We start from the raw sequence: 278,706 nt of genomic DNA on the forward strand, positions 1-278,706 counted from the left end.
TCTAAGCCTTTTATATGAGTAAAGCTGGTTAACTTAATGTCAAGTCAACTTTATTTTTATAGCGCTTTGACAATTTCCATTGTTACAAAGCAGCTGTAAAAGAAAACATAGTGACTATAAGCAAAACATATAAGGTTATGTCATGGTTCTCGAGTGGTGAGACAAGGACAGGACCCAGGTGCAGACAGCGGGTAAGGGGTTAACATATATTTAATAAATAATAAAACAAAGACCCACGTGGAGGTAAAAGAACAGAACATGACATGGGTACAATAACAAAACAAGACTAAAATAAACTATGAACATGAACATCAAAACTACACTAGACTAAACTAACAAGACACGTGAACTCACCACACAAACCACAATGAACCAGCACAAGACAGAAGACACAAGGGCATTAAATAAGGGAGCAAATCAAGAGGAAAACAGGTGAAGGGCATTAATCAATAACGAGGGTAACGAGAGGATGGGAACAAAGACGAGACAGGAGAGAGAGTATGGAAGGCCATAAGAACAATAATTGCCTCTCTCCACACAAAACATGAGATTCTGTCATGATCCTGCCACTAAACCAAGAGAAACATGACATGATGCGGCAGAATCATGACAGAAGCCCTTCCTAAAGGAGCAGCAACCTGATGCTCCTAAAGGCACAAACAAGACAAGACAGACAATGACAATAAAATCAACATGATAAAACAATAAATCAAAACAAGCAAGCACAAGAGTCCAAGGTAAGGGGCACACAAGAGTCCAAAGGGAAGTCCAAACATGGGCAGACACGGACTGGGTAGCTCCGGCAGAAACAAACTGGATAGCCGGCAGTCACAGACAAGATGCACTGGGCTGGAATGGCCGCATACACTGGGCTGGAATGGCCGCATGCACCGGGCGGAAATGCCTGGCTCCGCCGGGCAGGAATGCCCAGCTCCACCAGGCGGAAATGCCCGGCTGCACCGACCTGGAATGCCCAGCTGCACCGACCTGGAATGCCCAGCTGCACCGACCTGGAATGCCTGGCTGGGGATCGGTTGCAGGCAACAGGATTCCGGCAGCTTCGACCCTGGAGGGAAGACCGGCGATCTCAACCCTGGAAGGCAGTCCGGCGGTCTCGGCCCCGAGCGGAAATCCGGCAGTCTCAACCCTGGTAGGGAGTCCGGCGGCCCCGACTCAGGAGGGAGTCCAGCGTTCTCGACCCTGGAAGGGAGTCCGGCAACCTCTAACCCTGGAGGGGAATCCGGCAGCCTCAACTGCTGCCACAACGATCCCTCTGTCTGCTGGGTCCGATTATGGCTGGTTCATTCTGTCATGGTTCTCGAGTGGTGAGACAAGGACAGGACCCAGGTGCAGACAGCGGGTAAGGGGTTAACATATATTTAATAAATAATAAAACAAAGACCCACGTGGAGGTAAAAGAACAGAACATGACATGGGTACAATAACAAAACAAGACTAAAATAAACTATGAACATGAACATCAAAACTACACTAGACTAAACTAACAAGACACGTGAACTCACCACACAAACCACAATGAACCAGCACAAGACAGAAGACACAAGGGCATTAAATAAGGGAGCAAATCAAGAGGAAAACAGGTGAAGGGCATTAATCAATAACGAGGGTAACGAGAGGATGGGAACAAAGACGAGACAGGAGAGAGAGTATGGAAGGCCATAAGAACAATAATTGCCTCTCTCCACACAAAACATGAGATTCTGTCATGATCCTGCCACTAAACCAAGAGAAACATGACATGATGCGGCAGAATCATGACAGGTTATACAAGTCAAAACAAAAAAGGTGAAAACACAGAAGACAAACACACCCAGACACAAAACACTCTACACAACACGCACAGGGGCCATCACCTAGAACCACACACCCAGGATAAGGAGAGAGAAACACAGGTCAAGTATTAAACAGACTATACAATTCTATATGCAGTGTCAATTGAATAAAACTTAATTCCCGAATAAATGTATTGTTGTATATTTACCCTCATTTTGTTCCAAGCCTGTATATGACACTTTCTTCTATGGAACAAAAAAGAAGATATTATGAGAAATATCTCTGTTTTGTGTCCATACAATGGAAGTTAATTGGGGACAATGTTGTTTGTTTACCAACATTCTTAAATATATTTTCTTTTGTGTTCCACGGGGAAAAATGAAGTCATACAGGTTTGTTATTGCATGATGGTGAGTGAGCCAATAAGTGGAAGAACTTTTACTGTTGGTGAACAACCCTTTTAAAATTTGCAAGCAAATATCATAAAGTACAGAACGCTAGATTCAGAAATTATACACATTTTTGTGTTCCCATTCTCTTCTGTCTTTCACATCCAAAAAATGATTCTCAATAAAGTCCCAGGGTGCGACCGGAAAGATATCTCACCAGCCAAATTCTCTCTTTTTAGCTTTAACGAGCGAATGTGATATTCGTATTAAATGTCACCCGAGACACCACCTCAATGGTGAGGGATACTACAGCCCCCAAATTGATCTTCATTTCACTTTTCTGACCTCTGCCTTAATACCAGCCGCCCTTTCCTTTCATGTATCATCATCCACCCATTTTGCATAACACCACAAATTCCCAGGGACACCCATTTCCTCTCTACAAGGCTATTGCTTTTTATATCCATCATCCAATGCTGCTTATATCACCCTGACATTCAAATGCCAGAGCCGTTCATTTCCATAGGCTGAGAGAGCTATTGTCCTTCTGGCCTTCAGGGAGTGTTGATAAGGTGTGAAGTCAGCGTGGGGACATGTATGCAGGGTGGTGTATCCTGCGCCATGCGTGAGGAAGAAGAAGTCGAGAGAGCTTCAACAAGAGGCAGTTACAGATGACCCTGAAGACAATTTGACCGTTTCATGAAAGCCTCTTTGGAGCTGTTGTGATTGACACCGAGAATCCATCAGAGGAAGTCTTTATCTGTCAGAGCTTGAAATGAGGGCACCGCCTGACAACTCGCCAGTGCATAGCACCAGAGACTCGCCTTATCTGCCTCTGGCTTTCTCTCTATGCTTATATTTTAATAAAACCAACCACCACCATTACACACTTACAACAGATAATGGAAAGTCATAGAGAACATGAGTTGATGTCTCACTTATATGTAGCTATTTGTATATTACTTTTAAGTTTTTAAAAGAAACTTCTGTTAACAATATATTTTTATTTTCATGCTTTTTTGTCATCTTTTAATTTCAATTCTTGATTTTGCAATATCACGAAGCACACTGAAATGTTATTGTTTTGTTTTCAGGTTTAGCATTGTTTATTAATATTATGAATAAGCTTTATTTTTATAGGCATATTTTTAGTACATTTCCGTTTAAATGTATTTATTAATTTACATGTCATCCCATGGATGTTCCAAAACCACACGTTTCACATCTTTTCTGTTACATTTCATTTTATTTTATTTTAATTACAGAAATGTTTTAGTAGTATTAGTAAACTATTATAACCTTGCACTTTCTATAATAAACTATATACTATAAGCTATTGAGAATGTTATTCCAAACCCAGGTCATAGGGCCGTGTTGACTGACTTCTCTCATAATAGAAGAACTGAGGCTGAAACAAGATCCAAATGATTCCTTGTTTAAAACCTATATCCTTCTTTAACCCCCAATCACTCGGATCCTGGCCTCTCGCACAAAACATTGCCGCAGCATTCAAAAGCTGCCTTCAGTACAGTACTCCAGAATAATGCACACTGCCCATCAATCAGTACGTTCAATGATTGTTAAATATAGACTTTGTTGCACTGCATTATTGAACTAAATCAAACAGTCTGGTTTTGTGTTCATATGTCATGGTTTTATAATGGCAACAAATGATTTAGTCCTGGAACAAGGCATTAGATGTGATGATTATGTCCTGGAACAAGGAGTGGTGACAGATCCAGCTAGTGCAGGGAAAGGTCAGGGAACATATAAAATACTTTAAACAAATGCATTGACAAGATTTATTTTCTTATAAATGGGAGATGAGTTTCCAGAAAATCTGTGGATTAAGGGTAATGAATGTACTATTATATTATATTCAGCTTTCAGACAATATATATATATATATATATATATATATATATATATATATATATATATATACATATAAATACATTGTCATTTTCCTTTTTGTTGCCTGCACCCTAAAACCAATTTACACACTATATTTAAAGCTCTCGTTTAAAGGTTCATTATATTTAATCTCTCTGAATATCTGAATATTTGGTTTTTGTCATTAAATTTCTATTTACACTCATGCAATATTCATTCTAAGTAATTCGTGTTTTTGTACAGTCACTGAGGTGAATTTTCACTTTAAATTAACTGAGAAGGAAAACATGTTCTGCTTGGCCTCTCTCACATATTGCTTTGGTTTGTTCTTTGCAGCGGCCCTGCCTAATGAGAAGAAATAGCACATAAAATGCCGAACACTTTGGTCCATTCCAGAGGCAAATGGGTAAGCAAGACCTTATGCTTTTTATTATCACATGTCCAAATTAGTTTCTGTTTATTGATCTGTGTAATACAAGATGATGCCGAATTAACACTTTCAATGCAGAGAGAAAAACAAGGCTTGACATTTGATTTTAGAGACGAATGGTTGAATCCTGTTTCCGTTTTGACTCAAAGACAGGATATTGGATTTTCCTGCTTCTCACAGGCCTATTATTCTCAGACCCCTGATTCTGCATAACCTGACTTGTGCATCAAAAACCTCAAGTTCTTCACGGTCTTGTCACTTTAAAGCTTTATTCAAACACTTCTTTTATATTGGACCTTCAGTTTACTTTTCTTTTGATTTTTACTTTTCTTATCTTTCTTCAAATGTGGTCATGGCCAAACATTCATGGTCTTATGAATATTGGATTTCTCTTGTTCTGGTAGAATTTCTATTGCAATTCGTGAAAATCAAACTGGGTACTGGAAAATTACATGACAGCTGTTGATCATTAGTGTATCATGTAAATCAAACTCCCTTTATGGAAAGTCATCCCATAGGCGGCCATTTTTTCAACACCTCAAGGCACCTATTTTTGTCAATCAACTTGAATGGGGAAGACAGGAATTTGATAAGTGTTGATAACTGAACAATACAAATACCCATTGACTTGAAATTGGTTTGTGTCTATAAGTAAATGGGTACCGCCGTTGTTTGATGACCAAAGTTTTTTCTAATAATTAATTTTGTGTTCCGGAGAAGAATGTAAATCATATACAGGTTTGAAATGACAAGAGGGCGAATAAATGATGGCAGAATTTTCATTTTTGCGTTAACTGTCTCTTTAAATTGCTTGCTAAGGTGATATTCAAACAACATTTTTCTCACCAAATTCTGTTCCTGTTGCTTAAATTCCACTTTAAAACTTTTCCTGTTGCTCGAGCGCTGCGCATACACAAAGGCTGGAAATGACCTCACAAGTCTAACGATTGATGACTGGCTCTTTCCACTGAAGGACAGGAGTAAACCGTCTCGGTTACGGCTGTAACCTCCGTTCCCTGATGGAGGGAACGAGACGTTGTTTGAGAGACTGACTGGGGTTTGATCTTGAGAACCTACCTTCTCCGAGATAATTAATTAAAAAACGCCAATGGGCTTGGCGAATGGCACACGCACGCCAGTCTCCGCCCCGTACATACGGGTATAAAAGGAAGATGGCGGCGGTCATTCACTCACCCTTTGTACTGAGGAACCTGAGAGGGCACTCCCGGTCACTGTAGTGATTCGGCGCAGCGTTGGGGCATGAAGTAACAACGTCTCGTTCCCTCCATCAGGGAACGGAGGTTACAGCCGTAACCGAGACGTTCCCCTTCAGTCGGTCTCTCGACGTTGTTTGAGAGACTGACTGGGGATATATCTAAACGCCCCAGCGCTTGCACCGATATTACGACCTCCAGCGAAGCGACCCTGACTAGGCTAGCGAGTCACAAGAGTGCTACCGCGAGATGTAATCTTCCAGTCACATAGTATTGGTCATACTGAGAAGCCTCTACTGACGGCCTCACGGACAGTGGCGTACGCCTCTAGTAGCGAGGAGCTGTCCGGAGCCGAACACTGGGGAAACACTGCTCTCCTCTTAGAAGAGTGTGCTACGGAGGCCACATCCTACCCGGAGGGGAGGTACATGTGGAGACATGACATGGTCTCCCCGGCGGGGAGAACAACATGCGGAACGGTGTTAGCCCGAATAGGGGGACAATCCAGGTGGGATTACCACCGGCGGGGAGGTCACAGATTCACCAATCGGGAAATCCTGAGTGAGGAATTCAACACACGGGACGACCCAAAGGGGAGTCACTACGTATGGGGCACTAGTCCTAATACAGGGGTCTGCCTGAGCAGGGATGACTCTACCTGTAACGGACCTGGTTCTAACAGACGGCTCCGCCCAGTCTGTTACCAAGTGCAATGCTTAGTGATGGATGGAATGCCTATACTTCGCCCGAGAGGGGAAAGTAGGTAGGCTACAATAGCGCACTAGTCTCACCTGGTGAGGGGAGAAGGCGCTTTCGCAGGCGTACGCCCAAACCAGGAGCCCACCCTAAACGTTGGCGGCGTTTAAGGGATGTGCTGCAACTGGTTCCACGTGGAGATTGTAAAATCTCGTGAAGGTACTGGGCGTAGCCCAACCCGCAGTTCTACAATGTCTGCCAGAGAGGCGCCCTGTGCCAGTGCCCACGAGTGGAGTGGGCTCTCACTGCCAGCGGGCACGGCGATCCTGGGATTGGTACCCAGTGCGCCACTTCTGTTTGGAGACAGCCCCCCCCGGGTGCCGTCTCCCAGAACAGACAAAGAGCTGCTCAGAGCTTCTGAGGCTCTGTGTGCGGTCCAGACCGAGGCGCAGCGCGCGTACTGGACACAACACATAGAAAGGTTGGGTCTTCCTCTCCGGAGGGGAGCGCCTGCAGGTTCACCACCTGGTCCCGGAAGGGAGTAGTGGGAAGCTTGGGCTCGTTGTCGGGATAGGATCTCAGGACCACGTGAGAATTACCGATCCCGAGTTCCAGGCACCTCTGGGACACAGAGAATGCCTGTAGGTCCCCCACCCTCTTGATGGAGGTGAGCGCCACAAAGAGTGCATCTTTCATCCGACTGAGGAAGATTGGCAATACTTAGGGGCTCACCAGGGCCGTACCAAGGCCCTGTAGGACCCCATTAGGGTCCCAAGAGGGTACGGAGCGCGGCCAGGGTGGACACACCCTTCTCACGCTCCTGAGGAACCTGGTGACCAGGTTGTGCTGACGGGGATACTTACCTGCGGGTCAGCACTGATCCGATCAGGCAACTCTGCGGGTTCTCCTCCCGGGGAGAACACCAGGACAATTGGCGCCACTTATAAGCGTATGACCGCCTAGAGGCGGGGCTCTAGCCTGTAAGACAGTCCGCTAACGGGCAAGCCCTCGTCCCGTCCAGGGGCCAGGCATGGAGGTTCCAGAGGCCTGCGTTGGGGTGCCACAACGTGCCCTTCCCCTGCAACGGAAGGTCCTTCGTCAGGGGAATGGGCCAGGGGGGCTGTCGTCAGATCTACCAGATCCGAGAGCCAGGTCTGGTTGGGCCAGTATGGCACCACTCACCAGAACCTGATGCCCCTTTCTCTGACCTTGCACAGGACCTGTGCAAGGAGGCTCACTGGGGGGGAAGGCGTACTTCCGCTTGTCCCGCGGCCAGCTGTGTGCTAGGGCATCCGTGCCGAGGGGACCCTCGGTCTGGGAATACCATAGCGGGTAATGGGTGGAGTCCGGGGAGGCAACAGGTCCACCTGTGCCTGCCGAACCGCTTCCCACATGCCGGCTGCACGGGGATGGAGTCGCCACTCTCCGTGGGGAGTACACTGTCGAGAGAGCGCATCGGCTGTCTGGTTCAGGTTGCCCAGAAGAAACGTGGCCCGCAGGGATTCACCTGCTGACTCCCAAGGAGGAGGCGTCGGGCGAGTTGTGATAACTGCGGTGAGCGTATGCCGCCTTGCGATTGATGTACGCTACGGCAGTCGTGCTGTCCAACCGGACTAGCACGTGTTTGTCCTGCACGAGGGGCTGGAGCCTCCTCAGTGCCAGAAGGACTGCCAACAACTCTAGGCAGTTGATATGCCCACGCAGTCGGGGACCTGTCCACCGACCCGATACTGCGTGCCCACTTGCACACCGCACCCCACCCTTGCAGGGAGGCGTCTGTCGTTCCCACGACACGCCTCGAAACCTGTCCGAGCGGGACCCCCGCTCGGAGAAAAGGTCAAGTCTGACCAGGGTAAGAGAGTGCGAAGGCACTGAGGCGTTACCGTAATCCGCCTGGTGCCGGCGTGCCACGCCGTCCAGGGAACCCGACTCTGTAGCCAGTGCTGAAGCGGCCGCATGTGCATCAACCCGAGAGGGATTACCCCCGTCGAGGACGGCATGTGCCCCAGGAGCCTCTGAAAATTCTTCAGCGGCGTCGAGGGATTCTGATCAACCTCAGACAACGCAGCACTGACTGTGTACGCTCGTTGGTGAGACGTGCTGACATACGGACAGAGTCTAGTTCCATACCGAGGTAAGAGGTGCTCTGCGCGGGGGAGAGCTTGCTCTTCTCCTGGTTGACCCGGAGGCCTAGACGGTCTAGGTGCCGAAGCACAAGGTCCCTGTGCGTGCACAACACATCTCGCGAGTGTGCCAAGACAAGCCAGTCGTCAAGATAGTTTAGCACTCGCACGCCTTGCTCCCTGCCAGGAGCTAAGGCAGCCTCCACTAGCTTGGAAAAAACCCGTGGAGACAGGGCCAGACCGAATGGCAGGACCCTGTACTGATTCGCCCTTCCCTCGAACGCGAACCGTAGGAACGGCCGGTGTCGGGGGAGAATAGAGACGTGAAAGTACGCGTCCTTCAGGTCGATTGCCACGAACCAATCCTGGTGACGTACCGAGCCCAGGATGCGCCTCTGCGTCAGCACTCTGAACGGCAGCTTGTGCCGGTGCTTGTTCAGGTGCCGCAGATCCAAAAATGGGCCGCAGCCCCCCGCCCTTTTTTTGGGCACGATGAAGTACTGGCTGTAAAACTCGGACGACATCTCGGTTATAGGGACGGGTTCGACCGCACCCTTCGCCAGAAGGGCGGCGACCTCCTGCCGAAGTACGGAAGCATTCTCTCCTCGCCCCGAGGTGTACAGAATGCCACGAAACTTGGGGGGGGCGCCTGGCGAATTGGATCGAGTAACCGAGACGGACCGTCCTCTCTATCCAGTGTGACGGGCTGGTGCGCTACCAAGCGCCCAAGAACCGTGACAACGGGACCAGAGGGACAATCTGCCTCACCGTGCCGGGGGAGGCTGGTTCGGTGGCTGACAGTACGGTCACCTCGCACAGGGGGGACCCCCAGGGAGGTTGACGGCTCTGTATGTTTACCTGCTTCGGGCGGCCCAACGCAATGTCCGGAGGAGATTGCGGTCGGCGGCCCGATCCATCCCATACACCGTCTGGACGAGAGTGTTGTGGAGGAAAACCCAGGGGAGATTTGTCTCTTTGAGAGTATGTGGGCGCCGGACCCTGAAAAGGGCCCAGACTCGATGGAACGCGGCAGGCAGCGTCCTTTTCCGATCCGGCATTGGAAAGGCCGGGATTCGGGCCCAGTAAAATCTCCCCCTGGTTCGTCCCGTCAGGGCCGCTTTAAAGAGCCTCTTGGCGGGCTGCTGACGGGGAACAGATGCCCTCTTCCGCGGGGGTCCACCTCTGGTGGGTCGTCCTCTGGGAGGTTCCTTAACCGGAGGGCCGCCGCGGGAGGGCAGGGCTGCTGGGAACCAGACTGTGCCCGAGACCATGCCGACCTGTTGGCGGGCACGTTGCCGCGTGGCAGGATCTGTTCGATCGCCTCAGTCTGCCAGACCGCGGAGAACTGCCGTCCTCCACGGTATCACCAAGCAGCCCTGCTTGCGAGATGGGCGCATCCAGAACCGACGTTCTGGGCGCCGCTCACCTGCGCAAGACTAAGCCACAGATGCCTCTCTTGGACCACCATTGTGGACATCGACCGACCCAGTGCACGTGCCGTGGCCTTCGTCGCTCGTAGCGCGAGGTCTGTGGCAGTACGTAGCTCTCATACGAGTTGGGTCGAACTTCCCGTCGTCCAAATCCTTCAGGACTTACCTGAAAAACCCGGAGGACCGCCATGGCGTAGAGAGCGGAGGCGGTTCGTCCAGCAGCACTGCAAGTCTTCGACGAGTGTCGAAGAGCTTACGTGCTCTGGACGGGAGTCTAGGTCGAGCCCCCCCCAGTGGCAGCTGTCTGCGGGCACAAGTGGCCCGCGACTGCACGCTCCACGCGGGGAACGTCAACATAGACTCTAGCCGCCCCACCAACCAGGGAAGTCACAGCCACAGAGCCCTCCGGCCTGAAACGCGCCAAAAGGAGCGCATTCCAGGACTTGGCGAGCTCGTCATGCACCTCCGGGAAAAATGGTAACGGAGCGGGCGTGGCTTTTGACCAAGCCCCCGAAACCGTGCATCTAGCCGCGAGCGTTCCGGCGAGGATGTTGTTACACCCTGCAACCCGATGCACGCGGATGCCCGGGAAAGCATGGCCGACATCTTAGCCCGAGTCTCCTCCGGAGCTCTCTTCCGCATCCGATGCCAGCAGGCAGCTGTCCGACGCAGCGACAGAGATAGCGTCATCATCCGTGTGCGAAGTCTTACCACTATGAGACGGCCGTCTGCCGCTCGTAGGGGACGAACCAGGTGAGCGTGAAGAGGTATAGATGGTCCGCGAGCGTGAAGCTGACGGAGCGACATCTATCGCGTCCCTAAATCACCCCCGCCGCTCGCCAAAGCGGTCAACCTCGCCGAAACGGCAGCTGAACACGCCTGGGAAACAGACGGGGTGGTGGCAGCGCTCGAAAGAACGTAGCCAACCGTGACCGCAACACCCTGATTGCTATGTCCGCACACATGGGACATTGCATCAGTGAAAACCTGCCTCAGCATGCTTGAGCCCCAAGCAAGTGACACAGGAATCATGGCCGTCAGACTCCGGGATGAGTCTGTCGCACCCAAGGATACAGCTACGAAACATGCTCGTAGCCGGAGGGACTTACCTCTTAAGGTCTGTAGCCTTCTGCCGAAACGCCCAGGGGAAGTCCACCGAAAGGAGAAGTCCGCTGCTCCGCGTCATAAATCCAGCAGGTTTTTCTCGAAGTCGAGTATTGCGTGTAGCATCAGCAAACACACAGGTTCCGAAGAACAAAGGATGAGTGAATGACCGCCGCCATCTTCCTTTTATACCCGTATGTACGGGGCGGAGACTGGCGTGCGTGTGCCATTCGCCAAGCCCATTGGCGTTTTTTAATTAATTATCTCGGAGAAGGTAGGTTCTCAAGATCAAACCCCAGTCAGTCTCTCAAACAACGTCGAGAGACCGACTGAAGGGGAATGTATGTTTCAATTCAACAACAACAGTTTCTTGATAATATCTCTACTAATAATCTTTAAAGTTTTTGTGTCAAAAGAAAATTTTTCCAAAAGGAGAGACTTCAGTTTGAACCACAGTTCATTGGCATGAAAATAAATAACTTTTAAATGGATGATACATTTAGGTTTCTGTCAACATTTAGCCGTCTCTTTCTTTCCTCCTACAGAGTGAGGCTATGATGTTTTTGACTTGGAGTGTACAATAATGTTATTTTAATCGAGGACAATGGAAGTCTGTACAGATTACACGCTGACTGTGTCATGATTCTCGTGGTGAGACACAGAGAGAGGACCCAGGTGCAGACAGCGGGTAAGTGGTTAACAAATAATTTAATAAATAATAAAACAAAGACCCACGAGGGGGTAACAGAACAAAACATGACATGGGTACAATAACAAGACAGGACTAAAACTAACTACACTTAAACAAGACTTAAATTAACTTTTGACATGAACTACAAATAACTAAACTGACAAGACATGAACTCACCAAACAAATCACATGGGACTGACATGATCCTGCCACAAGACTCGAAAACCAAGACAAGGAGAGGCAGGATCATGACAGACTGATAAAACAAAGAGAAAGATACCAAAGCATGAGATGGCCTAAAATAAAAGAACCGCTAGCTGTTCAGTTCACTCCACCTACTGGGATTTAAAAAAACACAGTGGTACCAAAGAAATAATCATTATTCATTCCCACAGTTCTCCAGTAACCGTTTAGCCCTCCTTACAGACTTACAGAAAACATCTATTTAATGGTTTTCACAAACATTATAACGTACATGCTGACAGCTTTACTCTGGTAAGGAAGGAAGATCAGCCCATTCTGGGAATTCAAAGCTAAACACAGAAGACGTCAGAATCACATCTTTGGTTCAGATGAAGACGTCATTGTGTTGTTTGTGGAGACCATAATAATTAGTTTCTGGCTATATAACAGTACATTAAGGAATGGAACCCTGGGACCTTTCAGAGGACAACTATTATGCAAACCCTGTTTATCAGTTAAACATTAGTTTTTTTGTGGGGGATAGGGTGAGTTTCCGATAAGCACATTTTTTACTTTTATCAGGTTAATGTTGAACATTTCATGCTTTTTTGCCTCACATGTTTGCAATTGCTGTAAAATATAAACCTGTGGGCAGCATTAAACCTTTAAATAGACCTTCATGTTTTTTTGTGAGAAGTGCTTTGCACATACTGTAAATGATAACATTAGACTGTATATGTTTCAACAGTCAGCATCAGCTCAAAACAGCTGGAAGCCCTTACAACCGTGCTGGCAAAATCCACACAACACAGAACACAGAAGGTTTTTTCTCCTACACAATTTACATTTACATTTTTACATTTAGTCATTTAGCAGACGCTTCTATCCGAAGTGACTTACAGATGAGGAAACTTTGGAAGCAATTATAACAACATAGGCAAAACAATACATAAGTGCATCAAAACTAGTCCATTAAAGCCTAGCACAGTATACAAAGCTAAGAATAGTGAGGTTAGTATTATAAATTTGTTCAATTTTTTGTTTTTAAGAAGGAAAGGGAAAAGAATTAGGATAAATCAATCAGCAACGTGTTGACGGAAGAGATGCGTTTTTAGGCGTTTGTTAAAGATGGCAACCGGTCTGCTGATCTTGTAGCAGCAGGTAGATCATGCTTAGAAGTACACAGTGTCATCTAAATCGTGTTTTTCACAATAACTCGTCTTGCACAGTTAGTCATCAACTAAGTGTTCATGCTTCAACAGAGAACAACTGGCAGATCATATGGTAGCATGATCATTGAGTTGTTGGTTATGTTGTTTCTATATCAACGATGATAATTCAATCTCGAGATCCTGAGATCTGTCACACGAATGATTTTGAACTGTGTTCATAGTTACAGTTCATAGAGGGATGACATCATTTGAGGCGCTTTCCATGAATATGAGACAAAACAGGGCACAACTAAATATTTTATTTGACCAAAAATCATAGGCGAAATGATACATTCAGAAAAGGCTGAATAATTATGAGATCAAACTATATGACATTTGTCATTTTTGCATTCATATTCTGTGACTGCACCTTTTGTGATTTAATTGTCTAAAACAGGGGTGTCAAACTCCATTCCTGAATGACGTCAGTCCTGCACAGTTTGGCTCCAACCCTTATCAAACACACCTGATTCACTAAATCAAGGTCTTTAGGATTTCTCGAACCCTGCGGTCCATTTCGAAGGGCTTATCCCTATGCCCTCAGCCCTTCAGAGGAGTGAGAGCTTCAAATGGTTGAAGGGTGTAGGGGACCAAACCAATGTTTCTTGAAGTGCCCCCCTAAGTCATCATCCCTCGCCCATAAGGAGATGCCGCCGCCATGCACACAAAGCATAGTGAATAGATTCGGGTTGGGGCTGATTTGTGCACGTCTTTGTACAAAGGTATGTTCGAGTTATTGGGTGAGGCTGATAAGATTTACAATCCAGGAAAAAACGTTCATCCTGTAATAATCTGATGCACAAAACGGGGCCAAAGAGGACACCGAAAATCTCCTAAAGTGTTTAATGTGGAGTCGGGTTTTGCATAATCTACATCACATTCTTTCAGTAAAGATGACGTCCGGAAATGCCATTTATCATTAGCTGAGGGTCCATCATATTGTAAAATGCATGCCAAAAAGCCTTTCCGATTGAGTCGTCTTTTTTGTCTCTAAGACATAATATTGCGTAATTCTGCTACCATCCAATTAACCTGGTTGGTGAACCTGAATGATGGCCATTGAATAACTGCCACACAAGATAATGTACCAAATTATAGAGGACATTAGGCCAGACTTCATTACGGTCTCCTTATACAGGCAGCAGGTTGACATACTTGTTTCTGCTCGGTCATAGGATATTTATTTTTTTGAACATTGATGAATCAAAACATTGCAATAATTGTTATGAATGGTCAGAGTCACAATGGCTGCTGATGATAAACTACAGTTTGTAAATTATTGCAAAGGGTTACGGACAGTTCAGTGAACATAAGAGGAGATGTGACTGAAGCGTGATGGATCCAGACACGCTTCATACGACCTCTCCTTTCATTCTCATCATCACACAATAAATCCAGGCCTTTAAAAAGAAAAGAAAAGAAATAAAATCCATGCTCATCTCAGAAGCCCGTTGAGCAGTTGCCTTAGACAATCCAGGGACTGTCTTGTTTAGTGTCTTTATATACCCATATGTCTTTGCCTTCAAAAAGTGCCTCTGTAAATCAAATTCCATCTGTCCTTGAAATGAGATTATTTGTGAAACTCAAACCTAAAGAGAGAGTCACCCAACCAGCAGCATCTTACAGCCAGACTCCGGGTGGATTTGGTATGTTTGCATGATTCACTGTGAAAATAAACTTGAAAAGGAAACATTCCTTCCAAACAAACAATGTTTTGCACTTGTATGAATTTATATTAATAGCTTCTGTGTGCCGACAAATATTTAAGCATCTGGCAAGAATATTATTTTCCTGTTAAAAACGTCTTCTGTTTGTTGAAATGAGCTGTAATTTAATGGCAATTGTGTACCTTGTGCAACTGACTTGTTTTCTTTCCTCAGTAGGTGCATTAATAGCATCGTTTTTGTCTAATATTTACTGAAAGGAGGCCTGGATGAAAATAAGGGTCAGCAGGTTTAGCAAAATATAATAATGTGCGTACTCTTTGAGGTCAGTAAATCCCGAATGAAGCTTTATGTTAGCATTCTCAGTCAGCATTTCCCTACAAATGCTGCTTGGCTGGCAAATTACCCCTTGTAAGTATGTAATTTCAAAATATAATCTCATGGGACCTCAAAACTTTTGAATTTAGTGACATGGAGCCATAAATGCCCTGTGAATAATCACTCTGGGAAAGCAGGAATATCATGACATCATTATGACAATGCTGATGACAGCACAGGAACGCACACAGTCTCAAGCCCTTCATTAATGACTCTAAACTGTAATGCAAATGTAGACAGGAGAATATGAATCCATAATAACATAGTCTATACTAAATAAGAATATAGTCCATAATAAATAAATGTGTTTAATTTAAATAATGCTATTAATCATTTTATTTAGATTATTATACATGTATATTATGGTAATTATACATATGTGATTAAGTTTAAATAAAATGTTCAGCCATGTTTTTAAATAAAAAAATTTTTTTTTAATTCTGTGAACTAGTGACATCATTTGTCCCAAATTTTTTATGTATTTGCAGAAAAGTTAAATGTGACAAATGTTTGCAGATCTATATTCATGTTTAAACAACACAATATTAACGTTTTACATTTATCATGTCAGTTAAACATGAATATATGATGGAATAATGCAGCTTTCATGCATCTTTAAATTCCCTCAGTTTTTCACAGTACTATGGGATGAATATATGTCATTCTTGATATCCAGATATGACAGATACTGGAAATGCCACAAATGTTTGCTCTCACGTAGTTCAGGAGTTCTTAGTTGTGTTTCAATTATGCTCTGATGTTTTACCTATAATTGCTTATTGGAGAAATAAAATAGAATTGTTAAAAAACAAGTATGGAGACGTAAAATGACTGTAGATTGTATAGGTAAAATAATTGTGATGCAGGTAAATTTGTTGAGAAATGTTTGAGGAGACCCCGGGGAAGACCTAGTACACTGGGAACGCCTCGGTGTCCCCCCGGAAGAGCTAGAGGAAGTGTCTAGGGTGAGGGATGTCTAGGCATCTTTATTTAGACTGCTGCCCCCGCGACCCGGTCCCGGATAAAGCAGAAGAAAATGGATGGATGGATGTTTGAGATCATATTGAAATCTTCAATCTTCTTGTCTTTTAATGGCAGACCTGCACAAACCTGAGCATGGTTTGAGATATTTCAAATCACAAACCGTAATGGGGGACATTTCTTTTTCTTCAATATCTGACACACGGAGGACTAAAGCAAATGTTTTTATTTGTTCTCCATTGAATGCCATTGCTGTCTAAGAAAAACTTATGAAGATAAAGCTATTATGGCATAAAGCTAAAACACATATAAACAAAATTTTAAAGTGGAAAGTTATTTGTGTGCATTGAACTTGAACATTTTAAGCAGCAGCATAAATAGTTTTTACTTCATATAGGCCTACAATGTGTTGTTTTGTATAGAGCTAGTCAATTTACACAGAAAATATGCCACTTTCTAACATTGCCCTTTATTATGTGAGGTAACAGCCAGGCACAACACAATATAACAAGACAAGAAAGACGGCACACGCCTCTATCAAACACATAATAGCATCATTTCCAGAAACATAAGTCATTTCTCCGACTGACTGACTGTTTGAATGGCTTAGTGGGAAAAAATATATAGCAGGATTTGTGTGGAAGGGAATGAACACATAAATCTACTGAACTGTATAATACCTCTCTCTCACACACACAAAAAGTGGATAAAGAGCTTAACAAACACAGCACAGCAAATAATGACAAGGCACAAGAAAATAAGAGGTCAGGGGAAATATCACAAGACCTATAAAAAGCAGACATGCGTTTTGGTTTTCCTAAACAGATATTTGGAATCCTGTCTTCTTTAAATTTCTTGAACAATATTTTGCTTAGCTTGTTTGTATGCATGCATCGCTTCGAGTTAGATTGTTCCAGGAAGCCAAGATCACAGCAGGTCAAGCTAACCAAGCTTCTTAAAAGAGCAAAAAAGGCTCAACTGAATATGCCACCCACTGAGATGGACAAAGCGAGGTTGAGCCACGGTACACGATTGTGTTCTTGAACAAAATGTGCGAGAAGAGAGATAGAAAGAGACTTTTTAAATCTTGACGTGGGATGCCCTTGAGTAACCCTGAAGACCAGCACTGGTCCTCAGATATCTTGAGAAAAAGCAAGGTTGAGCCACATCAGCTTCCAAAGCTTCTTAGCATCTTAACCATAAAGGTCAGGTTGTTAAACAACTTTTTACTTTTTTTGTCATAATGGGGTATAGGGAATCAACAGGGCTCTATATTATAATGATATTAAGTTCTAACAGATTTGTCACATATGGTCGTTAATCTTTAAAATAATGTCATGTTTAAAAATAAAATGTAACTGAGAATATTGTTGCAGAATTGTGGGGGTAAAATGTCAAAAATGTCATCGATTTTAATTACCTCTTGCTGATCCACCTACACTGTAAAAAGTGATTTTTTGATCTTGTAAATAATGGAAACATTATTCAAGTATATTTTACAAACAAATACTATTTTGTCTTTTTACTTGAAAATGGCATGTTTAATTCAGTACATTACTTGAAGTTTCTTTGTCATTTATTGTTCTAAAATACATATGTAAATTTAAATACAATCTCCTAAGTAATATTTACTTAGTGTTCGCCATCTAATCAAATCACACCAAAAAATGAACAACTCAAGTAAAATTTAATCAATACAGCAATATAATTGATGCGCATGCGTCTTTGGCTCCGAGTCCGAACTGGCGCGCACTGAGGAAAGGAATCGAGACTTCACGACGGATAATGTGAATTTTACCACGGTAAGTTATTAGTATGCTTATTAAGTAATTGAGGTATGTTTGCAGAAAAGTGTAGAGTTATTAAGCTATGTGCAGTCCCAGTGGTTTGTGCCTAAGTCACCTTTTCTTTTTTTATCGAGTTACGGATGCTAGCAGTGTTCATGTTAGCAATGTTAACAGATTTTTGGATAACGTTAAAACACAATCTTAGTTTTGTTTAACACATGAATAACAGAGTTAAATCATTAATAAATGAACTATTTGACAGACTTGCACCACCATCCGTTATTAGCAAATGGCGTCTCTGTTGAAAACAATTGTCTTAAGTTTTATATAACGTTAATCTTGTCAGACGATTATTGTAAAAATTAGTTTTAACATCCGTGGAAACTTTGCTCGAGGCTTTGCCGTCGTGTTCGAGCATTCTGTCCCAGAAAAGTTCGAGCTGCCGAAATGTAATAATCACCCTGTTTTTCACGTATTAATCACACAGGATTAACGTTAGTTTTTAAAATGCATGTGTAGGCCTACGAGGCAAATAGTGACTTGAACTTTATTTATATTGTTTATCTATACTATCGGGTATGATAGCTATATATAGAATATCGATAAGGTACTGCACACTTTTGCAATTACACAAGTCAAGCATTTAGACTTGTGTAATTGCAAAAGTAAATCTTAATTACTTAACAATCAACCTTATTTAAGTTAAAGCCTGTATTTTTCATGATGTTCTTTTACTGACTAACATCCACTTTACAGGTGGTTGTTATCTACAAGCACTTGGAGATTCTAATTTGTTTCCATATGAATGTTACTATTGAGTAAAAAAAAGTTAGTGTAGTTTAAAATATTATGATAAATGATTCAAAATACATGCCATGAATGACGTGGGCTAATTATACATTTTTACTTTACATAACTGCATAACCACAGTCAATGAATTATAAAGGTAAATTTAGTTGTAAGCGTACTTCATGTCAGTAAGATCAGTAAATGTATTTACAATTGTTAAAAAATGTATTCTGACATGAACATTTCTTACATTCTTTTACAGATATTCCACTCCCTATTCAAGCTAATGCAAGGTAAGTTGGCAATACTTTATTACAGCACACTTCACAGATAGATAGCAATAAGTATGCATTCATATGTACATCATTTGTTTACTGTAGGTGCCAGAGCATGAGGTGGTTATGTAAAAAATGCAGCTTTCAGTCAAACCGAAGACTACAGCTATTAAAACACTTAAGGCTCAAACATGGAAATGCAGGCCGTCAATCATCAATACCATGTCTTTATGCTGATTGTCCTTGTTCATTTAAAACATTTAATGCCCTTCAGATACACTTATCCCGAAACCACATGGAATCAGACAAACCAAGCGAGTTGCTGTCATTTAGTTGTGGAGAGATGGCCAGCCCTTTTCTGTGAATCTGAGGTAAAGTTTAGTTATTTTCTTTGTTGGCCTAATATGCAGTGATTTCAAATGCAATACATTTTTTTTTATCATCACTCGATTGTGTTACATTTTATTTTCTTTGTTTTAGATCAAAAATGAATTCAGAAGAATCACCACAATTTCCTTGGAGCGTACATTCTTGGAAAAGCTGGACTTCTATACTCCAAAACTCCAGGCTTTGTTTAAGATGAAGGGTGGGGTTGCTGGCATAAGAATTAGACATTAAATGGATTCACTCAGCCAGGTAAAATGTAAAAAAAATTACAATTGTGAATTAGGGTTATCATGTGATGATATGCTGCTTCCTGACTCTGTAAATATGTTGTTATATGTAGATATATACACATTTAATGTTCACTACATTTACTTCTGTTTTTAACAGCAAGAAGATAGGCTTGAAGATAGGCGAGACGTTGTGATTCGCTGCCTCCTGTCTTTCCTGGGAGAATCAGCTGAGGAGCTCATTGAAGACCACCAGGTAGTACAGTTCAATTCAATTAAAAATATTTGTATAGTGCTTTTTACAGTGTACAATGTTTCAAGGCAGCTTTACAAAAAACACAATTTTGAATGATCAACAAGGCTCAAAATAGCCTCACACTACCACGGTAGCATAATGAGGGTCCTTACATGCAAACCGAAGCATTGAGAGCTTTGTAAGTGTACAAACAGTTTAATAAGAAGATACTTTATAAAAACAGTACATTACGCATATACAGACAGCAGCCATCTTGAAAAACAGTCTCGACAAGTCGAGCGACGGACGCGTGCTAAGTAATATGAACTGTGACTTGGAATCTCATATGGTCCGTTGTTTCTGGAAGAAAGCACTGAACGCAACAGAGAAAATAAATAAATAAAATTTTTCACAGTTCATATCACTGTGTTCAAGTTCGACTTGTCGAGACTGTTTTCAAGATGTCTGCTGTCTGTTTACGCGTAATGTACTGTCTTTATAAAGTATCTTCTTATTAATTAACCATGTGTTAATTACCCCTAGGTTCATTTTTCACCGGAGTTGTCCTTTAAGACTAGTGGATAGTTTGTCTCAGAACAGGAACCCATTGAGGAAAATTGAAAAATTTATACTGTACAGTATTTTAACCACTTTGCACTGATTTGTGTATTTCACAGGATATCAGCAGGGAGATGATTAAGGATACCTTCTCCGGTCATGTCATGAAAATCATCGTACTGAGCAGATCTGTTGAAGACGAAGATGCCAGTATATCTGATGTCATCATTGTCATCGAGGGGACTGAGGTGCTGCTAGGATGTAAAAATCTGGCAAATTCATGTCTTTTACTCATGGGCTGCATTTACTCCCTAAACTTAAACTATCCCCCAAAGCTGAGAAACACCTTCGAAGTGTTTCAGAAAATCTTTCTGGGACTAGATGCGTTAAAATTTTCACCAAAGGTTAACTCCTTGCATAGAAAGATTCTAATGTAATCTGCTAGTTGGGCACTACTTGCACTTATTGTACTGTTTTATTTTATTTATTTTTTTGCAAGAAAGGTTGTTCGGAAAACAACTGCAACTACAGTACTGTTTAACAAAAAATGCATTCTTATGCATTTTAAGTAATGCTTCTGCTGGAGACCATAGATGCAGAGTTTTATTATTATTTTATTTTATGTTTTTGTTCCCTTAGGTTTAATCTTAGTGAAATTAAAGTTAGCTAATGAAAGGCAGCTACTAGTTTGATATTATTTGCACTTTTGGATTATATATCTGCAACTGAGGTTGTTGTAAAATGTTTGTTTTATGTTTATAGAAAGGTTTTATATGTTTAAATGTTTATGCATTTTAATGCACTGTATGGTTGTTCTAAAAATGTTTACACCATTCACCAGAACCATAAAACTGATGGACTTTTACTATTTGTTTCATTTCATGTTCCCATCTTTGGAAATAAAAAAAAATATATCATAGAAATAAAAGTATTCAAGTAAAATGTATGTCAGTGTTATTTTATTGAACACCATTTAAATACATAAACAACATCAAGTAATTTTAAAATAATATTTAAAGTAAAGGTTACTAGGATTATTGTGTAAAAAAAACCTTTTATAATCATTAATTAAGTAAAATATATAAACAAACAGTCAATACAATGTACTGGGAAATTGCAAGTAAACTTTACTTGAGATTTTCTAATTAAAGCTACAGTTCCTTGTGTTTCATTTTTACGTGGGAATTCTATTGAAATTACTCACATTTTCTAAGTGAAAAAACTTTCCTAACTTTTTTTAAGTAAATCCTACTCCAAATTTTTTTCAGTGTAGACCAGCACCAAACCAACATTAACCCTAAATCTGCCCTGGTTTTATTATTTGGAAACCTAAATATGAGAAGAGGATTTCCCAGTAAAGTTCAGCTCTCATCTAAAAAAGCCTGTTATAAATTCCTCTGGGTTAACATGGTTGGAAATCATAAAAGGCATTGGATTATGAGCAAGTATGTCATATAACTCTCTCCTTTCTGTTCCTGCAGGGAGAGATCAGTTGCCTGCATCTGTTGAATGTGAAAACATAATGAAAAAAATAACAAATACAAATAGCCCGTCTCAGCTCCCTACGCAAACATCCCTTTGATATTCTTATGTAACTGGATCTCAAAACAACCTTTTCTCTTTTAGTATTCTATGTGGGATTACCTACATTCACACTCATTCTGTAATCGTGGAGACGGAAAAAAGATGTTAGATGCTGGTAGACAGGAAACGGAGGATGTTTGATACCATGTTTGAAACCATGTTATAATATGAAACACCTGTTTTTAATTTTCAAGTGATGGGAGAAAAACCAAAGACGGAATCTTTATTTGAGACAGTGCTGACCTCTAGTGTATGATAAATGTAATGCATTGTGTCTTGCACTCGTGTCACTTTAACTTAAAGTTTAAGTTGTTCAATGTTATAAATTTAAAATACGGTAGAACACACTTCTATACATTTTCTGTGTATAGTCACAAAATGTGACTATTTTCTCATTTGTGACCCTGGACAACAAAACCAGTCTTATGGGTAAATTTTTCGATATTGAGATTTTTTCATCAACAGAAAGCTGAATAGTTAAGCTTTTTATTGATGTATGGGTTGTTAAGATGGGACATCTGGTGGAGATACAAGAGTGTAAAACTAAGTAAAGGGTGCAACAAATTTAAAAATTGAGAATCGCCTTTGAAGTTGTTAATCCGAGGCACTGAAGCAGGCCATCCACTCACAAAAATAAAGTTTTTATATATTTTGGGTTGAAAATTTACAAAATATCTTTATAGAACATGATCTTTACTTAATATCCTAATGATTTTTTACATAAAATAGAAATCTATAATTTTGACCCACACAATGTATTTTTGGCTTTTACTAAAAATGTTTCCATGCTACTTATGACCAGGGTCACATTTTTCCATTTCTCTCTGCTTTAAGTCTCCCCAACCAAGATAATTGGAAGGATAATGTACAATTTGAAGATTTAGATTGTACATCAAAACAGATAAAGAAAAATAATTTGATAATTTAAAAAGATTTTACAAGCTATGGTCTAAACCATTAGTAATGTACCGTCCTTCCCACCTAAATAACTGGCGTTAACATCCAATTCACTAGATGGCAGTAACTCCATTCAATGTGGACTACATAGTCTGTATTGTTAAAACATATTCTGAAACACACAAATGCAATTTTTATTTCCCAGAAACACAGAAAGAAATACACATTCAACTGACCATGTTTACAGTGCTGTTTACAAAAGCATCACGTATGAACTTGAGTGCTCATAGACAGCCGGTGCAGGCAGCATTGGCACAGATTTCACAGGGGTCAATAGTAATGATGATTTTAACTGCAAACAGAACCAAGAAAGGTCAGCTTCCATTACCTAATGATATTTTAATGATACTCATCCGTTCTGAAAACTTCTGGAGTGGCCTTCGCTCACGTTTAGTGAAAATATCAATCAAGTGTTGATAATGGCAAAAAAAGAGATACGATCTATTATAATGAGCTTGGGTCTCGTTTATAAACATTGCGTACGCACAAAACGGGGCTGGAAACGTGCATAAGCCACTTTCAGCGCAAAGGTTGTGATCTATTAAAAGCAAACTTGACGGGAGAACATTCTAGGGACAACGGGAATTGGCGACACAAATGTTTAACTCAAGTTAGATGGCAAAAGTAGCCTAAATGTGAGAAAAACGATTATAAGTAATGACTCAAACACACATTTAATTTCTCACCATATCACAACTTGAACATGGTGATAAAATCTGCAGTGTTATTTGAGATTGAATTTAATTGTTTCATGCACCCTCTTGAAAAAAATGGACTCTTAATCTTTACCAGTGTAAATAAATAACTAAATATGTTTTCCTTAAATACTGTGCATTATCATCAAATGTCAATGTCTGGAAATACAGCCATTAACCTCTCTCACAATCGTTTCTCTTTATGTTCTCGTTTTCAGTCGGTTATCAGGAATTAGGAAACATTTGTCTTTTACAATGATGTCTTCCAGTATTCTCTTAGGTGAAGGACCATTATTGATCTGATTTTAATGAGGTGTTAATGTTAACCAGTCTAATTGCTGTAAACATACAGTATAAATGCAGCAGAGACCTGCTGGCTTTAATATAATCTCAGCGAATGTCATGTGTGGCCTTTTGTGATGTTACGGAGATAGAGCATGGGATCGGGGTTTTCGCCAGTTTTACATCATTATTGTGTTATTTTTCTATGGCATCTGTCCGATTAGACCCGGAAACGGTTCATTTTGGTGCGTGACGTGAGGCTTAACAAGCGGATTGGATGCCAGGCTCATTAATACACGAATCAGCATTCATGAGATGCTTTGCATTGGCCGAAATAGCCCACTACATACAGTAGTCCACTGATATAGTCCACTTAAAGTAGTGAATGAAAACGAGTGAATGAATTCGGACACTAGTGTCTAGTAAGTGTTTCGTCAATGCCGGACTTAAAGTGTTGCGTAGTTCGTATTTGCAGTATAATCTTTACGTAAATAACAGTAATTTTTATGTGTAAGTAATAGACACACAGCAAATATTGTATTGTGTAAATTAACGGATCATAAATAAATGTTTTATGTAAATAATAAATAATAAATATTTTCTTTGTGTAAACAACGCATTCACCACCAACATGGTTTGTTTTTTATTTGTGTAAAAAATGCATGAATGTAATCTGTCACGGAAACCAATTAAATTTTTTTTTTTTTACTTACATCTGTATGATTCGGCAACCGCCATCTTCTTCTGATGATGCGTTTAGTCAGTGCGTGACTCTTCTTCTATTGCTTTTTAATGACGGTTGAAAATAGGGCGTGCCTCAAGGTGCATTATGGGTACGGTCTTACCGTTGAGTGTACATCGGTTGTACACGCGTTATTGCGGTGCATTATGGGATTGAATGAGTGCACTCAACAATGTTCACTATAATTTCGGACACCTCTTCAAAATGGATGTCCCCTGCAACTATGAGAGTATAGGGGCTATTTCGGACACAGCCATTGACTATTTATGTGTAAAAATGGGCTGTCCAGGTCGGGATATGAGGAAGATTCATGTATCCACACTTGCAGGTGATCTGTCATTTATAAAGTCAATATGTATGTTTCATAAATCTGTATATTTTTTGGGCCTACGCTATTTAGGGATTTCGGGCGCACATACACTTTTAGTAAGGATCCTACGCACAATTTTATTAATGAGTGCCCCAGATCATGTCAACAAAGAAGCAATTGCAATAGTTTTGAGTTCTCAGTTCTGCTCAATTTCTGGTAAATAGCATGGCTACAGCAAAGTCTCCATTTCCTCACACTACATCTAGAAAAAACAAATGACACATTTCTTGTTTTTTTTCACATTTAGTTAGGCTGCAGAAGAAAAGGGATGAGACAGGGCAACATATGCTAAGACCGGACAAATATTATGAGCTGTCAGGTTCCTTTGATCAGGTCTACAGCTCGAGCCATAATGGCGTCTGTGGAGTCGCAGTTAGGGTGATTACAGCCCAGTGCTCCTGTATGTCTGATGTTGATAGGAAGAGAAAATGCGTGCCTGTTCGACTCTCCGAGAAATCACAGTGCCCATTGATACTGCTGTATGAAGGGGAACGGCTCAGAACTACAGCTGTGTTCACTCATACGGCATATGTGCATCGTGCAGGCCTTATAAATTGCATGTTAAATGTGTCATAGTAACCAGACTTCCAGCATAGGCAGAACAAGCATGTGGAGTCTAACATCTGAAACAGCCAAATTTGATAAAATGCTAAATATATCATTACATAATTTTAGACGTTGATCGAGGTTTAATGCATCAACATTCACAAACGTTGTGTTCTGTTAAAATAGAGCTGAACCATTCTGCTTCACCACCAGTTTAACATTAAATTATGAGATACAAATCCCAATATACAGTTTGTGAGATTTATCAATCATTTCATCTACAAAACACTAATCCAGAGTTTGTAAAATAGTGCCAGCGTCATCTTTTTCCCACACCCCTGTGAACTCTCTTGGCAGTTTAGGGTTGGTACACAATGATGCTGATTCGCTGTAGGTATGAAGAGGGTTTGTACTCATGTCAGACTCCATAAACTTTTTCAGGGTCTTCAATGCCTCCAGGGGAAAACTGTACCCACTTTCCTGCGAAGCCCTAAAGGATGTTTGGCTAAATACAATAAAACCATCATAAGATTATGTGCACAATTTCAATTTCTCCTTATGATTTTGGGGTGAGATGAATTCACCTGCTCATGCACAAAAATACAGAAAATGTCATTATTTGGCGATTATGTCGTAATTCATATTCGCATATCGCGATGATTTGCACAAATTGACTAATTTTAATACATTCCCATTTTCTTCAAATGAATGTTATGAACTTAAAGCCATACTGTTTGGCATATCATATTGCATTAAGTAGTTTAAGTTATTGCATATAACATTTTTCTTCAACATGGCGCTGCACTATTAAATATGAAGATATTATAATCCCTGTTCTGAGGTTTGTAATCAAGTCTTAAAGCCTTATTATAGAAAAAGTAGAAAACATACTAGTTCCATACAGATGTTGATGTTACACGCAGTGTAGATGTAAAAATTATTTGACATGATTTTCAGAAGCTATTGCAAAGCATTCACTAAACAACCTCTTAAATCAGTCCATTGTCAAAAGGGGGTTGTGACTCACCGTAACCTGCACACATCTTGAGGTGTGAAAAAGGAATGTGATTATCAGCGATCGTATCAGGAGTGATATCTCTTTCTTTTGGAGGGATTACAGAATGGATGCAGATGTGTATCAACTACATATTAAGTCAGCATGTACTTCTTATATAATAGTTTACTAAGTAACCTATTAAAACTTAGTCATCATAGATAGTCTGTCAGTTGTGTTTTGGCCTCTCTGATAACAGAAGAGGATGTTTGTGTTTCTCAATAACTTTTCTCCTATTGACGAATCATTTGCAGTACTATCAGTGAGTGATATACAAGGTACTTGTTAATCTCATAAATTCATCCTTTACAATCCTGTACAGGACATACAGTATATACAGGATGCCAGTTGGATGGCTTGGAAATTGGGATTTAGAATGTACTGTATATCCTTCACGATGAATTCTCCATTTAAACTACAGGAATAAGTTTTGCACCGGCTATACTTAAAATGAATCGATGTGGTGTAATTTTTACAGTTGTGCCTTTATTTCTGACCAAATATTGAGTTTTGTGGAAGCTACTTTTTTAATTTTATAAACATAGCGATAAAAGCGCCATTTAACTTAATAATGATTTTTTGAGAATGAGATGACCGCCCCGGCAAGGCTGGCCGGCAACTCTCAGGAGCCCTGGCTCACCCATACGTCTCAGGCATGAGGCTGCCTCCGGTGGGGACACAACCGCTGGTCTCTGGACCACAATTCTTCGCTGCCGCTGCTAGCGCGGGCATGTCTCCGTTAGATGCACAAGCGGCCGCCATTAGATTCGCCTTGCCCGCCCCGGGCTCTTGGCTCGCCAGTGCGAGGCTGCCTCCGCTGGGGACACAAGCGCTGGTCTCCGTACCACAATTATTTGACACTGCTGCCACCGCTACCACGAGCCTATCTCCATTAGACGCACAAGAGGCCGCCATTAGATTCGCTTTTCCCGCCCCTGGATCTTGGCCCGCGGCGCCGGAATTGATTTCTAGCATGAGGCAGCCTCCGTTAGAGTCACAGGCCTCGGTCCCTGGGCCTCATATCTTCGGCGCCGCTGCTAACGCTAGCACAAGCTTGTCTCCGCACAACGCGCAAACGGCTGCCATTCTCTCTCTTCAACAGGCACGCCCCACGTTTTCATTGGCCACAGCCGCTGCGATGCCAGCACCTCCACACGTGCATGCAATGGAACCTCCACCAGTCTCCAGCAACATCAGAGCGCAGATTTTGGCAGAAGTCCAGGCTGCCGGCGCTCGAAGCGGACCCCATGCCTATTCTGTACACATCCAAATTCGAGACCTGTCGCTCCTCAGGGAAGCCCAGCGAACACTCCTTTCCCGTATCATCTGATAGTCTCGGATGTTAGTTCAAACCTCAGCCACTTTGACGCATGACTCCCTGAAGATCGCATCACCTTCGGACCAATCGACTCAAGCAGGTGTCGCATTCACAGTTACCAGTTGTCCAGCTTTGTCACCCGGGAAGGCCTCCGGAGGAGATGGTTCTCACATCTGGGGCTCGGCTAAGCCAGTCTTCTTTGCTGAAGGCGGCACCACAATACAGTTTGTTAACAAGGCAGCCAGCTCTTCCATCTCACGACGTTGTTCTCAAAGTCTCGAAGACTGCACCACTCGCAATGGAGACAGTATCGCAGCAGTAACCGCCCCGCAGGGGCCCAAGCTTCCTACCAGTGCTCTGCAGCACCAGTCACAACTTGCCATGAGGTCAGTATCGCAGCAGCGATAGCCCTAACGGGCCCTCATCCTTTCGTTTCTACAAAATTTCAGGTTGCACCTCCGTAACGCACTACATGGCATTTTTGGGGGGTGTATGCGTACTTCGGCGGTTGTCCAGCTCTATTTTGCATTTGGGGGGTGTGTTCTGGGCTCGAGCCGGTTCCGAGCCCGGAGCACTTGCTCTGAGCAGGGTAGAGTGCTCCGGATTCGGATAGATCCGGCGAGCTTGGAGTCCACTCCCTGTACAACACGCATAACCTGCATTCCCATGCTTTACCATCTATCCCAACAAGGAGCTGTTTATCGGCGAGGGCGAACGCGTGAAAGCGGATAGTGATCGCCACGAGCGCGAGGCTTCAAAACTGGACCAAAGATCAAAGACTAGAGCTGTATCTGAATTCTCCTATAAAGTGGGTATGGCCAGATATGAATGGGCATGGCATTAAAGTACCGCAAATGAGATTTTACACTGATCTGTCTGCACTGTGAACACAGAAAATACAAAATACAAGTGGCGAGAGCACAGATGTTTAACCAATTAAAACATTACTCTAGAAACCTAGATAAAACTGGAAATAGAGAAGCCTTCTACCGGCCCGTAGGTAGGCAGCAGATGTCTGAACGTCTGCTTGTGTTTAAGGAACAGACATGCACCAGTGTGAGATTTCTGCCAGAATACAAAGTCACTGCTTACTACTGTCTGTTTTTATATCGTTGCTTATTTTTCAATCATCTTATTACATCTGATGAAAAAAACTTCCTTGTATATATAAAAAAACACTTTTTTCAAAAAGGGGCTTAACTGTGCCAAAATAGATTTGTTTTCCTCATGACAGACATGACTTTTCTGCATGCCATAAAAATACACAGCCTTTTTGTCATATGGGCTCCTCTCTACAGCATTATTTTAGCCTTTTGTTTGGATTTAAGGGCAGTCCAAAACACAGCCATAAGCTTCTGAAGATTTCAGTGACAAAAAAATTCTAAAATAATGATTTATTCACGGTAGTGTTTGCAGCTCTTGCATGCAGGTTTTTTCTAATGACCAAAACCTTCAAAGCAAAAATATATATGGTATGTCTCCATTTTCTTGTATAGCATTTAAACAGAGCATTCAAAGCAGGTTCCATCAGTGGCCTTCACTTTTCCTCTGAGCTTACATCAACCAGAATGGCCAATAGTCAAAAGTACATTGGTCCTAATCGGAATCTGAAAGCATATGAAATCCCTATAAAAAGTTGGCAAATCAACATTTCATAAAGGTGAAAATGATCAGGAATGTGTGTAGGAGAACGGGTGGGGTTGGGCCGAGGGGGCTCTGATGTACTGCACACTCAATTTATTACATTCATACATTTGCCAGAAAGATTTCTCAAACACACATTTAAATTCACACTCGCTTTTTGTTGAGGCATACGGACTCTTGTTCACGGCTGATTAATCTGAGGACATTTCGTGTCAAATAGTTACTGGCAAAATGGAATACAATACTGAAATAGTTCCCTGTATTTAATAAATTCTTTGCACTGAATGTTTCTGTCACTTCGCATTCAATAAATCTTTGATGGGCGACAGAGCATTAAAAACACTTTCATCCCGATAAAGATCACAGTATGCCGATACATTTTTAAATGCAGTTTATTGGACATTAAAGTATTATCACACACAGAGGAGGATAAATAGAAAAATACAAAGATATTTTGTCTTAAATAAATGAAATATGCACTGTAACAAAACAAAATATTAGAGGTGGAAAAAGTCAACGTTAAGCAAGTAACAGTTTAAAAAAGGTTTTGCCATTTGTTTGACAAGATGACAACATGGGGATGATTGCTCGATGATACACAACCATGAGAACTTATGATGTTGTTCAGAACAGGCGTAGAAGAGGATTAGCATCCGGTACATGCAGCAAAAGCACATATTTCACAGACATCCAAAGGCACTGAAGCTGCAACGCCGAGAGAACATAAATTCAAGTTAGAACAAGATTTGTTTGTCAGTTAAGGAAATGTGACATTTCTTGTGTGCTCTCAAGTCTACACAACATACAAAACATTGAGTGTGAATTTGAAATAAACCAGGATTCCTACCAAGTCTAGCAAAAGACAATGTTGCTCCTTTTTGCAGACACAGGGGCACAAACTCCTGCGGCAGGGTCGGACTGGCACACACAGAATAGTAGCTTGTCTTGGCCAGGCGTGGGTTTTGTGTTCGAGGTTGGGCGCTCAGCTGCTGGAGAACTTTCACAGATTCTAATGAAAAGGAAAATTCTCCCTCCTGCGGGAAAATAAAAGGATAAGTTAATTTCGCAATACCTTTATTCATGTTGAGCAATGCATCAGCTTGACCACTGCAGTTGAACTTGAGAATTATTTTTATGTTTTAATTTGCAATAGAGGAGAATGACTGTGAAAAACAAGAAAAGTAAACAGCATACCTGGACCTGGACAGCCTCAGAGATCAGGCAAAGAGCCATAACCATGAGCGCAACTGACAGAATCGTCTTCATTCTGAATGGTGTAGCTGGTTCTTCTTCACAAGTATTTAGCTGTATGTTTTTCAGGTATCGAACAATCTCTACTCCTCTTGTTTTCTTTCTTCTCTTTTAAAGGAACTAATCCTCAGCCTAGCTCTGTCACAACCAATCAGAGCTTTTCATTTTTTCCTCCGCAGTTAATGAATAAAGAGGACACATTTTACAAGGCTGTAAAATGGAATTCATAAATCCTATGTGACCTCATCTGAAGTGTGATGTGTGCTTTTATGGGCCTATTGATGTCTAGTTAAGGGTTAATTAATAACCCTACAGTGAGCACACTACAGGGCCTTTGGGTTTGGAGTATGAAAATGCCAAAACAAAATGGTACTATATGTCTTTTTGCACAAATACACTTTTTTGTCGTTCACAGGCAAATCACTTAAACCTTGAGTGATTGTACTAAAATATTCATAAGTGTTAATTCATTCATTCATTATGCAAAACAAGTCACAATGAGGACCTTTAATGCCCCCTTAGATGTTTCAAGAGGAATAATAGACTACACAGATGTCTCTCCAGCTATGTGATATAATTATATCAAGATTTGAAATACATACCTTTTTGTCATTATTTATTCACCCTCATGTCATTCAAAACCTGTATATAACCTGTATTGAACACAAAAGAAGATATTTTTCTAAATGTCTCAGTGATTTTGTGTCCATACAATTGAAGTCAATGGGGGTCAACGTCATCAAGATTTTTCTAAATATCTTATACTGGAGAAGAAAAAAAGATTAAATAATGAACAGATTTAAATGTTTATGTGAATTATCCTTATCCTAAGTTATGGCTCTCTGTCTGAATAATATCTAAATATAACCTTTTTCTATTTGATCATAAACATTGACACCGCCTCAAATATAATCTCAGACAGGACGTTTTGGATAGACTTCTTCCCTCGTGGTTGATCTGTTCTAACCATCCAAGTTGATCCAAGGTCGATCATTTGTCATGCTTGTCTTTGATTGGCATTTCATTCAAGACTCAACATTGATTATTACAATCAGCAGGTTAATGTCAAATTTTAGGAGAGGCTTCATTGTGAGAAGGCTGGACGGTGATGCCTGTACCTGGCAGATTGATGATGTAATATCATTTCAACACTGCTTATCTGTCAAGCCTCTCCCTGACGTTGTCAAGATCCTCGATTGTTCACACTGCAGACACAGTCATGACCCCAGGCCGTCATGTCCACAGTTTTCATCACAACACACGTCTGTCACGTACATGCCAAAAAGTAACAAACAGGTAGAATCCCACACTTGTTTGTATAAAATAATCTGCTGTGGTTTATAAGGGTGGGACACGATGATTATTGTGTGTGGTGTTACGTTATTATTGTTAATATTCCTCTTTCATTTGAAGAAGCCTTCTGTTAAAGCAGCTTTATGATTTTGTACCAATGTAGCAGTTAGAAAACAATAGCTTTGAGTTACACGGAAACAGCCATGTTGTCGTTAAAGGCTTGTTTTAAGCTACCTGCCAGAGTTGAGGTCCTTAAAGATGTGTGTTAAGAGAAAGAAAAAGGGTTAGTGTACATACATTTTTATTTTCATTTGTCTGTCAAGTATTCACAGAAGGGATGGGTTTTAAGTCGTTTTTTGAAGGTTGTGAGAGATGTGGTTGACCTGACCGAGTTAGGAAAGAATGTTCCACCAGGTAGGAGTTGTGAAGGAGAATGAGCGGGAAAGCGATTTAATGCACTTATGACAAGGCAACACAAGATTGCTTGTTTGCTGAACGCAGGGTTCTTGATGGGGTGTAGGAGAGTAGGAGGGTGTGAAAGTATGCCGGTGCAGATCCAGTGATATTCCTGTAGGCAAACATCAGTGACTTGAATCTAATATGGGCTTCAACTGGTAGCCAGTGGAGAGATGTTGGAAGACGAGGCGTGCTGCTGCATTTTGAATCAGCTGAAGTGGTTTGATAGCCTTTGCAGGAAGACCAGCAAGCATTGCAGTAGTCCAACAAATCGAATGTTGAATAAGGCAAATCGCCATGATCACGTTGTCTTTGCAATGTGATCATTGAAGGACAACTGTTCATCAAATATGACTCCGAGGTTCTTGGCTGTTTTGGAAGGAGTGGTTGTGGTACTGCCAAGTTGGATGGTGAGATCGTGTGGCACCGTGGGGTGTGCCGGAAACACGAGTAGTTCTGTCTTAGCCGGGTTCAGCTGGAGGTGATGCTCTTTCATCCAAGCTGAGATGTATTCTAGGCAGGCTGTTAAGCGAGCTGATACAGTGGTATCATCTGGGTGAAACGAGATGTAGATCTGGGTGTCGTCAACATAACGGTGATACGAGAAGCCGTGTGCCAGTATGATGGGTCCCAAGGATGCCGTGTAGATGGAAAAATCTAATTCTCATATAATGGACTTAAAACTATTTAGCAGTCACTGCTTCAAATATCTACAAGAGCTTTATAAGCACCATGCATTACTTTTTAATGCTAAATAAGCTATCACACGTTTATGTGGGACGACATGTGCCAAAACATCCTTTGTTTATAATGCATATTATAAAAACAGGGCAGCAAGAGAAAAAATTATTAAACTAGCTCTGTGAAATCTTTCACCAATGAATGATATCAAATGGATGACTGCAACACTAACCTCCTACTGACTCACACCATTGAAACCTAATTAAGCTCTTGTGCTCATGATCTTTGTATCTGGGAGGAAAAAGGGAACTTCAAATATGCAACAGTCTTATTCACAAAGCAGCACATATAAGGAAATAAAGGAAGTTACTGTGTAATGCTTTAGTATATCAATAACTTTTTATGCTGGTTGAAAACTAATCTGATTCATTTGGTGTTTTAAAAAACTATTTTAAATACACAGTCTACAAATTTTATTTTCATACTTTGGCAATGACATTTAGGCCGTTTAACATTAACAATAATATAAGGAATGGAATGTGGATTTGTCATTAAATCGTGTTGACGCTGACTCTTTCACATTTTCCGAGGAGGCACAGCTTTTTCCTTCTTGAGAATTCAAATATCCAGTCTGCCCTAAACAACATGAATATCACAACGTGTTTGAGTTTACTTCAAACATTATATTAAATATCACTTCAATTTCAACTGTTTGCTTTCCTACATTCATTTCACACTCTGGTAGTTAGAATTTTCATTTTTGGGTGAACCTTTATTGGATTAACATTAAAAGATATGAGACACAACAATACAATCAATCAAAACCTAAAGACTACATTATAACCAAGACTTTTTTTGTTTAACTACATAACTATATATATCAGGTACCACAAATAACTTTTCGAACACATGAGTATGTACACTCTCACACCCCATCTGGGGAAAAACACACAGTTTTATAGGCGCATATGCGTCATTTTAAAGATGGTGCACTCTTTGTAGTTCTTCATTCTGTCTATTTGATGTACAGCCACTTCCATAAATGTGGGAGCCCTTTTCTTATCTGTCAGTCTGTTGTAATATCTTCACTTTGTTGTCACATTGTAAGCTATAAAGGTGAAAATAACTCATGAGGTGAGTTTAACCACTGCACGTAAAAGTTGAGGATCATATACTGTACATTAATATTCTCTCTTGTGAAGACCAGTATTGTTGGTTTTGTTCATGTTGATAAACTATTGACTGACTAACTGCTTATCCTTATGTTTATTTAAATGAACAGAAGGCAAAATACAACTGGCCATAATGCAAAACTGGGTAGTTTGTTTGGATTTGCAAAATGGATTCAGTTCAAATTCATTTCTATAGCTCTTATCAAAGTGCTTTACAGTGAATGTGCAGTGTCTTTTCACTTGGTATTTCAGATCATAGTCTAATTACAATGAACCCACTTGAATATTTTAAAATCTCGTACAAAACACATTTATAAGATTCTCTCTCCTTCTGACCGTACATAATAATCTTTGCCCATCAGACATTATGTCCTGTGGGGTTTCAATAGGTAATTGTGACAATTGTCAACGTTTTTATGGTGTGACAGCTGTGCTTTCCAAGGGAGGGGTGGAGTTAGAAATTGGTTGCAATTTGCAACCTTTACCGCTAGATGCTTCTAAATTTTATACACTGGACCTTTAATTCAACTATATTGGTTTCTGATGGTATCTACTGGTAATGTCAAGGCTCAGCTTTATAATGTTTGTAAAAAAGTTAGTTAGGTGATGATTGACTCACAAGGTTGTTGGTTTACAATTGATCTCTGTTGTTCAAACAGTACCTAAGCGAGAATCATTATGAAGTGAACTGAGAGCTTACTCATGGGAGAATTTGTTCCAGTGATTGGACCGTTTAACACAAGGCCGTAGTAGAAATGCTCTCTGATGAGCGAAGCTTAAAAAGGCTAAGCGTGACCAAGCTAGGTTTTACAGACCTGTGAATAATAACAGCTTCACAATGTCACAGTTGGCTGGTAGATGCGTGTGTGAACTGTACGTGCGCTGAATACACTGAAGCTTTGAACATGGCCAATCTAAATCACTGTTTGATTACTACACATTAACTCATTATGACCACAACCTTATTTGTTTAGTTTTTTGACCATTTTTTGTGCATATGCACATAGGTGTGGAGGTGCAAATACTAGATTAACATATTCATATTTGCTATACATAATTGCATAACAAATATGTAAAAATAAATAAAATCTTACAAAGAATTACAGCTTAGGGCTACATTTGATGAAATAAATGACCAGCACTACACAAAAATGTCCTAACATTCTGCAGGGGTATATTGTCTTTTGAATGCTTTTCCTTTATGATTTGTTGTGAGTTGTAGACCCATGCTATCTCACATGGTGATCTGTATCATTGTATATCTGTATATCATGTATTTCAACGGTTTCCCTTGAATCATACTGACGTTTATATAGTCTCATCTCATCTCATCTATAATCACATTTTTTTTATGCATGACAGTTTAATCCAATTCTGCACTCATTATGTTTTTGTAATTCTCATTTTTTTATCACAACCGTGATATGTTTTCTGGGCTTCTAATTTTAATTATAAAATGTTAATTCTGGTGCGGTGATTCACGGTCAAGCAGATGTTTCCACCTACTGCTCATCCGATGGATGTTTCATAAGTTAATCGATCAAATAAACTTGACATGACAGATAAAGATTCATTTTTGAGTGAATATTTGTGTGTATTACATAGCAGTGGGAAACACAAAAATGCACATTGACACAGTCTCTCCCTTCCATCTCTCAGCACCTATTGCATTTTACTCAGACACGTGCTCTGCCCTCTTTTGGTGGACTCTATAAAAACTCGATAATTAAATATGAATTATTGTGATTTATTGGTATTTGAAAAAGCATTACATTTATTTTAGTATTTCGGGTTAAAACCTTCACAAAGTGTCTCTAATGTTACATGAATATTACATTTAGTTGCACAAAGCACTACCCGGCACTTACAATTCCATTTGTTTTATGCATAAATGGCAGGCAGTCTTCAACATAACTTTACTGTATAAACTGTAACATGCAGATCGAAAATGCAAATATGTGCAGAAAACAAACATCACATTTTCGAGTGATTCCATTCCAAACCATTTGAAAACACTGAAAATGGATTTGAATGTAGCATAAAAGAGAGACTGCATTTGAAATATAATTGATTGATATTGGAGACGGACGAGGGAGCGCGCACAGGTTGACGCGTACACTTTGCATCCTTTGCGTCCTGGTTAGTTCACTCCACTTTGAAGTAGACATGCGCACACAATCAAAGCCATGTCTGTTTGATTTGCCCGTAAAAGCATCGAAAACCGAAAACCAAGAAGGATAAAAGCCTGAGGGCTTTTCATCTCACATGTGATTTGGGTGCGCATTCGCTCCAAACATCAGTCACCTAACAATTCAGGCAAAGGGAGACATCGTGGCATCTCTGTCTGCACGAGTTTGCAATTTCACACGATTGTTTTCAAGACACTGGAGCGAATACAAACACCATGAAGTTAACGGCAAGTCTCCGTAACGCGCACCAGTCTGGATGCGATTCGTGTGCACGGCGGACGCTGGAGAGGTGCGTGTCTTTCTGCTTGATTTTGTACTACTTCTCAACACTACATGATAAAACCATTACATGTTTCTTTAAATAGCATTACTACGAAGAAAGTAACATAGAGTTTTAATACCAAATATTAGTCGTTTAGGGCATCAAGCAAAAATACATGCATGCAGCAAAAAATACATGAACATATATTACTGACTAGTTATTCTACATCTGGACAATGAACCTTATAATTTCTCAGAAGGTATCAGTCAAATGTGCTGCGTCTAAATATTAGATGCGATTCGTTTAGCTCGCGTCATTCAAGCATCGACATTGAAATGAAGAGTGATGTTTGTTCAAGAAATCTAAGCCATCTTTAAATGAATGATTCCTTATAGATTGGGTTGCACTTACTTTGCACCCCTTTGATTTCTTTATAATAGGCATAGTTAATAATGTAGAGTGACTTGTCGTTTTAATTTAAATGTGATTTGTTAAATGTGTTTACAGTTTGTTAAATAGCAAATTCGATGAGGTCTTGTCAGGAGTATAAAAAGCATAAAAACGAAAGGGAGAAGAGAAATAAAAACAATCAAAATCTTGTCTTATCAGGTTACTGTTGTAAACAACCTTTATATTATTTTCCTATTATCTCCCTGACACAGGTCTCTATCATTCACAATGTGGAATCTCAGAGGCAGCGGTTTCTAAAGCAGTGCTGACTTAAAAACTGTTCATTTACGCATTTCATCCTTGGAAAGCCACAATGGCTATGAGCTGCCTTTGTGAGCCTGTCAATGGATCCGAGCAGGACTTTGTCTTCTGCAACAGCACCACATTTAACTTTACCGGCAACGAAAGTGGACGCTGTCACCTTCAGACCCTGGATGAAGTTCTGTTTAGGATTCTGGGCCCTAGACGATCTCCATTCTTCTTTCCTGTAACCTTTACGTACATTTTCATCTTCGCCACAGGAGTCGTGGGAAACCTCCTGACCTGCACCGTAATCATTAAAGACAGGAAGATGCGAACGCCTTCAAACCTCTACCTCTTCAGCTTGGCCATCTCAGACCTGCTTGTGCTTTTGTTCGGGATGCCCCTGGAGATCTATGAACTTTGGCAGAACTACCCCTTCCCGTTCGTGGAAAGCATCTGCTGCTTCAAAGTCTTCTTGTTCGAGATGGTATGCTTTGCATCCGTGCTCAATGTCACAGTGCTGAGCGTGGAGCGCTACATAGCCGTTGTGCACCCGCTCAAAACCCGCTACGCCATAACTAACAAGCACGCCCAGCGGGTTATCTCTGGTGTTTGGGCCATATCACTGTTCTGTGCCATTCCGAACACGTCGCTCCATGGTTTGCAGTATCACTATCTCCCAGAGAAGGTGCTGGAGTCGGCCACGTGCAACCTCCTGAAGCCCAAATGGATGTACAACTTGGTGATCCAGGTAACCACAATACTTTTTTATTTTGTCCCCATGATGGTGATCAGCGTGTTGTATCTGATGATTGGTCTGACACTGGGAAAGGGACAGAGGCAGAAAAAAAGCAAACTGGACAAACAACATGGCAATGACAGCTGGAAAATTCATTTGGATCATAGACGGAGGAGGCAGATCACCAAGATGCACTGTAAGTGACAGATAAAGATTTACATTAAAGGTCCAGTGTATCATTTTTTGGAGGATCTTTTGACAGAAATGCAATATGATATACATAACTATGTCCTCAGAGGTGTATAAAGACCTAACATAATAAAGCGTTATATTTTTATTAGAATTACACCGTAGTGCTTGGAAAGAGAGTGGTGGAGCGAGGGGGCTGCAATTCGCAGCATGACCACTAGATGCCGCTAAATTTACTACACTGTACCTTTAGTGCATCAAACCAAAGTGTAACATTATGCAAGGCATTGTAAATAACATTTCCTAATTCTATTAGTTTTTTAAATGAAGATAAAACAGCTAAGGCTGATGAAATTGGCTACATTTTGGTGACATTGCAGCTACAACTGGTGCATTTAATCACAATGTGTTAATTATTGTGCATTGTCCCTGAAACGGATAAGGGTGTACCAAATGAACAATCTGTTTAGCTGGAATGGTTTTTACCACATATAATAATTAGTATTTGGGATTAATACTTGTAATAATAATAGTCTTTTTGTCTACTTTTGCACAATATCTGCAAAATCCAGATTGCAATCTACCCAAATGTATTAGTAGCAAATACAGCATGGGTGAGTATCCATCTAAAAGCATCCATCTGGTTAGTTTTCATTATCGGGAAAACCCTGACTAAAGTTAGTAACAGATTTTATTCACACACACATCTTTTCTTGAGTAGCTCTTTAAAGGAATTGTTCACTTTCAACATACATTTTCATGATAATTTACTCACCCCTGTTGTCATCCAAGATGTTTATGTATTTTTTTCTTTAGTTGAAAAGAAATTAAGGTTTTTGATGAAAACATTCCAGGATTATTCTCCATATAGTGGACTTCAATGGACTCCAATCGGTTAAAGGTCAAAATTACAGTTTCAGTGCAGCTTCAAAGTATCTTAAAAAAAAAGATATATATGCGTTATAAACACAAATGCTCGCCTTGCACTGTTCTACGAAGTGTGTTGATGACTTCACGTATTACGTAGTTACGTTGAAAAGGTCACGCTTGACGTAGGCAGTACCGAGTCAGTGTTTACAAATGTGGAGAAGGAGGACTGTTCAAAAGTTGTTGAATGTTCAATGACACGCATTCATCGTCTTTGTGTCAGTTTTGTGTTTAAAATGGTAATTTCATGTGCCTACGTCAAGCGTGACCTTTTCAACATAATTACGTAATCTGTGAAGTATTACGTAGTACATGGGGACTTTAAAGAGGATATAAAATTATAGGTTTGTTACAGCATACTCTATTAGAGCTGTTTAATTACGCAGGCAATTGGAAGCTCATTGCACTGTGTGTTTGAAGTGAATTCATACTGTGATATATTTGTGATATATTCATACTTCGTGTAGAAGGGAAAATAAAGCATTTCATAAAGCATTCATGCAGATCATAAGATAAAGATAAATGTAAACTATTGTACATTCTAAGTAAAACATCAAAAGAGTAAGTTCATAGAATGAGTCATGGTGTTGAATGACAGATGTAGTTTTATTAAACATTATAAACAATAAAAAAATTACGAGTTTTTAAATAAGGATGGCTTGTCAAATGATGCATCAAGTGCTTAAAGGGATAGGTCTTCATTTTGTCTTCTGCACAACAACTAAGAAGATATTTTGAAGAAAGCTGGTAACCGAACAGCAGCAGCACCCTTTCTATTGTATGGACACAAAACCAATGCAAAGTGAATTGGTGCCAGTTAACAACTTTTAAAGGGACCAAGATGCCGGTGCAACTTAGGATCTTTCTTATAACTTATAACAATAATTGACCTAATGTCTGCTCTCTATCTTTTAACAGTCGTGGTGGTGTTAGTCTTTGCCATCTGCTGGGCTCCGTTCCACATCGACCGACTGTTGTGGAGCTTCATCACGAGTTGGACGGACCACATGCATAACATATTCGAGTATGTGCACATAATCTCAGGTGTGCTCTTCTACCTCAGCTCCGCGGTTAACCCTATCATCTACAACCTGCTCTCCAGTCGCTTCCGCGAACGCTTTCTAGCACTGGTGTGCCGCCCCCTGCCATCGAGCTCTTCTCGCAATGATTCAGTTCCTTTCTACATCATCAACAAATACCCCTCCACTGATGCTCAGCGTCCAGGGTGACCGCAGGGACACGGGCAGCGCACACCCCTTTGTGATTATCAGCAGTGGCTGGAAACAGGAAAATGAATGTGCCACGGTTCTGTGGTGGTGGGGTGTGTGGTTGCATTTGAACGTTTGCCGGTGGCATATACATTAAACAGTTCCTTAAAACCACATGTACATTTAAAAAATGTTAAATAAGTGCCATTTGTTATCAAGCTATTTACATATGATCATCAGGTTCTATGAGCATTCGTATTGAAGGTCGTTACAGTATGACATAATTGCCGCTTTACATCTAATTAAAGATATAATTGAAGATCATTAAATGCAAATGAAGCACATTTTCAGTCATTCAGATGGTTTCATATTGTATAAAGCCCATAACTCTGCCTTTTTCCATTCAGTTTGGGCATTGTGCATTTAGATGATCTATTTATGCAGATCATTAAAACATCCCTCGCTGTCTCTATGTCTATCTATCCATCACGCGGATGGCATGTCTCTCCTACACATAAAAAAATAAATATTGAATTTCCTATAACGCTTATTATGGATCGAACAATAACCGTTTCGAATGAACAACATCTGTTATGTTTAAAAACAGTTGTATGTGTCACAGGGACATTTACAGTCAAGCATGCAAACATATTTTCTGGTTCCATTTTCCACAAGCACTAGAAGAGCGATGGAGCACTTTATGCTAGGGCGTCATCGACAAAACTACACAGTGAAAACAAGATAATAAAAGCTGCATGGAACATTCATCTTTACAGACTATTCTGGTAAATTGTGTATTTAAATGAACAATAAGGGACTTTAGGGTACAAGGATGCGGTGTTCCATTGTTATTTTTAACATTGTGCCAAAAGTGCTTCATCAGATTTTATGTCATGAGAATTAGATTGTAATATTACTTGTAATTGTGTATTGCAATCAGTCCTTTCTGTAGCACCACTTGTAGAGCATATAGCAACGCCAATGTCATAGCTTCGTTTACCAAGCGATGCTCATACAGATTGAATGCACTGTGTAAAGCTTTGGATAAAAGCTTTTGTCAAATGCATAAATGTAATGTTAGCAACAGAGAAATGTGGTTTTGATATCAAATTAAACGTAATTTTTTTTTAAATGTTTCTGTACTCATGGCCTGGTCTTTGTTCTGGTGTTTGTTATATTTACAATTCTTCCATCATGGTGATCTTGCCTGTTGGCAGTTTAATCTACCAGTTCACCTTGCTGTGACAAAGAGCTGAATGGAAAGCTGTCTTTTAATTATTTTATTTAATTCTTAGATGTGAAATACTGAAAAATGCAATGTATTAAATGGATGGTTCACCCAAAAAGGAAAATACTGTCTTCTACTGAACACAAACGGTATTTAGAAAAATGTTGGTAAATTAACAACGGCGGTACGACTTCAATCATCAGTGCATCAGTTTGTGTCCATACATTAGAATTGAATGGGTACCATCGTCTGGTTGGTGAGCAACATTATTCCACATATCTTTTTTCATGTTCGGCAGATGAATGTCAGTCATACAGGATTGAAATGACAAGATAATGACAATTAATTTGATAATATAATAAAACAATACAACCTAATTGAACCCCCAAATGTGTTATGCAATCTATAAACTCAGTTTATTAGTTTTGATGATCAACAATTATTCATTTTAGGGCGCTCATTTAACAATCAACTAATTTACCGGCATACAATAGGATCTACAAGGCTCATTTTGCATAAATGACATTTGGAGGTCAGAATATCCAATTGTAATGGCACGAATAATAAAACAGGTGACCATGACTGGCTAAAATAACACAAAGTTAAACAACACAAATAATAGTTTAAAAGACACATGGACCCTTCACTATGCTTGAACATTGTAAGTACAATAACGTGTGAAACAAACTGTACAAAAACATTCTTATATACAATTGCATATGCAGTAAGTATATTTGAGAACCTGACAATAGGGGTCATGTATATATACAAGGACTTATCTATGTACAAAACAACATTTCATCACACAGAGAACCAGCATAGAGAGGTAAAATAGAACCAAAAGGTGACGTTGTCATTTAATCCAATCTAGCCAATATATATACAGTATATCTATCTATCTATATCTATCTATATATATCTATATATATATATATATATATATATATAAACCCCTAGGTTTTTAAATCACAGTTTTTCTAAAGTCTTTCTTTAGGAGAATGTGGGTCTGCGGGTTATTCGAACCACATTATACGTGTTAAGCCCAGGAGCATCAAATCCTGGAGAAAGCCCCTTCTTGTCAAAGACGTAGAAATTAAAAAGCTGCCCATCCTGAGCTTCAAGCGACACCGAGGCTGTGTTTACGCGTAACAGACAGGGGTATTCTTTCTCAAACACCACTCTGAAAACCCGGTCCACAAGGAAATTCAATTTTATGGTCCGATAACGCTCGTGGATGAGATCTTCTATTTGGGGTCCAAACTGCTGCATGATCAAGACGCCATCTGGCCCTGCTTTAATTTCATAAAAAGTAATATTGCCGTAAGTGTAAAAGCCCACGTATGGTGCTGGGTTGGGTGGTGGATTCAAAACCCGCCTGGCTTCCCTGAAAGCTCTCTCCATGGCTGGAATTATATACGAGTAAGCTTTCGACACAACGTCTTGGTTCTGTGGCCTTGTGCCCGCCATTAGCACCACCAAGCCTAGCTTGAGACGAGGGACCAAAGAGAAAGTTGCAGAGTATCCATCTAAGTCTCCATCTTTGCGGAGCACTTCATATCCCAGCTGTTCGTTTACCTCCCATGGAGTTCCAGTCCGGTTGGCAAAGTAGTCTTTATCGCAGCGGAAAAGAGGAGTTAGCATGATTTTGAGAGTGTCGGGTTCCAGCAGCTTTCGGTGATAGGCTCCAAGCAACACCATGGCTAATTTAGCCATGTCGGCAGCCGTGGAATACATTTGGCCCGATGGACGGTACCAACCCAGGTCATACAGAGGTGCCGTCTGACCACTGGAGTAGACCCCCACGGCCATTTGACTCTGCATACCAGGGTTGATGTCAAAACCAGTGTCTTCCATTCCCAGCCTGCCCAGAATGTTGTCAGCGATCCATCGCTGGTAGTTTACACCTACTACTTTTTCAGCCAGTACGTGGGCCAGCAAAGAGAAGGCCAGATTGCTGTAGTGACATCTAAGATTATATTAAGACAAGAAAAGTTAGTTACTGCTTCTTTCAAATTACAAAGGCAGAAAGTTACCATCATCATCATGGTCCTGAAGACATTATCCAAAACGATTGCAGTACACATGAACACAAATTATGTTCATTTATAGTTGCTGGCAGAAACAAATATTGGTACACATTTCAGCTAAATGAATGCAGAGAAAACATACTTAGTTCCTGGATCTGCAACAAGCACATCATCTTGCAGGAGGCTGACAGCAGTTTGGGTCTTTCCTTTCCATAACAAGTTAGTTGCACGAAGCCTTCGAGGTAAACCTGCAGGATAAACTGTGATCTTTATTATGTGCGTTACAATTTAACGCAGACTTTAAATAAGGGCAGAGTTACCCACTTATACTCTGCAACCTCCTGCAGACCCACCGGTGGATTAAAGATAACTGTTTGTATGCTGTTTACATTCCATTCCACTTATATTCGATTGTAGATTTTTCTTTTATTCATATGCCTATTAATAATGTTTTTATATGCTACACATTTGCATTCTATACATAGCCTATATATTCTATTTAGATTCCAATTTGTATTCTATTATTCAAAATTTTGAATGTAAATATATTATAATTGTTTATAATAGCTAATATATATATATGTATTTCATACACTGGACCTTTAATACCTACTTTTCTATTACTTTCACTGTCTAATTAACCAGACCTACACTTGTATCATGCATATAACTGTGTATGTGATAAATAAATATTGAATTGATTATTTTATATGAACACATGGTATCGAAAGCTAAGAACCTCATCCAGTCCCATAAATTTCGCCTTTATACTACATAAAAGGACATAATCAGGTCTAAATCTTAATTCATCTCAACCAGCTGACACGGTGAGAAAGAGATAATCACGGTAATCACAGATATTAAATACATTTCAAAGACCTTTTTTTACTCTGAGCTTTTGTTTGCCATTAAATGAGGCTATTCAGAATGTTCAAAGAAACACTCATGATGACCTGCATGTCGGAATATTGCACACACCTGAGAACAAAACTATTATTTTAATGCTCGGTAGTTGTGCACAACCACAGCATTGCTCGCTTGTTAAGATTTGGAACCATCTACTAAAGAAAGAATGAAAATCAAAGGATATGAAAAATGCAGAGGCTGAAACGTACCAGAAAGCTGGCTGGCCATTCTTCTTAGTGTTACGGAGGACGATCGAATTTGAACCTCACCGCTGTCCAGAAAGATTAGGCCATCAGTGACATATTTAAGTTCGGAGTCTTTGCTTTTGCCCATGGGGTTCTTTATGGTAAAGCTGTCCACATACTTTTCGAGCGGGTCATCTAGAGAGCCCACCTTACCATCCTCCCATAACCGATATAGCATCAGAGTGGGAAACAACTTGGACAGACTCGCAATTCTGCAACAAACACAGTTGATAAAAAATGATTAGGTCTAAAAAAATAACATTTGCCGAATTGAAATGTGCCTGAAAATGTTCAGTATTTTGCTAAATAAACTAAATCATAGTGAGCTTGTTTAAAAGACTTTGATTGACATACTTGAGGGAAAGTTCTTTAAGAGTGTTCTATCATAAAACCCATTTTATTTTAATCTATATATGAACACAGAGGTCAAAACACCTACTGCATCAAAGGTGGATTACACAATATTTATAAATGTATTCCAGTCTAATAGTTGGAGCCTTCAAGACCCTTGAAACAGCGACAACTTTATCCCAAAAAAGAGCAAGAGAAAACTGCTCACAACAATACTCGCTAGAAAGAGAGACTAGTGCCTATGACCAATAAAACCATCATCTGTATTCAAGACAACACAAACTGCAAACCCTTTTACCTTTAGTTATAGTCTTTGACCACAGCTACTGTAAACGCAGACCTTGAGTCCCTGGGGCTTTTTATAAACCAGAAAGGAAAATACATCTAACCTCTAAATAAAAGGGCAAATTTAAATGTGAAAGCAAAGGATGAAAGAGAAATACTCTTTGCAAATAACCTTCTAAATCCAATTTTATTGATACTGAGATAACTAATTTGTTTGAGAGTAGTTTAGAAACTAATAAAAAAATTTGGAGATTCAACCTATGCATGGAAAAAATATTAATATTAGTCATATACATACGCAATACGTATACATAAAAGAAGGCATACTGTAAACATCTGGGATGCCATACGGGTGAATGTGAGAGAAATTAATTTTGGGGGGAATTATTCCTTTTTTCAGGCATATTTCAGGCATACAGAATCCAGTGTATACAGTTTGGATTCCTTACCATAGAGTTTAGATATATGCAAAAAGAAAACTGATGCCTGTCTGTTAATAAAAGAAAACAGCTGCAATTGAGATGAGACAGACCAATATCACAACAAACTTAAAGTTAAACAATGCAATAATCTTGTCAAAATGAGTAAATTGCATTTTTAAAAGCCATTTAGTCAAAGGCATAGAATGGAGAAAATAAGACTGCTTTTGTTCTTTCTGAAATGTCAGTTTATATGCCAGTGCCAGAAATGAGAGCTCCAATTAGAAGTGGACTTGAACTGATTAAATGGATAAATGTGGAGCTGTGTGCTTCTTCAATGAAGCTTAGGAGATGTCAGCATCACACCAAATCAACGACATGCTAGAAATTACACACAGACAGTAACTTGGCAATTATGATCTTGCTATTATGGTGATGTTCTTCGTATGTGACAGATGTCAAATGTGAAGGGGTGTATACCTCTGCGTAGCATCTACGTGAAGTCATTGAAACCAAATACACAAATTTCACACTCACAACAAATGGTATGGAAGAATCACAAATTATATTTACAAATGCATTTTTGACTTGTGAATGAGTCTTAAACACTTTTGATGGTATATGGGTCTCAATTGATGTTTTTAAAGCAACATGAATAAATGGGTTAACCCTGCCTGTAGATGGTGTACTCATTTGGTGGTGGAGAGTTTGGATCACTCCCATTTCTCTTGCCGAAGTTTCCAGTCCACAGTACTGTGTCATTATAAATTACAATGGCTGACAATGCGGGCAGGCTGATAGGGTCGATGCTGTTGCGCAACAGAGCGTCAACCTAAAAGATTACAATGATATTAGTATTATAAATCACACAAAATCTAAACCATTAAAGCTTTTAAGTTTTTGGTATTACAAAATGTATGTTTTTTTTCTTAAAGGGATAGTTCACCCAAATATTCTGTCATCATTTACTCACACTGTTTTATGACTGCACCTGTATGACTCCGTAGAACACAAAAGAAGATATTTTAAAGAAAGATGGTAACAGAACAGCATTGACTTCTACTGTATTGTATGGACACGAAACCAATTCAAGTGAATGAGTGCCAGTTAACAAAATTCTTCAAAATGTCTCTTTTGTGTTCGGCGGAAGAAAGACATTCATACATCTTTGAAATTCAAAAGGGTCACATTTCTCATTTTTGGGTGACCTATCACTATAACCCAGCTTAACTTATTTCCAAAGTAATTATGTGTCAAATCATGTTTTTGTAGCCTGAAAACGGAGTAAAACTGCCTTTGATATATTCATTAATAACCACAGTTTACATTTTAACAGATTTTCAATATACCACTGTCATGACTGCCTCCAAATATACTAAATAATTTTTAATGCAGCTTTCAAAGGAATGAAGCTGTTTCACACGAGTAATAGCCAAATGACCAGATTCCCAATGTGATGAGCATCATTTATGAGCTGGTTTTGCTTTAATGGAATTTGAAGTGTAAAGGGAATGTTTAAAATTCATGACCTGGATATCAGCAGGCGTGAACCTTGCAAGAAGGGCAAGTTTGGTTTTCAATTTTCACATGCTTACCTTTTCAAGTGCCTCTTTTAAAGTAGGAATGGGGTGTTCAAGAGTGGTGGGCTCAGGAAAGCGAGGGCACATTCGTACAGATCTTGAATTTTCATCAATATTTCCATCTAAAGATGGAACATATGCAAAGAGTGAAATGATGTACCAAGAAACAACAACAGTCTAAATAATGAATATGAAACTCTCTTATGCTATTTTATAGTATAAATATAAATCATACACATATTAAGGAAACAAATGTGTGCAGTTGCAGATAAGTTTTCGTATAAAAAAGACAACTGAAAGGTTGTCCGACATCTTAAGCATACTTAGTCATTCAATCCTTAACAGACAGAAAGTGGTTTATAGGATCGACAGATCATACCCTGTGTAAGCTTTCACACGTGCGCCTCTCACACCACAACTGGTAAGTATTGTAACAGTTGTTTATATTCTTCTGAAATTGTTAGATCTAAAAATGAATATTAATAAATAAAACTGTATTTATTTACAAAACTGTGAATAAAACATGTGATGCATTGACATTACGGATTTCAAACAGGGGTCTACTGACCTCTGAGGTTCTGCTAAGTTACCCCAGTTAAGCAATACCAAAGTGACCCAAGTTAAGCATTATTGCACAGACAGTAAAAGGGCGTTGTATAAAAAATCTACTTTTTGTTACATACCGGGCTCTAGTTTGGGCAGTTGGTACTGCCAGATGAAGCAAGAAGTCATAATGACAGACAACAGCAAGAAAAAGATCAGACCCAGATGAGTCCACTTCACCTTCATCTTGCTAGTTTTGGTCAGTCCATCCATGGCAAGTGCTGGGTTAAGCTGTTACAAACAAATGGATAACAAATACATATTAGCTGTATGTTTTGTGTGATGTGCAATTGCAATCAAGTTAAACGTACACTAAACAGTAGACAGTTTCAATAGCAACAACATAAACATTGTGTGGCCCAAATCTCGTAGGCCTCCGCAAATAATCGATAACTGTTGAGTAGTTTTAACTTAATTTAATACACAAAAGTATCTTAATATAAATTAATAATAAATTAAATTGAATTGTTATATTATAACCAAATAGACACAGACCGGAAGAAACGCATGTGCGTCAGATGAAACCGTCTACATGTCCTACAAAGGACGAGCTGGCTATGGTTAAAATAATCTATTGAAATGTAAAGCTCGTTGTCATTGTTTTAGCTTGTGTTGATGCTGCAACACCTTTGTAAATGAAAGCAGATGCGTTTTGTCAATGCAATTAAACAAAATTCTGCACAAATTCAAGAGGCCTTGCATTCCTCATCTAAAAAACCACCTACAAAATTGCAATATAAAACAAGCCAAACAAGCGAATTTGATCCATGGTGCAGCCAAGGAGATCAAATTATGATGTAAAACCGGATGCTAGCAGCTGATCAAACTTCTCAACAACAAGACTAAATAATGAAATATATATCAGGTCACTCACCGCAAGTAAGATTCCATTTGCACTTGAAATCCCATTACTCAAGAAGCCTTATACAGTGAATCTATATCATAAAGAGCAGTTCCGGTAAATCCTATGCGATAACTGTCACCACAACATGACCACTGGGAACACAAACACCTGACTCCTGTTATCTCCACTGTGGCATAATCCTGGCCACCAGATTCCCTTTTACAATTCAATTTCCCACCCCAGCGCCTGATCTGACATCATAATCCCTAGATTTACCCTTTACAATCCATCAGACCAGAGCGGTTCTTTATGTCAATCCCTGCAAATCAATTCACTAGACTGTTGTTTCCTGCTTCCCACTAGAGTGGCATTCCCTGATCTGGGAAAGGCCTAAGCCTAGGGTGAATCCAACTTCAAATGCTGTGATAATATTTGAAATATTATTTGATTCTAAACAATTAACAGTACAACGCCACAGACACATCTTTTGCCAGACACTCTAAAACAAATCTTTTCAGGCCATTAACGGGTGCTAAATTTGGTCTTGATCATTTCACCCAATCCACTTGTGGATAAAACACGTGAATCGCATAGAAGCCTGTGATTGGACCAACTGGCCTGTGGGTGGATCTTAACCTTTGGATTAGAAGGAACATTTAGAGCAGGATAAAAATAAATACTCAACGGTGAGATTATTGGAGTGTGAAGAATCCACAGACATCTTCTCTGACTCCTGAAAAATGAAAATATAGGGATGATCTAGGTGTCTCACATTACTCCAGAGTCACATTTACATTTGTATTAAAAAAACGTAGTTTCATTTAATAATACAGCTGATGTACAACATGAAATGTGTCGCAAAACAAAGCTTAAAAATGGCTTAGATTGTTGAACAACATTTGAATAGAAAAGGAGCATAGCTGTTTGATCAGCATTTAAAACAGAATAATTCATATCTAAGGGAAGTTGTCTGCCTGGAAAGAGGCAGACCACGGTTCAACATTCCTGAGTAAAATAAATGGATGGGGAAGGGGAAATGTATTTGCAAATCAGAATAAAAATCACAACACTCGGGTTCACAACAAAGTAACGCGAGAGCAGACGGTACGTCATGCGCCGATCGGTCTGCGCAGCACCGCTTCAAGTCAAACAAATAACGGATTGACTACATACGCTTTAAATGGACTGAAAACAGCTATATTTAACTTACGTGTAACTGTGGAGTATTCAATTATTTTGCTGTTGTTTCCTCGCGGCACCACAGCGGGTAAGTGTAAATGCACCATGAGAGGAGTGATGAAATGGCAGCAAAATAAAAAGTAAATTACACTGAGCTCGAGTTTGTGTGTGCGTGTGGTGCTTTGCTTTCATGATAAGCACAGATGGTCATGAACTACATAACGCGTGTGATAAAGGATCTGTGGATAGCTTGGAGAGCTTCCAGTAATTCAACAAAAAACAATATAATAATTATTTTGAGATTGGTAAACTGTCAATCTCAATCAATTATTATAGTATTTTTCTTACCTGAGGCTGGACTCCATCCACAGAGGTCTCCCCCAGTACGACCTTGCTCCCCATCCCCCCCATTTCTGTCATGAAATCAATGCAAAACACATTTAGACAAATGATTGACTCTTTCAAAAAACATATTTTCATGTTTTTATTAAAAAATACCAAAAAAAACCCATAAGGAAATCTTAAATGTAGATTTCCTCATGTTTCTCTTGGGCATTGCATGATTGAAAAAGATCCGGCAAGTATTGTTGAGTTCAGTATGAATCAGAATGCTTAGATTTACATGGGTAAAAAACTGAAATCAGTAAAAAAATCTGATTTAAAATTTTACATTATACAACCTTTATGCACTGTTAACAGCTCAACTATAAGAGCTTTGCATTAGTAATGCCAAAAGGTTATGGCTTCGATTCCCATTGAACACATACTGTATACTGACCCACTGTAAATGCATTGTAAATCAGTGGTGACCATTATTGGGTGACCTTACAGTATCCTTTAACATATGACACAAACAAAATAGGGTATATGCACACAGGACGATGACGTACTTCTGCTAAAATCGCTGCCAGCTAGATCACGTCTGCTCTCGTAGCACTAAGTGGATTCTTCAACAAGTGATAACTATGTGCCTAATAAGAAAACTTTCAAATTTCGGCGAACCGAAAGCACTACGGGTGAGCATTGTTAAGTCCCTCTGTGAACATGCTTCTAGTAACTGCAAAAGTAAGCCTTTTTTTATATTTGTTGATGATGTGCCTTGAAACGGTTAGGTAAAGCTTCTCCTTTTTGGTTATAGACGTACGGCAAAGTGTTTCTGACGTTGTTGATCGGAAACCAATGTGCACCCCTGAAGCGAAACGCCTTGTTCCCTATGGTGCAGGACGTAACAGAGCTATCAGAGATTTTGGCGAAAGGACGTCATCGCTCAATGTGCATATACCCCATTGGGAATTTGTAGAGTAAAAAAATCAATTATTAATTTGTTTTTACACCAAGGTCTGTCTGAATGCTGGATTCTGATTGGCTGGTAAGTGTGCATTAAAACCGTTTAATGCTAGCATGGATTACCCCTTACTTGTGTACTTACGCAACACTCACAGGAATTCGTGACATTGTCACGAACTGTAATCTATTAGTTTGTGTTTACTGACACAAATTTCCCCCTTTTTTCTTGTCACCCAGCACGACTTTCAATCGATTGAATTTTAATACACACGGATTTACGCACAGGCTTGTCTAAACTGCAGCCTAGGGCCCCCACCTGTTTAGGGGCCTCTTGTTGGCAGAGTTTTTATTTCAAATTTACTTCAGCGGGAACATAAGAAATATAACAAAATTGGCACATAAGAAATATAAAAAAAATACACAGTCGTTTGGATACATGTGACATTTGCGTCACATCTGTCCAATCAGCTGCAGGTAAAATCATGTACATAATTTTCATTTACGTCACTGCTATTTAGGGTGGCCATACGTCCGGCTTTTGGCCGGACGTATGGCGTATTTTAAGCCCCCTGTCCGGCGCAGCCTCAAGCCGGACACTCATTTGTCCTCCTTTTCGGAGTTGCGCTGAATCGGCCTTAAAAAACGCGCTGTAAAACCTTTATTGGGACGCAGCAGCACAGCGTCTGATGCCGTAAGATCTCCGGTCAAACAAATGATTGGCTGAAAGAGGTATCAAATAAATATCTGATATATCATTGGTTAAAAACGTAAACAAGCCTCCACGAATTGAGGTGGAGTCCACGTACTGGCTACGTCACATCATAACGTTAACATGCCGAAACGTCAGACTTCATTTAATTCGGAATGGACAAAAGAGCACGAATTCATATCAAAAAGCAGTAGAGATGCTTTCAATGGATTTTGCACACTATGTGAAGTGGACGTTAGTTGTAAAAGGGAAAGCCGCCATTGACCGACATGCCAGCACTGAAAAACATAAAGGTAACCGACGAGCTGCTGGTACGTCTTCCCTTAGGTCTTAATTTCGAGAGGCAACATCACCTCAGGATGACAAAATCTCCGCTGCAGAGCTTTGTAAAGTCTATCATGCAGTCAAGCATCACCAGTCATACAGGAGTGTCTTAAATAAATACAAATACTGTGAACAAACACTTTTTTGCCTCTGTTACACATAGGTCTACATCAAGATATGTTGTTGATCAAATAGTGTGGCAATGAATAAAGTAGGCTATTTCAGAATCCCTGTATCATGATACCATAGATATGATAGACAAAATTGTATTGTATTTACGAGTACACCAGATGCAGTTATTCTTGCCTCACTAAATGCCGCAAAGTGTCCTCCTTTTTGGTGTTATGGAAATGGCCACCCTACTGCTATTGAAAGACGGCATAGCGGCAAAACGTCAGAAAGAAAGTACAATAGTGGAGCACAAAAATACAAAGGTAAAAAGAACAACATGACTAAGATAGCAGCAGAAGGACTTACAGCTCGCATTGGCTAACAGTGCTGCGGTTGAAACAGCTGCAGCGGGATCCTTAGCTGTCGCAGAAGTTAGCTCATCATGTCATGGGTAGTATTTCAGGAAGCTATTCCACAATGACATGCATCTTTTACAGGTTGGTTTTAATTATGGCTTTGTTTTTAACACAGTTTATATAATACACAGTGGTTTGTGTCTCAGGAAAGATCCACTGAATCCACCGTATAATATAAACGCAATATGATGGGCATTCATACCTATTTTCAAAGGTGGCTCATTAGTGTGAATTCCTATTTCCTACGATCTCATTGGTATGTTTTGTTATGATTTAACCTTTCCCCTGCGACAATAGGTTTAGGGGCTGGGTAAGGGGAGCCATTTATCATTGTCTTGCCAACTCGTGAAACTCTGGATTTTCTCTAAATTAGCCTTTGCGGCTGTGATTTTAGGGTTTGGTGTGAAGTAAGGTCTCGGCTAGCCACATCCTAAAATATCTACGACTTCTTTTGATATCAGGCTAAAAGTATAAATGTGAATACACACGCAGTCTGTGTATTGAAAGTCGTGCTGAGTGACACGGAAATAAAGTCTTGCTGAGTGACATTAAAGTTAAGATATTCATAAGATATTCGTGTCCAGGGGTATTTTCGTGTCCATGAACATGAATGAATAGAGTCAAATTTTTGTGTCTATGCCACGAACTGCTGTGAGACTGGGTTGACTGACAGTATCGTGTCTAAAGTCTTTCACCATTCATCCTGTTATCTGTAGCTGCCACCTGGAAATAAACGATTCCTTTGCCCCTTCTTTGAGTTTTCGCAATATTATAAAGTCAGTTGATCATGGATTAGTCCCGCATGGACTGTTACCCTTAAGGTAAATAATAAATATATTACATTCTTAAGCCTTTTGCCATTTCTCAGTCAACTGAGCTCTGGGAACAATACCACATAGATCTGATAAGCACCCTGAAAATTATATTCAACTCTCGACTAGTAAACCTCAGAATTTCAGACAGTCTGACATCTAGGTTCCCTAAGGGCTAAACATGTCCAGCATGTTGATTTTTCACAGATCAATGCAGGTTGAAAACTAAACCAAAGGTGTTGTTTTGAGGATAAGTCAGTGTCCTGTGAGTATAGGGTTTAGGCTAGAATAAAATCATGTCTTTTAACAACATGCAACAAAACATTGGAAAGCATTGCTCAACATTTTACAGTAATGGTAATGGACAAAATGAAGACATTTCACAGTTTTTTTTTCATTTAGGTATTCTATGAATTAGAATGAACTGATGTTGTAAAGTCAGTGAAACACAGAATTTATGGCTTCATTAATCAATAGTAAATTGGCTTGTGCTACATTAGACTAAGTTTGTTATTATATCTCACGAGATGCTTTGTCACTAGTGCTTGGGAATTTTGAACATTTATGATCAAAATTTAAGATCACCGACAAGACCCTCGATACTGGAAAGATGTAATTTTATTACCATTACATGCATGATTTTGTGAATTCATTGGAAGATTTAGGACCCCATACAGACTAATGTATTAAAATAGACAATTCTTGAACTGGATAATGATATGCTAACAAATACGGCACTGGAGAGTGAAATGCATCTGCTTTAACAGTTTTCATTTTGGGTAATACACACAATATATAAAAACAATTGATTTTGAATTTTTTATATAGACCTCTTCATCAGATGAAACATTGGTCCAGAAGCGCATCTGGTTTCAGTTTTTATTTATTTATTATTATATTAAATCTTAAAATATATTCTGGTTATACATATTCTGTTACTTGTATTTTGTTCAAACGTTAGTGTAGTGTAGTGTAGTGAAACAGGAAGTTCTACTGGCCCAGCGTTAAACAGTGTTGTTTACATCATCCAAAGTGATCTATAATAATGCAATACATAATGGTAAACTGTCTATACAAAGCATAGTCTATGCGATAATGTGATAAACTTGTCCTGTTCTCTATTTCTTTGGAGTTAAATGAGATGACCTAAATCTCTATATGAGTGGTAAGTCATGATTCAGATAAAACCAGTTCGTGTGCAATATGAAACATGCTTTTTCATTTTTCTCATAAAACGGCCAATAATGCTGTCCTTGGCAAGTTCATGATATTGTGCTAATACTACAGCAATTCTAATAAATAAAGCAGTTGCTTATTAAATAATTCATCCGCGAGGTTCACATACAGCCTCATGACCCACATATTAAGAAATATTTTATAATATATGGCACGTAAAATATATGTTTTATGAGCAAACTCTTCTTTTGTAATGTAAGACTAACAATATAGGAAAAAACGATTTATTTAAAAATGAATGCAAAAATTGAATAGTAAACCCTCTGAAAAGACAGCTTATTGCAACTTCAAAATCTAAGCATTCATTACCATAAAAAAGCTTCATTAAACCAGCTTATTGTTTACCAAGGTTTTTTTACTTTACTTTTTTAATCCTTTTGTAACATTTTTCTCCATAGCAATTGCATACATGAATCAAACTTCAGCAGAAGCCTTACCTTTAGGTGATATTTCGGAATGCTTTTCTTAAAAACAATGGAAGTGTTTTCACGCTCCACACTTTCTCTGGTTCAGCTGGCTTTATGTGAAGTCACGACAGATGTTGGTATCATGGGCATGGCTAAATCCAGTTTGTAGCAGACCCAAGTTTCTGGATTATCTGCCATCTGCAACATCTGCCATCATTGGAGAATGGGCTGTGTGCAATGATTGAGTTGTGTGAGGTCACTGTTTGTCTGAGTTACTATGATTCATGCACATGTTAAATACATAGTGGTTGTTTTATTGCATTGCATATTTTTACTACTCTTCTGGCATGTCTAAAACCTTGCAATGGATTCACAAGTTGTCATTGAAATGATTAACATTTTAGGGATTCCATTTTAATTCCTGGTTTTTAACAGATGTGTATTTGTTTATAACAATGAAGAAGGGAGTTGTAGGATGGTACTCACTCAGCTGGTCTAGCAGGACATTTATTTTAAGATCAAATGTACAGTGACCTCAAAATGTATTTGGACACACAAGAAGGGACACCCCTAAAATATATTTTTGCATAACTTTCAAAAGCTACATTTTAAAGGTCCAGTGTATCAAATTTAGCAGCATCCAGGGGTGAGGTTACGAATTACAACCAATTGCTCACTACCCCTTCCCTTTCGAAGAGCTACGGTGGCTGACACAGAACTAACACCGTGTCTACACCGGATGCGGCACGAAGCGACAAAAGACAATTGTATTATTCAAAGCCACAAGTGCAGTCTCACTGTTAACTAACCTGATGGCAACTAATCGCACAAGCTTTCTGTTCAGTCTGTCTAATGCGTTTTTAAAGAGCGTTTTCTGTGGTAGGAGACCTGAAAAATGTGTTAGTAAAAAATGTATGATATGAAATGGTTGTAATGAATAGTTTGATTTAGAGGCAATTTAAAACTAATTTGCATTTCATGGGATTACATATTGGAAAAGAAGTTATCAAGGTATTAACCCCTATCCAGACTGTCACAGTATTTGACTGCATCACTCATAATCATTCAATTCAATCACAAGTCACGTGAATGGGTTTATGCATTCCCATAATTGCTTTCATTGATTTAATAGTCTTGCTATGATGCACTGCTGAAATAAATAACAGAGTCCCATTGATGGTTTGACCATCTGCTGTTTTCTTTGGCCATTTTCATCTCCCAGCCCATTTTACAGGTGGACAGACTCAAAAGCAGATCTTAATGAATACTGCACACTTGTGTGTGGGCTGTAGAATAGCAATCATTTATACAAAACAATTACACCGAGATTGTCGGCTGGGCTCTTTGTCCCAAAGTATGGAGATATTTTCTATGATTTGACAACAGTTAATTTAGAAGCTGAAACGTCTATCTGCTATTCCCATTTGCAATTAAATAGCAAGGACAAGACAGATGAGACAGATTTAAAACTAAAAAACAAATTTCTGTGTTGCTATGTCAGTGCAATAAGATGTTTGTTTATTTATTTTGGTTTCTATCGGTCTTTACAGCATGAAGTTAAGAATCTTTATTGACTGGAATAAATTAGGCAGCAAATTCAATGGGAAAAAGAAAATAAATCGAACATCTTTAATGAGACCAATTATGTAAAAAACAAGTCCCCGGTGAAAAGAAATAGTTCAAAAGTATGTCATTAATTATTCAACATTATGTCATTTAAAAAGTATGCTACGTCAAGTTACTGTAGTTGTTTTGTTGCTTGTTCTTGTTTTCCCCTTGAGGTATTTTGAGTTATGTTTTGTCCTCTGTCAAATAAAATGTTTTTTTGTTGAGAGCAACGGCGGTACTCATTCACATGCATTGGTTTTGTGTGCATACAATAGAAGGGAATGGTTACCACTGTACAGTAGTTCGGTTACCAACATTCTTCAGAATATCTTCTTTCGTTTTCTGCAGAAGAAAGTCATACAGGCTTGAAATGTACATTTTAATTTCTGGGTGAACTATTCCTGTAATAAATGCATTTTGAATGTGTATGAGGCCATAATGCAGATGAGGGGCAGTTTACAAAAAATTGCGATACAATTTTCCGCCAGCAGAAGGCGTATGGACTATAGATATTGTAATACGTGAAGATTTTGGAATAGTAAACTTGGTGGCATGCTGCCCTCTGGAGGCCAGAATCTGCTTGTTGTGGCACAAGTAACTCTATTACTTGTTTGTACTCGACCTGTGTGCTGCTGAAGTTTTATACCATCCCTGAAAATATTTGAAAAAAGGTGAATGTATAAAAATATGGAATGCTAAAGCAGGTCACATCTCCAAAACTGTGTATCCAGGAAATAAAAAAAGAAAGCTTTGACTTTCAAGAAATTTACATTTCTGCATTTGCAGACAATTTTGTTTCCCAAAGTGACTTACAGTGCATGTATTCAAGTTTACTTGTGCGTTTCATAAAAATGAATCTAAAGCTGTTGGCTTTTACAAAAGCATTAGACTTCAAGCTGATATGGAGTACTTTAATTATATATTTTTATTGCCTTTTAGTCCTTTTGTGGAGTTCACCAACCTCCTCCTCCATCCGATTTTACGATGCCAGAGTTTCCATTTTTATTATACTATATTTTAACAATATATGCAGTGACAGTGTGCCGATTATGTTTATTTTCACCGTTCACTCCTAGAAAGCAAGTGATCACAATGAGTATGACAAAAATTCAGTTTGTCATTTCAGTGTGGATGGTTTACGTCTGGATGAAATAAGCATTGGAAACCTCTCTCCCTCAGTCATTCAGGTCATCGCAGAACGTCTCATAGTATTTATTTCAGGGTGTTTTTGGAGAACATTCCAGGTTGATCTATGGTTCAAACTTCCATTATGATGACCTATCCGCCAGAGAATGCACGCACAGTCAGCCTCTTCTCAAATAAGCACCATGTGGCTTTTCACCAACGTCAGTGCACCAGTCAACAAAATGCATGCTTGACATTTTCTCCCTTCGTCCAGAAGAAGCTGGCATTGGTATAAAAACAAAACGCGCTCCTTTGCTTTGCCTTACAGGCGTGTTCCAAATGTTGCCATTTATGTGCCAAGAGTTGGCTGCTGTTGTCGCTCCCGTCATCCACACAGGGTTTTCCATCTTCGATCAAATATTTGCAATCAAGATGAATCCTTGGGGCGATAACAAGCGGATAAAACATCTTCATTTTGTAGCGCTCGGTATAGAGAAAATGTAAATATAGTATGCCCAAGTATTGAGATACCTATGCACTGCCTCTATTTTATAGAAGAGCTGTAAACGGACTTCAACAAAAAGTCACATTCCAAAGGAAGTTCTGTTGATTTGAGTTATTTAAATCTATATTAATTTATTGCATCTGCGGTCATGTTTTAATTTGAGTTTTATGCCCACATTTTTTATTTTTGTATGGGAATGCCTAAACACGAGACGTTATCCATTTTAAACCTACTGAAGCAGAGGAAAACACTCAAGACACCATTGCCACTTGTCTCTCAATACTACACAATGTTTTTTACCATGTTGGCCCCCTGCCTCATGCCCCAGTGGGCTGTAGTGAATGGCGGGTCTGTCGCCCGCAGTGTTTGCTGCCACAGACTCTACAATAATGAGGTGGAATGAAGAGGGCCTCTGCAGCTCGCTTTGCCCTCTTGGGGCAGACCGAACAGACCACCTTTGCTTTTCAACGTCCCCTTTGTTTATTGCCCGCGCCTCACGTTTTATTCCATCGCCTTGACCTCTGAACTATTTTCAGCCCTCCGTCAGAAAAGTGCCATTTTTACACAATCTGCCCTGTGGGAGCCGACAGAGCTAGGTCAGACGACATGCACCAAACTATCCTGGCATCACATTGTGAATGTGAGTTTGTGTGTGCGTGTTTTTGTGCAGCTACCATAGTGCTATTGGTATGGCACACAAAAGGGGTGGAAACTCCATCTGTTGTGAGTGCCTCTTCAGGCTTCATGCTTATTTCGCTGCTGATGGTTGAGGAGATCCATTTGCTGAATTTACCCACAGTGTTATTTAGCCCTTTCATACACCCGGCGTAGTACACTGCACTAAAGCAAGGCCAAGGCAGAGTGACCTTATACTGACAATTTACACATTGGGATGTATTGTTTAATGAATGTCAAATGTTCGCACTTTCAAAATGTGAGAACAAACATATGTAAATTTTTAAATTTTTTGTTTATATCTGACAATGTAAATGTCTGACAATGTAAATGTTGGTTTAACAGAATCAGAAACGTAATTTATATAAATTGCTTCGTGTTCAGACAGTATAGGTTTCATTAGATTATAACGTTTGTAATTTTCCAATGATCATTTGAATTTTTTGGGAAGTTCAAAGTTCAAATTGTTGAAATGGTTTAAATCAATTTCTGTTTCTGTAAAGTGAATTGTCACATCCATAAGGGTCCAAATTCCTCATAAATAGACACAAGAAAAATAAATTAATAAAACTATTTGATGTTTTATTAAGAACCACAACTTCTCTATATGTTAGGTATTTTTCATATATATATTTTGATTCAAAGAAATGGTACTGAGTACTGAATGTCAAAAACATGGCACGACTCTCAAAAACCTTTTTTTTGTCACATTCATAACATCTGAATTTTTCTCTCTTTTTAAATAGAAATTGTGTGCATATACTGATATTTTTAAGATGTCTGGACTATATGAAATATAAACCGCTCAATTTATTTTGCTAAAGACATACAGAATACAGAATTTATATCTTAAGTTTAACTGAAAATGTCAAATTCGCTGGAATTGTAATTATTTAAATGTAAACATTATATTCATTAAATATATATATATATTATATCTATTCTAATGTTTTTTATTATTTGTAATGTTTTATTATCAATTCTTGTAATAATAACATTTATGATTGCATTTCAGTTGATTAAAAAGAAGTTAACAAATTTGATTAGAGACCTGCAAAATCATAAGTTAAGAATAATTCTTTGTTTCGACCCCACTCTTTGTATCAGTATATTAATAACATTGTTAATTATTATTATAATTATTACTTATTTAGTATTTTGATATATACATATTTATTTAATACGTATTTAATTCATTGATTAAAGCAATTGGCTAGAAACTTAATCTGATTATTCCACTGTATAACCACCAGAGTGGCGCCATTTCACACGGATAAGAAAAGCTAGACAGCCTGAGAGAATCGACAAGAGCTGACTAACATGCATGAGTCCAAAAGGGCAGTTCTCACCATTTAGTGACCCCTGACTCACACCATTATCCAGTCTGGAACAGGGCCATCAGGAGGTCAACATCAGTGCAGTCTTCTCTTCCGCTCAGAACATTGCCTTGAGCAAATATTAATGTTATGAACTGTACATACACTCACATGAGCCTGCACACTGTAGTGGAAGCGTGGATATTCCCAAATGCATATGTGCACTCTTGCACTCGCAATTTTTTCCCAAGCACATTTGCATCGATACACACAGGCATGCAACCATGAATATTCATCTGGATACACAGTTTTAAGAAAAATCACTCTGGCTTAGCCTTTGGTTTGATCTGCAAAATGATCTGCAAACTGTTTTTTAAAATCAATGTATTTCATATGTAATACAATCACGGACTGAATAAAAAACATAATGCAAGTTATAAATAATAATAGGTATTAACAAGTATGAATATGAATATGAATGAATATAAAAAATTATATAAAAAATATATAAACAATTGACTAAAGCTGAATGACTTAAACAAGTTAATCTAAGTTTTTATAGTGCACAACCCAAAAGTAGGAGTGATCTAAGGATAGCAGACATCTTGAAGTAATTGTCTAATGTAGTGGATGGAAAATAATGGACGTTACAAATGACAATAAAGATCATAAAAGGTTACAGGAGGCCCTTCCGAGTGGTTTTCAAAGTGAAGTGAGTGTGAATCATACATAGAGAAACTGTTATGCTATCTTTCTCTACTTATTCTTTATGAAACTCTTTGAAAAACAGATCTCACTATAAATCATGTATTAGATACAGCTGTTTTATGATAAATATTTACTGCCCAAAGTATATCTGGAAGAAGTGGAAAAATCTACAGAACGGACAAAATAAAAAACAAATGCTAATAATTTAGCTAATAATTTTTTTTTTAAACAGTGAGTTGGTGTTCAGCACAGAAACTTGATTTATTTCCTCCCGAATTCCATCCGTGTCTACACATCATGTAGGCTGCATTTATTTTGAAATGGCCTCTGCCCTTTTCCCATAGCAACAGCATTTGCTGTCCAATGAGGAACCTTTTCTGATTTCATTGATTTATCTGTCAGCTGTGTCAGCACATCTCCAACTAAAGAGGTGTAAAGCTTTCCCCCTGTTCTTTTAAAGACAACCAGCTGTGGTTCTTTTAGTACTGACCTGTGATCAGTTCATCGAACGCCATTGGAGTGATTAGGATTGGGCTTTAAGGATAGAGCTTTGATCGGTGCTCAGAATTAAAAGGGCAACTGTTGCTTCCAGGATCATGGGTTTGACCAATTGTGCGTCCAGCTGAACTTTGAAAGTATGGAGGCTCAATCTGGACATCTCTCAGCTTTTATCTGGTGACCTGTGCATTTTCCCCCAGGGCAGTGGAGGCAACAGATTGAATAAAATGTGACGACAGGGTTCACATACCTTGTGCTGGAGCTATTTTAGCTATTGGAAAGTAATATGCATGTGTATATGTACGTACATGCAGACACAAACATGTGTGTACATTTATTTGAAATTAATTAAGTAGATTATTTTATACATATATTTTATTATTTTTGTTTTAGCTCTAAAACAAAATTTAAAAAATGTGTTACAGAATATCAGTCGGGTAAACAACAATAACATTTATTGAATTCATATATATTTTATCTAAAAGATCTATTTGTTTATTCTAAATGTTTACAGTATGTCTGTAATTAAAGAAATGACAGTATAAATAATTTAATGATTTATGTAAAAAGTCATAATTAAGATAGATTTTAATAGATACATTAGATTTTGACATTTCACCATTTTAAATTTTATTTTTGCTTTTTCAAGAATAGCATTTGTTCACTTTATTTTTCATAATATGTTATATTTTAAAATCATTTACTGTTAAAATATATTTATATAATAATAATAAATCAATATAACAAAATAATATATAATATAGTATATTTTATATTATGATATGTCATTAACCGCAATACCTACAGTAAAAAAGTTGCTGAGCAATTTTGCACAACATTAGAAAGTACATTTTTAATATACAAATATAGCTTACTTGACATATATAGACATGCCACAAGCAGAAGTATTAAAACGTTGTTACATTCTAAAACATCAAGTATCCATGTTCCGTCTATGCTGTACCCTATAGAGTCTGTTCTGACTTTTATACATGCTCTTTTAACTTGATGGCACTTTTAAGTCACAGCGAGGGGTGGCATTGTATCGCTGAAGCTATTTTAAACATTTATAAGCCACTGTGTTCTGTGTCATGACTGATACCAGTGTTTCCCAGATACCACATGTTAGCAAGACCAAAGACATGGATTCTGTTGAAATGCAAAAGTAAATATGAATGTATAAATGCATTGTAGGTTGTTTAGGATAGAATGTATTTCAGAAATAGTCTTGAGAATTAACTTCCCTTCTGTTGACTGAAACAGAAAGTATGTTTAAACAAACAAAGAATCTATCCTGTGTTTATGTAAATAAATTGTTCGCTCATTAAACAAATCTCAAAGTAAGACAGTGAACTCTAATTTTTCAGATGTTAGACAACATGATAAATATTGCTATCCTCCCTGTCATGTATTCACTGACCATACTGAGAATAATTAGAGATAATGTAGTGATGTGTAGTCATGCCTGGAATTTCAAACACCTCAGGCTGACCTTCAGCAAGTATTGCTCATTTGCATGTTATGCTCGTCTTCCTAATGATATGATGAAGCATTATTTTGGGTTAACAGGGTTCATTGTTGCAGCTCATTTGAGAATGGTAACAAATGAGATCAAATCTGCTGTCTAAGCCTAAATGTTGTTTCCACTTAAACCATCAAGTAGTCTTGACATTAAATATGAAACAACATATTTGGGTTTGGACCCGTAAATTACAATTCTTAGTTCATGTAACTTGTTAAGCTACAAAATCCTTACACATAAAATTAAGGTGCAATAAACGTAAAAAAATAACCATTTAAAAATGCTAAGAAGATTGCATGAGTATTTTAATTATTTGTGTTTGGCAAAAAATAAGGTGTTAAAACAAAAGTCATTTTGAACTCTGAAACACTTTAAATGTTGTTTTAAAGTAAAAAAAAAATTAAAGAAAATATTTAGTAACTAAAAGTTAGCTTTTCAGGGGAACCATGTTTGCTTTGGTAATCATGTTTCTGTCCATAACACATGTGAAGGGATTACAATTTATATTATACTACAAGATGTGGCAATTAATTAATCGAATTAATCGGAAATTAATCACACATAACATTTGGGGCCAAATTATAATTTAAAAGCCACTATAAGACGAAGCTTCAGATGTTAAGAAGCTAAAACAGCCATTATGTAGTTTTTTTATTAGCTGAAATATTATATGTATATAATTATAGACCAAAATAGTTTGATTACTAACTGTCATGATTCCGCTATCATGTCATGTTTATTCTTGGTCTTGCAGCGCAGTCATGGCATAGCCTAAGGTTTTGTGTGAGAAAGGCATGGCGTTGTTTTGATTCTGACTTGCCATGTGCTTTCTCGTGTCTCCTCGGTGTTTCCCGCCCTTTTGTCTCGTTAGCCTTCCCATTAGTGTTTCATTACCTACACCTGCACCTTGTTAATTATCCTGTGTTGTTTCCCCTTTAAAACATCCTCATGTTCATTGTCCTGTGCTTGTTCATTGTATGCTGTATGCGTTTCCAAGTCTGGTATACTATGGATTATCTTGCAACATGTCGCTAGTTCTTGTTACGGTGTGTTTTGGTGAGTCAGTCTTGATCTTAGTGTTTATTTGTCTTGTTTTACTCCCTCGTGGGTTTGAGTTTATTGTTAATAAACTTTTTGTTGACCCCTTCATCCCCGTGTCTGCCTGCGCTTGGGTTCTTCCCCTAACCAAACCGTGACAACTAACATTGTATCCCAACAAGTCCTCCAACACATACGACCAAATTGGTCGTTTTCAAAGTTCCCCAAATATGAACCCGTGGAGTTTTCTAAAATAGCGCCTCTACAGACAGCAGGAGCTTTAGTCTAAAATTATATATTGCGCTATTATTTTGCAATGATCAGATGGAACGTGATTTTCACTTTAAACTGTCAGGATGAACTGTATAAACATTTCAAATTACACCATTCACGCATTTTGAGCAAGCAACATAACCTATTTATTGTATAACATTAAACACGGCATATAACCGTCGCAATTGTTTTTCAAAACGTACATATGTACCGAGGTTAAACGATCAATTTTTATGAGGAAAAGTCACTTAAATGAGCTCCATGTGCAGTGTATCTTCACCTCCTTTGAACTTCCGGGGTTCAAACATATCTTTAAAACTATAAATATTTATGAAATCATTGATACTATAACAAATACGAAGAATTAAATTCATAAAAAGTGAACAAGCTAAAGCATTGGAATGACTGTACTTCATGCTGCTGATGCTAGAGGGCGCTCATCCTTAATACGTAACTGTTGGTCGTAATAGTGTGCTTGTGTAAGACGACCAACTGTATCGTTGGTTTGGGAGGACAGTATCTTCCTTTTCCCCAAAGAAATAGTAATTTCGACAAAACATGGGAATAAGTAAAAGTAAACAAACTGAGTCTTCTTTTTTGGGCAAACTATCACCAATTTATTTTACTTTTTTTTTAGAATCACAAACTGCCAGTAGGACGCGTCATTAATTCATTGCAGTAAGCATCATGTTTGTCACCAATCAACTGTATGAAATGTAAGTTGATCTATGTCTAGAGGGGTGTATAGCAGGGGTGTTAAATGCGTTAAAACATTTCAATCGCATTAATTTTCCATAGCTTAAATAATAAATGCACAGCCTGAAAAGACATGACAAGATTCATGTCAAAAATGCATTTTCATGTGAATTTCTGTAAAGAATCTATAGTTTATTCAATGACTGAATTATCATAATATTATTTAGGAGGCCTACATTAAATCAACACGGTTAAGTCAGCTTGAGAATATACATTTAATATGAGCATCAAGTTAAAGTGAGATGGAACTGTGACAGATGCTCAGATTTTTGTGTGTTTCTTTAAAGCAAATTTCAAAGTTTTCTTAAATTTAAATATTTCGGTCTGTTTTTAGATTGTTTTTACTTTGAACTTGCAAAGTATAATGTCATGTAATCTATTTTGGAAATCCCCACTCATAAAACAAAATAAGCTGTGATTGGTCACTTAACATGTCACTCATGTGGTCTCTTCCTTTAGGCATTCATTATAAGCCAGAATAGGCTGCGATGAGGACCAGGTAGTCAAATCTGTCTAGGGCTGCATTTCAGCAAAACTGTGGCGATTGTGGAGCTGCTCTTGTTTTTAGTGAGCCAGCTTTAACAAGTGCACACTTTATAAAAATGTTTGCCTGTTTGCCTATAGACCGAGCATGCTATATTTATTTAGCAATTCTATTCAGCCATGCAATGAAGGTAAAACAGACATGAACCAAGACAAAAACTCCTGCTGATCGGTTGCGTGCGTTTGTCGTTGACCCCCCTTGGGCGGGAGCACCATTCAAGGCGCATTAGGCCAAGACAGATTGAGTCCGGGCAATGACCCAGAGCAAGAGGGCAGCACAGTATAGCGGGTGTTCTCAACCCTTAACTGGCCCTTAGAAAAGTACACATACACAGTTCATGCCCCCATTTGCTGTTCTCCTCAAGATCAGTGGCCCCTCCGCGTACTCTTGCAACCCATGATACAGAGGAGGCGTTCATGTTCCAGATATTAAATTACTCATGAAATATTTGCTTGCGCTTCAGGCTTTGCTGCTGCTTACAGCACTTCACTCAGACTCAGAGTGCTGGCGTGTGGCACCTCTCTTCAGAAAGTCAATTTTTCCCATTTGGAGCAGCAGCATTAGAGGAGGATTTCGAATCACATTAGCATCAAAGCTCCATGCCTTGCCACCTTGTACTTTTGCACCCTCTTTTTTTTCCTCCCTGTTCTCAACTACGAATCACCAGCACCTTCACACTTTAGGTAAGATGGTTCCCAAAAACAAGACACTCGGGAGGTGACCTCCGCGTGATTCTGAAATGAAATCCTTCATGCTTCCCTGCACCCGACAGCACCAGAGAGCTCCATCTTTGTTCAGTGAACCTGAACAATTCTTTAAAGACCAAGAGCCCGAGAGCTGCGAGAGATCGCGTTTAGTTCCTACTGGCGTAATTTCATTAGTGCTTTAAAACTTGAACTCTGTGTTTCTGTCAGATTGTTTTTGCCCGGGGGTGTATGACAAGAGTTGAGAAGTGCTTGAGCGTTAAAGATCATTTGAGTCATTATTTGGGCAAATAAACCTGCAGAAAATTTATAAAATCTGAATTTATTTATGTGAATGTGTTTTAAAATATCAAATTGTTATTGCTATAATAATAATCCTAATCACAATAATAATAATTCAATAATTATTTTAGTGTTAATAATTATAATTTGTATTAATTGTAAATTGTATTCTTTACTTATACAATTTATTATTATTATTGTTCCTGAAATACTAAAAACAAGTATATTTACGTATAAAATATATATGAATACTGTATATTTTACAAATACTATACAATTATGTGCATTATATAAATATATGACAATGCAAATAGAATCTCAAGCATATATTATAAACAGCTGTTTAACAGATTTCAAGATCCGATAATATATTCAATCTTTTGAGAATAAAACGTATTCATTCAGATGGAATGTCAGATGTTAAACATTCCTAAATGACATATCTCTAAATTTTGCAAAATAATCCAAGCTGATCGATGGTCTCCGGAGGCAGCGGCTTTGATCCTGTGTGAAAAATCAAATTACTCCTAATGACAAAATCAGATTAGTTTAGTTTTGCAGCTGTAGGCCTTTACGTCCCCTCTGAAAAATATGGTCAAGCTATCCAACGTCTGTTTTTGGAATATCGTCTCTGATTCCTTTCTCCCCCATGAGCACTGCACAGAGGCTAAATGGGGTCTGGGTGTTCGCCCTTCTCCGCCGACCTCGCCTGGTTGTAGCTGCCAACCGCGAAGTCTCGTCAGAAGATATTCACATCTGTCCGTTATAGTAAAAACTAGGCAGCCTTCTCTCTCTCTTTCTATATTTCCGCTCGGCTCTCGTTCACTGGAAAAGGTGACAGTCCATTCACCCATAATTATTGCCAGCTCATTCATGAAATCTTCAACCGAGGGCCAGAGATGGAAAGTAGATAAAGCAAGTACATTTCAGTACTTTGAAAGTAGTGTTTATGTGCATCAACAGATCAGGCATTGTGCTAGTGATGCAAAGGTTGTGTTTATTTCCCAGTTAACGCATTTTAACGTATCTTGAAGGCACTGTAAGTTGCTTTGAATATAAATGTGAATTACTGTTTAGTTCTCCTACTTTATACTGATGTGTGACATTTTAATTTGCTTTCAATTTTTACTATACAGTATATTGTCAGCGCTGGCGGTCCAGTGTACTGTGCACTCGGCTTCTGTTCCCCTTTCTCTCATCTCACCATTTGTCAACTACACTATTCTATCCAAATAAAGCTGTAAAAGCAAAATAAAGTGACTTACAAATGTACTATATATGTAACAACATCTAGCTCCATTTCTCCCCTGGCCTCCTTTTCTAGTGATTACATCTGGATTAGTGGACTCCTCTTTATATAACCCTAAGTCGATGTGTTTTGATGGAATGAGTATGTGTGAGTGTGTGAGCATGGCGTGGTGATAACTAAGTGTTTCCATCAGTATTTGTAACCCTTTGAGGAAAATATCTCTTTTATAAACAAATTACAGACGTTCTCAGATGCCGGCCATAAACCATTAACCGAAGTCTTATGTTTCAATGTATATATAAAACGGCGTACAGACCTCGAATTTCTTGACTATCTTCAAATAAGTTTGGGCCCCTATGATGCTTGTGTTTTTTCTGTTGTGTCATTCCAAAGACATGACGAATAAATCATACTTATATGTTTGTCTGCCGATGTGCTTGTCCTCTGTGACTCTGCGGGCAGCGAACCAGTGACACATAGAACTATAGAAGCCTTTAATGAAAACAAATGATGGCGTGGGAAATCAATACAGGACCCTCTGGAGAAAGGTACAAAACATATAGGGCATGTCAACAAAAAGCAAAATTAAAAAATGCTTACTCTATTTTTATTTTGTGCATTCCAGATAAACAAAACAGCAGTAATAGTACTGTCAGAAAAGGCATAATATGAATATTGCCATACTGAACAACTCGTAAAAAGAAGAACCTGGCAAATGCTATAAAGCACAGAGTGCGCCCGTCCATCTGTCAGCAATTACTGCCATCTTGCTCTGAACTAATTCCTTTCGCTCCGGCTCCCAAAATCTCTATTCCACTGCACCGTGTCTTGCTGTTTTGAACGCAGTGACGTGTCACGTGTAAATTAACATAAATAAAGTGCTATAGGTGCGCGGTTGTCCTCTGTGTCTCATGCTTCATTCAGCTCGAACGGTAAAAACACAAGATATGTTGCAATGGTTAAAGAGCACATATGCACTGGCCGACATTATAAAAATAATGCACTGGGAACGCAAGAAGGCATCCTGGGCAGTTTGTATATTAAATAAACACAGACTATAAGCATGTCTAAACTGAAAGAATACAGATGGACCAAAGTGAAGTATTAGAGTCAAAGAATTCCCCCTAGGTGTATATAAATCTGATGAATTACTAGATGAAGCCTTGGGTGCATAAACACACAGATTGAGTTGCCACAACACAACCTCCTACACAGTTGTGACTAAATTTGATTGATTTTTTTTTAAAGTTTGTCAGATGTTTACTTGACCATGACAGCTGACTGGCTGACAATATTCAGTCAATATTAAATTTAGGTTCTTTGTTATAGTCTTTTCCAGTTTGTACTTTTTCTATAGTTATTGATACATTGATGTGTCACATGACCTTAGATGGGTTGAATGTCTGAGTAGGATGAATGCAAAGTTCAACACTTAATTACACTAAATAAATTACTGTAAAAAATCGTTTGGTGCAGGGTTGTAGTGAGATGGGGCTTACTGTACATTTGTACATAAAAATGATCATTTTTAGAAACTTGGTCATTTAATTATTCAGTTTACCTTCTGTTATAGGTTAGTTTATAGGAGGTCACATAACAATAATACTTGTGTTCCTAATACTTTAAGATATGAGGAAACCATGAACATACATGAATGAAAAGTGATTTAAAAATATGAATATACTAATATGTTTTACTATATGAATATGGTTATCAGATTTGTAATATTTGTCATCTCTCTTTTGTTCAAAACTATCTCTAAAAAAACAATTAAGTCCTCCCAATGAAATTTTGCATCAGAGACAAGCAAATAAACATAAATCAAGCTAAAGTAATGCTTTGAGTTTGTGTACAACAACCATGTTAACAAGTGTTTACTCTCATCCAAGATTCCTGTGTGTTGTGTGTGTATTATTTTCATAAACACTGCACATTGATGTGTCCCTGACCTGGACAGTGAGATGAGTCTGGGATGAAGCCAGCTTTGCAGTGTAATTTATGACCCAGAGTCAAGCCAGATTAGGCCTGATTGGATCGCCTGTGCCATATGTGACCTACAATCTGTACTCTGCTTGTATTGGCAGGCTGAAAGGGTCAACAAACTCCCTGGGCAAAGGTTGTCATGGGAACGACCCCTGGATCCTTCAGTCTGCTGTTTCGCGGCCCCCTCTCATCTTGAAGCAGAACGATCTAGATTCTTGTATGTCACTGTTCTATTCTTCTGCTCTATTTCCCAACTCCACTGCACACACAGTGGGGCGTACACAGACAAAATCATATTTGAAAAGTTTACGTATTTAGAAGCCGAACAAATGAATGAGTCTGTTTAATAAGAATGTGTCTTATGTTCTGATCTCTGTGAGAAACCCCTTGTTAGAATCTGTAAAATGATTCTTAAAGTGCGTAAAACTTGCCTGAATTAAAAAATGGAGAGGGATTATTCTCTTTTTAAACAAAAACTTGTTGATTTAAGTTGATTAATCACAATTGTCTTTTTCTTTCTCATTAGACCTGTTACCAAAATGTAAACTTACAATACATTTTAAATACATTTTAAACAAAGTTTAGAACTCTAATTTGTGTGATTCTGTAATTGCTGAAAATAATGATTGAATGAACATCACTGTTACAATAAATCAAATAAAATATTGAAGAGAAAAAAAGCATTTATTATTCAGCAGAAGGATAGTGGACCAAATGATTACTTCTAGTAATTCATAAACTTATATTTCCATCATAAATAAATGTTTTATGTAGTAACTTGAAATTAAATGATCCATAGTGATTAATGTACTGTAGTCAACATAAAATATTTATTAAAATAAGGACGAAATAAACTAATAATTTCATGTGTCACAATTTTTAACCCAATTTTAGAAAAGCAACTTTCCAACAGAACTACTATAAATATATGCAGTAAACATAAGGGTAAAGGGTGTTTGAATGCAGACCAGGGGCCGGATTGACGAAACTGTTCTTAAATCAAAATATCAAATTGTTTTGAAGATTAAATATAGAAAGCTCATAAGAAGTTCTCAAATATTTTCTTAAGAACATTATGACATATGATTTGTAAATCCATCTTGAGAAATGAATGTAAGAACTGTTTTAAAAAACAATCGGGAATACAAAACACTCAAAATTAGAATTTAAGATAAATGGCAGCTAGGAGGAATTTTCTTAAGAATGTTTTGTGAATCAGCCAACAGGAGAGAAACTGAAGAGTCATTCACATGCAGGCTGCACCTTAACACCTTGAAATTATTTTCAAAGGAGCAACTGCAGAGTTCTTAAAGGGGCGGCCATAACACTGTCATCCCCATCCATTAATAAAACATCAGCTGAGAGCTCCTGAGCACAACGCCATGTTTCTTAGCAGTCAATGTGGTACTGAGAAGCCTGATACGAAATGGTTGCGCCCAGCCGCCCTCGGCCCACAGAAGAGTGATTAAAAATGAGACTTTCCCCAGGCCTGATGGTAAATCGGGTAAATATCTTCCAGATGTAGTGCTGTAATAATCTCCTGAAGAAGAACAAGAAACGGGTGGTTATTAAACACTTTGTTTGCTCCGATTTAACATACTTTCAGGAAACTGTTAATACTTGCTAAAGCAGCGAACTCTGTGCATTCTGCACTGGCGTGTTACACTAAGTAGAGAGCCAGCGTGCAATCAGTGAAACTGTGCATCTGCAACATTGGATAAGTACTGTATTAAACACGTTGCTTAATCGTTGGCAGATATTAGCGGCTCCACAACGTACCGTTAGTGTGGGTCATGGTAAGTTTATGGAAATTTAAGGAACGATTTGAATGACACATGGAGAATTTAATCTCTTTGGTCCACTGGACTGGCGTAGTTGCCGTAAACAGAGGATTTTCACTTTGCAGCACAGTAGGGAGAACGGAGTTGTGGAGTTATGCATGAAATACTGAACAATGTTGGGAGGAGTGGGAGAGTGCATATTAATGCACAAGATTAAATAACATTAAAGTTATATGGCGACGGTATTTGTGCTGTATTTCTTAGCATTGAGGTCAAGTGTAACAATTTGTATTATGAAGCATTTTATTTTGATTGAGTATTTTTGATTAGCAATGTTTAATGCAAATGACACTAACAGTTTGTGTTTATTCAATGAATTGTAAAACATATTCATGTAAAGTTGACTATTATTAACATTTCGTATTTATTAAAAAATATTTGAACACTGTAAAATACATTAAAGTCTCAACTCAGATTTTGTGGTGACTGGTAACATCTAAATTTAAAGCGATTGTTCACGCAAAAATGAAACTATTCATAGAGAGAGCTGGAAATCATCATTTGCTCACCCTCTTGTCATTTTAAACCTGTATAACTTTCTTTCTTCTACAGAACACAAAGAAGATATCATTAGAAGATATAAATGTTTGTAACCGAACAACCCATTCACATCTTTTGTAAGGACACAAAACCAATGCAAGTCAATGGGTGCCAGTTAACAACATTCTTCAAAATATCTTCTTTTGTGTTCTGCAGAAGAAATGTATGGATGCTTCGACTCAGAAACGGTATTCCTTAAACAACCACTTAACAAGCAGATAGCTACTTTTGTCATATATCCACAGTAAGCAATCCTGTTAGCTCTTGAATCCTGTTTACAAGTTCCATCTGTTGCTTTAGGTCAAAGGTGGACGAAAAAAATATATACGTTTTTAACAAGATTACTTACAATCCTCAGCATAAGCTGTTCTTTTTATATTTTTATTCTACATTATATTGAATGTTTACGGAAACATTTTATTTTTTGACGAGTGAGTAATAGTTGATGGGTTCGTAGGAATTAACTGTGTAATCTTATTTTTTTTTAAATCGACCACAAATTTAAAAACAAAACATCAGAAGCGTCCTCAGCAAAATGAACATATGCTTTGGCTTTTCACAGAAACAAATGCATATGTTTTGTCTAGTGTTACATACACCGTTTGACATACGCACACAGGTGCACACCAAAAAAACCTTCTCAGGATTATATTTTTTGGCAACGAGAAACCTGACGGGACACACAGGAGCTTTGAAAGGGACTTTTGGCTAATCTGCATTTGGAAAGTGAATAAAGCTGTGGACTGGGAGCTTGTGTTTCATGTCACTAATGAAAGCCACTTTCCTTCAAGGCCGTTGCTCGGTCCACCTGAGGAACATTACAGGAGATCTGGCTCCATGGTCAGCCCCCCAAACCCCCTCAACCAACCCAAAGTATTTCGGCATGGCTGCTTGGGCCATCATCGCTTTATGTGAAGAGAGCTGGATCAATTAGAATGAGGTCCGTATGGGGTTCATATGGCCTCCACCATATGATCGATGGCAAACGTTTGCTTTCGCCGTTTTAATAATTTTGCGAGAGGCTGTGTTATGCAGTGACGGACTTGGATTTATTTTGGTGATAAAACCTGTGTCCTGGATTGCAGGCTGATTTGTGAAGGTTGGTTCTCCTTGGCTGTTTAATGCAGGTCTGTCTGTTTCATAAAAACAGATGCAAGGGTGCACGTTGATATGCTAACAAAGCTCCGGTTTCAACATTGCATCATTTGTTTTGTCTTGCACCGATGCAAAGTGATGTAATGTGGTATTAGAAATACTTTAAACTTCTTTATAGGAGCGAACTGACCACAGTTTTCAAACTCTCGTACTACATTCGCCGACGTCTCTTACAGGAATTCTGATCACATAAGTTCAGATGGTAATAGTCCTGCAGTAAGTTAATTAAAGAAGGACAAGACTCCTTGCCTTCTGATTAAATCTGCACAGCCTAATTGAAGTTAAATTCACATTTTGGCAGCCAGTCACAGAAGCACTAATAGGATGACTTAAGCCAATAGGATAAGCAGTAACTAAACCTGACCACAGGGGAAGTGCAGAGACCCGTCTTTGTATAGAAATGGCTTTAATATTCCACTCACAGGCAGAAGAATGCAATTCATTAACTTCCAAATTCACATATTATTTTCTAAAACCTTTTGGCTGCTGATGAAGCTCTATCTATCTGCGATATGCCTGGAGTCAAGCTCAAGTTTAATTGAAAGCCTTGAAAGTGAAGTGCCAGTATAAAAGCCTTATCTTTTCTCTCTGACCTGTGAGGGAGAGTCTCCCTTAAGGCGTAATCCACATCTGAAGGGTCTTCTGAGATTAGAGAGCAGGGAGGATCTGTCACAAGGGTCAGAGATCAAGCACACATACTTAACAGATAGCGACCCCTTTAAAGCCCACCTTCATTAGGCTCTGCAGGACAGTCGTGCCTTTAACAATAAAATACTGGTACGGGATGTAAGATGTGCAGGGGTAAACAGAGGGCTTTTAGGGCTTTATGGCAACGTGTTTGAACAGATAAAGTGATCATAAACATTAATGTGTGATTGATGAAGAGAAACTTAAAATACCTGGTGCTGACTTGAAAGTGCATCTTTAAAAGTTAATATGTGCAACTTTAAGTTTCCTGTACTTGATCTAATCCTTAAAAATAATTGCATTGGTGTAACCTAATGTATTCAGGTTAACTCAATCATATCAAATTATATTTAGTTTGTTTCTTAGTTCAGTTCGTTTAGAAGCACGACATTTTTTAAAGTGGTAATCATTTTGGATCCAGTTTATTCTCGCAAAAGCAATTTCAATTTCCAAAGAGATTATTCTCAAGGCTGAAGGATTGAGCAAAAGTAAAAAAGTAAGAAAAAGTTGAGCCGGCAAGAATGAAAATGAAATTCAAGTCCTCACCTCTAGGTGGCAACGTTGAAGCAATTTGTTCCCTCATTTGGTCATTGGATAACACATATTTTTATCTGTTTAATACTGTTTGCAATTATTCATTTTTGTTGAATTGTTAAAAATAACTTTTTTTTTAATTTAGGCTGATTAAAACATGAATACAGATTATGATATTATTGGCTATTTATTATTAGGATTTGGAGAGTTTAGTCTGTTTAGAAGGAAAACTAATTAAAAGTATTGCCTAAAGATGACATATTGCAATTCATATATCAGCTTTAAAATAAGGTGACATTTAAATTATATGATTTAAATGCTTGATTGTGTATTAATGTTTCCTTTTCTTTATTAATCCACATGGTTTATGTATTTTTAAAACTACTTTTCTTAAAAACATTTGATCAAAGTCTTTTATATGAGAGATGCCTGAGAGACCGTTTTCTAACTCGAAGCCGAGACTGTCGAAACTAAAGAATGAAAGAAAACACATTTTCTCAATTTGAAATGTGTTCTGACTTTAATGTTATAATGTTGTATTAATGTTAAAATGTCAAGGTTTTGGTTTTTAAAAAGTCAACGGGCCACATTCACTCACAATTTTTTTCACACACACAGTAGTTCTCTCTTTGATGTTCAGTGATATTAGAGAACGGTATCAATTCACAATACACATTCTTTTCCATACGGGAAATGATAAATAATAATTTAAAACATTTCTTGCTTGATATTTCAGCAGACATAAATCAAAGTATTCAAGTCCAATCTCCCATGGTTAGTCTAGTTTTATATCCTTTGATATTTCTCTTCAGACTGACTGGTATTTTCGAGTAAAATACTGCCAGTTCTTTATATTACAATAAAAGCTTTGTTCCATGAGAGCGTAGACTAACAAAACGCAGATTCCGAATTCAATCACAGGGAATAGAATAACTTAATCCCATCATTGCCTGTAAATCTGGGTTTATTCAGACAGACACCTTATAGGTCTATATCTGTGTTCTGATATGTGCTGTAATTTCCGAGATTTACTTGGTCAATTTTGTGACCTTGAAGGGAACGGTAAAAGCAGCCACACAGACATTAATCTGACATCCTTATGCTATACCTTACTGTTGCCTTTACCAACTAATTAAATTCTGAGTGTTTGAGAATCTGTTTGTGAGCTTCTCGCTGCTTTATTCTATCGTTCCGTCTATTTCCACCATCGCCCAGTACTGCATTTTCTGGCTCTTGCACTCAGCATTATTTGGATTACACTACCAGCTGCTGAGACAGGAAATCAAACTTATATTGCTTTTAGGAAATTTCAAAATTCTGTTTGTGGCTTGGCGCACAATGACGCATAAATTCAGCTGTCACTTCTTGCAAACTAAAACTGACAAGTCAAAAAAACCATTAGCAATCTGTTGAAGACAGACCCAGGGACTTTAAGTTTGTCCTGAATATTCTCGCCGTCTGAGACAAATATTCAAGGTTCCCAAATTTGAAAAGAGTCAGCGTCTGACATTTCTGTGCTGACAGAACTGTGCTAGTAGGGTACTTTGAGAGTTTCTTTAAAGTGAAAAGAGGTGATTAATCAAAGCCACATTCTTACTTTGGAGTAAAACCACTCCAGAAAAAGATTTAACAAAAAAATGCCTTCCTGATTTCTGCACAATTGCTCTTTCCCAGAGATGAATTTGTTGAAACTGCTCTATGCAATGGATTTGACTGTCATTTTCTAACCCACCGAGCTTTATTATTTCCTAAGTGTACAACTATTCATCTGTAAGCAATAAATTAATGTGGCTTTTTCAACTTCTCTTTGTGGGAAATACGAACTTGTAGGATGTCAGTGGACAAGAGAAAAAAGATTAATAGCTTTATGACAGAGCCGTATAGCTTATATAAAATAGATGTTGTAGTTGTATACTATAACATTTTTCTTCCTTTTAAACCACCATGTAATAGAAAATTATCAACTCTTGCCCAGAGCAAATCATTGGTCCATCAAGTGTTGAACCTAGTGACCGGATTTGCTTGCATATGGAACTTATTCAAGAAACTGCACTAACAACTAAACAGGACATTGTGTTTAGCAATTTAAGTCATATCAAACACAGCCTATGTGTAATATTAAGCCAGATACAGTCAGCCGGGATTGGCTAACTCTTGAATCAGGCTTTCCTAAGTAAGATGGGGCCAACAATAAAACAGCTACATACACCTCTTTGGGCTTACATACAAGCACAGTGATTTTCTTTCTTCTTTTTCTTTTCAGATTTTACAACGCAATTGTACTTTAAATGATGATTTATTTTAATTTATGTCTGAACTAGTGTAGCGGTATATATAGTGAAATATAGCAAGAGAAAAGGTATGAAAAGGTCTCTAACTAATTCATCATGCGCTTATGTCATAATCACAGACCAAATACAACCTACACCTCTTGCCAAGAAACTATGTTTTCATTGGAATAAGTGATTGGAAATAACATGTTTCATTCATCACAAAATTTCAAGGTTCATTATTTTTTTATGAAGCACCCAGGGGCACAAAGGAAACGATGTGAATTACGGTGACTGTTTGAATTTATTAAAAAAAATCCTTGTTTTAAAAAATAAAAGAAGGTGCAAAATTGTCTCAAAGACGTATTTGTGTCCAGTATTATTAAACGATATAAGAAACAAATTGATTTGTTTTTTTATTTTTCACATACGTTTTATAATACAAAATATTTACATGTAGTGGAAAATGCATTATTTGTCATATTATTTTTCCTAGTGTTTTATACCATTTCTAGTGTAGGCCTACTTTTATCACATCAGTTAGCTGTGGCCAGAAGGCACACACTTTCAAAACACATTGAAATCGCTTACTCCCTGGTCACACACATTGTTAAAATTGCAAATGAGGCCTACGAGCCTGTGACAGCTGCCAGCAGACACGTTGTACCCCATTCTGTCCTCATCGATTCAGCTTTATCCTGTATTAAACATCTGTGCCTCTAAATTAAAGTTACACGTATAGCCAATGCCTTGTTCTCAAGTATTGATCTGATCATTTACATAATTTTCCTGTCGAAATTAGAGTTTAACGAATGAAATAATTATATTCATTAGAAACAACAATACAAGGAGCGTAATAATAACTTACTTTTGCATTTGTTTATCTGTCCGTTTCACACTAATTTAAAAATCAATCTTACCTTAACTGACGAGGTACAAAATGAACGCACCAATCTAATCCATAAACATAAACTACTGTAAGAGAGTTTTAAATCTACAAAGCACGCAAAATACTTTAAATCACACATCTCTGTGTTTCCAATACTCAAAAAGGTTTCACCGAACATCCCCTGATAAGACCGAACAGTTACGCTCCTGCTTTGATTGACAGGAAGGAAAGAGGAAAATTGCTCTTATGGGTGAGTTGGCTTCATGCTTTCATAGTCGCATCGACAGGAATCGGCTCGGGTCGATTCTTATCAATGAAATAATCTTTAACGCGGCTGTTTCTCATTCGTGAAGCGTTGCTTCTTAAGCACATCCATCCTCTGCCCGATCGCTCACGGTCCTCCGAACCACCGCCCCCCCCACGTCTGCCTCATTTGGTCTCGTCCATACTTGCTCAGGATTTTAGTTGTGTGTTTATGGCACCGTATTCATTCAACGGACGGTGAAAGTCTGCCGGTCTGCGCCAGCGTCTGATATCAATGGCTTTCAGGGCTCGTTTTGTTTGAATGCCCGGACTTTTTATAATTTCACCCCCAAGAAACAAATGATGGATATCTTATGGATTTTATGGACGCTACCGTCGGTCCTGGCTGTTGAAGGTAAGATGTTTCCCCCCCGTGTTGCGCGAGTCCAGCATCTTGACGACCGAGCGTGAGTTTACGGTCACGGCGCGTTAGTTTTGAATACCGTCCAAGAAATTAGACACGAACGCACTTTTGCTCTAATAACTAACGTGGAATGATACCGGGACGTGTGCGGCATTTTTGAAACGGTTGCAGTTTTTCTGACAGGCAGGTTTTGCATTTATAGGGGTCCGGTGAAATACGTAGTAAAATAACATCAGGTGCCAAATGTGCTTATTGTAAAGAATCAGTATTACCAATTTTAATCTCCAGTAGCACCAATAAAAGGTCATTTTATTCCTAAACTCAGATACGTGCGGATACGAGAAATACACGAAATTAAGGCTCGCGCTCCTTTCAGATTTAATTGTACTACAATCGTTGAGGTGATAAATCAACACAGACCACATAACAGTTACATGTATCGCTCGTCTTTCTCCTCTTTTCACATTTCCCTCGTTTATCATCCATGTGCTGTTTTAAGCACAGTGGCTTGTGTGCACGAGCCATTGAGTGGTGAAATGGTGATGCTGGAATCAGCATGTTAGACAATGAAACAGGTTTCCAGTAAGGCATACAATACAATACGAAATACAGGTCTTTATTCTGAATTACAGACCACCGTTTTAGTCCCCAACAAATGCAGTGTCTTTCTATCTGGTGATTTCGATTTAGCCTGACTAAATTCATTTTAAGTAAGCATTGCTGTTTATTATAACAGGATCTCTTGTGGCTTGATATGTAAAGTTTAATTATACCTAGTTTTAGAGGCACGTGTGATATATGAATACAGACACGCTCCTTCCTGTATTTTTATGCTGGAGATTTTAAAAGAAATATTTTTTTCTTTTACTCTCTGTATTTTTAGCTGTGTGGCTTTGCTTCCAAATGTAAAATAGATGTTTAATGTTCAAAACAGAGTAAAGCTAGCGTTGTAATTTAATGTGATATGCATATAACATTTGCATACTTAGGAGCTCCTTCAACACAGTCACAGGGAAATTTGTCATAGTGCCTTTTCTGTCTATAATAAATATTTTCTCAACTCTTTCAAAATTATAGATAGTTAGGTGTAGCATTTCTTATATTAAGTTTGTAAAGTATGTTATGTTGGATTTTTAATTCAGTGTATTTTAATTATACTTTCTCAGGGGCAATTTTTTTGCATTGATCTCGTGAGCCACATCCTCATGCCTAAAATATTAAAATGTTTTCAGTCCAAATTTGTTTTTACATTATATATAATTGTGTGGATATAATATAGTAGTATGTATAACAAAAATGAGTGTTTACATTTAATGCATTACAATAGTCTTTTATTATTGCTTTTAGGGTTACATACTTGGTAATTTATATTTTTTTGTATTGTATTATATATTTTTTGCTTTTAGTTCTGTCTTTTACAAAATTGTATGAATGATGTTCTCTTGCACGGATTACTGTAAAAGAGCGCTGATTGTACAAGTCTTCTTTTAGCATAAGCCAGCTCATGGCATGTTCTCTTGTACTGTGCATGCAAATGTTAGTGAAAACTGAGGATGTATTACACACAGACACACATATGGTAACATATTCCTTGAAATATGTAAATAATGTTTTGATTGGATAATGTTTTTGTGAGGAAAATATTCTGGCTTTCCCCTGGATTGCTTTATTTCAAAATCAGTGATTGGTTAATTCTCATTCTTCCTTTGACTGTCACCCAATCTTATCAGCCAATGGCTTTAAAGCATGGCGCTTACATATAAAAAAATTTGGGAGATGAAAAAGAGGTCAGTGCTGCTACGACCTTACAAAAACAAAGAGATTCCATTTTAAGCAGATAAGATGGGTTGATTTGATATTGCCCATACAACAGTATATTAAACTGCGTAAAAAAATGTGTAAATAATCTCATTTAATTTACGACAATACAATTTAAGACACTTTTAAATTCTGATTCTTGAATTATGAAAAATAATGTTCAGGATTTCAGGATGGGATTTAATTTGCGCATCCGTATTGCGGGGTATGTGAGTGGCCCTAAAGATGTAATATTCGGTTTCTTGTGGGCCTTAGCCCATCAGAGTATGAACTAAGCACTTCAAGTGTTTAATCTTACAGATCCAAGCAGAATTTGTATGTGTGGATTTTTACCGATAACCCAGCAGGTGTCTTTACGAATATGGTTCAGATTCTCATCGTTTTTTTATCAAATGATACCGCCTGCATCACCGACTTTAAGGTTTTTCGCAGTGACAGTTTTTTGTATAGGCCTAACTGTGTATGTTTTTATAGAGCGATTAGTAAAAGAAATGTCTTTTATGTAATTTCTCTATATCAAAGTTGTGTGCCTATTTTACTTATGTTGTTCACTTTGTTATAGTTGTTTCAGAGTGTAATTTACACAATGTTTCATTATTTATGCTTTTAAATAGATATAAATATATGTAAAGGAAAGGGACAGCTTAATAGATCCACTAGAATTGCAGCATGTGAATTTTAGGCATTGTAATGTTATTAATGATTTAGAAATACAATTCAGCTGGATTATCAATAAGGCTTTAATGAAGCTAAATTTTGTTTACCATGTCAGAGAGTTGGCATCTCTCTCTGTGTAAGTAGGACACCAGTCGTGCACAAGATTCCGTGGTATTTCAGTATTCCCAGCATGCATTCCATTTTGCTGTCATGATACACTGTGACTTCTCTCTCATTTTGAGACGTCCCATAAGCAGCTGCGTCTGTTCCCATGTACTGTATGCAAATATTTGATCACTGATTATACTGGAAATTGTTAGAATGCTTCTACATTGTGGGAGATGAAATGTTATGTACAGCCAATTTTATTAAGGGCTTTGGTGACAACCACGCTATTTTCATATCCAACTTTATTTAAACAAATATTTTCTGGATCATATTCCATAATTACTGCTTATTGTACATCTCTATAAAAAGTACAGATTTAAAATACAGACACAGCAAAAAGAGGACAGAATTGGGCAGAATTTTCAAAGTTCAAAGTTCGTTGCCGATGAGCTTTCATGATCTATTTCAATAAGATTAAAAAACATCTGAAAGGGTCATAATTAAAGCTGTTGTTAACATAGCCATTTAGCCTTAATATCAACACTTTGAAATGCTAGCCAAGTTTGAATAATATGCTTTCAGGAATAAATGCAACCAGTCCGTTTCCAGCTATACCCTGAGTGTGGGCCACTGCGGTGTATAAACCGACACATCGCATTATAGTTTTTCAGGCGGGTAACAAAAGGCAGCGCATAGGGTGGAGGGCTGCCTATAGGCACGCAGATACGGGATTAGATAAAGGTAAAGCGAGCGGCTGCTCGCAATCCTGTGTTTTCTCAGTCCGCTGAATGAGCAGATGCAGGGAGCTCGTCTGCACGCCTGCCTCCGCAGTGGCGTTCACAAAGAATCCGCCTCCATTCAGTGCTTAATCCATGCTGCCCAGGGCCCAGCTATTGTCACTTTGCATGCAAAATTTCAATTAGTGCTGGTACCAGTTGTTTCTGTAGTGAGACGGGGTGTCACGTTTCGAGGGAACGGACGAAGGCTACCTTGACCATGAAGAAAGTCTGAAGTAGCAGAGAGGCTCATGGGAAATGGACTTGATGGTAATAAAACCACCTTTTTTTTGCAGAGATCCTGTCGCTGTCACCGACAGGTGAAGTCGACTTGGAGTTTGTAGTGTTACAAGTGTGCAATATCTGCACTGTTTCTTTTAAGCGATTTCTTATTCGGTGATGTCAATGCACTCAGCAATTTGAGGAATTTAAACTGTTGACAATCACTCTATCAAGGGAGTTCGCTTTTGTTTAAGCCAAAGCTATCTCTATATCAAAACATGTCAGTAAGAGTTAAACTCATATTGCCTTGTGATTATAACTGGTAATTTAGTGGAAACTAAAAAACTATTTTAGTGATGACTACTAACATTATCCTCATTAGCACTTCTATTCAAAATTGCATCATGTCCACGTGACCAATATAGGCGAGATCAAACACCATCTATAATTGTTTGACAGTAATATAAGGTTATTTCGGTCAGGTCCAGGCAGTTTTTCTGCTTTGAACAGGGAGTTTCCAGTAAGCAGCACGGTCGCTGTGATCAGAGTGGCTGTCTACCACGTTCCTCTTCTTTGGATCAGTCCGAGTGATGTCACGTCATCCAAGGCTCGCACACACCCCGACAGGAACAGAAATCTATCTCTCTTTAAAGCTTGGCTGGGCCTTTTAATGCATCATGAAGGCGGTGAATTCATAATCATGCGTTTGTCAATAATGAAAAAAAACTTTTACTCACTTTAATACTTTAAGTGCTTGAATGGTTAGGGCTTCTGTGAAATCATAACTCAAGATTTGTTTTTGAACTTTGAGAGTTGATTGTTTTTTCAGTTGTCATTAACTTAAATTTGACTTTGTGCACTTTATGTTTGGTCCTAACTAGGCGGCGGTATGAGATTTCGACGGTAACCTTAATAAAAAATAACACCTCTTCACAGTATTGGAATTATGACTATGGAATTAAGACTTTGATAATTTGTTACATTTATATAGCAGTTTTCTGGGCTTTCAAAGCGCTTTACATGGAAGGGGGAATCTCCTCAACCACCACCAATGTGCAGCATCCACCTGGATGATGCGACGGCAGCCATATTGCGCCAGAACGGCCACACACCAGCTTATTGGTGGAGAAGAGACAGAGTTACCAAGCCAATTGGTACATATGGGGATGATTAGGAGGCCATGATGTATAGAGCAGAATGGGCAAATTTGGGATTTTTAATGACCTCAGAGAGTCAGGACCCCGGTTTAACATCTCATCCGAAGGGCGGATGTGTTTTTTTTTCAAATGTCTGCGTATAAAAACAACAACTTTTCAACTGGACACAATACATTTTATTTTCAAGCAACATATAGAACATGTTTGTCAGGTAAAAATAAAAATATATATATTCTTTAAAAAATTATTTCTTCTACATTAAACGCAAACATCAAATCAATAACATGACTTAATGATTTAATTAGGTATCAAAGAAAATTTGAGTGGTTTTGAAACTGTGACTCTTTAAAGCCTTGGTAAACCTTGAAACCGGTAACCGGCCCATGCCTATTCTTAACGCATTTTATTATAACTTCAGCTACATTTTTGAACTGCACAAAACATGAATACACAATCAGTTTATAATCAGAATAATTTGAATTTGAATCATCTATGTACTTTCTTTGCGTGTTTACACAAAGTCTCAAAGGACCGTATCCTTTAACAAAAACATGGCAGATTGACCATTACCTGAGCTTGTTTAACTCCAGTGTTTGTGTAGCGGGAGGACAAATGAGGGTCTGTATGTTACAGAATACTGTACTCTGTACCCAAGATGGGTTGGACATGTAGTTAGAGATGATGTGGATTTTTCTTGTAGCAGTTAACTGATAGCTTGTGTTTTTCCTACCTTGAGGTGATAATTGTTTCAATCTGCAGTACTAGAAAAGGCTCAGGCCACGGCTCTTGCCAGAGCTACGGTATGTCTAGAGACTTTACGTAGAACACATCTAAATCATGTCATGATGAGATAATTCAGTCTTTGTATCTGCATAAATGTTTAGGCTTAATGCAGCCTAATCAATCCATTTAATCACATATAAGCACTTACTGGCAGAAAACAGAATGGCTGGCTTATTCCCATTGGCCTACTTTGTTAGAACATTTTTCTTCACTGTAACCAGATGCAATGCAAACTGTCTCCTGCAATTTACGAAGCATTCTGCAAAACACATTCAAAATGAAATATGCAGGCAGTCTTTTACTCTTTAGAGCTGTTAGCAATGCAATTGCTCATGCATATGTAAGCTCTCATTGTTCATTCAATGTTTTTAGCCATCACAATGCACTCAAATTCTCCGGGTGTAAAGCATGAGCGTAGGGGATCAAATGTGTTGTTATACTGCAGATAAAAGAAATAAAACTTGTCACATGACCTGGAGCATTACATTAGGAAACCTTTATAACGTTGGAATAAGAATCGCCTAAAAACACATCTCTTCTGTCTGCATCTGACCCATTAGTACAGTCTCCTTCTTTTCTACTTTCCTATCCCTCCCCCAAAAAACTAATAAGGATATTCTTAGCTTCATTGACTGTGGTAGGTAGCTGAGTTTCACTGCACCTATGCATTGTTGTTCTTTTGTTGCACATATTGCTTTTTTGTTTTCCCGTACTTTGTAAGTCGCTTTGGATAAAAGCGTAAATATGGATTTTTGCTTATATATGGACTCCTCAATGTGATTTTACATTGAGCTTGTGGCACTGGGAGCAGATCTGCAAATTAAGTTTTTAGTTGGCTGGTTGTCTTAAGGGGATAATTAAAAGAGCCTAATTGCATGAACTAGTCCTGCTGAAAACTTTACTTGAACAGCAAGTCCATTGAACCACTATGAGACCATTGACATTTGTGAGAGCGTGAAAGGATTTTAACAAATTTGGTATGCATTTATACGTACATTGTGATTTCTTTACTTGATCACATGCACTTGATATTTTTGCACTATTATTTTGGACCAGAACACCGGAACGCAAGAGACCAATTAAAAAAAACTGGGGCAAAGGAACAAACAAACAAACAATGAAACATAATTCTTGCCTGCACCTGTGAAGAAATAAACAGATTTCTGAAACAGCAAACAAACATCGCTCTGTTTTACAAATCTTCAAAAGAATAGAAAGTTTGTGACAGAAAGTTTCTTTCCAGAGGTCAGACCTTGTTCGCACACACCCTGAAACAGCTGCCTCTCATCAAGATGTTCGACAAACACAATTCCTCTGAACTGGTGCGGCGCTGTCATGCATTTCTTCAGTCTGTATTCAGAGATAAAGGCAGACTGATTGCCTCCTCATCTGCATCACAAAGGAAAGCCGCATTCACCTGAGCCGCTGTTACCCTGCACACACTTGACGTCTCTCGGCATTTCCGCCACCACATGAAGTCTGCCAAGCTTTGTCTGCATACATCCTTTCTTACAGGCTGGAGGCTGACGGCTTGACTTATACCGGCTCCTTGGGGATGTGACCCGCGGTCCCCTTATAACTCAGCCTGATGTTATTGCTTTCATCCCTGTCAGTGGCAACTGCAGCAGCGGGCTCGGATCGCTCAGACGCTGGCCTTCCCTTCACACCGGTCTGGGTCACAACATGCACTCGGGATGAGTGGAAAGCAGACAGAAAGCTTTCACTTTCCACATCAAGAGTCTTTGGGAACCGCATGATGCCTGATGCTGTTGTTCCAGTGAATGTTGTAATGTACACCTCACAGTCTTTGCCCCTTGGTTTAATTTAACCAAAGTCGTTCACATTCTCATAAGGGATTCGCTACTGTAAATTCTCCACATTCTGGTAAATCAGACAACAGTCAAAGGAATAAAGCAGCAAACTTGGACTAATTCGATGAAGTGTAAACATTCATTGATTGCTACCACAATATTTTGCATTGGGAAATTTTGCTTCCATCGCTAGTGTTGAATAACACTTCTCACTTGGTTGTTTTCTGCCAGAAACTGACTGGTCTGGCAGTGCAATGTGAGCTGAAACAAACTTCGTTTTGGGCTATGTGTCAGCCTCCTCCTTACAGGATTAACACCCCGACTCCATTCCCAAGCCACCTGTGACTTTTTCATGGCTAATCAAAAGTTGCATGCTACGGGCCCTCTGGTGACAGAATTATATAGAAATAATAGGCAGGAGGTCCATTTGACACTTTCCTGCTTTTTAAGCCTCGGAATGAACTGCTGTACTTAATAAAGACAAATTTAAAATTAAACGTATAGGAAGTGACCTAATCGCCAGGCGGTAGCACGGCTCTGCAGCTGTTTGTCCTCCCTTGACGTAACTCCACATAAGCCAGTGGCCTGGCTGTTTTTGACACGCTGGGCTAATCAAAATTACCTGTCGCTGAAAGGCAAAGTGTGCATGGCACAAAGAGAAAAAAAGTGTTACCATGGAGCTATTTGTTTGCATATAATTGCATTAGCTTGGCACTGAGGGAATTAGCAGAGATAATTGAGTGATTTGGCCTATAGCTGTGACTCGACTGCTTCGGTGGGGGGATAATCCTCAGTTATTTTCCTATTAATTTATCCTTAATTTGAACCCTTCAGAAATCTCATACTCTGTAATGTTTTGTTGCTCTGATTTGAAGTCAAGACCGCAGCGCCATATTAAAAGGCATAATCAAATGTTTGTGAACTGCTGGTGTTTTAGTTAATTGTTTATATTTGTACACAGTATACAGTTGTACACAATTGTAATTCTGTAACAATTAAATTGGTAAGCTTACACATAAGCTACACTCTAAAAATAGAATAAAAAATGGAATAGAGTAATAGAATGCCAAAGAAAAGAAATGATTCCAGTAATTAAAGGTGAGGATTTAAAGACGTTTCAAACCAGGGGCATAATCGTATTAAGACGCGGTCAGACTTGACTTTGAGCATGCGAAGTTCGTTCGGACGGTCGTACGAAAATGGCCGGAATGGAAGTCAAGGTAAAAGTCAAGTGTGACCGCGGCATTAGGGGTAAAGCAGTTGCAGTCAAATTAGCCAGGACCGCACCACAGTGTACAGCCTCAGGTTTTCTCAATATTATCTCTGATAGCCACCATGAGGGGTTTAAGCTAAGCAAAAGGCAGCAGGTGGGTGTGATGTTTGTAGTTGTGGGGTTCTTCTACGAATTAGTGTGGCTTTATTTTCAGTATGTATGCACAAAGCATCTTTTGGAATGATCTTTGAATTATGTATTTTGAGGCTAAAGGATACATGCAACCAAAGGAAAAAAGTAGAGTTTGAGAGTCAGACTGGATCCACACACATTCACATACATCATTTATACTTCTGGCTACATACTTTATGTATAAAGTATATTGAAGATAATATATAAATAGAACATCATGTATAAAGTATGATTATATGCATACATGTGCTGTCAGGGAAAATACATATACGGTATATCAAAGATGTATCTAGAGATGCGCTATAAAGTGCTGATAATGGAATCTGTTTTAAGTTTCCATCCCATTTAAGGTCTGTCTATTCAAAGGGAGAGAGACAGAGAGAGGACACAAAGGTAGTGCTGATTTACTTTCACGGATTCTGAAATTACAGTTTAAAAGAAAGACGTTCATATTCATTTGATTTGTTATAGTCAATTCTTGCAGGAATTTAGAAAGAATTAAAATGATTAACATTGTTTTCAAAACAAGCAATCCTGTGCCTAGTTTTGAATCCTGTATACTGCTTGCAGCCAAAATACTGACATATTCATCCACTGGGGTTGGTAAAACCATTGTGGCCTAAAAGTAACACTGCTCGCTAAAACAGGAGCATATAGGGTCAGAAAGAGTGATGACTATTTTCCATAATTTCCACCAGCCCTACCTTTCAGATAATAATCATCATGGATCATCCAGGCAGGCAGCTGGAAAATCTATCCAGCCTCCCGAGGGAATAAATGTAAAGAGGAGGCTGTTCTATGAAAATGAATAAGTCATGTGACTGAGTTAATGTTCAGAATGTTATTTCTCTCACCGCATATGTTGAATACCGTTTTTATCTGACACTAACACAAGATGTCATGCGTATGGGTTTAGCTAGGCTGTCAGTTCTTGGCAGTACCCACAATCCATCAGAATCACAGTCAACCACAATAGCTGTATGAATGTGAACGTTGGAGGGTGCCGATGACCATTTACCTCAAGGCGTTGACTATTATACAGAGTCTGGGGTCACAAAGAATAATCTGTAAATTGGATCAATTCAATGTGGATGTTTTCAGAATAGGAATATCTGCCACATCCACTGTTCTCATCACAAGTCAAGTGAGTTTAATCAATCTAGAAAAAATAAACAAAACCACCCAAGCAATTTTCCCTGTTTATGATCCCCCTTCCCCATGGGAGTGGCTCGGCATATCAATTACAACATCGAGCGATACGATTTCTCCTTTGTTCTAAGCATGCAGCCAACCCCCCAAAGCCTTGCATTTGAGAAAACACATTCGGCTGTATTGACATAATTTACACCGACTTCACTGTCATATGTTTAGATCTTTTAAGCTTCGGTTGCTTTTGTTAAGATTATTCTCGCTTCCTTTGATTCTTCGCCATGTGCTGTTTTACTGGTCCAAGTCATCATTTATATGAAACACAGCTTTTCTTTGTGCTCCCTTTTGGCAAAGCAGTTATGCATTATATCAGTCCGTCTGAGGGTATTTTTTATTATTACCTAAATTAAACAGTAGCCAAAGATTACCGAGGACATAAATCTGCATGTGATGTTTCAGCGCTGCACGGTGGGCTTAGAATGAATTATTAAGTGCCGGCACAGAACACTCAACACAATGTGTGGAGTTGGTGACATGATGGCGTCTTCCAACTGCAGACTTGTCTCGTGATACATGCATCTGCGGCCTGTGGTGATATGTGGCAGACACATTGCATCCATGTGGTAACCGTACGAGTCCCTCGATGGACTCTCTGTCGGAGCGGGCAGCTACATTTAGAGTGATTGAAAAAACATGTTCTTGATTACACACCGGCCTACAGTTTGGGCAGTGAACATGTCAGGCTTTTACCTAAATGTCCCTCTCCTCCGAGGGTCCTTTGAGTGATGCGAAGGGCCACTTATTCCAAAAGCCCCCTTCCACCCCCCAAAGTGAATAATGGGCCCACACCTCCTCTGAAACGGACCATGTGAAGCTGCTCTTTGTAGGGACCATATGGCTCAGGCTGTTGCATTTTGATATATGGCCAAAGGAGCACCTGCGGGATTGGACTAGGAGAACACGTCTCGCCTTGGTGTGTGGAAACAAGAGGTCTGAAGTTGGATTACTGTGTTAGGTGTGAACACAGGGTCAAGGGCATGGTTAGCTTTTGAACTATATGCCACCAAAGGCCACACCTTAGATGCTAAACTACACACATTACTATTATGGGTTTATTTGTTTATAATTCTTCCACATATGTACCAAGTACATTTCAGATTTTCTTATATTTTTTTATGTAAACAGTATAAGTCTCTTGCACAGCCAGCGCCCTAACCTCTACTTTAAAAAAACATTTAACACCTTTAAACATTTTGGGTTTGTATCATCTTTGTCTTGCCAAGATGGCTAGCGCACTGATGAAAGCTTTTTAAATGGTAGCAAACAGTTTGTGCATCTGTCGTTTTCTGCTGTGGTGTGCCAATTTGTTACTGCTTCATACAGACTGTTCTTTTGAAACAGTGGTTTAAACCTGTTGCTTTACAGGGTCTGTTGGAGAATCATCCCGGACGGAATGCTCACACATTTCACGACCAGATAAAAACAGATTGAACGTGTTCATTTGGTGAAAAGAAATGGCGGTAGCAAACTCATCCAACAAAACTCAAGTTGGTGTTTAAATGCGTAAAATGAATGTTCTGACCAGAACTTTTTACTTTGAGGAACAACAACATGTTTAGGTTGCCAAGTTGTCGAAACAAAAGTTTTAATCATGGTTGGAGCAGCATGGAAATGGGAATGCCATAAAACAAGCATCAAGCTGCGGATAGTAATAAAATATTTATTGGTAAATCAATATCAAGACTATTATTAGGTTTAAACGTTTGTTGACAAAAATTAACCATCACAACAGCAAATCTGACTGGCAGACAAGTATTCATCACTTACCATATGGTAGCTGTCCATCAATTTTAATTAAGCATTGAAAAATTCTTCAAGTAGTGTCAATTAGTGTGCACATCAAACAACTCTCTGGACACATGTGCCATCCATCAGATTTCGTATGTGGTCAACATGCGTAGCATTACGGCATCACATACTGTAGCTCTGCAACATAAAATCAAAGTCAACAAGCTCTTCTGACTCATACATGTTTTAAAAGCAAACATGTGCTTTACTACACTACACAAACGTACTCTGTTGTTTGTGTAGCCAAGACTGTTTCCAAGATGCAGTGCTCTATAAAAACCCTTCTCAGAAAGCCAGTCACTTATTGGAGAGGGTCATTTTCGATCGTTATCAGCCACTTGTTACTTGCCAAGAGTAAATTGCATTTAGGCTGCTCCATCGAAGTCAACATTAAAGACTATTAAATAAAGAAAGTTTCAGACCAGACGAATGTTAGACTTCAAATGGTGTATCAAAGTGATTGATTTCACTTTGTTTGTATTGAGCCAGGGTCTGAAGCAAAGACTGACCTCATTTATTAAACTTCTAGCTTTGCTTTTTTATATTCTGTTCGACAGAAAACAATTAATGCAATACAGAAAGATATGATTATTATGTACCCATTTGACAGCAGCTTAAATGGAGAGTTCACCCCCGAAAAAATAATTAACTATGCCTTAACTCATTCATGTCATTATGGCAGATATGTCATTCCAAACTTGTATTAAATTTTTCTTATGAGGAACATGTATTTTTCAAAACAAATATTTTGAAGAACGTTTGTGAAGAAAAGCTCTGTGACATTTCTTAAAATATCTTCTTTTATTGTTTACAGAAGACATGGGGTGAATAAATGATGACTGAACTATTATTTTGGGGTGAACTCTCTTGCGACAATAGTTTATTTTATTTATCTTATTTATTCTAAATATATCTGTTGCCAACACCTACAAAAGCATTTTTTTCAGATACGGATAAACATCTGGAGGATTCATCAGGACTCTTCTCCTTAAAGCACAGCTGGTCGGAAAAAAACACACATACACATGTACATGAAATACAAATTGATTTACTTTTAAACACATGTGCCATCACGTGGTTTTTATCATCCAGGGACACTGTAACAGTGCTTGATGATAAGCACATGTCTTTGGCATAGATCTACGGCACATCATAAATAATGTCTGCATTTACGAAAGCCATGTTTTTTGAATAATAGATGTAGACTTTGGTTGGCGGCACCCCTGGTTCTCCTAATGGATTCACATTTAACCTCTTTATCCTTTGGCAAGTTCAAAACACTTTAACAGCACATTCCGACGGAAACCTGGCAGCCCTGGGAGATGTCCCTATACGCTAGCGTAAGGTTGGTCTTTTTTAAATTCAGGAAGTAAACCATTGTTTGCACACCGCGAATCTTAAGCGATGTACTTGAGACGTGAAAATCGCTTCAGGTGGGAACACAAAGTGTCTGCTTAGCAGATTTTTTCAGGACTATTTTGGTTAGTGCTAGCACCCTCTGGACACCATCTCCAAACCCTTGAAACCAGGAGAAGAGAGGAATCTTAAGCTGCCTCACTTGAGATGTGTAGCTGAAGGGCAATGCTCGGTGACCTCGTAGACAACACAATCCACTACACACAAAGATGGGCACTCAGCTGCCACCTCAATCTCTATTGTTGCCTCTCTATCCACTCTCTGTTCTTTGTAAATCGAGCTCTCTTTCACCCTCTTATTCCGTTTCTTTCACTAACAATCTTCCTTTTAGCGAAACCGTGCCGTTGCCTGTTTTATCAGCTTCTGCTTATGCAAAGAGAGAAATATTAACAGTACTAGACCAGTGTGGCAGGACACATTACTTGTCATTCTGCTTTGTATTAAGATCTCATCAGTGCCAAAAGATGTAAGAGGTTCGACTTCAGACGTCAGTGTGACACAAATTCGCCCAGGGCAGTCAAAGAACATTTGTTTTCTTTGAGGGACCAGGGCCAGATGGAGGAGTCTTAACGCTTCGGGTTTCCTCTCACCTTTCATGTGTCAAAATTGTAAGACGGGCGTACAAACTAAAGCGGTCCAACAAAACAAAGGAGAGAGAAAGAAAGGGGAGGGGTCTAGAAAAGACAGATACCATGATGCAGACTAAACCACCTCTGCTGTTCCGTGGGCGTGGGGTTTCCGCATTCCCAATTGTGGCTTCTGTGAATTGTGTGTGCACGTGTCTCGTAAGGGATTACAGGTGGAGAATGACAATCATCCAGCCTTCGCGTCAAACCTGGTGTCTTGCGTGAGTGTGTTTGTGTGTGTTAGAGAAAGAGGATAGGAGGGCCTCCCTACCGGGAGGTTCAGGCACGGGGTTGAAATCCTTCTCTGGGGAAGGGTGGAAGGAACACGCACTGTTCGATCAAAGCACCCGTGAATTAATTAACTCAGCATGCATTATTCAACACGTTTTCAACCGCTGTACTCATAATAGTGTTCCTACACTCCTCTGGGGAACAAAAGAACCCACATTATATCAGATAATGCAGAGGCATCCGTGGTCTCCAGAGAAAACTGCCCCAAGGATTTTAACCCCTGTGAAGTGCAGTCCTCATGTTGATGAGGAGTTGGAGGCCGTAGCGCTTTATCACCAAATTGCAATTTTTTTTTGATATTTTCATTATGTTATACTGAGGGCGAAATATGAAACAGTACAACTACCTTAAAGGAAAAGTTATTCATTTTGAGCAGGCAGAGGTATTTGGGCTTTTCATGCTTGATAAACATGGTGGTATGTTGCGATATGGTTGCTTAAAGGTTCAACCCTACATTGCTTTAGATATTATGGTCCTAAGAAATGGCTCAAGTTCTACAGGATTTCTTTCTTTGTGCACCGGCTAAAAATCTGTATTCTTGTTTAACAGGTGATCTATAAAAGGCTTCAAAGTGTATAGCGATGCCATTGAAAATAAAATGTTTGGTTCTACAAAGATATGTCCATTTGAGGTTCCCAAAAGAACCTTTTTCAACAAAGAGGTTCTGAGGATGTTTTAGGATCATTAAAAGTGCATTGATTAACTGTGCTTCGAAAATAAACATAATGCTCTTCTCAAATACTGTACAATAAAACAGGGGTTATTGTTCAGAAAGAGCAAGGTTTCTTGGCAAAAGCTTGAATTGCAATACCCTGCACCCACCCAGACTGATGTTTCTCATATCGTATCCACAGGTATAATAATAGCAATTTTGAGGAAATAGCTGGCTAGTTTTTGTCCTACACACCCCGTTGTCAGTCTGGCTAGGTTCTTTTTCAGACTCACTGCCTTTGACGCGAAGGAAGTGAAAACAGAATCAACTGGTTTCTGTATCGCCCCCTGCACTCTTTTGCCCTGCCGTCTTTTCTAAATGAGAGTCGGACATTAGCCTGTCCGTGTCCTGATGGCAACAGATTTATCAGCCAGGAAAATCTTTTGTAGAGGATATGAATACTGCATGAGAGCCCCTGACTCATTCATACAGCTCAGCAGAGAAAGGATATTGGCATCTCGATTCATTTCATAGAACACAATGCTCACCATTTTTTGGTTGTCGTCCAAAAAAAACACCTCCCTTTTGTAAAGAGTAATTGAGAGCCTTCTCCATGTGTGGCGGTGGTTTTCATTTGTAGGATATACGCTAAAAGCTTTCTGGTATTTTTCAGTGAGACATTAAGCATTTAAAAACTTAAAAGTAATGCCATTTGGCAAGCGAATAAAAGTTTGATAGCAATTCACCGCCCATTTGTTTTACCCTTTGAGAGATTAAAATTTGTCCTCGTCTCTTTCGTCTCTCATCGTCTACTTCAATTTAAAGTGATAGTTCACCCAAAAATGAAAATTCTAATCTTTTACTCACCTTCAAGTTGTTCCAAATCTATATAAATGTCTTTGTTCTAAATAACACAGAGAAAGATATTTTTAAAATGCACCTCCTCATTGATAGTTGGAAAAAATACAATGGTAGTCAAAATGGCCTCAGAACTGTTTGCTGTCCTACATTCTTCAAAATGTCTTCTTTTGTGTTCAACGGAATAAAACAATTATAATACTATGGGACTCAATGGGGGGGGGGGCAAGATCTGTTTGGTTACAAGCATTCTTCAAAATGTATTTCTCTGCGTTCATCAACCTTTTGATGCCTTTGAAAATATTTACAGCTGAATTCCTCTTATTCTTTACGTAAGATCTTCACGACAGGATTTTGTTGACATAAAAACAATGTGTGTTTCAAGGAATGTTGTGAATTTGCTCAGGTGATGTATTTAGTAGCATTTTACCTGGTTGACGGACAGTTCATTTTAGTGTCTTTATAACATGAAGCCCTAATAGCACATAATCAATTCAAAAAGCATTTTAGAAAAAATAACTAGCTTATCTTACATCATACCCTCATATTTCTAAGCTTATTTAATACAGACAATTCCTTTTAACAAACCAATTCAATGCAATTCAAGACGATTTGTTGGGAAAACAGGTGAGATCAAGATTTGTGACCCTGGACCACAAAACCAGTCATAAGGGTACATTTTCTGAAACTGAGATCTTAAATATGAATAAATAAGGTTTTATTTGGTGTTTGATTTGTTAGGACAATGTTTGGCCGTGATACATTTATTTGAAAATCTGGAATCTAAGGGTGCAAAAAGTAAAAAAATTTTGGGAAATTTGCCTTTAAAGTTGTCCAAATTATTTCCCTAGCATAGCATATATTACTCACAGTTTTCTTTTTATATATTTACAATAGCACATTTTCAAATATATCTTAATGGAACATGATCTTAATATCCTAATAATATAACATAAAAGAAAAAATGATCATTTTGACACATACAATGTACTGTATTGTTGGCTATTGCTACAAATACTGTATACCTGTGCTACTTATGACTGGTCACATTTGGGTTCTTCATGGAGGACCGAGGTCTGAGAAACTGGGGGGCACTCTGCAAACAATAATAACATATTTTTGTTGGAAAGTGACGAGTTCTACACGAGTGCACAAAATGGCTTTCCTCTGTCAGCAGTGCATTTAATATGCTCATTACTCAGGTCTGTCTTGGCATACCCGAGCGGGGCAATGCATTACACCGACCGAGAGTGTTCAGAGCATTATCTATGTGCAGGAAAATCATTTCTAATATTCTAATTAAGACTAGAGTTGGACTACATCTGATACTCCAAACGTCTCCCTGCGGTGCCAGATAAGGAATGGTAAAATGCAGTGACTCTCCATAGATTTAACCAATCTCTGCATTAAGTAAGCCAGGGCAACTGGACCCAGACGTGTTGTTCTTTAATTCACAGTGGACCATCCAATTTATATGAATTAGCATCTTCTCATTCGATGACGGAAGACGGATGGGGCCGTGCACCTACACCTGTTGTTTCAATATATGAACATTAATCTTAAAAGCTGGGAAAAAACAATGCAGCAGCCATTGTTTCAGTGTTTAACACATTTAGTACCCCGTGGAAATTCTCGTAACTAGGCTCTCAGCTGGCACAAAATAAAAATAAAATAGATATAGTGAAAACATTTATACCATGAAGGGAGCTGAATGAGGAGTTGCACTCACGGCTGAAGAACTGTAATTGTTTAAAATGTAATCCAGCGCTAGCACGCTATGGCATACTGGACTACACAGATTATTTGTGACAGCCTTGTTTCAGTGTTCTGTTTCACATTGATTGAGAGTAGATAGCGAGATCTTAGGATGCTATTCATAGTGAACTTTTGAAGTATTTGGTTAAAACCAAAGCAGTCATGTTTCTTTTGCCTGACAGATTTTTCCTTTTGGTAAAGTAACTATTTATTTATCTATTTATGCCAAGCTTACATGACATCGCCCAAGTCTGATTGGCTAGGAAGCTGTTGCACAATGTATCATTTCAACCTCGTTTTGCATATAAAATGAAGCAAACATTCATGCAGTAGGACACATTGTGGAAAGAAAATTAGATTTTTAATCTGCCATTTGCAAGCCATTACAGCCATTTTAGACAGTGATGGTTCTTCGAGCTAAACGGATTGGACATTGTTGAGCAGAGTAAGGCAGGCTGCAGCTGGATTTCTGCCTGGTTGGGAGATTGGAGTCTCTGCTTCACTAGCTTCCTCTCTGATGTCTTGCCGTGGCTCATCTGCACTCTGACAGTGTGGTCCATCTGCCCGGGACTGGCCTCAGAGGCTGCAAATGCTGTCAATCTGCAAAAAAATAGGAAATTGTAATCTGGAAATTTTCTCTATGATATCTGCAGATTGTTCTCTGTATGATTTATAATGTACACAAGCAACAATAGCAGCAGTTGTTACCTAAACGATGCATTTCCTCATCTGCTAACCTTACAAATTATGTCTGTTTGATCTTTTATAATCAACCACTGCAAAAAAATATTTAAATGATGTATTTGCCCTCAATATTTTCAACGGGTTATATTTCATTTGTCAACCCTAACACTGCACTTCAAATAGTTTAGAGCTTTGAGGACAACAATGCCCAAAGCCTCCTTAAAAATGCAGCACACCCCAAATAACACCCACAATGTTTGATATGCTTACCAGGGACCTCGAGTAACCCATCATTCACTCTTAGTGATTGTGCCCTCATCACACAAAGAACGGCCTGCGTTTTTACAGATGTTATTCAAGGACTTTGTGGTGATAAGTAAGGCCGTGTGTTCACACATCAAACAAACGCCCAATCATCAGCGATTTGAAGACAGATACATAATACTCGCCTCCAGTCGGGCCCAATTACATATTCTGTCCCCACAGAATTACATTCAAAGCTGTGCCATAAACACTTGGCAATGAAAAATGGTAGGGGAAATGACACCTTGACCTCACTTGAGGCACTGATTGGCGGAGCTCATCTGAGGAATTTCTCCTGCACTTAGCTTTAATAGAAAAAGCAATGGGTTTTCCAGCAAAGCTAGAAAGAGTTCTGACTTTGTTGGGTTTGTTTCCTACATCACAACGTAGCATTGCCCTGCCTCGCGCTGATTGCAAACAGACTTTGGATCATGTCTCGGGCAGGTCATGCAAATTGAATTACAGGAAGAACGGGGTGGGGTGTTTCAGAAACCAATTGGCAGGAATCGTGTAGTTGGTGACCTTTTTATACAGTACAGAGAGGGTCTGTGTTGATATGGAGAGCCTTTTCTCTTGTTGTGCAATTGAATGGCTGTTCCGTACACGGATCCAATGGGGTCACAATGGGATTAATCTATACAGGTTTGGCTGAAATGAAGTGAACAGCAGCTGTAGGAGGATTACTCTGTAATTTGTAGGATTATTGATAAGACACTGAGATGCATTCGAAAGCAAGGCCAACACGGATCGATCTGCGGTCAGTGCCGATGCTAAATATATTATCTAAGTGTAGTGACCTACAGTTATTCAAGTGCCACAGAACGATACACAGGGTTATTGACAGAGAGGGGCTCTGGAAACATCATGGAATTTAGCTAAACAATATTGCTTTATTGAGATTTACACCTCTCGATATCATTTCTAAAGGGCTGAAGTACTTTGAACACAAGTCATATCTAGATAAAACCACATACAATGAGAATTTATTTGTTTGCATCATTGAGTGGAACCTATGGAAAAAAATTCTGGTACTGGCCGATACCGATGTCTCTACCTTCAAAACACAGTAAGACTAATAAAAATATAATAGCTTCATAGTTACACAGTTACTCCACCTTAAACACATTATGAACTAAATTTATAATTTTATGTGCATTTCCAAGCAAATTCCACAGTTCTGTCATTTATCACATGAGTTATAGGTCTTTAGTATCGGTGCATTTGTAATAGTACGAGTACATGACCATATTATTGGGCCCGATACTTCTATCAGTTTCGGTGCATCCCTAGTTAGGGGTGGGGCTTAAGTGTAGGATCAAATGGACCACCTCGTAAAATAGTTAGAAATTACTGTGTGATCGGTTGAAATTTGTGATCTGTAGCATTTTTTTAAATGCTGGTGGGGTTCAAAGCATGGTTGCATAAATTAACCCGTGCTTAGTTGTTTTACACGAAAGGTTTAATATATAACCCAACGGCTAGTTTTGTGGGCGAAACAAACCCAGAGTTTAGAGTTTAGAAAAGTAACAACACAATTTTTCATTCCTATCTCTGGCACAATTGAAGTGGGATGGAAACCAAACTGTATTACCAGGGGTTAAGGGTTGTTCAAATCCCTAACCTCAAGTATAAGCAATAGCAATAGTAGTTCGTGCTTTAGACTCAGTGGAACACAATAAAGGCCTCTAGCTAATCTAAGGTTTCGAGGTGGCGGAACTAATGCTGACACGAGTGAAAGCTATCATACTCTGGGAGTCATTTTTCCAGCAGCAAATGTACTATTATGGGGATTCACCAGGCCAAGCCCTTCAGTTACTTCAAGCAGTTAGAGATGTGGCAATGCCTTCATAAAATAACTCGAGTCTAAAAATAGACATGATGGTCAAGGCACGTGAATGCTGTCTGCCAGGCTCCAATGAAAAGAGGTTGTACTCTTTTGTTAAAAGATAATGTGTTTGTCTGAAAAGGTGTGTCTGATTCTAAGTAAAAACGTAGTGTATTTTTCTAGACATTGTGGGACAAAGTTCTGTCTCTACATCATTGCATGATGCTTATGCTTCACGACATGCATGACCCCTGCAGTGTTAACGCACTGGATATAATACTAACGTTGTCTATTATATCACCTTTTTTGAAATAATGTGCAACCCGCACTCACAAAATTGAGGAAATCTATGTGCCAAACAGCTGAATTTATTCATACTCGAGGACGCAAAGGTGTCTTTGCTCACGTCTCACTGTGTGAGTGCTGTGCTGGCCCCGTTCCAGACCAGATTCATGCGAAAATGGTGTTCATCTGAGTGTGATAAATAGGGTTCACCCCATCTGCTACACACTATTTTCCTCGCCCTCCCTTCCTTCGGGCACTGATCACTCCCAGATTAACTCCGACTCCTATATTCACCTGGACAAGCGCTTTTCAGTTCGACACAATGTAATCTGACGTGCAGTTTGCCTTTGCACAGCAGGCCAGACTAGTCTCGACTGATTTAGCCCTCGGTTTGCATAAATGCATCTATCACCCCAGCAGGGAACAAATCACCACACTCTCTCATCTCTCATTCACCCTCTCTCTCTCTTTTCTCTGTTAATGCACATCATTTGCGGTAAAGAGGAGAGGTGCCTCTCGAACCGGTGGGTCTGGCATTTGTGTTGAATTTCTCTGAGAGCATTTCGACTGATTTATCCACGTGAAACCGAGCGTTCAAGAGGAGGACGTCTCTTCGCGTGCTGCCTATTGTCACCTTCACAATGACTACGCTCGCATTTTAAGAGGACATCAGAGTGTAGAGTACGAGACAAGAGAGCGTAATTTGAGTTCTTCAAGCTTAAGATGGCAGCTTCGGTCTGAGAGGCACAGAGATACTTGACATTTTACGCTACGTAAAATCCCCCCAAAATTCGACTAAGTTCAAGCCAGGCAAATCTCTAGTGAACCAAAGAGTGTTATTGCTACGTGAACATGATTGTTATGCAGAAAGCTGTCTGTGTGTGCTAAGTGTCTTCGGTCCTCTTGATGAATTAGAATGCGGTGGATTTGTGATTGAACGATCTCCACATCACTTCTGAAAGATTTAGTTGTGAAGGATTTTTTTATGAACAAATTATTGGACTCAAGTAAGCTTCCGAGAGGCCACTTTTCAACTGCATACACCGCTTTGAAACAAATTTGCAAGCACACAATTTTAGAATATATGTGCAGTAAATGAAAAATGTGTGTCATACTTTCACAAAAAATTTAATTAATGTAACCTTGAAGTTATTTGCCAAAAATTCAGCTCAAACATGTCATGTGATTATACGAAAACCAATAGTGTTTAACATCACATGTGTCACGCTGTATTTTTGAATATAAGATGTAGGAGCTATCGAGGAATGGATGATTTTCTATCTATAGCATTTGAAAATGTATACTTTGAACTATGTTCCTTAAAAAAACATAAAATCAATAAATTGTAATATAATGTTTATTTATAAGTGAACTGTTACTTAAATTTTTATTGTAAATTGTTTACTTTATTGTACAGTTCCTTTAATTGTGTTATGGTAAAAAGAATCTGTCATCACTAGCCAAGTGACATGATCTGTACAAGGCTGTTATGCCATCGGCAGATGTTCATTACAGTGTAGGGCTCCGGATCTTCTGTGCTTGCTTGTCAAGGTTTTTTCCTGCCAGCCGTCTGGGTTGTGTTTCTCTCCCTGTTGCTCACTGCCGCCCTGTTTGCACCCCGAGGCACCATGACACGCTGCTGCTTACTGACCTATGACCTTGTCAGATGAGCACCAATCTAGAGAAAGAGAGTTGCCTGTAGTTGGATTGGGGATAAAGGAAAGGTTCTTGCTGCATTATTTTGTCAGATTTTACATCATTCAGATTAGAGGTACTGGCACATGTTTATGTCGCACTGTATGGAACGAATCAAGGCACATCATTGTCTTTTCTCTCCGCCATTTTTACAGCACAAACAACAGCATTGCATAACGCTGCAAGATGTACTGTACGTAGGAGACACGCGGGGAGTTGCAGAAACAGGTTACTTAAGATATAAAGTTATACATCCAAGAAAGCTTTAAGAATGTGAGTGTGATCATACAGTTCTTGAGTTGGGAAATGCAAAACTACACAAAATAGTCGGATTTACAAATTCTCTAATCTTAGTCTTAAAGAAATAGTTTCCCTAAAAATATAAATTTTGATGTCACCTACTTTCTATTTTGTAGCCAAAGAAAATGAGGACTTTTTCTATTAGTCGGTAACACTATGTCTAACATTATAATGACAGTAAAACCTTAAATTTGCCCTTCAAGGAAGCCCTGTACAGTTAGGCTGGGTTTGGGTTCAAAAGGTTAGTGCAAAGAAATTAGTTAGAATGCAACAGCCTCAAAACTGGACTGTTTTGTGACTTGGCACCACATCTTAAAAGTGCAGTCCCTATAATGGGACAAAAACAGTATGAGACATGACACAATGGCCAGAGATGTCGATCTGAATGCGTGGCTCTGGTGGTGGTGCTTTTAAGGGTATGAATGTACAGATGAAACTATTCCAATGGGTTTTACAATGCAAAACAAAGCATGTTAAATCAATATTTCTTTAAATGGTTATTTTTTGACTTGGCATATTTTCAGAAAAGTACACGTGTTGCGTGATCTGCTGATATTTCAATAAAAGCCCTTAGAATTTTGAACAATATTTTTACAATAGTAAGCATAGCTTAACTAGTATTTGCATTTAAAAGCACAGGAAACACAAATAAATGTATAGGCTAAATGACCACACAGGTTGATAAATAAACTGTGGAATCGAAACTGGGAATCGATAAGAATAGAAATCGATATGCAGAATCGGAATTGGAATCGAGAAAATTCAGACGATTCCCAACCCTATGTGTTAGTCAACAATATGAATCGACTACCTGGTTGTTACTCAGCTGTGACCCTTCGCTATTGTAATATTTCATGCAGTTGTCATCTCAACAGTGTTGAGACAGCCAGCATTGTTTACCATTTTAATGATTTCTGCATTCTGGGGAAAGAGAACCTCACATTTTGTGACTCGGGTGTACCATCAGTTCGGTCTTTCCCATTTTTTGTTGTTCAGAGCCGAAGTTTCTGAAAGGAGTAAGCAATTTGAGGGGAGTCTATAGAGTGTGCTGAGCAGCTCATTTGCCTAATCTTGGGAACTAGAGTGGAAGCGGGCAGTATAATGAAGAGCATGGCTTGTCTAGGGGTGGGGGGGGTGCCCGAGTGCTGGCTAAAGCTGGGGGAAGGGGACAGTCTAAAAGACATGAAGGTATTAATCAGACAAAAGACGCAAGTCTGAACAGAGTTTGAACGCTGGAGGAATGGTCAAGCATTTTGCATTTTCATAGCTTTTGTCCGGACAGAAAGGGAGCGAGTTTTGATGGAGAAAGAAAGAGAGAAAGTGAGGTGCTGAGGAAGGAGGTGTCATTCTTTGCAGGCTTAAAGGCTCGTCTCACAGCAAACATTTGTCCACTTTTTGGAGTGCAGAGAACTGGTCTGGAATGCACGCCGTGCGCCACGTTTTCGTCAGGAGAGAGCGCGGTTCTGCATCGCTGAGCATTAAAGGGCAGACAATTGAACCTCCCATAATGGAACACTAACCCAGGGTTTCAGTCACTCTAAAATGCATCAGGGACTCTACGCTTCACGGAAAAATTTAACTACCGCCTTTGTTGCTAACTGCGAGATGGCCCACTCACAGGTAGCTTACAGCTGTTGAAAGGAGATAGGCTTTTCGGGCGGCCACAAATTAAGCGGTCTGCATCACAGCGAACGAGACAGAAAAATAGTCTGAAGTGCGTCTGCGCTCGGACGACACATGCCAGGCTATGGATTAAGGAGCTGTTATTGTATTTGATTGGATTTTCATGTTCCGTTTCACAGAAGACCACCTGCACGTGTATTTACATCTGATTGTATAATTAACCCCCATTTCCCCTTCACTCACAGTCCCTAGGGCCAAAACAAGCTATTCAAACAAGCACACACACTTTCCCGCTGCACACACACCAAACACCAAAGCATCTGTACCTCAAACCTCAAATGGCAGTAATGCTGTAATGACATGGACATTATCTGGAGTAATCTAGCAGCAAATTCATCATAATTAATTAGGAACAACAATTCTCTGTTTCCTGCATCATTTTCCCTCAAGAGCTGCACGTAGCACGATTGGCTGCTCGCTCTACAGTACAGAGCCCAGAGCTTTGGCAGGACTACGGCCATAGATACCCTCTCTGCTATTCATTCTGCATGTAAATGAGCTCCCTGCGGGTGAATGTCAGCACTTTTTTTTGGAATGCTTTAAAACTACATTTTACATTCTCCGGGAAAATGGCGGACTGTTCAAAGCGTGTCATCAAGACGATAGAGCGCTGCTGAGGTTCTGAAAGGTTGCTATGGCATTGCAAGCATGTTATAAATGGTTTGATACTAGTCTAAGTTAAACCAGCCTAATAATGCTGGTCCAGCAGCAACTCTGGTCCAGAACAACTTCCTGTTTTAACAATGCATAAACTTTTGAACAAAACACAATCAACAAAGCAATTATATCCGAATCGAAATTGAAACAAATATCTTTAAGATTTATTTATACACTATATACAAGATAATCAAAATAAAAAATGAAATCGGAAGTGCTTCTAGATCCTTATGACTTAATTACATATATAAAAATATATATATGAAATAAAATGCTGAAACAGGAAGTTCTTCTGGACCAGTGTTGTTTATGTTTTCTAAAATGGTCTTAGGCTGTGACGTTTTTATGTTCACTGACCAGTTATCGTGGCCAAAAGAATTCACAATAACAATATATCACAATATTTGCTGTTTTTTATAGACAAAAATAATGCTATCAGTCAAGGCTTTCTTTTTGGCCAATTAAATAAACTCCAGAGTTAAAAATGATGTAAAATGAACATAATCTTGATAATTGTGTTTTTTATATCACGGTTATTGTCAATACTGGTATATTGTGACAGTCCTATGCATGAATCTCTATGATAGTTGCTATATATATACTGTATATGGCTAGAGTTACTCCTTTAGTGCGGATATTTTATTTTATTGTACTGCATAATGCTGCTGTCCTTCTGAAATCTCCATATTCTGTGATTTTTATATAAATCATTATTATAAGTCATTTTAAAAGCACAGTGACATTTTTATTTCCTGAAAAACAGCAATTTTTTAGTTACAAGATTTTAGAATGATGACAAAGTTTGTCCTTTTTTATGAAAAAGTTAAGTGTAATTGTTCAGACAGGTTAACATTACATTACACACATGTCCTTAAAAAAGCCAGGTATCCTCATATTCATTATGCATCAGCGTTTAATATGTAACGTTTAATAGCCCATCTGTTTATAACCCCAGTGATGCTTGCCTATGCTTCAAAGGCCTTAGCAAACAAAAATGAGGGAATGTAAATGCACACACCAAACATACCAATGTATTTGCCTATGAAAAGGCCAATGCCACCTGTAGGCAAAACTTTTCAACTGTAGAAAGATCAGGTAAACACGTCTGGTCTAAACGGAAGGCTTCAGGTTTCCCTGTAGATGCTGGCCTGAATGTCTGATTAGAGTAAACAGTCACAGTTTAAGTGAATGATTAATGTGAAATTGATGACATGCAACTATAGTCTTGTTAAACCGGCCCGTCCCACTGTGAATAGTTAATCTGGTTAACAGGTGTTAATGATAAATACCTCCTGAAGCTCACATCAAGTTACAAAGATTTAAAGTTATCTACTGTGAGAACGACCCACTCATATTACTCGCCGTCTTCCACAGACGAGAAAACTTTGCACGTCCGGAAAGAAATTCCGTTCCTATCTTTGATAAGTCCGTCCTGCATCCGCACTCTCGGAACGTCAAAGTGAGTGAAAACAAGGTCAGCATCACAATGAAGGAAATCCGAGCAGATTCCTGTTTGTTTTCTTTGGTTTCCATTTCTCTTGTATAGGCCTCGTGCATTAAACATGCCAAAAACCCCTCCCAGTGTGACAGAAGATGAAGTATTACTGTCTTACTGTACTATACACCTATTTAAGCATATATACATAAATACAATAAATTGTTGATGTACAATTATTCATCGGGGAGCATCCACACGCACAGATTTGCACACAAGGTTATAATGAGGACGCTGGCAAATGCGCACATCTAATGCAGACACACACCCTGCTAAAGGAACACACTGGAAAATTCATGCAAACACACACTCCCAGTGATAAGCCCATCGAGTTTGTTGCCAAGAATACGGCCATCCGTATCGTAAAAGAATACACATGAGCGAGCTGGTCGCAGGCCAGAACTTTTCCATTTTGTCACCTCAACTTCTAAATTAAAGTCAGCAGCCGAACGCATAACTCATCCAGCCATCAGACACAATTGTTATTCTTATCTTTATATTCATCGGGGAAAGATAATGATAGGAGTGTTTAGGGCTGGCGGATATGAAATTGCGCTCAGTTAGTTCAGCCATGAAAACTTAGACAGGTGGCTTTGAATAAATTGAAGAAGAACAACTCAAATTGCATTTATTTCCGGACGATTTCCGTCCAGCATTTATTATGTTCATTTTGACAAGACAGAGATGCTACATGAAAAATGTTGACAGACAGCACGATCAGACTGAAACTTGAGTTGGCTCTGGAAATCGCATTGTTGGACAGGAAGGTCTGTTTGATGAGTGAGCTCTGATCTGTGTGCCTTCAGAGATTTGAGCTGTTGAATGAAGTTTTCCAGTGGAAAGTTTCAGCGGCTGGTGTCTTACTCAGGTGATGATGAGCAGAGAAGTAGCAGCTTCCCTCTTTAACCTTCTACGTTTACTGTTTCGAAGGCCAAAAGGCTCTTCATTGCAGATTACAAGTCTAAGATGATCTCTAAAGTGTTTTTACACTCCAGCTTTCTGTTCTCTTTCCTGTCTAGTAAATTTGAGCAATTTTTATACCAGAGTTTCAAGAATGCAAGAATCCCACGCGTTCCGCAAAGAAAGTAACACAATACAAAATAAATTACTTCTTTGCAGTTCAATTACAATATTTATCTTTCTGGTGTAATGGAATTTTTATTAAATAATATAAATATTGAAGGAACTTTCAATAAAAAAGCTGAAACCTACAGAAAATGACATTGTAGATGGCAATATCATTTGATAGTTTTATGCTTCTCAGTGTTCTTTTCCATGTCACATCATCATGTGAAGAATGCACTTTCAAAATACAACAGTTGTGCATCTAAAACAACAATAAGAAAACACAACAAAGTCGGTATATGTTTGCCACTGAGCATACATGTCTTGTTCCTGAAGGGCCTTGGAACAAGATCCAGTCCCATTGAGACATAATTCTTCAGTGGGTAATTCAAACTAAAGTCCGGTCATGACAATGTATTCCAAACGCCACTGATCCTCCTCTCTCTCATATAATTTCTTACTTCTTTTCATTTTAAGTATGTTTAATGAAGTGGAAAAGCCCCAAAATTCAAACAGAAGGTAAAACAGCTGTAATTTTTTTCAGCCAATAGTCACGGAAAGCCTGTACAAAATGTTGCACTGTGCTGTGATAAACCAAACTCCAAAGGAATGGATTAAAATGCGTTCCTTATAAAGCTGAAAGGTGTAATTCTTAATGCAAGTTCCATTTCCACAGTAGATTTTGAATGAAATAAACAGTCAAATATTTTAGCTAGAACCTCATTTGCAGTTTGCAGCTCCTTTGCAGCGACCGCAGTTAATTACTCTGCGCCTTGGACGATTTGTAAAAATGAGTCTGACCGTAACCTTTCTGCATTAATCACAGTTAATTACACAGAGGAAGGCACAGCACAGAGACTCAATTAACCTCTCAGCCTTCATCTCAATCCTGGGCTTGTCAGTGGCTATTCAGTACAGACACCTTTGCCAGTCACCAGGGAGAGGTAGCGGCACATGGTGTGATGGCACATGCCGCATGAAACCAAACCACCCGCCCGTCCGTCTCACATGCTCAAGACCCTGGGCTGATTTTCTAGTCGAGTGGGCTTTTTACGGGGTGTTACCTGACTGTCGAGAGCACGGGATGATGTAGCCAGATTAATTTTTGAATGGAGGAAAAATGCCTCTTTACTGGTGTGTTGGTGTCATTTTGAAATAACGGGAGCCCAGACTATAGGCACCGGTGTCATGATTTACCACTTGAGTTAATAAACATTTATAAAAAAATAAACAGAAGGGCAGTTTTTTGTCTGAACACTGACAGCGTCTAGTCACGCCTGTCATACGGGAGCCATGGCGCGTTTTATCGCATCCGTTCATTAATTTATTTGTTTTTATACATAAACACACCCACGACATTGAGCGCATCAACACATCTTTGGAAGACAGAGAAGTGTTTGTTTTACATCCAGTGGCTTCCTGCATTTTGTAATTGTTTACTTAACAGATTTAAACAGTCGACCTTATTGCAGACGCTGAGGAGTGTTTCTTCCAGCGCACCCCCTGGAGATTCTCACTCCTGTCACTTTCTATGCCGTTTAGATTCTCGGCTTGTTATCCTGTCTCTTTAAGTATCTCTTGCCGAAGTTGGCACCCAAATTCTCATCTTGTATTCCGGCCGTGTGCACCGTCACGAAAGGAATGCGAGGGACCGGGCGACGAACCAAGGATGCTTGTTATAGGGGATATCAAATTAGTGTGTCTAAGCCTGGCAGTACCATTTCAAGTTTTATGTAGCAGTTTTGTATTGTTATTTTGGATTTACAGCATGCTTTATGGACTGCGGTCTGGTTAGCAGCACAGCACAGACTGTAAATCGTGAAGTGTTTGATTGCGAACGCGGTGAAACAACACAGAAGACCTTGAAGGAGATTTTCTAAAAGCTAATAAGCATTTGCCTATTTCATTGCGTCTTTTATGTGGACGTGAACCTCAGATGACTACGCTTCCTCTTTGGTCGTGAGGATGTTGTATAGTTCTGTATAATAGTCATTTACTCACTTTGTGAAGGAAGAGGCCGTTCGAGTAAATAGCAGATGGTTACAGCACAATAAAAAAGCTTCCTGCGCGCAAGCTTTCATCCCTTAGATGACCGCGTGTTATACAGGAACCATGTGACCAGGGATGTCACGGAGGACCAGTGACCCGAAAGGGGGTTTATTTTAACCTAAACTAAAGAATAAAAAAACACTGTGGGTAAACACACACATCATCACACGCATGTGCACATATGCAGTTACGTATGAATATGCAAGCAACCATGGTCGTTCACCCAGAAAGCATTTCTATCAAACCTTTAAACTTCCTGTGGGTCGCCCCCACCATCTTCACCCCAACAATCCAAGCATAAACAGGCATTCCTCATGGATCACTGCCCTTGCCTCCATTTTTCCCATTCTGTGGCCACTCCGACACCTGTTCCACTGCACCCCCCCCCAGCTCCTCATTAACAGCGTGTGATATTAATGGGAGGTGAACGCTGGTAAATGACGGCCTTCTAAAAGCTCGGCGCGTCCACATGCGGACCTGATTTACATGCCAATCCACGCTCCCCCTTTCAAGCTTTTCCCAGGCCACTGCCCAGCCAAGCCAGTGAATCGAACCCTCTGTCACAATCTCTCTTTGCTTTCCATTGCCTTGTTCTTTCTCTCTGTCTGTCCAGCTGAACGGCCGCACCTGGGCGTGATATGTGTGCGCTGAATCGCTCGATCACACTGGCCGCTTTCTGCTCCGCGCCTGTTTTCTTCTTTCTTTTGGAGCTTCATTATATTCTGTTGAGGGGAATAAATCACTCCTCAGCTTTATTTGGAATGGTGTACGGGGCCGGCGCTCTGGCATTTACTGTGAGTGCGCGTGCATAGTTGTCCTTGCGTGCACCTTCGCGCGCATGTGCATGTGTGTTTGCGCAAGCAGGCAGATAAAAGTCTCTGCACTTTATTTATTCAGACACATTTTGTTGTTCGATATGACAAATAACATTCAGATTATTCAGAAACATCGAATAAGATCATTAAACCATTAAATTCCAATGCTCTCACACACTGGTTTGTTTTACAGTTTGTGAGAATTTCTCACAGACTTCCATTGTTTAAAAAAAAAATCATGTTTATACATTTTGAAATTAAGAGCTTTTTGACCCCCATTTCTTCAAAGAAGTCTGTTAATATTGTTAGATTAGAAATAAAAAAATGTAGGATTTTTACTTTACCTAAGTAGGTTGTTCAGAATATTTTTTAGGACATTTTCACAATTTGTCCCTCACATGTATAGACAAACGTCCCGGTTACGTATGTAACCTCTGTTCCCTGATGGAGGGAACAAGACGTTGTGTCGAAGCCGACAGATGGGGTTCGCCCTTGAGAACCAATCGTCTCTGACTATTTTGAAAAGGCCAATGAAATTGGCGAATGAAATTTGCATGCCGGGCTCCGCCCCCGGATATCCGGGTATAAAAGGGGAGCCGGCGTGCTCATTCATTCACCTTTGTGCTGAGGAGCCTGAGAGCATCTCGTGACTGCTGCAGCGGACGGCTATTGTCGTGGCAAGAAGGACACAACGTCTTGTTCCCTCCATCAGGGAACAGAGGTTACATACGTAACCGGGACGTTCCCTTTCTGTCGGTCTCTCGACGTTGTGTCGAAGCCGACAGATGGGGTTCCTATGGAAAACGCCACGGCACTAGCCGCGTCACAATCTCTAGCGAAGCGACGTTGACCGGCCTGGGCGAGCCACACGTGAGCGCTATCGCGAAATTTGTAACCTTCCAGTGGGCAGGCAGGGGCTCCCAGAGCTTTTGGCAAAGATGAGTAGCCCCTGCCCTCTGCCAACTCAGACGGCCCCATTGGCGAGGGCCATCCAGTCGTAGGGCTACTGGGTAAGCGCTGTTCCTTCAATGAGGACGTGCGCTACGGAGACCACTTCCCACCCTAGGGGGGAATACAGTGGAGACACCAACATGGTCTCACCAAATAGGGGAGAACTCATGGGAGGTATGTGCGGAATGCCGCAAGGTGGATGTCCACCTGGGGAGGTCATGGGTTGCCACGCGGGGAACCATCTCATGACGACATCTCAGACGGAACCACCCTAGTGGGGGGTTACTACGTGTGGGGCACTAGGTCCGGTTAGAGCTATATGTAATAACTCAGCTTGATACCCGGCCATAGGCGGCAGGGCTGCTCCGCCGAGCCCGCCGCCCTGAGTGCTATTGATGGATGGACGGACTGCCTATTCTTCACCCTTGGGGAAAGAAGGGAGGCAGCCCATAGCGCACTGGTCCACCTCAGAAGGGGAATGGCGCTATGGGCAGGCGTACGCCCCACGACTGCTGGTCTCACCTGCTGGCAAGACTCGAGCTGCCGACTCCCCACGGAGGTTGTAAGCCTCTGCGAGGTATAGCGTAGCCCAACCCGCAGCTCTACAGATGTCTGCCAGAGAGGCGCACTAAGCCGATGCCCACGAGGAGGTCACACCCCGAGCGGAGTGTACCGTCACTCAAATGGGCACGGGCTAGGATCGGCACGCCGTAGTGACGGCGTGTGCGACCCAGCGCTACAACTCTCCTCGGATACAGCACTCCCGTTGCTGACCTCCATAACAGACAAGAGCTGCTCAGGGCCTTGAAGCCCTCAGTGTGGTTCGAGTAGAGGCGCAATGCGCTTACTGGACACCCCACGTACAGGTTGGGTCTTTCTCCCGGTGTGGGAGCGCCTGCAAGTTCACCACCTAGTCCCAAAGGGGGGCGGCGGAACTTTGGGCACGTAAGTCGGCCGGGGTCTCAGGATCACGTGAGAGTCACCGGGCCTGAAATTTGGCAATCGGTGGACACGGAATGCTTGCAGGTGCCTCACCCTCTGGATGGACTCGAGCCCCAGCAGGAGAGCCAACCCCCCTCGCAGAACGAGGAAGGGGCTCTCGGCAGGGCCCGAAAAAAGGGGACCCAAAGGTCCACCTTAAGGTCCCAAGAGGGTACGGGGCGCGGACGAGGCCTTAGCCCCTCGCGCCCTAGAGGAACCTAATAATCAGGTCATGCCGCCCCAGAGGCTCACCAGCAACTGGTACGTGATAACCGCGACAGCGGGTACCCACGTTCCAATGTGGAAGGGGAGATTACTCCCCAGCCTCTCCTGCAATAGGACAGCACGTTCCTGAGCGAGCAATTCCGCGGGTCTTCTCCTCGAGAAGAGCACCAGGACGAGAAGGGGCGCCACTTAAAGGCATCCAGCCTTGTGGGCATGGCCCTTGCCTGAGTGACAGTCTCCACCACTGAGGGGGGGTAGGTCATCCAGGAACTCCTCGTCCCATCCAGGAGCCAGACCCAGAGGTCCGGCTCGAACGCCACAACGTGTCCATCCCCTGCGAGTAGGCCCTTCGCCAGGGGATTTGGCCAGGGGGAGTTGTCGTCAGGAGTATTAGCTCCGAGGACCAAGTGTAGTTGGGCCCGTAAGGCGCAACTAGCAGCACTTGATACTCCCTTCCCAGACCTTGCACAGGACCTGCGCAATGAAGCTCACTGGGGGGAAGCGTAGTTCCGCTTGTCCCGCGGCCAGCTGCGCGCTAGGGCCTCCGTGTCGAGGGGGGAGCCTCGACCAGGGAGTGCCCAGCGGCACTGGGGGGTGTTCAGGGAGGCAACAGGTCCACCTGTGCCCGCCCAAACCACACCCAAGCCGGCCGCAGTGGTGGAGTCGTCACTTCGCACGAGGTGTCAACTGACGAGAGAGCGCTTGGCTGTCTGGTTCAGGACACCCGGTGGCGTGTGACCTGCAGGGGCCTTGCCACCTGCTGTCTCCACCAGGGGTGGAGTCGTCACTTCCCACGAGGCGTCAACTGACGAGAGAGCGCTTGGCTGTCTGGTTCAGGACATCCGGTGGTCATGTGACCTGCAGGGGCTTTGCCACCTGCTGTCTCCACTGGAGGCTGCGCGCTAGGGCCTCCGTGTCGAGGGGGTCCTCGTCCAAGGAATGCCCAGCGGTACTGGGTGGTGTTCAGGGAGGCGACAGGTCCCCCTGTGCCCGCCCAAACCACACCCAGGCCAGCCCGCAGGGGTGGAGTCATCACTTCCCACGGGGTGTCAACTGACGAGAGAGCGCTTGGCTGTCTGGTTCAGGACGCCCGGTGGGCATGTGACCTGCAGGGGCTTTGCCACCTGCTGTCTCCACGGGAGGAGGCGTTTTGGGCGAGTTGCGATGACTGCAGCGAGCGAGTGCCACCCTGAGGTTTAGTACGCTACGCCGGTCGTGCTGTCCGGGCCAGTATGCTGGCTCTGCACGAGAGGCCGGAGCCTCATCAGTGCAAGCAGGACAGCTAGCAACTTGAAGGCAGTGATCTGCCAACGCAGGCGGGGGCCCGTCCAGCGACCCGACACTGCGCGCCCATTGCACACCGCACCCGCACCCCGTAGGGAGGCGTCTGTCGTTCCACGACCGGCCTCAAGACCTGCTCGGGGTTAGGATGCGATGGCAGCAGGTGTAATGACGATACGCCTACTGCCGGTGCGCCACGCTCTCCAGGGAACTCATCTCTGTAGTCAGTGCTGTCGCGGTCCCATGTGCGTCAACCCGAGGGGGACAGGCCACCCCCGAGGACACCATGCCCAGGAGCCTCTGAAACTGATTTCAGGGGACCGCTGGCTGCTGCCTGAAAGTTCAAGCAGCTCAGCACTGACTGTGCGTGCTCGTGAGCGAGCACGCCGTCATGGAGACAGTGTTGAGTTCTCTACCAGGAAAAGGGGGAGCTCCGCGCCAGGGAGAGCTGCTCTCTTTTTCCCGGCTGACCCGTTTACTGACATGCCAGCCCCTCGACAGTGCCGAGGGAACTGTACATGAGAGTATGCGGTCAGTTGTCATGAACCACTCCTGGCGTCTGACAGACACCAGGACGCGCTTCTGCGCCTCCCGAACGGCACCCTTGCAAGGTGCTGCTCAAGGTATGCAGCGACCCCTGGTTTTGGGGATGATGAAGTGCGGCTGTCGAAGCCACTGGACATCTCGGCCGAGGGGACGGTTCGATCGCCTTCGCCAGAGGGGTGGCAGCCCCGGCCTGGAGCACAGGAACATCCCTGCCTCTGCTGAGGTAAGAGGATGCCTGAAGTCCGGCGGAGGTCTGGCGAGCTGGATCGAATGCCGAGACGGACCACACTCCCAGCCACCGTGATGGTTTGAAATGCTAACCAAGCACCCAGAGACCTCACAGGGGGGGCTGCGATCTACTTCATCAACCCGCGGGGGTTGGTTCAATGACTAGCAGTGCTGTTCTCCCCGGGGGGAACGGCTCCGCTAAATCACCTGCCAGGCGATGGCGCAGCTCGACGCACCGTCGAAGCGAGAGTGCTGAGGGCTGCTTTATACTCGTCATTGCGTGCCGCCACGACGCAACGTCGAGTTGCCGAACACCATCTTTCAGAGGGTGAGAGCGACTGCAAGTGGGACCCAGAGAGAGACCTCTCCTTGTGAGAAGGCGGGCACTAGGCCCCCGAAGGGGCCCAGAAGGTGTTTGGGACGCGGCAGGGACCGCCCCAGTCCGACCATCCAGCAACCCAGGCTGGGTCGGGCCCGATGGTTCAATCTCTCTAGGTGGTCCTTCTCTTGACGTCCTCCTCCGGGGGGCCACCTGCGGGGGCACCAGAACCGGAGTCGACGCTGGAGAAGGCCAGGGCTGCTGGGGGCAGACCACGTGCGAGACCTCGACGGCCGAAAGGCGGCCGGGTCACAGCAGGCCGGTCTGTTTCTACACTGTCAAAAGGCTGCTGGAGCAGTCCTTGACAGCGCCACCAATCAGCCGACCTTGCGAGAGGGGAGTCGGGAAAGTGGCCTTTCTCGACATCGCCCCCCTGCGCAAGATTGGGTCCGAGGCATCTTTCCGGGCCACTGATGTGGACATCGTCCGACCCAGCCTGCGCTGCCACCGCGGTCCCCGGAGGGCCAGTCGGCGGCGGCACTACTTGGGTCGGTCTTACCCCGTGGGGCTCTCTTTAGCGCCCTGGCCTGCAGGAAGGCCATGCGTAAGAGTGGAGGCAGCTTGGTCCACGGCACTGCCAGCCTCAACACCAGAGATGTTGAGACCTTACATGCCCTGGACGGTGAGTCTAGGTCAAGCCCCCCAGGTGGCCGCCGTCTGCGGATACCCGCGACTGCATGCTCCACCCAGGGTGCATTGACATAGTCCCTAGCTGCCTCCCCGCCCCGAGGGAAGAGAGGGCGATAGAGTCAGCTAGACGGAAGCGCGCCGAAAGGGACGCTCCAGGTCTTACTGAACTCCTTATGCAGCTCGGTAAAACTTGGCACTTGAGCCGGGCCCAATGTGCGAGTACCCAGCCGCGAGCACCAGGGCTGCACCGCAACCCGACGCTCACGGCGGTCCGAGCGAGCATGGCTGACATCTTGACGTCTGCTCTCACCTGTGCTCGACCTCCCGAGGGAGGGAGCTTCAGGGAATCGCCAGAGTCTGATGCCAGCAGGTCGCGCTCCGATGTTGCAAGAGACACCTCATCTCCACGGCTCGTGTCCGAGCGCGTGGCTGAGGAATAAGATGGCTTAGGACCATCCTTGGGGACCTGCTAAACAAGCGAGACGGGGCGCGAGCGGTCCGCGAGCCGACCGGCTGACGGATTAACGCTCACGATAATCCCCACATCACCCTCGCTGCTCGCCGCCGCTGACGGCAGGGCCGTAGCCGCTGCGGTCACAGAACGGGAAGCAAACGAGGTGGTGGCTTGCTCTTGACAGAACGTAGCCAACGTGACGCAACGTCTGAATAGCCGTCCGCCCGCAGTGACGCAACGTCTGACTAGCCATCCGCGCGCAGTGACGCAACGTCTGAATAGCCATCCGCGCGCCGTGCGGGCAGGACGAATCCACGAGGCTGCCACAGTGATCGGACCCCCGAACACTTGCGGCAACCACCGTGTCCGTCCCCGTCCTCGATGAGTGTACTGCACCCAAGAGATCAGCGGGCAATGCCACGCTGAGGAAATTGCTCTTTTAGAAAAATACCTCAGGAACTGCCAGGACGCCCAGGGGAATCTCCGCTGCACCGCGTCGTAGAAATCGGCAATTCGAAGAATGTCATCAGATGCGAAGGCTCCGAAGAACAAAAGGTGAATGAATGAGCACGCCGGCTCCCCTTTTATACCCGGATATCCGGGGGCGGAGCCCGGCATGCAAATTTCATTCGCCAATTTCATTGGCCTTTTCAAAATAGTCAGAGACGATTGGTTCTCAAGGGCGAACCCCATCTGTCGGCTTCGACACAACGTCGAGAGACCGACAGAAAGGGAACCTCTTTTCTCACTCGCTTCCTGTCCTGTCTATTTCAATGAATGTTGGCATTGAGGGCTTTCTTAAGCAATGACCACTTGTTTAAAAGGCAGCATACTCTTGTGTCCTTTAGAAACAGAGAATGCTTCTCCTCTTCTTTGCCATTGTTCGGTGCTCTGTGGACATAGGAATTTGCCACAAGAAAGAACAATAATCTTTTCTGCTATGTGCCTCTCGGTTGAGTTTAGAGCAGCGAGTGGTGAAAGGGCAATGGCAAAATGTGGCTGAACTTTGTTTCAGCAGCTCAAATGTGTAAAACAAATAAGAAACATCAACTCTGTTTAATATACCATAGTATGAAAACTTAGTTCACCCAAAAATGCTAATTGTTTCATCATTTACTCACCCTCTTGTCATTTCAAACCTGTATGACATTCTTTCTACCTCAGTTCAAAGGAATACATTGCAGGGAACTATAGAGAACCATAAAACTAAATGATGACATGCACCTGTGAATGTAATGTCGGTTGGATCTGTTTAGAACGTACATAAAACATCTCTACTTTGTTTTTTTACTCAATGGCAGAACTGGAATGCAGTTAAACAGGTTTGAAAACAATATTTCTTTCTTTAGCCTGGCAATTGTAGCAGACTGTTTGCTCAGATAACCTTTCTCTCCACCGCTTTGTCTGGTGGAGCACCTTCTTTACGCCGTTGCCGTGCATGGCCAAAACAATGTTGGATTTGTCTCCTTAAATGATGCTGTAAGCCATTTGTTATTGCCAGACATTACTGACAATTTTATTAGAGTCCATATTTCATTTGCTGAAGAGGAGATAAAAATCACACACAATGGAATGAATATGCATGCTGTGTCATTGTGTAATCAGTTTGATAGCATACATTTAAATTATTTCTGTAATCTACAGTCATTCAAAACATAAACCACTTCTGAAATGCTTAAACAGGACTTAAAATATAGACATTACTTTGTGTTTAAGAAGTAAACATTAATGCAAAGTGTTGAAATGATGCGTCTCAAGGTGCATTTGGCAGTCAAAACACAAATCTTTCATACCTGTCAGCAGATAAGCACACCAAACCTCTAAATCACCTTAAGTGACTGTAATCGAGCGAGAGCAAACAGTGAGGAATGTGTACAAGGGGCCGTTGGACGTTCCAAGTGACAGAACAAAAAGGACCCAGACTCCAGACTTTAAACAAGCCGTGCAACGGCGGCACATTACACAGATCTTAAGCAAATGTTTATGTCGCAGGCTAAGTCTGCTCTCCGCTAACTCTTTTATAGGATAATTGCGACTGATGGTCACACGTGTTTGTGCCTGTTTCTGCTTAGGGAAACCTTTTGCCCTTCCCGGCAATAAATTACCACTGTATTTTGAGACCCTGTTTTGTTTGCACAGCTTTCTGTGAACTTGCAATATTATACTGCTTTCAAAATTGACTAAGCTTAAGTTTGCCCTCTGAATGAGCTGTTGCGCTCCACAAGTCTCCTTCTGGAGTAGCGGGGGTCCTTAAAGCCTCCGTCAACTGGATCGCTTAGAAGTGCTGAGTCTAAGTGCTCTTGACTGACCTCTTCATCACACGAGCAGCAGGCCTACTTCAGCCCTCAAAGATGTCCAGCGTGGATCCTGAATTATGGAGGTGTCCGTTGTATGCGAGATCAGTTTGAGGGCTTAACTCTTGATTCATACCATTAGATAAGCAACGAAGCTATTCATTTTTACGACCGATTAGATTCACTGACGTCTGATGCTATTTCAACTGTCTGGGACTTGAAGATCAAGGGGCATTCTCTTCATCTGGGATTTCTTGGTTTCCAGTCTATTATGTCGCAAGTCCAATATAATTAAAGAAACACAAGCATGGTTTGTCTTGGATGACACTTCTGTGATACTGTAACATATTTGCAGAGTTCGGATTTCACACGGGTTCCCTGTTCCTCAGCTGTTAGCAATTCCGTACGAGGGAGTTTGCACACCGAGACTCATCAGTTAAGCGCTTTCAAGGAAAGGTCCTGATAAATTTGCCGTCCTACATATTGTGCTGCCTTCTCTACAGCTGCACCTAGATCCAGCCCAGAAATCTGAACACTCATGGGCCCCTTTCTTTACTTCTGTTCCACAAGCATTGAATTAGGGCTAGACATATGAGAGCCCTCAATGGGCTTCAACTCTCTATCATTGGGATCAAGTATCTAAGCAAAGTTAAATGTAGTTTCCGTTCAATACGGTGGGGAAAGTGGCGTAACAGGTCACGCTAATGACCTGGAGCCTGGAGCATTTTTGTCTGTCATTTCCCAAATCATGTTTGGGTTTGGCCATTGACGTCTGGGCGGTGCAACGGGCTAGTGGACGTATAATGATCCGTTGCGTGCAGTCTGCAGTGGAGTCTACCCCAGGGGCTGTTGTTTATAGTTCCCATAGGACCACAGGGAGTTATAACTCATCTTGCAAAAGTGAGCTTACTCGTAGGCCTGAAATCTGCAGCCAGATAGCATTTTTTCCAACGGTTCTCTCTTTTCTTCCCAATCGTGCAACTCCTCTGTGGGGGGATCCTGGTTAAGTGGTCACGGGTGTGAAGAGTAACGCTGGTTTTCTCCTCGGGTCAGGAAACATGATGGAGCAGCAACTGATATGGTCCACCCATAAAAAGACCTGGGGAGATAAAAAACATCAGTCTGTGGTCTGGATAAGAGCTTAAAGGCACTGCTTCTGTCAGCCCTTATGAATAATCGTTCTTGGCTTGCGGTCTTATCTGAAATACTGTTTCTGTTCCCTTGTTGCCTTTCTGTCGGGCTAACAGCCACCTTGTCACACCGTAATGCTCATGGTTGACAAATAAGTGTTAGTTTTCTTTATTAATGTCCATCTATGGTTTAATATAGACCGCAGCGGATAATGTGAAAAAGCTTTCCATTGATTAAACACTGAAACTCTGGCCTACATGCTGACAAATATCAATGAAATGTTTTTTGGCAGACAAGTTTCATCGACTGGCAGGAGATCATCTTGTCGTGTCAAGCCCCTTAAAACTCACTTTCAATGCCTTCGTGCACATCCCTCTGCGAAGCGTATTGACAAGAAAATCTAACCCGGTGTCTGTCACAGCTCTTTCTTTCGGTCACAAGAAAGCCTTGGCTATTATCAAGCCCTGGGATTGCAATTAATGAGGATAAATTCATAATAGCAGCTGGGCCGAACTTAGACCTTCCATGGGTAATAAATCGAGCTGGATGGGCTTGCTTTGTAATGAGGACGTGGCATTATTAACATATTGGGTGTCAGCAGCACACTCCGTACTGTAGCAGAATGAATAATTTGCACTTGGGAAATGGTTATGGATTACTCAGGGGGGTAATTTGAGGGTGTGATCCAGCCCAGCAGGTCACTGCTTTAATGTTTCTTTATCAGGTGTAAAAGATGTTACTCCAACAGCTTCTCATCACACCTTTGAATCGCAATGCTAATCAGCATGCTGTAATTATGCTAGGTGTTGATATTAGCTTCGATGTCTCTTTAAATGGAGCATATGCTCGGAGGAATAAGATGATTTTCTTTATTCATACTTTTTGTCTCATGCTTTGCTATGGTCTTCTTTTCCTTAATGGTTAGGGATGATGACCCCTTTTAACCGAAAACAGATGCCACCTACTCAGATACTTGAGATAGAATGCACTGAATGTTCAAATAATCATTCTCCACTTTCTAGTACAACATGCTATTTTTCCAGAATGCCAGCAGTGTTTTGGCTATTTGCCCTCTAATTATAGCTATATGTGGTGTCAGGGAATGACTTTTGGATAACCCTGATTGGTAAATTGTCTGTTTTATCCATGCGTCTGTGTTAGAAAGTTGTGTTTGTATGTGTTCTATCAAAAATTTGGAACGCTAGTGGCATACTTTGAAATATTAAACGTATTAAACCAACCGTAATTAAGGGTGCGATTTCCAATTGTTCTAAAGCACTTTTCATTTCGGTTAACCATCTGTGATTATCTATTTAATACAAAACATAATAAATATGTTTTAAGAGTAAGTAATCCAAAATAAAACCTGATTCACATTAGTTCCATTTTATGCGTTCTTTGTAAACTATTAGATTTCAAAACTCTTTGGAGTGTGGCCCATCATCTGAGAAAGTTGAAAAACATTGTGCTCAGTTCCCTTATTTTAATCTGAACAAGAGCAAAAGCTTATAAAGTGTCCTCTCTGCACACATGGTTTCTCACGCACATGGCTGCTAGAAGAACCCCCAAGATATTGACTTATCTCAGAAATCTGGTAATCTAAGCCATTCATATTAGACCAAAAACATATTAGAAAGTTGTCATGCTGAAAAAGTAAGAAAAGGAAGTGCCCAGTATTTAACACTTTTGAGTGTTACACATTGCACTTACACTGGGAACGTTCAGATATCTGAAGCTTCTACATCATGAAGTAATTTAATTAGTATTCATTAACATTTAAAGTTGCATAATTCTAGATAGCACGTACAGGGATGCATTGTAGGATTAGACTGGTAACACCCTCACCCCACCCACACCATCTGTTTGCAGCCCGTAGGCTGTCCTTGCATCATGAACCAATTTCAGGTGTAAATGATCATTTCCCCTTTTCAGTTGGAGTCTCATCTCTGAAGTGTAAGACTTCCACAGGGTCCATCCTACAAGTATTCAGCGTCATTAGTGTTTAATGACAGAGCTGTGTTGGAACGGCAGCCTTGGTGAGAGCACTGTGGACATTTAACCTTTACCCTCTTTATCATAATACAGATCCATACACAGGTTTGTGATCTCTTTCTCTAATCACTTCAGGCTTTTATAGTATGTTCACAATGCTATCTAAGTAATTGAAAATGTGACTGTATAGCAATATAGTACACTGGCATGATACCAAATGTCTGACAAATCAGGGATAAGTAAGCCCCAGTATTCTACACCAGCCGTTATTACTGCATGGAAAAAGGCCACGATGGTTGACGAGCAGACTCGTTTTTTTCTACCTTTAACTTTTATTTTGGATGCAATTAATCATGATCAAGCATTTCTGAAATGCAGTTGAATAACAAGTGAGATAAGCTTAAAAATGTAGAAATGTAAATAAACTATGTAACTAACTACTGTTTGATAATAACCACGACTGTCGAGTCTGCAAAGTATTTCACGTTTTCCACAATTTTCATTCAGAGCTGGCAGAAGGAAATCTAACCTGTTTGAGGCTAACCGTGCCCGTCCAGAAAACAACACAGTCCCTTATGACTAAACCTAAATATTTACATGTCTAGCTCATTCCTATGAATATTTATCCATCTGCAGTCAGTTCTGTAACATAACCAGGTGTTGTAAGACAGCATTTAATTCTGACACCACGCGAGCAGCCCGTCTGTAGCTTCCTTCACCAAGCTTTCCCTGGCTCGTGTCGAACGTGATGGAGAACTCACAGGGGTTCCCGGGGATTCCATATCAAGGAGAAGAGCCGAGCACAGAATTACAATGTTAGCTAAATGTACTGATTGTATTAAAGCCTCTTTAAGGTCATAAAACAGGTAGTAAACCAAACCTTTTGGCAAGTTAATGAGCACGCAGAATTGACTATTTATGTAATCGTTTTGACATAGAGGCGAGAAGGTTTATTTGGTGAAGGGTATTTGGATGAATGTAAATGGGGTTCCATTCGACTTTTTGGTACATCCTGAAAGAAATAAGGAACGAAGCTCTTGGATGCATTACCTTTACGTGTTCCCAGATGGGGTTGTTCAAAGTGCACACAACTCAACAACACAAGATAAAATGGAAGAGATAGATATCCAACTGGAATTCATTACTTCGCTCATAGGTCATCCTGAAAGAGGGTCCCATGTGTGAGCCTTTTTCCAAATTCATAGTGTAGTATCTTTATTCTGCTGTCAAAATGTGAATTAAGTGAGAACACAATATATCTCTGGTCATTCATTACTGAGACTCGGGAGAATACTTACATGAAGTACAAGAAGTCTTCACTGCTCACTGACTTTGCAGATCATCAAGCCCAACCTGGTGAAAGGAACCAACATCTCATGCAAACCTCCAAACCACACAGCTACATTTTGAATGATTGCATTCCTCTGTGTTCGTGCATGCACAATGTACACATTTTTAATCATTGCTTTAGTCTATGGCCCCTGGGCAAGATGTAGGATGTTGGTTATTATAATTTTCATCATCTCAGTACGCAATAATGTTTTTAAACCTGTCAACCTGATGTTTCACGGTTCGATGTCATTTTCCTCACAGGTATTTACACACGTGACCTTAACTACCGAAACTGAAGACATCTCCCTAATCCATCAGTATTGTTTTCTAAAATAATTCTTCATGCACAAATTGTGACACAATTTATTTACGACACTTGCAACAAATGTAATGGTTTGCTCTTTTAAGGCCAAGCACATATAGGCCCTTTAGCATCTCACAAATTGGCAGGACACAACCGAGTCTTCCTAACTTCAAAAACATATTCTCAAAGCATGGAAAGACCACAGCGCTCTATATGTTTGGCAAAAAGAATAGGATGGTGTCATCTGAAATGATGTAAGATCCAGCGTTTGAGGAACAAGATCCTGTGATATGCTTTGGCATGAGCTGTGGATCTCTCTGCACTCCGCTGTGTGCACAGAGCCAATCATCTGCACCCGAAACCTCACACAAACAAGGGGGTTGAACGAAGGGACAGAGAGCGAATGCGAGCGCATCTTGCAATTACCATTTCGCGGTCTCCTTGTGATGCTCATTCAAAGTAAATAATTAAGCTTTTCACTGAAGAAACACCAAGCCATTCAAACAAGCTGCGAAAGAGGACCTGGGATTGATTTGGGAGACTGGCCTTGAGACAGACACAAATTAGAGAGTAGCCAAGGACGTCTCGCTTGTTTAGAGAGTGTGCGTGTGTGCCTGTCGATGTGCGTGTGGAGGAGATAAAAACCGTGCAATGTTTTCCTGACGTTTTGGGTTCTTTTTTGCTATAACTCAACCCCAGACACGTTTAGCATTCTTAAATGATGTGCTAGTTCGCTCTGCAAGGACAGAAAATTACTGAAGCCGGTCCCCCATTGAACCCTGGGAATTTAAAGCTACATCATGTTGTCAAGCGGTCAGGAACGCTCCGCCGACTGCATGGTAGCATATTTCTCAGTGAGTCGTTTGCTGCCAAAATCAACCGCCTGCTTCCTCTTCCTTTAAAACACAGTGATACTCTGTGTTGCTCAAGTCCCTTTCCATTCCATATCTCTCCACACTCCCTTATATCATCATCTGACCCCTAACCAGTAAGCCCAAAATCTCTAGGAGAGTGCGAGACCTATCCACGGACATATGTAAAATCTAGCGGATTCTGTTTTGGTCTTCTAGAGCCCTTGAAGTAAAGCTGGTGAGGTTTGGGTATCTGCCACCTTCTGGAATAAAGCCTTTCTCTCTAAGCACGTTCTGGGTGCAGTATGGCCTGGCATACGGACTCGATTACCATACAAAGCTATTCTGTAATGCGGCGGTTACGTGCGCTCCACCTAATTGACCTGCGTTGTGCTGAAGAGATTTCTGGGCGGCTAAGGGCACGTCAGAGCCGTGCAACCCTGCACCGCACGGGCCTTTGGCCTTTGACGGGACATATGAACGCCATTATCACGTACGCATGCCACTCTGGAGAAATGATTTCCCCCAGACCCTTTGGTAAATTGCAGCAGGATCCTAGTGTTACATCGATCCTGCATTAATTACCTCTTTTGTGGTTTCTTTCCGTGCATGTGAAAGTATTTGACTGCACTGAATAAAAGTAAAAGCAGTGCGGTTACACCTCACATGTCCGTACAACTCGTTTCAAACTAATTCTAATGTTTTTATTCATTTTTACGAAAATAAAATTGCTTTAATTTTTCAGGTGTTTCTATGAGGGAAAGGCGTGAGGTTACATGCCCATAAGGAGCAAATGGCTGTATAATGGAGATGATATTTTTAATCTGCTTGAGTTTGTGCCTGATGCTGCAGGCCTGTTCTTTTGTGAGACACACAAACTGCTGATGCTAATAATAAAACATCTTAAAATCAAAGGATTTGTTCAAAATGAAAACAACGCGTTTTGCAAATACCTACAAATGTTATAAACCAAGTTGACAAAGGGAGATGTAACTTCTAATTGTGGAACTAAATTATAAAAAAAACGAAATTATATCTCAACATTCAGTGTTGTAACTGAAAATTGTGCATATTGGGAATCAGCTCGGTGTAAATGCCTGTCTGTGACTCATTGATGTGCATTTATTTAGAAGCTAACACTTGTTGAAAGAACCCTGAGGAAATAATAATTTTCCCATAGGTTGCTATTCCATATCTCAGAAAATGTCTCTTTTAAACAGCATTTTACTGCAGTATCACCACGGTCTCTTATTTTTCTTTCAAATTTCTTCTTAAAAAATGTGATTACACACAAAAGAGAAATATATAGTAAAATGTATAATAAACGAATAGTAAAACTATTTACCGTGGATTGTAAAGCTCAGACAATTTAGCTTTCTATGAATTTAGTTAGAAGTGTTTGAATTTATCCTATAAGAAAAGTGACAGATCTCTAATATTTTCTTGAATTGAATGAAAAAAATTCTAATTAAGAGCGAATGAAAAGATTAGCTTCGAGGTTTCTGCATTTCAGTTTACAGTATCCCATTAGAAAATATCTTACTTTCAAAAATGGTGCCCAGGTTGCCAAGATACTTAAGTCTACAATCATTGAAAATGATGGAAAATTTGAATAAAATAATTGAACATTTTTCTTTAAATTCATAAACCGTATAATTTAACCATATTATACAATCCACATTTATTTTATAGCCAGGCTCAATACTCTTAATATATGTCAACCAATATTTCAATTCTCTTAGCAAGCTTTCCAATCTCAATGCACCTTTGGAGAAGCAGTTAAAATACTAAAGAGGTCCCATTTGGGCTATAAAAAAGCCAGGTGACTTACTTTTAGGTTTGTATGCCCAAAAACTCTTCTGTCTTCTTTCATATCCAGCCCACCCACCAGCCATATAATTGAATCAGAGTGAGCACAGACAGTTTCTGTGGGAGCATCCATTGGAGAGCATATACAATCAGACAAAGGTATAAGAGATTTCAGGGATTTCTGAGGCAATAGAATGATCAAACTTTCTTTTATCATTGTAACTCTGATTTGGAAACAAGCCCAGATTCAAGGTCACAATTTATGCCCTGATGTATATCTATCGTAGTGTGATGTAGGTACACAGTTCAGCATTGTCTATGTAACACGATAATGTGTGTGGCATGCTGTGGTCTACAACCCAAACCCTAATCACCTCCCCAAATAAACAGAGCTCCAGTTAATGATCCGTGCAGCCATTTTACACTGCAGCGTTCCCCAAATAACTAGCTGTGGCCTTTTAAAAGTAGCAATTTTAACAGGTGCCACTTTATCTCACACTGTAGCGTAGCTGCTGACCAATCCATTTCCATAGTGGTAATCCCTGGCCTGAGAAGATCCTGTTCCCTATTAATTAACATGGACTGGTGTTCAGAGCCTCCCTTTGTTTACAGCCCTGAGATGAACAGCTGGCCTATCTAACCTTCATTCGAAATGCCACAGTGCTCTCAAACCCAGCCAGAGCTGTTTGGCTCCTGGCAGTTTTACTAAGCAAGAAATTCTTCTTGAATACACCTAATACAGCATTTTTGAAAAGTTCCCGTTCCACATCGACAGCTCCATTAAACTTTCAATTTCTTAACCCTGCTTTTCACCAAATGAGCTCTTGAAGTCCATCGGACAGCTCCCCTGATCCAAAAATCATCTTTGTTGTAAAGCTTAAATTCACATGTTCTCCTGGGTCTTATGAAGGCTGAAATACGACTGCGCCGAGAAAGCCGATGGCTCGGCATATTCACTGGCACAGGTTGGAATGTGTTGTCACCTCCAGCCTCGATGTGAGTGTAAACACAGTTAATCCTCACAGCGCCGTATCCACCGCTCTCCTCAAAAAAGAGTCCACTGGAGAATCACGTGGAGCTAACAGACCTCCTGGTTTACCTTGTCACAGAGTATGAAGAGCAGGAAACAAGACATAGTTGTGAGGAATGGCCATAACCATGGGGAGTCCTAAATCTTAAACTTGGCTCTGTGCGTTGAGGCCTCTGGTAGGGAGGATAACCATTGCACAGGAGAGGAGAAACATTGGTCTTCCAGACTGCGAAAAAACAGAAGCCTATGAAAGTGAAGGAACACAGAGAGGCAATGAGGGAAGAATGTGTTTATCTAACCACAAGCTGTGTTACTATAGTTCCTAGAAAACAGTCTAGAACACAGTCTTCAACCAACTAGTCGATTATACTATACGTTTTTTATTTATTTAACAATTTGGAGGGTAACCCAGATGAAAATGTTATTGCTCACAGGCTGCCTTTTATAGCTTAGAAGGTTTGATGAAGTTCTCAGTTGTGATTCATTTGAGTATCAGTCTCAGGTGTTTAACCCCTAACATTACTTAGGAAAAAAACAAATGAGACAATTGTTAAAAGACATAAAAGTATGGAGATTAAAAAAGAATGAAGACTCTGTAGTTTAAAAAATCTGGATTTGAGTTGATATTTAAATGTTCAATAATATTGACTTTGTGTCAAGTTTGTAACATATTTTAGATCACTTCTGAAATGTAATAGAGACACTTTTATGAGAAATATCTGAGACTAAGACTTAAAGGGGAATTAAAGGGAAAAACAATTCTGCCATGAATTACTCACCTTCAAGTCATTCGACGAGCCTAGGACATCCGTTCATCACGTACAATGACGTAAATAATGTAAATACCCTGTAAGGGACGTGTTCTGAATCAGGTGAATATAAAACCAGCCTAATTATAAAAAATCTTAAAAAGAACAATTGGGTCATTACCACTAAATAAATTATAAACCTTTTGATGTCCCCATCGTGAGCATAATCCAAAAGAATTACACTTTGGTGTTTAATAATAATTGTCCAAATATTTACACGCATACAACTACAATAAGAATAATCTGAAAATTAGTTTTTATCATTTTATACCATTTTCTTTGGTTCAAACTGCTCAGCTAACTTCATGGAGTGTTATAAACGAATGAAATACATGAGATAAAACAATGTATGTTCTTATTGTCCTCAACAAGTTATTTGATATATTTTTTGAACGTTTTTTTATATAATTTATATGATATTTATGATGATATTAATCATTTTGCACGTGTCACTGAAATTGCTGTCCACCCTGTCATTATGGGATGAATGTACTCAGTGATATCCCTTTAGCCTTTCCTCAGTGGTGGTTTAAACAACTGCTGCACACACAGTTAGTATCTCCACTTATATTTCCCAATTTTTATCATATTGGATAAGTTGGATGTTGTCAAGCTTAACATGTCCACCCTGTCATGGTGAAATATGAATTAATATAAAAGCTTTTCAGAAATTAAATAAATATTTTAAACAGTGTGCGCAGTCATCTTTAACAGTGAATCACTTGGCTTACTGCAGGTACACCATGTGTTCATTGAATTCCCAAAATGTCCACCCTATCATTGTCCGCCCTGTCACCAACAAATATCATATAATATTAAATATCATATAATAGAACAGTTGTAACATCATTTAACTGTCAAAGAAATACATGTGAGGATGATATAAACTTTTTGGGCAAAACTGGTATCAGCAGGTGTATTGATGATGATTTATTTTTGATTTATTTTACTTAAAATATTTATTTTATTTTGTCCAGGACGGGGTGGACATTTTTTGTGGTTCGCGCATATGGTGTCTGCTTGTTAATAAAAAGTGTGGGAGCTTGACCAACCAGCCTAGGGTCTCCTAAAAACAACAAATATTAAGTTAAATAGAAAATCTAAGTATTTTTTGGAAGTTGTGAAGTCTCAAAGGCACTTTGTAGTGATAATGTCCCAATTAGTCAAGTCAGTTTGATTATTACTAATAGGGCACCACATCCTCATTCACATCTAAAGTCTTTGCTATTTTACCATGTTTTCAATTACCATTGTTTATTGTGGCCTGTCAACCGAAGCCAAAGTTCCACTTTACGTTATGTTGTCAATGGCTACAGAGTTGAATTGGTATAAATTTAAGGCTTAGTAACAATCAAATGTAATGCGTAATGTGCTCACATAGATTAGTGTGCCTTAGAGATTCAATACTTTTTTTTATAAATTGGACACACGTTTGTTCATTGAAAGCTTCGTTTTTTCCCAGGAATGTAATTCAGAGGGAATCTGAAGTATAGACATGCCCAAACTGCTGCATTCCTCAGTGCAGCCCTAAACAGAAGACTTACTGTTTTTCTGCAAATCACTGTCGTTTTCAAGACTTAATTGCAACCAGCATTGTAAAGCGCATTTAAAATGATCAAATAGCCTTATGCAAGATTAATGAAAATGAATAAGAATTTCCAATAGCTAAGACTAGTAATTACGTTGGCCTCAAGCTGAGCTTCTGAAAGATGTTTTGTACTCCAGTGCCTGTAAAAGGAAATCAAAACAGCTGTGTTTCAATGTGACAAACTCCCCAACTTCCTCTATTTCTATCAAGCCCCATTATCTAATTCATTCCAAAAAGTCTAAGAAGTCAGTCTTACTCTAATTACTAAAGGAAATTAATTAAGTCATCAGTGTGATAACATGGATTATTCACATGGGATGACTGACGGCCATTCTGAACAGAGAACCATCATATCTGTGCCTCCGAGGACCTTAAACTGTACAATGTAGTCTCTTTGACCCCAATTACTTGAGATATTCTTTACCACCAGCTAATCAGAAGCGGATTGAGTAACTGGCCTCCAGTAACCAGGAAAATAGTTTTTTCCAGTTACACCACAGAGCTAGTGGCTAAAAGACCAGCGTATCCAAGCTTAATGACTTGTAGTGTCCTACTTGTTTCAGGTTATTGGAACAATAACTGACTTCCTCAGCAAAGTCTGATTACAAATCTTCCTTTTTCAATGCCTCTCCTTTCCGCACGTTTTCTTTCCCAAGCAGACATACATACAGTATAAAAGGCTTGTCCCTATATTTCGACAAACAAATATGCATGTTTTATGAATTTACATTTGTGATGCGAATGTACACACAGGGGTTATTTTTGTAATTTAAAGGCTGTTGTATTCATGCTGAGTGTTGATAAGTGGTAGAAGCTCCTACGTTGCAATTTCTAGCTCTTCTTTCACATGTGCACACATTGACAAATTCATTCAGCATAATACTGAGGTAAAAAATATTAGATTCAAGTGGATTTAGCTTGAACGGTTAACATATGTTATTTCTAGATATTTTTTATGGATAAACAAACAGTCACGATAATTTTCAACCTCATGCTTGCTAATGCTTTCAAATTTGCAGGCAATATGAACGACGCAAATTAAAAGTAGTGTCCATTTGGCATAAACGTACATTCAATTTCAATTCCGTGAGGCTTTCGACATTGTTTTGCAGTCAAAAACAGTGTACGCGATAAGCAAAGTCAATCTAAACACAATTTTAGTGCTTCTCGTAGGTGGATATGGCTTCACCCGAGCTATATGCAGATTTGTGGATATTCATGTCCATTTGTCTGCGCAGGCAAAGAAAAATAAAGCAATGTCTGTAAAAGATTATCCTTTTCCTGTATCAATACTGCTTTACTATTTTAAACAGTGTCTCCACTGGGGTTCTCATCGTTGTCCAACTGCTAACCTACATCCTGTATTTGAAGTTACGGTAGTTCTACGGTGGCAGAGTTAGAGGCTGTTGACTAAAATATCTTGGCTCAATCACACAGCGGGGTGGCAGAACCCACTATTTCCTGCTCGGGTCCTGATTTTACAGCACTTTTCATCTTTACTACTGGAGACGGCTGTAATATCGAAGCAGATTTAGGGCTGATTCGTGTCAAACATGTTGATAGTATTTTATGGAGCAGTTGGTTAAGTGGTATCACAAGCCTGTATAAATGTCCGGGTAAAGAATGATGTTAATGCATTGTAAGATATGAAATATTCATAGCTTATTATAGTTCCCCAGCATTTCCTTGAGCAAGGACTGAGGATGAAAAATGATTTAGTTCCATGTTTTCGTGTTAATGTCAGAGTCTGTTTTATCTGGATTCTGGGTTTATTTGTAATTTGGGAACTTCTGAGAAACACCGGAGACAACATTAGCAGGATGAAATGAATTTCCTTATCGTGTTCAATGCTCAACAATGAGGATCTTTCTTCTGGCCTGGTCGTGCAAGTAGTTTAATTTCACACATTTTCACTGGGTGGTAATGATACGTTTAGTATTTTTAGCAGCACATTTTTATGCAGTGTGCATCATTTCATTTGCAAAATTAAATGGAATTTACGACTTACATTTAATGCAAAACATCTGATAACTTACCACCTATATTCACTGATGGCAGCACTGGTCATTGAAATTTCAACTAACGTCAACTAGCTGATAAATTACATCCTTTGGCTGATTCTGTTGTTAGGTGTTTTAACTTACTGTACAGGAATTGCCTGTTGTAAAAACATCACTTAGAAATATCCTGTTTAACCTTTTTATATTTCCTCTCGCTTTCACAGAAATGTTGATGGACTCCACCACGGCAACCGCAGAGCTGGGCTGGACAGTATATCCTGTTTCGGGCACAAGTGACACCAGTGTAAGTCCTCGATGTTTTTCTATGTGAACCAAGTCTATTTCTAGATTTAGAAAGAGTAACTTTATAATTGTCATAACGGGTTTGGAAAATATATCCACATTAAATGATGGATCATTTTGCCGGTGATATAAAATTAAGCAACATTGTGAACTTAGCTGTGATCAGATATTTTTTAAGCTGTATCTACTTCTAATTGTTTTCTAATGAATAAGACCACAAATTGATGCATATACTTTCCAGATCCATTCTGCAAAGCATTCATCTAGGCACACACACGCCTGGTCGGCACCCGCTGGTCAGATAATAATTAATGGTTTCCTTTCCCATGCAAGGATCTATGTTTCTCCAAATGGTTCAGGAAGGAAAAAAAATATTTCTGAGTAATTTGCCGCTGTATTTCTGAAAAACCACTCCCTATTTTATTCAATTATTTATGCTTCTGTGTCTGTTTTGGGGATGGTTTAAATTATACCATGCAGTGTGTCTGGAAGCGTTCTTATAAAAAAGGGAAACTGTGGGAGAGGAAAAAGTGGAGGGAGAAAAGAGGATAGAAGGCTGACAGTGTGGTTGTACAACTTCAAAGTTCTTCAGATATAATTTTGCTCACCATATTCTCTTCCAACCTGAGGGCACGCAGCTTTTTCCGTTCCGATTGGAGCAATCAATATAAAAGAACAAAGAGGTCCGGTGTCTCTGGGTCTAAAGCTCTGGATTCAATCTGTGAGGAATAAGATTCACCTCTCCTCTTCCTCTATAACAAAAGAAACAGAATTACACATGCTTTTCATCACCACATCTTTTTCAACTTCACTGATGTGAAGGTTTAACAAAACAACTGCAAAAGTCAAATGATTTCAATACCACAGCTAATGGTGAAACACGTCAGAAAGAACGTCTGCAGATGAATGCAAAATGTGATACAACATGGAAAAGATGCAATGCAAACGTTTTGACACATTTAAAAATGTACGCTTCCAAAATGGCCCCGCTGTCTTCAGCGAGGCATGCTGATGATCTGTCCAACTTTCCCTTGCATTCAGTTATTTTGCTCTCTGACACCACATATTTGTGAAGAGCATATACATTTACGTTAAGGAAATAAGACAGAGAATAGTATCTGGGAAGACATAGCATGCATTATCTACACTACAGGAATGGCGGTCCCCCGCAGCAGTGCTAAACAGGTGGGTTTCTGTAAACCTTACAGAGAGAAAGGCTTTAGGTTATTGTCTTACACCCCTGCAGAGCCTTGTGGGCTTAACTAAAGTATCAGTGTCAGTCAAAATATAGAGCACTCTATCAACAGTTGGCTTACATGGCACTGAATAGCTTCGCAAAACAAACCCCCAGTTGCAGAACTGTCAAGGAGAAGAAATCCAGATGTGAATTGCTCATTCTTTCATTTGTTCATTCATTCATGCCACTGTATTGAATGTACTCAAACCCCTTAACCCCTTGTAATTATAGATTTTAACACCTATATTAGAGAAAGATTTATGGTAAACATTTATCAAAGGCAGGTGTGAGAGGTGCATACTTCATGTGCTTTCTGCTGTTATTATATGCTTGACTACCTATTATTACTTGTCTACATAGAGACTTGTTTGGACCTGCACATTATCACACCTTTTCAAACTCAAATATTATTATTTCAGATTTCTTTGAAGTATTATAAAGCTGAAATGCGTTTTTCCCTATTATTACACAAGTACATACAAATCTGTGTTTAAATCTGTCACATTCCCCCGAATTGCAACATTAAGCTTAAGACGGAGAAGGTGATATGGACGCTAGAATTGGGGATTTCAGTTTAAATAAACACAAACGAAAATTGGGGCTTTTCTAGTCCACGTTTTAGCACTTATATCATCTCTATCCATCTAAAACCTTGGCCAATTCACTGTTTTTCATGAAATGGAAAAAACACTGTTTTTTAAATGATTAAATATTGTGTTGTCATAGGCACTTTTTGACAGGCACTTTAATCATCTTACTTGTTCAGACATTTGCAAAACCAATATCAGCTGTTTTTTGACAAAACATGAAGGCTGACTAATAATAATGATTTATGGCAAAAAGAAATAGGGATTCAAGGTTTCAGAAAGACGGAAGTGATATGTATTCAAACTAATTTAACTCTATTCTTTGTACTACTCATGGGCGTAAACAATTGTGCCTTAAAAAATGATTTTTAAAATGCCTTTGACTACCAATACTAAATTGCTACTCTTGATTCACCAGTCTTTTTAGTTGATCTAATCCTCTTACTCTTGCCTACTTTTTTACATAATTTACAATCAATTGTTGGCTTTTAAAGGAAATAATGTGTCAAGTTTTACTGGCTGAGACATAAGCTGAAGGCCACTAGCTTTATGAAATATGAATACCAAGCAAACACCTTCTTTGCAAATGTGTGACAACATTGCATTTAATACTCTTCATTGTAAAAATGGAAATAAAAGAAGTAGAGAAAATATTCTTTAAAAAATGCTCAAATGATAAAGCTCAGAGCTGGTTTGCACATTACATTCGAAAGATAAGCTTGAACTATATAATTCATTATTTTAACCTAACAAGTTGAGTTTAACTCTGAAACGTAAACATAAATGATATATAAAATACACACAGAGTATTTAAATACTTTGTTAGTCAAACATTTGTTTTACAGTGAATTTATTTGTAACTGTTAGGGTGTGTGTACATCCTCATGATGCTGCAAATGAAATCATTACTGGCTTACTTAGATAAAGCCATTGCAGGGACTTCACAGAAGTGTATAAATGCCTCCATGTTCGAGCTAGTGTTGGTCATGCAACTTGACTTGTTGCTTACTGGTGCAGAACATGAAAATGAGGCAGTGCATTTGTGTAACTAATCGCTGTAGTGTGCTCCTCATTAGATTGCATCTACGTCCCGATGAAAATGCTATCATTAATCATCCGTGACTGTATTTGCATGCTAATGAACTACTGCCCACTGTTTTGCTAGTACTAATATGCAATGACATGATGTTTGACTGGGTCTTACTGTAATTGTGAATGGGAATCTGCAGTACATGCTGCAAATGCTAAAAAAGTAAAGTCAAAGGGATAGCTCACACAAAATCAAGAAATCACTAACTGGTTCCAATTCACAATTCTTCTGCATTGGAACCAGAGAAAAAGAGATGACATTTGGAAGAATCTTCACTCTATCCACACAGTGAAAGTGAACGGGGACCAAAGTTGTCACAAAACAATCTGCATATCTTCTTTTGTGTTCCATTGAAAAAAAAGCCATGTAAGTTTGAAACAACAAGAATCTTTGGTTCTGTGTGAACTAATGCATTAACTCTTTTTAGGGTCCCAGTGAAATAAAAAACTACAATGCCTATTTTTTCAATGAATACTGTAGCCTTTTTAAAATAGTGTGCCCTTGTAATCTTTAGTTTAAATCTTATTTAATGACTATCCATGACTTGGGCGGGGCATCCGTTAACTACTCCCCTTTAGAGGCCATTCAGCTGCAAGTTCCGTTTCAAAATGCAATTGCTGTTTTATACATCCTGACGATCTCCCAAAGACAAAAGCCACGCAGACTATTTTTCACATTCAAAATTCCTTTTCACTCGGAAATGCGTAAAAATACGGAAGTTAAAACAACCGCAACGTCCGGTTCAAGGGGACTTTAAGCTTTTATTTAAAACCATGCATTTACTCATTACTGACTGACATGAGCTACACAAAATTTCAAACACATCAAGGCTGTTTATATTACAGTATGTAAAAACACCACACACGCAAGCATCAGCAGCCGCCTCAAAAAAGCCCTTGCTTTGAAAATTTCCTAAAATCAGTTCCACTGCAGAATGACCCGTGTCAATTACATTTGATCTATAAAAGACTATTATACCATTTTGGGTCCCTTCATCAAGAAATCCAAACTTTGTATGGTCACATGTCAAGATTTAAACAAGCAGCCCCTGGCAGCATGACTCTTTTGTCACGGCCTTGATTTATATAAAGAGAAATATATAAACCCGATCCACATGAAGATGGAGAAAGACAAGGGTTAAAGAAGCAATAGGAAGCTTGTTTGTCTAACTTCACGTGTTGCGCATTACCAGTGGATGGAGGTAATTGAAACTGACTGCTCACTTTGTAGGTCGGGTCCCTGTCACTCCTCATGGTGGGGATCTCAGTCCCTCGCTCGGGGTTGTAATCCTACTGCACTTTAACTCAAATATCTGGATGTCATTTGTCACATACGTCCCCTCAGGACAAATGTCTCTATGAGTCTTTCTGTCAGAAATCCCACAACTGCAAATTGGGTAACTCTCCCTCCGGAGCTGTCATGCACGCCCAACTCGCCTCCGAGTGAATTGTTTATTTATGCACATTTATGATGTATTTGTAAGTCTGAGACGCGCTTTGCACACAGGCCAATGAGATGTGGAGTCAGCATATGTCATAAAAAGACATACACTGTAATACAAATGACAACCCTGGGAGAGCTTTAATTGCGGCTTCATGTAAACTTCATAAGGTTGTGACAGTTTATTTGTAAAAGACGCTGAAGTCCAAATACACGTTCGAGCTATGTCACAGCCGAGCAATTAATAAAACAAAACTCTCGATCACGGCCAACTTCTGCATCCCCCGGAGCGAGACTTTTTCATAATTCAGTACGAGCTCCCTGCGGTTACACTCGGCTGGACCGATCAAGTAGGGCGAGTCTCTGTCAGGGAGACTTATAGATTACAGCTCAGTTGAACCCTCTCTTTTTGCGAGGCAGGGGAGTTATCGATTCTGAACTTCTTTCTAGAAGAACATTGTGCAATATATCACAGGGCCCTTTTTCCCATTGCAACTTATAAAAGAGTAGATTTAAAAAAAATGTTTCATGGTTTGTCCAAAGAAGAAGCCCACGCCTAATGTTCTGCTTTCCACATTCATTACGTACTCACTCTTATGTTATTCCAAACGTGTATGCCTTTCTTTCTTCTGCGCAACACAAAATATATTTTGAAGAACATTGGTAACCAAACAACACTGACCCCCATTGACTTCCAATGTATGGATACAAACCACTTAGACATTTCTCAAAATATCAATTGGTTATCCGCAGAAGAAAGAGAGTTGTGCAGATTTTAAACAACGTGAGAGTGAATAAAAGATGCACATTTTTACACTACCAGCAGTCTAGTTCAACCTCTTAAGACAGTTGTAGAATATGAACACAGAATCCATTCAGTCTTTTCTTGTCATGATTAAAAGAATGCCGATTTGAACCGCATGGGTCCATAAGTCCCAGGTTGTGTTCTAATTCAATGGCCCGAAGCTCTGGTTCTGCACTAGCAGTCTCTGTGATAGTCCTACTTATGTTTGATTGTGGGCCTCAAAGCCTGCCCTTAGACCCAATGGCGCTTTTTGTATTTGGTGCCTGTTAATAGCGATGCGACCGAGTGGTGCACCACCTCTAAAGGACCTCACTATGTTGACCTCATGCTTTAGGTGCATACAGAAACATATACGATCCACTACGATTTTAAGTCTATATTGTAACATCCATTAAATGCGAAAGTTTTCATCTCTTAATAAAACGAAAATAAGAATAAAGGTATTTTACAAACATTTGGCCAAACACCCCAGTTACTACTGAATCTGCCTAAATCTCCCTTATCCATCTTACAACACATGGTCATCATTTAGCACCCATTGAGAGTCCATGGAAAAACCTTTTAAAATGAAGACGCTGCTTTTAATTTCACACTTAGTACTTGATCGCTTGCTTCCTCTGTCTCGCTCGATTCCTCTATTTCCCTCTAATAACAGAGTGGCAGCGAAGCTCAGACAGCACAAAAGAAAGCCTTTTTAAAGGATGTTTGTATGGAGTGTATTTAACCCATCTCCTCCCGCACACACTGGTCTCTACTCCGTTTCTAATTAGCAACCACCTTGCTTTTTCAATTCTTCCTAATTTGATTAGCGAGAATGACAGGCAACAAACAAGAAGATGCTACACGCTGTCTTCTCTTGTTTAACAACCTTTCATCTCCATCCCGCTTGGTGTTTATTTAAAGAATGGGTCATCCTTTTGAAAAGGAGCAAGGTCAATGGCTGCCGTTGACCCGAGACACACCTGCCAGACTGCAGAGGCAAAAACATTTAGAAAATGAGGCCGTTTGCAACAACAACAAAACATTTATTTGAATTAAAATATATGAAAAAATTTAAATTCCGCCATCATTTACTCACCCTCTTGTCACTTCAAACTGTTTTACTTTTTTTCTTCCGCAGAACATATATAGTCCGCAGATATTTTGAAAAAAGTTGGTAAACGAAAAAGATTGCTGACCGAACAATGCTGGCACCCATTCATTTCTATTGTAAACACACAAGACCAGTGCAAGCCTAATATAAAGTAAAAAGTCCTAATATTAAGCACACCATTTTATAAAAAGCTTTTTTTGAGAATAAAATCAGTACATTCTGACAATCAAAACCAAATTTACATTTCAAATAAAGTCAAAATTATAAAATATATTTTTTAACATGGCACTAAATAGTTTTTGTCATAGTTTTTGTCAAACATTAAAATTCTGATACTGTTTATTCATGTCATCTCAATTTCATAAGCTTTTCTTTTACATTCTTTTACATTCCAGTAAAACTCCAAAATGCCAATAAAAGGCACCATAAATAGCCTAATAAAAGTCTTCCGAGAGCATACGACCATCACAACAATTTTTTAACAACGCATGGATAATTTATGTCTTTTAGGAGCAGTAGTTACTTGAACACTCTTGGTTTCGAGGAAACCATACAGCTCCTAATGACCACAATTCAATCCAGACTCATTTAGCTTTGTCATGATTGAATAACAAGCACATGAGAGCAGAGAAGAAAAGCTGTGAGAAAAGAATGCTTTTTTAATTAGTCCAAGACCATTTGATGAAATGGAGGTCTTGGACAGGCTTGACTTTCTCCCCCAGCCCCGTCAAAACTCTGTCAAAATCCTTGTTAAGCAGCAACTAATTTGGGAAATTATGTCAGCTGTTAAGTGAAGAGTAAAACACTCGGGGCGAGTTGGGAAAGGGAGGGTTGGGCTGATCATAGGCTTGCTGGGCTTTGAGGCTACGGTACATAGAGCTTTTAAGGTGAAGAAAAGGGCTTTCCCTATAAGACAAGGTCAAGACTTTGACTCACTCCTGTGGCTGGTATTTTGCTTGTTTAGTGTTGAAAGCCTGTGGCTTGATCGCAGGCGGGTTGACTGGAAACCACAACGGAGTCATCTGGAGTCACTTTAGGCCAAGTTGTGAAGTCCCTGGTGCATGTACCCTTCATGCTTTAGTGTGCACAATATACACTTGTAAACTTTACAAGAAGTCTCTTTTTCTCTATCAAACGGTCATCCATATAATTCGATTATCTTTGGTTTTGCAACCTTCAGGGGGATGCCATTTTTTATGTGTTTCTATAAGAGCTGACATTACTGTGCTAATTATAATGAGGTCAACTAAAGGTAAATTCTCTGTAGGTTTAAGATTATATGTTCTCTCTCTCTCTCTGTCTCTCTCTCTCTCTCTCTCTCTCTCTCTCTCTCACCTCCTCTTATACCCTGATGTAAGCTGTTGCTAAATGTATTGTTATTTATTTTTGTATGAAGATTGAGTGAACAAAATTATTTAATTTAAACATAAATGATTGCTCTTTCCTTATGTACTTTTTCATTTTCTGTTTTTCTGTAGTAGAACAAACATTACAAAATATTGAACAAAAGACTGTTTACTTGGTGGATCATAAAAAGGAAAAAAACATCAAAGAGATTAGCTTTTTATTAGAGTGCAGTGTTATATTTAATGTCCCCCTGCAGTCAATCATTTTATCACTCAAAATTCATCTTTGAACATTTAAATAGTATATCACTGTCCTTAAGAAACCTCAGATGTACAAATTTTCTCAATATGACATCATCAATATGTAAAAGATGTTCCTTGTGATTACATTAAAGGCCTGATTTTCACTACAGGGGGATTTTATAGCCAGAATATTATAAAGAACTGAGGGTGGACTTCATAGCACCTTAGCAACCACTGAGAAATGCACAGGCATTGATTCAACACCCTTGCAACATCATTAATTCCACAGAGCAAACTCTAGCAACTGCATATCAAAGGCCCTGACTACCACCCACAAAGCACGGGCAGGTACCACTCACATTTCCAAAAATGAAAAATATAGAGCACACAAAATAGTCAAGTAATATTTATGTTGTCAAGTCAGCGTGTTTATTGTTTAATTTCACCAAACTACACTCAGTTCTTTTCTTGTCGTCTAGCGTGCAGGAAAACATGAAATTATGCTAATGCTGGATTCATTTGATGCTGCCTGAGGACAGAAAATAGGCGGCACAGCAAGAAATGAATAAGTGTGTAAACATCAAAGTCTATCACCTGTTCTTCGTCACAATCTGAGCTGTATTAATAATACATTTTCTAAACAAAGCAAGAAATAGCGAAATTGAGGGAGAGTAGGATCATTTGGCACAGTCAGACAGGGTCTCCAAAAAACACAGCCCGATGCCAGTCCTCTTCATACCGAGTGCCAGAACCTGCTGGCAGAAAAGCAAGCAAATTTTACCCTCTTCCCCGGCACATTCCTTCTCTGCTCTGTAATCTCCCTGCTTAAAGAAAAAGCCTAGCTGGTCACCAGCATATGTTGCGTTTTAGATCAACAAGCCTCCAGAACAAATCCATAAACCCTCTCTTTATCTTTTCCTCTCTATAGTGGGAAGAAGTGAGCGGCTATGATGAACACATGAACACCATCCGTACCTATCAGGTGTGTAACGTATTCGATGCCAACCAAAACAACTGGGTGCGCACCAAGTACATCCGACGAAGAGGGGCACAACGCATTCACGTGGAGATGAAATTTTCAGTACGTGACTGCAGCAGCATCCCAAAGGTACCGGGGTCATGCAAAGAAACTTTTAATCTCCACTATTATGAATCGGATACCGACACGGCCACAAAAGTCTTCCCCCCTTGGATGGAAAACCCTTGGATAAAAGTAGACACCATCGCGGCTGACGAGAGTTTCTCACAAGTGGATCTGGGTGGACGGGTGATGAAGATTAACACAGAGGTTCGCAGTTTTGGGCCTGTTTCACGCAATGGTTTCTACCTAGCTTTCCAGGACTATGGCGGGTGTATGTCGCTGATTGCGGTACGAGTGTTCTATAGGAAATGCCCTCGCACGATCCGAAACCGAGCAATATTTCAGGAGACGCTTTCAGGGGCAGAGAGCACCTCACTGGTGGCAGCGAGGGGTGTGTGCATCCCTAACGCTGAGGAAGTTGACGTTCCTATTAAACTGTACTGTAATGGAGATGGAGAGTGGATGGTCCCTATCGGCCGCTGTATGTGTAAGGCTGGTCACGAGGCTGTGGACAACGGAACGGTTTGCAGAGGTAAGCTGACTCGTTTGGCTAATGTGTGAAAATCTTGGCATGGTGCACGAAACTTATTTTTAGGTCGTGCTTTCTGCTGACCACAGACAGAATACAAGACGCAACACATTGGGTCTCATTCACTGATTGTGAATGGATAACATTTTCAGAAATCAGTATTGTACTTGTGTTTTTCCTAAAATAATGGGAACATTTGAAACAAATTCACTTAAATAACATGGTCACAAAAATCTCAAATGTTTCCTGAGAAACACTTCGGATGACATAATCAATGTTAGTTTAATGCTGGTCCCGAAGAACTTCTTGTTTCAACAAAAAACAACAAACAGAACATTTATAACTAAATTAAAATGCGAATATTTAAAAGATTTAATAATGTATGGATGATTAACAAATAAATAAAAATGAAAGTGGAGGTGCCTTCGAACCCGCGTTTATAAATTGTAATATATATTGCAACATTTTTATGCAATAATGATTAATAATAATTTTCTAATATTATTTACTCAGTTACTAAGTTGTTAGTGTTACTAGTTTCTTGAAACTTGGTAAATAATTAGTCATTAATTATAATTAGTATATATTATATTACTAGTCTTTATTAGTCAATAGTTATAATGTGATGATTTGGACATATATTTGTAAATAAAACTTCTGTCTCCTTTCTTTGTAATAACCTGAATAGAATAGAATGGTTAGAAGATCTGCATTTCATTATTACGTTATACGTACAGGTATATTAGCACATTGGGACATTTCAGCAGGTCTTCTTTCATCCCCATCTATAGATATACCATTTGGAAAAACTTACTGCAAAAACATCCTCTTGTGTACAGACATTAATCAGTCCTCTTGTTTTTAGACATTCTTACTATATTGTAAAGGGACCTAAAAGCTATGTACATTTTCCTACCAGCTCATTTTTTACCCATACTGGAGCTCAAGAATCAGCCCACTATTGATGTTGTGGTTTCTCCGTTCTGTCCGAAGCAACTCAAACACATTCATGTGGCCAGCACGGCTGTTTTTCCCACTCACCGAATCCCAGTGCACCGTTGATGTAAACTGGCCCTTTCTCAGCATGTGAAGGTATTGATCGTTTCTAAGCCAAGCCCCAGTGCTCCTCTGCTTCAGTCCTTCTCACCTGTAATTCAACTCACACTGCAGCAGGAGCTCTCGTTTCGCCCGACGGCGGGTCCTGTTCCCACGGCAACGCCAGCCTGCAGACAGGCTCCATGCTGACACAGACGACACAATAAAACGCCCACCTGTGTTTCAGACACCCCCCTCCTTCCTTTCCACAAATGCACCCACTTGTACAGGCAGACGCGCACACGTGCTTCATAGGCCTGCCTGTAATTACTTCACCGGCTCCCGTCTAGGCCAGAATGAGCTGTGATAATAGATGCTCATCGCAGACATTGGCGGGGCGGCGCGGCGCGGCGCTCCGGCAGAAAGCATTCAATGACATTTAATGAGGGGCGCAATCGTCCCTTTAGAGCACCTGTCGATGACAAAAAATAATTGTAGATCAGTCTACTCCAAATCGAAGAGCCTGCATAATTATACAAATTTGGTTGTTTTTGACCCACCTGTCATTTACGATACACTGTGGATTTAAATATCCCCAGGGTCTGCTTGTCTGTGGATCTCCGTAAATTTATGTGGATTTATAAACAATTAAATTAATAAAAAAACTAAATCGAACAAGCTTTGAAAGGGTGCTTGATAGAACCTTTCACATTACTGCTGTCAGTGTTTTCTCGACAGAGGCTGTTAATCCAAACAGAGAGAACAACGATTGTAATCATCTGAGTGTTTAGCTCACCACAAAGCATTGGTGAATATTAATAGTTGAGCAATATTTTATTAGATTTTACAACAGACCCTGATTGCAAATTCTAACTGCACGTCATCTAATCATTTTGCCAATATCGCCGTTTGCATTGTTATTGAGGCACTAGAACTGCCTGCAGATCATTGAAAAATATCGTCAGAATGTATATAGTGTATATATATATATATATATATATATATAGTGCATACATAAGTAAGCATTACATTCTCTTTCTTGCACTATATCTCACAGGCGTTACTAGCATTTTTTCTTCATTTGCAACCCTGCGTAGTTTATGCAGTATATCCAATTTTAAAGGCAGCTTAAACCAGAAGTCATGATTGATTTCATTATTGTGACATATTCAGACATAAAACTGAAAAAGAAAAACTGAAGGTGTGGCTTGTTTGGATCTAGAAAACCACCATTTAATAATTAAAAGTAATTTTCCTGTTTTTACTTCTGCTTTGGAATAGCGATGCCTCTGGTTCTATTTTTGAATGATCCAATCAATTGTAGTGTGGAAAACATGTTTTATTTACCTGTAGAGGTACAAAAAGGAACCCTTGAGGGTAACACCGCGCAGCCACAGTAAAATGTACAACACTTGTTTACAAAGCAAACAGGGTCAAATTTGATTTCATGGGAATTTTAAGGCACTCTGTTCACCATATGACTTGACTACACGTATAATAAGCATCATTTTTCATCACCCATCATCCTTTGCACCTTCATTGAAAGTGCCTTGTTGAGAGGACGTTGTCATCTGTCCATGGTCATGTCATAGCCAAATCTTACACTTACACTTACAAGAGAACTGCACAATGTGTACACTGACCAAGTACGCTATGGTGACACAAAAAAGTGGTTAAATAAATTCACTTTATCTTATAAAGACATTCAATAGTCATGAGACCCCAGGCTACAACTGAAAACAAGAAAATTCAGAAGGAATACGTAAGAGGAAACTATATAAAATGATTTAAGTAGCAGAAGTATATTGATGGTGGTTGCCTCTCTTATACATAAGCTGTTTTGATCGAGGTCTGCCTTCAATTCATCCAGCCATTTATCTGTGTGGCAGAGGAAAGCCGATACTGCCACGTGAGACAATGTCAGGACTGTGGTCAGCAGTTGGGGGATGGGTTGATGCAAGCAAGAGGGGCTTTTTCAAGTGCCGAAAGTCAGGCGTAATGAATTGATTTGTGAAAGATGTTTGCACGGGGATGCCGCCATATCCCTTTACATTCCAGGTTGTAGGTCATACAGAAATCATGCGATCTGGAGATGAAAGACGTCTCGCTTGGCTATTTCGCAACCACGGCAACACATTTCCCAAACACCTCTCTATGACATAGCATGTAATTACGCATGTTTCAATTAAGTCTTCGCCGACGCTTTCAACAGAAAAATATTCTTCGACGTGGCGTCTGTCAAAATATTGACGACACACCAATTTGTTTACGCTTGCGATGACTTTGGCTTCTTGTCAGCGAATTGAGATTGTTTTACTAGCATAACAATATTACGTTTCCTCTTAGGGAGGCGCTGGAAGTAAATGAAGTGAGCCGGGTTCCTTTAGCCGAAATGCCCAGATCTAATTTCTTTTTGAGCTGCGTGAGATGGGGACCCTCTGGGGACACGTGGGGTCTTGTTCACAGAATGTGTTCATTTGAAATCAAAGCAGGATGCTCTGAAGGACATAATTATTTTTTGAATTGTAATGGGATCATTCTACATAACAAAGTACAAGTAGTGTAACTTAAATTCTATAATGCAAATGTCTATATATCTAACACAACCAAATGCAGCCTCACTGGAACAAATCACTCTTTTAGTTTGACAAGTTGACGAAAGTCTTCTAAGCTATGTTACTTGTTGAAGTGAGACATACTGTAATACTTGCCCAGCCATGCTGAAAGACCGCAGACATTCCACCTGTTGAGTAGTTTTCATGCGCTGATGTCGGAAAGGAACGGCAAGGCCTTTTCATGTCACAGTAATGATGAAAGAAAGCAAGTTTAACAGTGGTAAACTTTGACTCACATGTTGCTCAGGAATGTAGCTGTGCACTTCACAGATCCACAATTTATGGCTTATGGCTCTCAAAAAATCCCCCAATGGTGAACACCAAAGCAGATGATTCAGAACAATACATGCATAACATAAGGCATAATCTGAAACGTAACTCTTCCTACCAACCGCATTTTAGTCTTTAAGTTGGTAAGAAATTGCTGAGTGATGGCACAATTCAATGCCAGAAGATTACAGCACCGGGTCTCTGCAGTCTTAAACTAATTCCAGATAAAATAAGTTGAAGACAAGCATGACCAGATGAAATAGGAGGCTGAAGAAAGGAATAAAGGATGGGGAAGATACTGACAGTAAACAAGAACGGTAGTATCCCTCTGGATTCCCGGTCCTGGCCACCTTTCATCTGGACACAAAAAAATCATCACGACACAGAAACACCGCTGCAGCTCCCTTTATTTCCCATGGTGCATCTGCTTTTAATGAAAGCTCTAATTGGCTAACAGCAAACGTAGGGCACAGCCATGCTTTTGGCCAGCTCGATGTCCCAGAGGCTCAACGTGAGACATTAAACTAAATAAACACTGGTTGATTGAGGGATTTATTTTTTTCCCCAAATACCAAACCTGTAAAGAAACAAAAGTTTGGTTTTAATCATTCACAAGACATCTTTAATGTGACGTTATAGAAGAAAAAATAGAAGCGTTCCTTTTTGTGATTAAATCTAAAATCACAAATGAGATAATTTAAACATTTCAATTTTTTCTCCAAGACAGCTGTGAGCCTGAGAACAACTGGAAACGTTTTGCTTTTCAGATTTTCTCCTGAGAGTTCTCTCGTTGCTTTTTTCATCGAGACTGACAGATGCATTTTGTTGAATTCCTTTGTGATACCACAATTATCCCAAATATCTTGTTTGCGAACACATTTTTATTTTGTTTTGCAGTTTAACGAAATTGGAAACTGTTTGTTTTAGCTGTTGAGCTTTACTCTTTTGGAAACCCAATAACACCTTAAATCTCACAATTTCATCAGCGTGCTAAAAAACGCAGCTCTGGCGCTCAGTCTGTCTCAAGTTGACGGTAACTGAAAAGCGCTTGTTGTCCAAAAAGTATTCGAGATCAAGCATTGATATATTCTCACGTTCGGTGGATTTTAATGTTGTTCGACTGAAGTGAGCTCTTACCACAGCTGCCCTTCAACACTTGAACACACAATTTTCTGCATTATCTCATGCGGACTGACACATACACACAATTCAAATAATCACGCTCGCAGTGTAACGCAAACCTTTCGGCTTTCTCTAGCCCATGTGAGCACTTACAAGTTGGCCTCTCTGCCATTTTCAGACAGTTTGAATCCACATGTGACCCATGGCACGGTTTTATGGCTGAACTCCTAACTGCTCTGCTCCTGCCAACCCTCCAGTCTGCAATCTAATTGGGAAAGTAAAGAACATTAAGCAGTGAAATAAAACCCTCTTGTACTGTTTGTTCTAAAGCCTGACGTGGGTGCGAGAGTATAACCCAGGACTCCAAGTGCAGTAAATGTACAGCAAAGTCCCCACGACCCGACCCGTCGCTCTCAACCCTATGGCCAGAAAATAAAGATTCCTCAAGCCAAGGATTAGGATCACAAGTACCACAGGAGCTGTCTACCCACCTACAGAGACCCACGAGGGTTGTGATATACTTTTATTTCATGTTGCTTAGCTGTAATAGAGATTTCAGCCTTCCTGGTGTTTTTTTCCTCCCTTTAGTTTTTTCTTCTCTGGAGCAGAATGGATGTAACATTTCTCTAGCTAAAGCTATCCCCCACACACCCATCCAGCCGTTGAGGAGCACTCGTCGTTTTCCTCTCAGCACATTCATCACTCTCTTGAAAGTGATAACGCCAGACTGAAACGACTGTGAACGTCCTGGAGCTTAGGGAACATGATGTGTTAACTTGTTCCACATGCATCTCCGAGCAGCTAGTCATTAGCTCACATCTCCACTGGGATTGAACTTGTTGGCGGCCCATCCTCAGCAGCAGTAATCACTATTCTGTGGCAGCTCAGATCATTGGCCGGCTGGGGGGATTTCTCACGCATGTCATTCTTTCTGCACACGTTGGAAGTTCTCAGGTATCAGCTATAGTAAAGGGAAAAAATATAAGAAATTAGATCTATTCGGCATCTAAATTGTTTTTCCTTAATGACAATGAGATGAAATAGAGAAAAGTTCAACTTTTGGTTACGTCTCCAGGTTCTCTTTTTTTCTCCTGGAAATAGTTTTTTTAGAGTTTTAAAGAAGATCTTAATAATGTCTCAACTTTTGATTGGAGACTTGAGGACAATATGATTACTTCTCCTAAGACCACATTATCTCAGCAATGTCATTCCCATCCAAAACCATGAAAACATTTCCGTTAAATGAAATCAAATAAAATATTGGCTTGAATATCATTTGAAAAACTTGAACTAAATAAAAATTGTAAATGCAAATGTTGCTTCAGTTCTGAACTGAAATAAGTTTGAGGCACCAAAATGAATAAAGTAAATATCATCTAAAACTGAAATAAAAACGAATTTTTATAGCAAGATTAAAGTAAAACACATAAATACTCAAATAACGAGCACATATCAACATAGCTAAAATAATTTACTGTTTTAGATCTCCATTTTCTTCATATACTATATCTGAATAATCGTCTCATTTGTGTCTAGGTTTCTTTTCCATTTCTTCATGCGTTTCTCACACCTGCCTTACTTAAGGCTTCTTATCTCTCATTCACACATCTAAGCAGAGGTCAGACAAATATCTACAGGTTAAAAATGATATCCTGATGAAATGCTTTCTTCCTGCATAACTAGGCCAAGGTGGAGAAGCGGTTCTGATCTCTTCAGAAGCCAGAACGCTTATCCTTTTTTTCCAATCATACACGGGACCAATCGCGAACATGCCAGAGATTTCTTTCATCTCTTCTGATTCATGCTCTGACAGATGTGCCACTGGAAGGCCTGCACAGGATACAGTATCAGTTCGCCATGGGTCAGAGAAAGGAAACAGGGCAAATGTCCTCAGAAGAGCTACAAGTCTACTAAGCGCCAGCGAATACAAAACAAGGGCATGCAGAAATGGAAGCGTGTTTTGCCGCAAATACCATTCGATTCTGGTGAAGAAATCAGGCTCAAATAGCTCTACAGCTGTTGCTGTGTTTCGGCAGCAACGAGTGATGGATGAATTAAATTGACATGCAAGCCAATATAAATTGCAATTCTTTAACCTTGAGTGACATTTGAGGGTCGTGGAGGACTAGGAATTTGTTACACTTCAAGCCTTTTCAGGAGGTTTTGATAGATTGCTTTCATTCCAGCGTGAGGTTAGGACCGCTATCTGTGTCACGCTGCGACTGTCTTCGCAGGAAGATTGCAGTTGTTCGCACTCTGTTGACCCCCGGCCATGCACAGAGGGGTATAGACTACAAAGCATTCGGTGTCCTCCCTGTTATATGACCTCACAAACATCACTTATAAGATCTTCTTACAGTGCATGTTAAGGTCTTCACTTCACATCTCAAGACTCGTACTATTCCGTTCGGGTAACAAAAATAGCATTTTGCCATGAGGTCTATGTATTATTATTACTATTCTTTTCACATTATTGCAAAAACATCAGGTTTAATTTTATAAATTTTTAAATTGTAATAAACCCATTTGCATATGCTTGGCTGTGATTCTTAATTTCCATGATTGAATAATACCACAAAGTATAAATATGACATTTACAGATTACCGATTCACAGTAAGTACAAGACAAATGCCTTGTAGGCGTGCCCCTTATCTTCAAGGGTACGTTACACATAGTAGTAATGGATTCTAAAATAAGAAACCATTGGTGACAAAAGGTCTCTACATGGTGTCTCCTGCCCCTATTTCATGGTGATTAAAGATTATACAAGACAGTGGATGAAGGGCAGAAGATAAGAGCATGTGCTTACCCCTTGACTGGATCATCGGTAATGGATGCCTCGTAGTTGAGATGACATGCTGTGCTAATATGAGCATTCAGTTCTGGTCTTTCCTCTTGAATAACACTCAAAAATGTTTAGTTTAAAATGCAGTATAAATGCTTGGGTTTAAAGGGAATTGGAAAAAAAATGTAATAATAAAAATTGATTTAATGATGTTGTAAACAATTTATAGCTTTATAGTTTTAATCAGTTGCTGCCAAACAGAAATTGCTAAATAATATTTGTCATTGGATTCATAGAGACAGTTGTGTCTGTTTATGTTTGGTAACATGCAGTCACCACATCTATAGAGATTGGAGCACACTACGTGATTCATCCAAACCGCCGAAACTTACACAGACTGTGTAGGTTTGGGGATTTGCATGCGACTTGAGGAACCCCAGGCTTGCCTATAGATTTTTCCATTTGAAATATAAAATCCTTCTCTGAAGTTTACCAGGATATCTCTGGGAAACACACCTTCAAGGCTTACTGTCATATTACTCCATGATCAGCAGCCTGTGGTAAAGTTCTGTCCATAAACTCTAAACCTTCTCAGAGTAGGCACCACAGGTTGAGAGGTATTATTTTTTCAATATTTTTCATGGTTTCGGGACTTAAAACGTCAAGCTTCTTACTGTAACGACGTCTGAAAATGTAAATGTTTCCCTCTGCTGCACAGAAGCGCTTAAAATCATTCCAGATTGTGGAAGGTTTTCCAGTGATGCCCAAGGTTTTCCAGTGATGCCCAAAGTGGCCGGTTTATCAGTCGTGATGGAGCATTTATGGATACACAAATATTATTGAGATTTGAGAGCCACTGGAGGTCAGACGGGAAGAATTATCAGTGAATTATTAACCTAGGTTGCCTCAAGACATATTAATAATTTATTCAAATAATGGGTAACGCTTTACTGTAAGGTTGTATTTGTTAACATAAGTTCATGCATTAGCTAACGTGAACTAACAATAATCTGTAGTTCTGCAGCATTTATTTATTACCGTAGTTAATGTGTATTTCAGAAACACTATATTTTTTAAATAAATTGGTTTTATTGTCAACATTAGTTGACATACATGAACATGAACAACTAACATTAACAAAGATGAGTAAATGCTGGAAAACTATATTTCTCATTGCTATGTTAACTAATGCATTTACAAATAGACTATGGCCTTATTGTGTTAACAAATATTTCATTTCTTTTTTAAGGACGAAAAGAACATGAAAAAGTATAAAAGTGACCAAAATTTGACAGAATTTTCATTTTGTAGAGAAATATTCATTTAATATCACCTCTGGTGTACTGTATAGTCCCGGCTGACTCACTTGTACCTAATCCTTCTGGATATTGTACTGCACTTTATAAAGTTAAAAAGAGATATCAATTGTGTCGCCTTAGGAAAGAAAGTAAATTATAGAAATGCAGCCTTTTAAAAATCTTTAGTTACGCAAGCTTAAGGATGTAAATTGTAGTTGCCCCAGGCGCTGCAAAGCAAATAAATGATACAATCTAATGAGCTATTCTTAGGCTCGGCGCACCTCTAGAGTCTCCTACTGAGAGATGGATATCTTCACAACACTCCCTACTTTTGTTTAGGAAGAGGAGTTCATCTAGAGGATACCGTGACATGCTCACCTGCTGTTTGCCTGGAACGATAAATCTTAAAATAAAGCGAATCTCCTCACGACTCCATTTTGAGAATGGCTAAAGCAAATAAACAGCAACTAAAACAACCCTCAGTTTAAGCGAGTTCTTCAGTCAACACTTGCCAAGTTCAACATTCTGCGCGCACTAAATTCATCCCTTCCTGACAAACGATTTGTTTCTCACTTTTCTGTGGTTTTATTTGGCACACTCAATGTCCTCTCAAAAAGCACTTTGGTTTGATCACCAAAACGTAATTATTGAAACTTTATGCTATTGCCCACAAACGCACTAAGCTTTGCCTCTTCTGTCTTATTTTCACTGTTTTGCTCCAATACAGACTGCTTCAAGGACTTTATAAATGGTGTAATTTAAAACATGGTTTCGTTTGTGTACCTTGAGGCGTATTTGCTTATATTGTATGAGACTCTAACAGCCTAAAGTGTGGTTTGAAATCGAATCTCCAATAATGAATACATATGTGTATAAATAAAATGAAATACAGAGCCATGTGGTCCGAACAGTGCTGCGCATAATGAACAGTCTTATGTTCCTTGTAAACTAGCATTAAATGCCAGGTAATCCTTTTAAGTTCCCTTGCAGGGTAATGCTAAACAAACACAGTGCATAAATAATCATAATGTTTTTTGTTTTATTTCTCCTCTCTGAGCAGATTTCGGGCACGTAATGAATAAAAAAATGTCTTGGCCTCCTGGTGGAGTGCAGTTGGCAAACCGGACAATATGTGCGGGACATTATGAAGAAAACAGATGACTCAATTACTCGCTGGCATTTCCTATCTTTAGTATTCAGGCTGAACTAATTTAGCCCGGGCACCGTTTGAATATACAGTATCTCTCCGTGCATGTGGGACAGTGGCGGATGGTTAACTCTGGTAACTCTGTTCTCATGAAAAGGAACATTCCAAGACTAATACTATAATACCCTGTTTCTAATGATGGAAGAGAATGTGGGGTGGTAAGTGAGGCCTGGACCATCTCCAATTATGAATAGTGGCCTTGTGGATTGTGAGGTACTTGGAGAGATTGGCAGTATATGGGACAGGAGATCTTTAAGTAGGCCGTATGCAGGCCCGAAGATATTCGACAGGTACCGGGATGCTCCGTTCCAGTGTGGGAGAACGTAATTCTGTTTATGCAATACGATCCACGTTCTACCTCTGGTTTCAGGAAACCTGGACTCATTCAAGGGAAAATTCATTTATATTTACCAAAATAAATGTGGATTGTGGTGAGAAGGTAAAACACTTTAATGTTCGCTCACCAATACGGAAACGTTTTGGGTCACTGTATCCCCAGCAGGAAGCAGGCGTACTATATCCAAAGTTGTCCGGCGTTGCTGACTCGAGGCTGCTGGCACCGTGGTGGTATTCGGCGAGGTTTGGGCAGGGCCAGGAGGCGCCTGTACGTGCTAGTTGTCGATGCGGCTTGCTTTTCTCAAGCTTGCGCCAGCAGACTATGTGGTGGCACCACAGAGGCTCACCAAGCTGGCAGACAGTCTTCCTGTAGAACGAGAGGAATAGATTAGAGCCTGTTATTAATGACTTACTTTGTTTCTTTGGCATTTTGCAATCTAAGTATGAAAATAAGACTGTCGTGAAGGCTTTTTGGTGAAACCAAAGGAAAAGCGGATAGAAAAGGAAAACCCCAGTTGCTTGGATAATGATAAATATGCCTAAAATACCACATTGCTCCATCAGCAGCTCTTAGAAGTTGACGTGTTTGTCTTTCAGCACGCTAACGCTCCTTCTCAGACTGCTGTTGACGGAATAACGTTTTAACGATGTTAAGACAAACAAATATACGCAGAAATATCTTAACGCCATGGTCCCCACTAAGGATTTCCTTTGTTACTTTTCAAATGCTTCCTAATTTCTGTTCGTCTTTCTCGAGCAAGCCCGGGGCAGACTGCTTTGTGTAGCTGTCCAGTTTAATAGGGCCATGTGATGAATGGTTACGCTGGATCCAGGACAACGCATTAGCATTATTGACCAGCTCCCGGTGATCAAAGAGTCTCGCTATGCGTCCTCCATTCAGGTCTTGTTTAAACTGGCTGCCGCACTTATTCACAACTTTGGGAAAAACGTGCATAATGGTTTTGAATGTTCTTTTGCCTTTCAATCCACCATGTCTATCAATAGCTAATAATGAGATTTGATTAGCGTATGACAAGTAATACATTGTTAATAGTGCTCGGAGTGGCAAGAGACACAGATGACTTTGACACCCTGAGTGGATATTGGCACGACCTAAAGCAACGGGGGAGACGTTTGGAAGTAACATACATCTAACGTGTGCCGACTGACTGTGTAGCAGCTCATAACGCACTGATGATGTCACTCCTTCCCTTTAAAACCATGGCAGCTCCTCCTCATGACCCTGTTACCATTAATAGATCGTCACATATCGATTTGGGGAAAGAGTTCCTTCATGACATGTTTCGACACAGTGACCTATTTTGGCAAGAGATCACTTTCACTCAATCACATAGAGAGCCCCACAGAACTGTATGATCGGGAACAACGGAGAGATTCTGAATCGTTCAGTTAACAGTGACGGACATGCCTTCTCTATGTAGTAATGGTTGTTTATGCACAACTAATCCCACTAATGAATACATTGCTGTCCCATTACAACACATTTTCCCGAGTCCCTCCCTCTCCTTCACGCTGTTTTGAAAGTTTAAGGTTCCCCTCACAGCAGCATATCAGATGGCTTCTAAGCATTCAGATTATTTGCTTGCTATTCTACAAAAGACTACAATAAAGCTACAAGAATGTGTGTGAATGTAAGGAACACGTTTCACCACTGAACCACAGCGGTAGCCATTGACATCGGTTTTGTGGTAAATACAGTAGGTAGTGCCGTTGTACAGTTACCAACATTCTTTAAAATATCTTCTTTGTGTTCTGCAGAAGAAAGAACAATGGCAAAAGGGTGAGAAATGATGAGAAAAATTTGTTCAATATGACCCAATTCTTAAATTCTCCATTTTGCCCAAACCTACTGTATTGGCAGATACAATATGCAAGTTAACTTCTCTCGCCTGGATCATCTCACATTTTCTTGACACGTTTCGTCAAGGCATCGTTAGAAGATGCTGATTCTGCACGATGAGTCATTTTCATAACATAAACATTCACCTGCCAACTTGTAGAGTAGAAATTAGCAGTAGTCATGCAAGCATTGACATTTTGCTATGTCTTTTAACAAGACCTCAAACATACGTGCCAATATAATTATTTTGAATTGGCTGTTTTACCTAGAAAAATGAAGGAAAAGAAATGTGAGCAAACATTGAAAGTCCTTTGAAACCCTATATACACGCAAGCCCAGGAACAGGTTGGTTGCTAAGCTTTGTAAACATGTTTTTTAAGTATGCTGTCAGCACATGGATGAGCAGGGGAATATTTGTGTGAGAGAATATTTTGAAACCTAATGTTTTATTTCTAGCCTGACAGTCCAACCTTTCAGTATAATCCAATATCCAATAGTGTGGCGTGCAGTACTGTACTTCCTCACGTCCAAATGACAACCTCTTCCTATTTACATGCATGTAACTACAATCAATCCATCGTCTACCATCTCACTTTAGCCTTTCAGCACAGGCCGCAGTCAGGCTGCTTGTCAGTTGGCGCCCTGGTTGTGTTGATAAGGAGTGCGTGCTGAAAACAGCGGTTGCCCTGTAGAAATCTGAAGTGCTGGCTAATTGAGCGCTTCTGCATGACCTGTTATGCTGATAAGCAGGTATTTTACCCTTTGGGTCCCTTTTGGGAGGGCCGAGTTCCTTCAAACTCTGAAAATAGTCTCAATTAGCATGTTTTTCTCAAAACATCATGTGCCTACAATGGTAGGCGCCTGCCTAATTGTTGTGGTTCAGCTTGATGTCACTGGACCTTAAACGGAGACCGTGGATGTCTTCACAGACTGTAAAGCACAAGGCCTCTGTGTTTATAAATTTTTTCGAGGGTGCATGCGCCTCGACGTGGACCAGAGCTGCACTTGGACGCAGATCACTCATAGCGGGAATGAAACGATCCACCCCAAATTAAATTCCGTCACACTGGTAGACGTTCGCTGATGCAGTCTACTGAAAGCATCCAGTAAATCATCCACAAATGTGAACGCCTCCATTTTTGTTTCGCCTTCCACTTTACTGGCAAGAAGCCTTGTAAGTGGTAAGTTCTGGCAGGACTCAGATGCCCCCGGCTCAGCAGCATCCAACTGTCATGTCTTTCTAAAGATCGTTGTTGCAAAGCGTGTCTGTCCAACAAGCCCCGTCCGACCCTGTAGGCTAATCCCGCTAGCTGCAGAAACCTTAAACTAATCCGGCTAGTTTCTCAGTCACACTCGGCCTCCAGACCGAACCTCTGAGGGTTCCATTACACTTCATTTAGATTAAGCGGCCTTCTGCGGTCACGATACGGGATTTTAAAATCAAATGAGCATCGATGCCAATGTGAGCATTTACGTGCCTGTGCATATATGTGTTTTACTTGGCACGTGTCCAGTATTGACTCAACTGCTCTTCCTTAGGCTAAAATTCCTCAGACGATCAATGAAGTGCAAAGAAATAAATATATAAATATAAGTCATATATAAACACTCTCCTCTCACACAGAGTATATAAGAGACCTGCTGGCAAAAAACCATCACAAGCTCATATTACACTAATGAGCTGTCACAGGCCCAGTGTTGAGTTCTGTACCGGTCTGTGCGAATATGACAGCTTAGTGTTTTCGGAAGGTCTGATTTGCGGCTCTGTGAGGTCAGCATTTGTTTCATGATGGATTTGCAGTTTAGGTTGATTGGCAGCTGGACCTGCCGTAATTGACTCGCCCTAATCAGCCAGCTGAATTCAGAGGTGTCATTGGAATCTGTCGGCATGGTAACTCTTTCAGGACGAGGCCATAGTACTGTTTTTGGACGTAGGACTGTTTTTCGCCAACTAGCGCTGCTTGCTGGGAAGGATCGTCTTGCTTTGGGGGGTTTTGTGTGCACCTGTGTTTCAAGCTGAGGTGTGCAATTTCTGCTCCGTTAGCTACCTGAAGCCGAATTGCAAAAAATGTAATACTATTATTGTATTAATGTTTTCAAACATGCTTTCTTCCAAACTGGATGTCTTATTAATTGTACCAGCGTAAAGGAATAGTTCAATCAAAAATAACATTTCTGACTGTCAATGGGGCCAAGACTGTTTGGTTAAAAGCATTCTTCAAAATATCTTCCTTTGTGTTTAGCACAAGTCAGAAGTTATAGAGATTTGGAACAACTCCAGGGAGAGTTCATATTTACATAATTCAAATGTTTGAGTGAACTGTCCCTAACATAAGAAATATGAAATACTGAACAAATTACTCACTTCAGTGTTAATGCAGTGCTAAAGCACAAATGTTACACATTCTGTATGTTTAGCGTGCATGGGATTTAACTGCTCAAAGACTCAAAGATTCGTGTTGTGATAGAAAAATGACGATTATTGTTTTAAAATGGGGTTTTAAGCACACAATGGAGTGTGTGAAAATCCTACAGCACATCGCTCTTGCCTTGAGATCAGGCCCCCAGACAACAGTAAACCAAACACATATTATCTTTTAAGGGAAAAATGTCCCATATTTCATTCCAGCGTGAACTGATTTTAAGAGGTCAGCGCACGCTCTCATCGTGTGTGGTCCAAAAAGAATAAAACCACACATAAGTGTTCTTTTGGGAACCATTGAATTGACCTAGAAAGTAACTGAATCGTTTTATTTGGTTCTTTATACCTGCATCAACTCACTCACACATTTTATATACAGAAACAGACAAATCCCAAACGTACAAAACAAAACATGTTTTTAAAGATTTAAAAATTCCAAATTTCTTGTACCCGCTTTCTCCCCAGCATGTGTATAATGGTTTTCTTCATGCCATGGAGATGTCATTGTTCTCCAAGCCCAGTCGGCCAAAACAGAAAAGAAAGATGAATAGTAGTTTGGCACCCCATCACCATAGCAACAGAGGAGCATTGCTCGCCCCCCCACACACCTCGTGCTGGTCTGGCCCCTTCTCCACACAAGCCGTGCTGCTTAATTTCTCTGACCCCCAGGGTCTGCTTTTAACAGGCTCCATTGATTGGTACAAATGCGGGAGCGCAGAGCCGATCTCGGAGTCTCTGTAACAGGGTTAAGCAGACAGCGGTGAGGGGAACACATTTGGGGGAACGTAAAACGCAGGCAAGTGCCTTTTCTCCGGATAAAACGCATCATTTATAGGCTAATTAATTGATGCAATGCACATAAAGCATACGCGCTTGAGGAGCGCAACCTCTCTTTGCCTTGATGATTGACACCTATAATGTATTCCGCCCCTAAATGGCCACCATTAAACCCTTCAAAATGAATCCCTGCCGAACAAAACGCACCCAGGTGTAGGTGCCCGAGGGAAGCGCACGATAAACGTACGTTTGAAAACGAGTTTCTGCTTGAAGCCACACAATATTCATTTTACAGCTTTGTGCTCACGTCTGTTATTATTTCTCATGTTATATATCTGGAGGAATTTTCGGAGAAACATAAAAAAACTACAATTAAATTAAATCGAATTTCAACTTCATTATTTATATGTATCGTGATATACACAAATAGTTTTACGGTCCATATGCATGATGGTGTGTCTGGAGGTATTAGGCAGCTGTTGTTTTTGCAGATTGGACAGATAATAGAGGTCAGACTCCCCAAAGCCTCATTAAACTTTTGGTCAGAACTGATATAATCTTACATAAATACCCTCTCGGGAACAGAACAACGCAGGAATCGAATGAACACCATTACAGATATTCGGTTTGTGTGTGTGTATCCCTGTTTGTATCTGTAGGGATCGCACAAGGAAAGCAACAGGATTGGACACCAGCTGCTTTCTCTAGATCCTCTGCTGCACAGCCGCCCCCTCCTCTTCCTCTCCTGCTGTCTGCTCTGACAGGAAACACACAGCTCTTTTATGCCGCTTGCCTATCATTCCACACCCCACCTTGAGGCTGCCACTGTCACTGGACTGTGCACACAGACAGTCCCTGTCAATTAGACATTGCATCTGCTGGGCAACAATAGAGCCCTCTCGCTTCCTGTCTGTCTCACTGCCTGTCGCTTTCTCGGACCATTTCTTTGACTTTCTTTTTTCTCAATTCTCTCTCTCTCTCCATCTCTCTCTCTTTCTATTTTTGCTTTTCATCAAGCGCCGACTCCCCACTTTGCAGCTATTATTTACCCGAGGAACAAACAGCCGTGCTTTTAGCGAAAGAGTTATTTGTGTTTGTATTGATTATTGTATGTGTGGCTGAGCTTAAAGCATTAAGGTGAAAAGCATTACAATGCCATCATTTTACAAACGTTTCTCATTGTTCCCGATAAAAAAAAAAAAAACGCTGCCTCGACACGTCCGTGAGAGAAAGCTACATTTAAGAAAATTACCTTTAAATAATAAGGCCAAGCTCTTTGTTTGGCGTCTTTCTCTTTTTTTTAAACCACACATCTGCTCCCCCATCCTATTTTTATTTTGCTCGAAGACACCTTGGGTTCCAGCAACCCCCCTTCCCCTCCTGAAAGCGGCATCTCACGATTCTGACCACAACATGGGATGCATGCACAACCAGGGAGGGTCCTGCATGGCAACGGCTGGCTGCGGTTGCCCTGGCAACCGATCGTCCTTGAAGAAAGGGCACGTATGGAGTTTTGGGGCCAAGGTTCTGACAGATGCAGTCAAAACTCATAATGCACCCTAGTGATCCAGCTATCACAGCACTGAATAAGGAAATTCAAAGCCCCTAACTAACAGATGAATCATGAATCTGTTTATACACATTAGTTTCCTAATAAGGGGCCTGGCCTTTGTGTATTTAGTCACAATGGGCTACTTCATCATTTGGCTAGTAGTATTTGTGGTGAAAAGACACAAACAAGCATTGAAGAGGAAGCCAAGTGCCACTGTGTGGGTGTGGTCTGCTGTTCCCTTTGGGGCATGTGATTGAAGGGATCTATAAGATCTTGAAAAAGGCACTTTAGTCACCCTCACATTTTCTCTTCCTTCCATCTGAGACGAAAGGACAGGTAAAGAAATAGCCTGTAGCCCCAAATGATGATAACATTGCTTACACAATAGCAGCCTCCTTTGTTACCTATTCAGTCCAGATGATAGTATTAACTGAACATGTGTCCTGTCAATAGATGATGAAAGCGGTCTTATGCAATTTTGTGTAGTTTGACCTTCTCAAAGATTGTCTCCGGTAGGAACACCGTCTGCTGTGATTTTGTGTGCAGACTCTCTGGAATTCTGTGGAATAGATGAACATAAACATAACTGAGAGTATATTCTTAGTGAAACAATCTGGGAATGCAAAGAATTTGGAAATGACAGGTGAGCTATCTGGTGAGCTCTGCAAGGTGCGAGGGGATTCTGTAAGTGTACAAATGTGTGTGCGCACGACCGCACGTCTGTCGCGCTTTCTTATTTGGCCCCTGTCTGACTGCTCCGTGAGTAACCCAAGACTTCCTACAGGACGTCCTCGCTGATTTCTGTCTCGCAGGACAGCTTGCTGTGATTGACAATCCATCTTTAATGGAGATAAATGTGACTGCTGAGCTATCCCCTCCCCAACCATCTGCAGTGGACTTAAGGAGGATACGAAATGAAAGTGTGTGCGGTGCAGGGATTTCATCTACCTTCAGTCACACATTCCCTGTGACCTCCGTCGACCAATCCGTCTGCACAAAATGATCCGTGTCTGTCTGTTTCTTAGCAGCCTTTTCAAAGTCCTGTAATTCAGAAAGCATCTGTCTGTGTGGCTCTGCTCAGAATAGGAAGGAAATTGTGTTACTGGTAAAGCAGTCCTTTTATTCGATGTTTCAACACATGGATGTTTGTGATTGTCAGAATCCATCTTCCTCTCAAAAATAATAATTTCCCCATTGCCCATTTTTAAAATTATGGACAACAAGCAAAGGAGCTCAGAGTGAACCATTATCACATGTCTGGTTTTCTCTCTGTCATTATGGTTAAAGGCCTATAATGTGGCTGAGCCAGCGTTTCTGTTGTGCCCTCTTGCCCTCTTTGTCCTTTTAGCTAAACAGACATATATGCACTGCTGTCCAAGCATCTAGAAAAAGAAAGACACGTTTTTATAAATGATGTGTCGAGCATCAATGTACCATTTAATTGATTATTTATTTCATTGAGAAAAAACAGCAATGCTGTACATATTACAGTTTGAAATCCCTTGTATTTTATATATTTGAATATTCAATTTACCTGTGATCCCAAAGCTCCATTTTCAACACGCATTACTCAAGATTACTAAAATGAAACACTGCTATACAAAATCTTCAAGAAACTTTTCTATTGTGCAAAGTTCAGTTTTGGAGAAAGCTTTCTTTTTATTAGCACCGTTGAAAAAGGTTTTGCTGCTAAATAAAGTGTGGATATCTTAATACGGTGTCTTTTAACAGCAGCTGAAGTCACTTTACTCTTGCGAGTCAAGTTTTGGCTTTAAACAGGGCCAAACACTCTACAGTTTCCAGAAAATCATCAGTCTGTTGTTTCTTTTAGAAGTACAGGCTACTTCATGCACTACTGTGAAAATTTAAAGTAAGAATTCCCCCAAAAATAATCATTTTGCCTTCATTTTGTATGTTCTGTTGAAAACAGAATGCAGGAAAGCATAAATATTGTATGAAATGGTACCATTGTAATTGTTGGTACTATGGTAGTACCAAGATGGGTTGGGTTACAACCATTCTTCCAAATATCTTTCTCTGTGTTCATCAGAGAAAAGAAATGTATATAGATTTGGAACAACTCAAGGGTGATTAAATGATGTCTCTTTAACTACAGTACATGCTAAATATTAATTATGTATTAATATCTTTCAAAACATTAAAGTTTTAACCAAACTTTAACAAACGAACATACCCATACCCAGAACAGTAGCATATCAATACTATTCTTAAATCTCTAGGTCACAGATTCATCTCAGTTTTTTTTTCTCTAGTTGGGTTTATTGACTGCAACATGTGGGGACCATAGACTGAACTCAAATGTAAGGCATGCAAGTTACACAAATGCGTACATATGCTACACACACTCACCCTCATATGCACATTCCAGCTGTTGCGGCCGTTCCAGAAAGCTCTTTTCCCAGGTGCCACACACATTTCCCTGTAATCTCTCTTCACACACACTTTACCGGTGCTCTTAATTTGTGGCGCCGGCGTCTGCTTGGCGGATTCCGGCCACGCATCGCGTCTGAAGACATCACCAACAACTGTTTGGAACGGTCACAGTGGGATGTGTCTTCTAATTTCTGATGAGGAGTTTGCGCGTGCACATCAGAATTTCACGCAAATTAGGCCATTCAGACTTCTGAAAGTCTTGTGAAGCCGCAGGCCTTGATTTATGAATCACAGGCATGTGTTTAAATATCCAGACGCATGAGGCCTGCTCTTAACATACTTATCATGCATGTATACATGTTTGCACCGTACCAGCAGCAAGAGGGACTAAAGAAAGGTACTTAACGGAGAAAACAATAGTGTGTAGAAAAAATCACACCTTTATTAAATATTTCTTTGTAAGACATTTAGTATACACCATAGTATATTGGCACTGTCCTTGTTTTTCTGGAAAAAAATATTGTGTTGTCAAAGTTGCCCATACTTTTTATTGGTTAGGCATTTGCAAAACCTGTGACAAACAAAGCGTGACTAATGATAATAGTTTAAATTTAAAAAATAGATATAATAAAAATATATATAATATAGCAGCGATATGTAGTGAAACTACGGTAATACAAAAAATAACCTTCTAAAAAAAACATGGTAACTATACATTTACGTACTTCAATGATGCAAGTCACAGTTCATAATCCTAAAGTAGTGGCTCTGTAACTGTGGGCCCCCACGATAGATCCGGGGGGGCACAGATTTTGTGACATTTTATGGAATTTAGCAAATTTATGCAATCAAACATTAGAAGAATAAGACCATCATGCATTGTATAACTGAATAGATTTTTGGATTCATTACAATTCTAAGTTAAAGATCATAAGTCTTTATTTGGGAGGTGGAATTAATGCAACTTAAAACAACTAAGAAGTTTGAGAACCACAGTCCTTAAGGATTCAAATCATGAAGATGACAGAATCAAACTTTCCTAGAGTACTTCTTATATTTAACAAATAAAAAAGTTTTTTTTTGTGATGGACAGCACCACGTTTTATTCAATATTTGTTATTCTTTGAGTTCTAGGCAATTTCTGATATTCATAACCCATGCCTTCTGAAGGTTTTATGCTCTGTACATTCACTATTTGGCATTGACATCTTGAATAGATGCCGCTTTCATTCACTCACTGCCCCATTTTTTGTTTCGTGTCAAACTAAATATGGCTTCTACTCTGAATACGGTCTAAGGTCCACACTAGCATATGGCACTACTTAACCTATGTCTAACTCAACCACCTTTTAGCATTGCCGGTTACTGTGACTGATGGAGCTGAAAGAGTTAGGGTTGACATTGAGAGTCTTAAGACCTTGAGAACATCATTGATACTGTCCTTTATTCCCTGGACCACAGACCGGTCCCTCACTAACAGGGCGGGCAGCCACGTTCCTTGTATGTTAATTGCATCAGACAAGACAACGTACATAGGGAAATAAATTTGTAATTTATGCCCGAGTGGTAGGGTGAGCCGAATGCCAGTTGTCTAATTGCTTTCACACAGTCCTAATTGAATTAGCTGGTCAGGCTTGAACCTTAATTGAATTCTGAGGCCCACTGATGCCTCACCTTCTCTTTCTGCAAATCTCTCACACTTTCTAAAAATGATGTTGATGGCTAAACTTTTCAACACCTTTAGTGTACAGATTGGTAGGCCTCGCACATATTTTCTCTCATATGTATTTGTTTAATATGTGGGATGACTTCATAATGCTTTTGGCTACTGTACATTGTCAATGTCCGTGTCACCTTCAGTTGTGAACTGTCTTTGAAAACTGGCCCCATCATCATCTAAATTGCTATGAGCCCCATGAGTCCCTTTACATATGTGCCTCTGATTGGCTGGTATATAGGTAAAAACGTTTTTTATAGTTTTTGTCAAGCAACTCATCACTGAACAAAACATATCAATTTCCGTGTATATTGACATAATCTGATTGTACTTAAAATGTTATTCAAGCAACATTTTTTTAATTGTATGTACAATATTATCTCAGACCCATTCCTCCAAATGTCACATAATTTTGGGAAAACATTCTAAAACACATTTAAAAAAAATTCACTACTGGAGGTCATTTAAAATATACTTTAAGGTTTAAAAACACAAATCACAAACATCTCCTGCCCTCCGTCACAATAGGACTTCCCCCATCTATACAGAAAACTCCCTCAGCCTCATTTCCCTGCTTTCAGCAGATTTTCCTGCTGCGCTGACAAAACCAAGCATCCCTCGATTCTTCGTTTTTCTGTTTTTTCTTTCCATAGATTTCTTTCACATGCAGAGGCACCCATATACACCTCCGTCCCTTCTCTTAATGTAGCTTTCATTAAATGCACTACTTTCAATCCAGCTTTTGAGTGGCTGAATAGACGGGCAGTGGAAAAAAAGGGGAGGGGACTTTGTCACTACTACAGTCACCCAGAAACAAAGAGGCCTTTTTGTTCTGGTCGGGAATAGAGGACATGTGAGTGTGTGTATGGTTCAGGGTATACAAATGTTCACGGCATGTCCGTGTGTGCGTTAGTTAACAGGTCATTTGTTCATGTCACAGGATGACCAAAAACTAAATGCATTTATATATCTGAATTGTTAAGTCAAGATTAGATGAATAGCATATTTAAATATTTACTTTATGCAGTTTCTTGAATTTTTCTTCTAAAAAAATTATTCAGAGATGTCATCAATCTGAAATTGTGTTCGGATTAGTTTAAACATCTGCAATAAAAAACAGAGGTATCATTATAAATAATTCATAATACAATCATATAATATATAATAATTTTCATATATATGTATGGTATTTACATTAACCGTCTATTTCTCCTGAAGCGTTTAGCACAACCCTCTTAGACAAAGTTCCTACTTAAAGTAAATGAAACATAACTAAAAGTTCTCAAGGCATCAGGGTCTGTAGAGAGATTTTCCCGCACTGCTGCCATTATGTGCATTACTCCTGAAGCCGGGCACAGCTGGAGAAGCCATGTTTGCCGGCACACATACACACATTCCCGCCCTGCCACCGCCGTGCACGCGGGTCTCCGGCTCTTTCTTTAGAACCGGCGTAAATCCGCCTGGATGAAATGCTCTGGTAATCTTTTGAAATCACCAGCAAATGACCTGCAATAAAACATGACTAGCAGTCTGGCACACAAGCGTACCCTCGCAACGGGACTTCACACACTCGGCCCACTAAACTTCTCAATTATGCCCTCGCTACCTTTCCTCTGGCAGCATGTGCTATAAAAGGCAATAAACACAAGCGAGTGCGGGTCTGAAAGAACGCCAAAAGGTTTGAGTTCATTTCTTCTCACAGCAGTAATTGAAACGCAACAACAAAGTTCTTGTCCTTGAACAGGTTTCAGATAATCTGGAGCGAATTGACTCGAGTTTAAAATTAGATGGTGGATAGACAGGCACATCTGGTCAAAAACACATGTTATGTTTGAGATGCTTGTCCCTATCATGGGAAACTGATATGATGGTGTTACCATGTCTCTTATCTTAAATAACATGCCTGTCTTGGTCAACCAGATTCACCAAAGGTGACTCGGTTTTATCTGTTAAATTAGCTGGATCTGATTCTGGTGTAATCTGGATTTTACAGCAAGGGAGGTACTGTATTTTGACTTCCTGCCTACCCTGCAAAACAACAAATACATCCAATTTGCAAAAATAGCTCCAAGATGTCTCAGAGCTTCTTATATGTTGTTTGCCATACAAACAGGTTTCAATTTTGCACCGACAAAGATGCAGTATGTTTTGCATGCCGAGCTTGCAGGGGAAAGTTTGTGATCAAACGACACAACAGTTTGTAATCTGGATGCAAGCAGTATCAAAGGCCTGATGTGTTCTTTAATCAGGGTTTCTCTCGCCCCCGGGGCTACAGCTGACACTGCTTTTCTCTTCATCCTTAAATTGCATTCCTCCGCACGGGGTCGGTTTGCTTCGACGACCATGTTTAACACACTCCCCGCGTTTTGAGCTGGGATCTGTTCTGGCTGACGTTAGTTCTATTGGTTGGATGGAACCATCTGGAAGCAAGTAGGGAGACATGCAAGGTCATGCCCAGACGCCAAGCGGCGGAGTCAGCCATGGGTACTCGGTGCCTTCCTCCCCCTTTATTCGTCAGAGTGGTGTAGACTTACCCTCTGTAGGATGCTTGCAGAGTTTTAAGAGCGAGGCCGGCACTCTCTATTTTTTAGATATAGTTATTTAAGCAGTAGAGTATATTTTCTAAAGCAGGTCTTATAACAAATCTTTTTGTAATTGGTATGCACCAAAACAATATTTGTGTAGTGATAGCCAACATTCGATTGCTTAGAATAACTGACCTTTTGTTCACTGTACAAGTTTATAAATGTCTTAAAATCTTATCTCCAACTAATTGATTGACAGAACAAAATAATCAACATCACAGTAAGTTTACAAAAATTATTAAGTTTTGTTGTCTTAAAATTGTGAGTATAATGAAATTTCAAGTTATTTCAACTTGAGCTGCTGTTTACTTTTTGGGTGGAGTATCCAGCAACTTTTATTAAAAAAACTTGATAAAATGTTAATTAATTTTAAGAATTCTTAAAAATTTTAAGAAAAAATTAAATTAAATGTTTACATTTATTTCTAAGAAATGTGTCAACATTTGAATGAGAAGATATTTGTACTGTTACATTTAAATGTCTAATTAAAATGTTACAAATGAGTGAAATAAGTTAAAACTATTTGCCAAAGGGTTACACAAATTAATATATAATATATATTTTTCATGAATTGTGTAAACATTTAAATGAGAAGATATGTTACATTAAAATTACATGAAGTCCTGTTAGCCTGCTTGAAATTGGTGAAAATGATTTGCATAAGCATAACCCTTACCAATTTATTAGATTTTTCTCAAAGTAATACTAACTATCATTTAATTTTCATGTGCAGATATTCTTACTTGAAAACCAGGCAAAAATACTGATTAATAAAACGTTTTTGTGCTGTGAATCATCAGTACTGACTATTAAACGTTAACATGCTTTTCGACATGAACCACTGAAAATATTCTTTAGCAGTGTTGGCCAATACATCTCTTGTTTCTGCTTCTCCTTGTCTCATGACAATCTCCACACTGGCTCCCTCTTTTCTCACCTCCCTCCATTGAGGTCCATTCTGTTTTCCATTCTCTGCCACTGCTGCTTTTGATTACCTTTCTTTCATTGTTAAGCAATCTGAGTTTCATCCTAAATCCTGAAGCTTTGCAGTGGCTCCTGTCTCGGGGACTCTAGTGACACTTTCTCAAATGCACGAGCCTCATATTTCACGTTACGCAAGGCCAGTTTTCCCATTAATCATTCGAAAAGAAAAACATGTCAAAGCCAATATTAAACCAAGGTGCTCTATCGCGTTCACACAGCAGTCCATTTCTAACCGTTTATTATAGTCTTGTCCACATGGGACTTTCAGTCGTGCTTTTACGCTGGGAAATACAACTTCCACATACGGATTTGGAAAATACTAAGTTTGCTTAAACCCTGTAGAGGGAGAAAGTGCACAAGTGTTGTTAAAATACGAATTAAAGCGCGGATGTGCTGAGTGCAGTGAGGGCATGTAAAAAGGAGCATGTGCGTGTCATTGCGTGGGCGTCTAAAGTGTTACTGGATTCAGAGCCGGGCCTGCGGTTCACAGAGGTGTTGAAATGGGATCGAGAGACGGGCCGAGCGAGCAGGTGAGAGGAAATAGGGAATAGCACCCTTTCTGTCTAAAACGTTTCACTGAAACAACAGCTCTCATTTAATGACCACTGGGCACTAGTTAACATTTGCCTACTGTGATTGAGCTGAAAGAAAATGATCTCACCACCTTCAGCGGATGTGCAGTCTGACGCATTTGTACACGCTTACGTGCGAGCCCTGACTGGGGTCGCCTTTCTCCAAATAAACCCACCGACAGACATTTTCCTTAGCCCGCCCGCTGCACAAATCCCTGCCGTGATTGCCAGCTAAGACTATGGAGGCCAAAGCCCCTGTGCCTTATTGCTTTTAGCTCCCCTAAAATGGTTCTGATATTGAAGGTGTGTTCAAACCATTTGCCGTGGATGCGAGGTCACCCATTTGGAATGGGGAGCTATTTGCTTTTTGCTCGGCCAGCTGAACCGACCTCTCCCTCCCTTTCTCTCCAGATGTGGGTAGTGTGCTCTTACGTCTTTTTCGTTTGCTCCCAGGGCTGGGTTAGTGCAGCGGGACGTACTCGATAGCAATGTGCTGTTCATACTAGCCAAGTGCTTGTCACATTTCCCACCGGTTGGGAAGTGCTTTGTTTGTTTGGTATGGAGGCGTGCAACATGAACACTGGCCAGATCCAAAAGCCCTTCAGGGAATTCCAGCATGTGCGCATGAAAATCTATTCCTACTCACTGGTAATAAGGCTAACCTGAAATCAAAGCTGACCATGTTTTATTACTTTAAATGTGCTGTGTGTAATTTGGGGAAGATCTATTGACAGAAATGCAGTATAATATACACTATTAGGGGTGTGATGAGACACTTATCCCACGAAACAAGACAAGACAAGATCTTTAGACTTTTTTAAAGAAATCCTCAGTGAGGAGATATATTGGCGAAAATTGTCTCTTATTCACCTTAAAAGCACAAAATGCAACAAATTAAGGCATTATAAAATCAACTTAAATTAAATATCAGGTTTAATGAATTATATTATGCAGTAATAATATGTAAACACTGCAAACTGTTTTGTCACAAACTCAACTGACAGGCAGTAATTGCACAAAAATGATGCTTTGTTTTCTTAACAGGCGCAGCTTTTAGTAAAGGGCTGTTGTTGTTTTCTTTATATGTTTTTGCATAGTGCTGGTGTTAGGAGAGGTGGTGATCATATCACACTGTCAATCCTCCTTCCTCCACTGACTGAACCCTCATAGCCTTCAGAGAAATATTTAACCTACATAAACACACCATGTTTTATGCTAACATATGTAAGAGACAAATTATCCGTTTTCGAAGGGGTTTGCATGTATTTAAAATAACGTAATGTGAACTTGCAATTGCTATACTCTACTTGTAGTACAGTCCGCTGCTCTTTAGCAGCGCAAACCGCCGTAAACACAAGTGCTTAATGCGCGAGGCGCTGCAGCCGCGCACAAATATTGAAACCGTCTGTCTAGGGCATGTTTACATAGAGAAACGGTGAGAAAGTAGAGCTGCGGGATGGAAAATCGCGTTGTCTTTTTGAATTGCCGGGTCATGGCACGTACATAATTTTAATTTAATGCAAATCTATAATGTAAAAACTGTATCTAAGATACACACTCCCTTACATATGACTATATTTCACCATTTTTCTTTACTTTCTCTTTTTTCTGATGACATCAATGAGTAGATCAGAGGAAGTGGAGCGCTATTAAAATGTCACAAGAGCACATGATTTGAATTATTCACCTCATACTGTATACTGAACGATATGTTTACTGTGGAGTGAAATGTGTGAAATGCTCTTACATGTGTTTCAGCTCCCATTATTTATTTGGCGTTATATAGCCCGTGGTAATCATGCAATATTGAAGAGTTGACTGTCTTCCCTTCAGCTCTTCTCATTGCTTTCTCTATCTTTTTCAGCGTGCCACTCGGGTTTCTTCAAGACGGCTCAAGGTGATGAGAAATGCCTGCAGTGTCCAATCAACAGTCGCACCACCAACGACGGAGCGACCACTTGCGTCTGCAGAAACGGATATTACCGCACGGATTCAGACCCCTTGGAGATGCCCTGCACAAGTACATACTTTTGCCTCTAAACTTTATCTACAAACATTACTTCAAGTCACTCTTTATAATACAGCAAAACAAGCTACAGTTTGAAAGAACAGCCTAGCTGTTTTTGTAAGTGTAGTAAGCAACAGTGCAAGCTCTATATTGTATCTAACCCCAGACTCATCGGATGCAGAGAAGCTTATACATGCCTTTATGACATCAAGACTAGATTACTGTAATGCACTATTAGGTGGTTGCCCTGCAGGCCTATTACAAAAACTCCAACTGGTCCAAAATGCGGCAGCTCGAGTTCTTACACGTACAAAAAAGTATGAGCATATTAGCCCGGTTCTGTCAACCTTGCACTGGTTACCTATAAAGCATCGCATAAATTTTAAAATCTTGCTTATAACCTATAAAGCCTTGCATGGTTTAGCTCCTCACTACTTGAGAGAACTTCTAACGTATTATAGTCCATCACGTGCACTACGCTCTCAGGCGTCAGGTCAGTTGGTAATACCTAGAATTTCAAAATCAAGTACAGGCGGCAGATCCTTTTCTTATCTAGCGCCTAAACTTTGGAACAGTCTTCCCTGCAATATCCGGGAGGCGGACACACTCTGTCAGTTTAAATCTAGACTAAAGACGCATCTTTTTAATCTTGCATACACTACATTATCATAATATATGTATTTCAAAGATCTAGGCTGCACTAGTTAGATCAACCGGAACCAGGGACACTTCCAATAACAACTGATGCATTTGTTGCATCAAAGAGTGCAGAACAGTACTCTACTCTCAGCCAGTCTTGTCTCATTGTTCCAAGGTTACAAGAGCGGAGCGGGCAGGGCGCAATCCATTCCTAGACCTGACAAATGCTTGACGAAGGCAGTGACGTCCCTACAAAACTTCAGCCACTATTAGATTATTAATGATAATTTTAAATCTAATTTTTTTTATTTTGCCTTGTTGTGCAAGCACTGTTGAGCTTGTGCAGAGGCAGCAGTTTTTGCCAGAGGGGAACTGGAATCCCCTGGTTAGGCCTGGTTTCCCTCCGAGGTTTTTTTTCTCCTCCAATGGAGTTTTGGGTTCCTCGCCACCGTTTGCATACTGTTTTGCACTGTTTTGCCTGGCCGGGGGGGCTGCTAGAATTTGGTAGTCTTAATTAATTAACACTGCATATAGGAATTTATTGTGTGTCTGATATTTGACCTGTGTTTTGAATTCCATAACCTTTTATGTTTTACTTAGTCATTTTTTTCTTGTACAGCTGCTTTGTAACAATGAAAATTGTAAAAAGCGCTATATAAATAAAGCTGACTTGACTTGACTTGACTCATCCTAAAAACTAATTATTTATTTTTTATCAACTGTACAATATAGTCAACGGCACCATTTCTCTTTCACACCGACTTCAGACCAGGCAAAGTAAAACAGTGGCGTGGTCCTATTATTGAAACAGATGAGACCACAACGACTAAGGCGCGAGAGGGAAACAGCTCCTTATGCTATTGTGAGTGGCACGTTTTTGTCCCTCGCTCAAGGAGAACAGGGGGCCAAGAAAAGGGAGAAAGAGAGCAAAGAGCGAAACAGAAAGATCATTCGAGCTTTTGACAAAAGCCATTTGCAGAAGCCCGGCCCTGGGAGCAGAGCAGCTGTTGTGAATAAGAGCAGCATCAAGTCACAGAGCTGAAGCTCAGTGGGCCTTGGCTTGATTAAAAAGATCAAACAGCGGTCGGTAACGGCAGCCATTACCGCCCACTAACCTGGGAATGAGATGTTTAGAAACGCTTTTGCATGCGACAGAGAGGTTTTAACAGCTGTGACTTCCAGACGCGGATGCCTTTTAATGGGCTCATAGTTGAGAAAGCTGTAAATATGTAATCAATTGGAGCCTTTGTTTTTTGGACACTTTTTTATAAGGGCAAGGGTGCTGGGTTGTTTTTAGCAGAGCACCCAATGTAATTGGGAGCACATGCCGGTGGAAGATAAACACGGGGCATTGTTAGCTTTAGTCGGGCTGTCAGACAGAGGGAGGTCTCTGAGGTGCTCTTTGTGGGGTGGGCTCTCGCTCCCCTTCAAACATGCTTTTTGTGAGCCAACGCAAGTGATGTTTACAAACACAAAAACAGCTTTCCCTCCTGTATCTCCTAACATACTGATTAATCTGTTTCCCCATGCCCAAATAAGCCTGTGATTTGTGCGATGTTATCGCGATTCCAACTGGCATTTTGAGAATACACAATAGTGACATTTCAGACTCCTGTAGTTAAACTGTATCATTCAATCCAGCCTTCCAAAATCAAACTATGGATGAGGAATTCCTCTAATTCGTACATCTATGCTTGTTTTACAGCCGTGCCATCGGCCCCTCAGAACGTCATCTCCAGTGTAAACGAGACATCGCTGATGTTGGAGTGGAATTCTCCGCGGGAGAGCGGCAGCCGCGGCGACGTGGTCTACAACATCATCTGCAAGAGCTGCGGAGGCGGCAGGGGAGGCTGCACGCGCTGCGGGGACAACGTGCAGTTCAATCCGCGGCAGCTGGGGCTCACAGAGACCCGGGTCTTTATAAGCGACCTGCTGGCCCACACGCAGTACACGTTCGAGATCCAGGCCGTCAACGGAGTATCGGACCAGAGCCCTTATTCACCGCAATATGCGTCAGTTAACATCACTACTAATCAGGCTGGTAAGTTTACACCTTCATAAAAAACAAATTCTAACTTGTTATAGCGTTGTTTCATGGATGGGCAAACATGAAGTTGCCATTTTTGACATTGTATTACTGCTAGGGCTAAGAATCGTTTGGTATTTAATGAATCAATTTCATTTTGATTCTGTGAGCTCCGATCTGATTCCAAACACAATTTGCGATGCATCTCAATTTAAGAGGGCTGGTGGCCAAATTCTGTTTAAAAAATCTCATATGAAAGTCATTTTGATATATTATAGTTGAAACAATATTACATACATTTTTTAAAGCTCAATTTTGCCTCTACTTTCCCCTACTATTAACCAGTTGGATCCACTATACGTCCATTCTTGATGTTTTTGTTAATGCACATAGTTTGATGTAATACATGAAATACAAATTTAGGATCACAATGCAACTTGCTTTGTTACCTCTACATTAAACCCTGATTACACTCCTCTCTGGCACACACAAACCACAGGACCATCTCACCATGAGATTAGACCTAATTCTCAGAATCTCAACGTGATGCACGTTGAATCGAACCCAAACCATAGTGGGACAGATTATCCGGAGCCTCGGATCTCTCCAGCCAATAATGACTTTTAATGAAAAACAGCTTCTCGCTACTGATTAGACAAAGTTTTCCTCTCTTGAAGCAGCGGCCATGGCTGGAAGACAGACTACAATCAGGCACTGTCGTTGCAAAAGACGGCAGAGGCTTTTCCCTTCGTTCATGCCATTGTGGTTTAGATTACCGTGTTCCAATTATTTCAAAGGGGCTACAGCATTGATTTGTTCTCTAAGTGTCTGTATGAAATGTGCTGTTGATAGTGCCAGATCGGTGCTTAGAGCTCTAAGGGGCTCAAACTGAGACAGCTATTATTTTATGTTCCTTATCCCTGCTGGCAATAGGCCGAACATCAGACCCGTCCCCGGTTTAGCCTAGTAAAGCTCCTTGTTCAAACAGTTGACAGTATTTTAATTGCTTATGACACATTGCTAACTTCAAAATTCAAGTCTTTTCCAATATTTGCAACTCTCAAAGGGGGCTTTAATCAGTCTGGTGTGCAAAAAATGAGCTGGACGAGATGTACCTTTTGAATTATAAGAGTGTTTATATCATCAGGACAACCGATGAGACCGCTGGCTCAAAGCATGCTGGGAGAGCGGGTTGAGTAGAGGTGTTTTATAAAGTAGCCTGCAGAGACAGCATTCAACCATCACACGGAGTACACAGAGAGGCACTTAAGCACAAACAGATGTATACAGCCATATACAATAGCCCTCTGGTACGCCTGATTCTGATTGGTCAGTCGCTGCATAAGGTAATATGTACAGTATATTTGACCATTTGCTGTGGCAAATCAGTGGTAATTTGAGGTCTCTCGTGCATGGTCTCGTTTTTCGCAGTTGCTTCCAGGACTTCAGGTTTGGGAAACAGACGAAAAATAACAAAGAACATAATACAGAGAAATCAAGCATAGAGTCAGTTCTGGCAGGTCACGCGAGTCTAGCTTGCATCAACCGATCACCTCAGGTGCAGCTTATCAACGTTAACCAATAGTCTTACAACACATACTAGACTGCGTCCTATTTAAGTTGCCTTTTTTTGCTCCTAATCCGCTGCTTAATCGTGCCGCACTCAAAACCCACTTCCATCCCCATCTCCTCCATATCTGCCTGCATCTGTCGGATCATTTTAATTTAATCCGGTTACGCATCATGAACTGTTCCGGTTCCCCTGGTGGGGGGGACATGTATTGTTGCGCTCCCGCTTTACACAGGCGGAGAATTTTCCCAGAACAGTATCATTCCGCCAACCTTAAATATTCCTGATGTTTAAATATTTGACGACAGTGGTCGTGACAGAAAGACATTTTAGAAAAATATGTTAGCAAACAATTTCAGAAATGAGAAATGATCTTTCATATTTTTATTATCAACTAACACGAAAGCACAAACACACAACAGACTCAAACTATTTACTCCCTCCTAATTTTACATTCATGAAAATATAATTAGCAAAGAAATTTTTGTAAACAAGTTGAAAAACACACATGCCCAGCAGGTCTCAGAAGAGAAGGGCGGAGTCATACTCAATCTCATAAACTGACAGGGAGATCCAGTAAAGACTTCAACTTTTTTACAAACAAGTCTCTCAACAGTGCATTTGAGACATTTAAGGGACTTGTGAACGTTTGTGAAACTGCCATGGGAGCTGCTTGATGAGGCTTTTCATGTTTCTCAGACAAGAAACGACCGATCGAATAAAAACAGACCGAGTCAGCTGAACAGCATCTTTAAACCGAAAGCCAACTTCTTTCCCCAAACTTTATGGGTGCACTTTCCCCCTGGAGAAACGCTGGCTACATTTATGTTACATTATTGCTCTTGATGCATACTGGCACTGACATAAAGCATGTCATAACATATATGAGTATTTGCACTTAAATTCGTCAGATTTGTACTAACCCCAGTATGTAAATGTGGCCATCTATATGCGAGTGTGAAAAAGTATTTAGGAAAAACATCACTTACATGACAGTGTTTCAATAAGTGGGCTGGTTGATCTGGAAAAGATCAGATTTTCCATTATACGTCTACTTTACTACTTTCTACATTATAAATAAGTTTTGCCTTTATGTACATTTTGACAGAAAAATAGTTTTCCATATGTTTTCACTCCACGTTACCCTGCTGTAACCCACCCTCCCTCCATTGCGGGGTTCTCGTCTGCTGTCGGTGTGTTCCGCCCGCTCTGCCTGTCACTTTGGATTAGCAGCCTTCGGACCTCCATCAGAGGGAGCTGTGAAAGTACTCACACCAGCTCCCTGTTAGCGGCCCGGGTCCCCAGGGACAGGGCACTAGGACTGAGAGGCCTGGGTCACTCTTCCAGGCCTTTAATTTCGTATGGATTGGAGGGCTTTGGGGTTACATAAACATCTTGTCACCCCTCATTAGCAAAGGCGTCTTCGAGCTTTCCCCTGCACGGATTGAGCACGCAGAGTACAAGCACACTCACGGTTGTCTGTATCCAAGTTCAAGCACTAATTAGACACTTTTTCAAGCCTGGTTGCTGAGAAGGGGAGATATGTCATTCAAAAGAAGCAAACGAATAAGAAAATTTGAAGTGACTGCCGTGAAAGTATTTTTCTCATGCGATAAGCCCCCCTTGTTGTTGGAGAAATAGAACAGAGGAAAGACGTCTATTGTCATTTTTATTTTACGCTCTCAACCAAGCGCAGAGCATCACTTACAATTCTCTACAATGTTTTTAGGATCTGTATCATGATCTCGCACACTACACGGTTGAAACTCGACTCAAGAAGAAACAGAAAAGTGCAAAACAATTTAAGTCTGCTGGACGGTCTTCAAAGCGCGAGTTATACTTATGCGTGATACATCATAGGCTTAAACTGTCCTTGCGCACACTTATTAAGGGATGAACAATTCGTAAACACTGCTATTATGGGGAGAGTGTTGTGATCTTGGCCTTGAGGAGCTTTTTTCCCGATGCCAATGAGTTATGACCAGACTGCCCACTAAATATCATGTTGGTGTTGTTCTTTGCGTTGACCCAGAATGCTGTGTAAATCTGCAAAAAACTTGCTTTGGTTTCTTTTTGGGACATATTTTGTTGAAGAGGAATTTTCAACATGATTTCATGATCTAGTTATAAGCTTTAGAAATGTAGGGCATTTTAACCTCTCTCAAGTTTCAAACGATGTGGAATATGTAATATGTGCATTTCTGAAATGGATACTTAAAATACCCCAAAGACAAGCTAAACCTAAAAACTATTGAAAATTTTATGTAACTGATTTACAGTATCTCATGAGTGATGGATACAAGAAATGATGTTTGAAAAAGTCTAAATGTGCCTCAGAAATCTTTGAACACAATTTTGACCAGTCCATGAATGACTTACATAACTGAACGTCAAACCAATTTCAACCAGTTTTAACCAACTGCTTTAAATAGAGGGTCAATTACACACAGGTGTGCCTTGTAGAGAAACCAGGTTTAGTTTATCAACAAAAAATACATGTAGAACAAAATAGCTGAAATTATTATTTTTAAACTTCTGTGAAATGTTTTGCTTGTGATGTTTGTGCTATATTTCTCAAAAATAAATGCCAATTGGTTTGATATTTGATGATTTCATGCAATGACATTTAAACAACCCCTAAGTGGCCCTCAGGGATCCAACTCTTTGAAACCGATTGTACATTAAAATATGATGGAAGCAGAGTTTGTAATAGTCAAAAAACTTGACTACATCAGCAGTGCAGAAGTCAGCCAGCCTCCCCCAGCAGTCTAAACAGAACAGTCCCATTCACTGGCTCTATTATTTTAGCGATTTGTCCCAATCGTGGCACACCAACAAGATTAACAAAGCTGTAATGAAGAACACCACAATGTTTTACTGAGACAATTTTACAGACGCCACCTAAAATGAAGGCCTTCAGCTTCAAGCAACTACGATAATAGTGAGTTCAGCAGGCTGATGTAGACGCAAAGACAGCTTTTACCTTTCCTTTCTGTTTCTGCTCTTATCGCTTGTCGCCCGCAGCTCTCAAACAACAGGGCAAGCAAGGTTAATCAGTCATCAAGTAAACCAAAACTGACTCTGGGCCCTTCACTTTACTCACAGACACACTTGAGACCGGCATTTATCAGGGCAAGTATAGAATTCGTCCGCCTTGCTGTTCCTCCCTTCGAAAGTTTTATTAGAGCAGTGTGAGATCATCCGCAATGTGCGATTTGCCTAAAGTGGGAACCACTAGTTAAGTGACACTCAAGGGGTCGGTCAGCGTGCGTCTCTCTTCTCATGAAACCAACAGAGACACGTCAGTCTGCTGCACTTTACACGTATTGCTGTTTATCCCAGAGTAGAGAAAGATAAACATCAGCTGCGCTGCCCAAAATCCCCGTGTGGTAGTGCAGGGACTGTCAACTATTTCTCTGACCCAGAGACCCCCCACAGATCCTCAGACAACACAGAGAAGTTTAAAAATCTAACACTGCATTATGTCTTCCAATAATAATATTATCAAACATGATTAGATTTTGCTAAACTAGTGTTGACCTAGTTTCTCAGTGAACTCTCTACATTCCTTGTCATGCCCTGAATTCATTGTGCCACTGTATCTGACAGAAAATGATTCATTTAATTAATGACGCTCTGTAGAATCAAATAAATTAACCAAAATGTTTTGTTAAAGGCGTTTCCATTAAATACCATTAAACATATTATTCAAAATAATACAAATACATTTTAAATCAAGCCATAAGATGTTTTCTCTTACTTTTCTGATCATCATGTGCTCAGCCTGTGATACAGTAGTAATGGGCCATTCACACGGTACGCGGTGAGCGGTGGAATTGCCATGCGGCAGCCGCTTTTAAGCCAATGTGGCTGTCGTTCACAAAAAGATAAAATATATCTATCTTCAGCTGGGCCGTCCGCAATGTGCCGTGCCCGTGGAAGTTGTAGGATTTTGGATGCACGAGCACCGCTTGCGCACCACCTCCGCCCGGCCAACGAAACAGCCCACGTTTTCCCGCTTAACGCATGTATCAGTTTGAAAATGAACTAGACAATCGCGACTCCCGCGTACCGTGTGAATCCACCATAAGTGCACAAATGCACATCGCACCAGATGACCTAAAATAGGTAATTTTTAGCTTAATTTTTATTTGAAACATGTTACTAAAATGTGAGTTTGGTATGCGTTAGGTTTAGCATTAATAAATACAGACGAGTGTAGAACGCACACCATTCTTATGATTTATTTCTTACTTTGGTTCTGTAATAGTACAATATATATGTATTAATATGGTTTACTGACTTGGTAACGTTATGTGTGTCCCGAAATAGAACAGCACACAGAAGGATGATCATTGTTTGGAAAGATTTTGCCTATTTTCCATTTTGTTTAGAGTGTTTCCAGTCTGACACACTTTTTGAGTGTAACAGTTGTTGTCCATCACCACTTCACAGCAAACTCCTGGCAACATTAGCTCCCTGCCATTAGTTTTCTGCGTGAGAGTCTGGCATGGCCAGATAAACGTCCGTCCCATATGCTGTTTCCGTCTGCCAGTTTACTCAGTACTCCATGGCGTCAATACAACATTATATGCTGCATCTACTGTTTGTTTATCCATTTCATTAGCCCAAGGTGAGCGGTACCACATGGGTCAGGCTTTGCTTAATACCTGAGGAAATGAATTGGTTCCTTATCAGATGGGGGAATCATTGTATGAGTGAATTACATTATGCAGAGTCGGGTCTGGTAATCTGGCTCGGGCGCTGGTGGAAGATTTATTACTTAATTATCTTCAGAATTGCTTTGGCGAACTCCTGTCGGGCCACCAGAGACAGTGGTGCCACCGGCAGACTTTGGAAGAAGTGGCGATACAGAGCTAGATGATTCTATTGCTGTGTAATTGAGAAGTGCACATTTGTCTTGTACCGTTTTGACCTTATTGCTGAGAGAGACAGCCATTTCAGTTTTCAATAAAGGCTTGGTTCAGTGAAGCTTTCGTATAGATGTAGATTGGCACCTGTAATTCCAATAAGCTAGCCTTTAAAGAATAGTTTTGTTTACTTACACATATGCCATTTGAAACGTGTATGGGTGTATAGATTCCTTATAGAAAATTCTCCTTTTGTTCTCCACACTAAAAACGGGGTGGAATGACCTGAGGATGAGGAACTAATGACAAAATCTTTCATTTTTGGGTAACCTTTAAAGCAGGCTGTATGCTTCTCCACCTCAGACAAGGATCTTTCTCTGACGAGGCTGCCCTTTTCATGCCTTGCATAACAAGTATATCTGCTGGCAAGGAGGTGGCCGTTGTGGGATCACTGTGACAGAAGGTGGCAGAGAGGGCACATATGGAAGGTGCCAGGTAGGGTCAGGGGGCAGGTGGGCAGGAGACTGCGCTGGACACCTGGAGCACTGGCAAAGTCCAGAGTCACAGCTCGGTCCATTCCCGTCATGTTGCATGCTAATCACGTCAGGTGTCATTGGAGGAAAGTTAGGGATGTTTCATTTGCATTAGCCAGGGAAAAAGCCCTATTAAGTATGCAGGGCAAGTTGCAGGAGCTGTTGACTATGCAGTGACCAATGCATAAATATGCTTTTTATAATGAATGTGTACAGAAATAAAACGACAAAAGAAATGTTTTGGCAGTTGGCACTTGTGGTTGTGAGTTGAGATATGTACTAATTAGGTAACGCTTTGATGGTTGGAAACATTTTGCTCATAAAACAACAGATAATATGATTTAGGATTATGTGTATAAATAACTGCCGTTTCTTCACAGGCAATGATATGAAAAATAGTTTTTTTGTCTCTAATGATCCTGAATTAACATATTACAGCAGTGACAGGTGAAAAACCTAACTGAATTTATATTTCTGAAAACTGAGTTAATTATGTTGTCCAACACAAAAAAACAGAAAAGCATAAACAAATATCACCAATGAAATTTGAATAGAACAACTATTTGATATGACCCCAGAATTAATTGAATATCCAACAAAGGCCATCTGGTTCATTTCCTTTACATATTTAATATTTTTACTCTTTGTATACTTCAAGGTCAAAATATCAGACTCCTAAATACATAACTAAATAACAACTGTACACAAAGATTCCTTTATGGTTTTATTTTGTTTTTAAATTCTAAATTTGACAGTATCTATATGTTGTTTTAAATTATTCATAATAGTTTTGTTTATTTCGCTATATCGCTTAAAAAATATTATATCCCTTATTGTCCCATTTGTGTTTTAGAAGGTAGATGTAAAACCTACACTCTGTCAGTTGTGGGTTTAACATTACAAATCAAAAGATTTTAGCCATGTAATGGGTTCTATATCAAACAACTCAAATTTAAAATGTAAGCTTAAATATATGCCATTGTGTTTTCTTATTCCAAGTTGTCCTTTAACCTAATAATTATACAATAGCTGTCTTTGAACATTTATTAAAGGTGATATCTAAATGTACCATGCAGATCATATGCAAATGGAAATGTGTTATTAAGGTTTTACCCTCTAGGGATCTAAAACTGATGTTAAAAGTGTAGATGTTTTTTATAAGTTCTACACAAATGTTAAAAGAGCTCCTGGCTGTAAAAAACAATAATGCAACGATAATTTAATAATAAATTGTTACTTGTGACAGACATGAAAACACTATTTTTGTTCATATGTGGCTTTATATAATTTGAGATGAGAAGGCATTAGTTAATCACTTCCTTAGTGCAAACCTGTGTTTCCTGTGATGCTATTCGGCACCCTGTCTAGTTCATGTATAATTGTTATGTATTTTTTTATGGATACAATTTTATGCTGTGACTTAAATCTAATTAGTCCATTGTAGACAATGTGTTATGAGCCAGGTGTTTTTAATGCATTTTAAGTTATTATTTAAAGTAAGATTTTTAACTTTTTACTGTCCACATACTCAAAATGAAAAGATGAGCTTTTCAAAAGATTGTAAATTTTTTGACCCCTGAAAAAAAGTCCTGAAGTTCTACAAAACTAAACAGTAGCCATATACATTACTCTAAAAAAGTGTTTGGCTATTAAATGGTTACAGTAGTACAGGGCTCTCATGGAACGTCTGTGATTAGCCGACTGTCTTGACCCAAATAAGTCATGGCAGGGTAACAGAACCGTGTACATATGAGTGAGTACATTTGGCCTTCTTACTGTTAACAGAAAGAACATCAGTTGAACAGGTCTGGTTGTTTTGTTTATATGTAATGTGCCAGTAGACCTCTGGTTGTCTGTGGTTATGATCATAAGCTCTATCAGATGATCTCCAACATACACCATACTTGCAAATGAAACATCCGTAGATACGAAAGAAGAAACGCTAATGCATTTCTTTGGATGGAAGCCATTTTTTAAACTTACTCGAGTGTTCTCTAAACACCACGGCAAAATGGGGCCGAGGGTTTCAGCTTAGACTCAAAAGCTCCGTAAGTGTCTGCAATCTTCTTAAGTCTCTGAAGTGCCTATTTCTGCATTAGTTTATGCTGTGTATACGAGTACATTAATGCTTCAATCTTTTCCAGTGCAGATTTTTAAAAACTTTGATGAACTGAATTAGGGTGCAGTGCTTTACAACGCTGGAAACTCTGCGGAGACGTAAAACCCTCAATCCAATGCAGATGGGAAATAGGGACGCCTGCCAGACGCACTGCTTCTCTCTGCACTTTTTTTTAGTCCTACACCATGCTCAAAGCACATGCAAATATAGCGAGTTCTTCTTTTCTGCCTCTCTCTGGACGTTAGTCTCGTAAACGGAGAATACTCGCAGAGTAGAAGCACAGCAGCTGCTGTCGGATTGTACCGAGAAATGCTTTCCATGGGAGCCGTAACGGGGGCTCTGGGATTCGACGGGGTGGACGAAATTTATAAGCGCTGACCTGCCAGGCCTGCTTCTACCGACCTTACCAAATCACTGCATCACTCTTCCACACCACAAACCAGCTCCAAATGAGATCCACATGCCTTCAAAACCTATTATATAGAGCCGCATTAGAGGGCCAATGAGATCCAGAGAACATTTCGCATCAGCCAGTGGTTTTTATATGATGATTAAACCCAGCTTTTGATTACACATTCTTGAGCCTTTGAGTCAACATCTCTTGAAGATAGAAGTGATAATTAGAGACAGGATAACAGTGAGAAAGAATGGACTCTAGGTTGTGATTTGTGTAGTGACACGTGTGATGTATTCACTTTTTCCAATTGCTATAAATATACCATCAAGTATTCGGTAGAATTGTAGGTGTAAATGCACAGATCAGCTCATTTTGACTTTTCACATCCTGTGCGCTTGTTTGGCGTTTTAGGCGGGATAAGATCTAGACCATAATAGCTCCAGTGCATTTGTTTTATTAGATTTTGTGTGTGTGTTTGAATGACCATGCCCTATTAAACACCAATAAACCTATATGAATGGAATTAACTCCCTGTGTAAACCCTCTGTATTACATATTGACCTTTTTAGAGATTATTGTAGCCCAGTAACCGGCCCTGAATTATGTTCTTTACAACAGCTATTGCGAAATTATTCAATCTAACATCTACTCTAATCTATTTATATGATCCAATATTTCCTCTCTCTGAACAGTTTGTATATGTGTATCTATAAGCTCATCATTATTCCATTCATCTTCTAAAACATTTCAAACAGAACCATCCCATCTGCTTGTTTTCTTTAATACAAATATGCAAATGTTATCTGTTCCTCACGCATATGCTTTCTACACCTCACGCACAGAGACCATGTGCGGCACGTACTGTGATGGTTCCAATGTGTCCGAACACTCCGTCTGCCAGGAAAAAGTTAAGCACCTACGCTTGTAGATAAATAGTCCTCATCAGCTGTACCAAAGAGAACAATTGTGTGGAAACTACTAAAGTAGAACATTTTACTAGCTGTGATAATCATGTTCGCTCCAACTGCGAGTGCACTTTATTCACTAAGAGGGAATAGAAGCGACATAATCGCTTTAAGTTGTCACTTTTTTCCCACGTTGCCTTTTTTTGTTGGTCAGAACATGCACCCTGTTGTTCTAGGAAAGGGATGAGGTAACAAAGGCCAAGACAGCATTGGTCTGCCCATATTGAGGAATCCAACCAATTAGAGCTCTCAGATTGACAAAATATGTTTTTTGTCTTTTGGTTGCCCGTTGTCTGCGCTGCAAGGTTTAGAAGTAATCCTGCAACAACATTTTAAAAAAGAAACTGTAGTTGAATTTTTAACTAACGTGTTCTGTTTTTGTTTCATGCCTCATTTGTCTCTCTGACAATATTGTGCAGAAACAAATACTTTTTAAAGTTCACAGCATTGATTTTATGCCAAACACCCAACATGTAGGGTGTTTTACATCCAACACAAAATCCACGAAAGTGGTGGCATTCAACAATATTTATGGACAGATCAAGCATCATGTAACTCAAAGGGGCAAATATACCAGTTCAAATTATGAAGATGAAATATTAATACAATATGCAAGAAAAAAGTAATTTACTTGAATTATTTATGCCACAATGCATGCTGGGAACTACATTCCTTCAGCATACAAACATCAAAGAACAAATGGTCTCCTTAAGGCTAAAGTAAGTGGTATTTACAAGGACATTTCAGTAAAGCCCATCATATTTCTGTCGTCTGCTGCTTTTGAGATTTCTGGCCTCAGTACTGTGCTAGTTATTTTCTTTGACCAGATTTTCTGTTATCTCAGCACCCGAAAAGCGTCTTTTAGTGATCATAAAACAACAACAATCTGCCTTCTCAGTTTTCTCCCATCAGCATATGTGCACCCCATGAGCTACAGTGCATTTTGTTTGCAGTAGCCCAGATTGGATTACCAGCGACAGCAGTGTAGGCCGACGTTATGTAAATGCAGTAAATACAGCGCATGTGTCAGACTTTAAATATATGTATTTATGTATAGTGATGAGATGCTTGCGCGCTTCCCCGATGAGTAAGCCTGACTGTTGGCTTATTAGTCTTCTCTTGATACTGCTTACAAACATGAAGGTTGACAGGATGCTGCCGCTCGCTTGCCGTTTAGTACACACCTCTGGGTTGGAGTGAGCATGGCGGACCATACCGATGGAGGATTCACAAGCCCACCCATAGCGCTCAAAGCCCTGAGAAGCCGTTCATTATCCTCTGACATATATTTATTAACAGGCAGGGAAAATAAGACTGTAGTTTTGATTTAAAATGAAGTAAGCTGGCTTTCGGCCTGCTTCCTACAGAGACAGCTGCATTTTAAGGTAGTATCCAGGGTTGCCAAGTCTGCGTTTTTCCTTGTTTTTTTTTAAAGTTGATGGATTTGTGGAGGTCATTAAGGTCATTAAATATTAATAACAAGCGTTATCGTTATGCTTATTTAAAAAAAAAAAATTATGGTAAGTTTTAAATAGTGATTTTCAAAAATAAATAGTTTTTAATGTATAAAACTGTAAAATGTGTATTATTAGTTGCATATTGTTGAATTTTTTGTGTTTGGGGTCATTGGGCTGGTTTTAAGATAGTTTTGCTTGGCCTTTTTGGCTATTTTATTATGCAGATCTGGCAACCCTAGTAATCTAATCCTCATCCTTTTGGGGTGGTTTAAACAGGGTTCAGCATATACATGGTTTAAACCTAGTCCCAGACTAATTTAAATGGTGACTTGATCGAAAATAACTTGAACTAACATATCTTGAAATATATTAGTGAGATCTTTTTGTCTTAAGATGCACACCAGTAATCTTTTTTGTAAAGTATGTTTTTATATCCCAATTTAACAAAATCTTAGTACTGTAAAATAATCCTTGTCGGGGAAACCGGCCCTATATGTAACAGATATTGAGCTCTCTACAAACAGGTAGTATGAGTCATAATTGTATTAAATAGTTTCAATAAATTCAACACAATATATAGTTTCTTAGTTTGTTACTACGTTCATGAAATTGTACTCTAATAAGCATAAAAAACTTTGGTGAAAGAGGATTTAATTTTAATCAAACTATTGCTATTTCTGTTATTTCTTTTTAACAGAGTTTTGAGAAATGCTTTGGCTTTGTACACAAATGTAATAGCAAATTTGGTTAAAACAAGGTACATTTGGAGGCATAAAAATTGAGATGCACAGCTTTAATAACTTACAAGGCCGCCTCTGTAGGCAGCTCACTAAGGTTTTGATCAAAGCTTATAGCTTGTTAAACACTGTTGCCTGTGTTTCCAGATAAGTGCATTTAGAAAAATGAATGCTGGTTGGTCATAGGCCAACTGGTTGGTCATAGGCGTGAGACAAACTGCTGAAAATGAACAGCGTTCATGGATCCGAGACCTCCTTTATCACCTGTACGTCTGAGACAGATTTACGGCTCGTTCTGGGCTATCAAGAGCAGGAAATAAGCACACGAATAAAGCCACTTAAGCTTTCCTTCAACCCTGGAGGCCGTAGCCTCAAACTGATAGCAGCGGCAAGCTTTCCCACCGAGTGGCTTTTCCGCAGAGAGGTGCGTGCCGGAGGAGAGGGTCTGCGTCTTTACAGGCCTGAGCCCTGGAGACGGTAAGAGCCATAAATCTCGGCCTCTCTGAACTCCAAGCAACTCCAACTGTGTTCTCTTGCATTTCCATTCAGCCTGACCCAGTATGCCACGCTCTAATGCTTAATGGCTATTAGGAACACTCCAAGCTTCTAATTCAGTAATTAACGGGAGGAACTTGCTTTTGTGTGCCATTCAGGTTGGACAAGTTCAACACAACAGAAGCACTAATATATGGTTCGGCACCCTTTCCTCTAATTACCAAGCATTCTGATAAAGAAACTCTATAATTCACATCCTCAACGATACAAAAAGCCAGTTGTGTTCAGCTTGTGGTTTTTGTATCGCACCTGGTTTTATTTGTTTTCAACACACCACAAAATTAGTACGCCTTCCTTTTCAGGAGGATATAACAGGGGAAGAGATTTCAGGCTAGATTACATTGTGTTGAGGAACCATGACCAATGAAAAAGACGCAGAAACAGAGTCGGGACTGGAAATTCCCCATTTGCCACCTTGTCTGTGTGGTTTGGCCTGGTGCAATTTAAACATCGTCACATCTGTATAATCACACGGCAGAATCTGTGCTTTAATGGGTCTGTCACTATAAATAAAGCGTGCCTGGGTTATTCCACGACTTCTGTTTTGCATCATTGTTCTGTGATCTGGTTAAGGGACAATGTTAGTATGACCTCTGTAAGCAATAAAATGTCTCTCCGTCTGAATTTTTTCCAGCTCCTTCTACAGTATCTATAATGCACCAGGTCAGCCGTACGGTCGACAGCATCACTCTCTCCTGGTCGCAGCCAGACCAGCCAAATGGAGTCATACTCGACTATGAGCTGCAGTATTATGAAAAGGTATCACACACGAACACTTCGATAAATGCGTAATGTCTTTGACTTTTTATTGAATTATATTAATTTGTTGTTAAATATAATATTGTTGACATGTATGTATATATGAAGAGTTTGGTTCCAAAATGTGAGAACATTTCAAAAATTGTATTATGTAAAAACGTTTTTTATTGTTTTATTGTGTTACCAACCGCAGTTTGATTGATTTTAATTTTATTTTTCATTTTGATCTCATTTTGGAACCAAACTCTTCGTATGTATATACACTATATATATATTAGTATTATGAATTTCTTGTTTTATATTTTCTATATGTATAATCAAATATAAATGTAAATCATATAAAATAATAAATAAATATGGTGTAATGGAAATTATTAGGTTATATTAAATTAAAATATTATAATCATCAGACTTTAGTTAAAGCTGCCGTATGGAACTTTTTGTAAAAAAAAATGCATAAAAATCAACTTATCCGGATTTGCAACAGAAAGCTTAAAATAATTATATAATAATGATACATAATAAAAATAAAAATAAATGAAGGTACAATTTAGTAGGAAATTTCAATTTCATGTCTTTTTACTTTAACCCACATAAAGTAAGTAAAGTTATTAGCATTATTATGTTTTTAACAGAAATTGTTATATAGAGGCAGAGGTTATGAATATTCAAAATAGATATTCGAGCAAATTTAATTATTCATATATATTTTAAAATGAATATTTTCATAATATATCTGATTACATGTAATAGAAAAGCTTCCTCGGAGAATGACTGTTAGTTTACTGTTTAATTGAGGGTTTCGACAGCTGTCGGACATGAATTCCGAACTCCTGTTCCGCAAGAGTGTGATTACAATCACAGCTTGTTGTGGTCCGATCTGGATACCAGTGGCTAAAATAACAGAGATTGCACTGTAATAAAAAATCTGTTTTAGTTACAGATTCCTCTCTGTCAGCGCAAACCTCGGAAGACACACAAGCTCTAACTTTTGCTAGAGTTTGCCGATATTGTTACAGTCAACTTCTGTTTAGCTCACTTTGTGTTGCTGGTTGACACACAAAATAACCGCACCCTAAGATTCAGGGTCACAAAGTTCAGCAAGCATTGTTTGACAGATACTTTCTGCCTTTTCTCTTTATTTGTAACACACGCACACATGCTGACAGTCCCAAGGGTTCTGCTCCTGCTCTTATTCTTTCCTCAGTATAATTCCTTTCTCAGAGAAGCGCCTGTCAAAACAAGTCTTCTCAGACTACAGCAAAGCTCACATCACAGAGCTCAGAAATAGGGCTGACAGAAAAAAGCAGAGCACTCGTACTATCACACGCACGCGTGCAGTCCTACATTCTCTCTTTCTTCTTCGCTTACACAAACAGACACTCGAGAGAGAGTCGCGACAACGGCCACGGCTTCCCGGCCAGACTAATGAATCGTGGCTGGCCTGAAAGTGTCACCCACCGTTCCTCTGCGTGGCACACTCAAATCGTGTTCTCCTGATGGGGTTTGATGAGATAGATAGCCCATATGTACCTGATGTGCACTTCTAACTCTCCCATGCAGTCTCCTAGCATGAGGCTAGATGAAATATTGTGACCACAGCGCTAATGGTTTTGTAGAATTAATGACTTTTAGGTACAGATGGAGTTATATTTTTTCATTTTTCCTCTTGTAATTTCTTTCCTGTCTCTCTCTGCAGGACCAGACGGAACATAATTCTTCCATAGTAAAAAGTCAAACCAACACCGCAGTCATACGCGGCCTCAAACCCGGAGGCATCTACGTGTTCCAGGTCCGAGCACGTACGGTGGCAGGGTTCGGACGCTTCAGCGGCAAGATGTACTTTCAGACCATGACCGAAGGTGTGTGTCTGTTTGAAGTATTAACAAACCGTGGCTTGTAACCTTTTTTATTTTGGTAACATTCAATGCTTCTTGAAGTTCATTTTTTAAAAAGCTTAAGATTTATGTCATGGTAAATATGTTCGTTTTTAAGCAATCTTTATGTTTGTTTACTAGATAAATATCGATGAGTAAGTATACATTCATAAACTAAATTTGACTTTTATTATCATTATAGAAATATTGATTTAAATTTTGAAATATTTAATGGCCTTAAGTTTTTCAGTGTAATGTCATTAAAATCATTGATCCATGTTTTCAGAAGGAAGAGAGAAAGTATGAATGTATACATCTTTGTCATCTTTTTAGCACATTCGTTTATAGACAGCATTAGGACTAAGATATTCATACCAAAAGCCAAAAACTTGTGATGTCATGGGGGCTTTTAAAGTAAAGAAAAGAAATAATTGAATATTCGTTAATTCGTCAAGCTTATAATTATCTTTAAGTAGTAATAGTAACTAAACCCAGTTCTGACAAGAAAATCTGGCTTTATTGTTTATAATGTTGAAAATAAATAAACTAAACAGGCTTAATACCTTCATGCCGACTGCTAATATCCTAAAAAAGTGCTTGTTTCCCTATTATGTGACCGTCATCTGAGGAAGATATTTACTAATACTGTTGATCAGCACTGACAGGGCCGGATTAAGAATTCAGAGGCCCCTGGGCACAAGTGTCTTGTGGACCCTTACCCCCCCCAGACAGACACATAAACAATAAAGTTTTGAATTGGATACTACCTGCCACATTCACAAAACGGTTCTTAAAGGTCCAGTGTGTAATTTGGATAGAAATGCAATATAATATACAAAACTATGTCTTCAGAGGTGTATAACGGAGTGAGCTGTTGGTTGCAACTCTCAACCTTGCCGCTAGATATTACTGACTGGACCTTTAAGAGAAAGTATTAGACCTTTTGTAAGATCAATTATAGGGATGTTCTTAAGAATATTCTTAAGTGCAATTCTCAAATATTTTATTTTTAACGTCTTAATTTTTTCAAAGAATAAACGGGCAGTCTATGTCAATGATCATAAGAGTAATTTGTCAATTTGTTCAACTTAATTTTTGTAACAAGCACCTCGCGGTTAATGTGTTAAACGGCATTACCAAATATTATAGGTATACTTCTTTAGCCTATATGTTACGAGTCTGTGTAAGTAAACATTTTCCAAAGTATTTAAAGCACTAATGCTAAAAAGTTAGACATTTAGACCTGATCAACATTTTATCAATATAAATTTCATTATTGGCAAAGAAACCAAATAGATGAATAAAAACTCTTACCTTTTGTGTTTTTAAAGAAAACTGTGAGAATATTCTGATTTAGCCTATAGATTATTTTCTAGTTCTCATTTACATATTTTCAGTTTCTACAGTTCGATACTGGCTATATTATTTCACACAGCCTCTGTCTAGGTAACCATGTGCATATTAACAGACGGAATATGTTCACGTTTATATATTCAAACAGTCGATAACAGTGACAGGTTGTTGAAAACGCTGTTTGGTAATCATTTCATTCAGGAGTCACCTGTCGAATGTGCTGCCCGAGACGATTCCTGTGCGGGGTTACAGACTTGCGTACATTAGAAACACTGTTTTGTGTGCGCATGTGTGTATGTCCGAGCCAGAGAGGCACACGGCAGAATGAATATAGCGAAAACATTGTTATGTGAAATTTTCTTCCCCTTGCTTGTGCATGGGCCCATGGCCCTGTGCCCATAATACCCATTGGATAATCCGGCCCTGAGCACTGCATTAAAATATTGTTTTCTTTTTCGTTCATGGTCAGTGTCTGTCTTGTTTATCTTTGCGTTGCATTAAAATAAATAAATAAATAAGGTATTTATTTCAACTAAGGTAACTAAGAAATCACAGCACGTTTTAAAACAAACCAAAAAGGCATCTGTGCGAATTTATTTACAGGCTGCTTGAAGGCAACGACCTAATTTGAACTTCTTAGAAGGAAAATTCACGGTATGGAAAAAGGTACCAGTCTTAAGCTAAGGCCAAATTCATTAACTTTAGTTGCAATGACATGTACATTTTCATGTTTCAAGTTGTTAAAATTAGCATGACTTCATATATTTTTAATGAATAAGTCTTTCAAAGAACAACGGCTCCGAACAAGTTATTATAATAAATTAATCATTTAATATTACCTTGGAATTTTTATACTTTATGTAAGTAATGTTAGCAAATTCTGTGGCTCACCAGTTTTGAAACATTTTAATTTGGTGATGAATGCCGAGCATAACATCCGGTGTCTAAACTCGCTTGCGATCTGAGTGAACAAAGATTTAGGAACACATACAAAGTATTTTAATATTTTCTGTATATTATAAAATTGTTAAAGATGAAGTGAAGAAGCGTTAAATAAGAAGTGACAAGGGTCTTCTGTAGCGGTAACCAAAGCCTGTGGTGACGCAGTTTTTATTCTCATGAAAAATACGGATATTCGAATAGCGTTTTGAATTTTCTAGATATTTTTCTAATTGAATCGCGGATCGAATATTCGTGCACATCCCTATACTGGACAGGACTAATGATAGCCGCCCATCATTTCGCCCAGCTTGATTTGCCTCATCCGAGGGCTTCTGCCTGACTCGGGCCTGCTTGCTCTTTAAGCAGCTTATTATGATCACAGAGTAATTCAGAGTAAGTCTGATCTATCCTCCCGAGCTCTCGCTTGCCATGATGGGAGAAGGCAACTCTGCCAGGTGATCCAAACATGAATATGTCATACCAGCATCTTATGGGATTTCAAACCTGAAAGTTACAGTGCTGTCAAATTCACACGAGACTTGAAGTTCTGTTTTTTGTTTACTTGCTACTTCAGTCTAAGGGACCTCAAAGTGTGTTTAAATTGACAATTTTGTAAAATGCTGTCGGGGACTATGTTGGCAGCATATTTATCCTCTGTAGGGTTGCAGCAAAAAGCCCAGGGGTTATGTCTGCGTTTTGAAAGCATAGTCTTTAATTATAAAAGACAAGGAGAGAGACGAAATGGTAGGTAGAATGAAATTAAAAGAAGGGGAAAAATCCCCAGGCCTTCTCCACATCCCAGTGCATCTGTCTCGCACAGACCCACACCACCCAACACATTTTCTCCATCTTCTGTCCATATGCTGCTCGAGCTGAGCTGAATGGCCCCATCTGCCCTCGAGGTATCACGCACAAGGCTTCCTGTCCCCGATTCCCCGCTGTGAAAACGAAAAAGTGGGGGTCTCTCACCTGTGTAGATGTAGACCATGGGGCTCCACACACATCTGCCTCCTCAGAGTTTGAACTTGCTTCAGGCTACATCAGTTTTACAGACGTCTGCTGAGCTTTGTCGGGAAGTGCTAACTCTTGGATATATATGTGTGTGTGTATACAGAGGAGTACAACACTAGTATTCAAGAGAAACTGCCTCTCATCATCGGCTCGGCGGCGGCTGGTTTGGTCTTCCTCATTGCAGTGGTGGTCATCATCATTGTCTGCAACCGGTGAGTTCTGCTCAAATCATCGCACGTTTATAAACACATTAGCGTAGCTATTCCTGTAATTGTATCATTAGCATGGTAAGTCCGCTTTGCTTCATTAGTGGAATTTTACAGCAGGGCTTGTAAAATATTTAGTTGGTACTAAGTGCTGTTTTCATGGCTTTTGCACCTTTGTCAAAGCACCGCTTGAGCTGTTTGTCTTTTTTCCAACAGACGCGGGTTCGAGAGAGCGGATTCAGAATACACAGACAAGTTGCAACACTACACCAGCGGCCACAGTGAGTATTAATGTAGCGTTGATAGACACACACCATGTATGAATTGTATACCGTTGACCTTAAACAGCCATAAAAATACACGTTTTAATCTGTTTTTAATGTGTGACTTCATAGCTTTACGATGAAGTGGGTTCAGCCTGCACCTATGAAGTATTGCTCACATTTAACTCTCACGTGTGCAGTATGCATCAAACATTTAAAAAAATCTACTGCGGGAGATCTGTGAACACACGGTCTGAGGCTAGGAGTACACACACTCATGCCTTCCCCGTCTCTCCTTACACACACCTCCATTTATATCTTTCTCCTCTTCTCACACACACCTTTGTTGGACATTCCCCTCTCCTCCACGCTACAACATTCATCTGTGAAATATTAATCCCACAGCTTCCTTTAAAATCCCATCAGAGAGTGCGTTAGCTACTTCCCCTTGAAGCTGGTTCTTTGTTCTTTTTCTGGGTATATGCTGTTTGTTTATTTTCCCATGAAAGCAAATTTAGCTAAAAAGCTCTGATCCAGGTATTTCAAAGTTAGTAAGATCCATTTAAAGATTTGTCAAAAAAAGAGCAAAGTTTTAGTAAATTCCATTTTAGCAACATAGTGCTGTTCCATTTATAGAAATAAATCTTTAAGATTCTCTGGAGGCAATCATTTTAAGCTGAGCTCTCTCTCTCTCTCTCTCTCTTTCTCTCTGTAAGAGCTTATAGTTCATCTGTCTCTTACTCTCTCTCCTGAATATAAATGGTTTTGCACTTTTCCTCAAGTTATATTTTTCATTGCCCTTCTTTATCAATTGTAACAGTTTTCACGCAATGTAATCTGCAGTACAGGAGTGTTGTATAGGCTCTGTTTATTCAAGTAATTTGTGGGAGAGTGTGTGGCCAGTAAAACTTAGAAAATCAAGGTCAAAATTCATCCATTCGCGGCCAAGAGCTGAAAATGTCCTAATTGCCACGTCCTTATGATTTTCTATTGTGTTTGTGCTTCCTGTGTCTTGTTTTGTCTCTTTTTTTGCTTTATAGTTTCCTTTTTCTTAAATATTGAAATTGTGTAATCATTCCTTCCAAATCTGTTTGGCATTTCTTTATCCGTGTATCCGTGTGTATTTTTATCCAAATGTATCTTGTCTATTCTTTGTCTTATACATAAAAACATTATAATAATTGTCTATTCTTGGCCTAATGTATAAAAATATTGTAATAATTTCTTATTCAAAGTCATCCACTTTAAAGACATTTTTAAAAAATATATATATTTGTTTATATATATATACACTATATAACACACACATACTATATAACACAGAAAAGGGTTACACAGCTCAAAAGAACATTTTCAACCAAGGCACATATAGTATATTTTGACATGCACAAATTCTATGTTGTACGTCATTCACTTATCTGACTCTCTTTATCTTCTCATTGTCCTCTGAGAGAACACATTCATCAATTCCAAAAACGTCTGCACAGTCACATCTCCTCTGATGATAAATCGTCTAGCTTCATGAAAACACCATGTCCATTATAATGCCTTCATATAGATTTGGAGCCAAGAGGCCGACTAATCGGATTTAATGCAGAAATGACTTCAGTCCTCACATACTTAGAGTTCACCCTAAGCCAATTTACCTGCTATCAAAAGCCATTTGATTGGCAGGAATGGAAAGGGCCGATATGGTCCCCCTCAGGGACTATGATACCCTGGAGATGATACATACATTAAAACGCCTTATCTTATTCCCGCGAACACTGCTTCACTCCACTGACTTCAGATTCACTCTACTGACTGCATGAGCTGTTCCAATGTCACGCTCAGAATCCAAAGCTACTGGAAAGGAAGACGTTCCCAGAATTCACACAACCACATTACATAGCATTTATTTTCAATCTACATTTACAGTGACTCTTCTGATGTACATTTAACTTATAAAATATTGTTTCTCAATTACAGTTTGTTGTATATAATATAATATCATTTTTTATAGTGTCACCAGGAATGAAAATCTACATCGATCCATTTACCTACGAGGACCCCAATGAAGCTGTGAGAGAGTTTGCTAAAGAGATTGACATCTCCTGTGTAAAGATCGAGCAAGTCATCGGAGCAGGTAATTTACTATCAAACCTTCTGACCTCAAACAGCGATTATTTTTTATAAAATGTAACTTGTCTACTCTTGGCCTTAAATGATACATTGCTCTCCTCAGGGGAGTTTGGAGAGGTGTGCAGCGGAAACCTAAAGCTCCCGGGAAAAAGGGAAATGTTTGTGGCCATCAAAACACTTAAGTCAGGTTACACAGAGAAGCAGAGGCGGGACTTCCTGAGCGAGGCGAGCATCATGGGGCAGTTTGATCATCCTAATGTCATCCATCTGGAGGGAGTGGTGACCAAGAGCAGCCCTGTCATGATCATCACAGAGTTTATGGAGAACGGCTCATTGGACTCTTTTCTCAGGGTGAGCACATGAAGATATCCTTGATGTGATAAACCCTTTCTCATAAACGGAGATATCATGAAGACAAGATGCAGTGGGATGATTTCAATAGATTGAATTAAATTAGTGGTGTCCAATACACAAATGAATCATCAGTTTCTACTGTAAGACAACATGTTTTGGGAGTAAAACTGTCTCGATGAAAACCTCTGCCCTCTGTATATTTTTCTGTAATTTATTCTGCAGCATCTTCTGTGTTTACATAACATGTCCAGAGTTTCACGCGCTGTGTGTCAGTAATAATGGTCCGTGATGACATCTTAGTCTTGTCACCCACCGTAGTGCTTCGAAAGGGAGGGGTGGAGTGAGCCGTTAGTTGCAATGCACAACCATACCTCTAGATGCCGCCAAATTTCACACACTGCACCTTTAAACACACACATCAGTTGTGTAAATTGTCCTTTAAATTCTGATTGATTTGCAGTGCAAATCTTTCATCAGCAGGTGCGCATGCACATCAGCATGCCGAACATCACACAAATGTTCCCTCGTGATTCCTCATGCTGTCCATCGGGGTCTCTATAATACCCACCCGCCCCTGCAGCAAACATCTACTCTCAGTATTGATTCTAGCTGTAATTTTGTTATATTAAGCTCAATAATCTTCCATTTATCACTACGGGTCACCACACCCACGCTTGCTTTAAGACGGTCTCTTTGAGAAAAAAGTGGTTATTCATGCCCTCATTTCAAATTGGTCACGCTTTCTCAGCCTCCCTCTCTGCATTACATGCATCTGATGAATGCCACGTCTCATGAAAACACGGACTGTGCGAGCCTCTGATTTAGAATACAGATGATCTGAAAACTGTCCTTAGTTTTTTTAATCCTGTACATAATCTGCATTTGAAAATGCCACGGATCTGAATTCCTAGTGTGAGGAGTCTGTGGTTTCTCGTAACAGCTTCCTCACAGACATGTCCGAATGATTACTTGAGACACGGAATCGGACAAATCCCCATTTAGAGAACTGGCAGGGGGGGATGAGACAGATGAGTGGCATGCGTCAGTTTGATTTCAGTGCGGAGCTGATGTGAGCAAAATAGACATCGGGAAACCTTCATCGCCGTTAATTGGCCTCACTGCGTGTTCGTAGTTGCTCACAAAGTGTCTTTGATTTATGTAAATATCCAATCTTTAGGGAAGGAATGATTTATTTTGTCAAATCTGTATAAAGATTGTTCTGTTAAACACAAAATTAGATATTTGGAAGAATTAAGGAAAACAAACAGATTTGGGGCACCTTCGACTACCATTACATTTTTCCTATTATGGTAGTCAAGGTTCTTCCAGAATTGAAAATTTGTCTTCCAAATATCTTTCTCTGTGTTCATCAGAACAAAGTAATGTATACAGGTATGAAATAACATGAGTGTGAGTAAATGATGGGTGAACTATCTCTTTAACAAGACTTTGCCTCGTCATGAGAGAGAACTTATTTTATTCTTGAGTGCTTTTCGAGGTGTCAGGCACAAGAAGCGTTATTATGTGAAACGGGAAACCTCTGAGATTATGGTGTTTAAATGAAGGCGAGTAAACAGGAACCAAACGACTCGCCATTTGTTAGACATTCAAACCAAATTCATTTCTTCCCACCACAATCAGATCCAGCTCTCGCTGGAGTCTATAATTGTGATGTTTTTTTTAGCTGTTTGGCGATGCAGTTGGTTTGTTCGTGTTTATACTTGCTCCCTGCGACGGAGAGCACATGCAATGCCATGTCATTTCTAAATTTTGCATGAATAAGTGAGTGAGGTCCGGTAATAAAAGTAAAAATGGCTTATTTTGTTTTGCAGTACCTTCTGAACTCTGTAACGTTAAAATTGTAATTCAAGGCAATGCTTTTATAAAACCTCAAAAGGATGGAAATACAGAATTTACTAAATTGTTGCTTAGCATGGGATGATATTCTTAAATATTTGTTTTCTTCATTTATTTAATGAAAACGTGAAATTGCATTGCCTGATTCAAATGGCATCCTCTCTAAGCAATTCTTATTGAAAATGATAATAATAATAATAAAAGTTTCAATCACTACCTCGATTCCCAGGGAATTCATGGAACTGAAATGCACTCTAGGTCCCTTTACATAAAAAAAGCCTGCGAAATGCATAAATATATAATAACCGTTAGAATGAAGCGGAGCAGATTCATTCTGTTATAAAAGACCAGCTAATGTCATTTGCTCTCATAATGTCAAGCCGGGGTGAGAGAGCTTTGATATGTGTCAGTTCTTTGTTTAGCCAGACAAAGGTGTTATTTCTACATGTCTCTGACTTCCCTGCACAGACTGTCATACGTTTCTGACAAAACGCTGAAAACAACACGCCTATGTTGTGGCACCTTACTTTGACACCCGAAGACAATATTCCGTGTTAGTGCACGAATACTGATGGAGCTCTTGTAATACAGAACTGGGGGAGAGAGAGATAGAGAGAGATAGAGAGAGAGAGAGAGAGAGAGACCTAACGCCATCTCGTCTTTTTTCCTTTTACTGATGCAGCTTTCAACATTGTTTTGTGAAGGATTAAGCAGCGAAGAGTGCAAGAGAGAGAGGAATTCAAAAAGACATGCGAAATCAAACTTTCAGACGTATCCGAGAAAAGTCAAAGTGAAAAGCCGAGCGCAGCGGAACCGACGTGTCTGAAGAAATGGCATGAATAGAATAATTCATGTGTAATCGGAAGAGAAAGAATGTTTGCTTCACTCAGACTGCAGATCCAAATAACTTCAGGCGAAGAATCCCTTCAATTAAACTATAGGCAAACACTGTGAGCAGATTAGAGTGCCGGGCTGTATTTGTAAAGGATTTTAGCTTTATGAATAATGGATGGAGCTTAATTGCAGTGGAGGGTGAGGAGAAGTTCGATGAAGGTGGCTTAATGTGCATGACTCACACTTCTGAGTTAGGAGCCGAAAGTAGTGACACTGCTAACTTACATTACAGTAATGTGACAGTAGCTCAGCTGTAATATTAATTCCCTTTTGTCATCATTTTTATACATTCAATATGATGCACGGTTCACGAATACCATTGTATCACAATATTTTGAACTGAAATTCAGATTTATGTCCAGAACAATCAAAACAAAATTTTCAATCCCTCATTTTGTTTTTATTTATCTAATTAATTGACCAGTTTTCAATCCCATATAATACATATAATATAATTTTAAAAAATCTTTATTTATTAATTTAACATATTTATTTCCAAAACGTTGACAATTTTCAATTTTAATATCATATAATAGAACACGGGATTGAAATTGTTAATGTTTTGGAAAAAATTAATTAAATTAAATCAATTATAGAAAAAATATAGTTGTATTTTATATATATGGGATTGAAAATTTGTAATGTTTTGGAAATATCAAATTAAATAAATCATAATATCATTATATAGTTAATTTTATTATGTATTATGTGTTTCACAACATTTTATACGTTTGAAAAAAATCTATGAACGTCAAGGTGTTCCCGATCACACAAGTAACAGTTTGTGTAAAGAGAATGAAGATATCTCTTGGTCTGCCACCGAGTGCCGTTCGTTTCTACCCACTTGACGCGTGTGTGTCTGTCCACACTCCGCCTGCTGCGCTCCCGTCCTCTGATCAGAAGCTGAAGGCTGCGTGCCTCATGGCTGTCTGTGGAGGGTCTGCAGATGGAAGCAGCTGCAGACACAGCTGGGGCAGAAACTGATGGACCTCCTCGTGCGCAGAGGGCTTTCTGACCCCCCTGGTCAACAGCTGCAAGATTTACTACGGCCTTGCATTGATCATTAAATGTCTGATCTAGCATAAACTTTACCAATCCTCACCAGAATGTTTGCATAGTCATCCCAGTCCAGACTCGAGTGCATTGTTTTAGTCTTTAAACCAGGAACTTTAAATCAAGCTACACTTTATCTGACTTAACCAAGATTTCCACAGCTTGACTCTTGCCTTGTTGGTGTTGTATAGGATTTACAGATTCCCTGGAAAGAACAAAGGTTTAATGTCTGTACTGTGAATGTGCAAAAGTACATATTGTGAGTTGTCTGAAGGATAGGGATAGTTCACAAAAAAGAACTCCCATTCAAAACATTCCCATTCAACCTGTATGACTTTCTTCTGCAGAACACAAAAGAAGATATTTTGAGGAATGAGACATTTCTCATAATATCTTATTTTGTGCTCTATGTAAGTCTCAAACATATTTTGGGTGAATAAATGATGACAGAATGTTTATTTTAGGATAAACTATTCCTTGAAGAAAGTATAATCTTGTATGACTAGATCCATCCTGACCCATCTCTGTGCTGTATTTGTTTTTCAGCAAAACGATGGTCAATTCACTGTCATTCAGCTGGTGGGCATGTTACGTGGAATCGCCTCTGGGATGAAATATCTGGCGGACATGAATTACGTGCATCGTGACCTGGCTGCCCGTAACATTTTAGTTAACAGCAACCTTGTGTGCAAAGTGTCCGATTTCGGACTCTCGCGCTTCTTAGAGGACGACACATCTGACCCCACGTACACCAGCGCTCTGGTAAGAAATGTTTCTTTATGCTGATTTATTGCATTTATGCAGACTTTTAGTTTACCTTCCCTTTGATTTTGGTTAATACAGGGTGGGAAGATTCCTATTCGATGGACAGCCCCAGAGGCCATCCAATACAGAAAGTTCACTTCTGCTAGCGACGTGTGGAGCTACGGAATTGTCATGTGGGAAGTGATGTCATATGGAGAGCGGCCGTATTGGGACATGACCAATCAAGACGTATGTATCTCATCACACACATTAGCCATTCATTTGTTAGATTTACAATTTGCATTTATGCTTTTATCCAAAGCGACTTCCAGTGCATTCAAATTTGACAGCGTTTCCCTGAATTGAAACACTAATTCTCTACCAACTGAGCTACAGGAACAACTTGATTTATAATGTGTAGTTAAATGTTTGAATTCATTTGACTTTTTTACATTCTTTCTACATCTGACATTTTCAAATCTCTCATCTTCCCAACTACTTTATTAAGAAAAACCTCAGCTTTCTTTTAACAAACATGTCCAAGAAGCAATAGAAGCATCATCGAATAGCATCATGTTGGTTGGTTAGAACTTGATAGATGAGCCTGCGGCAATGTCGAATCAGATTCTAAGGTAAACAGCAGCGAGAGCACGTCGTAAATCTGCCCGTGCGCTGTTTTGTTGTATGCGAGTCCAAACCTCAGACCTCAAACGCTGTGCGAACGCAATCAGTCTCTGCAGCTACAGCCGCTCCGATCATCACATCCCGCCGCGCTCAGAATGCAGAAGATATATGAGGGCTTGTGTCAGGAGTTTGCATTCTTGTTTAAATTGGGTTTGGCTGTATTGGTTTAACAGACTGTGTGTTCATGTTGGCTAGGTCACGTGAGTTTGATGTCTTGAAGCTTTTGTCCTTGTTTTGTGTCAGAGGGTAGCCCTGCTATAAAAAAATGTAATGGTTAGGATAGGAATTGTATTGTTTTTAACGGAAACTATTATGGTGTCTACTGGTATGTGATGGATTGAAAAAAACCCTGCTGAAAAAACAGCCCTGCTGGAAAAATACATAAAAACCCAATAGAAACCATCACAGAAATACTAAGGGTTTACATTAGAATACCCTTACAACCCAATAGCTTTTTCCATTAAAACCATTGCAAAATACCCTCTTGTAGTGTGTTTTGTGCATTATTCCAGTAGGATTTAACATCCCACCAATAGAATCCATCACATACGACACCGTTACAGTTTTCATTAAGACCATGTAATGAAAGTAAATGAGTTGTTCAAGCTTTTCGTTCTGTATCATTTCTGCTTCACAAAAGCAAGACATTTTCATTGGAAATGAAACGAGAGTGAGTAAACGTTGACAGCATAGTATTCCTGTAACTGGCCGGCAGTAAAATTCACCTGTGCCTCGCTCACGGTCTCTGTTGAACAAAAAGACGTTTTGGCATGCAAGACACGTTAAACTGTCCCTGCCCTTGACAAGAGCTCCCATTTCCAGCATCCCTCTGGGTGGCTGAGAAAGGCAAATTATGGGTCCAGATAATGAAAATAGTTTCAAATTGAAACTGTGAACGCTAATGCGCTAAGAGGGAGCGCAGATCTCTGCAGTTATCTTATTAGCAGCTCCAGATAGCGTGGCCTTCCTCCCATCGGGCTGGCCGTTTGAGGCGGCTGAATGAGATTAATCAGGCCTTGAATGGAGCTCCGTAATGGCTGCGATAATGAGCTGGGGAATGGCGGGTCTCAATCGGGTCCTGATCATCCTTTCCGCTTCATGGTCGAGCATCTTGTTTTCCGCCACCAAGGCAGCGTTTATGATTTGTTTTGCGCTTGACTAACAGCCTGCTGTTGAAAATAGAGTCATTCAAAACCTGTATGTTACTTATTTTTCTGTGGATCACAAAAGAAGATATTCTGAGAAATGTCTCGTACAGTCAACGAGGACCAGTTGTTTGGTTGCCAGCGTTCTTCAAAATATCTTCTTTGTTATGTTTCGAATGACATGAGGGGGATTTAATGATACAATAATTTTCATGTTTGGGTGAACTAACCCTTTAACTCCCATGATAAGCTTTTCTCATTGCGGTTAAGGCCGATTAGTCAGCCAGACGTTCAGCAACCCACCCACTAGTCGCTTTTGCAAATATGTAGTTTCACACATTCCTGCTCATTGCTGCAACCATATACAGTAGTGTAGTCACCATTTGCTCACTTCAAACGCTCGATTCGGTAAAAACGGTATCTGTTTCACACGTTTACTGAAACTGCGGTTTAATTTGATGGAAGAAAAAGCATATCTAAATGCAGAGTGACGTTCTTGATTTCCTGTTACAACTCGCAGAACATTTTCCAAATGTACAATTTAGCTAGTGTGTATATCACAGACCATGTGTTAATCATATTTAATCTGACAGATGTTGCGTTGATTGGCAATGAGTAGAAGGGGTGGAAGACCGAGTCAGTAAACTTCACTACATGCACAGCGCTGCCAAGACTTTTGAAATGTGAGAGAAACTCAAAGACCCATGTGCTTTTTAATGATCAGAGAGGAAATGCACGTACTGCCAAATTGCTCTTATCACCAACCACTTTTATGAACACGGGCAAGATCTATTAGTTGATTTTAGGAGGCCTTTAAATAGCAGCTGAAGTGACTTGTTCTTATTTATAGTCTGTGAGTGTGCTGTGTAAAACGCTGCTTGTGTGTCTGGTTGTTTAAGCGTGAAGGTTGAGTGTGATCATGTGTGTGTTCGCGGCCAATGACAAATGGCTTCTTCGTGTTCCCCTAAGACCCAGATAATGATCACGGTGCATTTATGAAGACTGCAGATCAATCCACTGTCTCCCGCCGTGTTACCAGCCCCCGCCCACACCGCCTCTGTTCTACCACCGGCACCTGCCTCCTGCCTTTAGACCGATCCTATCAAAACATCAGTGCTTTATGGCTGTGTAATAAATTTAGACACTAAATCTAATACATTATGTTGTTTACACATTTGAGCAACAGGATTTCTGCAGCTCACCTGGTGGAGCATTGCATTAGCAACACAAGGTCACATGATGATAAAATATATAACTTACATGCCCTGGATAATAAGTGTCTGCCAAATGTATTAATGCAAATTATGTAGTAATGAATTACACAGTGTAACAAATTTGGTTACACCAGACCTTTTTATAGTACTTTTACAATTCTGTGGTGCTAATTATTGTGGTAATATTTATTTTCATGTAGCATCGATGTTTTTGTGTATATTTAGCTCAAGTACATTATTATTTTAAATCATTAATTACTATATATAACTATATATTTTCTGCGGTATATTGCAGATAAACACACATTTTTACACATTTTAAAAAAGATTTTCAATTGTCGCTGTCAAAAAATCTGTAGACATTTCTGTAGCACAGGGAAGGTTGGGTGAAGCGATGATGGGTGACTACGTCTGGAACTTGGTTCGTGACGACAGTATTAGTCATAAAAGATAGAAATTTTTCAAATGTACACTTAAGTTTTGGTCGACTCATTTTAGTAAATTTTACTAAACATTTAAACTGTTTTTTTTGAGCTCAGTGTTAAGCCAGTAGCTTGAAACCTCTGCGTATAAGTAAAAATTCTTGTGATTTTCGTATGCAAGATGTTAAACTTGAAATGGTAAAAATGAAAACGAAACAACTTTAAAAGAAATGTCTCTTTGTGTTATTTAAATTTAAACATTAACAAACTTTTGTCGGCATTAACTTTATGATCATTAACTCCAAGCCTGAGAAATAATCACTGATTTGAAAAACAAAAGATCAACTCAACAACAAGGTCTGATGTCCTGGGGCTAGCGTGAAGACTCTATATTTTTCCAGTACGTTTTTGTGATGCTTTGCCAATTCCGCTCACGTTAGGATGTTACCGGGATAATGTTGTGTTGCTGGCGTAGATCATTTTCCAGCAGATGTGTTTACGAACTGTACGGCTATCATTATAACTTTAACATTTCCAACTATTATTGTAATTTCACAACATTTTCCATTTATGCAGCCAATTCGTCGTTTTCTGATCCAGTGGCAAAAGCCCAAAAATAATATGGAATAAAAAATGCCATAAACTAAATTGACATTTAATGCACTGAGATTGGGACACATGTACTGTCTACGGTTAAATGGATAGCTTTCTTTTTGGGGGCTGTATGGTTAACCCAACTGAACTTTGAAGAGTCAGACCCTCACAGATCTGTGTCTCCCCCTGCAGGTCATCAACGCGATCGAGCAAGACTACAGGCTGCCCCCTCCCATGGACTGCCCCAGCGCCCTCCACCAGCTCATGCTGGACTGCTGGCAGAAGGACCGCAACAACCGGCCCAAGTATAGCCAGATTGTCAACAACCTGGACAAGATGATCCGTAACCCCAACAGCCTGAAGGCTATGACTCCTCTGTCATCAGGGTGGGTTAGAAAACATGCCACAGTTGGATTGGAAGAAGTATTTCAGAATATTGAATAGTTCCTAAACCAAGTGATCTGTCTACCTAAAAAGCATTTGAAGGCATGTGCTTTTCCACAATGGGACAGCAACGTTATGTTGCTTTCTAAATCCCAGGTGAAAAAAGTGCACTAAAATACACTAAAATGTATAAAAAGTGCTATATTTTCACACACTAGTTTTGTCCTTAATATACAAAACATTCAATTTTAGTAAACTTGGGAAGATCTAAGTGTACTCAACTGTGCTATTTTGAGACACCATGAATAAAAGTAGTGTATTTTAGTGCACTTGTTTACATAGAGTAGGATTCCTTGTTTTGGACAAAATCTAGTGCAGCATTTCATTTCATTTTCACATCAAATTGGGGGTGTCAGAGTGTACCCTAACCCTAACCGTGGAAATAAAAACAGTGAGAAAAGATATTCTGTATTAACACATATGATAATATTGTAAATAATTCAGCACCCATTTAACATTTTGTATTTAAAGCCCCACTCAGACTTTTAGTGCAATTCGTTCGGCCAAAAAAACTGAATACAGAAAATAAACTAGATGAAATCAGCAATATTCATTTGTTAATACACATTTCTGTAGACATTGCAATTATATTGTAATTGTGAATTACCTTCTATGATAATTGCCTAGTAAAAATCTGATATTGTGACAGCAGTAGATCAAATATGGTGAAAAAAATTTAGATTATAAATAAAATATTAAATTAATCATTGAGGGGTGGATTCCCGCACTGGGGTTATCTTAAATCACGACTAGACCTTAGTTATATAAGAACATTGCAGTTTTACAAACAAGGCATGCAAAAAACATCACTTGTGTGCATTTCCAGCCAAAACAATGGCACTGGTGTATTTTAGGATGTCAATGCAAGTTGTGTTCAGTTTAGACAGCCTTAACATTTACTGTAGTCTAGGTCTAGTCATAAACGCTGTACGAAAAAGCACCCCATAGTGTTTTGTATTTTCTAGTATAAGACAGTCCCTTATATCATTTTATGTAAGTTGGCACCCATAAGGCAGCTGCCTGTGTAGGTGCTAGACAGCATTACAGCTTACTTGGTTTTGAAATATAACTTTACCCATCTGATACAATTTTATTCATGCAGCTAGTATGAAATAGTTATTCTGATAAATCAGGTTATGTCAAAAGTCATGAAGACGTTTTACCAAGTTTGTGAAGACACATTGCCTTTTGGGATAGAAGTATTTACTCAGAAGTGTAACTTAACACTTTGGTATGCCATCGAGAGATCATAATGACGTTCAGTGGAACCGCTGCACATACATAATACTTTATTGTTTTAAGAGGAAAGATCCATCCATGTTACATGATATACAGTACGTGCGGCTACCAAAACAACTTCCTTGCTTTGAAGTATTTTTGACACTTTTTCCTGCTAGTTAGGGCTTGGATTTGTCTCTACATACAGTCTGTGTCTGCTTTACTGTATTTTTCATATATTAGGGACATTTTTTGCATCCGACCTTTTGCCAGACTCAGTGTAAGACACTCTCATGTCCTTCAATGGAATATAACCATAATAGAAATGTCTTTAAACAGTCTCCTTCAAAACTTCCCGTAATGTTTTCAATCTGCAGTCAGATGCTTCGGGTTTACTTCTGATACCTGTGGTGGAATCTATCGACGCCAAAGAGCTTGTGTGTTATTTCTTTTGGCATTGAATTGCGATGTAAATAAAATCAGCTTGGTCTGACAGATCAAATCATTTTTGAAAGCTTGAGGCAGTCATATATTTCAAACAATTGTAGAGCCGGTAGACGAAAAAACAGTGGGAAACACTCTAGTCTTTACAAAAAGTAAAATGGCCCAGTTTCTTGTGTCACGCGGATGGTGAGAGGCTTGAGTTTTTAGCGCTTCCCACAAGCTCTTTTTGCCCGAAGGCTTATACGCCACAGAAATGTTGCTAGAAAGTACAGTTGTCTGGGGACCTAATTGCATTTTTGGACAAATTAAGCAGGGCCGTGGATATTTTGCACTTAAATTCTTCCCTAACATCCTTTTTGTCCTCTCTTGAGATCAAATCTTATTGACCCAAGAAATAATATAGCCCATAATTCCCAAATGTGTCACAATAGCTAAAAATATGTTAGTTTTTTGATTGATGATCACATGCCAAATAAATGTGAACCACATGTAATTTAGGAATGTACCATGTATGAGGGGATTTCAGTGTGTATATTTTTACCGTGTACATTCACACAACTGTGTGACTCATCCCTCTTTCTCTCTTTCTCTGTAGTGTGCATTTGCCCTTGCTTGACCGCAGCCTGCCCGACTTCTCAAGCTTTAGTACTGTGGACGACTGGCTGGATGCTATTAAGATGGGCCAGTACAAAGACAACTTCGCCAATGGCAACTTTACCAGCTTCGACCTTGTTTCCCAGATGACTATGGAGTAAGTGTCTTAAAGTGCATATTGCATTCATTTTTACAAATAACGCATTCAATATGATAAACATTGTTTGCCATTTCCTTCTGCTTGGATTCCAAGACTAAAACAAAAACACATATTTGCATCTGATGTAGCTTTACCCAAACATGTAGAATGACTCATCTCATATATGGTGCCAGTGACAAATTGACAGGTACTGTTTGTTACAAATAATGAAAAGGTGACAAAATATTGTCACAGTAGTGTTCATTTGTCAGCTTTTATCATTTTAGTCTTAATTTTAGTCCCACGACAAATACACTTTTTAGTTTTTATCTTATTTAGTCATCCTTGTCCTGTTTTGGTTTAGTCCAGTTAAGTCGACTAAATGTCTATGCAGTTTCTTTTCGTTTTAGTCAAACTTCACATTTTCGTCATGCTGTAAAATGGCTAAAATTATGAAAAAAACTATTTTGCTAAAAATTATAATCACGGTGATTGTTGTCGTTTGAGAAATTTGTTTTTATATTTCATTATAAGTACCTCTTACCAATAAGCACAAATCAATAGAATGTCAAATCATGTGCATAGTTTATTCAACTTTATCTAGCGTCATTAAGAAGTATTTCCACAGAGGCTTGATAAGTGCATAGGCATATTAATTAACATCCAACCTCTCCCTTAAGTTCTCCCGCAAATTACTAGCGTCTTCCCGATGCCCGCTAAATATTGACAATTCCCCGGAAACATCACGACTGACCGCGAAGGAGAACCATCGGAATGTAGTCGCGAGTTGGGGCGTCTTTATTCAACAACAACAATAGCAAATGTAGTGGAGAGCAACGCTCTAGCAGACCGACTGGAGATCGCTAAACTATTGTTTATTGACTTGAGATCCTCAATGGCGCTTCCACAGTGAGAGCATTGGCGTGTGGTTACCAGATTGCAGAAATTAAGTTACCCGCTGGCAGAAAACGGATACTTTTTTAACCTTTCAACCCTGTTTGCGGGATCTGATCTCCTGTTATCTGGCGACCAAACATGAACGCTCGTACAGAACAGGATTGCACAAAAAACTGATATATTTATCTTAAATTTTTTTTGGCAAAGACTAAAAATGGTTAGTTTTTAGGTTTATATGTACATTTTGGTCTCATCATTTTCCGTCAACGAAATTGCCTACTTACATAGTCTCAGTTGTCGTTTAATGGCCTTACTTTTCGTCTCGTCTCGAATATTTTTCGTCATTATTTTCGTTAACGAAATAAACACTGTCACAAAAATAATGCAAAAGGCAGTCATGGTTGGGAAGCAATGTTTCAGGCCGACCACTTCTGTCCTTGACCATGTGTACATTTAAAAGAAACAAATTCTAATGTATCACAAAACCTAGAAAAACTTCCTCTACTAAAGAACAAAAAACTATATCAAAATCTTTAGTCATCCCAAGTCATCTAAACACAGATTGTAGAGATTGTATGTTTGTGTGAAGAACAGACAAGATGTATTACTCACTGATAATCTTGGATTACTGGTATATTTGGTAGATTACTGACAGAACCGAAGACTTTCCCTTCACTCTGCTCCACGTGTATATATTATATACTTACAACTGCAGAAAATATTGAGAGACCATTCCAAAGTTTTCATTTAATCAGAATTTCTAGATGTATTGTGGCCATTCCAGACCAGTGTCTATTGAATTTCAACAAAATCAAACCTCAAGACTGACAAAGTCATCCAACAGCAATGTGAAAGACTGACAGCATGACAATACAGATGAAAACTGATGTTAACCCGAAAAGATTCAGAGCATATTTTCTGTTATTTTTACCTGTTTATCAAGTTTACATTTTATGCAAATTAATGCAAACTTTTTTTAATTTAGAAAACAGCTATAATATGAATAAATAATATTATATTATATAATATTATAAGTTATATTTATTTATGGTTATAAATGTAAAATATTTGTAGTTCAGTTCTGCCTCTGTTGCTTGCTATATAAATCACAGTTTAAACCATCAACAATTTCCTCATCTCACCTAAGCTGTTACCTGGCCAAGCCTGACACGCATCCCTGAAAAACAAAGAAAGTGTTGTTGTTTTATAGACGCTTGGTTTGTGCAACAAACAGAAGATGAAATGGATTAAGGAATTTACCCGTTATTCAGTCCTGACATGCTGAGTTTACTTTGGCAACCTGTAATACAGCAGTACATTTATATGTATTACTACAGTGTTATGGTATCTGCTCCAGAGCGCTCATGTTTCGTCTTGTCTCTTTCTGCGTGTGCAGGGATATACTCAGGGTCGGAGTGACACTAGCAGGTCATCAGAAGAAGATCCTCAACAGCGTTCAGATGATGAGGGCCCAGATGAACCAGATCCAGTCTGTAGAAGTTTGACCTCCAGTGTTTCGGTTAGACCGGGAGAAGAGTACAAGAGGAGGTTTGGGGTCCTTGTGAAGGGAGGAGACGGCCACCACAAACCCAGAGCCTGATTTATCTTCCGGACCACCTGCCCCCTCCTCCAAAGACACTCTCGTTCTCCATTTGTGTCATCAGAAACCCTTGTTAACCCCCAGCTATCCTAACGGACCCGGGAAAGCTGCATTTGGAAGACGTGATCACAACTTCCGTTTAGCTTTAGCCTCCATCAGTCACAGGATGTCCGTTCAATCAGCCAGCAATAGGCTCCACCCCTTGTCCCTTCAAATCTCTTGTTTTTTTGCAATTTTCCTCTTTTTTGTTTGTTTGTCGTTTTATTCCGTCTTCTTTTTTTTAAGAGTTTTTGTAAAGAATTTTTAAAGCTATCAGAACACAAGGAATCTATATAAAATATATATAGATCGGTGTAAAATTGTGGACTGAAAACTAGGTGAATCGAAAGGCTACCCTTTAAAAGGGCAATAAAGAAATGGGAGATAAAAACTTTGCCCCTTCTGAGATTTTCTTTATAATATATTGCGGTGAGTAGGAATAATGACTGTCTGCTCAACGGCAACCTGCGGGATCGTAATCCCTCTCCTCCCGATGACAGCCGAAGGAAAAGACTGGGAACACCATGAAATGGAACTTCCTTTTGGCAGCAGTAACTGCCTTGAAGAAAATACAAGACTTCAGTCGTTTTTGCAGTTGAAATGACTTCAACCTGTACGAACACAAGTCTACTCAAACAGGTTTTCTCGTTCACAGTGTTGAATTCGTGATGAAGATTTCTCATTGCTTGTGGGGGAAATGAAATATTCTACAGATGTCACCACAGCCTGCCAAATAGACCATCATTCCTTTGTACCTCGTTCTGTACATATCAGATCCGCTTGACATTGTGAGGTCATCATCCTGATGTAGTCAAACATTTTAGTTTCAGCATTAGATGGATTTGACGTTTGATGAATTTGCTTTCGGATGCGTAGTCTCCCATAGTCTTCCTCCTTTTTACAATTTGGTCATGGGCTGAGATGGTTTAGTTTGAAAAACTGCATCTGAGAATACCCCCTTCACAGCGATATGTTTTTCATGAAAAGCATCTAGAAGGACCCTGCGTGCATTGGTGTGGTCTTCCCCTCGTCTAGCCATGTGTGAGTGTGAGACCTGCGTGGTACAAAACTCTGATTTCACAAAAAGCTTGGATTTGATACACTTTGCAGATCACTGTGCTGATCTATATATTTTTGCCACCAAAATGTGTTGAGAAAGATGTTTTATAATGAGCTAGTAGGGGTTTTACTATCTGATAAAGTATGCAGTTATAGGACATTTCCAAAATACGTGATGTCTATTGTTGAGCATAGTTTTATATGAGGATACTGTCAAATGTTTCTGAAACGGTACATTCTCTAGTGTGTGTCAACCAAGACACAATATAAAAGAAACGGTAGGTAGAAGTATGTCATCTAGTCGGCTTATGGTATTGAACTGAAATTTTAGAGGCCATTTAAAGAACAAATCCCACAGTAACGGCGAAATATTGTAAACTAGTAGTTCCTGTGTAGATGTGTATAGGATTTATTTTGTTATTTACAAAAAAACACAATCCCTGCAAATATACTTCCACAATACTCTCTTTTCTCCTTGGTGTACAACAAATGAAACTATGTATATAACAATCAAGCAGAACCACCCCCCCAGAGAGAAGCTGTGTCAGAATTTAGTGTACAGAATCATTTTTATGTCATATTGAGAGTCGCTATTGTTAATGTTCCATTTGGGCTTTTGTTTTGTACAAGAATGGACTGCAATACAGTCATCCTGACAAGAGGCTTCATGACTGGAGCGTGTGTGAGTTGTGCGTGTGTTTGCACATGCAAGTACATCCATGTACCAGCATTGAGGACACTGGGGTTAACAGTATACCTGCTCAGCTGATGAGGGGCTCACTTTATTCCATAACCTCAGGGTTGACATGCGTCTTTATAGTGCTTTAAAAGCATGTGTTCAGCGCGGTACTGTGAGATCACATCAGCACAGGTCAAATCTACAGACGGATCCACCTCATTCAATCTCAACAGTTCTTATCAAGCGGTCTATGTTTGACCGATCTCTGTTCTTCCCATTACACAATGCTTCCGATAGAAGACTCAGTTCAGTTTTTCCCAGCTGTGCCGTGTTAGGGCATGAAGTACCAGCCTTAGTGAATATTTAGTAGGAAAATCGTCCTGTTAAGATACACAACCTGAACTTCCTCACTTTCTGTCATTTTCCCTTAGCCTGACTGTTACCAAAATGTCCTGTGAGTATCGGCTCTCTGTAATCTTTATAACTTTTATGATAAGAGCAAGAAGCTACAATGACAAGGAATATGATTGATGGTCACTGCTGGACCCGACACTGTTTTTTAACTAGATGCGATGTGAAAGGTTTCCAAAATCACAGCTATTAATATACAGAGGTATACGTGAAGGTAGAATTTGGATCACTGACATTTTTCTTTTGCCTGTGAATTTACAATGTTGAAAAACAATATTAGTCTAGCGCTAAACGACACCACAAAAACTATTGATTTAACCCTCCCATTGCAAGAATTGATGACAACCCGACACTCTTAAAAAAAGACAAAAGGTTCTTCACAGCGATAACATAAAAAAAAACATTGACTTTGCAAGAACCATTTCTTTCTTATTTTTAGAATCTTTCTTTACTACAAAGAAGGTTCTTCGGATGTTTAAGATTCTTCATGAAGTAATTTGGCCATAAATGATTCTTCTATGGCATCACGAAGCACATGTTCGTGTAGTTATTTTTTGTGTTATTGCTCTTGGTGAATGTAAAGCATGTTGTGAACCTGTTAAAAGTTTCATCTCATTTAAACTGAAGCTCAACTAAAAAACACCTTTAACATTCAAAACACACAATTATGTAAACTGCGGAAAATGGGTTGCTTCATATCTGGTTAAGACACGTTGTATGTGGGAGTGAAAGACAGATGGAGACAGAAGGATGCTCTCACATCATAAAACTTCAATGATGGTGCCAGCGGTCTAGCAGTTACTTTAACCTGTCTGTCCAGCACACGTTTTCAATATTCAAAGGCTTTTCAGTATCAGCACTGCCCTCTTACGAATCTCTCGTCTTCCTGGGAATAACAATTCACACTCACATGTCAACCCCAGTCACTCACATAGTCTATAAATCGACCGCTCGCCTGTGCATAGTGTGCATGGTTAACTATGTTTGGATACGACTGGTCTTAAAGCTGGGAAAGGTTCAACTTCATGACGTCGGTTTAGTGATGTTTACAGGTGCTGCAAGTCACTGCGTGTTTGAAATCCGCAGGATTAACAAACCTCCGAAAGAAATCCTGAACGGATGGGATCCCGTAAATTACATCTGGGCTCAGTTTATGTTATTTCATAAATATACTTTGGCGCTGTTTGAACAAAAGGTTTTTTTTTCTTGCAGTTTGGCAGTGATGATCACATGGGTTTCTGGCACTTGGTAGGCCTACAGAGCGATCATGAAGGAACATTAGCAGTCAACGAGCCTTGCTGTCTGTTGTGATTTGTTGGGAGATATGTATTCGTTGAAGGATTATGACACGCTCAGCAGCAATACACGTTTGATACATTGCGTTTGCTTTCACGAACCTTTATTTACAAAGAAATATGTCATGGCCACGGTCTCGCGTTTTCCCACTGTCTTCAACCGCAGCTGCCGAAGTTTATTTCTCGGTAGGGGACTAATTACTTCATATGTCTCCCTCACTCATTCTGCTGTTTAACAGAACACCGTAGACCACATACAAATGAGACGTGGCGTCGAGGGTGTGAAAGAACCCAATGCGGAGTGATTTAGCACTTACTGTTTTTGTATTTCACCTTAAACGCGTACACCACAACCGATTCAGTATTTCTTTTATAAAACTGAATCATTTCTTCAGATGGGTTCAATTGGTTGGCGAGCAAAAACGTCGGCACAGGACCGCGCACCAAAGCTCTCTGTTGAAAGCTGGGTACAGCGAGCTGTGTTCAACACATGCTCACAGCTACTGGTAAATACCAATGAAAATCCGTTATTATGATGACTGTGAACGTAAATACAAGCTGGCTCTAGCTCATTATCATTGGTCCACATTTCTGCCTACTGCATCCTCCACATACGATGAGAAGTTGGGTTCAGATAGAAAATGGCTCCCCTGAGCAGCGCTGTTTCTGCCTGTTGGGCTGCAGCACCCCCTGGTGTTAGGAAGGTAGTAGTGCGGGAATGCTGTGATTCTTCCACACGTTTCTTAGCCACAGTTTTTGGGTTGCCGTCATCACACTAGCCCAAATAGAGCACTGCCCACCTGGACCACTGTGACAGAGATAGGGGTCCTGTTTCGCTGTATAAAATGTATATTTGACTGTAACCCTGTGAACGATGTAACAATTTCATTATTTGTAATATTGTTATTGGTTTATTTTCTAAAAATGGAAAAAGCCCAAGTTGACTCTCCTCATTAAAAAAATGAAACGAGATCTGTTTTCCAACTGTGTGCATTCTGTCCGTTTAAGTTATTTATGTTGTACACCATAAACAGAACTGCTTAGAGGGATAGTTCCACCAAAAATAGAAATTCTGTTATTTATTTTCTGTTAAATTTGTTATTCACCCTTAAGTTGTTCCAAACCTGTAAACAGTTGTTTATTCTGTTGAATAATATTTTGTATTTGGAAGAATGTTAGCAACTGGCCGTGTAAGACATCATTGACTACCATTGCACGATTAAAGTTTACTTTCATAATTCTTCAAAATATTTTGTGTTCAACAGGACAGAACAAACAAACAATCCTTTAAAGGAATACTTCACCTTTCTCAAAATATTGTCTTTAGTGTTCTGCAAAAGAAAAAACGTCATACAGGTTTGGAAAAGACATGATGACAGAATTGGCCTTTTACACGACATGCTAAACTCAGTCAAATCACCCTAACAGCAATAAAATAAAACAACTATACATATATAGTTCACATTCTAGGCATTTTTACGCCTCAGATCATTCCTCATGATACGAGCCTTTATTCTACAGTCTTTGTACTCGTGTTCCTGTGGGCTGTTTGGGTCTGAACAAAGTGCACTAGTCTGTATGGCCCCTCCTGCTGTTCTTTCCGACTGGATCCCGGTGTCTCCGCGCGGCTCACTCTGCATCGGAGACCTCGTTAACGGGCCGACGTGTGAAAGCCTCGCGACCTCTCGCTGACCTCGCCGAGACTGGCATGCGAAAAGACGCAGCTCCTGCGAGGAGAAGTGGGAGTTCAGGAGTTCAGTGTGGAACCCGCTGACAATCCAACAGTTCTTCTCCTTTAATCCCAGCCATCCTTGCTACCCCCTTTACGCCCTGTTAACCACCGCCACCACGGGCTCAACGGGAAAAGCACCAGCGCCAGACCCTCATCAGAACGGGGCCGAAGCCCAGTGATCATCTTTCACCGCCAGTGCACATGAGAGTGATCAGAGTAGAAGTGAATTCCCCCAAAAATATCTAGATTAATGGAAACGCCCTTCGCTTTCATTCATGCTATTGTTGTTGATGGTGCCTGCTAACCACACGTCATTTCGTTTAAATCACATTTTTTATAGTTCATGCTGTGGTCATGCTAAGCAAACTACAAATCCATGTAAATATTGTCCATGTGTGGTTCTGTGTGATGGATTTGAATGGCTGCTCCCTGCTAGCTAATCTTCATTGATCTACGCTAGCATGCATTCATCGTTCCACGTGTGTTTCCACAGATATTTAAAAGAGTATTAGGTCAATCAAAGTGCTATCAGTGATGCTTTGAGCTTTCCTGGCTGTGTGGTGTGCGGCTAACGCAAACTGTGAGGCAAATTTAGTGGCCAGGTCATACTGTGAATATCAATCTGTCATTAGTGGAAGCCATAGAAAATACAATTTGTATTTTAGGCGAATCATCTCATGCCAAGAAGACTTGTTGCCACATGCCAACAATTCTTGTGTTCTGTCGATGGTCAAGTTCATCACAATTTCTTTACGATGTGACCAATTTAGATACTTGAGATTATAAAGAAAGATTATTCATGAGAAATAGGCTAGACAATATTGCATGAGTTGTATGACAGACAGTATGCAATTGCATACTTTTTAAATGCCATAAAATTCAACATTCTGAGGTGAGAAATTACATTTTAATATGTATACTGTATACAATTTACATAGATATTAAACAAACACTATACTATAGTTTATATAATAAAGTAATAGTCTATTAAAAATTCTAATCTGAGCTACTGATAGCTACATACAGTATATACTGTATTTTTAATAGTTTAAAAATGTAACCTATAATAATGTAAACATAAACACAGCTGGGAGAGGAATGGCATTGGTCAGGTGTGGAAAAAACTTCTCATGCGGGCAAATTGGTGAATCAGCATGCAAGCGTGCAAACAGCTGGTTACATTAAAACTTAAGCCATATAGAGTCATAAATACTCCAAATGTGTGCACGGAATGTGTGACTGGATTGTTCTGTTGACATCAGAAAAACATAAATATATTGGATAAAATAAATAAGATGTTCATGAGGTATTAATGAATTAATGAGGTATAAATTTGCATTGTTAGTATTCCAAATTTTACTGATTTGATCACATAGTAGATCAATAATAATCAAAATATTACTTAAGTTCTAAATTGTTTTGTATCATATCTACAAATAAAAAAAGGCGCCACTTAAATAGACTTATATTGCCAATTTAGAAAAGTAATTATTTCATGAAAAAAACAATAAATAACATTAAAGGCAAGAAATGTCATTTAAATGTGTTTTACATCAAGAAATAAAGCACACCGGTCGATACTATTATTATAACCAGGAAAATTATTAATAAGAAGTGAATCAAAACATCTAATTCCAAAAACAATTACATATATTTTGCAAAATATTTTTTATAAATATAAATTTTATGTTCATAATTTTTAGATCAAACTGTAGATGCATGCCCACAAGCAGAAAAATGCTTTTTGCCCTGCATAAGTTTCAGCAAATCTACTCTGCCATTCTCTGCTTGGTTCAAACACAGTACAAAACGCTGTTGCCTATTATAATTATGCAGTGTAATTTGTCTTTATGTAATGCACTATAGAACAGGCAGTATAGGTGTGATGTATCATGCAAGTACATAAATTATTTATGTTTACCAAAGAGTCGTCCAGTTAAAATGATGAACTGGGCGGAGGAAGGTATTTCCATAATTGTTTGAAGAAAAACAATCACTTCCGTCCAAACACCAGATTCCAGCTCTATTTCATCCACAGTATGAACAACAGCTTTCAACAGAAGCAGCAAATGGTTAGCTTTATGCGGAACAGATCCACGAGGGGAATGCACACACATTTATTTATAATATAGAGTATAGATACACTTGAGGATATATAAAGATGTATTTAACAAGATCTGCTCTTTTCTTTTGATATGTACTTTAAAATGATAACAAATATTTAAATCCTGAAAGATCTATCTCGGCATTCTTAAAATAGAGGGACTGAAGGAGGAACTTCATTCAAGCCAGAGATTTCGATGTTCTACTGTTGATTTTGAGCAAATTTGCCCCAAACATACAATTTGCCAGAAAGGAAAAGAGTGCCATGATCCTCATAATAGGAAAGACAGAAAAACTGTATTATTATAATGGAGTTTAGACAATATGTCATACTTTAGCATGTGAAATATTATAAACACAAGGAAGGGAATTACTTAAATGCTTTTCATAAAAAAGATAGATAGATATCTAATGGTATTAAACAAAATACAAAGTGGCTTTCTGAATGAATTGTGTATAATGGATAAGGATTTGTATCACAGAAAGCTCATTTCAGGGCTGCCGAAATGGAAACACAAAATGTTTCACTGTCAAAAAGATGTCAAAAGATATTTAGTGCTGCGTGCTACAGGCAGTAATGCTTTCAAATGAAAACATCTGACTACCATTTACAGCACCGCATACATAAATTCTTCCCTGGTCGACACGGTTGTGTCTGAGCTGCTGTGGGTGACCTATTTAACACTGTGAAGTATGGGATGCGCTTCTTACAGAAAGTTCCTCTACGGGCAGATAGCATCGTGCCTGACCTACTTAACACTATGAACTCTAGGTCGTGGGGACACACGCATGCGCACATGTACAAAGAATGACTACAAACAACTGAGAGAGTCATTACAGCACAAATATTATCACAACACAAGACCCACAGCACAATGACATATAAGAGGTATCTGCCAATAAATGATCTTTAAATATCATATCCCTCCTGAAAAAACAATACAAATTCTTTTTTTAATACAAATGCTGTTTTAAACCATTAGCTATTTACCGTCAAATTTATAACAAAATGATGGCCATTATTCCAGTAAGATTGCTGTGCTACTGGTTCCTTTCTGGCAGACAATGTCCCATTAAAACAATTTAACACATCACCACAGAAACCAATATAGTTTCCAATAAACCAATGCAATTCCGATGATATCAATTATGACGAATATGATAGCATATCCCACCGAAACAAAGAAATATTGGAGAACGAGAGGGAAACGTTTTATATTATCAAAGTCACAAGTGTTGTGGTTAAAAAAGAGAGTATTTCGCCATCTAGTGGAGATGTTTCTGTAGTACAAAAGGGAAATGACATGGATCAAGACAGTCAGCTGTTTACTTAAATCTATTTGTCTGGTCAGAACGTAAAATTGTTAAATATTTTATTAAATGTGAGACATTAATCACATCCCACTTTACTTACGTGAGACATTGCCAAGCTGACTTTATCCGTTGGAAAAATGACTTGATTGTGAAGTAGGCCTATGGCGTGACGTGGCGTCTCGCTGAGTGATCAGCTCATGAAATCAAGTCCCGCGAGATTTACTAACATGTCCTGAAACAACATTCCCACCAAGTTCATCCTCCACAGCATCTCAACATATCCGAATATAAGTATTTTAAACATATCCTTATTTGCCATTATTAATGATAAATGGCATTTTAACACAACACAGGCCACACCCTAGAAAGGCCGCATTCTTATTTGCAACAAGGCCTAGAATGTCCGATGTGGATAAACTTGGACGTCATGAACAGATCCCAACGCTTTTGTATTAAATAATGGCGGCGTGCAGTGATATTCTCTTATAAACTCATTTTTTTGTGCCTTTGCGGTTGTGATATTAGGGTTTGGGGTGAAGTGAGATGTTGGTTAGCCACATATGTACGTACGACTTCTTTTGATACACGCAGTCTGTGTGATGAAAGTCGTTGTGGGTGACACGAAAACAGAGGAAACAACGTGTCCACCAGCACGAACCAATATATTACATTTCGTGACCATATCACGAACTGCCGTGAGACTGAACCATGGATGATGCAAGAAGATGAGGCATCTTCGGTAGGCCTAATACTTAAAGTACATTTAGCAAAGAAAATCTGATTTTTTTAATAAAAACCTTATGGAAATAAGCATTTAGCTCAAATATAACACCGCCCATGTAATCTATATAGTTAATTGTATTGTGTTTGTTTACACAAGCATATGTTTTGATCATAACTTAAATTAGGTGTCTGTGTGATTATAATGAAGGCATTTCTAGTTAACTTCGACAGAAATCTTCTGTTTAGTACACAGGCAACAATAAACAACATGTGGATCCTGTGAATCTCATGCAGCTTGTAGTTCCTCCATTGACCAGCGGATGGCAGTACCGTTATAAACTACTGAACTTGCAAATCCTTGGCTAGTCTCAGAAAAGCAATGTTGGATTTTTTTTTCTTTCATTTGTCCTGTTTTGATTTTTTTAACAGTGCCTTGAACCACACCATGTAACCTATGTGAAAAAAATGCCCTCAAAAACTTTGTAAATCTTTCAGTAAGACCCCCCCTGCCCATTACGTTTCAGTAAATGGAATCCACAGAAGGAGAGGAGATGTTTTCTGAAGCGTAGCATAGACATCGGTCGTATACGACAGATGAATTTAAGAGATACAAGAGAAATGTGTTTTGTTTAAATCAGTGCTACATATTTGATGTTTTTACTATGTATATTTTTTATTGCACGATTTTGCTTAATGTTCATGTAACAAACAAATCTTTCCTAGGAACTGTCTTTCTGTTTTCTTTAGCGTGGGTTATTTGCTTTTTTCAGTAGTTTTTCTTTAATTTATCTTTGAAATATTTCTAAAATGTTTTGGTAAATCAATCAGTTGTATACAATTGATCGATACAAAGTATACAATCGATTGGCAGTTCTATTAATAGTATAAAAATATGTATTTCTTTGCTGCTTCGGTTTCATTCGGTGGAGTTAAGCTCTTAAATTTTTAATGCTGCATTTTGCTGAATAGGCACAACATCAGTTGTGTTTGAACTTGATACCTCGATCCGGTTGATTTCATCCAAGAGAGCAGACTCCCTGGATGATTTAAAGATGGAGTGTTGCTTCTTTGACTCACATTCTGTCCTTCATCAGTCAATCACGGAGGTGATAGAGGCGTCTGTAAAAGACAGAATCACTCCTGTATTAATCAGTCTGATGTTGATCAATTCATCTGCATCCCACTTTTAAATCATCTTTTCTCAAACCCTTTTTAGGCTGAGTGATGCCTGGCCACCTTGAGAGTAGGAATGGCCCCTGTTGGAGCTGTTATTGGTGGTATTGTTCTGGCGGAGAAATGGGCAGGACCCAGAGGGGACGGCTGATTCATCCGGCAGAGGCTAGAGAGCCCATTGGTCAAGGAAGTTATGAGGAAAACACTAGATTTGTGTCTGTCTTACACACTTGTCTTCCCCAAGGGCGGTGACTTTGAGAACAAACATCATTACCAGCCAATAACCTGTACCCAATGGATAGCAATGTATGTTGCTTTATGGATCCAATCTATCACAATAAAATGACATTATTTTTTTCAAACCTTGATCTATGGGTAAACTTTCTCTAACATTGCTGTTTGGCAGAGCTTCTTGTTTTTTAACAGGTGGCATCACAAATGTTACAGGTTTGAAATCTCTAGGGCATGTGTTTGAATGAACTACTGAAATGCACAGCTTTCAATGACTTGTTTAATGCATAGTTCATGCAAATCTTGGTATAAAATGAAATTGGCAGATGCAGTTAAATCAGATATATCCCAGCTTTGAGTCAGCACAGAGACACACGTGGTCACACAACATCCTGCGGTTCGATATCTCTCTCTGTCATCCCTGTTTCTCTGGATTTATCTGAGAGCACACAGCTGTGTTTTTCTGTTCAACAGTAAAATGGCTGTCTCGTATCAGCGAGTTCTCGCCCTTAAAGGCTGATTCGCATTCATTCAGCTGGGCTTTTTACTCAAGCAGCTGTGCGAACCAAACAAACAACTCACGAGAGAGTCTTTGCTTTATACCTTTTGGGGACTTGTTGGGACTGTAAGTGATAGTGATGTAGTATTCTTTTGCATTAATACAGCCAATTATTTACTTGTGGCATTTATGTCATATTTGTATGATTTTCTACTATCAGATTTACTAGTTCAGTTAAAATGTTAAGATTGAATATTTTGAATACAGAACTATTAACGTGAAAATGTGGGCAGGTAATGTCTTCGGGTTTCTGACATCAGAAATTTTTCTAAAATTGGCTAATTGTTAGGGCTGACAAAGTTAAATCGTGACTAATCGTATACAAAATAAAAGTTTTTGTTTACATCCAATATGTGTATGTACTGTGCATTATAATTATGTAAACACACACATGCATTTACAATTATATAATGTATAAATATTTCATATATCATTTTTCGTAAATATTTCCATGCATGTGTGTGTATTTTTATATACATAATTATTTTGCACAGTACACACACACATATTATGTAAACAAAAACTGTAAACAAAAAATATCTACACGACGCTGTCCAGCACAGTACGAAAAATATGTCGTCGTGTTGACACAGGCAAGAGATCATGCGGGCGTTACAAAGATTGTAGAAAGAGCGATATATTTATTACATAAAATAAAAGGCCTGTGTAATTTAAGTATAAAAAGAAAGAAGGATAAAAGTCAGGTGGAGCTAGGACATGCGTTAATATTTTAAAGACTTTCCAGCAGAGAGTTAGGACCTGCTTTTAGCGGAGATACTTTCCAGCAGAGAGACGTTGGAGAGAAAGATCGTTTCCCGAGGAGGTTGCTTTGATTCGGATCAGTCTGTGAGTATTAGTTTTCTGTTTGTTAGAACCAAGATATAATGTTTTGTTGTGATATTAGCTGTGTGACGGAGCAGTTTTGACCGTCATTGTTTATCTGTACCCGCTTTTAGACCGTAGGCTACACATCCAGACACGAGAGAGAGAGAGAGAGAGCGGAAACGCGCGCTGTAGAGTTGTTTGTCCGTTTATGGCTGCTGTACAAAACATGGCGGCAAAATCAATGTATGTAGATCCGCTCTGCATGTTCATATAACTAGTTATTACAAACACACCGGTTCATTTCTTGAGGTCTTTATACACCTCTGAAGAAGTAGTTTTGTATATTATATTGCATTTCTGTCAATAGATCGTCTAAAAAAACCTGCATTGTTTCTTTAATCCGCATACTTTACAACACTTTACCTGTACTTTAAAATTAAGTCAAACTAATTTTGTCATTATATGGACAGCGTAACTCTTCACTCTCGAACTTTAAAAATCTCTTATTTTAAAATATGTCTCTCTGGCTTTTACTCTATTCCTAATTATTTTAGTAACCTTGTAGACTACGCTCTTACAAATGATATCATGATGGAAAGATTGGGATCCTTCCTGAATAATAGAGAGCAAAATAAGATAATCAAAACAAAAACCTTTAGAGTAGGCCTACCACACTACTCTACTACAATATACTAATATTCGTTTTATGTGTCTAATATTCGTTTTATGTGTCTAATGACAGTATGTTTAACACTATACAGTATGTCACCCAAGATCCTGTTGCGGGAGATGACGCCTCTCAGCCCACTGCGATACTGGGTGGTCGAGATGTACCAACCAGCACTGTGATCTCATTACATTTTTTATCAAGTGTAGCACAGCTCAAAGTCCCCATCACTGTCAGCCCGTCCTTCCACTCGTTGTCTCTCCCCTGCTGAATTGACATCATTGACGTTTTCTCCCAGCCGAGGGGCCGTCTTTGATGTGACATGGATAAAGGTCTGCGCGTGTCCTTTCTCGACAGTGATTGACTTGATGTATGTGTCACCCCCAAAGAGGGTTTCTTTCCTGCCACGTGAAAAGGCAGCGGAATACTAAATCACAGCGATACATCCACGTCACATCTTGCACATGGGGGTTATTATCTCCTTAGCAACCCACCTGCTGTGTCATTTTAGGGCTGATCCCAAACCAGCCAATATTTAAAAGAGTTTAATCCGAGCATAATTCTGATTTGGCTGTTTTACTTCAAAAGAAAGGGAAAATTTGGATTTGCTATGTGTCACCAAGGTTGTTTTTAATAGATTACACACACAAGTGGCATTTAGAGATTTCATCTCATTACTGTTCAAGGATAATTACTTTAAATCAGTAAGTCACTCTAATAAAGGGTTGAGAGAGGTGAAGGTGGTGGAGATTTATATTTCTGGTTTATTTCTAGCCGGTGCCCTGCAGCTTCCTCATTGCCTGCTCTCTGCCCGCATGGCTGGTAGCTGCATGTTAATGATGCTGTTTTTTCATTCCATCACTTCCGCTGACCTTTTGACCCTGTCAGCAGAGTCATTTTGGGGTAAAAATATCTAAACGGTGGTACTGTAAGACAAGGTGCATTTACGATCATCTACAATTTTTAATAGCCGAATATGTTTGTATTATGCTTAAAAAAAATAAGACAACAAACAAAGAATTGTCATCAAACTTTTAATGCCAAATGAAGTAATAAGAGTGACAAAATGTTTTTTGCTTTTTATAAACTTTATTGTTACTTTTTAACTGTTTTTATCTAATTTTATTTTGATTCAGATGTAAATGTACAATCTGTAAAATGGCGGGTCATTTTCATCCCAGCGCCGGATCAAAAATTAACACAGAAATTGTATTCTATTTGACCCAACTATGTGTTAAAACAACTTGGCACAAAAATAACGATTAAGAATTGGCACAAAAACTGTAGATTAAAAACGTACGAATACACAAAAGATCCTTAAATGGTAAAACATCCACAGCTTTGGTGGAGTTTGAAGCTCTCTCAGTTCTGCATTAGGAGGACAGAGCTCCGTTTCGAGGATAATTTGGCAGACATATGTGCAGGGAGCCAGAGTGCCAGATCCCTCACAGGCAGATCTGAGATCAGGTGCCAAGATCACAGTGACTGTCCAGCCACTCTCAACTTATTTTGGCTCTTAAACATGCACTACAGTTGCCAAATCTATGTATTTATAGACCCTCATTGTAGGTGTTATTTTTGTTATGCAGTACCTTTTAAATCCTGTAACTTTAAAAAATGAAAATGCAGCTGTAGTTAAAGTATTTTCATAACAGACTTGCAGAAATATGCTGTGGTCAAGCTTGGGCATGTGAACTTTATTCATTCTGGAATGATTGCGTAGAAATGGTTGTCAGCTTGAACTCGATTTTCAAGTTGTAATAGGGCTTCTGTCATTAGAATTTATTATTTATATCCAATATATTATATTATATCAATACATCCATATGTTATGTGGACATAAAGTGTATTGCATAATGACTTCACATTTGATACAAAGGCATTAAATTAATTCAAAATGCATTTGCAGTGTAGTAAATCATCTCAGTGTGTATGGCCGTTTTTTTAATCCAAACAGATGCTGGTGTTATTCACCTCCTGGGCTCGCCGTGATCTCAGCTATGGCTCCGGATATGTGCTCTGTTTGTCTACGGTCCATTGAGACTCATCTCAGAGCAGCTAGATAAAGTATATTCCCACTAGTCATTAAATGAGTGCCCGTGTGAATCGCCACAGCACAGATGGAAAGAGAAACAGAAGAGTGTGTGACAGAGTTCTCAATGGAGTGTGAACAGGTAAACGCTTTCAACATGTAAGCATCTTCCGGATATCTGTCAGTAATTTCTCATTGGAAGCAGGACATGGTATGCTGGTGTTAATTACATGCCTGTTTGCTAACATCTAATTTAGTGAGACAGCGAAGGAGAAGGAAATAGAGAGCAGCTGAACGTTAAAGAACCGAAAGTGAATAATGGTGTGTCACGGGGCACTAACAGCTCGTGGGCAAAAAAACCCTCCAATCCCACAACTAAAAGGGCTGCACCAGAGACAAATTGGATTAGCCAAGTGAAGCGAAGCAGTCATGGAGTGAGTGTGTGTGTGGGGGTCAGGTTTAGCTATCTGTGCGTGTGTGTGTCCACAATGTGTCACTACTTTATTTTAGCCAGTGCTACTGTATGTTGGTTCAGTATGTGAGTGTTGAAGGCCTGTGATAGGCGGATTAGCCATCATTAATTGTCAATGTGTCTTATGTTACACAGATAATGGTGCTTAAAAGGTTTTGGTTTCCACAAAAAAATAGTTCCGTCAAATGTTCTTTAAAGAACTGTAATTATCTTACTTTTTTATCATCTGAAGAACCTTTTTTTCCACAAAGAACCTTTTTTAAAACAGAAAGGTTCTTCAAATGTAAAAGGTTCTTTATGGAACCAAACGGTTCTTCTGTGGCATCAAAGAACCCTTTGAAGCACCTCTTTTAAAGAGTGTATGTGTTAAGTGGCTCGTTCTCATGTTTTTAGACTTGTAGAGTTTCAGAGAGAAATGCAGCTTGCCCTTGCAAAATTCACTGTTGTGATGTGGGTGGTTGCCGAAAGTGTTGTGAGTGGTTTTAAATGCCTTGTAGTGTGGTTGTTAGGGTGTTCTAAGTGGTTGCTAGGGTATAGTTAAGTGTGTCCACCCCAGCCCAAGTCAATATTCTGATGTAGAATGATTAAAACACTGGATGTTGCCGAATCTATTGGCTATCAGTTTCTGGCAGTCGTCCCTACTGCCCGTTTGCATTAAGTTAAAGAAGTAGTTCACTTCAAAATTTGCCCCCATTGACTTTCCATAGTAGGATTAGAAATTACTATGGCAAGTGAATGAGGGCAAATTTTGAAGTGAACTGCTCTTTAAGGTTATTTTATTATTGTTCCGTCTCATTATAAATGAATGAGGTCTGGTTTCTTTGGAGCTACAAATGGCATGCAGTCTAAATACTATTGTGAGTATTGTGAATATCGAATATTGTTAAAAATTAAGATTAATGTGCCAAAGAGAACACATTTTCACTTCAACCTTACATTTAACTAGCACAAAACAATGCAGCATTAAGAAAACGACAATATCAAGTGTCGCATGTGTGGAAAGAGACACAGGAGTGGTTGATGGTTTAGTTGTCAGAAAACCGATATTAAACTAAATTCAATCATTTGCAAGACAATCATGACACAGGGGATAGCACAGCAAATCTCTTCATTGCCTTTAAGGGATAGTTCACCCCAAAATTGTAATTCTGTCATTACTCAGCCTGGTAGTTCCAAACCTGTATACATTTCTTTGTGCAGTTGAACACAAAAAATATATATGGAAGAATGTTAGCAACTGACAGTGCTGGGACAGTGACCACCATAGGAGGAAAAATAATTGTAATTTCTTTGTTCTGCTGAACACAATGTAGATATTATGAGGAATGATATATAAGGAGGAATTCCAAATATCTTTTCTTTTGTTCAAACAAACAAAGAAATGTTACGGGTTTGGAACAACTAGCGTGAGTAAATCATGACAGAATATACAGTTTTCTTTTTAAGCAGATTTTATTAAATAAATATTTGTAATTGTCACTGGGTATTTCTTACTGTGTTTTTGTGGTTCTATCCAAATCATGCTTTTTTAAATTGGGGTACAGTTCAACACCTATATATCTAAATATTGAGTAGATCCTGAGATACTTGCTAGTAATACAAGAAAGCCTTTAACATTATGCTTAAAATTCCCGAAAAAATGAATGAGCTAGATTAGAAATAAACCTGTCTTCCCGGGATATCCAAGTGTTCATTAAAACTGGTTAAACATCAGAGAAATTTAACCTCAAATCACATATTATGTCTTTCTAAGCAGTTAGAACCGGTACCTCTATCACCAGCTCAGTAGCAGCACCTCTGGGAGACTCAGAGCTGTTGAGGTGAAGCCCCAGACTGTGTGCTTACCACAGTGAAGCAGAGAAATTAGCATTCCTTACCATACCTGTCTGCTGCTGTCACATGCTCTCATTTCTATCACCTCCATTGTATTACATTGTGCTAAAATTCATAAGGCCCTGTACAAAAATGATTCACCGGCATTGTAAAATACCTATTTAGAGCAAAATCAGTGTGTAAAAGACCGTCCTAAAATCCCTCTGAATGAAAAACTCTTGCTTTCACAGGCTATGGCTTTGGCCCGAAGCCACGCAGTTATTACCAGGAACAGCCCTGTACTTCTTTGAACTTTTATCTTTTACCGTATGAAATAAAACCTTTAAATTGCCAATATAATAAGGCAGTAAAATACCTGGACTATCACTATTTAGCCTCTGCAGCTGAAATGTAATAATGGGGCGGAGCACTTTTTATGACCTTTGATCTGTGAAAATGAGTTGTTCTGTATCCGTCACCTTCTGCTGGCAAGGCTAATGGCATGATAATTGAGCTCAATAGGCAGCGAAGCCTCTTTTGCCTTCACAGCATGGATGTATGGCAAGGCATCTTCAAAGTCAATGTGCGACGTTTCAGATATATATTCAAATAAATTGTCTGTTTTTCTGCTTTATTGCTAAATTTGCATATTGATTTTGCACGTTTCTTTCATTTCTTAAGTGCGTGAACACTGTGGCATGAGTTTAAAGTGCCAGTCCAAAAAATAATAACAATGTTAAATGTTAACATATTTGTTGTATTCACAGGTGCAAATAATAATAAATCAATTTTGGCTTACGCCACTGGGGGGCTTGAACATGCCCACTTACCTTTTTAACGTAACATTCTCATTAACGCTTCCAAAAACCGTTGCCTTGAAACCCCTCATGACGACGCAAAATAAAGTACCAAAGAAGCTGACATCTGCTGAAGACGAGAAAAACACGCAGCTCACTTTGATAGCCTCGTCATTATTTGGCTGTCACGCTCATATAAACGCCTCCCGTAATAGCACGGGTGTGAAGGATGCTGAGATGTGACTCGAGCAATACAAGACAAACTCAGACGACTTGCAAACCACAGCACGGCGGAGACGACAGAGGGGCAGGTGGCGAACAACGTGATGTGGAAATGAGAAACTAAATGGATCACACCTCCAGCTTGCCCTGTTTGTTTTATATATTTCTTCGCTTCTTCTCTCAAGGCGAATTGTGTCATTTTCGCCTCACTGTGTTCCTGTGATGAAGGGAGACGTTCCTCCCATTGAGATGTGGCACAGTAAAAGAGAGTGAGACAGTGCGTCCCTACCATGGTACAATCGATGCCGTACCGTCAAAATCTATACTTTTTATTTACTGCAGCTCCAGAACAGAAGACACTTATGATCACCACATGGAGCTGGGCTATTTTTCGAGGACTCCCAACATACAGTATTTGGGACTATTTATATTTTTTTATGACCCAGTGTTTTTGCTGACGATATAAAGGAACATGTGCTTTTTATTTGAAGATTACCTTTAATTTCCCCTTCTCTCATGGCTTGCAAATATGAGGACATACACTGTAAAGAACACATGAGATGTTTTAAGCTGCAATCTGCAACTTTTGCCTCACTATCCTGAGCCTGATCTTACAGGAATTTGTGACTATTTTTCAAAGTGGCTAATTTGTATGAATTCATGCTATGTGAGTCATACAAAAATTACTAAAACTAAAAATAAGCACCACTCCAAATCTCATTCATAAACCTTAATGCCACTGGGGAGTAGGGGGATCATATTTAAGAACATGAATGAAATCAAACTGATACAAAGTAGCCACATTGTGAAATAGTAACGAATGCCAGTGTTGCCATCGCTGTTTGAAATGATGAAATGAAATCAAATGATGTCAAACTGACATATAAAACGAATCTACCAGCTCAAATACGTTTACTGTTGTGAATTGGGGTAAGGAGACAGATTTATAAACATGTTTTTTGTTTGCTTGCAAATATGAGTTCTCCGGAGAAACATTGCGTTCCCGCACTACGTCCTGCTGTCCCGCTCTGTACATTAACAATGGAGTGGTTCATAGTAGATTCCCGCACCAATAAATTGTGAGCTAAACGTTGTTATAACACGTAATTCCTAACAGTCTAGTCTTCCTCAAAACCAGAACATAAATTGAGCTCTATATGAGCAAGCGACATGAACTTGTCCAAGGGACCCTATGCAAGGTTACACACTGTAGTTTTGGCAAATTTAGATATGCGAGATCACGCAAAAGCTTTCATGTCCTTAAAAGGGCTCCGTAGTATAATAAAAATTCCATCAGTACATCTTCTCTATGTTTAAGGTTTCATAAACATCTTAAATCTGATTTGCAACACTAGCTGTTCGGATAAAACCATATTTCATTTGATAGACGAAACCAAGCCAGTTCAGAACAAATAAAGTCATGAGAATTCCATGTTTATTGGCGAACAAATTAGCGTTTAAGAGGCTTCGCCTTCCAAGCACGTAAACAAAACCCAAGGTATTAGCTTGAGACACTATCTGTTTAGAAAGAGCTGACTGACACTTCCACTCAAACCCACTGCAAGAACATCTGTTCTGACATTATAACAGGAGTTCTTCTGTTTTCTCATTTCATCTGTTTTGTCTTTTCTCATTCAAACGGAACAGCGCTGACCTTGAGACAACAGTCTTCTCAGAGCTGTTAAGACAACAGTCCAAGCAAATCTGAAGTGTATCACACTCAGCTTTGGCACATTGGCATATTGGAAGGGGCATTAGTGCTGTTTGGTATCCACAGTGAGTACACAGAGAATGTAAATGGATTGTCAGAAGATGGAAGAGGTTGAATTTATGAATTTAGTAGGCAGATCATGATGCATTAATCTAAAGGGAACTGCACGCTACCAGATTGAAGTCTACATCTAGGCTGTTAAACAGCTCCAAATCACAGGTGATGTGAATGCTCCTGTAGATCATTTGTTTTTCAGACTCTTTGATAAATTTCTACTTTCAAATCTAGCCGACCATTTGTCAGGCATTGTAATTGATAACACAATACAGAAAACAAGAAACCATGAGTCTATACACTGTGTGTGTGTTTGTGCTGGGCGAGGACATTTTTTAGCGTGCGTTTATAATGCTTGACATGTATCTTGTGTGACAGGTGTGTTACTTCAGGCTTCTTTCTCACATGAAAATGTGAAAATTATTTTTAGAAGCTTGCGTTTTTGCTGTGTAATACATTTCTTGCAGTGTGTAACTAAAGCATTAGAATTACTCTCATGAGGATTCACATTTGTGTTAATCTCATGGCTCAAGATCTATGTTTCCTGCTTTCCACACCTGCTCGTCTTCTTGTCAACATATTCATTTCTGATATCTAAGCGATAGATGGACTCAGCACAGAGTTGCATCATAGAACCTTTAACTGCGCTCACAGCTTTGGACCGACAGCTGCCCCAGCATTTTGAATGTCCAAGATCAGCTCAAAGGCAGGTGACATTTCCATCACTTCTCCTTCTCCTCTGGGAGAGCTTTGCCCTTTTTCTCCATTCAGATGCAGCGGGCTCCGTCCAGATGCTTATCTTTAACAATTGTGATTTAACCCTGGTCTCACAACCGAATAAAAGGGCAACGTTCGCTGCCGACACCTATGTTACCCGGTCCACCCTGTGCTGGACTTGTGTCTCCACAGGCCGGCAGCGTTCTGCCAAGCCAAACAACACACTGCACTTGACATTCATTTTTTATTGATGTCAAGGGCTTTAATTGCATCTGGGGAGCTTCCAGCATACTTCCTGCCAGTAGTTAGCCCTCCTGTCCCGACCCAAAGCTACTCATTCAAAGTCTCATGCTGGGCAGTGTCGGTACAGTTGGCCTTTAGCAGTACACAAACAAAAGCGTCCAGGGGTCAAAAGACCAAAGTTAGTGGGGTTTTTCCAGTAATTATTTGTCATCTCACTTACACGGGTTGGTGTTGGAAGCAGATGTAAATAATTGAATGTAACCCATATACCAGTTATTTGGCACTGGATTCATTATATGGGTCAGAATAGGGAGTAAGATGAGAAATAACTTCATTATTTATGAGTTGCAAAGTTGACTTCTGCGGTTTAACTTTGAGAAAAATAATATAAATTGTATTATATTAAATACAATAAAAAGGGGTTTCCACCATTACCAAAATATTTTTTTCTGATTTTAAAATATACTATTTATCAGTATGTGTAAAAATCTTTTTGATTTATTGTTGTTTTATGATTTTTGTTTTATTCTGTGAACTACTAACAATATTTCTCCCAAATTCCAAATAAAAATCTTGTTTCTTTTTGCATTTAATTGCAGAAAAGGAAAACTGGAGAAACGGGTCACAATAACAGAAAAGATGCTCTGTATTTTTTCAGACCTCAAATACTGCAAAGAAAACAAGTTCATATTCACTTTTAAACACTTCAACTGTGATATGTTTACACATACTTTTAATTATTTTTATGTAATAATGTTGAATTTTATCAAAATAATTTTGTCCTGTCATGCTGTCAGTCTTTCAAATTGCTGTTGAATGACTTTGTCACTCCTGACGCTTGATTTGGTTGAAATTCATTGACACTGGACAGGAATGGATCGAAATAGATCTAGAAATGCTGGAAATAGATCCTGTAGCTTAGTTGTTAGAGCATGGCGTTAGCAATGCCAAGGTCATGGGTGGATCCCAGGGGATTACATACTCGGATACAATGTATAGTATAATGCAATCTAAGTCTCTTAGGATAAAAGCGTCTGCCAAATGCATAAATGTAAATGCTGATTAAATTGAAATTTGGAATAACAATTGTATGTGATTGTAGTTTTTCATAATAAAAGCAGTAAAATCTATAGTTAATATAGTTTTAAATAATACAAAAGGTATATAATATAAGTGGTACCATTTTTTATAAACCCTTCATAACCCCTAACACAATTGTCATTTAAACATTGTTAAATATCTTCAATGCTCTAACACGCAATCTCTTGTCTTTCCTCTTTGAAGATTTCTGATCATTTCGCAGTTTTATGGATGAGCTGCTGACTTCCTTTAACAGCATCTGCTGCTATATCCATCCACAAAGCGTAGCACTTGCATTCTGAGCCAAGAACATAAGGGAGGCTGGAACTGTATGTGGACTGCAGGTTATATTTCATAAAGTATTATTCCCTCGTGAGAAGAGCCGTGACACCAAAACAAAATAAATCAAGCAAAGAAATGAGCGTCCTGCAGTTTTATTTGATCAAATAGTTAAAAAATAGTAAAGAACCGTCTTTGTTGGTCTGTGAATTCTACGTGATAGACACGCAATCGAGCCGAATCGATCAGAGAGATCAGGGCTGGTTTTACAGTTCTCATCGGCTACATTAAAGTTTATCTTGCACCTGAGCAGACTGAAAATGTTCTAATACACAACAATCAGTGTTAGCAAAGAGAAGAAAATTCCATCGCAGCTTTGATTTAAAACATGATCTTCCCAGGAGGACTTTAATATACCAATAGTCTTGTTTATCAGGTCTTGTTTTTAAAGATTTTCTTGTTTGGTGTCATTTCTCGTAGATCATGGCATCATGCTATAGATTATTATTATTAGAGATCCACTTTATTTTGTGATTAGAATCCCTAATCATCATGAGTGGTATTTTGCATCGTAAAATTGATGAACACAATGCTTAAAAATCAGAATCACAGTTAACTTTAAATGTGGCTGTCCTTTAATAAGTATGGTTTTTATTCTCAGTAAAATGAAAAGTCATAAGCCTTGTGTCATGGCCACACCTGCCCTCAACATATTTTCCACGTGCAACTGATTAATTGTGCAGTTTTATGTTAATGTGGCCTCATTCCAGAGATAATTTGAGGGATGCTTCAAAGGCTTCTGTTCTTGGACCGATCTGAGGTCTAAGGGGATAGGCTAGAGGGAGACTTAATTTTACACATGCAAAGTTAACTATGGAACTTCAATAGAGAACTTTACCTTTGGGAGCATGCACCATTATGGAAGCCATGAAAGATGTTCTAGATACATGGCTACTTTCGTTTTAGGATCTGCACTGGTTTTCACTTCACATGCTGTCAGTATCTCCAGGAGGACATATGTGAGGTATTTATAAGTTTAGAAACTTGTGAATGTGATAGCGGGAATGCACGTGATGTCACTTTCCCATGTGAACACGCTAAAACACGATCCTTACAATATTGCAAAAACGCAATTCGGCGCTACATATCAGTGCACAAGCACACCTGGTTCCTTTATAAATCGTAAGAGAGACACGTTTGACTTTAAAACTGCTGCACAGAGGGACACGTCTAAAACGATCATTTTAAAATGGAAGATGCGCTTGATTTATAACTGCGCAGCTCGCAAGTGATGTCACAGACCAAGCAATGAAGTAATGAAGTCAAAGAAATTTGTTGACTACTATTTTCATCATCAATTATTATCGATTTTATCGATTAGTTGTTGCAGCCCTAAACTTGATGCTGCTAAAATCTCCACATTGCTACTTTAAGCCATATTCTGTAAACTTTTTAATATTAAGTATGTGCTTTGTAGTTATTGTTATGAGAATATTATTTTCATTCAAAAACTATCAGTTGTTAATTCTTCTGTTGCTGTCTATGTTGAATTAGGCAGTGACAAAGCTCATTAGGTTTTGGAACAAGGTGGCTTTCATTTTTGTGGAAAATTATAATACCTCTATGAAAATAAACTATGACTTGCACATTGTAACAGTAAATATATAAATAGTATTTTTACGTTCAGGACTGGTATTTCTAAATTCTGTGAATTAATTCGTATTTTTATCAGTACAACAATATCAAATGTTCGAAATGAATCTCAGGCATGTGTGTGTTCAATATGCAGGGATCGTCTTTCTGTTAGATGTTTTAAAACCTACAATCTGCCTTCATTCAGGAAGAGTGCTCTGAGCAGCCAGCGTTTTAAATTACAGTATTCATTATCAGTCACGACTCTTTCAAACGTGCTGTTAGAATGCAGCCTGATATCTATATGACCCATTATGCCTTATTTCCATTCGATTCATGCAGTTTTCTGGTTTTTCACTGTGTCGTGACAAGGGTCTGCTTTCCTAATTTCATTTACCTGTCTGGAGATGTTGAAGAAGCCGTGTGAGAGAGTCTGACGGCGTCTAGCGCCGCCCTGTTGTCCTTTACTAACCAGCAATGATTGACTGCTCAATGAGAGCTAAATGAAAGGAGATGTGCCCTTTGCTTCCAGAAACTTTCCTAATTAACTGAAGTACTGACGTCGGTTTAATACATTACAAACAGGGCTGTATGTGCCTCGCTTATGAAAAACTCGGAGATTGGATTGATATCGATTCATGTCATATGAAGGTCAAGCTGAGAGAATTTCTAGATTTGGTTGTTTGTATGACTTGAGAATATTTAAATGGTTTTAGTATTGATTGACAAGCTGAAGTTTATAATGATGACTTCGTAATGAATGTTATGTATGATTATTTAATTATTCTAAAGAGATTGTAAAATATTTCTTATGATAATTGTTCTATCTATAATGTTTTGTGCAGTGTGTGACCGTGCATGACTATCTCACTAGGAAATGACATCACATGTTGAGTGCATGGTCGTATCATCCCTCCATATTAAACGGCAAAGACAACACAGGAGCAAAGCAGAAGAGTCCACGAGCCAGCATGCTGATAGACGTCCCTGATTCGTCTCTAATCTGCATGCAGACAATTTCTTTGTGGATATTTGGATTTCCTCACCATAGCAACAGAGCTGCAAACCCGTGCCGTAAGATCTCTCATCAGACACAGTCGTGCCTGGGGATCGCACGGCAGAGAGGAAAAGGACTCCTGCGCCTAAACCTCTGAGGGAATTTTCTTCATTACGACCATGACAGCTCACTTACAACAGCTCCGAAGTGCCATGGGTCACGTTCACAGTCGCCTGTCGAGCGGACGTTCCTGCCTTCAGCTGAGAGACAAATGGAGGGATGCAACAATTTCATTGTTTGCTCACCAGAACGGAGCCTGTGCATGTTGAATCCTTTCGTGTCAGAAAGCCAAGCTACTGTCATCACCTCACGACCGCTAGAGGAAAGCTGGAAGCGTCCCCTCCTCCTCCACGTTGCCTCTGAATTTTTTCTCAATCTGCCTCTCTGGTTTTTGTTTACCTCCGTGTGCTGATATCTCCTCCCCTTTCTCTCACTCTCTCATGCTTTCTCTCTCCCTCCCACAGCTTGCTATTTCTCCTCGCTCGTGCCTTCAAAACCAGCCGTCTGCTCGCCACTTTAAGGTTGCTTGCTAGATGCTCTCCTGGAAAACAGCGTACGCTGCCCTCTCCAGCATCTCCATGTGGAAGCTACTTTAGAATTTCTTATCCAGGACAGCAGAATGCTCCTGTGCTGGCACTGAATTCTCCACTCATCTTCACGCTTTCCCCTTCCCCTCCCCTTTCCTCATCTCCTGCCCTCTGACCTTCATCACCCCATCACCTGTTCCTCTCCCTGTTCCCTCTCATTTTTGTCCCTCTTTCTTGACCATGTTGCCATGTGTCTGCCGGTTCCAGCCTGTCCTTGCCTTGCTGTCCTTTACTTTGTTGTCTCAAGGGGAAAACTGTCCAGCAACCTGCCTGTGTCCAGACCCTCACACTGTAGACTGTAGCGGGCGAGGGCTTACCCGACTACCAGACGAGATCCCGCTGGATGTAAGGAGGCTGCTGCTGGCTGACAACTGGATCCCACACGTTCCCTCGGACTTCCTAGTGCTCTACAGTGACCTGGTCTATCTGGACCTCCGCAACAACTCGCTCTCGCACATTGAGCCGGGCACCCTTAGCACCTCCTCCAGATTGGTTTTCTTGGACCTCGGCTGCAACAACCTGACGGAGATCCCCAAAGGGACTTTTGGAGAGTCGAGGAGCTTAATAAAGTTGCGTCTGGGCAATAACCCTTACCTAAGCATGGTCAACGAAGATGCCTTCACGGGTCTTACATCCTTGCGCGAACTCGAACTTGAACGCAATGCCCTGTCTGGGCTACAGGTGGGAGCGCTGACCCAGCTGCCCTCCCTCCGGATGGTCAGGTTAGAGGGCAACCCCTGGGTGTGTAACTGCAATTTTACCAACCTGTTTACTTGGCTGGTGGAAAACAGTCACAAGCTTCCCAATGGTAAGTCTTTAACATCTGTGCAATTGTTCCCCAAGTTGGCTAGTTATTGTAGATTGTAGAATTATCTCAATGTTGCATAAGCGTTACTGTACAACACAATTCTTCTTTATCCATATTAAACCCTAGATTAAACAGGGACTTCTTTCTATCATCTAAATATAACCCTCTCTCCCACCCCCACAATGACTACAAGGGATTTCCAGACTAATGACAGACAAATGAGGACAGTGCAAAAGCATTCTAACACCGGGTGATGCCCTAATCTTCCATGCTCACGCTTTGCATTCCCTTCGGCAACGTGCTTTGTGACCATTAGACTTGCATTACACGTATGCTGAACACCTGCTTCTGTCTGTGTGTGTGATATCAGCCTGTTCTAGATGTGATATTTAGGTGCCGACTTGCTCACGTTGATTTTGGATTAGTTTTAATATTCAGGTTTTATGAACATACTGTTTCATCATGTTATTTGGATAGGGTACCTTGGTATTGCCATAGCTGTTTTTTATAAGATGCGCTCAGTGTAGCTGCGTCCTGACATTGTTTCTTAGTCTCAGACATATTTTGTAAACCTTAGGGAGAGGGAAAATGAAAGCGCACATTATTCCCAAGAGAAGGGTCACAGTAGCAAAAATCAGCATATGCAAAAATTCACTTCTTTGTCTGGCGAGGGGAGCTTAACATTGTTCTGTGAAATGGATAATGATGTGGCTGGCTACAAGGAAATATACACTAGCCACTTTATATTTACAAAATGATTTGAAAGAAAACATATTTACCATGTCTGGACCCTCTTTATGTTGAAAACAAAACGTAACCTTAGGGACTGCATATTAACCAATAATATTTATAATAAAAGTTTTTCCAAAAACAGAAGCTGTTACAAAATCACAAGCATTGTAAAACATTTTGTACATTCTACAGTATGCAGTGCTTTGTCGATTGTTTTATTTTATTATGGACGAATGGGCATATATATATTCTAAGATCATAACAAAACAAGTAGTCGAACATCATTAGCTGACAAATGACTAGATTTAGTTATTGCAAAGGCATTCAACTATCTTCTATTTACTTTGTTTATTTATGTTGAAAGGGCACAATGCTTATTAATTAACATGAGCACTTAAAGGGATAGTTCACCCACCAATTTGGCAGTACAGGTATGGCTTTCTTTCTTCTGTGTATTACAAAAGAAGATATTTTGGAGAATGTCAGTATCCGAACAATAACCGTACCCATTGACTTGCAATGGTATTGTGTGCATACAATTGAAGTGAATGGGCACCACAGTTGTTGGGTTACCATCATTCTTCATTTTGGGTGCCCTGCAGAAGAAACAAAGTCATACAGGTTTAAAATGATAAGGTGAGTAAATGATGACAGAATCTTTCATTTTTTAGTGAACTACACCTTTAAATTCATCATGATATGCCAGATTTAGCCATGCAGGGTAAACTAAAAGGTTGATGGTAAAGATAAAGGTACTAAAACAACTGGACAGAAAATTCTCCATACACTCATAGTTACCAGTCACACGGTCATTTGCCTGTGGATAAAATGGAAAAACAATAATCTGAACAAACATTTTGTCTAATGGGCAAACACCACATGGCCCCAGAGCACCATTATCTGTCATTTAGCTTAAACAGATGAGCTGCTAGCCTTGTGTGTTCACATACAATCATGACCTTGTCTTGTGGGTATTTCAGCTCACTTTGATGCAAGAGTACATCGTGAAGGGTAACCACCGAGCAGCTAGTAAAGCTGATTTTCTCTTCCGTCCTCCTTAAAGCATTTTCCTTGTGATGCAACCACAGCAAAGAGAAAATCATATTGAATGTCATCTCACTACCGCCGCTGTTTTCATTATGTTCACATTCCATTTCCCTGCGCTGATGAGAATTTCGATTTGGGCATTGAAAACAAGTTTAGCACACCGGGTAAAATATGATATCCCTCAGCGGCTCCCGCAAATAAATTTATCACGGGCTTTCACGGAAGTCATTAGCAGGGGTAATGAATTGTTTAAGAGCGTGGAGCCAAGCACATCAGTGTCCGCAGCAGTCAGAGGGCCAAATCTAAAGCCAAGCCTCTGGCGCACCCGTCAAGTGGCCTATGGTAGATGGAGTACAGATTGAGTTAGGAGCACACATCTCACCTCATGTTTCTGCATCACTGAGCTCTTATGACTTCAGGATGTAGGAGAGCAGCTGGTTGTAACTACAAATAGTATAGAATGACCTTTAGATTATGCTAAGACTATTTTTACTGTGTTTGTACAAGAACCTCTTACAGGTTGTTTACAATTGGATGGTATGCATTCAGAGAGACTTCAGGTTGTGAAGATAAATGTATTGTGTGAAATGTTGCTTAAGTGACTGATGTCTTCTCATCAACTACTGGCATACACATTCGTTGATATAAAAGCAGCAGCTGGTTTTTGCCGAATGTTTGGTGCATTGCAGTTCTAATATAGTACAATCTATATATTCTGCCTCAAGGTTCGGGCTAAATGGCGTTTTAAATCACAGAAACGTTGAAAGCTGTTCTGAGCGTTTCGGAGAAATGGTTTATTACCCTCTTGAACCCTGCTGTTAACCACTGGGCTCACTCGAGAGACTTTGCCTTGGTCAGACAAACAATTCACTATTAAATATCTTTAGCACCAGAGCTCACTGTGGATTATCCCCTTAATGAGAAGACGGATTTTCCAACAGCAGGAACGATCTGTTCCTCTATTTCTAGCAGTATGAGAAAATTGATAAAGATGCGGTTGGATTAAAACTGAAAAAATATATATATTACTGTAGATTATCCCCTCACTGTCCAATTCGCATTGGATCTGATATCAAGAGCTTCAGAATAAATTTGTTCCCAAGGTTGTCATATTCTAGCATTTTTCCAAAGTCATGTACATGCAAGATACGTTGGTTTTTATTATGATTCATAATGAATACATTTCTTAGGAGCACACAGTAATTTTTGTTAATCATAAAATGAGTCTGATCCATCAGTCACTCAACTGCTCACTCACTAGTTTCAGCAGACAGTCTTTGTCAAACTAATAGCATTGTTTATAGCAGTGGCTCTCTAACTGTGATACGTGTATGATGTCAAATGTTTCATTGTGGATGTTAAGTAAATACATAATTATTTCAGATTTTTGTGCAATTTTTCATATATTTTTTTGTATAAGAGTGTTATTTGTGCATATGGGCAACAGCAGAGTTTTAATAAGATGGAATATCACATGAGTAGCCTGTTTCTGCTATGTCAGTAATTAAAGTAATATATTCACAGAAAAAGAACAGTAATAAAATCATACAAAATAAAATATAACTGTATCATGGTTTGCATATTATTTTATGTATTTATAAGTGTATGGCACTTAAAATGTTTAATTTAATCAAAGTTGGTACTTGATCTGAGAAGTCTGGGAACCACTTAAATAATAAATAAGAATTTAATTAGGAAGAATCTATGGATGGTTTCCCAAAGTTAACTTCCGGTCTGGCTATAGTGGCTAGTAATATAACAATTTATTTGATATTTTATTTATATTAATATTTCATTTTAAATTAATTGTGTTAAATACAATTATTAAATAAAAAGATTAGATTAGATTAGATTAGATTAGATTAGATTAGATTAGATTAGATTAGATTAATCGAATCGAATCGAATCGAATCGAATCGAATCGAATGGAATAGAAATTAAATTAAATTAAATGAGATTCTTTGCGGATATCTACCGGATGTGAAGTCTTTGGGCCACATAATGTTTCTTTATGTTGTTTCCCCTGAAACTGTCTAGGGAATCTATAGAATCTGTGTGGTGAATATGGCTTCACCAGTATCTGTAAATGTTTGACAAAACGGTAGCCAATCACTGCCAAGCCTGATTTATATCATTAAGACCAAATCACTTGCGCTAACAGTCATTGGAAAGTGTGAAAACAGCTCATCATGCTATCAGAAAGAAATTGAAATGTCAGGAAGAGGGATGGAAAAATCTCCTTATTCATAAAATATTTACAAAAAATATTAATGAGTAAACAAAAAGCTATTTGCTGTCTGCATTAAATAGCTAGAAAGACATAGATTCAGAATCACTTGTTAATCATTAAAGTAGTTTGTTTTTGGTGTCTGGTACAGTACGTAACCAGTGTAGACATGTTGTGTGCTTGGTTGTGCTGGTGCTCACTTTCACACATTCTGATTTCCCCTGTGCTCATGTGATCATGTGCCCTGAGCACACACTAGGCTGCCTGGTGGAGTGGGCTGTGGTGGATAATAGCTGATGTACTGATTTAATGGAAGGAGGGACCCTTAAAGAGATCTTTTCTTTTTGCACCACAAAATAAGATATTTTGAGAAATGTCTCTCTAATTTTGTGTCTTTATAATGGAAGTCAATGGAGGTTGTTTGGTTAGAAACTTTTCCAAATAAATTTTTTTTTTGTTCTGCAGAAGAACCCCCCCACATGTGTTGTGTTTCCAGGTCCCTGTTAATGGGTTTTAGGTTTATCTGAGAAATTGTTCTAATTATTCTTCTGCATCATTTATTATTTATGTCATCCGTATGACTTCATTTTAAACCTTAAAATACGAGAATTCGTTTTAAGGCAATACCATGAATCTTCACTCGCAAAGTGTCGTCAGGAGAGATTGTACTCTGACTTTCTCGGTTTTCCTCCGCTGTGAATCATTAATGAGGGAAACAGGTGTAAACGTGATCCACCTCTATCATCTCTGCTCATGGTTAAGACAGAACACAGCTCATGTATAATTAACCTCACCTGTGACCGTGCTGACACCTGCCTTTTTAACCGATTCACATCCACCTCTTTCCACCCGAGATATTGGAAGTAAACTTACATCTATGCTCAACCAGAGACAAGCTAAGGTGTTTTATTTGTTTGACTGAAGCAATTCACAGCGCACCTGTATGTTCTCTGGGAATTGAGCCAATGACCTTGGTGTTACTGGTGACACTGTCTACCAGTTCATAAACAGTACAGGTACACAATGTTTCCCTGGTCCGTCAGACTAAGATGAAGGAGCTGGTCTGGTCTTTCATCGCATGATCAAAATACGACTGCGGATGGATTTTGGAAAACATCAATGTGCTGCTGATAAACAACACCCCACCATCTGTGATGTTCTCGGCTAAATAACAGCTAGCGTGCTTTGTCACAGAGATCAAATATGTGCTCAGGATATAGCGCACCGCTGATTTTAATGTGTGGTCATTCTTACGGTTTGATCAAACTCCACATCCAGACTGCCAAATGCCTGTTGGCATGTTTCCACCGTGAGACTGTTTGCATTTATGTATAAATTGTGTGTGCTTAAAATTATTATTATTATTTTTGGGAATGTTTAACGTCACTGCTCGGAGCAATTTCTTGTGTCTGTGACATCACAGAGGGAAATCCCTTCTGATCAGAATGAGTCACCCGTCTTTCTGGTTGATACAGTATCACACATATTTGCGTGAAAGCTCCTTTACTACTGTAATATCTCGCTTGCCAATTCTCCATCATCCTCTCCTTGACCTTCATCTTGCACTGGTTTTCAGTTATACAATATGCAAATTCTTACAATGGCTTAAGCTCAATCACTCGACTCATACTTGTAACCCAAAGAGAGCTTTTCGAGTACCTGCACAGTATTACAAGAGTGTGATCGGAGTTAAACTGAGGTCAGGCAAGGCTGCCAATATGCTGAAATGCACACCCGGCTATTCATGAGATGACAGCACATGGTCTGAATGGAGTTGGCTTGGGTGCCAGACTCCAATATCAGGCTCAGTTTGACCAAGTAAATCAATCACAGGAGATAGAGTGTTACACCAGAGCTTTCGTCCCTCTCACCGCTCACTAATCTTAAATGTAATCCATCAAGTGCCAACATCACATGGCCAGTTGCCTAATGACACCCAAGCTGCTTTTGCTGTGTCCCAAAATGTTCACTGTGTCTTTTAGTTCACTAGATGGGGAGGAGTAAATGAAAGCAAGCAAATTCAGGTGAACGACTTCAGATACACTTGTTTTACTTGTAGGGTTTATTTAAGAAACTTTGTTTACTTTGAAACTTTGTAACTTTGTTAGCTTTTTGGTTTCATAATAAAACATATTTTTTCTTCTGTGATGGTTTACTGTACTCTTTGTTATATGTGGACATGATAATTTATTAAATATTATTTAAAGAAATTCAATTAGGCTAAAATTATTTGGAGTGCATGGGTATTTTTTGTTTCATTCTGTGATCTAGTGACAATATTTCTTCCAAATTCCAAATGGAAATATTGTTTTTTATTTCCAGAAAACTGAAATAGTACAACCGGTCGACATGACAAAAAGATGCAATGTTTGAACAGAATTACTGACTCAATTTGGAGCAATTCTGCTGAAGAATTTTACTGGGGCAAATGAAGTCCCCCCTGGGTCTGTTAGCGCTGTCCAGGTTTCTGACCGGGTTCCAGATGTTCACAGCTCTATATTCAGGGCGTGAAAAGACCTAGTCAAATTTAAAGTGTTTGCAGTGTCATCATGTACCTGAAGTAAGAAGATGCTAAACTTTAGAACTGAAGTCCTTTGACCTAAATTTACATTGACATACTTTTACACAATGTATCTAGACTAGTGTCCCTAGAGAAAGTACATCTTTTTAAAGTTCTATGTACCTCATTTATCATAATGCTATTTTTACGGTATTATATAATGGAGATGTAATCTAATCTTTGGAAGTACTTTAGTCATTTTAACAATATAAATAGTCCTTTTTGCAAATTTAATGTAATTTAAAAAATCCCTTTTAAGTTTGGATGTTCTCAATATTTTAAAGCAAAAACATATTATATATTGAACACCACCAATGGTATTAAAGTATACAGTATGTTTTGGACTAAGTGCTTTAATTTTACTAGTTGCTTTGACTTGTTGACTCGTTTAGTTTTAGTTTAGTCCATAATTGTAGAAGGTTTGGAGTATGAACAAGCTATATTTATGTAAAGAAAAAAAATGTAACAAAAGCATGCAGTGTTTTTCATTTTTAACCACGTTTAAAATGTTCAGACTCGTGTTTAACACCCCCTTTGAATGTTCAAAGTAAAATCAAATTCTAGACTTCTGTATAATATTAGCTGCCTTTTACCTCAGTATTAATTAGAACCTTATTTGCATTGAATTAAAAAGAAAAGAAAATGGTGGAAATGCCCAGAGGTGCATAAACATGTCATGATTCCGCCATCATGTCATGTTTATTCTTGGTCTTGCAGCGGAGTCATGGCATAGCCTTAGGTTTTATGTGAGAAAGCCATGTGCTTTCTCGTGTCTCGTCAGTGTTTCCCGCCCTTTTGTCTCGTTAGCCTTCCCATTAGTGTTTCATTACCTTCACCTGCCCCTTAGTAATTATCCTGTGTTTGTTCCCCTATTTAATGCCCTCTTGTCTATTGTCTTGTGCTCGTTCGTTGTACATGTTTCATGCTCTTTTGCCATGCCATGTCTTGGAGTCTTTGTAAGCTTTATTGATAGTCTAGTCAGTGTCACTGTGAGTAGGAGTGTTCTGTTAGTTTAGGTGTTTGTGTAGTTGTAGTTCTTGTCAAGTCTTTAGTTAGTCCAGTTTATTGTGTACCCCTGTTTTGTCACCCCCTCGTGGGTTTTTGTTTTGTTCCTGTTTCTGTCATCATTAAAATCCTTGTTATCCCCTTCATCTCCGTTTTGCTGCCTGCACGTGGGTTCTCTGTCACAGTTCATAACAGAACGAACGAGCCTTCACAGAACCCAGCAGCAGCATGGACACTGACCGGTCCAGCTTGGCCCGTCGCCTCTGCAGTCTTCGCCAGGGAAGTGAGACTGTGGATGAGTATGTGGAGAGGTTCCTGGACATCGCGGAACAAGGTGTGTTCGGGGAGAGGGAGCTGGCGGTGCTTTTCAACGCCAGTCTCAGAGAGCCGCTCTCTCGCTCTGAGATGAGGGCGATGAGGCCGTTGGACTTCGACGCCGTGTGGTTAACTGCCGCAGCGCGTTCGGAGTCCGCGACCTCATCAAACCAAGTTTACTCATCTCCGTTGGTAGCGATACCAGAGAGTGGTCCTCTGCAGATCGGTGTTGTGGGCATCGCCACGAACCACTCTCCAGCCTCTGCAGCCTCTCCACAACCGCCCAGTCTCACTGGCAAGCGGGGGAGACGGGAATCTTGGGGGTCCTCGTCCGAGGCCTCCAATCCCGAGCCGCCCATCCCATTCACATCGTTTCTGCAGCCGACCACCAGGCGGGTGGCTCGGCTGAAGAAGAAGAGGCGACGGAGGGCGGCTCGGAGTCCGGTGGTCCCGTCAACTCTGGTGGTCCCGTCAACTCTGGTGGTCCCGTCAACTCTGGTGGTCCCGTCAACTCTGGTGGTCCCGTCAACTCTGGTGGTCCCGTCAACTCTGGTGGTCCCGTCAACTCTGGTGGTCCCGTCAACTCTGGTGGTCCCGTCAACTCTGGTGGTCCCGTCAACTCTGGTGGTCCCAAGTCCGGTGGTCCCAAGTCCGGTGGTCCCAAGTCCGGTGGTCCCAAGTCCGGTGGTCCCAAGTCCGGTGGTCCCAAGTCCGGTGGTCCCAAGTCCGGTGGTCCCAAGTCCGGTGGTCCCAAGTCCGGTGGTCCCAAGTCCGGTGGTCCCAAGTCCGGTGGTCCCAAGTCCGGTGGTCCCAAGTCCGGTGGTCCCAAGTCCGGTGGTCCCAAGTCCGGTGGTCCCAAGTCCGGTGGTCCCAAGTCCGGTGGTCCCAAGTCCGGTGGTCCCAAGTCCGGTGGTCCCAAGTCCGGTGGTCCCAAGTCCGGTGGTCCCAAGTCCGGTGGTCCCAAGTCCGGTGGTCCCAAGTCCGGTGGTCCCAAGTCCGGTGGTCCCAAGTCCGGCCTTCCAGCCGGCCTCAAGTCCTGTTCCTCAGCCGGCCTTCCAGCCGGCCTCAAGTCCTGTTCCTCAGCCGGCCTTCCAGCCGGCCTCAAGTCCTGTTCCTCAGCCGGCCTTCCAGCCGGCCTCAAGCCCTGTTCCTCAGCCGGCCTTCCAGCCGGCCTCAAGCCATGTTCCTCAGCCGGGGACTCCTAGAGCCCCTGGGACTTCGCGCTCTCGAGCGCCGCCCCCCAGGGTGTCCCCTAAGTCCCCTGGGACTCCGCGCTTCCGAGCGCCAGGGACAAGAACTGTTCCCCCTTATCCCAACCCTTTTGGACTTCCCCCCATGGACTCATGTGTTCCCCCCATGAACTTTGTTGTTCCCCCTCCCCCCCTCCCTTGTTTGTTATTTTTAGTATGTCACCCCAACCCCTTTGTAATTTATGCTTGTCTGCCGTTGATCTTGTTTTCCATGTTTTGCCTTGTCTTGTCGTTGTCCCAGTCTGCCCTGTCTTGTCAGTCTACCCCTTGATGAACACCTGGAGGTGTTCATTTAAGGGGGGACTTATGTCATGATTCCGCCATCATGTCATGTTTATTCTTGGTCTTGCAGCGGAGTCATGGCATAGCCTTAGGTTTTATGTGAGAAAGCCATGTGCTTTCTCGTGTCTCGTCAGTGTTTCCCGCCCTTTTGTCTCGTTAGCCTTCCCATTAGTGTTTCATTACCTTCACCTGCCCCTTAGTAATTATCCTGTGTTTGTTCCCCTATTTAATGCCCTCTTGTCTATTGTCTTGTGCTCGTTCGTTGTACATGTTTCATGCTCTTTTGCCATGTCTTGGAGTCTTTGTAAGCTTTATTGATAGTCTAGTCAGTGTCACTGTGAGTAGGAGTGTTCTGTTAGTTTAGGTGTTTGTGTAGTTGTAGTTCTTGTCAAGTCTTTAGTTAGTCCAGTTTATTGTGTACCCCTGTTTTGTCACCCCCTCGTGGGTTTTTGTTTTGTTCCTGTTTCTGTCATCATTAAAATCCTTGTTATCCCCTTCATCTCCGTTTTGCTGCCTGCACGTGGGTTCTCTGTCACAGTTCATAACAAAACATGTTGCTTTTATCAGATTAATAGCCATGAATGGTAATAATTAATATCCATGAATACAACAAGTAAATCTTAAAGTGTATAAATGTCCCACAACTGCATTATATGGTGCCCGTGTGATGTAATATAAAAATTATTGAAATTTCACTAACCCCTACCTTCATTTCTATGCAATGCAATTCTTGAAGTGCACTGCGGTGACCTGCAATGAAAATAATTCATTTAGAAAGCATAACCAGGTCACGTTCTTTGGGGTCAAGAACACTGAGTCTTGATTCATTTATTCTTCAATGATTATTTGCTCTTCATAGAAAACACTACATCTAAAATGTAAACACTACATCTAAAATGTTCCCAATTGTTCGTTTCTTTCTGTAAAAGTATCTGCATACGAATGTAATACAAATATTATTCTTGTTCATAAGCTGCTTTATACTAGTGTATATATATACTAGTATAAATTATCATCTTAGTGGAAGAGCATCTATAGATCTACTATTCATATTCATTCTCACAGCTTATATCAATGAATGGATCTTGTACAGACATCAACTTAACAACAGAGTTTTACCATCCCCTTCATGAAGCTTCACTGCATTTTGGCCCCAGCAGCATCCACCCACAAGCTCTGAGCTTGGCTTCCCCCTAGCTTCACTTTCTCAGTTTCTAATCAAATAAACAAAAACAGACTTTATGGAAAAGTTATGGAAAAGCGTGCTGTTATATGCCATGCTGCAATGTTAATGTCATGACCTATGCCAACAAATGGCTTTTTTAAGGGCTGATGACGCATTTAGTATCATGTTGATGACACATTTAGTATCATGTTGGTGATGGAGACAGGTCAGGGGTATTCCTGGCTGTCATTGAGTTCTGACTAATGCCACGAGAGCTTTCATCGGACGAATATCATCCCACGAATAATATCCTGACAAATTCAAGGGCTTGGCGAGCCTGCGGTTTAGAGCACATCAATCATTGCCCGTTCGTGATTAGAAACCGTTTTAAAATGGTCGGTTGCGAATGGTTCATCTGGACTGCGCTGCCACAAACATTCACACTTGACAGTCTTATGCAACTCATTCAGCGATTTATGGAACTGAAAAGCACGTGGCCAGCTTGTGCCAAGACTAATACTGGTGCAATAACTGTAAAAGCCTATAATTAAAATGTCTTCAAAGGCTTTCATTTTTATATCAAATCTTATAAATGAAATTACACATCAGTTTAATATACCTACATTTATTCATGCTGTAAACCATTTGTCTGTAAATTACTGGCTAGTTGTTCTTTTACAGTAATTTATCGTAATAGTTCTGCTGTTATTTATTATTGAAAGCTCTATGCTGCCTGCATGCTGGTTAGTGGAAGGATTTGTTTACAATTTTAAACAATTAAATTTGTTAGATGTAGAAATTAAAGCAAATGATACACATGATTTGGAAGTAAAAACAATAGATAATCTATGCAAAATATATTTTCTATTACAATTGCTACAAGTCTCAATGATTGACCCATGTGAACATAATGCATTTTTTATTCTATGTCATTGTTAAATTACTGTAAATTCAAACTGGTAGGCTTATGAGTCTTTGCCCATTATGAGAGTATGCACTCTGTTATATTGTAAAATGAGTTGAATCTTGCCTCCTGCAGCATTAGACGTTGCAGATCGAGACGTTAGATTAACGCTTTTCTCATCTTCTGCTATTGTGACTATCCCACACAAACTGTGAACCAGTGCAGAATATAGTTACAGCTCCCACACAAAACCTCACTCGCCCGTGCATCGGATGACCCGGCAGTTAAACGCAATGAGACCGAACATGCCATAACTTTCATCCCTATAGATGATGCTGAGCTTTATGACATGATGCTCCTACTGTTTTATATTGTGCTTCTGTACGCATTTCAATAAGGAAACAAGCCTGTCTTGATATCACCTTCATAATTCATTTATTTAGTTGTTTTACATGATTTCTCTGCGCGAACTCAAATCACAATCTTATGGTCGCTACTCACATACAGTGGGTAAATATGTCATTTACGTAATTCTATACATGATTATATATGTCAGCACAGCTGAAAGAGCTTATCAGATTATCAAAATACAATGAATTGGTTACTTTTCGAGAGTACACAGAAACTAAAATGTGTACTTTGACGTTACATTGGATAAAGGTGTCTCCCAAATAAAGTAAATGTATCTTTATGAAACTGTTTCATAAAATAATGATAATAGCCACAACAGTTTGCTTCTACATACAGTATCTGTATTAATCCCACCAATGTAATGTGAAAAACCTCGAATCTCATCACCACAGATAAAATATTGTTCTTTAAATTCTCAATGTGTTTAATCTCTTCGTACAGGTATAGAGGCAATGGAGTGCTCCTTGCCCAACGATGGCCGCCGAGTGCCTCTCAGCCATCTCTCCCAGGACAGTTTTCGGGAGTGTCAGATCACCCTGACTCTCACCGATTTCCTCATCATCATCTTTTCGGGCATCTCCGTCTCAGTGGCCGCCATCATGGCTAGCTTCTTCCTGGCTTCCACCGTACACTGTTTCCAACGCTGGAGCAAAGGAAGCAAAGGCGACGAGGAGGAGAATGAAGAGTGAGGAGGATGTAGATGGGTTTCCCTTAATCTGATTCAGAGCTGCAGACCTGGACATGAAGGGGCTTAAACTTCATGACTGAACAGATACCTGCTAAACCGTCACATGAGATGGTATGGATGGGGGAAATGGTCACAAACCAAGATTTAAAGTTGGACAAACATGACTAGTGTGGACAAAGCACCCTCAGAATTGATGGATGTTTGGTATAACGGTGAGCCTCAGTATGCAAGCTACCAGGGATTCCTGTTAAAGGACATTCTTGAAGATCTTGTCCTCCAGCTAAGTTCTCCGTGTTGAATACTGTCGTCTGTAAAGTTTCTCTTATGTAGTCAATATACAGTAAAGCTAGCAAAAATCAAACTGTACTAGTTAATTGTGCCAAATTAGCACTGATTGACAGCAATGGTTGAGCAAAGTATTGATCTTTTGACAGAAAGTCAAAGAGGGCAGGTTAGAAGTCAAATGTTGCCGTTATAGCTTTATGCAGCCAAAATATGCGATGGAAGCCATTTTACTTGGATCTTACTTGGATTTCAAACTGCATTTTTCGGAAAGACAAGATATTTAGAGTAGAGCTTAATGTGACTAGCCGTGTCAAATACTGCACTTTAAAACTGTTCAAGTTGTGCTGGCCCTCAAAGCACCAAGTAGACTGGTTTCACCCAGATCTGCCAAAGAATGCTGAGACTGAGGGAGGATGTTAATGTGAATATAGATTTATTTTTCTTTAAAAAAAGTCAGTGATCTTAGCAAGATGATATTTATTGAGCATACATATGGTTCTCTCATATTTACCCTTAAAGTGACTTCTAAACACAATATATATGATATTATATGAGATTATGAGAGTATATACTACTGGTCTACAATTGTCTTTGTGTTGTTTATGTCTTAAAGGTATATTGGCAAAAGGAATGCAGTGGCCCTGCTTATTTGGACTTGGAAGTAATGCAAAGGCATCAATCACACTCGTCAAGCAGACATTACAACATGTTAGTTGTGCGTTTAAATATAAAACAACAGCTAAACTTGTGTGACTGAAAAAATATGTCCATAGTTAATTTAGATCTGACATCCAGACAGGTCACATCCAGTGAAAATAACCTTTGTTGTTGGTTAAAGTTAATTGCCAACATGTTGAAGAACTCAATTCTGTAAAAAGGTTTGGCATCATTTCTTTGCACATATTTTATCTACATTATGTATGGCTTACGTGTCCAAATAATTTTTGGGGCCACTGTACATTTATGTGTCTTCTGATCGCTGTATCTAATGTCATTAATTATATACTGTCGTAACTAAATGGCATACGTTTCATACTGTCAGTATCATCAAGAAACTTATCCAGTAGGTCTTATTTAAACGATAGGTTTCCAGTGGAAATGATTTGAATGGTTTTGAATGTCAGATAAAGACCTTTGATTGTTTGCTTTTGTTTTTCCTTACACCATATGATCAGAATTATGTGGACGCTCTAAAACCACATTCATATATCTATGGTGACCTTTCATTTCAAGTTGGATCCGTCTAACAGCCTCAATGTTCTTCCATTGGAACACAGTGAGCATCCGCGAGGTCAGGGACAGATGTTGAGTGATGCGGGTCTGGCTCACAGCCAGCATTCCAATTCATTCTGAAGGTGTGCACTTGAGTTCAGGTCTCAGCTTTGTGTAGGCCAGTCAAGTTCTTCCACACCAGACTCTGTAAATCATTTCTTAATGGACCCTGCATTGTACACCGGGGCATTGTTATGCTGGAACGGAAACTGTTTCCACAATGGTGGATGCACACAGTTCTCTAGGTTGTCCTTGAATGCTGTAGCATTAATATTTAGGGCCCATTTATTACAATGGCGTCCACATGCTTAAGGTCATGTAGAGCGCTTTGTATCGATCATATTTGCTTCATATCCTTATTTTAAAGGGCTTCGTATATCTTTGACATCTCAGATGGGGAATTTCTAAGAAATGGTTAAAGGGTAAAAGGTATTTTGCACAATGTTAATGTATTCGTTAATTCATCTCATGTGTTGACATATAGGGTTTTCTGTTCCCACTGCTACTGTCCACAGATGCTGTTGATGTGCTATTCTGAGAGCACGTGGATATATTTTCCCAACTTAATTTTTGCACTGCATGAATAATTGACTGGATCTGTGAAATAAAGGAGACAGTGTGTTTGCTGTCCAAAATATTGGAGAAAACATCACGATGAAAGAGATGCTTGATTTTATTCTAAGAACATTTTGAACCCTTACATTCTGTCTCGGAATTCTTATTTTGTTGGATGTGGCAAGTGTGCATATTAATGTAATGTAAATGTTCCAGTGTTAAAACACAGTTATGCACAACTGAATATTTTAAAGCTGGACTGTAGCATGATATCATCAGCAAAAATCCAAACTGCAGCTATTGTATGTGTGATATTTTATGATTTTAAATGTTTTTTTATCACACATGTACCCCAAATATTTACAGCTGTGTTCAATCCATTTGTTGTGTAGGTAGAATTGACTTTGCTAAATGTGTCACTATAAATGAGGCACATCTTAGTTTTCCAAAGAAAGTAAATTATGATGTGCTCATTGTTGTTCTGAATTCAATATGTGTATGGTTTGAAATATGCTCGGAGCTCTTGACATCAGTTATTCCCTGTGTCATGACCGTCACATTGAGAAATAGTAAAACTGTGTATGTGTTGCATAATTAACATGGAGTAGATGTCTATCTGTCTTAACTGAACACCATGTATACCTATAGAATACCAACTACTGTGTCTCACCTCACCTACCTAAGTGCAAAATGAAATATGGGGGGTTTTCTTTCCTGCATGATTCAAGACGACATCGTTCATTACTTTTGATTTTGTCCATTTGGAAGTACAATGTTGATGAAATATTATATGAAACAGTAAACTATTTTGATTGATCTTTAATTTCTTTGTGTTCCTTATTTTTGTCACATTATTGTAAACACTGCCGCTTGGTTACTAGCGCATCTCATTTAGTATCACATTTACTTTTCACATAAAGCTTGTCTACCCGTGAGAATTCGGGGAAGTTCAGGGACAATGAATGTGGAACTGGTACGGGGACACTGAAGTGACTCAATCGCAACATAATTTCACGCCTCAGTTTTGACGCTTGAGACGTATTTGTATGGGTGATAATTAACTGTCAGATCATGTCTGCAATCTGGCAAGAGCAAAGATGACTTTAAATGGGGTTAGACTCCTGTGGTAGTAGTTTCAATTGGTGATCAATAATTCCAAAATATATAAAAACTAGAAAATAATAAAAGAAAATGAGCAAAGTGTGTGTCAAGACATAAGTGTCAAACTCTCAAAAATGCATCCGTCATTTGATAGATATTCTTAATATGGGTAATATTCCCTCTAATTTCTAAAATATGTTAAAAGCAAAATAAAAAGCACCATCAAATAATCAATACGACACATGCACTGTCATACAATAGCTTGCATATAGGATGATCATTTTTGCAGATGATGGCTATAGATTATTTGTAAAAATCAAGTGGCTTGCAATACAGATGTTTGCTCACATCGCTGTTGCTGAACGATGCAGCAGATGTCTATACCTTATTTCACCGTTCAGATTTTGTCCACATGATAATCTGTCCACCCAAACGGACAACGAAAGTATATGCACAGTGAATAAACCACCCTCTTCTCCAGAAACTTGGTGTTAAAAAAAGAAATGGTGAGAACTCTTTTAGGCAACGAAAGGGTGGAAAACAAGAACCCTCCTGCAACCATTTACCTCATTTGGTTGCCATGGCTACAGGGCCAGAGGCTTGCACGGTGGGATGCCGAGGCGTGAGCTAGGAACAGGCGGAAACAGTCATGGACACAGCCTTTACGCTCTCCTCGTCTGGCCTGCTCACGCCAGGAGGAGGTGCCATTTTTGGGAGGTCTACTTTTGATTATGTCATTTGTTCGGGTGCTCTGTTGCCCCTTCCCTGATTCTAAATTCAGTGGTGATGCCTCTAGCAAATTACAAATGGATGTCTGTAATGTCTCAATTGAAATTCAATTGAGAGTTTTATCGAAATGATTTTGCCTATGACTCAAGTAATCTCACATGTGTCTTTTCTCGAGTTTTGGAAAGGTTTTAATATGATCCCAAAATAACAAGGTCTGAAATCAAAAAGAGACTTTAATCTGAACTCAAACATGATCATGAAATTCTTCAAAGGCCATTGTATTGCAACAATTTTTAGACAAAAGTGAGACAAACCCCAAAAAATAAATTAATTATCTTGGGCATTGCAAAAGCATCCTTTAAGCAGTAACGTTTTCCTAAGAGAGCAGGTGGGTTGGCAGGGTCACTTTCTGCATGAAACTCAGTCTTTTTGCATTAGTTGTGGTTCACAGTAAAGTCTATTCAGATTAAGATGGCGGCGACCTCTATTTCTCACAAACACACACTCACAATCCTAGTCTAATGTAACACTCCAAAGATTTAAGAAGCCAGAGACACGAGACGCAGATTACATCTGATACTGTCAGCATACAGAAGCCCAGATAGCATTTTGTCAACAATTAAGACTCTAAGCCTTATAGAGGGATTTTACAGTCCGTTCCTTTCAAATGCTTTTTGAAAATAAGACTTCATTATACAGTACACTGTGAACCATTTCGATAGAAGACATGATTTTTGTAACACACAAACACAATACAAAAATATTTGTAACACACAAACACAATACAAACATTCTTAATCTCTTTCTAAAGCAACGTTCCCCCAGCACAACAGCGTGAAGTGAATTGGAAATAAGATGTGACCTAGAAACTCAGCAAGGAACGCTGGGTAAAAAAGAAGACGCCTCTTGAAGGATCAGTGTGCAGAGGCTCGCTGGTCTTACCTTAAGCCTCAGGCAAAGACAGCTTCTAAGGTTACTGTGCTACATCCTCTGGGGTCTGGACTTACACCTCCTTTCTTATTTACAGTAGAACATCTTTGACAACAATTTTTCTCGATCTTTTAAATAAGTCTAAATAATGTTCTACTCCAAACTCCACAAATACTTAAAAGCAAAAGTAGGTCAACAAACGTTCATCAAAACATATTGATGACTGTTGTTTACTTATCAATGTTTATTCAGTAAAACTGGCAAGCAGCTCAAATCAAACTGCAATTAAGTTTGAATATTTTTGTGCTTCTAAGTGAATGTTACAAAATGTAAATTATTCAAAAACATTATATAATGCCATTTCTATAGTATTTAAACACATTTTAGGAGGAAAAACATTTAGGCAAAAAACTAAGAGTATATTAATCTTAGAGTACAGTTAAAAGTATGACAGTATTTGGGTACGTTGTTGCCAAATATAAGATAAACATGTCGACAGTTAATGTAAAAAAACAATACCTTTGGCCGTAAGTTGAGCAAAATTGTATATGAAGTTTCAAGCCATGCACTTTATAATATATCTGGAATTAAGGTGGATTATAAACTTCTACCTGCTCCAGAGAGCTGCCCTCCCATTCTTCACCATATGCCTGACAGATTGAGGACGTATGGACATGTTTATTATACTGCAAAAACCAACACAATCTCGTGGGAATTTGTAAGTATTTTACAAGGGCACAAATTCATATGAATTCGTGTAGTGATATTTGTACATTTGCTTTCGCCCAGTGACGTCAGGCTTAGGGGTGGGGCTTCATTATTGCTTTGTGTAACATTGTGTGAAATCACACGAATTAGCTACTTTGTAAAATACTTATACATTCCTGTGAGATCAGGTTGACAAAAACATACGTGACCTGGTTCAAACGGTATGGGAGAACATGTTTAGGCTGCACTTCTCTGGCTGTGAAACAGTGGATTTGGTCTTTAGTCTCAATGGGATATTCCTTTAAGGCCCCATCACACTGATGTGATTGATGTCTGCTTGTCTTTCTCAGATTAATCTAGTGTAGCAAAACTGATTGAAGAGGTGAAAACAAGGGAAAAGTTCACAACAACAGGAGACGACCACAATGCACAATGAGAATTGTCATTCTTAATGAGGTTGATCTATTGGCCATTCATTAAAAACATGTCCTTTCGAAAGCCTTCTGTTCAAGAGTAAATTAAGTGGATGTTGAATATAGATGCTGCCGTCTTTGGATAAATGGGGGTGACTTTTAAGACGTTCAATTGTTTTTTTGCATCCCATAACAATTGCACCCTTGGGAAAAAACACATGAATTTGACATTTGTTTCATGTGATCCCATAGCACATTACACGGGACTTCAAACGTGTTTTGTACAACACAATCCATAAATAACTCACTTATAGTTGACTTTGCAAATGACACTAAAACGTGTTTAACATTGAAATCATAGTGTTGAACATAAAGCACGATACTCAGTACACCTTATTATGCTTGGTGCAGTTCTCCCAGGAAATAGCTCTGATTCCCAAAGCTTTTAATAGAGCATGGATCCAAACAGCCTATTTAAACTCTGTTAAAAATGTTGAGACTGCAGTACAGTGCAGGTAAATGGAACATATACATTCAAAACCCTGTGTGCTTATATGTCACATAATGATTTTTCTTAAAAGGGATAGTTCACCCAAAAATAAAAAATTCTGTCATCATTTATTTACCCTCATGTTTTTGAAAACCTGCATATGACCATTTCTTCTGTGAAACACAAAAGAGTATATTTTGAGAAATGTCTTAGTGGTTTTGTGTCCATACAATGAAAGCCAATGTTGTTTGGTTATAAACATTCTTCAAAATATATAATATTTCTGTGTAATTCTGTCTGTGAATCGATGTTTTATTGTACAGCACTTTGGTCAGCTGGCGCTGTTTTAAACGTGCTCTAGAAATATTATATTTTACATATTATATTTAAGATGCATATATTGTTGTATGAAAACAGCCAATTTGCTAATTGTTAGAACTATGTTATTTACACACATACAATACAAAAAAAGTTACAAAAAAGTTAATTTGTTAGACTGTATGTTAAGAACTTTTAAAAGTTCTGTTGGACAAATTATTCTTTGTAGTGGAAACAAATTCTTCAGACTATAAAAACGTAAGAAACATACGCTTGACTAAAAGGTTCCTCTTGGAAACTGCCTTTGTTTTTAATTGTGTACTTGAGTTTTTTTTACAATAATGTAACATCTTATCTGTGAAATTCATCCTTCAATATGTTTATATATTTTGGGCACTTCTTATTACTTTCGAATATCAGGTTTCTGTATGGGTGCGTGGAAATCCATGTTGGTCTTTTCAGCAAGAATCACTCTCACTGTAAATGTCAAGGTTTTTACACAGTGTGGGCAGGTATCCTAACACAATATTTGTACACTAGAAGTTTGCAGACAGTATGTGTGTAAAATCGACCGCACCTCTTTACTCTCCTTCCCTAAGACTAACATTAAGTTACAAAGCAAACAGGAAAGTGCATATACCTGAAAAGGTCAACGGTGTTTTTGATCAACTTAGCGGATGCAAATCCGAAGTAATGAAGGCTCTGCTACAGTAAGCCTGGAGCAAACAGAAGGAATTATGGGTAAATACGACATAATGTAAATAACAAAGCGGGGGATGGATGGCAAAAGCATGCTTGATAACAAAAATAACACTCAAAAGAAGAGAATACAATTTATGCCCAAAATTGTCTAAAAGCCACATACAAACACATATATTTGGAGTCATTCACTATTTTAATGTTCTCTCATGCATCATCCTGTTTAGATATGATTTTCACATAAGCCGTGTGGAGGTCTGCTCTCTCGACTGGTAAAGTATTTGTTTGTATTTGCATTCAGCAAATAAAAGTAGTAAGCTACATTTGTACAATCAATGTTTCATTCAGACAATAGCTGTGAGTGGCCTGGCTTTGGCTGTGCTCCTCAACATTGTCCAGCTTCCTGCAGAGGCCCGTCTGAGCAAATTAGCACATGATGCAAAGCTTCACGTCCCCTTTGAGTGTCTCTACAAGAGTGTGTAAGAATAGTAGAAGGAGACCTACTGTAAATAGGTCGAACTGTGTTAGTTGAAAGTAAAACTACGTAGCCTTAAATAGCTTTTAAGATCTTCTGCATCTTGTTCATATTCTAAGGCCAAAAGCTAACAGTTTAAGCTTCTAGCTAAGAGTACGATTCAAGGAAATCACAACTGGCTGTTTTTTAAATTGTGTGTTGTCAGAAGAGATAAATAGCTATAGAGACAAATAAACGTAAATCAGCGTCAATCACAGTGAAGTTTTGGGTGAACTATCCCTTTAATAGAATTATTAGCATGTTAAACCTGTACTGTAAGTGTAAAGAGAAAGAGAGAGAAATGTATGTTTAGTCTGATTATAGAGTTAAATAACAAGTGCCCGAGCACCATTATTGTCAGCTCGAGGTCTTATAAACGCAGAGCAATCTCGGCTTTGGTAAATTATATACACATATTCTGACACCAATGAAGCAAAAGAAAATCAGTGCATTTATCAGTGCAGGTTTTATGCTTATATCACGTGCCACAAACCGTGTTTTTTCTAAGGAAAAACATACAGATGTGCAGTAAATTTAAACGCATTAAGATTGAACTCCATTGAGAATTTAGAGCAATAGTACATTGAGTGAACAATATCTGGAGTTAATAACAGCTTAGATTTTAAGGGCAAGTTTTATTAAGGTCCAAATGATTTGATTTGATCCAGGTTTCCATCTACTCGAATGGTGACAGACTTTCATTCACAAATTTGTATTTAATTCCAATACGGGTGCATTGTTATTCTGTTAGCTCTCTTGTGGTGTGGTCGAACAAACGATTAATAGCGGTATAATAACGACACCTTGTGGTTATAAGCAGGAACTGCCAAAATCGCTGTGGATCTTTAGGTTCGAAGGTCACGTTATAAATGACTTGTATAAATATATAAATAATGTATATGCCAAACATAAAGCAATAATATAAATACCAAAGCCACATTCAAAACACTAAAACTATATGCAAGTGAGCATGTGCACATAAAAGCACACTAGGCTACATCATATTTTAAGGTATTTTAGTTAGTTAGGCCTACACAACTTTCTCGTTTGGATTTTCTTTCGGTTTTAGGTTGTGCACGAGAAAAAGAGCTTTGAGTCTTTGATCACATTCTTCGTCAAAAATCTGCGAAGGCGCGTCAAAACTACGTCATCGCAGCGTCGCTGTTCCACGAGGATACGCGGTTTGTTTGTGATTTTCCATTCATGATGCTCTTCGCCAAAGGATGTGAGATTGTGTGATATTTGTACCGTTGTGAGATTGTGTTCACATTCCGTCTTGACGATTTGATATTTAAATTGTCAAATCAATTCTTCTAACATGGAAATGACCACTAACAGTGATTTATTTGATGTAGGATCTGATATAAGGATAATATGATCTAATTTACAGGAGCTGTACGATATTAATCGCTCAGTTGATTATTTGTTTGTCTGTTTGTCTGTCTGTCTGTCTGTCTGTCTGTTATCTTGCCTGCGTGATCTTGAATTCGGGTTGACGTTAAAATGGCTAAGGCAGTATTTCCACAAGGGGGCAGCAAAGCACGAAAGACGTTTCCGTCTTTTTCTTAACACAACAGACGAATCGACCAAAGAAATGTACAAAATGAACAGAAAATCTCCGTTTTAATGAAAACAAAAAGTTTTGGGTGAGTTTAATGAGTGTAGGGTCTATTATATTGAGGTTGCTAAATGCCTCTGTTAAGTCAAACTTGCGTAAACCCATTCTTATATTTGTTTTATCAAAAGATGATATGACATGGCAGCTTAAATCTTCATAATAAAATCAAGTTTGTCAAAAGATAACCAGACGTCAATTTCACTGTTCAATGTTTATACATTGTTTGTTATAGAATTACATTTTGTGATAGAGCTCTTCTTATCTGCTCTGTTTTATCAGGGCATTGTTGGCCTTAACTGAAATGTTTCCCCTTACTGTAATGTTTAGCAGAAATCTCTTTATCTGCTTTAAATTACACATAGCCACAAGGTTAATTTTGTGAAAATGCACAAATTTGCACCTATTATAGGCACCGATGGGAGGAAAAAGCACACATTGGCTGCCAAGACCTTGGTCTTTGCCTTGTTAAAATTCCTTGCCGTGGTACTTAATGGAAATCCAATTTTCATAAGGGATCTTTTTAAGATGTATTAATTCCTTCTGTTCACCAGTCATAATGCAGTCAAGGTGAAGGTAACTCAAATATATCTTTCTTACAGCTTTTATCCTCTTTTTTGGCCTTTTAGTGAACTCTTGTGCATATTTGTGATTGAGCATAAAGACTAATCTCTGAGACTGGCTGTCACATGCTTTGCTTTGCAGTTTTATGCTGGCTATTTGCTTGCCACTGTCCATTAATGGCATTCCCAGGTCTCGGCATAGCCATCCCTGTTTTTAATCACCACAGCGTACAACCTCCTCTGAGAAAGGGAAGCTGCAGCGCAAAGTGGCTTTGGTCGTCTTCACTGTAACAGCTTCTTCTAATGGCTCATCTGATGCAGATTCATACTCCAGACTTTCAAAGTGATTGGTCTCAGATTTCTCATATCGATTTAAAAGAGAGAGTGTCTTTAAAGCCACATGTGCAGATGGTTAAGAGATTGCACGAAGCAAGGCTTTGGTGGAATGTTCTGGGTTCGATACAAGTTAAAGGGACAGTTCACCCAAAAATGAAAATTCTGTCATCATTTACTCAGCCTCAAGTTGCTTCAAACCTGTATGAATTGTATTGTTACACTGTATACAAAAGAAGATTCATTCATTCATTTTCTACCGCTTATCCGGGGCCGGGTCGCGGGGGCAGCAGTCTAAGCAGAGATGCCCAGACATCCCTCACCCTAGACACTTCCTCCAGCTCTTCCGGGGGGACACCGAGGCGTTCCCAGGCCAGCCGGGAGACATAGTCCCACCAGCGTGTCCTAGGTCTTCCCCTGGGTCTCCTCCCGGTCGGACGGGCCCGGAGCACCTTCCGGGGAAGGCGTCCAGTAGGCATCCGTAACAGATGCCCAAGCCACCTCAGCTGACCTCTCTCGATGTGGAGGAGCAGCGGCTCTACTCCGAGTTCCTCCCGGGTGACCGAGCTTCTCACCCTATCTCTAAGGGATCGCCCAGCCACCCTGCGGAGGAAGCTCATTTCAGCCGCCTGTATCCGGGATCTTGTCCTTTCGGTCATTACCCAAAGCTCATGACCATAGGTGAGAGTAGGAACGTAGATTGACCGGTAAATTGAGAGCTTCGCCTTGTGGCTCAGCTCTTTCTTCACCACGACGGACCGGTACATCGACCACAAAAGAAAGAAGATATTTGGAAGAATGTTTGGAAACGGTTCTGGGGAACTATTGACTACTATGGGCAATAGTGTCGCAGAACGTTTTGAGGTATACATACTTCAAAATATCTTCTTCTGTGTTCAACAAAACAAAGAAATTTAAACAGATTTAAAACAACGTTTTCAATTATGACAGACTTTTGGGTGAACTGTGCCTTTAAGTTTTATTTAAGGCACTTAAAAATTGGAATACAGAGTTTGGTTTATATATACCTCAATAATGCTAAAACTAGCAGTTTATAAAGTATCCGGCCTTTAATAAAATGAATGTGTTCATTATTATTGAATGGTAAATGGGTAACTCTAGATTTTACAGACGTCACATTTTCTTTGCTTTTATACCCAAAGTATGCTTTTTTAGTAAGTGCCTTATTTTCATCATGAAATTTTGGTGAAATGTAACATCAACTTGCATTGAATCCAGAACACTTTTTTTCACATCAAATCTCTATTTTCCATCATTCAATTTATCAAACTTTTTTGTGATTATTCTTGAATAACCCATCTTACGTCTCTCTTCGATGTATCAGAAGGCTCTTGAAAATTTGGTAATATAAACCATATGTAGAGAACATTGACTAAAAGGTTAATCCCCATTGACTCTTGATATTTCAGCATTTGCTGTGTTTCTAAGGAGGTACAAAGGCCTTCGCCCTAATGTACGGCTTTGACTCACACATTTATGCTGACAGCACTGCATATAGGCATGCATGCCTGCGCAGACAAAAACAAACATGATCGTGTACGTGTGTCAGCACAGGAGACTCGCAGTCAGCGAACAGAATAAATGGTGTCACGGGGGTGTGGTAAACATGTTAGATCTCATCCTCCTGTCAGACGGAGAGGCTGCAAATTGGTTGACAGCGATTAGATGAGTGGGGGGTTGGGGCTGTTTTCCATGCACATGCAACTCCAAGACCAAAGGAAATGGGAAATTCAAGGAATGATGGGGGGTTGGGGTGGAACAGTGCAGTGGCCTGAAGATGAACCCATCAGGGACTTCAACTCAGCAGGGTCATCTCAAGTTCAGGTCTTTCCCTGACTGGGACAGGCACATGGCGGAAAAGGCTCCTTTTGGAACCATGAGACCTAGAAAGGAGCCTCCCAAGGGCCCTGTAATGCAAACCCCTTAATCGCTGAACTTCTCCGGTGGGGAGCTTTAGGGATCCGGGGTAAGCCTGAGATAATTTACAGCCCTATAGATGAAGGTTTTACTGGATTTGTCCTTTTCGAGAGCTGTATTTCCTGTAACACGCAATGCCTCCAATAAATGCCCACATCAATAAATTCTCCACCCACAGAGACAAAAATTTTCTCACCTCAGAAGAAAACAAACAAAACATGACCGGCGTCTTAGGGCACATCATTAAAGCTCTCCAGTGTCTGTGACATCACACAAAAAAAGTTGTCGATTCCAGGTGAGAGCTTGTTTGAACATATGGTGAAGGAGACAGATATTGCCCCGGGTTAAGACAAAAAGGAGCCAGTCAGTCACTGGATGCTTCAGGAGTCAAGGGTGGCCTAGGTTCTCTGGCACTTTGCACAGACGACAACAGCAGGAGTCTTTGATCGGATCAGTAGACCACACTATTATGTCAGGGCCGGGACAGTAATGAAGGGTGTTGCTTGAGGGGTGAGGGGAGGAGGGGTTGGCTTATCTGGAAAAGTGTTGAAATGTTGCCGAAGTGAACAGGTGTTTGTTGATAGAAACATGGATTTCTGGGAAATATGTAAAGGCTTTATTAGGTGAGAGGAAACTTTACTTATGGTTTTTCTGGCTCTTCCCTCTTGTTTAATTTTTTTTATTGGAATAAAAGATAAATTCACTTATGCACTCGATACGATATTAAGTTTTTAGGGCATATCTTGAAAATGTGCATAATCCTGTTGGAAAAACAGTCCAATGCTGTAATAGACTGTGAGTAAACCATAAATAAGCTCTTATTCAGGGATAGTTCACCCAAAAATCTAAATTCTGTCATCATTTACTCACCCTCAAGTTGTTCCAAACCTGTATAAATGACTTTGTTGTATGAAACACAAAGGAAGATATCTTGAAGAATGTTAGCAATTTTCAATTCTGGTACATCTCTTTAATATAGTTCAGAAAGTGACTTTGGTCTTGGTCTTGAAAGACGGCTTTACTGCCACTAACCACATTCTTTGACGTAATGCGGCATCATACACACATCAGACATTAAGCTTGAGTACACGCCTAAAACATTTGTTTATCAGAGGCCTTGAAACGGAGGACCTTTCATAGCAGTTTGTTCCTTTCTGAGGGCAAATCCCATGAGACTTTCATTTGACCCAAATGTAAGTCACCGTTGCCAAGTAAAACAATACATGGGACATGGATAACCGCATGATTTAGATTTTATCTCTGGTTCTCAACGGTTTTTGCTTCAGGACCCAGATTTTGCAAGTGGCAACCCATGATAGCATTAAAGTTGTTTTATTACAGAATATTAGTGTTTCCAAGGCTTTTGATGTTAACAACAAAAGCTATACAGGAAGAGTTTATTCCTTTTTAAAGTTGATCAGACGTTTTATTGTATGGTCTTAAACATGCATGGTTATATGGGTATCTCATTCAATTCCATTTCGGTTTGCAACCCACCAGTTGAGAACCACTGATAATTATGAAGTATGTATCTTTTATGTATCTTTACAGAATAGCGTACACTTAAAATATGTCACAATTTTTTATAAAAGTTTATGTCTCTCACCCATGTATCGCATGGCACGCCTTTGAAATCTGTTGAGTACACCCTTCACTGAAAACAGTGTGTATGCAAATGTTGCACTTTAGCTGACATATAAACTTTCACTGAACTCGCCTTTTCCCAGCAAGAGTTTGTGTTAACAGTATGTCTGGTATGCAAAACAAATTGTTTTGCATTTGTTTCTATATTTAAAAGATTTAACAAAGACTGATTCCCATCTCTTTGACTGCGGCAGAATGAGAAAGATTAGGGGGAGACGAGGAACTGAAGAGCAGAGCAGAGGGTAGAGCAGGGCATAATGGTGAGGCAGAGGCAAGAACGCGGGGGGTTGATGGGGACTGCTGTGTGTGAACAGGGGACCTCTTGGTGAACTGCGTAGTCGCGAGCCGGGTCATTGGGGTGAGGCTGTCAGAGCGTGCCTGAAACAGTAACCCAGGGGTTCAGCCAGAGTTCACACATAAAATGTGTAGGATCCATGTCTTCTCCTAGCTCCATCGCACCGCTGTGTTCTCTCCCTCAGATAGCTACACTCCTATCAAGTAATAAGCTAAACAAAATAATGATTTACTCCTCATGCATTATTAATGTCATAAAGATGTAGTTAATACTGTGATTAAAAAACTCTGTTCTATCTTCAAAAACAAATGTTAGGCAGAATGTTAAGGATGGAGAGCCTCTGTCCCTTTTCATTTTGGATTGTATAAAATTGCATTCTGTGTCATGTAAGATGCGATATTGTGGAGATACAACATAAAAATGAGGTAAAAACATTTGTTGGGGAGGGGTGAACTAGCTTTTTAACTTTATCCTTCCCTGCAGCATGTAGGATTTACCAAAACAACTGCAGAACATATGAGCTACTCTGAGTGTTGTTTAGACCCACATGCTTTTGCTGAAAGATCAGATTTCTTTAGTAGCACATGAAACATAACACAAATCTGACATTTATATACTTATGAAAAATTTATTTAAAAAGTAAAGCCTATCAACATCCACTGGTGTGGTTGAAATGGAAAGGGGACTAAGTCTCCTCTGAGTGTGTGCAAGGACCCTATGGGAAAATTTCAATTCAAGACTGGCTGGCCCATTGTCAAGCGAAGAGCTTGACCTGAAGCTGAACCCAATTGTCAGCCCCAAAACGCATTGCAGAAATTAGCGGACGATGGGTCTGAAGTATCAGAGGAACTCGGTTGTTCTCCATGAAGTCCGTTCAGCCTGATGATTATTGGCACATTGCAAAAACCTTTAATCTAAGTGGGGTTGTCATATAGAAATACATTAACATCTTCTTTGACGTACTTGTCAGTACATGCTGGAAGGGTCTGTTGGAACTTGGTTTCCCCATTGAGTGGGTTGTGCTCATCTCCTCCCTGTCTGCAGGCCTTGCGGGACTGAGGCCGCGTCTGCGAAAAGCAGCCCCAGCTGTGGTCAACGGCGCCAGTGCTGAGTGGAGAAGAAAAGCCCTGAGCCTTCGGAACAATCCAGCCTTTGTGGAACTACTGGAAGCCATCAGCCAAAAATCAAATGACCGTAGACCGCAGATATAAGCCAGATGTGGGGATTCCGATTCCGTTCCAGTGAGCCCCAGCCCAGTTAAACTCATCCCCATCCAGTCTGGTGGTGGCAGCCAGAGGAAGGGGTCATGCAGCGGGTATTGCGTTGCTCCAGCAAATGACATGCTTGTCTTCATCTTCAGTTCACTTCACTTAAACCATGACAACTCTGACGGAGGCCGCCAAAAGCTGAGGCCCTATCAGGCTTTTGAGTCTTTCGAAGTACTCTTGGTAACAGGTTTCTGCTCACATCACGTCATTTCCTTCTATAAGTACTGTGAATTTAGAAATATTGTACTTGTTAAAGGAGCCAGACACACTCCACCCTGACATGTGTAGATTTATGTTTTCATATGATTTCAATAAAAAAACAACAGCCAAAAGATTACAACAGTGTTAAGAAACCATCACGTTGTTGGTTTAATTAAGGGAGTTGTTTCAAAATACACTCAATCATTCTATCACTGACTTCATTCACTTGTATGTTTTCCTCAGATTGTCCTAGGCAGTTGTTCAAACCATTATTTGGTTAACAGCTCAATATCCTATCATTTTAAATTGAGATTAAGTTAATACAACATCCAAAAAAAGGCTTTATCCCTCACAAAACCTCAAGAGTATATGTGCCACAAAATAATGTATAGACTTTAATTAACAGAAGGGAATAATTTGTGGTATGAATGACAAGAAAACGCTAGTCTATGTTTCCTATATAATTAACCCACAGAATGACAAACCCTAACATCATGTCTTACCTGTAACTCCAAGACTCTGAAAAGAGAATTCCACTTTGGTGTAGCTCTGCCGGTACACTTTTTAAAAAAGGTGCTACATACGCTTCTTTATAGTAATGCCCTAAAGGAAACATTTATTTTTACTTTTTTATAGTTTACTCTACAAAATGGACCCATTGGAAAAAAATGGTTCTTCTATGCCATCATTAAGCATCTTTTATTTAAAGTGTACATTCTGTTCACAAAGCATGTAGTATCCCATGTACAAATGTAGACAACTTGCCTTTACCAATTATGTTCTATCCACAGTCTATAAATTGTCAATGTGATGTATACTTTACCTTTGAGTAAAGTTCTGGTATTGTTGAAGTTTGTGGAGGAAGATTATAGCAGGGCAGGGAAATTTGTACTATAGAAATCTGTTTGTCTTGGGTCGTGTTCAACAATAAGTCTGTCAACTGGTTATCCCTGTTGAAAAGAACAGCATATGTTGGGTTAGGTTTTGATGCTGATTTGATGGTTTGTGCTGGTTTAGGCTGGTCACATGCTGGTTTAAGGTGGTCATGTGCTAGATTAAGCTGATCATGTGCTAGTCTCAACTGGTTATGTGCTGGTTTAAGATGGTCATATGCTGGTTCCTCAGCAGTTTAAACCAGTACAAAACAGCATCAAAATATGCCTAACCCAGCATATGCTTTTTTTTCAACAGGGATAAGTCCATCTTCTTATACATCTATTACTTTTGATATGAGAAATTTAGCTAGACGCACGTAGCCTATATAAAAAGAGACAATTTACCATTGATCAGCTGGATTTTATCTGTTGTCTTCCAAAACCTTTCGACTTAATTTTTTATTTTGTTATTTTCTTGTTATAGTTAAATAATCAAGCTAAGCTTAGCTCTCCATCTGTCCCTCCACTTAAACATTTGAGGGACATTAGCTATTAGCATTAGCTCAGAATTTATCCTAGCATTCGCTGGATACCTCTGCACTGTCACTGTTTTGGTGTACAATGCCAAGCCCAAATGTTGTTGTCTAGATAATGTATTCTGTGCCGAAACAGGACTGGTATGATTTCAGACAAACTATGTAACTTGAAGTGAATGTTAACATGCTGACTCTTTAGCTGAAGTCTTTTACTGGTGTTTAGGCCACATATTCTAACTTTAGCCACTAAACTTTATAACTTTATAATTAATGCTTTGGTTTGGATCACAGTGTCCTACGAGTTTCTCTGCTGTAACATCTAGGCCTATATACTCGATTGAAAGCCCATCTTTTTCAGCCCTATAACAACTCGATTAACTGGGCTGCCATGTCCTTGCATGTCAAGCCAGTTATGGATATGCAGGGGTTAGATTTAGAATGATTGTAAGTAAAAAGTCCTCCCCATAAGATCAACGATGACTGATCTGACAGATTTATTGATCCGGAGAGTGTGACCGTGAGTGAGAATTCTGTCATGTTTTTTGATTTAGTTCCCCATGGGTCCTCACATTGACATCAAACAGGTCCATAAATCCAAAAGGAGCAAACACAGTGCAACAGGTCAAAGAAAGGTAACTCTATTTGTCTCCTCCGGAGGACCTCTGAGTTTGTGTTTATTAATGGCTGAAGGCATGCGAACACATCTGGTGTCTCACTTAGTCATGACTTGATCTCCGTGTTTAAAGTGTGTATAAGCTCTTTAAGCCGTTTCACCCATTAGCTCAGGGTGGATATGAAGCGCTTATATCCTTTTCATGACCCACTAATGGTCCTTGCTTGATTAACTCAGGGCTCTGGCAGTAAGGGACAGTTCTTCTGGTACAGCGCCCTGAGAACGGCATGGTTGCATAACTGACAAAGATGTGGCTTAGGTCGTAAATAATGTGTCTGAAATTATCCATCTGGGAGCAGTGCTTTCAGTGGAGGCCTCTAATGTGCTGCCTGGTGGCTTTTGTGAAGCGTACATCACCAAATTATAAACTGTGTTTAACCCATGCACCCTATTTCCTATGGCTTGTATTTGGGATTTATGTTTCCAAGCATAGTGCGTCATTCTCTCTCTCTCTCTCTCTCTCTCTCTCTCTCTCTCTCTCTCTCGCTCTCTCTGGATTAAAACATCCGCCAAATGTACTATTTTACACACAATCGGGCACACCATTGAAAGATATCCAGGTAAAAAAGTGCATGCATGCTGAGATCAATATAAAGGCTTTGTTTCTGTATCCACTCTAATCTCAATATCAGAGGTGTAGGCTCTCGCAGTTAGATGAAAGCAGACAGCACAACCATCAAGGCAAGGTGATCTGGCACTGCTGCACAGCCCTTATGTAATTTCCCGTCCGGCTGTGTTCACGGCTCTGTTGTTGTTCCTGCTTTGATCTGTCACAATGATAACAGTGTTCCAAAAGCCATCGCTAATGATAAAGATATAGCTGGAGTGGAAGTTCGGAACAGCTCACAGGAAAGATTCAGTGTTGATAAGAGTGATGCTTCTCTGTGCACCTCAACTGTAGAGGAAGCATTGACATTGTGTAACCAGGTGTATCGTCTAATCTGGGTACCATAAAAAAAATTCTTACCACATAGTCTGATATACTTTTGAATTATTTGGCATGAGAATTAAAATATTTATAAGTAAAATAATTTTCGTTTTTAAAATGTGTAAATTATATGGTTTTGTAGTTTTGTTTCTACTTAGTGAATTTTCTAAAAAAGCACATTGAAAAAACATTTGCTATTGCAAAACCAAATTACGGAAACTTGGCTACAGCATTGCAGAGAACTTAATGTTAGTACTCTCACTATCCATGACCTTTAACCTCTTGCCTCAGTTGACCATAATTCTCAACAGACAGGGCAACTGAGGCATAGAGTTCAGCGTCTTGCTGGGGGTCAGCAGAGTCTCATTTAGTCAGATCAGCTATTGCGTGATTGATGAACACTATGTGAAACTACCAACAGAGCTGATCAAGAGTGGAACGTTACAAAATCATGTCTGAATTCGTCATGAGTAGTATGCGAGAAATACCTGGATGGTCTACTGCTTCCACCGAGATTTGTGATCTCTTCACAGCTTCACAAAATCGCTCAAAACATACCTGTTCCGCATTTATTTGACTAACCAATAACTGTCTGTCTTGTTTCTTGTTCATTCTCTCCCTTGCTTACTTCAGCTTTAATCCTCCTAGTAGGATGGCCTTGTAAACTAACAGCACTGTTTAGTGTGCTGACAAAAGGTTTATATGCTCTCTTTTATCCAAAGCGACTTACTTTGCATTGTTCTATACATTTGTTTCTGTTCCAATCCCCTGTAATCGAACCATGGTGTTGCTAGCGCCATGTTCTAACCACTGAGAAGACTAGTCTAAGCAGTTTATTTAACCCGCCCCTGAACTCAACTGAACATCTTTAAGCTAAACACTCATCACCCAAACCCATCAATGACCTGTACACATGAATACATACCTTCAAGTCCAAAAATGTTGTAACAAAGATGAAAACAAAACTCTTTAAAATGGTTTAACAATAATATATTTTTCTGATGGAATTACTGAAACATAATTATGAGAAGGGGTGTCCCAAATATCCATTTAGTGTTTATATATAAACGTATACTGTATATGCATATTTCTAGGTCATTTACTTTAAATATTCTCATAATTCTGTTCAAGTTTAAATGCATAAAGTGATTATGTATTGCCCACTTTGAACAATTGAGAATGTCCTTTATGCATTTACTGTATGTTTTTACAGATGTTATTTAATGTATTTCAACCGTGACATGGTCCTTTTAGAGTGTAGCACTTTCAGTATAACTGTGCTTTTTGTATTTCCTTACATAAGCCTTCTTGATCCATGAGCCAGGAAATATGAATTCAAAGAAACTACGGGATTACAGACTAATATGGAAAACAGATTTGGCAGAATGAAATACCGCCTTCATAAATGCATAACCCCAGACCTGTCACATTGAGCAGATCAGATTCATCACAAATCATGTGAAACCGCTGTGCATTCAATCATAGCTATTCAGAATCTGACTGTGATGGTTGATGTGGCTTCTCTGTGGGAGATGTACATATGAAGGGTAATTAATAATACGCAATGTGTTTTGTAAAGAACGTCTTGTCTGTGTTTGGGAATAATAAATATTACTCTGTGAGGAAAAAAGTCATTGTCTTTTTCTTGTTTTGCTTTTCTGCTGCACATGTGTCCAGCACAAAGGCAATGCGATCAAAGTCTGAACACTGAGTATTCATTGCAAACACTGTCTAATGTTTTCTAGCAAGTGAATATGAAATGTATGAGATGTCTATTCTTTTGCATCTGATTTACGCTGCGATCCAATTTATGTTATGCTTGACTAACCCCGCTCCGAACCTGCCCAATGGGGTCTGAATTTCCCATTCCTTTCGCATATGTAGCCTACAGCTTCCCGATTTCATGACCCGCTGTCGACATCTCACAGTACTTCAAATGGACCACTACGGAACAATGAAAATCAGTTCTCGCAAGAGACTCTTATTTCCTTTAACTGATCACATTCTTATTTTCTTTCATGTCTGCAGTGCAGTTTCAACCCAAATACGTGTAAGTAAGATAGTTGGGACTGTAATGGGAAAATGCTTGTGGTTCATTGTGTTTTCAATTCTTCTGTGGTTAATCTGACAACAGAGGTCAGGCTCATCCCACAGTTTTCATTGTTCAGACTTGCACAGAGGGTTGAACTTTGTTTTCACACGAAACTATTTTAAGTAATACTTTATATTTGCATCAGCAAAAATTATGTTCAAAACCAAATTCATTTGTGTAAAGTGATTAACTTTTACAACTTTTAAAATGCAGGACAGGACATCAAGTATTGATTGGATTGTGAAAACTGGAGTTTTAGCAGATTAATAAACAGAATTTTCTAGTTATTAAATAATCTCTCATCTCATGTTTATTCTCTAGTTAACTGAATATTAAATGCACCATGCTTTTACCAACATGCATTTTGCAAGGCACGTGTTTACATTTCTTACATAATGCAACAGCAGTGGTGGAATAAATTTGTGGTTAAACATTTCCAGCTTGCTATAAAACACCCCACTGTGATTTCCTTTTACTGGTCTTCCTGGAACTTTGTTCTCAGACCAAAGTCTAAACTTTTGAAAGCACAGTTAAAATCAAGCCAAATCTCAGTCACAAACTAAAAGAACTCTGCAGTAACTTGAGCTCTGCTTTGAAAATAAACCAAATCAAATACTCAAACTCAAATATTTGTTGTATCTTCTCAAAAGAAACCAGACAAAGAAAAATGACATAAAGCAGAGTTGACATTTTATTTTTACTCTTGAATGTTTCTGACAAGAGAAAAAAGGGCCAGACTACGTGCTCGAGAACCGGGTCAGATCGGAGTTGTGTTGCTGAGTTTAAAACACAACGGAGAAATTTGCAGAGCTCAGCATTAAAAAGCATGTTGACGGTGGTCCTGTCAAGATGTCTGCTGTAGGCTTATCTGCCTATAGATTAACTTTGTGGGCCTGTAAATCGATAATTTTACAATACCTATAATAGGCGTTAAAACAGCTTTTTATTCAGATGCTGAATTTACATTGACAATTTTTTAAATGTGAAATATTAAAATGCTAAGTACACACACAGAACAGAGGTCAGTTGAGGAATGTTCGTCCTGTGTTTGAGGTCAAAGGTAACCTGCAAATGTTCTTGAAATGAGGCATCCAGTTCTCTAATGCGTCAAAGTATTCTTTTTACTGTTCTCGCTTTTACTCGTTGCCTCTGGAAGACTCCATGAGAACGTCCTCATTTTCTTCAGAACGCCATTGTTGTTGTTCAACTATAAAACAGTTTGTTTGAAAACGTAACACGTGGAACTCCTGTGGCATTTCTAGATCCTCTCATGTCCGTCCCTTGAAAGTATTCATGCAGGTATAGCTTCCTGAGAACTTATGGATTTCTTCAAGGGCACACTGTGGCAGGATACTGTTTCATGGGTAAGACAAAACGATAAATGGAATGAGTAAGCAATTCAAAAAGACACTTGAAATAAGTTAAATCAATGTCAAATTTAATTTCATAAAAAGTATTCATTTAGACAATACCTTTTGAGTATTACAAGCAAATTCATCGTCCATGGAAGATAAACAAAGGCTGTATTGGTCCTGACAGCATCCACGGTTCTCTGGGCCACCACCTCTGGCTTTAAAGGAGGGAATAGTTTGGGAAACCTGTGGAGAAGACATGGGTACATTTAATATAAATTTAACATTTTGTACAAAAAGGTTATTTTGACCAAGTGCCTTGGAGTAATATGGGACCATGGTATAAATGTTTGACAGATGACAAATATACTACATTTTATTTTTTTAAAGATACTTAAACATCCGCACAGATGAGTGGTTCACAGTTTGACCCGGTATGTGCATCAGGTACAATTTGATTTCCTGTTGAAATATATGATAATATTCAGAAAAAACAGCTTACCTGACTTTCATGCCCTGAAACATTTCAGTGTTGGTGTGGAATGGAAGGACAGTGGTGCAGCCCACCCCAGGACAGTCCAGCAAACCCAGTGTGAGGCTTTCCATGAAGGCCAGTGAGGATGATTTTGAGGTGCAGTAGTCTATAGCACCAGGGATGGGCGACAGAGACAGGATCGAGTTGAGACACACAACATGGCCGTTTTGCAGTTCCAGCATACGAGGTAGGAATGCTTTTGTGGTCTGTGGACAAAAAGAAATGTGGTCACACTTCAGTATAGGGGGCAATTCTCGCTATTAACAAACCAATAACTACAACCTTTTCCCCAATAAACTCTTAATTTGTTGCTAATTAATAGTTATTAAGGTAGTTGTTAGGTTTAGGTATTGGGTAGGATTAGGGATGTAGAATATGGTCATGCAGAAAATGTGCTTTATAAGTACTAATAAACAGCAAATATGCCAATAATAGACATGCTGCGAACAACTAGTTTATAGTGAGAATTTCCCCCTATACTGAAGTGTTACCAAGAATTTTAATACTTAATATAAGACAATACCTTAACTATACTCATAATGTGACATACTGTAGCCTCAAAGAGTTTTATGGCTGTCATAATAAAAGTATATTTAATTATGTTTTAATTATTATTTATAATGATAATAATATTATTAATTTTGAATCATTTTGATTATACAATAAGTAATATTGCCATCATTTTCTTTAAATTGCATTATACCTGAAAGTCAGAATACAGAAGGCACGATGATGGAAATTACACATAGATTGATGGTCTGCTAAAAGATTCCCATAAGCCTCCTGGCCTTAGATAAGCCTACCTGGAGTGACCAGATCAGTTCAGGTTTTTTTAGAGAAGACTTAATGTTATGCAACCGAACACCCCGACCAAAACTTACCCAAAACTGTCCCAGTGTGTTGATATGCTGTGTCTTTAAAAGCGCATCATCATCACTGTCGAGCAAACTCTTCCCATGCACCACTGCAGCATTATTCACTAAAATGGTAACATCTCCCACCTGCCAAGAGAAAAAAAACCACCTGTGAGATACTTTATTGTTTCGGTTTTAGAGCCATCTTATACTGCCATACTGCTGAGTCTTGTCTAACCCAGACATTTCAAGTGAATTGTAACCTTTGTCCAGGCAATGTGGGTGAAAGAGGTTTAAAAGAAATCCACCACAGGCATTTTTAGACGTCAATAGAGCAAAATCTTCACCCTAGAGACTACATGGCATTTAAGAATTTATTTTATTGTAATCGTCGTAATGAAATCCCTAGGGCGTGCATACCTTTTCTCTCACAACCTTGGCTTGCTTGTAAACTTCTTCTCTGTTGGCCACATCGCAAACAAAGTAATGGCACTCTGTTCCCATAATGGTGATCTCCCCGCATGCTTCCTTCAGGCATTTTTCCGTTCTGCCCCACAGGATTAGCTGATAGAAGATAGGGAACAAAGGTCAAAGGAGAGATCATTTAGAAAACTGACAAGAAATATCAAATTGTATAAGCCACAATATGTTCAGCCACATTGACAGTAAATCATCAATCTAAAATAAGAATTTGTAGTTGCTGAATAAAATAGAAATGTGCACTTTGCCATAAAATATGACGTGCAATAGGAATCACCTGATAATAGAGGAATTGCTTTTTTAATTTAAAACAGTTTCTTTATTAAAAACGATGATCAACACAATACATTTGGTTTAAATGTGTGCATTGACACTTCAAATCTGTGCAAGACTTCAAGCTCGATAAAGAGCATCTCGTGTGCTGCAGTGAAAGCACAGACGATGGTAAATGTTAATATTTTTTTATCTGTATTTTGAATCACAACATTTCTTTTTTTTCCCAATCAATTATTCAAGTTAAAATAACATTCGAACTCACCATATAAAAAATATTCAAAATGAATTCAACATTTTCATTTAAAATTTGCCCATTTTTAAATGAGTAATGGGAACTTATGTTTTTGTAAAAAAAATTGTTTATTTATAATATTTCATGCCAATGTCAACTTATTGACACAAAAAGCATGAGTCAGAATCTGCCCTCATATTTCAGAATGTCCTTTTTCAAATTAAAAACACATTTACTTGGCACTGTCTAACAGTATTTTGATATTTATTTATTTATTTTATCTTGAATGAAACCTCACTCCACAGTTCTAGTGGTCTTTGCCTTCTTCTTACATTTATAGGAAATATATACCACTCCGACATGAAACTTCTGAGTTAGGCATGCAGAAACAGAAAAGTCCTTTTCATTGAAGTAAACAGTGGGACCATTTTTCTTTGGCAACAATTAGTTTGGAGAGGGATTAAGCTGAGACAGGGAACATGGGGGGCAGTGATTGGTCAATTAGATTTGTCAGTCTGAGGGGTCAAAGAAAGGTAATGAAATCAAGGGTGCTGCCGGAGATTACACCGGCTGCTGGGCATATGTGTCCAGCCATTCCCTGTTTCAACACCCTAATAATAGAGTGATGTTTTATAATGATACAATAGTTGTTTACACACTTAGATAAAGAAGCTAATGTGAGGCAGACAGTATTAGTTCTGCCCTCCATAGAAATTCTAATTTATTTCAGGAAAAATATTGCTGCAGCTATGGTCATAGCGATAATAACACAAAACCAGACCATGGATCAACCCTTTAAGGTTTTGTGTCACACAGTTCTGCTGGATCTTAGTGTAATAGCAAATATTGCCTGCAAATTACTAAAATATACAATAACCGCATAAAAACATACCTCCCATAACCCCTCTCATAACTCTTACGTCACTGGCATGAAAGCAAATTGTACTAAAACATACAGATAAGATTGTAACCTTGTAAAATAGTTTCCAATTCCTGTGAGATTGTGTTGTGTAATTTAAACTAAAATTAATTCTGTTTATTATTACTTAATGTTAACAACATAGTTAACTAATGTTTACAAACGGAAACTTACAGAAAAGTTTTTTTAAGCAGTCTGATACACTCCTAAAGCTAAGAAACCCAATGTTTGCAGTCCTAATAGAGCTAAAGTAATCCCTATCAGTATTGTTTGCCAATGGACTGGGATTTTTCACTGCAGGTGGTTTCACTCTTTGGCATAATGGACCACTATTTGATAAACCTGGTCTTGTGTTTTTGTATGGAGCCGTTCTGTATGCATAGTGGGTAATTACCGAGATGGTCTTGATTCAATTTATAATAGGATTTCACAACAATCTTGATATTCTTGTTGGAGAACAAGAGCTCACAAGGTGGTCTCCCATACAATCCTGTTATGAGCTTCATTCGCACACATTAGCAAGTCTTATCACTGAAGTCTTTCGAGAAGAACTAGTTGTGTGTGCAGCATTAGCATATAATATGCTAATATAAGAAGAAAACAAACTATCCTTAATCCTGTTCTATGAGGACAAACATTGTAATTTTTCATCCTTAATCACACAAATCAGTACTCTGCGTATGAAGCAGACGAAGCTCACTCAACTTACATTGGTCCGTAGTGCACACTGCACACATCGGACATGTGTACTATTTGATCAAGGAGTTTTGATGACATTTCCAGTGGTTTAGGGTGGATTTCTATGTCAGGTATCATTTATGGAATCTGATTTAATGTATTACAAATGTTTCCAAATAATCAGACAAACATGTGATATTTCTTAACACTGGTTTGCAGTTCAGTTCACAAAGCAATGTCTAGCTAATTAAATATTAGAGACATACAGTCCTGGCCTAAAGTGATGTCCAACTTTGGAAATTGGATGCTTGAGATGTTGTTCAATTATATTTTTAAAGAAGTATTAAACACATTGTTATCAAGTAGATTGTTTTGACTGTAAAATAAAGCTAAGCATTGGGAAGGATTTCTGGAGGCTTGTAGAGTTAAGACCCAGGAAATATATAATCTAATATACCTAAGAGAGAAGATCAATAAATATTCACAATGAACAACATTTTTGTCAACAAATGCATCATTTTTCTTCAGCGTTTAGTTTTTCTATGCTTGTTTGATCTACTAAGCAAATCTTCATGTTTGCTTTATTGTCAAACAATTTAGTTTCTTCGAATTTGTATCATTAATGTCATAATTTTAAGATAATAACCTGAGGGGGCATTAAAAGCTAATATCGGTGAAGTATGCCACGCAGACATCACTTTTGGTAACTGCTGTATATACCGTGGAAACCTTGAAATATTAAAGAAATCTTGGATCTAACATATGTAAGACCAGAACTAAACCCCGCTTGCTCCTTAAGTAATCCAGTTTGCTCTCTATATGGAATGAGTATGCATGTGTATGGAGGGGTGGAGTGGGGGGCACAGGGAGTTCAGGAGGCAGTCGCCTACCGCTGTATAATTAGTGTGGAGACAGAAGGGTCAGCCACAGGGCACTGCCCAGCTGGGAGTTGTATATTCCCTGCCACCCCTCCCCAGCCTATACACATACAGAAAGCAATTTACATAGGGCTCACTTCCTTCACACTTCCTTAAGCCATCAGCCACGAGAGGCCATGGTACCACATGGATGTAACGGATAGGGGTGTTTTACGGAAATATTTGTAATCTAAAAAAATCAGTAATGTGGTGACTCTTAAAATGCCTCTTGGAGGTCATTAAAACTGCAGTTGCATTTTGCAGTAAGACAGCTAGACCACGACTCAGAGACACGGGTGGTCTAGTTAACTCAGAGTCTGTTTTCTGAGAGTGCATTTATGATTCATCACCTCTTTAGCATTCCTTAAGAATGGGCTAACCGTGAATACAGCCACTGCAGGTGTTGGTTCTAAAGCCTCGACACCTTGAGAATGGCAAGCAACAGGGTGTTGACAAGTACAGTGGCTTCCTTTGACATACTGCTGCAAAGCTCTAAAAAGTGCTGCTCCTTTCAAAGACCTTTGCCCTGTGATGTAAAATGCAAGTTTCGGGGAGCTGACGTTCCTTGGTTGTTAGCAGCGTGACGCTTGCTCTAAAACTTTTATAGCGGCTTTCATTTAGCCTCATACACACTAGCTTCTCTGAAGGGAAAATGTGTTTAGATCAAAGTAAACCCTGGTGTAACACAATTTAACATCGAGGCCCCTGTCACTGTGGTTACAGAAGTTATTAAGCTCTGTTTATTACAGTTGAGCCATTGGGTCTATTTATAATGTAATGTCTTGGGTGGGTGAGGCAGCTGAGATATTTCTTCCCAGCTCTTGACTGTCAGCACACAGTCTTATTTCATTAAATTGTATTGAGTATTGAGACAGAAACATTACACCCTTGCCAAAATGAGAGATGCAATTTGGCCATTAACACTCTGCATATGGATCATAATCGGAATAAAATAATACAGAAAAGGTCAGACTTGCTAACAGGTTTGAAAGCCAGTATTTTGTAAGCACTTAGCCAAGGTCAAAGCTGTGGGCACTAATAACTTCTTGGATCAATGGCACTAGCCTCTCTAAAGTCAACCTAGTTTCACAACACTGTAATAATCTGAAAATAAACCAGGAATATGACATAAGAAATGTCAAAGGCTGAAAGAAAGTTATCCCCCCTAAAACAACGATTCTCTAGGTGACCCAGTTTGTTTTACAAGTTGAACCAAACATTGGGTTTAAGGTCTGCATTTTGATTGGTCGGTTGACCACTGAGGTCATGACCTTTGGGTTGTCTAATCAGACCTATGCACTGTTAAAACAATGGTTTGATGAACAGGACATGCAGTGTCTCTAGGGAGAAGAGTAGCCAATACAGAGTAATGCTTTGGAAAACAAAACAAAATGAACCGTTACATAGTGGCCCTTTGAAACGGTATTAATTCATTTATGACATGCTTAACAAGGTTTGGAATTACAATGATGATCACAGTCTCCAAATGAATGAATGAGCGAACGAACGAATGAACTGGCTAAAGTTAATGTTGCTACAATAACATTTTGTAACTTTGGTTAGCCACTAAAAGTCATGAAAAATAAATAAATAAATACGTGTCCCATGTAAACTTACAATGGCTTCATAAAGCGTTGGTAAAACGATGTTTTTTTTTGGGGGGGGACTCAGGACACCCTTACAACAGGTTTAACTCAACCATATTTGGTAAAACCATAGTAACCACCAATTTACTATATCCCCACAATAATAGTTTTTGGTATTTGTAGGAAGCATATGGTAGTCTAATAGAAATGGTTTCCAATCTGCCAAAATTACATGATTGTTATACTTTTACTAAAACCGTGGTTGATTTTTCTAAGGGCTGATGTAAGTGCACAACGAAAGTTTTTTTTAAAGAAAAGATCATGAATAAAGGTCCATACGTTTTGTAACTCGCAGCATTAACATCCTTTTATTTTTTTGAATGTGTTGACAGCTAAACTGTTGTGACATATGAGACCAAGCTATTTTAACTCTCTGCGAACAATATTTATAGAAAGTTGCAAGCAAACATAATACAAGGCAAAATGCAAAAAGAGCTCAAATAATAACACGACTCGATACCTTTTTAACTCCACGCTTGGCAAACTCCTTAGCAAGGTGACGACCGATGCCCCGTCCGCCACCAGTGATAAGAACCACATCTCCGGTCAGATCTCTTCGCCTGCTCGGTAAGAACCAGCTCACGCTCGCCTTGACAATATAGTAGACTATCTGAATAGGTAAGATCAGTACGCAGCCCAGCGCTTTCAGATCCATTTCAGTCTCAGTAAGCGCTTATCTCACTGAAGTCTTGCTCCGAGCGATTACCTTTACTTCTATTTATAGGAGAGGATAAGGCGAATACCCTTATTGTAAAACACGGACGAACGCTCAACGCCGCGAAATACATGTAGCGCAATCCAACGCAGTTTACGTGCGCCTCGGCATTTTGCGTACCTTTATTCCACAGGAGTCAACACAACTCCTCATCCACGGGGTGACAAGTGTGCGCTTGCTTTAACACTACAGACGCGGGTCCTTTCGCGACTGACAGCGACCTGGATCCAACAATGACGATGCCTGATCGGGGTTTTAAAGAGACCATTTATCTTGATTGACAGCTGGAGGCCCGAAAGAAGTATTGCTTTATCAAACGTTGTCGTGAGGGTTTGTTTATGACGGCATAAGTCCCCTCCCCCAGAACCGGTGCCACGAGCTATCGACTTGCATTCAACCTGTGGTGGTTTGCGCAGCGCGCGTTCTGCAGTTAGGATGGTTTCTAGGGTTGCATGACATTCTAGTTAGTATTTTAAGATTCGTGGAATCTGTTTGCTTCATTCTTCCGTGACTAAATTTGGCATACGCTTGTCAGCGAACACAAGTTTGAACATAAAGAAGTTTGACAGAAAAATGTTGACGAGCCACGTTTTGAAATAATCAGGCGTACACACAGATTACAGAATCAATGAAAACGGCAGCATTCATAATCCCGTCGTTTAATCAGTTTTCGTTTTGCTTTGCACTTCTTGAACATTTTTACTTCTTTTCTGGTTCAATACTGTTGCGTCAGACTCATATCTGAATTTTAAAAAAATGTGATGTATAAATCCTGAATGTAGCAAGGTTTTAACTTTTTCCAGACCTGTGAAGGTCCCCAAAATATTACAGATGCATAGACATTTCTGTATTATATATATTTCTTATATTCATATTCCCGGAGCTAGATATTGCTTTTTATAAATGGACAAAATATAGTCTACAGTACAATTCGTATCTAGTAATCATAAAACAATGAAAAGGTCCATTAGGCCATATGGTTAAAAAAGTAGGGACCCTGATCTTTTTACTTTTTCGTGTTCTCTAAAATGTTTTCCAGTTCACTTCTAAGTTTAAGATTTATTGGTCTCATAACCACACCATATTGTGAAATATAGTGAAAATAAAAATTAAATGTACTGTTCACCCAAAAGTAAAAACTCTTTCATCATTTAGTTACTTGCTCTCGAATTGTTCCCAATCTGTATAAATGTATATGTTTTGAAAACACAGAGAAAGATGTTTGGAAGAATGCTTGTAACTTAAAAGTTCTTGGCCACCATTGACTATAGTAAGAAAAAATACAATGCCCGTCAAAAGTGCCCAAGAACTGTTTGCTTTCCTACATTCTTCAGAACGTCTTTTTTGTGTTTAACAAAACAAAGAAATGTATTAAGCAAAATTTCCTAGTCAATGGTGGCCAGAAGTGTTTGGTTATAAGTGTTCTTCCAAATGTCTTTCTCTGTTTTCATCACAACAAATACTTTTATACAGATTTAAATCAACTTTAGGGTGGTGAAGACATAATTAAAATGTTTGGGTCCTCTGTTCCTTTAAGAATTGTAATCTAAGAAGGAAGAATATATATGTCGTTTTAAACCAATTTGTGAGCAGGTGTGATGTGTTCCTCTAAATGTTACACTTGTGTGTCTCTTGTTGCTGTTTTCAGTTTACAGTCCTCAAACTCAGATCAGAAATTCTTTCAGAATCTAGAGCACCCCCAGAACACAGAGACATTTTAAAATGGGCTTTAAACTCACACAGTAAATCCAGGAGCCGTTTAGGAGATTCCAGACTGTGATTTTTGGCCTGGCCTCTGCCTCTAATGCTGAAAAGCTGAAGGCAGGGCTGCTCTGACCAGGCCGAGTCAAAATGCAGCCCCACAATGATGGCTTTGTGCTTTGCCGTGCCTCTTAGTAATGGCCCAGCGACTCTCACAGAAGGCTAATGCTTGTCTGGTGGTGGAAAACCATGTTTCACTAAAATCTGGTTGTTTATGAATCTGTTGATCATAAAACCTAGAAACACAGATCCTAACTTTCTGTTTTATTTGATAGAACCTCATCGTTCATATTTATTCTTATGCGAGCTTTGATCTATCCTCTATTTTGTGATTCATCATGTCTTTGGTCTGTTAGTGTGTCACTGCCATCTACAGATCAGAACTGGAAATTCCCTAAAAAGGGTAATGTCAAATCTACCACAAACATTGCTTATGCGAAATTAGTTTTATCATTAATGTACATCCGCGTTTGCATAGTAATTGTATTAAAGGTCAACAAGTCAGCGTGTATGAATATGCAGTGTGTTGCCTGTTCTTAAGCCATGCCCCCATTAATTATCAACAAGTAAACATTCAGCCTAGCATATTTTCAGGTGTGTTGTTTACATTTCTAATTGGCTGCTGTGTTATCGGTCAACTAGTGAGGTCGTTTTGATAAGTAACAAGTCAGGGTTGCCAGGTGTGTGTGGAAAATACCCTGACATATACAACACTTTAAAGTGTGTAGTACAAAAAAGGTTTGTTGTGCATTTTCAAGTTTACTTAAACTTGTTGTAAAACTTAAAAATGCACAAGAAACCTTTTTTGTACTTTGAGCCTGTTGTGCAGGCTTTAGGGGCTTGCTTAGAAAATATTGTAGTTGCAGTTGTTTTACTTCATATTATGTATTATACTACTTTTACTTGTACTTGGCTTATTTTCTTCATGCACATGATTCCTCTGTAAATTCTGGGTATTTTAATTCCTGTTGGATGGGCAAAGAAATCATGTAATATGTAACACCATCCTAAACATTATTAAACATTAACAAAAAAAGTAAATACCCACTTGGCAACCCTGCCCCAACTGACCTTCTCTCTGCAGTATAACTAGGGAGAAGTGTATGTTGAACATTTTATTTTGCGTGTGCAACACATTGAAGCAGCCATGTACATTGGAACTGCAATTCTGATCATTGGATTTGCGGCTCTTATTGCCGCTGTTTGTTTGTTGTTAGTTGGCCTGCTGTACTTTCAGCTGATGAATTCAGATATTCCTCCTGGAGTTGCAAGTCCTGCAAAACTGCATGTGGTTAATTTCGTGTTTGTAGGAGTTGCAGTTGTGGTAAGTGTTCACGGTTTTTCTGTTGCATTTGCTGGTGGTCAGTGCAATCTTATTAGTTTCGTGTGAACTTAAAAAAACAATTAACATACAGGCATTAGTCTCTGGTGGTAATGAAAATACTGGCTGTGCTCTCTGAAAATTTTTAAGTAAAAAGAGTTATCTGTGAAAAATTTACAATAGTATATTCTGTTTTTTATTCTAATTTTTAAGTACAAAGCATTCATCAATTTTAAATAAAATTCCCATCTAAGTTATTTAATACCTCTTCTTGTGATTGGGAATCTTATCCTGTAACCACAGGCTCACTACTCTCTCAAGGGCATGATGAAGAGATAATAGCCACTTTGCCTATCTTAAAATACAGTATAAGCATGTAATTCAAATGGCTAAACAGTTGCCCTTACCGAGTGGCCTTTAAATGACACGAGAGTATTATGCAGAGCATTGTCAACATGTCCCTTTTGCATTTAACCCACTTTAGGGCAGAATTCTGGAGCGACTGGGGCTATGCGATCAAATGAATTTCTCAAGATGGTTTAGAGCTCATATCTTTGCTAACAAAAGGCCGGTTCCCCCTGGGCTTTGTATTAAGGACATGACCTTCAATGGAGTTCCAGTGAGAGTGTATGAGCCCACAGCAACCTCAGGGGAGAAAAAGAGGGGCTTGGTCTTATTTCATGGAGGAGGATGGGTATTTGGCAGCATTGGTAAAATATGCACGCACAGACATGGTATAAAATATCCTATACTCTAAATGATGCTACTTTGGTAATGTAAAAATGTTTGTTCTTCCACAGATGATTATGATGTGGTGTGTCGATACATTTCAATGGAAAGCGACACTGTAGTTGTGTCTGTCGAGTATGTTTGCTTTTGGCACACTTTTAAAAACTCAGAGTGTCAAAGTTAATTACCTATTTAACATTAACTTTCTTGCTGTCCCTTCTTTCAGTTACAGACTGGCACCTGAGCACAGGTACCCTGCCCACCTCGATGACTGTGAGGTTGCGACTCGCCATTTCCTGTCAATAGCGGCAGCTGATTTCGGGGTGGACCCACGCAGGGTGGCAGTTGGTGGGGACAGCGCAGGGGCGAACCTGGCAGCCGCGCTTTGCCAG

At 39.5% G+C, this 278,706-nt stretch overlaps 7 protein-coding genes across 7 annotated transcripts in view; 4 read left to right on the forward strand and 3 right to left on the reverse strand.

The window, feature by feature from the left end:
• Positions 1 to 30,007: 30,007 nt before the first annotated feature.
• Positions 30,008 to 30,993, reverse strand: LOC306909084 (guanylin-like). Its single transcript, XM_079482461.1, has 3 exons — positions 30,826 to 30,993; positions 30,479 to 30,665; positions 30,008 to 30,336 (listed from the first exon to the last, which is right to left on the reverse strand). Exons 1-3 carry the CDS (start codon positions 30,895 to 30,897, stop codon positions 30,278 to 30,280), a joined length of 318 nt encoding a protein of 105 aa, XP_079338587.1. The 5' UTR covers positions 30,898 to 30,993; the 3' UTR covers positions 30,008 to 30,277.
• A 6,705-nt stretch (positions 30,994 to 37,698) lies between these two features.
• On the forward strand, positions 37,699 to 40,712 carry nmur3 (neuromedin U receptor 3; the record flags this gene model as incomplete). The annotated part of the gene is made up of 2 exons (XM_079482573.1): positions 37,699 to 38,563; positions 40,402 to 40,712. The coding sequence occupies 2 exons, from the start codon at positions 37,699 to 37,701 to the stop codon at positions 40,710 to 40,712; spliced, it is 1,176 nt and encodes a 391-aa protein (XP_079338699.1).
• A 2,197-nt stretch (positions 40,713 to 42,909) lies between these two features.
• Positions 42,910 to 50,769, reverse strand: lactbl1b (lactamase, beta-like 1b; the record flags this gene model as incomplete). The annotated part of the gene is made up of 7 exons (XM_079483150.1): positions 42,910 to 43,885; positions 44,089 to 44,194; positions 45,062 to 45,309; positions 46,827 to 46,984; positions 47,748 to 47,854; positions 48,416 to 48,566; positions 50,707 to 50,769. The coding sequence occupies 7 exons, from the start codon at positions 50,767 to 50,769 to the stop codon at positions 42,910 to 42,912; spliced, it is 1,809 nt and encodes a 602-aa protein (XP_079339276.1).
• A 28,084-nt stretch (positions 50,770 to 78,853) lies between these two features.
• On the forward strand, positions 78,854 to 210,463 carry ephb2b (eph receptor B2b). The gene is made up of 16 exons (XM_079483379.1): positions 78,854 to 79,020; positions 130,257 to 130,336; positions 139,105 to 139,789; positions 167,184 to 167,339; positions 169,672 to 170,007; positions 183,831 to 183,955; positions 185,655 to 185,817; positions 189,242 to 189,350; positions 189,561 to 189,625; positions 191,610 to 191,732; positions 191,832 to 192,079; positions 196,433 to 196,648; positions 196,730 to 196,879; positions 200,882 to 201,075; positions 203,391 to 203,546; positions 205,822 to 210,463. Exons 1-16 carry the CDS (start codon positions 78,966 to 78,968, stop codon positions 205,928 to 205,930), a joined length of 2,970 nt encoding a protein of 989 aa, XP_079339505.1. The 5' UTR covers positions 78,854 to 78,965; the 3' UTR covers positions 205,931 to 210,463.
• A 20,939-nt stretch (positions 210,464 to 231,402) lies between these two features.
• On the forward strand, positions 231,403 to 247,857 carry lrrc38b (leucine rich repeat containing 38b). Its single transcript, XM_079483746.1, has 2 exons — positions 231,403 to 232,338; positions 244,678 to 247,857. Exons 1-2 carry the CDS (start codon positions 231,711 to 231,713, stop codon positions 244,923 to 244,925), a joined length of 876 nt encoding a protein of 291 aa, XP_079339872.1. The 5' UTR covers positions 231,403 to 231,710; the 3' UTR covers positions 244,926 to 247,857.
• Positions 247,858 to 266,188: 18,331 nt separating this feature from the next.
• dhrs3b (dehydrogenase/reductase (SDR family) member 3b) lies at positions 266,189 to 274,907 on the reverse strand. The gene is made up of 6 exons (XM_079483551.1): positions 274,249 to 274,907; positions 269,061 to 269,204; positions 268,668 to 268,787; positions 267,754 to 267,992; positions 267,372 to 267,497; positions 266,189 to 267,252 (listed from the first exon to the last, which is right to left on the reverse strand). Exons 1-6 carry the CDS (start codon positions 274,441 to 274,443, stop codon positions 267,168 to 267,170), a joined length of 909 nt encoding a protein of 302 aa, XP_079339677.1. The 5' UTR covers positions 274,444 to 274,907; the 3' UTR covers positions 266,189 to 267,167.
• A 2,437-nt stretch (positions 274,908 to 277,344) lies between these two features.
• The window catches only part of aadacl4 (arylacetamide deacetylase-like 4), a 2,278-nt gene continuing 916 nt past the window's right edge, over positions 277,345 to 278,706 (forward strand). Inside the window, exons 1-4 of the mRNA XM_079483552.1 lie at positions 277,345 to 277,588; positions 278,070 to 278,295; positions 278,386 to 278,449; positions 278,541 to 278,706. The exon at positions 278,541 to 278,706 is cut by the window's right edge and continues 916 nt beyond it. Coding sequence (XP_079339678.1) covers positions 277,412 to 277,588; positions 278,070 to 278,295; positions 278,386 to 278,449; positions 278,541 to 278,706 — 633 coding nt within the window. The 5' untranslated portion in view covers positions 277,345 to 277,411. The remainder of the gene's footprint in view (positions 277,589 to 278,069; positions 278,296 to 278,385; positions 278,450 to 278,540) is intronic.

This window comes from Barbatula barbatula (genome assembly GCF_947034865.1).
Source record: "Barbatula barbatula genome assembly, chromosome: 20".
NCBI classification, from domain to species: domain Eukaryota; kingdom Metazoa; phylum Chordata; class Actinopteri; order Cypriniformes; family Nemacheilidae; genus Barbatula; species Barbatula barbatula.

Excerpts from the sequence above, each read along its gene's own strand:
- lrrc38b (XM_079483746.1), top strand. The coding sequence starts at position 231,711 with ATGTTGCCATGTGTCTGCCGGTTCCAGCCTGTCCTTGCCTTGCTGTCC. Across the intron at positions 232,339-244,677 it reads CAGTCACAAGCTTCCCAATG|GTATAGAGGCAATGGAGTGC; the intron begins GTAAGTCTTTAA and ends CTCTTCGTACAG.
- LOC306909084 (XM_079482461.1), bottom strand. The coding sequence starts at position 30,897 with ATGAAGACGATTCTGTCAGTTGCGCTCATGGTTATGGCTCTTTGCCTG. Across the intron at positions 30,666-30,825 it reads CTGAGGCTGTCCAGGTCCAG|GAGGGAGAATTTTCCTTTTC; the intron begins GTATGCTGTTTA and ends ATTTTCCCGCAG. Across the intron at positions 30,337-30,478 it reads ATTGTCTTTTGCTAGACTTG|CTTCAGTGCCTTTGGATGTC; the intron begins GTAGGAATCCTG and ends TCGGCGTTGCAG.
- ephb2b (XM_079483379.1), top strand. The coding sequence starts at position 78,966 with ATGATGGATATCTTATGGATTTTATGGACGCTACCGTCGGTCCTGGCT. Across the intron at positions 192,080-196,432 it reads CATTGGACTCTTTTCTCAGG|CAAAACGATGGTCAATTCAC; the intron begins GTGAGCACATGA and ends TTTGTTTTTCAG. Across the intron at positions 196,649-196,729 it reads CCACGTACACCAGCGCTCTG|GGTGGGAAGATTCCTATTCG; the intron begins GTAAGAAATGTT and ends TGGTTAATACAG.
- dhrs3b (XM_079483551.1), bottom strand. The coding sequence starts at position 274,443 with ATGGATCTGAAAGCGCTGGGCTGCGTACTGATCTTACCTATTCAGATA. Across the intron at positions 269,205-274,248 it reads CCAAGCGTGGAGTTAAAAAG|CTAATCCTGTGGGGCAGAAC; the intron begins GTATCGAGTCGT and ends ATCTTCTATCAG. Across the intron at positions 268,788-269,060 it reads CCAAGGTTGTGAGAGAAAAG|GTGGGAGATGTTACCATTTT; the intron begins GTATGCACGCCC and ends TTCTCTTGGCAG.